This window comes from Caretta caretta, chromosome 3, assembly GCF_965140235.1.
Source record: "Caretta caretta isolate rCarCar2 chromosome 3, rCarCar1.hap1, whole genome shotgun sequence".
Lineage (NCBI taxonomy): Eukaryota > Metazoa > Chordata > Testudines > Cheloniidae > Caretta > Caretta caretta.
In genome coordinates, this window is record NC_134208.1 from 114,082,686 (window position 1) to 114,371,043 (window position 288,358).

At 42.1% G+C, this 288,358-nt stretch overlaps 5 protein-coding genes and 1 pseudogene across 16 annotated transcripts in view; 3 read left to right on the forward strand and 3 right to left on the reverse strand.

Moving 5' to 3' along the window:
* Window positions 1-9,962: 9,962 nt before the first annotated feature.
* On the forward strand, window positions 9,963-152,650 carry TAB2 (TGF-beta activated kinase 1 (MAP3K7) binding protein 2). Of its 5 annotated transcripts, none has more exons than XM_048844255.2 (8): window positions 9,963-10,227; window positions 20,186-20,264; window positions 110,399-110,588; window positions 120,359-121,871; window positions 137,076-137,236; window positions 138,006-138,099; window positions 139,558-139,638; window positions 150,606-152,650. In XM_048844255.2, the coding sequence occupies exons 3-8, from the start codon at window positions 110,487-110,489 to the stop codon at window positions 150,749-150,751; spliced, it is 2,097 nt and encodes a 698-aa protein (XP_048700212.2). In that variant the 5' UTR covers window positions 9,963-10,227; window positions 20,186-20,264; window positions 110,399-110,486; the 3' UTR covers window positions 150,752-152,650. The 5 variants fall into 5 exon arrangements, with proteins under 5 accessions (XP_048700212.2, XP_074982898.1, XP_074982899.1 ...); XM_075126797.1 differs by having other exon boundaries at window positions 20,191-20,264; XM_075126798.1 differs by having other exon boundaries at window positions 9,963-10,205.
* A 37,663-nt stretch (window positions 152,651-190,313) lies between these two features.
* Window positions 190,314-206,909, reverse strand: ZC3H12D (zinc finger CCCH-type containing 12D). The gene is made up of 6 exons (XM_048844262.2): window positions 206,797-206,909; window positions 203,589-204,029; window positions 198,344-198,483; window positions 196,862-197,096; window positions 194,232-194,338; window positions 190,314-193,508 (listed from the first exon to the last, which is right to left on the reverse strand). The coding sequence occupies exons 2-6, from the start codon at window positions 203,888-203,890 to the stop codon at window positions 192,451-192,453; spliced, it is 1,842 nt and encodes a 613-aa protein (XP_048700219.2). The 5' UTR covers window positions 203,891-204,029; window positions 206,797-206,909; the 3' UTR covers window positions 190,314-192,450.
* Window positions 206,910-209,963: 3,054 nt separating this feature from the next.
* Window positions 209,964-239,637, reverse strand: PPIL4 (peptidylprolyl isomerase like 4). Its single transcript, XM_048844271.2, has 13 exons — window positions 239,405-239,637; window positions 238,181-238,248; window positions 238,031-238,095; window positions 235,970-236,087; window positions 235,019-235,161; window positions 232,519-232,615; window positions 230,332-230,448; window positions 228,928-229,052; window positions 228,241-228,307; window positions 227,374-227,485; window positions 226,210-226,306; window positions 225,588-225,726; window positions 209,964-213,071 (listed from the first exon to the last, which is right to left on the reverse strand). The coding sequence occupies exons 1-13, from the start codon at window positions 239,472-239,474 to the stop codon at window positions 212,835-212,837; spliced, it is 1,455 nt and encodes a 484-aa protein (XP_048700228.1). The 5' UTR covers window positions 239,475-239,637; the 3' UTR covers window positions 209,964-212,834.
* A 5,349-nt stretch (window positions 239,638-244,986) lies between these two features.
* GINM1 (glycosylated integral membrane protein 1) lies at window positions 244,987-285,458 on the forward strand. 5 transcript variants are annotated; one of them, XM_075126802.1, is made up of 9 exons: window positions 244,987-245,299; window positions 267,666-267,725; window positions 267,920-268,016; window positions 271,442-271,593; window positions 273,684-273,840; window positions 274,642-274,775; window positions 276,940-277,103; window positions 277,371-277,448; window positions 279,699-285,458. In XM_075126802.1, exons 1-8 carry the CDS (start codon window positions 245,189-245,191, stop codon window positions 277,441-277,443), a joined length of 948 nt encoding a protein of 315 aa, XP_074982903.1. In that variant the 5' UTR covers window positions 244,987-245,188; the 3' UTR covers window positions 277,444-277,448; window positions 279,699-285,458. The 5 variants fall into 5 exon arrangements, with proteins under 5 accessions (XP_074982903.1, XP_074982904.1, XP_048700235.1 ...); XM_075126803.1 differs by having other exon boundaries at window positions 279,684-279,771; XM_048844278.2 differs by lacking the exon at window positions 277,371-277,448 and having other exon boundaries at window positions 244,988-245,299; window positions 284,166-285,458.
* LOC125634071 (BOS complex subunit TMEM147 pseudogene) lies at window positions 255,347-256,876 on the forward strand (annotated as a pseudogene).
* Window positions 281,554-288,358, reverse strand: part of KATNA1 (katanin catalytic subunit A1) — a 30,576-nt gene continuing 23,771 nt past the window's right edge. For 3 of the 4 annotated variants that reach the window (XM_048844267.1, XM_048844269.2, XM_048844268.2), the window contains 3 exons: window positions 287,017-287,151; window positions 286,097-286,223; window positions 281,554-281,904 (listed from right to left, as the gene is read on the reverse strand). In XM_048844267.1, coding sequence (XP_048700224.1) covers window positions 281,706-281,904; window positions 286,097-286,223; window positions 287,017-287,151 — 461 coding nt within the window. In that variant the 3' untranslated portion in view covers window positions 281,554-281,705. The remainder of the gene's footprint in view (window positions 281,905-286,096; window positions 286,224-287,016; window positions 287,152-288,358) is intronic. The other variant, XM_048844270.1, reaches the window with a different exon arrangement.

The window sequence follows — 288,358 nt, forward strand, 5'->3', positions numbered from 1 at the left end:
CAAACTGCATCGCCCCCTTTTCCCATAGCAACCAATGCTGGTTGGGTTTGCCTTTAAATAGCTTGGCTAAAAGGGATCATCCTGGAGAATAGCCACTCCCCTCTCCCCACACCCGCATGTGGCTATTCTCCGGGATGATCCCTTTTAGCCAAGCACAAACAGCCCAGCATGACCAGGGTCTAATGTGTCGGGGATCACCAAACAGAGGGGATTACTGGTCCCTAACAAAAATTCCCCTATTTCAACCAGGTGACCATGAATGATATCACTCTCCTGAGGCTGACACAGAAAGATAAAGACTGAATGTTGCATGAATGCAACCAAAATCCAGGACCATTCGCTGTCATGCTTGGTGCTGCAAGATTCCATACCACTTGCTACTGGCTTGCTGTGGTAAAGTGTCCTGCCATGGAGGACAAAGTAAGGAAGCCCTCCCCAGAAACCTTCTGCAAAGGCTTTCAGAGTACCTCCAGGAGAGCTTCATGGAGATGTCCCTGGAGGATTCCCGCTCCATCCCCAGACACGTTAACAGACTTTTCCAGTAGCTGTACTGGCCATGAATGCATCCCAATTGTTCAGGGCAAATCAAACATTAAAAACACAAATTTATTTTAACCCCCATAGTGTCATTACAAATGTGCACTCACCAGAGGTGCCTTCTCCACCTTCAGGGTCCGGGAACAATACGCCCTGGCTCAAGGGTGAGGAAAAGGTCCTGGCTGCCGGGGAGAACGGATTCTCTGGTTGCCTGCTGTGCATTCTCCTCCTCCTCCTCAAAATCCTCATCCATGTTGCGTCAGGCTGCCACCTTGTCGGTGTCCATGGAGAGTGGTGGGGTACTGGGAGAGTCCTCCCCTAGAATGGCATGCAGCTGATCATAGAAGCCGCATGTCTGGGGCTCTGACCTGGAGCGACCGTTTGCCTCCTTTGTTTTTTGGTAGGCTTGCCTGAGCTCCTTAATTTTCAAGCAGCACTGCTGTGTGTCCCTTGTGTAGCCCCTGTTCGCCATGATCTGTGCGATTTTGGCATATATATCAGCATTTCTGCTGCTGGCTCGGAGTTCTGCCTGCACAGATTCTTCTCCCCACACAGCAATCAGATCTAGTGTCTCCCGTTCGCTCCATGCTGGAGCTTGTCTGCAATTCTGGGACTGCATGGTCACCTGTTCTGCTGAGCTTGCCATGCTCACCAAACAGGAAATGCAATTCAAAAGTTCCCAGTGCTTTTCCTGTGTACCTTGTTAGTGCACTGGAGTTGAAAGTGCTGTCCAGACCGGTCACATTGGAGCACTCTGGGATAGCTCCCAGAGGCTAATACCATTGAATTGCAGAACACTGCATCTACACTATCCCAAATTCGACCAAGGAAGGTAGATTTTAGCGCTACTCTCCTCGTCGGGGAGGAGTACAGCAGTCGGTTTTAAGAGTCCTTTAGGTCAGGAACAGGGTTGGTTGTGTAGACTCATTCCTTATAAAATCGACCTGCTAATTTAGCGCTGCAAAATTCGACCTAACCTCATAGTGTAGACCAGGCCTTACATGAGCAGGAGCAAGGCTGTAGGGTGCACATTGACATAGTTAAGTTGACATAAGCTGCCTTATGTCAACCTAACTGTGTAGTGTAGACCAGAGTTCTTTGTTGGGTCTCGTAATAAATTTACAAAACAAGGCTCTGCAGTAGATCGGTTTGTGACATTGGAAATAAATATACAAGAAGAGAATTTGAAACTAGATACTGGAAATGAGTGTGAAGTAATCATAGCAACTGTTTGCAGAAAAGACTTAAAATATTTAATCTGATAGTCAAATTAAACCATAAGCTTGTATTTCTTTGCAATTTATATTGAAAGAAACATATTTTTTGCAAAATGTCTATCTTTTTTATTGCACGTGCAACACCTAACTTCTTGTGCTGGACACCTTAGCTTTGTGCTGTAGTTCTCCCTACATGTACTGCAAACAAATCTGGTCTCTGGTGTTTGTTTACCTGTGTATTCTGTCTTTATGCCAATTTTAATTAGATGCACTTCAGGTTTTTATTACTTAAAATTTTCATTTATAACATATAGTTTTAACAAGCTCTGGAAATATCCATTGCTCATTACAAAGTCAAGTTTATTTCTTGCTACTAATCTTTCTTTTAATCTAGTTCAATTATATGCCAAAAGTAATCTGGTTTCCAATTAGTCCATCTGTTAATTTAAAAATGATCTTACTAGGTAGACAAGGTGGGTGAGGTAATATCTTTTATTGGACCACTCTCCTAATACTCAATAATGCCATTTGCTGGCCAGTTTCTTGTGTAGAAAATACACCTTTTCCTATTCTTATTCTTCTATGGGACATGGTATTCTTAAAATTGTAGAATGACTCTGTCTAGCACTTTACATGCTCTCCTTAGAAGAATGTATTGTAGACCTCCAGTGCCTCTAGGGTTAGCAATGTAGAAGACTTCATCCTTTGATTTCTCTGAAATACAAATTGCTTTCAGGAAAATTTTCAAGTCCTACAACTTCCATTTCTCTCCCAGGTTCCCTTCTAGATTGAGTGATTCAGGGTGTGTGTGTGTGTGTGTGTGTGTAAAATAAGTGATTTCCTGGTTTTTATTGCACACTGTGCTAAGGTGTATGAATTGCTGCCTGACCTGCCTTTTATTTAATAAAAACTTTGCAATTCTCCAGTGAGTAATGCTCTAATATAATGCTCATTGACATCAATTAAGTCTCTTTTTTTTCTTTAATGGGAATTTGATCAGGCCTTCCAATCTGTCTCTTTGGACCTACTGGTGACTTGGCAAGGGTGACCTCTCCAACCTAATTAAGTCCTGCCACTGAAAGTAAGGGGTCTGCCATGTGAGTACAGGGATTCACCTGCACACAGTCCATTACTAGCTTGGCACCAGCTGCCTTCTGAAGTTACGGGTTTCAGAGTAACAGCCGTGTTAGTCTGTATTCACAAAAAGAAAAGGAGTACTTGTGACACCTTAGAGACTAACCAATTTATTTGAGCATGAGCTTTCGTGAGCTACAGCTCACTTCATCGGATGCATACCGTGGAAACTGCAGAAGACATTATATACACACAGAGATCATGATCTCAATACCTCCTCCCACCCCACTGTCCTGCTGGTAATAGCTTATCTAAAGTGATCATCAAGTTGGGCCATTTCCAGCACAAATCCAGGTTTTCTCACCCTCCACCCCCCCACACACAAACTCACTCTCCTGCTGGTAATAGCCCATCCAAAATGACAACTCTCTTCACAATGTGCATGATAATCAAGGTGGGCCATTTCCAGCACAAATCCAGGTTTTCTCACCCCCCCACCCCCATACACACACAAACTCACTCTCCTGCTGGTAATAGCTCATCCAAAGTGACCACTCTCCCTACAATGTGCATGGTAATCAAGGTGGGTCATGTCCAGCACAAATCCAGGCTTTCTTACCCCCCCCCCCTTTTTTTTTTCCCGGGGACACACACACACAAACTCACTCTCCTGCTGGCAATAGCTCATCCAAAATGACCACTCTCCAAGTTTAAATCCAAGTTTAACGAGAACGTCGGGGGGGGGGGGGTAGGAAAAAACAAGGGGAAATAGGCTACCTTGCATAATGACTTAGCCACTCCCAGTCTCTATTTAAGCCTAAATTAATAGTATCCAATTTGCAAATGAATTCCAATTCAGCAGTTTCTCGCTGGAGTCTGGATTTGAAGTTTTTTTGTTTTAAGATAGCGACCTTCATGTCTGTGATTGCGTGACCAGAGAGATTGAAGTGTTCTCTGACTGGTTTATGAATGTTATAATTCTTGACATCTGATTTGTGTCCATTTATTCTTTTACGTAGAGACTGTCCAGTTTGACCAATGTACATGGCAGAGGGGCATTGCTGGCACATGATGGCATATATCACATTGGTGGATGTGCAGATGAACGAGCCTCTGATAGTGTGGCTGATGTTATTAGGCCCTGTGATGGTGTCCCCTGAATAGATATGTGGGCACAGTTGGCAACGGGCTTTGTTGCAAGGATAAGTTCCTGGGTTAGTGGTTCTGTTGTGTGGTATGTGGTTGTTGGTGAGTATTTGCTTCAGGTTGTGGGGCTGTCTGTAGGCAAGGACTGGCCTGTCTCCCAAGATTTGTGAGAGTGTTGGGTCATCCTTTAGGATAGGTTGTAGATCCTTAATAATGCGTTGGAGGGGTTTTAGTTGGGGGGGCTGAAGGTGACGGCTAGTGGCGTTCTGTTATTTTCTTTGTTAGGCCTGTCCTGTAGTAGGTGACTTCTGGGAACTCTTCTGGCTCTATCAATCTGTTTCTTCACTTCCGCAGGTGGGTATTGTAGTTGTAAGAAAGCTTGACAGAGATCTTGTAGGTGTTTGTCTCTGTCTGAGGGGTTGGAGCAAATGCGGTTGTATCGCAGAGCTTGGCTGTAGACGATGGATCGTGTGGTGTGGTCAGGGTGAAAGCTGGAGGCATGCAGGTAGGAATAGCGGTCAGTAGGTTTCCGGTATAGGGTGGTGTTTATGTGACCATTGTTTATTAGCACGGTAGTGTCCAGGAAGTGGATCTCTTGTGTGGACTGGACCAGGCTGAGGTTGATGGTGGGATGGAAGTTGTTGAAATCATGGTGGAATTCCTCAAGGGCTTCTTTTCCATGGGTCCAGATGATGAAGATGTCATCAATATAGCGCAAATAGAGTAGGAGCTTTAGGGGACGAGAGCTGAGGAAGCGTTGTTCTAAATCAGCCATAAAAATGTTGGCATACTGTGGGGCCATGCGGGTACCCATAGCAGTGCCGCTGATCTGAAGGTATACATTGTCCCCAAATGTAAAATAGTTATGGGTAAGGACAAAGTCACAAAGTTCAGCCACCAGGTTAGCCGTGACATTATCAGGGATAGTGTTCTTGACGGCTTGTAGTCCATCTTTGTGTGGAATGTTGGTGTAGAGGGCTTCTACATCCATAGTGGCCAGGATGGTGTTATTAGGAAGATCACCGATGGATCATTGTGAAGAGAGTTGTCACTTTGGATGGGCTATTACCAGCAGGAGAGTGAGTTTGTGTGTGGGGGGGTGGAGGGTGAGAAAACCTAGATTTGTGCTGGAAATGGCCCAACTTGATGATCACTTTAGATAAGCTATTACCAGCAGGACAGTGGGGTGGGAGGAGGTATTGTTTCATGATCTCTGTGTGTGTATATAATGTCTGCTGCAGTTTCCACGGTATGCATCTGATGAAGTGAGCTGTAGCTCACAAAAGCTCATGCTCAAATAAATTGGTTAGTCTCTAAGGTGCCACAAGTACTCCTTTTCTTCTGAAGTTAATTATGGTGAAGGGTTAGTAAGTTCTTGAGGGGTGTGTAAGTTACTATAACTGAGCCTACCTGTCAACTTCTTAAGAAGAAGAAGAAAATTAGCAAGCTGTAGCATCCAGAGTTTGGGTTATTGCCTGTTATCTGTCCAAAACCAAAAGAAATTGATTTATTTTATAGCTAGTAACAGACAAACCATGGATAAAACAGACTGAAAATGTTTTATGAAGCAATCTTCCCATAAAATAACTTCATATGTGTCTCTCCCTTGTCTTTCCTTTTTTATTCTCCATTTTTCTTTGTAGATGCTGATGCATTTTTTTTGTCTCCTCCTGTTATCTGTATCTTTTTCCTTGAGGGTAATTTTAACATTTTGTTTCCTCCACATTTTTTTAGTTTGACCTATTTACCTTCAGTGCAGTGTTTTCCCCAGGAATTGAAATTAAGGGGGATGTTCGAATTTACGGGGGGGGGGGGTGTCAGCGCCAGTGAGGGGTGAGACCGGGAGGGTGAAGGTGGGATCTGTGGCACCATAGTAAAAACTGAAAAATATTTCATGACCATTTTATTAGTTTTAACTCGTGTTTTAAAAATCATCACACAAATTAAAGCTGGCTACCAAGCCTTCTATGAAGCACTACATCTATATCCTTCTTGGTTTCTTGTAATAATTTTGCTCAACTCTGTTAATGAACTTCTTGAATGCAGTGCATTCATCTTTGGTGGCTTCTTGTATGTCCGGTACTTCCATTCCTTCAATTGATATGGTCATTAGATCATTCACATGATCAGGCAGAAGGCAACTTCTTTCAGAACGCAAAATTCTACTCAATGAGGCAAAAGAACGCTCAACTGTAGCTGTTGTGACTGGGAGTACCAAGAGATGAATTCATACTTCTTTCATCCCAGGAAATATACCACAAAGATTGGGTCAAGCCACTAGTGATGATAAAAAAGTTGAAGGCAAATCTTCATTCATTAGTCGTATGATATTCCACTCTGTGTTCAAATTCTCTAGTCTGTCCGAAGCACATGGCAGCCCCATTGCTGGTAGTGCCTCACTCCACTCAACTGTCGGTGTTTTATAGGACAGGGATCTGTAAAAGCTACGTAGAGGTTGAGTAGAATCTAGAAGTCGCTGTTGTAGATTTTCAAGAATCAAGTCTGTGTACTTTTTCAGTTGTCTTAACAAACACTTCTTGTCCTCTTCACTTAAGGATTCAATATAAATGCCTTCATTAGTCAACTTCAGGTCCGAAGTCTTTGCTTCTTCCAGTATATTTTCAATGGATAGCTCTCTGATTGATCCAAATGTAGCTTTTATTGCTGGACAAAGATCTACTACTGTTTTAGCAAAAAAGAAAAGGAGTACTTGTGGCACCTTAGAGACTAAGAAATTTATTTGAGCATAAGCTTTCGTGAGCTACAGCTCACTTCATCGGATGAATGGTGCATCCGATGAAGTGAGCTGTAGCTCACGAAAGCTTATGCTCAAATAAATTTCTTAGTCTCCAAGGTGCCACAAGTACTCCTTTTCTTTTTGCGAATAGAGACTAACACGGCTGCTACTCTGAATACTGTTTAAACAATGCCATCCAGGCATCTGCTAAATGACCCAAGTGGTTTCAACAGTAGACTTACAAGAGAGAGAATGGCAATAGTCTTCTCTGAACATAGTAGCAAAAGTAATCCACCAGCCTCACTACTTAGATCCATCCCATCTTGGTAGATACTTTCCAAAGCCAGTAATAATGGCTGGAGTGATTAAGACAACAGCCAAGGATCGCTCATGAGAAAGCCAGAGGGTTTTCCCAGGTTGGACTAATTTGAACTTCAATCCCAGTGTATCTTCTATATTTTCCAAGATATTCAGTCTTTTTGGATTCTTGCTGAAAAAAGAATATAATGAAGACATTAAATTTATAGCTTTTAAAATGTCTTTTGAAGAGTCTGCAGCTTGTACTAGCGCTAGTTGGAGTAGATGGCCTCTGCAGTGTGTATAGGAGAGATTAGGGTTACACTTTTCTCTGAGCAAAGCTTGTACTCCACCATGTCTTCTAGAGAAGTTTGCAGCTCCATGAAATTCACAAGCAGCCATCTGTTTGGGGTCCAATTGACAAGCATTTAACTCTTCTAAGATGTAGGTTGTCACAGATGCAGCCAATGTGTCTTCTATAACTTGAACATCTAGAAATGCATCTACTGGCCTACCACTGACATGAAGTTAACGTACACAATGACTTAATACTTGATGCCCATTTGCATCAGTGCATTCATCAGCCATGTATGCAAATATTTTTTGTGGTGAGAGTTCTTCACTTTTTCAACAGTTGAGTCTTTCACTGTTGCACCACATGCTTCTAGCCAGTCAGTTGAGTTTCTTGCAGAAAGATAGTGAGCATTTGCTGGTCTTGTTCAGAACCAGTGTTCAACTTCAGGAGGAACAAGTGATAATGCAGTTAACATTGGCCTCCAGTTTGAATATGTGGTATCTCTTGCTTAAATAGAAAGTAGGATGCCACGGCCATGTTTGTTCACATGAACTATGTTGTGTCTCCAGCATTCTTAACAGCTTCATTAACACTCACCGGTGTTGTCCTTGGTCAATGGAAACTCACAGTTCAGCGGTGCTTGCACATGAGTTCACCTCCCAGGTTGGGGGCAAGAAGGCACCTTGCTCATTCCTCCAGCTGCTCACTGTTCGCTCTGGCCATTATTGTTCATTGTGCCACCGTGCACTCCATCGCTCTGTTGCCAATGGCCCTGTGTCATCACCTCGTGCTGCCACCTGCCACTGTGACCTCTGCTAGTTGGTCTCTTGAGGTTCCACCCAGCTCTCGGTGTGTTCAACTGAGCTTTCAGTGGGGGAACCTCAGACTGGACCGTCTCTTCCACAGAAACACTGTCCCACAGCAGGTCTAAGCACTTAAACCTGATTTCAGATGTAGTGGTCGCTTAACAAAACAAAAGACTATCTATGGAGCCTAATCAGCTCTGTCTTTAAACAGGGGAGAGGGGCAGGTCAAATCATACTTGTGACTCAGGGAGACCATCAACCAAAACACCTGTCCCTACCCTCTCTCTTGATGCCCTCAATCAGCACAGGCTAAGTACAGTTCTACTGCCCTTTACTCATACAATAAGAATAACAACATTTCATTAGCCCTCCACCCTGCATTCAAGTGATTTGTAACCCAACCCCAGCCAAAATCTATCACTTAAGCAACACAGCTCTGTTGCTGGATACCTAGGTAGATTACAATACAATCTGGGCCTGAAGCCTTTCCCACCAGCCCCTAGCTCATCACTAGCTGTCAGGGAGAGCTCATTTAGACTTTGCTTACAAATCATAATTTGAAATTATTAGGTTGGACAACATCACTGAAATGAAGGCATTGACATTGTCATAAAAAACAACAGCTGTATAAGGAAGCTAGTCTATGTTTATACTTTTCAAATCTATTATACTTTTTCAGATACATGTATTTTATCATACACTGTATATGCTTTTAAAGTGTGTATTAATGTTTCAATTTCAATTCAAATTTCCAAACAATCACTAAACTGGCAACACTGCATGTAACTAGTTAAAAAAACTGGGGGGGGGGGGGGAGTGTTGGGGAAATTGGGTGGGTGTCGTCTTCTCCCCCTCCGCACCCCTTTTCATTTATCTACCGTTCTCTTTCCATTCAAATTTCCTTGGTCCTCTCTCTCTCTCGCTCCCTCTCCCTGTACGGCTACTAAGTCCCAGGTATACACCAGGACTGTACACAGAAACTGCAATTCCTCTTGCAGGGGTGCCTGGATTTGGGCAGTCAAGTGCCCTTAGCACCTCTCTCTCTGCTCCCTGAGCCGCCTTCAGGAGGAGACAGCGGTGGTGGCTACTGCATCTGGTAAAGAGGGACCAGGCCAAGAGCCCAAGCGAAGTGGGAGAAGCACAGAGTGCGAAGGGGGTGTGAGCGTGGCTCTGCCGATGTGCCCCGCACCGCGAAAGGGGAAAGCACGGGGCAGGCACGAGAGGATGAGGGCTGGAAAAGGTGGAGAGAAGCGGAAGGGGAAATCACTTGCATAACTGCATGAAGTTCGCATGTTGGACAACATCTGACAGCGCTGGGCTGCCCTTTCTAACTGGAAACCGGCTGGGGGTCAGCCGGCCACAGGGGGGCTGAGACGCTCCGAGCGCTGCCCGCGTGTGCCAGCCCGACCCTGAGGCAGCCCCGGCCACCCCGGGGCGAGTCGCCCTGGGTCCGGGGGCGGCGCTCGGAGCTAGCGCCGGGGGAGGGGTGCCGGGGTCCACCGCGCCTCGCTGGTTTGTCCTTACACCGCTCCGAGAGCAGGAGCGCCGTGGCTGTAGCTGCGCCCCGGGCCCTGGGGGGGGGGTGACGGCTGGGGGGGCCCTCGTCTCCCAAGCGCTCCCCTCTGGGGCACTTGGCAGCCCCAGGAGCTACCTCCTGTGAGGGAGGGGCCGTGGGGGGGGTGCCCCGCCCCCGCGGGCCTCTTTCACACCCAGGCTATTCCCAGCGCCGCACGAGCCGCCGCGCTCTTTCGCCCGAGCGGCCAGGCGCCGCCGCCCCGCCCCCACCGCTCCCGTTAGCACTCGGGGCAGCTCTCGCGGTGTTTGGCGGCCGCCATATTGTGTGACACTATTTTGATTTGGGAGCGCAGCGAGGGGGGGGGGACGGGAGCGACGCGGAGCCGGAGCGGTTCCAGCTGAGGACGGGAGCGGCGCCCGCAGACACCCGCCCACCCTGAGCCTCCCGCTTCTCCCGCCCGCGGCGGCGGCGGCAGCTTGGACCTCCCCCCCCCTCCCCTTCCCAGCGGCGGCGCAGCAGCGGCGGCGCGGCTCTGAGGTGTCCCCCCTGCCGGGAGGCGGCGACGGCGGCGGCTGCTGAGGTGGGGGAGGAGGAGGAGGAGGGTAAGGCAGACCCCGCCGAGGCGGGCCTGGCTGCTGCTCCCCTCCCGGGGGGCAGCTCGGCCCGCAGGCCTGAGAGGGGTTGGGGCTCCTCCCGGGCCAGCCCCTGGCCCGGCTCCCCCGCCAGCCATCAGCGGCCAGGGAAGCTGAGGCCTCTGCACGGGGGAGGGGGCTGTCGGTGGAGGGAGCAGCCCCCAGCGCAGTGTGCGAGACGGGCACGGAGCGGCCGCTCCGCCGGCCAGGGGGCTGTCGCCCGGCGGGGAAGCCGGGACGGGATGGAAACTATTTCCCTTGGCACGTCTCTGCTGCCTTCCTTGAAGTGGAAGGGATTGGGTCCGTGGGGGAGGGGGGGTGCCCCTGCCCCTGTCCCGCATCGGAGTGCGAAGGGGGTGTGAGTGTGGCTCTGCCGGTGTGCCCCGCAACGAGATGCGGGGCATGAGGGAGACCCCGTCCTGCATCTAGCTGTAGAAATTGCTGCCTCCAACCAAAGAAGGAAACGGATTAGCGTTCAAAAGCGCTTGTTTTGGTGTTGGGGGAGAGGTTGATGCCAAATAGCTGACAGGTGTCTGTTTGCTGAGATATTGTGCTGTGTGGGTTTGTGTCCAGAGTGTCAGAGGTGTGATTTGTGTGTGTGCTGTCTACATTGTCTTTGCAGGATTTGGTTGTATTTTCCATATGTAGTATATGTGGGAGGTTAGTTTCCAGTTTTAAAGTTAGTTCAATTGTGAAGAAGAAATTCATGAAATCTTTCTAATAAGAGGGGTTTCTGACAGGGTTGCTTGAGACAGTTTATCGTTTGCCCTGTTATAGGATCCAAATACCTCTCGATAATGTATCTAATATGGAGCTTCATTCATTGAAAGGCATTTAGTAACATTCTAAACAGTAAAAAGAACAGGAGTACTTGTGGCACCTTAGAGACTAACCAATTTATTTGAGCATAAGCTTTTGTAAGTTACAGCTCCCTTCTGAAATTTATTTGAGCATAAGCTTTCCTGAGCTACAGTTCACTTGCATACCATGAAGTGAGCTGTAGCTCACGAAAGCTTATGCTCATGCTCAAATAAATTTTAGTCTCTAAAGTGCCACAAGTACTCCTTTTCTTTTTGGGAATACAGACTAACACGGCTGCTACTCTGAATTCTAAACAGTGAATCGTATTCAGATTTTACACTCCTTGGGCAGGGACCATCTCATGCATTTTTACAGCACCTAAGACGTGATGAATGTCACTAGGCAGTACTCTAATATTACTACTAGAAGTCCTGGCTTTGTTCTGTAGAACACACTTAAGGTGTCAAATGCCTATTTTAACCATCTTAGACAAAATGGGTGGTGGCTTGAGGGTTGCCAGAAGCTGTGAATGGGTGACAGGGGATGGATCACTTGATGGTTAGCTGTTCTGTTCATTTCCTCTGGGGAACCTAGCATTGGCCACTGTGGGAAGACAGGATACTGGGCTAGATGGACCTTTGGTCTGACCCAGTATGGCCGTTCTTTTGATAGACTAGATAAAATAATGTTGTCATTTCCAAACTTTGGCTTTGAAAAGAATATACTGTACACAGTTTTTAGCAAATTCAGTTTGGGGATATATTTGGTATTGAATTAATAAATACAGAATCACTGTATTGGAGTGTGCTACATCATGCTTTTGGATTCTGTATAAACTAAACTTAAGCCTCACCTATACTGGGAATTGACTATATTTTCAGCAATCTGGAACCAGTGTGCACTAATCATTGGCCACCATTTGCTGAAATAAGTGTTAATCGCCAGTGTAGACAAGGTCAAAAATAGTAATTTATTGGAGGAGCAAGTATATTTAAATGCATTTATTTTTTATCTGGATCACCTGTAGAATGCTTTGATTCTGGGGCTTGACAAATCCAGTCTCTTGTGTGCTGTTGGCAAATGTAATGCTTCCCTTGACACGCTACACTTGAAAGATTAGACCTATGTCATCAATTTCCATTAATTTAAAGAGTTGTTACTTTTGATAACAACCAATGAAGAGGTTAAACTACCCAGTACTGTCATCTCAAGTCTGTGGGGTCCTAAACTACAACAGAATGAAAACTGAACTGCTTCTTGTCCATTTTCTCTGTTAGGCATAGGGTTCTGAATAGCAGCAGTGAAAACTGACAAGAATTGGGCCAATTTCATGCTGCTACTTCATGGGAGATCTAGAATAGTAAAAGAAGCAGGCACTGAAGCTGTAGGGATGACCCAAAACAAAAGAGCCCCCTTCATCTCATAGCAGCCAGAAGCTTGGGTCATGCTAGAGCAGAAGAGAAACATTCTCTGTCATACCAATTTCAGAGTAGCAGCCGTGTTAGTCTGTATCCATAAAAAGAAAAGGAGTACTAGTCTCTAAGGTGCCACAAGTACTCCTTTTCTTTTGTCATACCAATGAAGAGGGTGGAGGAAGGGGCAGTGTAGCAGAAACATTCCTCACACCAGTTTAAAGACACTAGGGTGGAGCTAGGGGAATATGAAGAGAATAATGTTCTTCCTTTCCAGCAGCCAGATAAGTCAGAAGGAGGGCAAGGGGTTTTGAAATTTACTACATCTACAATCTGGAGGTTGATATAAAAGATAGTTTCTGAACCGGGTCGAGAGACAGCACCCTGGTAGGAATCCCAGCACCCTATTCCTTTCCAGCTTAGTAGATGACTAGTACATTTTTCAAGACCCATTGAGTTAAATTTGTCATTTATTCAACAGATTATTCTTGGCTAATCTTTATATTTTATATGCTAATAAGTTTTAAAAGCTTTTGGCAAACTACTTGTGTATGAGAATATAAGTATTCAAATTGCAAAACAAGGTTGCTTTTTACCCTGTTGAAAATTCCTCTCTGGTACTATGAGCATTTATGGTTGGAAACATTGGAAGAAATAAGTCTGTCAGGTATGATCTAGAGCTTCTGAGATAAGTATAACCTTAAGACTGAGAGATCACAGTGCTTTTTTTTGTTCTTGAGCTAGTACAAACAGAATATTGAGTGCTGTTGGTGTTTTTACAGGAAATAGAACAAAAATTCCAACGATTCAGAACTTGTAGGTGTTTTAAAAAAGTTTTATACTTAAAGTTAAAATAATAAAGTGATCAAAATGAAAGTTAAGCTGATTCCAGTGGCATATACTGTTTTCACAAGATTTTTCTTTTCAGTTATGTGTTGGAATTATCTTTCGTTTAAAAGTGTACACTTCCTATTTAAAAAGAACAGGAGTACTTGTGGCACCTTAGAGACTAGCAAATTTATTTGAGCATACGCTTTCGTGAGCTACAGCTCACTTCATCCATCCGATGAAGTGAGCTGTAGCTCACGAAAGCTTATGCTCAAATAAATTTGCTAGTCTCTAAGGTGCCGCAAGTACTCCTGTTCTTTTTGCGGATACAGACTAACACGGCTGCTACTCTTAAACTTCCTATTTAGAGACTTGACAGGACAGATCCTAAAAAACCTCTTGGGTCATAGTTGGTAAACCAGTCCTGATTAGATGTTATATTCCTAAATGCTGCTTTTTAAATACCCTGTGGCATAGGGAGTAAGCCATCCAATTCTCCACCTGATGTTGGTTTTTGAGTATTGATTCTGATTGGTGGCATTAAGATGATATTTAGAATTGTAGGACTGGAAGGAATCTTGAGAGGTCATCTAGTTCAGTCCCCTGCACTCATGGCTGAACTAAGTATTATCTAGAAGACCATCCCTGACAGGTGGTGTCTAACCTGCTCTTAAAAATCTCCAATGATGGAGATTCTACAACCTTCCTAGGCAATTTATTCCGGTGCTTAACCGTCCTGACAGGAAGTTTTCCTAATGTCCAACCTAAACAGCCCTATTTCATTAAAATAGTACTTAGGTTTGATCTTTCTTGGGAGGGTGAAGAGAAGAAACCAAACCATGAAAAATGTCAATCTTGTCTTGGGCTAATGGTATTTGTAGGTCTGCCTTTCTTGAATGCTTTTAGTAGAATTAGGAGATGTCTTTAACTATATTCAGCTGAGTCAGTGAACTCTAATTGCAGTGCAGAAAATACGCAAGCAAGTATACAAATGGTCACTAACCATTCTTTCTAAGCATACGTTATGGTCAGCTCTGGGTGTCACTTATTCTGTTATACCACATTGTAGTCAACTAGGGCTAAATTACTTAACACGATTGATTTGGTGAAACCTGACCATGCAGTGTGTTTATGGTCTTGTGGTATTTCTGGAACTTTGTGTGTCCACTGTTGAATGAAATGTGTTTCTAGTCAAAGAACAGTAAACTCATCTTAAGAGATTTTGTCTTTTTAGAAAATTTTAGAAATTGAGATGGGAAGCAACCATATTATACACTTCATCTTGCTGGCAGAGCAAGCACTCCAGTATAATGTGCTCAGTAGTTTATTTTAGTTAGAAACTTATAGTACATTTCAGTGACAGAGCAAAAACAACTTCATTTTTAGAAAAATATTGTGCATTATCAGTTTTTTTAGCAGTATGGAAAATGTGCATCTCCTTTATATTTAGAGCATAGATGAAGATCAAATTTCACTTTCTTTAATGAGCAGTTTAAAACTTGCTCAAATCCTAGTAGCAACATGTGTGGAATTTAATTTTTCACTTGTCTAACTTCAGGAAAATTAATGTTTCAGAATGGACAGCATTTCTGCTGTGCTTAGTAGCTAATGTATAAGAGCTTTGATTTAGGAGTAGAAATTAATATAAAATACTTCAAAGAAAGTTGTGTATCAAACTGGCAGAGTAAAGTTAGAGCTCTAAAAATCTGTTAAATATAATCAGTTACTGTATTGCTCAATTTGCTTTTGTTTACAAAAAGAAAACTACAAGAATTATCAAACTAGTTTCTATATCTATCGGCTTAGATACTTGTATGGCCTCCATCACTCAAAATATTAGTGCCTACCCAAGTATTTTAAAAATAGAAATAACAAAGAAATAAACTTATGTAAGCTTAGAATTCAATCTCGGCTTTCTCATTTAGTTCAATCTTAGAATATATTGATCTATTTGCAGATCTATTTTACAGAAAACAAGTTTTTCAGTAAATGACTGTAAATGCTGAAAAGCTTAGCACTGCAGGCATTTTGGGGCACTTGTCTAAGAGCTGATTTATGTGTACTTTCCCAACATCCTTGTAGTATTTGTGAAATATTTCAATAGTAGTGCAAAGCTGATAAGTGAGGATGCAGACATTAGAGATTTCTTTGTTGGTGTGTAAAAATACTTATCACTTATCTACACTTCTGTTTTTGAGAGCAGTCTTTCACAGATGACTGTTCCAAACCAGTCCTTGGAATCATTGTTATAAATTTGTATACCAATTCCTAAATAATTCTCTAATCTAAGAAATGGGTCACCAGCCATTGCCAATTCTTTATGTATAGTAAGTTGAAATAGAGCAGCAATTGATACAAGATAAATCCTATAAGTAACCAAACATGAGATATGGAGGTGACCAAACTGTGGTCTCTGAACCTCCAGTGCTCATGTTACACCACTTGCACAGTTTTAAGTAGTGTAGTGGAAATTTTCATATGTGAAATTGGGCACAGTAGTTGACATTCATTTACATACCTTTTCTGTCTCCTGTTCCCATGGGTTAGCAATGGGGCGGAGATGGATCCATCCCAAATCATTTAAAAAGTGTTTGTAGTAGAGTTTTTTGTTGTTGTATTTTAAACCAGAAAAGAAAGAAAGCAGTTTTGTAATGAGAAAATTTCCTGAAGATACAGGCCAGTTCCACTGTTACTCTTGCCCAAAATGTTTGGTCTGCTAATCTAACACTTAAGGTATGGTGTGTTTTCACTGCAGAAAAGATGTTTTCAACTCAAATTAAAATAGCAGTGAAGACATAGAACCTTGGCTTTTAACTTGGGTTAGCAGCTTGATTTCAACTCCAGGGTCTACTATAAGCTTTAACTCACCACTTTACTAAATCTCAAATGAATTACCAGTTTGCATACTTTCAAATAATGGGCAAAATTGGAACTTTTGTATACTTCAATGAATCATGAAAGATTTTTAACAAAATTATATGTAAATGTAAGTAATAGGAGAAAGCAATGGGCAAGAACTTGTTGGCAGACACTACCAAGTTTGCCTCAGCAAGTATCAAAGTATCTACTCTTAGTGGATGTTGCTCCCTGCTGGGGAAAATGTTTTCACCATTATCACTCTATATTTGTTGATGAAGAAAGGAAAGAGAGTTGTGTAGTATAAATCTAGTCTCAGGGTCAAGAAAAAAAATGTACATGGGCTATCTGCTCAATCATACAAGGAACAGACCTGAGAGAGCAGCTCTGTTGTTTATCTTCAACAAAAATTGAATGGGATATGAAAACTACAACCTGTAGGAACTAACAGCTTAAACACAAGCTGCAGCCTCTAATTATTAGGAAGAGCGGTCTCATCAGAAGAATAATTCAGAAGGAAATACCACACTTTTTCTGATCAGAGTAAATATTTTTAAAGAAGTTTTGTTATCAATCTGCTGCTTCATGAGCTGTGACTAGTTAATATGCTCAGCCTGATGAGTGACTCTTGTTTTCCTGAAAGTTGTTTTTTACTTACTTATTTGTTTGTTTAAAAAAACTTTCTACAGGGTCACAAGACCAGGGTTTGAAAAATTTCCCTAACACTAGCTCAACGGCCAAGTCTGTTGGTCCACGTGAAAAAAGTGCATTGCCACTTCCACTGGAAAAACAAACAAAAATGCTCAGGCAATGCAAAGGAATAAGGCACTTGTGCATTATGTGTAACTGTAGCATTTGTCAATCAAAAATCTGTTTAATAACCTTTTTTTTAAAAGTAACTCCCTGCCTCTTGTGCTCTTCTTATACTTTTTTCTGGCTTCATTCCACACACTCTCCTACTATAGGTTATGTAATATTTTGAGTATATAGTGTTACCTCATTTTTCCTTTTCTCTGTATCTTGTGTTCTTTCTTTTCTGTATTGTATTCCGTATTCTCTCCCCAAACTTTGTGTGTTCTTTGTCTCACAATTCTAATCTGTCTCCTCTGTCTCTTCCTCTGTTGCACCTCTCTCCTCACATTCACATCTCTATACCGTTATGCACCTTCATCCAGTTCATGCACATCTCTCTCTCCTCATTCCTGGTTCTTCCCCCTCTTACTTACCAGTTAAAACAGTAAGGGACTTTGATTTCCTCTTTCTGATGAAAGAACAGTGGTTCCAACCGTTCTGCTCTCCTACTCCCATCTTAAACAAATGGGACTGGCCCCTGGAATGTTCTTTCATGCTCTTCCTTCCTTTTAAAGGAGCAATAGTGGCCCCTATGCAGCCCTACTCCCATGCTTGCTCTCTTCCCGTAGGGGGAGGAAGCTAGGAGTGGCAAAGGCTTTGTTCGCTGGCCTCATTCAGTTCGTTCACCTGCTCCAACTTTTAACTTTCCCTGAACTGGGCAAATGGATTATTTTTTCAAGCCCAGCCCGTAGTCTGCCTTAGGCTATACCTCCATGAGGAATCTCAGTGAATCCCCCACCAGTATTGGCACTGATGGAACTCCGAGTGTAGATGAGGCTTCTGTATCTGAATCAGTTTTTAACTTCATTGCTAGATTAAGTTGACAGGATGGTAGTTAGAGGTATTTTTGAAAAATTGTCTGTGTGAAACAGTTGTTTTCAACATTGTCTTATGAAGATGTCTCAAATTAGTATTTTGGTGCTTGTCTCTTCCCACATATTTGTTCTACTTTTGTTTTACTTTAGAAGTTTAAGGGATATTGAGTTTGGCCTTCGGTAAAACAAGGGAAGAGCTTGTGGGTCTCTGAAGATGTATTGGTTTAGGTTGGATGTTAGGAAAAACTTTTTCACTAAGAGGGTGGTGAAGCACTGGAATGGGTTACCAAGGGAGGTGGTGGAATCTCCTTGCTTAGAAGTTTACAAGGTCAGGCTTGACAAAGCCCTGACTGGGATGATTTAGTTGGGGATTGGTCCTGCTTTGATCAGGGGGTTGGTCTAGATGATCTTGTGAGGTCCCTTCCAATCCTGATAGTCTGTTTTATTTTGAGCTGTCATGCTAAATGACATTGTGGAAATTATTTTGTATAACATTTTGCAATCAGCCAGAGGCCTTGACTAGGATGGAGCCCCATTATGCTAGGCACTATACAAACATATAGTAAATAAGTCTCTGCCCCAAAAAGGCTTACAGTCTTGTTGAATAACATCGTCATCCTTTATCCAAAGTATTTATTGGGTGTTGAGGGTAAATAGACTTTAAAATAAAAAGTAGATTTTAAACAGTCACACTACTTAGCTACTAAGCTTTCAGCTGTTGTAATGACTAAATATCATTAGTTCTCCAGTGACCTTAAGCCATATCTACCCAGGGAATTTTTACAAAAAAGCATTACTAATTCCTGTTCACAGCACTGTTAATAGCATTGGTAGCTGTAATGCAGCTGGCTGTCTGGTAACAGTTTTCAGCAGCGTCTTGACACACTGCTGCCATGTAATCATGCTGAGCGATGTTAACTATGACATAGCCGTGTTGGAGTCTGATTGCACTTCATGTGGTTTCATGTGTAGATAGGGTTTTGGAATAGAAATTAAGGTTGACCAAAAGGTGGTGAATCTTGAGCCGCTCTCCTATGACTTGTCACTGAGAAGCCCTGGGTTGAATTAAGAACTTGACTGACCAGCAAATTTTAAATCTGGTTACACTGTACTGTTATCTTAGAGGCAGGGCTTGAAGTCAGTGGGGGAGGGAGGAAGTGTGGTAGAACACAGTTCCTTCTTCTTTATAAACAGCAGACTTTGTCTTCATTTCTCAGGCTTGAGGGAGTGCATTTCTCTCAGGGTTCCCCTTTTAGTGGCTGGTGAGGTGAGGACTTGCCAAGCAGAGGAATCTGAATTGTGAACAAGAGGAATTGCTATTGCCTGGCTGGGAAATTTCTGGTCCTTCAAGCCTTCTTCCCAGTAGGACGAACAGCAGCATCAACTGATCAGAGACAAAGTCCTTATCTGTCTCTTCTACAAAAGTTCTTTCGATTAACAGGTCCAAGAGGAGGAGAGGATAGAAGAGCAGACACCAAATCCTTCAGCAGTTCCCTTCCTCTCTCCACATTCCAGAGAGGCAATATTCCAGGATTCCTGTAAAAGTCTATTATCTCCCTCTCCCTTTGATGTCCTGTAGAGAAGTGGATGTGGGGTTAAGTAAATTTAGGTGAGGTAAAAGAATGTAGGTTTACATGGGAACAAGGATATAGGATTAAAACTATCTTGGAAGGGCCAAATGATAATGGAGGAGTGAATTTTAGGGAAATCCAACTCAAAAAAACAAACCAGAAGAGGAGGTAGGGAAAACAGTGGAGTAATAAAAGGAAGATGACGTACAGAAAACTTAGTAGACACTAAATAATACATTTTAAAATTATTGTAGCTTGGTGCTGAAATATTACAATAAAAATACTCGGTATAAATGTGAGGAGGAGTACATGGTTGTGTGTGGCAGAGAGTTAGGGAGAAATGCACAGTCTCCAGTATTTCTATTGCTAGGATGGGAAAATAACTTGCCCTGAGCCTGCTTTTTTGGTTTCTTTGGTTTCTTTATTAGCCTCTAACTTGCCTCTGAAAACTTACAGACAAATACTAGATAACTTAACTTCTTTGTGTTCATAAAATGTCTCTTTTGAACTATCGTAACATTTTCTAAAATGCAGCCAATTATATCTTTTTAAAAAATGGAGGGGAAGGGTGCACAGACCCTCCATTTGTTTGTTTTTTTGTAGCAATTTCTGTTCTCGATCCCTGTCAAATTGAAATTATAGCATTTATAAGAATTGATGTGTGGAGTATCAGATATGTGCCTCTCCCTTCACAGCAGGGTGCGTACACGCACAATTGCACGCAGTTTGTCTTGCTTGGTTGGCCCTTTGTCTGAACTCCTTTCAGCTACATTTCTTTTTTCCTTTCCCATAGTGCAGCACATCACCACAAGATGATGCAGTGCCACATCACAACATTACTTTGAGACCTGTCACCAAGACCACCAAAACTGGTGAGCTTCGCCTCCTGCTTTTATCTGCTTTAACTACTGTTCAGAGGAGTTCTGGAACATGAGCTAAACTGTCTTCTGGCTTATTCATTGACCTTTGAAAATGACAGAAATATTGTAAAGGAAAAAAGCAATATTTTTGTCACACATTTAATTAAAATATTGTAAATATTAGGGCCCTCTTGATTTTTTTTCAATTTGTTGCTTCTACTTAGGAATCTGTTAACTATTGTTGAAGCAGTTTTTCATGAAGTGATCTTTGAAATAGAGGTCTGAGCTGCAGGCTTTCTTAGAAACAGAAGAATTGGGTCAGCGCAAAAAAAAATAAGGTTTCATTTATGGACACTAACTTTTTTCTGGCTTTTTAAGCAGGTTCCTGTAACTCAATGCCTGCTGCAGAGATATTCAGCAGATTAGTAAATAGATGCTCTTGTCAGGCACATGACTGTATCTGATATATGGCTTGAAAAATCTCTTCACTTAGGCTGAATAGGAAGCTTTTCCAGTTGTCTGCCATCAACTTCTGCAGAATATAAGGTTTCATGTAAAATAAAGTTTCTATTCCTTTCTGGTTACAAAGATAACCTACCAAGTGTGAACCAAAGTTGTGCTGTCTCCTAAGTTTGCAGAAGTCTAATAAGGTGCCTCTGCTCCAATTTGCTTTGTCAAACTACAACAGTGTGATATGAACAAAATCGGTCAGTTTCAAAGCTGCTATTGAGAGCACTAACCAGCGGTGACACTTAAACTGATAACAGTTTTGTGCTGCTATTGATTTACACAGATTTTTAAATGGTACAAGGGGTAGACACAGAAGCTGTTCACTGAGAGAAGAGGCTAGGTGAGGAGACACTCCTCTGGCATCAGCCAGAAAGTTGAAGGAGAGTAAAGTAATAAAGAATGATACAAGACCCAGTAGCAGCCAGGTCACACTGTAGTTAAGGATGGAAATAGTGCAATCTTTAGGGACTGGAGATGGCTGGGGCATTTCAAATGTATCACTGTGTGTGTTTCACATACAGGGTTCAGGGACTGTATCCTGTAGGATCCCAGCGTTCTTCTCTTTCCCAGCAACAGGGAGGATGGTTGGCTTTTCGTAAGGCATTATTCCTGAATGTTGGTGCTCCACCTTCCATTTCAGAGTAAAATCCTGGCCCCACTGAAATCAATGGGGGTTTTGCAATTTACTTCAGTGCGGCTAGGATTTCACCATGGGTCTCCAGCTTGCTTAGAAGGACATAGCAAATTCCAGGACATTGGGAAATGAGTAGACTGGAATAAGAGAGAAGGAAAGATTTGTAGGATGAGTTAGAAAATAGAAGTACAGTTTGTAAATAGAAATACCTTTTTTTAGGGAAAAGAAAAGACAGTTAAAGCAAGAGGTGTAATAAGTGGGACTAGGTGAAGAGTGTTTGCAAAGATACTTCAATGTCATTAGTATTGAAATGCTTTTTACAGTATTCAACCAGCTTTTCAGCTGGTTACATAATATTTGAGAAAAAAGAAAAGGAGTACTTGTGGCACCTTAGAGACTAACCAATTAATTTGAGCATAAGCTTTCGTGAGCTACAGCTCACTTCATCGGATGCATACTGTGGAAAGTGTAGAAGATCTTTTTATACACATAAAGCATGAAAAAATACCATAATATTTGAGAGTTAATTACAAGATACTGGTGAAATTCAATGAATAAAAATAGTGCTATTCGATCAGCTATATGAGTTTAATTTTGAAAAAATATGAAGTATACAGTTGATTAACTTGTTAAAACTAAATATAGATTACGAAGTGTACAACTATTGTGTCCTTTAAATCACTGGATAGGGATTGTCTCTGTGCATTGCCTTAGGATCATGGCAGCACAGGTATCCATCCTGGCTAGTAGGTTTGGACTTCAGGTTAGCAGGTATTAAGTGGATTTTTGTCAGACACGTACCTAATGCAGGTGTCTAAATATGTATAAATACCTTTTAGAAAGGCACACTCTGTCGTGGATATGTTTAAGGTTAATCAAGCCTTATCTGGATTCTAAAATTTGACTTCAGCTGTTTCCTGGCAGAGTAATTGGTGCACTACAATTGTAACAAGATTATACTTAAATTTTTACCTTGACTTTTAGTTTCAAGGAAATTCCCTATAACCTTCAGTATCTGGAAGTCAAACTAACACATAATGGTACGAGCAGAGTTGATGAGGGCTGCAAGCTTCCTTCCTGTTGAAACTGGCCAGCAGACCAATACAAACTGTAGCTTGTGTTTTCTTCAATGCAGATCCAATGGCAACTCTGCAGAATGTGTTTTCCACTGACCAGCAATGAGCAGAAAGTGCTTGCCAACACAAATGAGTATCCTGAAATCTGCAACATTTCTCCACAAAATACAGTTCTCACACTGAAACAGTTATTTAGCCAGAAAAGTAGGCAGAAGGAGTATGCTAGCATGAGTTATTGTAAAACTAGTTTTCTGGTTTGAAGTCTGTTGGGAATCCCAAAGAAATGGCAAAACAATATTTCAGTTTTCTGTCTTGGGGTCCCCAGTGATGCTCCCTGTTTGTGATCAAGGCAAGATATTACTTTAGGTTGTCATGCTAATGACTGTGGTAAAATGCTCTTTGAAGTCAGCAGTTTTAACAATATGATATGTAAACTTTTATATTTCCCAACACGCTAATCTTTCTGAATTTTTTCTATCATTTCTGACTAGTTCACTTTTTTTTTTAGTTTGGTAGAAGTATAGCATTGTAGCTTTAATTGTGCCTTTTGAATGTAAGGATTGTATGCTTGCTTATATTGAGGATTTTATCATAAATAGGGCTTTATGCTTGATCCCCTTATCTCTACCTAATTTATCAAAAGGCTTTGTATTAGAAGAAATGATAAACTTTTTCCTTTTATCCTTTTGTTCCAGAAAAGAGAAGAAAATCTTCTCTTATCATGAAATTATAACATAAGCACAAAGTTTTATTCATACCTTTGTTCTTGCCAGTTTCTGTGGAAAAAGTCCACATCTGCATTTTTAAATTAGCCCGGCCCATAATCCACATTTTAGTATTTTTGCAGGGAAAGCATTACAAAATTGGAATGGGTAAAAATTTGAGTCCTTCTCAAATATGAGGTTAAGTATAATCCTGTGCCACTTTATCTGCATAAAATTGGTCCTCTGCTCTTCTAAAAGTTGGACAGATTTTGTTAACTGAGGATGTTTTGGCTTTGTTACATGGTAGTATCCTATATCTGTGTTTCAGTTGTGAAAAGAAAATATCCAGCCCTCCAACTTTACTTGTCTCTCATGAAATTGTTGAGAACTGCCCCATATTTGATCATAAAAATGAAGTTTTTAGCTTTGTATTTTTAGCTTCCTGAAAACATTTGGTGCCTTGCCATAGCTATGACTAGGGGGAAAAAATTTAAAACTTTTTTGTATAAACTAGAGAGAGTAACAAATAGCTAGAATTTCACAATTGTTAATTGTGCTTCGATGAAAATCGTTGGAAACTTCAAATTATTTTACAGATATTAATCACCGTGTCTATTTTGAGGTATTTCACAGATGCCTATTACCTTGATATCTATGCATCAGACTTAATTATTTAGAAAACACAAAATTCCTGAAGGTGTAGTGGTGGGTTTTTTGGGGGGGTTGGGGGGGAGGTGGTTTAACAGTCTCATTATTCTGAAGTGTGTGTGTTGGGGTTTTTTTTACCAAAAAGAAGGAGAGAAGTTATTACTTGAGAGAGGTTTTGTTGAAAAGGTTAGGTGACAGGGCCACATGTGTTCCATGATTACATGACTGTAGAATCCACCCCTTACCACAAAATCATGCTCTAGAATCAAAAGTTGCATTTAAAATTACATTTTTAACCCATGTTGCAGAGAGATCCTTCCAAATGGGAAGAGTATAAATTGAAGCATAATTGTCTTTCAGGGGTTTTAAACAACATGGAACAATAGCTGCAAGAGACGTGAACTGCTCACAATTATCACAATAGGGTATTAACTCTCTAGAATCTAGTTATGACAATTTAAACTTTGACATGGTTAGTTATTAGGGCTGTCGATTAATCGCAATAACTCACGTGATTAAAAAAAATTAATTGTGATTAATCGAAGTTTTAATTGCACTGTTAAACAATAGCATACCAGTTGAAATTTATTAATATTTTTGGATGTTTTTCTACATTTTCCAATATATTGATTTCAGTTACAACACAGAATACAAAGTATACAGTGCTCACTTTATATTACTTTTGATTACAAATATTTGCACTGTCATTTTTACAGACACAAGAAATAGTATTTTTCAGTTCCCCTGATACAGGTACTGTAGTGCAATCTCTTTAACGGTAAAGTACAAATGTAGATTTGTTTTTGTTACATAACTGCACTCCATAACAAAACAATGTAAAACTTTAGCACCTACAAGTCCACTCAGTCCTACTTCTTGTTCAGCTAATCGCTAAGAGAAACGAGTTTGTTTAGATTTGCGGGAGATAATGCTGCCAGCTTCTTATTTACTTGCCTTATATTTTCTTGCTTGTAAATGGTATCTTCTGAAATACCACTTTCTGATCCTTTTTAACAGAAGAATATGTTCTCATGTGGCAGGTGTTGAGAGGAGAAAAGATGAGTGCCTTCCATGAAAATCTTAGATAGCTCAAGTATTTATAACAAAATTTGATTGGGGCTGAATGGTTCAGTTGAACTTCTTGCCTTATGGCTCAAATTCTGTTTTAAGTCACTGGCAAAAATGAGTGTAGTCTCATCCTAATTCTGGTTTTAAATTCTGGTTTTCCTTTCAGTTTTTGGGGTGATGAGAATTGGGACTCCCATCCTTCGGTATTTTTAAAAGAGGGCAGGAGATTCTAAAGCTTCTCGAGGGAAACATTTCAGGTTTTTCCCTTTTTTGGCTATTTATCCTAGTACTTCCAGTGTAACTAGAATGGCTGTAGTTCCCAAATCCGTATATGGTGTTACATAAACACCTCAGAACTGATAGTATTTTTGAAGCTATTTACCCCTCAGTGGAGCTAATTTCTGTGTTAAAGATAATCCCATTTGTGAGTTGGGAAAATACCTGTGTGTACTTCTATATATAAAGACATAGGACTACACTCAGGATTTATGCGATACGGAAACAAGACTCTTTGCATCTCTGTTCCCAGTGGTGGCACACTATAGCATCGCCTGTGCTCTTGCTTAGAATCTTTCCTGTCTCAAGTCCTACCTTGTCTCCATGTGGACAACCCCAGAGAGAATGGGGCCTGGTCTACACTGAAAACTTAAATTAACATAGCCATAGTCCTCAGGGTTGTTTTCTAAAAATAAAAATCCATAGCCCTGAATGTGGATGCTGTGCTGACCTAACCTTTGATGTAGGTGCAGCTATGTCAATGGAAGAATGTTTTCGTCAACCTAGCTGCTGTTTCTCGGGGAGGAGGAGTTTCTATAGTGATGGGAGAAACACCTTCATCTACACTCCAGGGTTACAGCAGCATAGTTATGCTGATATAGTGCGCTTGTGTAGTATAGACGTGATCTGTGTGTGTACCAAGCCAGAGTGTAAATCTACAGCACGCTAGTCTGCTCTATGCTAAGTCACTGCGAGTACAACTACACTGCAATAAAAGATCTGCTGCACGGCCCTGGTTGGCCCATGTCTCTTGACACAGGCTTGGGTTGCAGGGCTAAAAATTGCAGAGTAGACTCTCAGGCTGGAGCCTGGGCTCTGAAACCCTGCAAGATGCTGGAGTCTCAAAGCCCTGGTTCCAATCTGAGCCGGAACATCTACACTGTAATTTTTAACCCTGCAGCCCAAACTCTTTAAGCCTGAGTCAGTTGACCCTGGCTCTGAGACTCAATGCCTCAAGTTTTTTCTTTTTTTTTTAAATTTTATTGCAGTGTAGACCTATCCGTATGTGTCTCTGGCTCCTCTGGGATTTTCTATCAACTTTATTTCTGTTTTCTTTGCTTTGTTTTTCTTTTTTTCTGTCTCCCACATACTCTTTTTCGTGTTCTCACACTAAATCATTCTCCTATAACCAGTCCCATGTGCGTAGGTGTACAAATGCTTAGACTAGCCTGCCATGGCAACTCTTTGGTGGATGGTGGTGTGGGCAACTATCCTTACCCAGCTGCCACCTCTTGGACTGAGAGGGAAACTTGAGAGTTAGGTAACTGCCGGGGTTGAGGAAGGAGTGGGAGGCCCAGAGCCTAGGAAGGAACTATCTTGTGCGTGAGGAGTGCGCTTTGAACCTCAAGAAGAGCTGCTCCCTTCCAATTGTGTCCGTTTGAAAGGGGCTAAGGAATCCATAGCGGAGAAGGAGCTGCAACTGTGGCTAGTGAGGGCAGAGATGGTCCTCAGGGAAGAACTAGAGCAACAGGCACATCAGGCTTTCTGCACTAGAGAATTTAGATCAAGAAGCAGTTCCTGTCTGAAAGGTTTCTGCTTTAGAGTAACCTAATACAGAGTGCTAGAGAAAAGGAAAGTTGATAGGCTGGCAAGGTATAGCAGCATTGGACAGATTTGCTGCCCGTGCAATGTGCTGCTGGTCTTGGCAGTAGCTTTCTTATGGTCATCCTGGGCAGAAGTTCAAACCCTTCATACATTCTTAGCACAGTGAGAGAACGCAGGATCACGCTTAGCTTTTCCATCTTACCCAATCTTTGTTGTCTATTTTTTCTCTGATTTTTTTAATCTGTTTTGCTTCCCTTGTGTTAACTTCTAATCCTTTTTAACTGTCTAACTGCCTGTTCCCTCTGTCTCACCGCCATGTGATGCAGCATCTTTTTCTTTAGACCTCCTGTTCCCTAAATCAATTATTAATTTTGCAATAGCACCTAGAGGCCACAGTGTGCTAGGCATTATAAACCATATATAAGAAAATGTTGCTGCCCCAAACAGTTTCCATTGTAAATCAGTGATGTTCACCTGTTTCATCCTGAAGGCAGAACATATTTCAAAACACAAACAGCCACAATTTTACCCTTTCTTAGCTTGCTCAGTGAGCCAAAATTCAGTGTCTCGTTTCCTGCAGGGGGAGAAACTGATGAGTTAGGTAGCTCTTTGCAATCCTGTTTGCTTACAAAAAGTGTACAGTCTGTTTTCCTGAACGTAGTAGAAATCAAAGAGGTGGCAGTTTCTTTGCTCACTATTCCAAGCCTTTTTCCAAAAAGCTCTATTGGCTTTCTCTCAACAAGGAGGCATTTAGCCCCAATGGAAGGTGGTTATGTTTGTGACATGGCAAACCAACTAACCTGTGTATGACCCATAACAACTTAATAAGAGGCATTGCAATTGTAATCAGGACAATTCACTTGTGTGGATATTAAAGAATATTAATTAGCCTAGCAATCTCCAACCCATTCGCTTTGTATCGATAAGAATAATTACGAAGTGTATTTGTCTTTTTCCAGGAGCTGGAATACCTAAAGGGGACTGTATTTTAGCTTCTTGTTAACCAGTGTGGTGCTACAGAAGCTCATTTGTTACTAGTTTGGTGAATCTAATTATAGAATAAACCACCAGTTTTTGGGTTGTCTGCCCTTTTTCTTGCAGTGTGCCCTGAATGTGCCATTGTCGGTGGTGGTCCATTCTAAGCACTGGTCACAATATTGGCCAGCTTCAGTAAGCTTTTTGACTGCCCACAGATCAGACAGTTTGCCGGGAATAATCCAGCCTGTAGCATAATAAATATTTTGGGGCAAATTCTCTTTCCTGAAACTACCCATAAGTCTTCTGTTGATGATTCCCCTGGCTTGGGTGAGTCCCCAGTAGGTGTAGAGCCAGCGTAGTTGGCTTCTACACTTCCCTTTCCACAGCCTCTGGTGCAGAGGGTATGTTAGGGAGTAAGTAGAGAGAGGTTGCTGTGCTCCTGCTATCTCTATGCTAGGAACACTGTACTAGTGTAGGCAAGGCCATCCTGGGACGAATGCAGCTATACCAGCAAAGCTACGCTTTGTATTAGTGTGGTAAAACCAGTCCTGGAAGTGAAACCAGCTACACTAGGAGCTTTTGTTAGCACACTATCTCCATACTCCTACAGGGATCACACCTCTCCATACTCCTACAGACTTGGGTCGCATAACTGTCAGTTAGTACAGACTGGCTTTTACCTGATATATGGTCTCTTGGGGACAAGTTAGAGCAGCCCCCAAGCTGTTTTAACCTGATCTCGGTCTGGGGAAGAAAATGAGGCAGCTGTAGTTTAGTGGTTACTTCTCCACTTCTCTTCTACAGTTCTTCTCCCCCAGCCCGGGCAGCCCTGGATAGCTGCGTTGAAAAGGAGAGCCATTCTTTGCTATATCTCCCACAGGTTGGCAGGGAAGTAAACGATGGAGCAGTCCTGCTCTCTTCTCTCTTACTTGAAATGCAGCAAGTAGCCTGCAGTGGCAGCTCTTGGGCAGCTGCAGCAGGGAAGGGACCGCCTCTGCTTGGAGCACTTCTCATTCACCTTGGGTGAATGGGGACTATAAGGGCAGCGGTGGGGGGCAGTGCCCCACCTCTAGCCTGTAGCCACAGGGCTGATTCAAACAACTCAGCTTAAAAATTATAGGATATCGTTCAGGGAACACATTTTCAATTCATAATAGAATTGAAATTTTTTGCTCAATACAGTTGCCTTTTAGGGACACAGGTTAAACACCACTGGTGTCCCCCATCAGTCTTCACTTCCTCAGACTAAACAAACCCACTTTTTCAATCTTTCCTTCTAGGTCATGTTTTATAGATCTTTAATTTTTGTTGCTCTCCTCTGAATTTGCTCCCCAGTTTTTCCACATCTTTCCCAAAGTGTGCTGCCCGGAACTGTACACGTGCTACTGGAGTTGAGGCCTTATCAGTGCTGAGTAGAGTGGAAGAATTAATTCTTGCTTACAACACTCATACTAATGCATCCCAGAATGTTGTTTGCTTTTTTTCCCCCAACAGTATTACATTATTAACTCATATTTAGTTTGTGATTCACTATAACCACCAGATCTTCTTCTGCGGTACCTCTTCCTAGGTAGTCATTTCCCATTTTTGTATTTGTGCAATTGATTATTCCATTGTAAGTGTAGAGGTTTGCATTTGTCCTTCTTGAATTTCATCCTACTATGTTTATTTCAGACCACTTCAATTTGCCAAGCTCATTTTGAATTCTAATCCTGTCCTCTAAGCACTTGCAGCCCCTCCCAGCTGGGTATTATCTGCAGACTTTAAGTCTACTCTCTATGCCAGTATCCAAATCCCTTATGAAGTTATTAACTAGAACTGGACCCAGGAAGGATCTCTACAGGACCCAACTGGATATGTCCTTCCAGCTTGACTCTGAATCTTTGATAACTACTCTGAGTACAGTTTTCCAACGAGTTGTGTATCCATCTTATAATATGTTCATCTAGGCTATATTTCCCTTGTTTTTTTTATGAGGTCATGTGAGACTGTATCAAAAGTCTTATGAAAGTTGAGACCTACCACATCTACTGCTTTCTCCCTATTCATAAGGCTTATTACCCTGTCAGAGAGCAGTGTTGCCAACTCTAGTAATTTCATCACAAGACATGTCATATTTAGTATTTTTCTTAAAACCATAGTTCCTAGATTACTTGATAATTTCAATTTTCACTTAGTTTCTACCCCTTACTGTTCAAGAGAAGATCTTGAAAACGTGACATCTCTTGGTGGTGGGGGTGGCGGGGGGGAAGCAAATATAATTGTGCAAGTGCATTTGTGATTGAAATGGGAATTTTGCAATATTTTCATAGCTGACTAAATAACAAAATGTGGACCCGAGTAAATGTGCCATTACTGCAATTCTGTGCCAAATTTAAGGCTTTACGATTTGTATACATTACTAAATGACCTCACCGTTCAGTTCATTTGGCATGCTCAGTTCAAGGGAGTCCCAGAATTGGAATTGCGGGGTTGTTTCAGGTCAGGATTGAGGTGCATTAGTAGAACTGTTTGAGAATGTGTTCATAGTGCCTTCGTGCAGTATACATGGGCTAAATTAATGTTAATGAGCCTTATGTTCATTCGAAACTTGAAGTACTTCATGTTCTCAACTCTTTTTAAGATTAATATAGGATAGTGGAAGGATATGAATGTTCAGAACCTGTTTTCTGTTCTCTTCAGCAGATTGATATGATAGCAGACTCATTCAGTTTCCTGACAAACAGTCTAAGTTGTAAAGTCTTGGGAGCCACTGAAGATTTCAGCTGTTGAACTTAATGTCTGTTTGTCTTCTCATAAATTAAGTATTTTAGGCAATGTCAAGTTTTACGCAAATGATGTAAGAAGAGTGAGAATTGTTGAAAGGTACTTGAAAAATCAACTAAACCTGTGCACTTGGAAGGGCCTAGGAGAGTGTTTAAATTTATTCATTAGGAAGTGTGAAACTCAAGGTATACCTGGGGAAAAATTGTTTAACATTTCTGTGGTGGTTTTGAGAAACCATACCTTGATGTGCTTAGGCTGAGTGGTGATTTTCTCACCTTCTGCTTTTGGAAGCAGCATAAACATGATTACTTAAATATTTGCTCAGAATAAAATTAAGCAGTGGCAACTTGACAGTTTTATTTGTAGTTAGCAAAATGCTATTTAATCTGTAGCTGTCTTTTTTTATAAAGAGAGAGAAACTGTGTCCATATGGCTCATTGGTGCAGTCTGAGTTCACATAACAATTTCTCATCACGTGAGATATACTGAAAATAATTTTATAAAATAACATTTGTCCTTTCTGAGCCAAATGCTTGTGGCTGCCATCATACTGAAAATGCAGTATAGTTGTAGCTGTGTCAGTCAGCTGTGTCAGGATATTAGAGAGACAATGTGGGCAAGGTAATATCTTTTATTGGACCAACTTCTGTTGGTGAGAGACACACTATATCTGACCTATCAGCCCTCATTGTCAAAGGAAACTTGCACAGCACTTTCAAAAGACTAGTATTACTCTGCTAGACAGCAAAAATCATGGTGCGAACAGACACACTGGATTTATGGCTTATTACAACAATCTGAAACCCACTAACCTCCTTTTTCTGTCCTATGGCTGCAGAGGTGTTAATGGACCTCTCTACTATGAACAGTCCTTTAAAACGTGTGCTAACTACTTATGCTAAACAAAGTTACTCCTTGCATTTTGCTATGATGGTGGGAGTTCCTTTCCAAGATCTGAAGAAATCTCTGTGTCTTGAAGCAGTCTGTCTGTCTGTTTCTCTCTCTCTCTCTAATGGAAGCTGGTCCAGTAAAAGATATTTCCTCACCCTTGTCTCTCTAATGTCCTGCTGAAAAGGCATAATTTGTTAAACTAATTGTACAGAATCTCCATGTTAGTAATGCTAGAATATTTTCTATCTTTTGAAGGACTAAACCTATTGTGTTAGTGAAAACACTGGAAGCCATTAGCACTCCCATTTCACCTGAACTGGTCGGAATTTTTTGTAATATTCCATAATGTAAGAAAGGCCTTAACATAGTAAGATTGAGGCTTGATCTGATCTTAGGCCCCATCTCATAAGAACGGTCATACTGGGTCAGACCAAAGGGCTATCTAGCGCAGTATCCTGTCTTCCGACAGTGGCTAATACCTGGTGCCCCTGGGGGAATGAACAGAAAAGGTAATCACCGAGTGATCCATTCCCTGTCGCTCATTCCCAGCTTCTGGCAAATAGAAGCTAGGGACATCATTCCTGCCCATCCTGGCTAATAGCCATTGAATGTATCTAGTTCTTTTTTGAACCCCGTTACAGTCTTGGTTTTCACAACATCCTCTGGCAAAGAGTTCCACAGGTTGACTGTGCATTGTGTGAAGAAATACTTCCTTTTGTTTGTTTTTAAACCTGCTGCCTATTTCATTTGGTGGTCCCTAGTTTTTGTGTTATGAGAAGGAGTAAACAACAACTCCTTATTTACTTTCTCCACACCAGTCATGATTTTATATCTATATTTATATATATATGACTTCTATCATATCCCCCCGAGTCATCTCTTTTCCAAGCTGAAAAGTCCCAGTCTTACTAATCTCTCCTCATGCAGAAGCCTTTCCATACCCCAAATAAAAAAATCCCCAAAAAGATGTATTAGAATTGGAAAAAGTACAGAAAAGGGCAACAAAAATGATTAGTGGTTCACAAAATGAAATTAATAGGCAGTAGGTTTAAAACAAAAGCATAATAGACAATAGGTTTAAAACAAACCATTTTGAAGCACTTGGAGGAGAGGAAGATGATCAAGAACAGACAACATGGATTCACCAAGGGCAAGTCATGCCTGACCAACCTGGTTGCCTTCTGTGATGAGATAACTGGCTCTGGATATGGGGAAAGTAGTGGACATGATATATCTTGACTTTAGCAAAGCTTTTGATACGGTCTCCCACAGTATTCTTGCTGGCAAGTTAAAGTAGTATGGATTGGATGAATTGACTATAAGGTAGATAGAAAGCTGGCTAGATTCTCGGGCTCAATGAGTGGTGATCAACGGTTCGATGTCTAGTTGGCAGCCGGTATCAAGAGGAGTGCCCCAGGAATTGGTCCTGGGGCTGGTTTTGTTCAACATCTTTATTAATGATCTGGATGATGAGCTAGATGGCACCCTCAGCAAGTTTGCAGTTGACACTAACCTGGGGGAAGAAATAGAAATATGACAGAGGGTAGAGATAGGGTCCAGAGTGACCTAGACAAATTGGAGGGTTGGCACAAAAGAAATCTGATCTTCAACAAGAAGTGCAGAGTCCTGCACCTAGGAAGGAAGAATCCCATGCACTGCTACAGGGTGGGGACAGACTGGTTAAGCAGCAGTTCTGCAGAAAAGGACCTGGGGATTACAGTGGATGAGAAGCTGGATGAGAGTCAGTAGTGTGCCCTAGTTCCTAAGAAGGCCAATGGCATATTGGGCTGTATTAGTAGGATCATTGCCAGCAGATCGAGGCACTGGTGAAGCCACATCTGGAGTATAGCATCCAGTTTTGGGCTCCCCACTACAGAAAGGATGTGGATAAATTGGAGAGAGTCCAGTGGAGGGCAACAAAAATGATCAGGGGACTGGGACACATGACTTACAAGGAGAGGCTGAGGGAACTGGGCTTGTTTAGTCTGCAGAAGAGAAGAGTGAGGGAGGATTTGATAGCAGCCTACAACTACTTGAAGTGGGGTTCCAAAGAGGATGAAGCTTGGATGTTCTCAGTGGTGGAGGATGACAGAACAAGGAGCAATGGTCTCAAGTTGCAGCGGGGAGCTCTAGGTTGGATATTAGGAAACACTGTTTACCTAGTAGGGTGGTGAAGCACTCGAATGGGTTACCTGTGGGGGGGCTGTGTCTGTGTGTGTGTGTGTGTGTGTGTGTAATCTCCATCCTTAAAGGTTTTTAAGGCCTGGCTTGACAAAGCCCTGGCTGGAATGATTTAATTGGTGTTGGTCCTGCTTTGAGCAGGGGGTTGGACTAGATGACCTGCTGAGGTCTCTTCTAACCCTAACCTTCTATGATTCTTCTAAGTATTTCTTCACACAATGCACAGTCAACCTGTTGAACTCTTTGCCAGAGATCTTGTGAAGGTCAAGACTACAATAGGGTTCAAAAAACAACTAGATACATTTATGGAGGATAGGTCCATAAATGGCTATAAGCCAGGATGGACAGGGAAGCAAAATCATGCTCTGAAGTTTCCCGACCCTCTGTTTGCCAGAAGCTGGGAAAGGGTGACAGGGGATGGATCACTTGATTCATTCCCTATTCTGTTCATTTCCTCTGAAGCACCTGGCATTGGCCACTGTTGGAAGACAGGATAGTGGGCTAGATGGACCATTGGTCTGACCCAAAGTTGCCTTTCTTATGTTCATGTGGTTGAGTTCCACAGCCAAAAGCCCTGCACTGAGTGTCATGATTTCAGTCAGAAGTTGCTACTTGGGCTCCATTAACTAAAGTCCTTCATTGAATGTAGCTAACATACGTGGGTACAGGACGAGAGCACCAGTATTTGAAATACTTGGTCCTTAACCTATTTAAGGCTTTAAAGCTGAGGACTATGAATTGAACTGAGAAATGTATGGGAAGCCAGTGTAGAGGGCAGTGTATGACAGATTTGGTCATACACTGCTTTGTAATGATTTATGAATACTGCATGTTGACCTAGTTGTTGAGATATTTACTGTATGAATATATTGATTTTATTTAATAGGGGGCTGTCAGGAAAAACAAGCAGGAAGAGAGAATGGCTCAAGATAAGCCATATTTTGGGAAACACTTAAAGGATTGTTAAAGGACAGTGACTGAATAATCATGGGAGTTTGCCTGTGAAGTGCATAATAGGATTTCTGATGCATATAGAGATGGTTGATATGACATCAAATGTGAGTTATTAAACCAAACTAAAAAGTCTAGGGAATGGGGGAATCTGAAACTGAACTGCTCAATTGGTCTCAAATAGAGTCAATGACTGGGGCAAGAGCAGCTGTCCAAAAATATGTAAATGTGGGTTTTCAAATTGGACCTCTGGAATTTTGAGCAAGAAGTCTGGGTTGCTGAAATAGTGGATGAGCAGCTAATTGGTTTTGATTTCATTATGGCTAATACCTGTTTAATCAATACCAGGAAAGGCAGCGCTTTTAACATACCTTGTGTGCTCGCGGCGCAGCGCTGGGAGAGAGCTGTCACTGTCTATTAGGGGATAGCTGGGGCACTGTCTACACTGGCAACGAGAAAGCTGCAGCACTGTAAATTGCCACTGTAGACAAGCCCTTACAAACATCAGTCAGTGGAAATTCCTTGAAGGAGATAGCTCAGGTGAGACACACAGTTTTGTAGGCAACTGATTTGCAGTGAATAAATTTGTCTTGCCCCTTCCCCTCCCACCTAAACCATTACAACACCTACGTGCTGTGGTAGCTTTCCAGCAAGGGAAAGATGGGGAATGGTTGAAACCTGTTTTGAAACCATTGTCAGGGGTGGGGAATCTTAGCTCCTAAAGCTTTTGTGGATCTGAAACAAGGACTGATCCCTATTCATTTGCTGAATGTAGCAGTAAATAGTAAAAAGGAGAAACTGTTTCAGTGGTCAGCAGGGTGTAATTTAGCACTTTCAGAGTTTTTTGTTTGTTTTTTTTAAAAAAAAGCTCTTGTGACTGCTCCTGTCTTGGCCTATCCATGTTTCAAAACCCCTCACATATTTGACACAGATGCTAGTGCTTACGGTTTGGGGAACAGAATTTTACCTTGGCTCTCTTCCTGAATCTGAGAATGTAGCTGTGGGGCTGGAAAAATTGTTACAGAGGTGAATTCCCCCATTCCAACAGCATGGTAGGGGCTGCCTCAGCTGGCAAATTCCACAAAAACAGTAGGCATTCTTCAGGGACTGATTGAAAGAGGCCTCTCGCTGGTGGTTGAAAGAAACTCCATCAGGGAGTGAAAAATCACACAGGGGTTTGTTTGGATGGGAATAAAAATCAATTTTGGTTGGTGATGTGGAAACATCTTGACAGAAGGACACTGTACATCTGTAGCTAGTTAACCTTGTATCATTTTGTAACTTGTTAAAATTTATTTTCTTTCTGTTTTGGGATGGGTCATTGAGTGTTACCATTTTAAGCTGCATCAGTATGATCAGTGAAGCTGAAATGGGAGTATTGTCATGAGCTGGGTGAAACCTTGTTATGGGTGGAATTAAAGCTAGTTGTAAGAAACACTTAAGGGGACACATCTAAAACAAGTCCTAAAATATCTGCCTGGAAACTAACCCAGTGGAACTCCTGCCCACACTGTGCATTGTGACCAGGTGGGGTGTGTGTGTCAGAGAGAGAGAACAGGAACACACAGATACTGAGAATAGACACCAGCAACAGAGAGACATAGGCAAGAAAGGCAAGCAGTAGCCTGTGAGTGCAGAGTGTGACCATGGGAAAAACTGGAAGGAGTTTTTGGGTGCATTGGATCAAGAGGCTTGCAGCTATAAGTTGAGAAACTGCTTCTTTTTGTTCTTGGTTCCTTCTGTGTTCAGAGAAGCAGAAGTTTGTATTTTCCTTATAAATAAAAAAGGTTACATAAAAGAGAATACCAGACTCCCATCAGTTTCTACTTCTAGCTGGAACTCCCACCGGCACTGAAATTTGACTACCCACACAGGTTGAAACAGAGTAACTGTACCACAGGATATTGTCACCCAGGGCTTGGTCTAAGACTATGTCTACACTTACACAGCTACAGCGAGAGGTGGTAGCTATGTGGATAGAAGAATTCTTCCGTTGACCTAGCACTGTCTACACTGGGGGTGACATCAGTGTAGACATTAATTGTATTGTTCAAAGTGTAGATTTTTTTTTCCCCACCCCCTGAGCAATGTAGCTTGGGTGAACTAACTTTTTAGGGGAGACCTGGCCTACAGCTTAGGTCAACCTAGCTATATCAATCGGTTCTCTGAAAAACTTCATGCCTGGTGAGACATTATGTCAACCCAACCTCAGTTGTAGACACACACTTGGAGTGGATTTGCTACAGCAACAGAAAAAACCCAGCTGTCGCTGTAGTAAGTGTCGTTGCATCTGTGCTGGTGGAGTGCTTGTAGTGTTACTCCTGAGGGAATTCTGCACCAGAAATGTAAAAATGCTGAGCACAATATTTTGAAATTCTGCATATTTTATTTGTCAAATAAATGTGGAGGCTCTAGCATGGCAATGGGGAGCACAGACTACTGGCTGAGCAGAGGTGGGAGATCACTCTGCAGCCCTCCACTCCTGCCCACAGGAGACACTCAGTGGTTAGGTTGCACCTAACCATGACACAGCGCAAGGGCTGGGCCCTGCCCCAGAAACACCCTGGGGCCCTGCTTTTATGCCAGGTGCAACAGCTATGGGTAGGCAGGCTCAGCCTGACAGGATAAAAGTGTGGGGTGAGGGTTCTGTCTGGGGCAATCTGGGTGCAGGCAGCTCAGTGGGGAGTCCGGGGGGAATCTGGATCCACAAGGGCATGGTGTGGGGTTCCAGCTGCAGGGGGAATGGGACTCTGCACAGGAGTCCAGGTGAAGGTGATTGGGGCTCAGTGGGGGTGGGTCTAGGTGTGGAGGGAGGGGGCTTGGTGTGTGGGGGTCTGGGTGCAGTTGGCTGGAGCTCAGTGGGGTGGGGGTCATCTGGGTGGGGGTTCGAGTGCAGCAGGCTCCAGTGGGGTGTGTGGTCTGGATGCCTGGGGAGAGACTCGGCAGGGGTCCAGGTGCAAGGTGAGGGCTCAGCGGGGGAGGGGGTCTGGGTGCAGTGCAACTCTGGATGCTGGGGAGAGACATTGCGGGGTGGGCATTTGGGTGCAGGGGGCTTAGCTGGGGGCTCTGGGTATGGGGGTGGATCTGGAGGCATGGGGGTTGGGTGGACAGGACAGCAGCACCTCCCTGTATAGTGATTCCTCCTCTTGTGGCTGAGGAACTTGGGGAGGGGCATGGAATGCGAAGGTTTCCGGGTGGCAGGTCTGACCCTACCTCAGCTGCTCCTGGCAGGGGAAGAGGAAGTCCCATTTTCCCTAGCTGAGCTGGGATTAGTAGCTGAGCCCAGCACACAATAGGAGTCACCATCCTGCCCCTTCCTCCCCATGATTTACCTCTCTGCCGGCTGCTTCGGGTGCCCGAAACAACATGCCTGCAGTGCTTGGGAGTGGCATAACTGCACTTGCAGCTTCCCTTTGCTTCCCTGTCAGAAGTTACTTTATACACCCAACTCTGTATTTTTTCCAATACTAATATCTCTCTAATATCTAATTACTGCATTCAGTATTTAAGGTGTGGGCATACCATGAATTTATATAATGGCATTATGATATTTTGTTTATCCCTTTCCTAATGGTTCCTAACATTGTTAGCTTTTTTGACTACTGCTGCACATTGAGCAGATGTTTTCAGAGAACTATCCACGATGACTCTAAGTGGATTCTTGAGTGATAACAGCTCATTTAGAAGCCATTATTTTGTTTGTATAGTTGGGATTGTTTCCTAAGGTGCATTATTTTGCATTTATCGACACTGAATTCAACACTGCCATTTTCTTGCGCAGTCACCCAGTTTTGCGAGATCTTTGTAACTTTTCACAGTCTGCTTTGGACTTAACTATCTTGAGTAATTTTGTATTGTCTGCATTCTTTGCCACCTCACTGTCTACCTCTTTTTTCCCCAAGTCATTTATAACTATGTTGAGCAGCACTTGTCCCAGTACTGATCCTTGGGGAACCCCACTATTTACTTCTCTCCACTGTGAAAATTGACCATTTACTCCTATTCTTTCTTCCTATAGACTCATAGGCTAGAAGAGACCATCATGATCATATAGTCTGACCTCTTGCCTGTTGCAGGCCACAGAACCTCACCCACCTCTTAGATAGACCCATAAAGTCTGACTGAGTTACTGAAGTTCTCAAATCATGATTTAAAGACTTCAAGTTATAGAGAATCTACCATTTATACTGATTTACATGTGCAAGTGACCTGTGCCCCAGGCTGCAGAGGAAGGTGAAAAATCCCCAGGGTCTCTGCCAGTCTGACCCTGGGGAAAAATTCCTTCGTGACTCCAGATATGGCAGTCAGATCCTGAGCATGTGGGCAAGACCCACCAGCCAGACACCTGGGGAAAAAAAATTCTGTAGTAACTCAGCGCCCTCCCCATTTAGTGTCCCATCACTGGCTGTTGAAGATATTTGCTGCTAGCAGTTGCAGATCTGCTACGTGCCATTGTAGGTAGTCTCTTCATACCATCTCCTCATAAACTTAAGCTCAGTCTTGATGCCTGTTAGGTTTTTTTGCCCCCGCTGCTCCCATTGGAAGGCTGTGTCAGAACTTTGCTTCTCTGACCGTTAGAAACCTTTGTTTAATTCAAGCCTAAACTTGATGGCCTGTTTAGATCCATTTGTTCTTCTGTCTACATTGGCACTTAAATAACTCTTCTCCATCCTTGGTATTTATCCCTCTCATGTATTTATAGAGAGCAATGATATCTTCTTGTAACCTTCTTTTGGTCAGGCTAAACAAGTCAAGCTCTTTGAATCTCCTCTCAGAAGGTAGGTTTTTCATTCCTTTGATCATCCTAGTAGCCCCTCTCTGCACCTGTTCCAGTTTAAATTCTTCTTTCTTAAACATGGGAGACCAGAATTGCATACACTATTCCAAATGAGGTCTCACCAGTGCCATGTATAATTGTATTAACACTTCCATCTCTACTGAAAATTACCTCACCTGATTCATCACATTGGCGGCTCATAGTCCTCTTGTAATCAAGCAATACAGCCAGGTCTTTCTCCTCCTCCTCCACTTTCTATTTTTTTACCGGTTACTCATCCATGAGAGGACCTTCCCTCTTCGCCCATGACTGCGTACTTTGCTTAAGAGTCTTTGGTGAGGGACCTTGTCAAAGCTTTTTGAAAGTCCAAGTACTCTATATCCACCAGATCATCCTTGTCCACGTGTTTGACTCCTCAGAGAACTCTAATAGGCTGGTGAGGCTTGACTGCCCTTTCCAAAAGCAGTCTTGACTCTTCCCCAACCTATCGTGTTCATCTATGCATCTGATAATTCTCTTCTTTACTATAGTTTCAACCATTTTGCCTGGTACTGATATTAGGCTTACCTGCTTGTAATCACCAGGATCGCCTCTGGAGCCTTTTTTAAAAATCGGTGTCACATTAGCTATCCTCCAGTCACCTGGTATAGAGGCTGATTTAAGTGGTAGGTTACATACCACAGTTAGTAATTTTGCAATTTCATGTTGTTAATTGAGGTACCACCAAGTGTGTGTCCACATTACCTATCTTGAATGATGTGAAGTTCAGATGTAGTTGCCCTCGTGTTTGAGAACTGTACTCTTTGACACCTTAGGACAAGCAGAATTGCTAGCTCCACTCCCATCTGTTGCAGCAGGTGCAAAGTAGGGGCATTTCTGGAGATGGAAGTATGGCAGAAAGGGACAGGAAATACTACAGGGTCCAAAGTTGGAGTTTGGAGTTCTAGAGAAGCTACAATGGGAGAATAAGAGCCAGGGAGAGGGGATTGGCATTTGAGGGCAATGTGGAATTTCTGTAGAGCGTTTTGTCCTCACTGCTTCCCATTTACCCAGAAGTAAATCAGTCTCTGCATTCTCTGTGGATTCAGTTTTCTCTACAGGGAAGGAGCTAGCAGTTTTGGTGCCACTTGTGTCCCCCTCTGATGATTGGCCCCAGACTACCACACTTCAAATTTCTTGCACCCTAAGTGAGGTGAGTTTTTTAATTAAAGTCTTGGCCCTATTTCATTCTCTAGAGCGGGGGTTCTCAAACTTAATTGCACTGTGACCCCTTTCCGAGACAACAAAAATTACTACATGATCCAAGGAGTGGGGGCCCAAGCCCCAGCACTCTGAGCTGGGGAGGAGAAGGGAGCAAAGTCGAAGCCCAAGGGCTTCATCCCCGGCTGGGGGCCTGTAACCTGAGCCTGCCACTCAGGCTGAAGCCTGGGCGATGGGGCTTGGGCTTCGGCCCTGGCCCCAGCCAGTCTAACACCAGACCTGGCAGCCCCATAAAAACGGTGTCCTGAGTCTGACCCACTTTGGGGTCCTAACGGAAAGTTTGAGAACCCCTGCTCTAGATTCTGTAGTGTTCACGTTACTTCACCTCTCTGCCTCTTTCTCCATCTGTAGCCAGGATGGGCAGGGATGGTGTCCCTAACCTCTGTTTGCCAGAAGCTGGGAATGGAAGACAGGGAATGGATCACTTGATCACCTGTTCTGTTCATTCCCTCTGGGGCACCTGGCGTTGAGCACTGTTTGTTTGAAGACAGGATACTGGGCTAGATGGATCTTTGGTCTGACCCAGTATGGCTGTTCTTATGTTTTGATAGTTTTGAGGATTAGCTTATCTCTTTACATTACTTTGGAAAGTGTGAAATTCTGTGTTGGTTGCGGGATGGGGGTGTTTAATTTAATATAGTATAGAGCAGTGGTTCTCAAACTTCATTGCACTGTGACCCCCTTTTGACGACAACAAATTACTACATGACCTGGAGGTTGCGGGGAGGGGGATCGAAGCCTGAGCCTGCCTAAGCCCCACCAGCCTAGGCTCCGGAGGGCAGGGGAGAGCTAAAACCTCAGGCCCCAGCAAGTTTAATGCCAGCCCTGGCGACCCCATTAAAATGGGATCATGACCCACAGTTTGAGAACTGCTGGTATAGAGAAAAATAGGGTCCTAAATTACTCACGAGTGGCCTGAGTGTAATATAAAAATGTTAATGTTACTGAATTTCTTTATGCTCCTAAAGCTTTCACCATTATTTCTCCTTAATATCAGATTTGTGCTTCCCATAGCCATGTTCATGAAATGTCTAGTGGTGGTTTATATTGGATAGAAAATAGATTGTAACAAGGTTTTGTAAATCTTACTGTTCTTTGCAATTGAATATTGACATATAACTATTCATTAGTAGAGTAATTGGTATTTGGTTCTCTCTCTCTCTCCTTTTGCAGTGCCAATTATCAGGCTGTACAGGTTTTTTAGTATTTATAGTTGTGAAGAGGGAGAAATCCTTAACCATTAAAATGAGCCACTGTTTTAAATAACATTTCTATCCAATGTAAACTCTGTTAATCCAGCATTTAAAATCAGTCAGGAAATGCAAAAGTGAATGTTACAAGAGAAATCTATATTCTGTTGTATTGCGCATATATATATATTTTAGAGCTTACAGTCCACTTGCCAGGAGGTAGAGGAAGCTTTCCCTGGTGGGTGATGGGCCTAAGCCATCTATTTCTGCAGAATTTAAGCTTTAATTTAAAAATAAAAAGTCAAGCCTTTAGGGGTTATGGTTCTGAAGGAACTCTTACGAGAGTGTAGCACCACCACATCACTTCACAAAGTCTGCAGACAGTGCTACTATTGATTTCTCATAGTTTTTCCAAGCAGTAGAGAGAGATTATGACACTAGTCAATTTTATGAAACATGCAAGCAGTAGTGAAATTGATAAAGATGTGATTTTTTTTTCTCTCTCTCTGCTGCTGATAGTGGAGAAGGCTATGAGCAGAGAGGTTGTGTACAGGAGGAGTTACCCTATAACACAGATTTGCTCATAAAATTGAGGAAGGATTAGTTGTGTCCAGCTCCTGTCCTAGTAATAACCATTTCCCATCCCTCCCTTCTTGCTATGAGAAATATATTTTAAGGGGTTGTCTGCCTTGGGGAAGCTATTGCAAAATAAGTTCGCGAGATTAATAGCTATTCAACAATAACTCCCAGTGTGGATACTCTTATTCTGCATTAAGAATACCTAAATAAGGGTATGTCTACATGATGAAATTAGTCGAATTTATAGAAGTAGGGTTTGTAGAAAGCATTTTTATACAGTCGATTGTGTGTGTCCCCACACAAATGCTCTAAGTGCATGTAGTCGGCGGAGTATGTCCACAGTACTGAGGCAACTGTCGACTTCCGGAGTGTTGCACTGTTGGTAGCTATCCCACAGTTTCCGCAGTCTCCGCCGCCCATTTGAATTCTGGGTAGAAATTCCAGTGCCTGATGGGGCTAAAACATTGTCGTGGGTGGTTCTGGGTACATATCGTCAGGCCCCGCTTTCCTCCCTCCTTCCGTGAAAGCAAGGGCAGACAATCGTTTTGTGCCTTTTTTCTTGAGTTACCTGTGCAGACACCATACCATGGCAAGCATGGAGCCCGCTCAGCTAACCATCACCATATGTCTCCTGGGTGCTGGCAGACGCGGTACTGCATTGCTACCCAGCAGCAGTTTATTGCCTTTTGGCAGCGGACAGTGCAGTATGACTGGTTGCCGTCATCGACCTAGTCCTGGGTGCTCTTCTAACCGACCTCAATGAGGTCAGGGGTGCCTGGGCAAACATGGGAGTGACTCAGCCAGGTCATTTCCCTTTTAAGTTTCATCTCAGTGCACTGCCGGTAGGACTCAATGGCCATGTCTTTTAATCAGCAGCCAGCAGAAGATGATGGCCAGTAGTCATACTGCACCGTCTTCTGCCAAGCACCCAGGAGATGATGAAGGCTAGCGGTCTTCACACAGACTGCACAGTCTGCTGCCAGGAGGATGTATAAAGATAGATGAAGTGGCTCAAAACAAGAAATAGACCAGATTTGTTTTGTATTCATTTTCTCTTCCCTCCCTCCGTGAAATCAACAGCCTGCTAAACCCAGTTTTGAGTTCTGTCCTTGAGGTTTTGAGTTCTATCCTTGAGAGGGCCATTCAGTTTCTCGCAAAGCCACCCCCTTTGTTGATTTTAATTCTCTGTAAGCCATGTCGTCAGTCGCCCCTCCCTCTGTTAGGGCAACATCAGACAATCGTTCCGCGCCTCTTTTCTGTGCAGTCGCCATACCATGGCAAGCATGGAGCCCGCTCAGATCACTTTGGCAATTAGGAGCACATTAAACACCACACGCATTATCCAGCAGTATATGCAGCACCAGAACTTGGCAAAGCAAAACTGGGCAAATAGGTGACGTCAGCGCAGTGACGAGAGTGATGAGGACATGGACACAGACGTCTCTCAAAGCATGGGCCCTGGCAACGTGGGCATCATGGTGCTAATGGGACAGGTTCATGCGGTGGAACGCCGATTCTGGGCTCGGGAAACAAGCAGAGACTGGTGGGACCGCATAGTGTTGCAGGTCTGGGACGATTCCCAGTGGCTGCGAAACTTTCACATGCGTAAGGGCACTTTCATGGAACTTTGTGACTTGCTTTCCCCTGCCCTGAGGCGCAATAATACCAAAATGAGAGTAGCCCTCACAGTTGAGAAGTGAGTGGCGATAGCCCTGTGGAAGCTTGCAACGCCAGACAACTAGCGGTCAGTCGGGAGTCAATTTGGAGTGGGCAAATCTACTGTGGGAGCTGCTGTGATGCAAGTAGCCAACGCAATCAAAGATCTGCTGATATCAAGGGTAGTGACCCTGGGAAATGTGCGGGTCATAATGGATGGCTTTGCTGCAATGGGATTCCCTAACTGTGGTGGGGCCATAGATGGAACTCATATCCCTATCTTGGCACCGGAGCACCAAGCCGGCGAGTACATAAACCGCAATGGGTACTTTTCAATAGTGCTACAAGCACTGGTGGATCACAGGAACGTTTCACCAACATCAACGTGGGATGGCCGGGAAAGATACATGACACTCGCATCTTCAGGAACTCTGGTCTGTTTCAAAAGCTGCAGGAAGGGACTTTATTCCCAGACCAGAAAATAACTGTTGGGGATGTTGAAATGCCTATAGTTATCCTTGGGGTCCCAGCCTACCCCTTAATGCCATGGCTCATGAAGCCATACACAGGCAGCCTGGACAGTAGTCAGGAGCTGTTCAACTACAGGCTGAGCAAGTGCAGAATGGTGGTAGAATGTGCATTTGGACGTTTAAAAGCACGCTGGTGCAGTTTACTGACTCGCTTAGACCTCAGCGAATCCAATATTCCCACTGTTATTACTGCTTGCTGTGCGCTCCACAATATCTGTGAGAGTAAGGGAGAGATGTTTATGACGGGGTGGGAGGTTGAGGCAAATCTCCTGGCTGCTGGTTAGGCACAGCCAGACACCATGGCGGTTAGAGCACAGGAGGGCGCGGTGTGCATCAGAGAAGCTTTGAAAACCAGTTTCGTGACTGTCCAGGCTACGGTGTGAAAGTTCTGCAGGCACCCCTGACCTCTAAGTGCATGTAGTCTAAGTGCATCTCCTTGATGAAACTTCCCACCCTTGGTTCACTCTACTTCCATGTGAACTAACCACCCTCCCCTCCTCCCTTCAATCACCGCTTGCAGAGGCAATAGTCATTGTTGCTTCACATTCATGCATTCTTTATTCATTCATCACACAAATAGGGGGATAACTACCAAGGTAGCCCAGGAGGGGTGGTGGAGGAGGAGAGAAGCACCAGGAGGGGTGGTGGAGGAGGGAAGGACAAGGCCACACAGCACTTTAAAAGTTTAAAACGTTAAAACTTACTGAATGCCAGCCTTCTGTTGCTTGGGCAATCCTCTGGGGTGGAGTGGCTGGGTGGCCGGAGGGCCCCCCCCCCCACTGTGTTCTTGGGCGTCTGGGTGAGGAGGCTATGGAACTTGTGGGGGAGGAGGGCGGTTGGTTACACAGGGGCTGTAGCAGCAGTCTGTGCTCCTGCTGCCTTTCCTGCAGCTCAACCATACTCTGGAGCATATTAGTTTGATCCTCCAGCAGCCTCAGCATTTAGTCCTGCCTCCTCTCATCACGCTGCCGCCACCTTTCAGCTTCAGCCCTCTCTTCAGCCCGCCACCTCTCCTACCAGTCATTTTGTGCTTTCCTGCACTCTGACATTGTCTGCCTTCATGCATTCATCTGTGCTCTGTCAGTGTGGGAGGGCAGCATGAGCTCAGAGAACATTTCATCGCGAGTGTGTTTTTTTCGCCTTCTGATCTTCCTCTGGGAAGGAGAAGATCCTCTGATCCTTGAAACACATGCAGCTGGTGGAGAAAAAAAGGGACAGTGGTATTTAAAGAGACACATTTTATAGAACAATGGGTACACTCTTTCATGGTAAACCTTGCTGTTAACATTACATACATAGCACATGTGCTTTCGTTCCAAGGTCACATTTTGCTTCCCCCCAGCACGTGGCTAGCACCTCCCACCTCCCCATGGCTAACAGAGGGGAACATTTCTGTTCAGCCACAGGCAAACAGCCCAGCAGGAACGGGCACCTCTGAGTGTCCCCTTAAGAAAAGCACCCTATTTCAACCAGGTGACCATGAATGATATCTCTCTCCTGAGGATAACACAGAGATAAAGAACGGATGTTGTTTGAACACCAGCAAACATACACTGCAATGCTTTCTTCTACAAGAAGAAAAGGAATACTTGTGGCACGTTAGAGACTAACCAGTTTTTTTGAGCATGAGCTTTCGTGAGCTACAGCTCACTTCATCAGATGCATCCGATGAAGTGAGCTGTAGCTCATGAAAGCTTATGCTCAGATAAATTGGTTAGTCTCTAAGGTGCCACAAGTACTCCTTTTCTTTTTGCGGATACAGACTAACGTGGCTGCTACTCTTAAACTTGTTCTACAAGGATTCCTGAGTACGTGCTACTGGCCTTGAGTGGTAAAGTGTCCTACCATGGTGGATGGAATAAGGCTGCCCTCCCCAGAAACCTTTTGCAAAGGCTTTGGGAGTACATCCAGGAGAGCCGCGAATGCCAGGGCAAATTAATCATTAAACATGCTTGCTTTTAAATCATGTATAATATTTTAAAAGGTACACTCACCAGAGGTCCCTTCTCCGCCTGGCGGGTCCGGGAGGCAGCCTTGGGGGAGTTCGGGGGGTACTGGGTCCAGGTCCAGGGTGAGAAACAGTTCTTGGCTGTTGGGGGGAAAACCGGTTTCTCCACTTGCTTGCTGTGAGCTATCTACAACCACATCACAATCTTCCTCGTCCCCAAAACCTGCTTCCGTGTTGCCTCCATCTCCATTGAAGGAGTCAAACAGCATGGCTGGGGTAGTGGTGGCTGAACCCCCGAAAATGGCATGCAGTGCATCATAGAAGCGACATGTTTTGGGCTCTGACCCCGAGCGGCCGTTCACCTCTCTGGTTTTCTGGTAGGCTTGCCTCAGCTCCTTAAGTTTCACGCAGCACTGATTTGGGTCCCTGTTATGGACTCTGTCCTTCATGCCCTTAGAGATTTTGACAAATGTTTTGGCATTTCGAAAACTGGAACGTAGTTCTGATAGCACGGATTCCTCTCCCTATACAGCGATCAGATCCTGTACCTCCCGTTCGGTCCATGCTGGAGCTCTTTTGCGATTCTGGAACTCCATCATCGTCACCTCTGCTGATGAGCTCTGCATGGTCACCTGCAGCTTGCCATGCTGGCCAAACAGGAAATTGAAATTCAAAAGTTCGCGGTTCTTTTCCTGTCTACCTGGCCAGTGCATCTGAGTTGAGAGCGCTGTCCAGAGCGGTCACAATGGAGCACTCTGGGATAGCTCCCGGAGGCCAATACCATCTAATTGTGTCCACGGTACCCCAAATTCGACCCAGCAAGGCCGATTTCAGCGCTAATCCCCTTGTCAGGGGTGGAGTAAGGAAATCGATTTTAAGAGCCTGTTAAGTCGAAAAAAAGGGCTTTGTCTAGTGGACGGGTGCAGGGTTAAATCAATTTAACGCTGCTAAATTTGACCACAACTCCTAGTGTAGACCAGGACTAAGTGTCCACATGGGGAGCTAGTGTGTAATAGCATTCCTCGCTATTTCCCTGTGTAAACAAACCCATAATTTCCATTCTGAGGGAGGCTTTGAAATATTAATTTTTGCCTATATCAAGTACAGATTATAACTTTCAATTTTCTTTATCCTTGCTATAGTTGTCCCTCAAAGGCTTCTCAGAGCTTTTAATGAAGTGAGCAACTGGCTGCTTGATTTTTTTGATGTAAATTCAGCCTCCATCAGACAGAGGAGGCAAGATGGCCTTTTTTCAAAAAAGGTTTAACCATTTGAACAGCAAATAGCCGTGTTAGTATTTTATTGCTTGTAAATATAACAAAAAGAAAAGAAAAATAATTGAACAAATTACAAATGATACAAGCTTAGCTGTTTACATATATAGTGTCTTTCTGTCAGGATAGTTTCATATCACAAACATAAATTTTTTTATTCCAACCCAGATCTCTTTGGGACTTTTTTTCTATTTGGTTTTCCTTTCAGTCAGCCTCTGATGAACAGTTCTGTGGAACTGGCTGTCTAAAGCAGATCCTACCCATTTTGTTCTAATGGGGAATTCACCTCTCTAACAATTTTTCCATTCTCAACTTTTACAGCTACTTTCTTAGATGCAGGGTACACTCAAGCTGAAATTCTGTCTCCCTGATACCGCTTTCGATGTTCCTTAGGGATTACTTGGGTTTAGTTCTGGGACCCAACAGTATCCTGTATATCACTTCATTGATTTGGATCAGTACTGTATAGGGTCCTTGCCAAGGTTTATCCATTTTAGGGTTCCTTTCCGTCCGTCGTTGTCTGTCTTCTAGGGTTGTGGGACCAGATCAGGTCACCTCTTTCAAAAATTTCCCCATGTGACCCTACATCATACAGCCTTTTCAGTTAGTCGGAGGCTATCAAATTTTCTCTAGCAAAGATGTTCATGTTTTCAGTTTGGATTGTAGGGTTTCTGCATAAGCCAAATAGTACAACTCTTTGTTCCTCTTCAGGGACTCCATACAAAAGGTTTGCTGGTGTCTTCGCTCATGCCCCAACATGAAGAGTGCTGAGGTACACTTATACTCTTTTTTTGACTGCTGTGCTATAATCTGTCAAAAGGAGTGGGATATGCTGATCCCAGTCCCTTTGGTGCTGTTCTGCAAAAGTAGTCAGCTGAACCCCCAGAGTCCTATTGAACATTTCCACCATCCCTTCAAATAGGCGTTGTGCTGGGTTGGTGAGAGTTTTGTGGATCCCTAGAATCTCAGAAATTTGAAACACTTTGGATTCAAATTTTTTTTTTATTTGTAACTCAACCAGGACCCCAAATCTGATGAACAACTCCTGATTCCTAACCAGAAAGTGTTTGACTGCTCTGCTGTTCCTATGTAAATGCACAGCACTGTGCTGGAACAGGTCCAATAGAAACTCTGGGAGCTTCCTTGCCCCCAACCCCCCCTGTGTAGTTTTCTTCTACACTCGTATTTACTAGATCCAACGACTCTCACGTTTCACAACTGCAGTTGCTTTTTTTAACTATTGGTGGTGTGTCAGAAATCGAACAGGTTATCAGTCCTTGTTTCAGATCCACAAGAACTTTAGCAGCTAAGGGTATGCCTACATAGCAAAAATACAAACCCCCCCCCCCGCCCCCCAAACCTCAGAAGCAAGTTTGTGAGGCTGGGTCAACTGACTCGGGCTTGTGCAGTGGAGCTAAAAATACCAGTGTAGATGTCTCAGATCTTGGGCTCCACTCTGAACCCAGACTTCTATGTTGCTCTTTTTAGCCATGCAGCACGAGCCTGAGTCAATTGACCAGGCTCTGAGACTTGCTGCCGTGTTTTTTGTTGTTTGCTGTGTACTATACCCTAAGATTGCCCTGAGACTCTGGGTCTCTCAAAATAGCTTTCAATCACTCCCCTCTTTCCTTTGTTGGAAAGCTACCGCAGCATATAGCTGTAATAATCGTTCCTGTCTGAGTAACAGGGCAATTCGTTCACTGCAAACCATTTGTGTAACCTGGGCCATATCTTTAAAGGGAATTTCCAGACTGAATTTGTAAGACACCTTTCCTGATACTCATTATACAATTACAGTAGAATCTGAGTTACAAACACCAGTGTTATTAACTGATCAGTCAACCACACACCTCATTTGGAACCGGAAGTACACAATCAGACAGCAGCAGAGAGAGACAAAAAAAGCAAATACAATACAGTACTGTGTTAAACATAAAATGCTAAAATAATAAAGGGAAATCCACGTTTTTATTTTGCATAGTAAAGTTTCAAAGCTGTATTAAGTTGATGTTCAGTTGTAAACTTCTGAAAGAACAACCATAATGTTTTGTTCAGTGTTGTGAACATTTCAAAGTTGCAAACAACCTCCGTTCCTGATGTGTTCATAACTCTGAAGGGGGTGGCCAACCTGAGCCTGAGAAGGAGCCAGAGTTTACCAATGTACATTGCCAAAGATCCACAGTAATTCATCAGCAGCCCCCATTAGCTTCCTCCCCTCAAACAAAACATTTTGGTTCTTTCAAAAATGAACATTAACTTAATACAGCTTTGACACTACTATTCGGAAGAAAAATGCTGCTTTCCCTTTTTATGAGTCATTTTTTTTAACACAGTACTGTATTGTATTTGCGGTTGGTTTTTTTTTTTTTTTGGTCTTTGATGCTGCCTGATTTTGTACTTCCGATTTCAAACTAGGTCTGTCGTTGATTGGTATGTTCGTAACTCTGAGGTTCTACTATACCTCCAATCTATGCCCCTTCAACTTGATGCGTCTCCCCTGCCTATTTTCCACACTTGGAGAGGCTTTCATTAGACACTTGTGACAATCTGTCTTGGCCAGCCTTAAATGTATAACAGTACTTCTTTTTGTGGCCAGTTTTGTCACAGTACCAGCATTTAACAGAACTGTTCCTTTAATTTTTGCATTATTGCCAATTTCCCTTGTTTTACAAACCAAATTTATCATTTGTTCCAATAGTTCAATATAGTCATGAACCAGATTAGAATTCCCCTCTTCCATCATATACATTAGAGACAGAGCTGTACTTACATGGTTTATGGTGATCAGTGTCCATCTTCCTCACTAGCAGCTGCTTCCTTTTCTGATGAATTGCTGCAGAAAAAGATTCAAGTTCTGTGGAAAATTCCACAGCCTCTCAGTGTCTTTGGTCTCTTTGCTGATTTTGATCTGCAAGTCCAGTTGAACATCTGTAAATTGGTCCATTGCCAGAAGGCCTCAATGGTATCGGAATATGCTAGGAACACAAGTCTGCACAGTTCTGCCAGTTCAGGTGAGAGAGGTTTCCTCCTCCATTTAGGCCTTAACTTTGCCCTGGCCAGCGCAGATTGATGGCTAGTTCCAAATCTCATGTCAAAGGCTTGTTCTCTAGACCTAGTACTCGGTCTCATTTCTGGGGGTAAATTGTGTAATAAGAGCTGGACCACCCATGTTGGCTGCAAATAACCCCCCTTCGGTCCCACCTCCCAGCCACTCGTTTGAGCTGTAATATTGAATTGAGTCAAATAAAGCCTCCCAGGGAGTTTTTCCCACAAAGATAGTGGGCTCCTTTGAGCAATGTCCCTATGAGTGCTCCACTCTAAATGCACTTGTGTCCCCTGCACCTTTGAACGGAGACTTCTCATAGGGGTGTCTGTCTGGCCCATATGTGTGCGATACTCAAACTTGTGCTCTATGCTGGCATGTAGCACTGTGTGAGTAAACTGCCTTCAGTTCCTTCTCAACCACCTTGGCCTAAGATGGAGCCTTAGCAGTTGTCCACATTGAGTTTTACCTCAGTTGTGTCCCCTTAGCTCTTTTATTAGCTTTTTATAGTTCTTAGTAGTTATACTTAGTAATTTTAGATGTAGTAGTTTTAAAAAATTATATATAGTTTCTCCCCTCCTGGGAGTTCTACTTTACTGGGAGGACATTCTCGATTCTCCTAGTTTCAAGTGTTGCCTGTGGTATCGTCAGGCAATCCCAATGAATGATGGCCACTCCCCCTGCATCCTGTTGTCTCCAGGTGTTTCATGTTTCCCATAAATGCAACTTCTGTCTGGCATTAAAATCTAGAGCCAGAAAAAAAGGGAGATCAAAGTTCAACTCCTCATGATAGAGAGCTCATTGTGTTTGGCCTCTGATCCTGGCCAGGGGATCCCCCCATACACCAGTCTGTGAGTAATTCCACTGCTTCTGCTGTCTCTGAACCACACTCGTTGAAGACATCTAAGAGGAAGACCCGAGATTCCTCCAATAAGACTCCTAAAGGCCATCCCTCAAATTCTCCAGGTAAGGAATCTATCTCAAAGAAGTTGTGGTCTCCGATGACTCGGCCACTTCCACACCCACTCCTTTCCAACCCAGTAACCATGAGGCTGCTGGTTCCTCAGGTACTGAGGGCACGCTCAAACCTAAAGACAGTGAAGTCCCAGACTCCAAGAGGTCATCAGTACTGCCAATGGAGCGAAGTGGCAAGAAGAGGATTACCTCTTCTTGCCTGCTATTGAAGAAGCCTGCTCATGCGCCATCTGGACTCCCCTTGGAGTGATTGAGATTCATGGTACCGTCAGCTCCCTCAACCACTATCACTTTAGTGTATGCCATGGACACGGTACCGACAGCATTCATGGTACTGCAAGAGTTTCACTTTTCCTGAGACCTTGCTGCGTCTGAGGCACCCGACTCACCATTGCTTGGCTCTGATATACTCCTAGTACTGAGGACTTACAGATCACTGGATATTTGCCCTGTACCAATGGTTTCTTCCAGTGTCACACCACTACAGAGTGATTTGGAAGAGGACGATTCTGATGAAGATCTTGCCTCAGTCTCCCAAATGTCTGTGCAAGGCTCTCCTCTCCATTCATATAGAGGTTCTTTCCCAGAAGTCTCTGAGGAGATTGGTATCACTCATGAGAGATGGCCAAAACCACTATCTCACTGGTATGAACACCCATGGAGGCCTCCACCCTGCCACTACCTCCTTGGCCATATTGGGACCCTTGGGCGGCCTGTTACCAGCAATTCTCTGGGGCCTCGAGAACCACCTGTCACAGAGATAGACAGCCTCCCTCTCTCTCTCTACAAGACTGGAACCTAAAGAAGGTTTTCTTCAGACTGCTGACTTGATTTTTTTTAAAGTCAAATTAACTTTAATTTTATAAGCTACTATCATTCTAAAATTAAAGGCGTTTGAAAGCGGTCCTTAAAACGGTTTAGTTGTTTGCTTAAAAATCAGCCAGTAGGCTTTCTGAAAGATCTGTGGGATAAGGAAGAGCCACAGTATTTTAAAATGTTTTTAATTAGTTTTTTCCACATAAGGAATTAACTATACCACCTCATTTAACATAACCATAACCAACTATTCATTTATAGTATGGTGGCGATTTTTATTTTATGAAAAATATAGCAGTTTCCATTCCTTATTGGAAAGAGACTACTTTTTGAAGCAAATGGTGGGTGGAGGGGTGTAATGAAGTTTAAAAGTCCATCTTAAACAGATTTTTTTCTAACTTTTCAGTGATTGATGCCAGTAACAACTCAAACTACTTGCCTTTTTTTGATACATATAAATCCTTTATCTTTCATTTACAAGATCCACAGTTACTTTAACCACTAGGCTTTCAGTGTACCTGACCAAGACATGTCAGTCACTGATATGGGAGGATGTGGCTACCCATACTGAAGAGCCTACTAGTTTTTTTATGTAGTAACGTGGTATTGAAAAAAGGATTTTTCTCGTCCATACTGACGCACGCTATTTTTGTTGCAGAGAAAAATTGTCAAGAAATGAAGCTACTGCTGACATAATTAGGGTTTACATTTTAAGTTCATTTAAAAATATTTGTTTTTTCTCTCTGATGCCTAGAAGAACCTTTTTGTGGGTCAGAAAATGTTGCAAAATACGCCTGGGTCCCTCCCTACTTCCATCCTTTCTTCCCTCTGTCTCTGTGCACACATTTCCCTGCTTCTTCAAGTTTAGTTTGGCTGCTGTTTTTACTTGTGAACATCCTGTTGCAGAGCCTAAGGAAGTGGTGGTGGTGGTGGGGGGGGCCTGTTTACAAAATAGCGAAACTAGCTATACAACAACTACTATCAAATGCTCAGACTAGATGAGAAGAATATAACTTTCTCTAATCTTTCAGTTATAATAACTGAGAGGTGTTTTTCTTCTGTTTAGAACAGTAAGTGCCTGTGCATCAGCACTGAGTGTCTTGCCAGTTATTAAAATTACAAAATTAAATACAAGCTTCATGCAGCAGCTCTAAATACAAATTATACCCCAAAGTCTACCCTAACTGTCCTCAAAAGCCAGGTAAAACAAACCTTGCAGAGTGCTGTGAATGATAGCAAATCCAGCCAATTTTGGACCAAGGTTGGAGGGTGTTCTTGAGGCTGTCAAGGTTCCTCCCCCACTCTGAACTCTAGGGTACAGATGTGGGGACCTGCATGAAAAAACCCCCTAAGCTTATCTTTACCAGCTTAGGTCAAAACTTCCCCAAGGTACAAAATATTACACCCGTTATCCTTGGAATGGCCGCTACCACCACCAAACTAATACTGGTTACTGGGGAAGAGCTGTTTGGACGCGTCTTTCCCCCCAAAATACTTCCCCAAAACCTTGCACCCCACTTCCTGGACAAGGTTTGGTAAAAAGCCTCACCAATTTGCCTAGGTGACTACAGACCCAGACCCTTGGATCTTAAGAACAATGAACAATCCTCCCAACACTTGCACCCCCCCTTTCCTGGGAAATGTTGGATAAAAAGCCTCACCAATTTGCATAGGTGACCACAGACCCAAACCCTTGGATCTGAGAACAATGAAAAAGCATTCAGTTTTTACAAGAAGACTTTTAATAAAAAATAGAAGTAAATAGAAATAAAGAAATCCCCCCTGTAAAATCAGGATGGTAGATATCTTACAGGGTAATTAGATTCAAAACATAGAGAACCCCTCTAGGCAAAACCTTAAGTTACAAAAAAGATATACAGACAGAAATAGTTATTCTATTCAGCACAATTCTTTTCTCAGCCATTTAAAGAAATCATAATCTAACACATACCTAGCTAGATTACTTACTAAAAGTTCTAAGACTCCATTCCTGTTCTGTCTCTGGCAAGAGCAGCACACAGACCGACAGACCCTTTGTTTGTCTTCCTCCTCCCAGCTTTTGAAAGTATCTTGTCTCCTCATTGGTCATTTTGGTCAGGTGCCAGCGAGGTTACCTTTAGCTTCTTAACCCTTTACAGGTGAGAGGAGCTTTCCCCTGGCCAGGAGGGATTTCAAAGGGGTTTACCCTTCCCTTTATATTTATGACAGAGGCTCATATGGATAGTACTCTGCCAGCAGCCCCTTACCCTTTATCCAGGGGAATCAAGCATCTGCATCTTTGCTTTTGTCTGTAGAAGTATATTACATGGGAGAAGCAGCCTCATTTACGCTATTCCCAATCTATTTGTGGCTTTGTAAGTGGAAAAACAATGCGTTGACACCTATTTGGAAGCTGTCAAGTAACCACTGAGATCTCAGTGCACAGATTTTATATGCTTTCTATGGAAGTCCTGCTTACCAGTCAGCAGGTAGCTTTCTGTGCCAAAATTCTAGTTTCAGAATTGATTTAGATATAGCCCCAGATGAAGTGTATTCGCATAGTGTAATCTTGAAGTGACACAGGAATGGATTGAGACGAGATCTGTATCCAAAAGATAAGGTCCTTCCATATCAGTGTGAATGGTTCTTTTTGCTTGATGCATTTTGGTCAGAAACATAATCAGCCTGGATTGATGACTTTAAATAATCAAGGAAACAATGATATTTGTTGGTTTAATTTAAATTCTTTGTTCTTTAAATTTCAACTCTTTTAAAAATAAAATACACTTGCTTTTTTGCAAGTAGTACTGGCTTGATGGGCTTTTTTCTTAAAGGAGCCTGTGGAAAATAAATAGTAGGTTTGGAGTTACTCTAAACTTTTTTTTATACCCATTGTGGCTTCTGGTGACACACATACTCCCCACTTGGTGAGTGCCAGAGAAGGTGAAATTTGCTCTTTGAACGACGTTTTGTTAATACTAGTTTTGTTGGGACAGCCTGTTCCCTCCGTAGAGAAGAAGCACACTGCCGAAATATAACACTTTTTTCTTCTATCCAGTTAATTTTTTTCTCTTTACTTCAAACTGTTAAAGGGCAGATAAATGTTATCCAGACATTATAGCTTGCATATTTGTTTTAATTGTCACAGGACTTTGGTCAGTGGGTTTTCATGTTATAACTATTTTAAATGGTTGGCTAGTAGTTGCTTTGAGAAAATGTTTGGATAAGATGCTTTGGCAAAACATTCTGTAGAATGTGGTCAGTCAAACACTAAAATCTGATGCCCATAGCTTGTTGCTGCTTTGCAGTAGTTAGTGAACACCTTCTAAAGCTCAGGTATGTGACTGGAACAGAACAATGTGTGTTGCATTTGGAAGTAGATTCACAGATTTAAAAGGCACCAGTTCCTAATTTTTTATTTTTATTTTTTATTTTTTTGCATACATTGTGCTTTAGCTAGTCACACACAATATATTTTATCGTGAAGGTCCAGACTGCTACTTAAAATCTGTTCAGATGTTCAATCTGTTTTTCTACTAGGTGGAATATAAGTGGGAGTTGGGCACCTCACTCACTTGAGGTGCTTTTGAAAATTTCACCGTAAACTCATACATTGGCAGTAATATATTTTTTTCCCTATGAAGAAGGTCATGAATGGAGAAGAGTGGATGATAAAGAACTATTTGACAAAATGCTCAGTATAAATCCAGGGACAAAGTTCTCTTGGTGAAAGAGACAAGCTTTTGAGCTACCCAGAGCTGCTCTTCAGGCCTGGGCAACCAAAGACCTAAAGAACCTAGATCTGTATCCAAAAGATAAGGTCCTTCCATAGATTTAAAGGAAGAGCTCTGTGTAGCTCAAAAGTGTCTCTTTCAACAACAGAAGTTGGTACAATAAAATATATTACTTCATCCACCTTGTGTGTCTAATATCCTGGGATCAACATGGCTACAACACTGCCAATAGTGTAAATCCAGTTAGAACACGCTTATGATGAGGAGCGCTTTATAACAAAGCCTTTATAAAGCAGGTCTCAGACCAATACAAGGATTGATAAACCAAATCAAATACTTATGTTTTGTTATTAAATTCTCCTAGGTAAAACATAGTTTATATTTCAGTCTGTGTGGTGGGATGGAAAGGAGTTTGCTTAAGTCCTCAACTGAAATGTGAGTTTGAGTCCCAGACAGTTAAGAATTGTGGTAACAGGAAGAGTATATTCATAATGACAAACAGCAGTTGTCCAGACATATCCATATCACAGCTTCTGTTTTTGATATCAAACAGAAATTCCACTACAGAGGGTACAATAACTTTTCTTTCTTTTCTTGCCCAAGGTGACACATCATGAATTCTAAACAAATAAAGCTCCCTATATGATAACTGCTGCTGTTAATTTTAATCCCTTGAGTGATGACACACTTCTAGACAGGATCACAAATTTTACCATTGTAGTGCAAACTTCAGTAACATGTGGCATGTAGCATATAGCTGTGAGGTCATACAGGTGTCTGCATATACTGTGTGTCCATGGGGTACTGAAGAAGTTGTTAAACTCCAGTTATTTATTTTACTCTTAATCTATGGGGATTGGATGTTTTAAACTGGTAGTGACATGCAGGCTTGTTAAGAATCAGGTCAGTGGGTCAGATCCAGCCCAGTCTGATAGTGACCAGAAATGATTGCCAGTTGAAGGCTGTTAGGCAACCTATGTGCAATAAATTGTCTTGATTTCTGTGCCTAATGGATGCATAAATCTCATTGTGCTCTGCCAGTTGACACAGGAGTAGAGGCTGGCATGATTTGCTTTTCCACAACCATTCCCATACAAGTTTTCCCACTACCTTTGTATGGAACATTGTTTCTGAGTTGGTAAGGCCACAGTCAGATTATGTGCTTTGCAGTGTGTTCTACTTTAACCTCTAGACCAGTGCTTCTCAAGCTATCTGATGTGGGGGACTGGCATTTTTTTTCCCAATGTGTGCGCAGACCAGCAGCCGATGGCTCGCGGACCGGCACCGGTCTGCGGACCAGCACTTTGAGTAGCTCTGCTCTAGATGACACTCCCTCCCATAGCCAGTAGAGCAACACAGGAATCTTGATTCCCAACATTTTTTTTCTTCTCAAGCAAACAGTTGTATAAACTATTGAAAAAGTATTTTGCTTCCACCTCTACTCGTTGCTTCACATAAGCATCTGCAACTGTCAGATAATCGTTTTACTCAAGTGATGGAGAATTGTGTGTGGATCTAAAAGTCCTAGGTTAAGACACTGCTGAGACCTATGTGGGGAGTATGGTTCCACATGATGTAGTTGTACTTGTATTTTTTTAAAACAGTACATTAAAAGAATGTCCAGGTTTGAAAGTCAAGCATTCAAAAGCTTGGAAGTGCCAGAGTTAAGATTGCCAATACAACCTTAATTCATCTCCCTGTGTATATGCATTAAAATATTAGTTCTGCAGGGCTCCTACCTTGTCCAGTGCAATACATGAGATAGACAGTGAATGAGGAAGAGACTTTCAAGACGAGAGATTTTTCTTCTGTGTTTTGAGACCAGACTGGGAGCGAAGAGAGCTCAGTTCTGTTCTTGGTTCTGCTAGATTCCTATGTGATGTTAGGAGTATTCTGTATGTATGTACATGCACATACTGCCACCCACCAGCGGACAGAGTGAAAGCATCATTAATTTTGATTCTTCCTAATTTGAGTCCTTGGCTTTGCAACCTTAACGTTCTTTTACATAATTGTGTGTGTAATTTTATTTACAAGAGTTGCTTCTTTCACCCTGGAAATAGATAACTGCAGCAGAATGCAGTAACTTTTTAGTACTGCACAGCAGTTTAGTATAAGAGTTGTCAAGGTTCCTCCCCCACTCTGAACTCTAGGGTACAGATGTGGGGACCTGCATGAAAAACCTCCTAAGCTTATCTTTACCAGCTTAGGTCAAAACTTCCCCAAGGTACAAAATATTCCACCCGTTGTCCTTGGATTGGCCGCTACCACCACCAAACTAATACTGGTTACTGGGGAAGAGCTGTTTGGACGCGTCTTTCCCCCAAAAATACTTCCCAAAACCTTGCACCCCACTTCCTGGACAAGGTTTGGTAAAAAGCCTCACCCATTTGCCTAGGTGACTACAGACCCAGACCCTTGGATCTTAAGAACAATGAACAATCCTCCCAACACTTGCACCCCCCCTTTCCTGGGAAATGTTGGATAAAAAGCCTCACCAATTTGCATAGGTGACCTCAGATCCAAGGGTTTGGGTCTGAGAACAATGAAAAAGCATTCAGTTTTCTTACAAGACGACTTTTAATAAAAATAGAAGTAAATAGAAATAAAGAAATCCCCCCTGTAAAATCAGGATGGTAGATATCTTACAGGGTAATTAGATTCAAAAACATAGAGAACCCCCTAGGCAAAACCTTAAGTTACAAAAAAGATACACAGACAGAAATAGTTATTCTATTCAGCACAATTCTTTTCTCAGCCATTTAAAGAAATCATAATCTAACACATACCTAGCTAGATTACTTACTAAAAGTTCTAAGACTCCATTCCTGGTCTATCCCCGGCAGAAACCAGCATAAGACAGACACACAGACCCTTTGTTTTCTCTCCGTCCTCCCAGCTTTTGAAAGTATCTTGTCTCCTCATTGGTCATTTTGGTCAGGTGCCAGCGAGGTTACCTTTAGCTTCTTAACCCTTTACAGGTGAGAGGAGCTTTCCCCTGGCCAGGAGGGATTTCAAAGGGGTTTACCCTTCCCTTTATATTTATGACAAGAGTAATAGAACATCTGAAACTATAAGTGAATTTTAAGTAAATAGTAAGCAGTGACTCAGGTTTCAGTTTGGCTATGCCATCAAGGTTTAACCTTCCTTAAATTGTATGGGACTTTCTGCAAATGTAAAAGCTTCTCTGTTGCCTGCAGCGCACTAATGTTTCTTGGAGATCTCCTCCCCAGGTATTGACTAATCCTGACCTTGGTTAGCTTGTGAGATCTAAGAAACATTTGAGGTGGCATGGCTGCATGCTAGAGATTCATAGTAGGTTGAGATATGCTGGTAGGACAGTGTGTGCAAGCTTGCGTTACAACTATTTGTGGTATTCCTGTTCTGTGGATAAAGCAGAAGTGTGCTTAACTGCAAATTTCTGTAAATCCTAGGAAGTTAACTTTAACAAAATACATTTCCCAAGAACAGTTTTGTGCTAAAATATTTGTCCTATACATTTTTTTCTACAGTGTTCTGTGCTGCTCTGATCTGTGTGGTTTTTTGTTTGTTTGCAGCAGATTTTAAAATTTCTTGCTGTTGGAATAAGAGTTCTTCAGTCTATTTCTGGCAAATTTGGTTTCGCTACCAGGGCGCACAGAATAAAATGCAGAGTAGTATTGGTGAGGGAGTAGCAAGAGAATGGAAATGTGAAAGCGAAGGGAAATTATCATGTAAAGCAGAGAGCTAAAATAGTAGAAATTGAATTTTTTTTCTTAATTTCACTTGTCAAAATGTATCATGGTACTATAGCCAACACACTTAAACATGTTTTTACAGCAGCTTTATTATGGAGCAAGCTGGGAGAAACTTCTGTGTTTAGGTTTCTTAACGATTTTTTTATAAAAGCTTCTTAGGACTGTTTGTCACTTTCTAACACCTGACCTCCATTGTTTGCCGTAAGCCTTTTAAATTCAGTAATGAGTGTGTCTTTGGGCTGGAGACATGCTTTAGGCTTGTCCAATGAAATGCCATTCAGGTTCAGCCGAGTTGTAAACTTAAAATCACAGGTTCCCTTTTGTTACTTGCATGACTCTCAGAAATTTTGGCAATGTGCCAGAATAATAAAGAACTTTCTAAAGAGCTAGATTCATGATGCTGCTGCTTTAGCAACAACAGCAGATACTGTACTGGGATTGTCTAGGAAATTCCAGAGCTTTGGAGTGGGTGAAGATCCCCCATAATTACTTTCTCCCGGAATCTCCATATGGCCCCAGTGGCCTACCACCTCTCCCTCCCCTCCCCCCAACTCTGGGGGCATTAAATAAGACAGGAGCTCCACCTGTCTCTCAAAGGGGAGAGGTGGGCCAGACTCCCTCCCAACCACTCCTCCAGTCCGAGCACATGGCCTCAGAAGCCCATTGCCTCTGGGGCCACCACATAGGGCAAGATCTTCTCACCTCTCTGGGGGTAAGGAAGAAACTTAGGTGTTCAGTGGACCAGCCCATCAGATCCAGCACATGACCCAAGTGGCCCATTCCACCCCCAGCTTCTTGGGATAATAGTTTGCTGCTGTTGCCAGCTAATGTACCTCAAATGGTAGAATCCTGTATTTGAAGATGGTATGAAGGATGTGGGAGACCTGCCAATACTATTTTATTAATATTATGTACTCCATCTGTTTTATTATTGTGGTGTTTATGGAGAGCATACAGGGGGTTAATTCAAGAAGGGATTAGCTGCATTTAGGCAGGAGGGAAGATAGACTTGATAACCTGCTGCTCCATGCTGTTATCTGAGGCACCTAAACTGGTTTAACCAGGTTCAAGAGAGACAGAAGAAACAAAGGACTTGGTAGGACTTATAAAGGGACACCCTCCTTGAAGGGCAGGGATACAGTGGTCTTGAGCTAAGATGAACCAAGATTCCAAAGGTTAGTGTGTCTGGGATAAGAGTTTTATTGTGCTAAAAACCATTTTCTAGGTTTATGCTTTGTGTTCCTACTGTTAAGATGAAAAAAGTCTTTGTTTTGAAAGGCTGTTCAGGTCACTCTTATCCAATGATTACAGCTCCCAAAGGGAAGACTGGCAGGTGCCAAATTCAATTGGGCCTACTGAATAATCATGGCTGTTACACAGGGGGCTATGGCTGAGGACCCAGTGGGGACTTGCAGGGTTCCACCCAGAGAGAAGTGAAGGCATGCAGGCCTGTCACCTGAACGGGTGTGCACACAGGCTAGAAGAGGGGTCAAAGGAGTAGTTAGCCTGTAACTATGACACATGCATGAAGGGCAGATGTTAGAGTTTTATGTAATGTACATGATCTGGTTTTCTTCCTTTTTAAAAATAGCAGTAAATGGCATAAAAATCTACTTTAAAAGAAGGTTTCAGAGTAACAGCCGTGTTAGTCTGTATTCGCAAAAAGAAAAGGAGTACTTGTGGCACCTTAGAGACTAACCAGTTTATTTGAGCATAAGCTTTCGTGAGCTACAGTATGCATCCGATGAAGTGAGCTGTAGCTCACGAAAGCTTATGCTCAAATAAATTGGTTAGTCTCTAAGGTGCCACAAGTACTTCTTTTCTTTTTACTTTAAAAAAAGGCTATTTAGGGCACAAAGTCAAACATTTGAAGGTCAAAGAAATATGATATTCAACATTGCCAATGTAACCTTAATTGTGCCTCTTGTGTGTTTGCATTCTGACAGTTTTAAATTACATTGTATTTTTTCTACAGAAACACTGCCTCATTTGGTACACAGGATGGATACACATAATGGAATAAAAATTGCACAGGCAACCTTAAATCTGGTATTTCTTATGTTTTGAGTGCTTGCCTTTGCAACACAAATAACTTTCTTTTAATGTTTTGTATGTAATTATAAATTTTCATTGGTTCGTAGCTGTACCCTCACAAGTCTGTTATATTACAATATGCTTTTACCTGAGAATGGATTTTTCTCTTGCAGTTAAGATTCATTCTAATGTGTAACACCCTAAAGGCTTTAATTCCAGTTCCTTTAAAGTAGGTCCTGTGTGATTATTATCATGGTTTTGATAACTTATGTTGGTAATCAGTGTCACAGTTCAGAGTGAAAAGAAAAGGAGTACTTGTAGCACCTTAGAGACTAACCAATTTATTTGAGCATGAGCTTTCGTGAGCTACAGCTCACTTCATCAGATGTATACCGTGGAAACTGCAGCAGACTTTATATACACACAGAGATCATGAAACAATACCTCCTCCCACCCCACTGTCCTGCTGGTAATAGCTTATCTAAAGTGATCATCAGGTGGGCCATTTCCAGCACAAATCCAGGTTTTCTCACCCTCCACCCCCCCACACAAATTCACTCTCCTGCTGGTGCAGAGTGACTGCACCTTATTTCCCCCTCTGTGGTCTAGCAAGGACACCCGCTTTTAGGCTTTCAGCTCTCCAGCCATCACCGCTCATGGGCGGAGACACGACTCTCTGCTTCCTAACCAAGATCTTTCCAGGCTGCACAGTTCTCAGCCAGCACTGTTTCTGCATGCCAGATGGTCTAAGTGGCTAGTATCTGCACTTTGGTTTCTCATCAGAGGCTATAAACAAGGGGTGGGCAAACTATTGCCCGTGGGCCGGATGCAGCCCACGAGCCGCACCACACAGCTCGGCCCTGATCCGGCCGGGGCGCTGAGTCGGGGGCCGGACAGCATGACTCCTGGAAGCAGCTGCATGGCCCTTCTCCAGTGCTAGCAGGGTCGGGGGCCACTCCATGCATAGGAGCCAGAGAAGGGACATGCCACTGCTTCCGGGAGCCACGGTGCCACCCCACAGCCTGCACCCCCAACCAGAACCTGCACCCCTTCCCGTACCCCTGCCCCAGCACTGATGCCCCCTCCTGTTCTCCGAATCATAGTCCCAGCCCAGAGCACCCTCTGACGCCCCAAACTCCTCATCCCAACCCCACCCCAGAGCCTGCACCCCCTCCCATACACCAACTCCAATTTTGTGAACATTTATGGCCCGCCATACAATTTCTATTCCCTGATGTGGCCCTTGGGCCAAAAAGTTTGCCTACCCCTGCTATAAACTTTTCAGTTGCCCACAGTTACAAGTTACCACACAGCCCTTTCTAAGCAAGCACATTTATTCTTAAGGTGATAGCATTACAGAGAACATATTAAAAATAATAAAAGATCCTACATGCATGCTAATAAGCTTACCAGAGATCACCCCCCAACTCCGACAAGGAGTAAGTAACATTTTGCAAAGTTTACATTTGGCCACAACTCCTCCCTAGGGAGGTTCTATACAATCCTACAGTAATACATAAACTTTGCTTTTAATACAATGGACTCCAAAAAATACTTACTTCAATGGGGTTTTTCAACAGTATTTGGGGAAATTGCCATATCTCTCACAACCAGCACTCTAAATGGAGCCTATCACTTGGTCAGCAGTACTGCTTCTCCTTATGGCTTTAATGTGAGGAAAATATATAAAAAATACTGCATATTAGTATTTAATATAACTGTGTAGCTGCAGTGAATTATGAAGTTATGATTAATAGATATTTTAAAATATCATTGAACAGTGTTTAAAGTTATGCCACTGTCATTAACATATATCCATAATGTTGTGTGTCAAAGCTATTTTTGTGGCATACAAGCCATGAAAATAAGGTCTGTCTCTCAGCTGTTTGAAAGAATGCCTGTCCCCATGTTAGACTTGAGTTTAAAAAAGATGAGCCCTATTTCTGTTGTCTTAGGACTATGAAATCCTGATTTCCTATACTCATCCACAGCAGTGTTATGCCATCAAAAATGAATATTCCCCTTGCAATGACCAACGGTGTCAAAGTGACTTACTGTCTTGACTGAGGATGCACCTCCATGGAGATGAAGGATTAAATGGAAGCAAAATTTTGAAACTAAGTAAAGATAATAGACATGGATTTTTATCAAATTTTTCAGTTTAAATCAAATAAAAGCTAACTCTTTCCTCAGAAAACCTTATATTCTGTTTCTATAAATTATCCTTGCCCAAAGGAGGAAGGGGCATGCCGCTCATGAGTTTTTCATATCTACATATTTTCCGTTTAAAATAAAGAAGCAGGTTTCATTTTCCTGTTTCAGGAGCATCATTTTTTGAGTTGGACTGTTTTTGTATTCTGTGCCCAGCAAACCTTTTTTGTTGTTGTAGTTCCCAAAATGTGCTAGGAATATACATAAAGGAAGATTCAGTCTCTTCCCTTGAGAACCTGACTCTCTGTAAAGGCAGGTTGTTATAAAGCACATTAGATTGCCTTCTGGCTTCCATCAAGATAATTACTGTGCTCTCCTGATTTAAAAAAAAAGATAAATTCTGAAGTACATGTTATTTTTCAGATTAGTTTACTTGGGGGAGTTTTAGGGGTCTGGAGAAAAGAGTATAGTGTTTGACTTCAGTTTTCAGTTGGGAGTTATCTTTGTTCACTAAACATTTTAAATGCTATGATACTTTTTTAGTTTGAGGAAGTAGAAAAGGTGCCTTAATCTCAGTGCCACAGCTTGCGCCTTGCTCCAAATGGCAGTGAGAGTGTACTTTGTTGAGAGGGACTTAAATAGTCCAGACATTCTGTGTAATATGGATCTTGCTGTTTATTACAGCACATTAATATTTATACTGCTACATAACTTAGCTTGTGAGTTAGATTTTAATAAATATAAATGCAAAAAAACCTTACTTTTGGAGAAGCAGACAAGCCAGTTGGTATAAACTGTTCTTTGAATCCTTCTAACTGAACTTGTACTTTTGTACAGTAATTTTATGGTATCAATGTGACAGTAAAGTATCATTTAGAAAAATAAGCATCTTAATTAAGATCGTTGGTTAGATTTTATGAACAATCTGAAAACCCTTGTTTACAGTGGTTTTCAGCCTGTGGTCCGCGGACTCCTGGAGGGATCTGCAGACTGTTTAAGATTTCCAATTTCCATTTGAAATTTTTTAGGGGTTTGCAAATTTAAAAATTGAAAACCACTGTGCAATTGGACAAAGGCATTCTAGTAGGTTAAAGTACTGCATATGTTTAATTGTTGCAAAAGAAATAGCTAAGGGACCATAAAACTATTTCTGTAAGATGTGAAAAAAGTGTGCATGAGAGAGAGAGTTTGCTGCAAACTAAACACCTCTTTGTAGAATCTAAAGAGGGAGAAAAATATTAAGGGGAGGAAATTACTGACATCTTAGATTTGAAGGCAATCATCATCATATCCTGAGGTGTTTGAGCTGTAGCCTTTCAGGTACCTATCTCTGTATGTAGCTGAAATGTTGCTATTTGAACCACTAGAAATACTGTTGCACTTTTGTTAGGTATCAGTACTAGCACTGTTGTATACTGTTGCATTGCTTTGTGGATTCCTGTCCCACAGTTCCAAGCATAGCTCAACATAACAGTAATTTCTGGGAAATGTAGGCTTTCTGAGATACTTAGGGAAATTTTGAAAAAAGTCAGGAAGTGCCATAAGTCATCTGGTGCTGGCATTACTTTCCAATCCTCTACTCAAAATGGAGGGTGAGGATAAGGTGAATGCTCAGCTCTTGCTCAACAAAAAAAAGTTTTCTGCTGGAGATTTTGAAAAGCAGTCAGTGTCTAAGGTGCTTTGGTAGTGTAGTAGAGAGTATTCCAGAAGCACCTCCAGAAAATGGGATGAGCTGCATGCAGAGATAGTCATGCAGTGGTTCTTTTTACCTGAGTAGACAACTATGTGTTGTATTTCTGGATAATATGCAACAGGTAAAATGCCACTACTGCTGGGATCAGACCACAAGCAGAGACTGCTGGACATAGTTGCTCTTACGGTCTGGGATAAACAAGAGAGCACATCACCTATGGTGACTCCCGTCTCTGCACTTTGCTTTCATTAGTGGATGTTACACAAGGTCTGAGACCCAAAATCAGCGTGAGTCTAACATTCATTTTTGTACTACAAACTTCACAAGTTTAAAAACTGAGTTGTTTTAGAAAATACTATTCTAAAAAGGCTTTTCACAAAACAAACCACTACAGTCTATCTTTCCAGCTCTGTCTTAAAACAAAGATAACTCAGTTTCAACCATTTTTTGTGTAGAGTGGTTTGAAAAGTCCAGATAAAAAGTTGCAGAAGAGAACATTGTATATTTGAGGGGGAACAAATTAGGTTGGTGCTAAGGGTGCTGAGCAATACATTTTCATATATTTCATATATATCCTGGCTTTAAGTTTTCTTGATCAAAAGTATGTATGGCGCTTCTTCCTAGTAGGTAGCTGCTCCCTATGTAGGCTTCTACAGCATTATAGAGCTAGGACAACCTCCTTTAAAGACTCACCAGAACTTCCCAGTGAAGAGGCAGGAATAGACAGTTTCTCATGAGCTTTCTGTGTCTTATGCTTTTCTAATTCTTGGCCTCTGCAATGAGAGGAGAAGGGGGGACCCAAAGACTAGCTCAGCTGACTGTCCTTCCATTTCTCTATTCCCCAGACATCCACCAGTCCAAAAGCTGTGATGGTTTTGTAAGGAAACCAGGCTGCACTTTCTCACCAAGTGTATGCATAGATCCATAGTTTCATTGTATGCTAAAAGGCACATAATCAGTTTTCTGCACTGTTCAGCTGGGAGATCTTCATATTTACAAAGCTTTAGATATTGGACTTGGACTGTTCCTTGGGCATAGCTTTTGGCAGAAGGATCATCAAAGACCTGGCAGAGAGTGACATTTGTAAAAGGAAACGGAGTACTTTTCTTACAGCATTTTTCAGTGGTTGCAAGAATTGGCTGTCTCTTACTCCGCTTAAGAGTTTCTGAGCACCTGTGTATTCCGTGTCACTTTTCCTCTGTCCTTTTAACATGTGATGAGGAAGTGCCTTCACTTAGAAATTGAAGATTTGTACTCTTAGCTGTAAATTTCACTTCTCAAGTGAGGGCATGTCCTGTGGTCTCATCTCACTCTGTTTCGGGAGATGCTCTTAGCAAGACTGAGAATAAATAGCCATTGTTAAAGTCTCTGGTTCCTGTTGTCACTAGTGGTTGTTAAATGTAATTTTGAGAGAGTACTTTTTTCATCTCTACAATTCATTCCAGCTGGCTGTGAATGGACATGTCCTAAAGCAAATGTTGTAAGGAGAGGGGCTCGCTGATCATAGCACTGCTGCTTTTGCATCTTTTGCGGGAGGATGCACCCACTAGGAAGAACTATCAAAAATACTCTTCTGGATGTTCCATTTCCAAGAAGAGAAATATATAGGTAGCAGACAAATTTCCTATTAATGTCACAGGTCACACTGACAGGTTAACTGTTACATTTCACTTTTTTAAAACATAGGTGGCTTTAGGTTAAATGGGAGTGATGTATTCTCATGTACCAAAAACTCACCCAAAACTATGCACTGATTTTTAACTGAATTTGTTTTAAAGGACGTCAGATGGAGGCTATGTCTACACTGACTCCTACTTGAGTACTGGGTATGCACTCGAGCATGTACTCCTTGTTGAGCTGAGTGTCCAAATTTGCTGTGCTGGACATGGGTATATGCTCTGTACCTGTGCATATCAGTGTCCACGCTGCCTTTTTTCGTACCCAAGATCAGGAGCTAGCATTTTAGGGGCGATATCCCAGGGTTCTGTGCGTCACAGGAGTCAGTCTAGGATCTGCTTTGCTGTATGTTGGTGCTGCTGTAGACATCTTCACACATTTATCGAGCAGTTTCTGCTCACCCCTCTCTCCTGCCCAACTGGGTGGAAGATATGGAACCAAGTGACTTGACAGTGTGGTTCTGCTCCCTCTCCTTCTCACAAGACAAATGCGGGCATTTGTGTTGCAGTACGCGACTGTCGAGAACCTTGGGTGAATGGACTCGGACCTTTCTCACCCGCCAAAGACAGATGACCAGGATGATGAGTGATCCACTGTTGCCCCATTCAGTCTGTGTGTCCATGGGTGGGCTACCATATCTGGACCAGGAGAACCAGCACAGTGTGGTAGGATCATGTCATCTTGAAAAACTGGGATGACAACCAGTGGCTGCTGAACTGCAGAATGAGGAAGCAGATATTTATGGAGCTCTAAGAGGAGCTGGTCCAAAGCTTACAGTGGCAGAAAACTCGGTTCCAAAAATCCATACTGGCACAGAAGATGGTGGCTATTGCCCGGAAGTTGACAATGCCAGACAGCCACCAGTCAGTGAGTCACAAACCCCTTTGGGGGTAAGGAAATCCACTGTGGGGGTTGTGGTGCTGGTTTGTGAAGCTATCAACACTCTCATCTACCCACAAGTGGTCGCCATCACTGAAATTCCAGAAATTATAGCTGGGTTCCAGAGAATGGGATTTCCAAAACTGCCTGGGGGTCATCACCACACTTTGCTTGCTGAAAGGAGCGAGCGAGCACATCAGTCAAAAAGGGTTACTATTCACTTGTTCTTCACGGCTTAGTGAACCACAAAGGCAGGTTCATGATGCTAGTTTTGGACACACAAGAAAAGATTTGACGCCAGGGAGCTGAGGCTATTGGGACTATACTTGAGGGGAGGAAGGGACTTTATCCCCCAGAAACAACATCGTTTTGTATGGTATCTCTGTGGCCATAGTTATTCTGGGGAATGTGAAACCTTGCCCTGACATTGACAACCTGGCAAAACAGGAATTCTGCTTCAAACTGAGCAGCTGCAGGATAGTAATGGAGTGTGCTTTTTGGTGATTGATGGCTCATTGGAATGCCTATGCCCCGCTTGGATACCACTGTGGCCAGCACTGCCACAGTTTGCTGGGCCTTTCATAACATTTTACCAAGCTAAAATCCAGTACTTTAGGACAAAGAGGATGCAGGCTAGGACTGGCTTGAAAGCCTTTACGGACAGCCTGATCTAGTGAATGTTCATGATGAAGCTGAATCACAGATGCCCTGGAAAATCAAGGGTGCAACTTGCACCCACGGCTACGTGTACACTGCGCTTTCATCGGTGAAACCTTTGTCGCTCAGGTGTAAAAAAACACACCCATGACCAACAAAAGTTTTACTGACGAAAAGCACCGGTATGGACAGTGCTTTCTCAGCGGGAGACACTCTCCTGTCGACAAAGCTACTGCCTCTCGTTGGGGGTGGTTTTATTTTGTCGGCAGGAGAGCTCTCTCCTACTGACAGAGTGGATACACTGCATGCCTTACAGTGGCAAGGCTTTAGCAGCACAGCTGTGCCGCTGCTCAGTGTAGACATAGCCTACACCTTGAAACAGCGGGCAAGCAGTAAAAACACTAGGAACATTCCCACTCCATGTTTCAATGCACAGGTTTGTTCCCTCCTGACTACAGTCATTAGCCAATCATTTAAGTAATGACTCACTGTAGTAACTGGGATAGGGTGCCTCCCCAGATCTAACACCTTCTGACACCTTCAGTGTCTGTGATTGTTTGCAGAGGGCATCTGTTTAGTCAGATTGCGCTTATTTCATTTTGTGTTAATGTTCACAATTGTTAACTGTGGTATGTTTTAGGGGGATTACTCAGGGCATGCTACACTTGCAGATGTAGAGTGCTGTGAGTTAAACCCGCCTTTGTACAGCGCAGTAGGGAAAGCGCTGCAGTCTGTCCACACTGACAGCTGCAAGCACACTGGCGTGGCCACATTTGCAGCACTTGCAGCGGCATTGGGAGCGGTGCATTGTGGGCAGCTATCCCACAGAGCACCTCTTCCCATTCTGGCGCTGTGGCTTGTGGGAAGGGGGCGGGGGGTGCGGGGCATTCTGGATCCTGTCCCAACACCCCGTGATGCATCGGTTCGCATCCCAGCATTCCTTTTGCTTCCGTGCACATTTAGCACCATCTTTCAATGTTTTTTGTACTCCATGCTCTGTCTTCCCTTTCGGTCTGCGGGAATGGAGCCCGAATTGCTGAGGAATTTGCTGATGAGTCTCGCCAGCATGTCACGTTTGGCAGTAGTTATTCCTTAAGATCCAAAGTGACAGTGAGGGCTCCGACGATGATTGACTCGAGTAACACAAACGACACGAGTTTGCTTGTGGCATTCACAGACATACTCACCACCGTGGAGTGCTGCTTTAGGGCTTGGGCACAAGCACTGAGTGGTGGGATCACATCATCATGCAAGTCTGGGAAGACGAGCAGTGGCTGCAGAACTTTCAGATGAGAAAATCCACTTTCATGGGACTGTGTGAGGAGCTCGCCCCAGCCCTGCAGCACAAGGACATGAGAATGAGAGCTGCCCTGATGGTGGAGAAGTGGGTGGCTATTGCAGTCTGGAAGCTGGCAACTCCAGACAGCTACCGATCGGTCGCTAACCAGTTTGGAGTGGGGAAGTCGACTGTTGGAATCGTGTTGATGCAAGTTTGCGGGGCCATTAATTGCATCCTGCTCAGAAGAACCATGACTCCGGGTAATGTGCATGATATTGTGGCTGGCTTTGTACAAATGGGTTTCCCTAACTGCGCAGGGCCGATAGGGATGCATATTCCAATTCTGGCACCAGTCCACTAGCCTCAGAGTACGTTAATCAGAAGGGCTATTTCTCTATGGTTCTCCAGGCGCTTGTGGATCACCATGAGCGTTTCATTGACATTAATGCAGGCTGGCCTGGAAAGGTGTATGACGCACGCATCTTTCGGAACACTGGCCTGTTCAGGAAGCTGCAAGCCGGGACTTTTTTCCCAGACCAGAAGATCACTGTGGGTGAAGTTGAAATGCCCCTTGTGATCCTTGGAGACCCTGCTTACCCTTTGATGCCGTGGGTCATGAAACCTTACACAGGGAGCCTTGACAGCAGCAAGGAGTGGTTCAACAACAGGCTGAGCCCATGCAGAATGACTGTGGAGTGTGCTTTTGGCCATTTAAAGGGTCGCTGGCGCTCTCTGTATGGGAAACTGGACCTGGCTGATAACAGCATCCCCGCAGTTATATCCACGTGCTGTACTCTCCATAACATTTGTGAAGGGAAGGGTGAAAAATTCACTCAGGCATGGAACTTGGAGGTTCAACACCTGGAGGCTGAATTTGAACAGTCAGAGCAGGGCTATTAGAGGAGCCCAGCGCGGGACTGCAAGGATTAGGGATGCTTTGAGGGAGCAATTTGAGGCTGAAAGCCAACAGTAATGTCTGGTTTGGTGCCCTGTATGGAAGTGAAGTGCGGTAGGAATCTGTGTTTGCTACGTATGATACACTGACTTATATATATATATATACAACAAGTGCCTGTTGCTTTCCTGGGCGAAGGTTTCTTTCTTTTATGTTATGCGATAATAAAGAATTGTTTTCAAAGCCAAAAAAATCAATTTATTGAAAAGAAACACAACTGCTTGGGAAACACAAAGGGGTGGTGAGGGGGAATGGTACAGTCACAGATTTGCATATGTCCTTTCTGGAGTGCTGTGCAATGAGTGCTGCACTTCAGGATGGCTATACTGCATGGTGATGGGGGTTGAGTGCAGTGGGTAAGGGTTGTAGTTTTCAGGGCTGGGTGGCGAAGCTACAGGTGTTGGACGCAGCGGGTGGCGGTAAGAACCCGGATGTTGGAGAAAGTGGTTTGGAGGTGACATGGTGGCACAAGGGAAAGAGTTTTGGGACAAGGGCCGCAGCAGGGGGCGGGCACGGTAGTGCTCCACCTGCATGGCTACGAGCGCCTGGATTGAGTCCACTTGGCACTCCATCATGTTTATCAGCCGCTCTGTGCTTTGGTGCCAGCGATCCACATTCTGTTGGCGGACCCTCCTTTCACTGTCCTGTCACTCCTACACTTTATTTTCATTAGTTGAATGCTGCATGACTTCATGCATCATGTCCTCTTTGCTTCAATGTGGCCTCTTCCTGATTCTTTGCAGCCTCTCAGCCGTTGAAAACATGGACGGCTGAGATCTCAAGGTTGCATCTGTAAAGGCAAAATGCAACACTTAACAGAGGCAGCATTGTTCACATCAGACAGAGCAATGATTCCCCTGTATTCAAGGGCAAGCACAGTATACACAATAGCATAATTTGCCTGTCCCAAAGCGAGTACACACAACCCACTGTGAATAAGCACAGGGTCAAGCGTGACTGATTGTTTCACGGCTGTACTGTCCTCTGGGTTTCTGTGCCTTGGGGAGAGCCAACCATGGCAGGGGGCCCCTATACTGAACACTGTCCCCACATTTTCCACAGGAGTTCATCCTGGAAGATCTCACTGCTGAGGGTGACCAGGGAAGCAGGGGAGGGTCTTCTACTGCAATGTGGCTTCCACCCTGGCCCATATGCAGCTTGCCTGTGTGCAGCAATGGGTCCCCTGTCCCTCATGGCACAGTGGCACGGACAAGTTAGCCTTACTGGGGCAAGGAACACAGTGGCTCTCACAAAAAAACTGCACAAGCGCATTGCCCAGATTCTGGCTGAGACCTTTGAAGAGATCACTGAGGCTGATTACAGTGATGTGAGAGAGCACATCAACATCCTATTCTACATCTAGCGGTTTGCCTTGCGGGCTTTGTGGTAGGCATTCTGCAGCTCCTTTACTTTAATACTGCACTGCAGTGTGTCCTGGTCATAGCCTCTGTCCATCATGTCCCTTGATATCTGCCCGAAGGTATCGTAATTCCTACAGCTGGAACGCAGCTGGAACTGGACAGCTTCCTCCCCCCAAACACTGATGAGGTCCAGCAACTCGCCATTGCTCCATACTGGGCTCACCTGGCGCTTGGAGGCATGATCACCTGGAAAGATTCGCTTATAGCACTCCACGCCTGGCTGAGCAAATAGGAAGGGATTTTTCAAAATTCCCAGAAAACTTAAAGGATGGGTCTGATGGTTGGTCACCTGAGGGCAGGGCAGTAGAGTTCAAAGTGATGACCAGAGTGGCTAGAACAGGCATTGTGGGATACTTCTGGAGGCTGATCACAGCACAATACCAGACCAGGGCATCCACATTGGCACCGCCTCGCTCCAGCAGGGGTGCAGCAAACGTTATTCCACTCGCCAAGGTGGAGTACCAGCAGCGCTGCAGCCGCAGAGACAGAGCGCTCTATTTGCATTGCCACTGTGGACGGGTAGTGAACTAGGGCGCCCGGGGCTCCTTTATTGTGCAGTAACTCGCAAGTGTAACCAAGCCCACAGTGCCTGAAGGACATTGAGAACAATTGATGAAGGGCTTGGGAAGTGCTTTTATAATTGGTTTCTGGCTTATAGGGGATAAGGGCATTTACTGGCTGTCAACTATGAGTAGAAACATAGAACAGGGGTCTCAAACTCAAATGACCACGAGGGCCCCATGAGGACTAATACATTGGTCTGAGGGCCTCACCACTGACCACCCACTGCCCTGCTGCCCCAGCCCCGCCTCTTCCCTCCACTTCCCTGCCCTCATTCCAACCCCTTCCCTGAAATCCCCACCCCAACTCCGCCCCCTCCCTGCCCCCAAGGGGTGCAGGAGGGGTGCAGGCTGCATCAGGGCGCTCAGGGCAGTGGGTTGGGGTTCAGGGGGGGTCAGGGTGCAGCAGGCGGCTTAGGGCAGGAGGTTGGGGTGCAGGAGGGGTGTGGCAGGGGGCTCGACTGCAGGAGGGGCTCGGGGGGCGCGCACCAGCCCGGCGTGCACCAGGGGCAGGGCAGGCTCCCGCCCCTCCCTCCCCCCCCGATGCTCCCGGAAGTGGCCAGGAAATGGGGGAGAGGAGGGCGGGTGGGGCACAGGGGTCTGTGTGTTGCCCTGGCTGCTCCTCGAGGTATCTCTCCCATTGGCCGGGAACGGGGAACCGCAGCCAATGGGAGCTTCGGGGAAGGTACCCAGAGGCGTGGCCCGGGCAACACACAGACTCCTGTGCCCACCCTCCCCCAGGTCCCTGCCACTTCCCAGAGCGGCGCGAGGCAGGGAGGGAGCCTGCCCTACCCCTCGTGCGTGCCGGGCCACGGGGAGCTGGCGGACTGCAGAAAATAACCCCACAGGTCGTGTGTTTGAGACACCTGTCATAGAATATCAGGGTTGGAAGGGACCTCAGCAGGTCATCTGGTCCACCCCCCTGCTCAAAGCAGGACCAAGCCCCAATTTTTGCCCCCAATCCCTAAAGGGCCCCCTCAAGGATTGAACTCACAACCCTGGGTTTAGCAGGCCAATGCTCAAACCACTGAGCTATCCCTCCCCCTTGCCCCTTCAAAGTGGTTATGGTTTTTGGGAGGAGCAAGGGGGGAAAGGGATATTTTTAGCGCTGTTTGGTATGTTGTGGCAGTTACTTTGTTTTTCCTGTTCTGTTTTGCGAATCCATAAGGAAGTTTATCAACTCTTCCCTCACCCCTAGTTAATAAAATGACTTGTTATTTCCATGCATGGTGCACTTTCAGTATGTCTCTGGTTTACTTATATTCACATGTACTTGGACAGGGGAGGTTGGGCTGGTTTTGGGAAGGAAAGACACCAGACCTTGCAGTTTTCTGCTCCAAAGAGTTGTGGAGCCAAAGGGTGGGGGGGGGGGGGGGGAGAGTACTCTTGCATCACAACCTGAATGAGGGTCCACAGATAAGTAAAAGTAACATTTATTGAAACTAATAGATGTAACATAACACTGAACATTTTTTTTAAAAGGAACTGTGAATGAAAACAGAATGGATCAGACTCCCTGAAGAATGTTAAAACTTTACTGCCTATGATCCCTTCTCCTTGGCCTTGGTCTCCCACTCCCCTAGACAAGGGGTGAATGGCTGCGGGAAAACATTCCGAGGGCAAAAATGTGGACATCTCCTTTTCAGGGTTTGGGGGCTGGACGTCGCTGGGCTTCAGGTGTAGTCCAGTCTTGGGCTCATATTTTCCCTCCTTCGTGGTCACAGGACTTCCCCTGCTTGGCGTTTTAGGTGCTGGTGCAGGGTGTTGTGTGCATGCAGTTATGTGCCTCCTCCCTCTCCCCATCACTGTCCGGATTGGGTCCTCCACCTCAAAAGGATAAGGAAGAGTAGCTGGAGAAGGAGGTGGAGGTGCCAGTTCCTGGACATTGGCAGTGGCTATTGCAGCAGGCAGGACCTGAATCCATTCCATCACCATTTGTATCAGGGATTGCCACTGGGCATGCTCCCGGCCTTTTGGGCAGGTTCCCGTTCCCTGTACGTGTGTCCTGCTCCAGGAACTGGACCATTATAGACTCTTGCTTTTGGGAAAAAAATGTTTCTTATGCTCAATAGCCTTTTCCTCAGAAAGTCAAACTGTTACTGGCTCCTTCTGTCGATCCTGATGAGCAGGTGCTTCAGCGTCCTTCTCAATCTTCCTCTACTGTCCCTGTGCTGTTGCTCCTGGCCCCAGGCAGAATGGGTTCATTCTCCTCAGCTGAAGGTCCTGCCACTTTAATCACATAGAGCTGCATTATATTTTTTTCTTTCCTTGAAAAGCTGGTAAAAAATCCCCCCACATAGCATAACTAGGCTGTGGAAATCCACAATATTTATACTTTTCAGCATTTCTAGAATGCAATTGTTTTAGTATCCTTGGTTCTCAGACAACTTTTGCAGCCCTGGAGAAAGGAGCAGCAGCTGGAAATGGTAGGTAGTGCAAACTTCTGTTTTTTAAAAAACTTAACGTCTTAAAGTGTGTGATTTGGCCAGTCGGCTGGAGGGCTGCATTTATTTCAGGTGTAGCCTTAATGGTTCTCAATTTCTTCTTTTAAGGGTGGCTATCAATTGGAGAACGTTGAAGTTTTGAAAGTACCAAACTGGAAAAGGGAGTGGCTTTCCGGTCCTGTGGTGGGGATGCAGCAGTCTGTGCAAGAGAGATGTTTGTCCTACTTGTCAGCTCTCTACATTTGTTAAATGGAGGGGTTTGGTGAGCTATGAAGGCGGACCAAGTATGTTTATGCTGCCGTTGAACCTTAAACAGCTGGAGTTTCTGCTGCACCAGAAGTTTGCAGACATATACTTATGGGACTGAGAGGCAATCCGAATGGAAATAGATCATATTTTAAGTGACTAGATGGAGCCTACCTGGAGGGGAAGAAGCGAATCACCTGTCCCAAACCTACAGCATCAGGAAATCTGGCCCCTCCCACAAGGTGAGGAGAAAGGAACAGGGAAAGAATCACATTGCAACTGTACTGTGAACTTTCTGATCAAGACTGCAAACCACTTGGCTCCCCGCTGCAAAGGGGCACCATATTATGTTTGTGCAGCCAGTGGAGTGGATCGTTCACCTGCCCCCCCTTTCTCCCAGCTTATGTGGCATGGCTCCGAGTGAAGGGATGCCAGGGCCTGGGAATGCTTGAAAACATTTGTACGGAGACACAGGACCACTGATCTCTTTGAAGAAGCAAAGGTTCCCCTTCTCCCTCCCATATGTAACCAGGCCTGGTACAAAATCAACTTCCACCTTCCATACTTATCCTGTTTATCAGGGTCAGGGTTACTGTAGTGAAAGCTTGTGGTCTTGGAAAGGAGAAGAAAACAGTTGTAACTTTGGAGAACCGTTACATTTGTACAAATGTCCTGTCCCTAAACCAGACCTTTGTACTCTGTCCCTTGCTATTTCCCTGTTGGCTGAGAAACAGACCCAGGGGCAATAATGATAGTTTGTCGATATTCTGTTCTGTAGCTTCTGTCAAAAGCTTTATAATGGTTTGTTGTAATTCAATAAAATGTAGAATATACAGTTGTCTTGGTTGGGGACTATTGGGGATGGGGGGAGTGAGAAGGGGAGAGTGGCATTCCAGTCCTGCAGTCAGCTGCAGAGAAACAGAGGGAGGGGATGGTGGGGAGGATGAGGTTTTAACTTACCATCCTCATGTTTTGGTTCCTTCTGAGTCTTGGGATCCTCTGGCTCATCAGGAGGAGCTTGCTGAATCAGCTCTTCCAGGCAGAGGTGAAGGATAACATGCTCTTCTTCCCCTGGTCTTCCAGGGCTGCCGCCTCTGCAGTCCCAACTCCCTCCATGCCTTGGTCTTCATCAGCATTCCCTCAGACGATGAGGCCGGTGGATTTGAGGAGGGGATCGTGCGTACAGGCTCGGTGCTGTGGAGAGCACCCGGTCCAACTTTTTGAAGAACAAGTGTGTTGAAAGATCCCTTCTGGAGCGATGGCTGGAATTTTTTGCCCACCAGTACAGCAACCTCCAGACACCACTGGGCTGGAGTGCGGTGAATATTGCCTGCCCCAGCCTTTCCAAAACCTCCTAGTACAAGTGCAAGTTCCCAGTGCTTTAGGAGAAGTTGTAGAGGACTCTGAACTTCAACCACCCATTTGATAAGCATCCAGGTGTGCTCATCTGAGCAGGTGGCTGCTTTCAGGTGTGTTCTACGGTCACTTTACGGGCAAAAAGAGTGCAGCAGAAAACTGTTCTGAAGTGGTGAGTGTAGGTCACTGTTACAGTGAGAATGGGGGGACAAGAACCTTTATAGATTTGGGTAAGTCAGGCAGGAAAGGGTTCAGTGCGTTGTGGGAACGGGGCTGGAGAACTAGTAAACTCTTGAGAGACAGTACGTGTCTCTGACCCCTGTCCACGTTACAAACTGGCATGGGACTGCCACACCCCCAGCCATGTTCATACCCCACACCCCTCAGGCGTGCTAGCCTTCTTGCCCTGTAAATGCCTTGAAAGCTGGATTTCTGGAGTTTAGGTGTGGACAGTAGGGGGTTCTGGCACAACCATGCACTTGCACTCGTATTCAGTCACCAGCGTAGATGTAGTTGTGATTATTTGTCAGTTTCTGGACTTCTGAGCCACCACATATCTAGACAGCCACCAACTTATTTGGGTTCAGAACCTTGCTTCTGAAATCCTTTCTTGCCCCCATCTTTCCTGTACTTGAACTCTAGTTAGCTACTCTTCTGACTTGACAAAAAGTTCAGAAAATCAAAGATCACAAAGGCAATTATACTACATTAGTACAGGTCTAGACTTCTGAGTCCTGTTAATGTGTGTGGGAGAACACACTGTTATCTTCTTGAGCAGGCAGAAAAGAAGCTTTGCAGATAACTAGTTATAAACAAAACCACTGTAAGATGGGGTTTCATAATGGAAACTTTGCCAAATCTTTAAAGCTGCCTCTGGCTACTTTTTTGTACTTCTGAAGTACAGAAATATCTGCTTGAGTGTGGGAGTATTGTATTAGTCCTAGAACTCCATAATATAAATTGAACAATCCAAAACATACATTAAAAACAGTAAAGACTTACTGAGGAAGAAGCAGGAACATGACACAATAGTGCCTGGCTTGCTTAAGTTCTGATACAAATATTGAAGAAATTTCAGATACTGTACATGGAATGGGAACAAGTCAAAAGTGCATAAAGTTCACACTCAGATTTTCCACGGACTTGCACAAGATATATGGAGAATATTCCACAATTTTAGATCCTGAAATTGTAGGTCAGTATGAATGAGAGCTAACGTGTTATATGTTGCATAACAAAAGAATACATGCAAATTACTGGTTTTCCGTATTTTTAAGTCTCACCTTTTTGGTACCTATCCAGTTTTGTCCATTTTTGAAAGAACTGGCTATATATTCAACTTAATGTAACACATCTTCAGTGACCGTAGTGATCCAAGGATTTTCAAATTCTTTTTCCTCATAAGTATTGAAGTCGTATAAGTATTGAAGTCTTGTCTTTGGCACGGTTCATTTGGATGCTCTCTAAACTGACAGTTGTGTGGAGATCCCAGCGTTTATATGGAGAGCTTCTAGCATGTTAATGCAGCCTTCTGAAATAGAAAACTGAAATTTTGAGTAGTTCTGACTTTTTCATAGGTAGAATTTGCTTGACTATCCAGATTTAAAAATGTTAGAGCTCTGTCCAGATCGTAGCCAACTTTACATCAGTTTCATCATGGAGGTGCTTTGTAGCAGCACCATGAGGGATATGTTCTAAAATGAGGCATAGATCTCATTTTTTCTACAAGTAAGTGGCCTTTCAGTGTGTAACTACATACAATACTCAGATCTTTTAAATTTTCTATGAAGTTTTGGTTTGATTTCTCCTAAATTTTTAATAAGGCTTTGAAATTTTGGCTTTAGCTGAATTCTTTGCTTGGTAATCCAGCCATTCATTGTAGACTGATATCTCTAAAATAAAATGGTTTATATACACACAATTTAATAGTGTTGTATAGTTAGTAGGGTTTCGTTCAGTGTGATTGATATATATATATATTTTAATTGAATTTCAGGCCATTATTCATAAGCTCAAGTCTGTTAGCTGTTGCCAACAGATAAACTCTGTGCTGTTTATGTGCTGCTCCTAGCATATAAAGTGTTCTCCTTTAGCAGCTGCACTAATACCCATCTCACATGTTATCCATCTCTTAAGTAAAGTGACTAAGCTGCCACTTAAGTATTTTTTTAAAACTAGGAAATTAAAGTATAAAATCTTTATTGTGAAGCACTTAGGGTTGCTCTGTACGTAACATCCTGACTCAAACCCACAAAAGCAAGGACATGAAAATTTAAGCCATCTAACATTACATATACTTTATTCCTCCACCTAGAGGTGCACACCTTACCATTATCACAACTACCATATTCTACAGTTCATGCATCACAAACTTAATTCTGCTTCCCCCTTGGGGTGCCAGCCTTCCATCACCCTGTTTACCAAACTACCCCTTCCCAACACACTACTCCAGATTTCCACAATTAATAGTTTTAGTCCACAACTAATGGGTAGTTTGGTAAAGAGGATATGGACAAGGAAGGACTGAGGGTGTGGGGGAACAGTTAAGGTCATGGTATGTGGTCTATGGTGATGCTAAGGTGTATGTGGAAGACTGAGTGTCTGCAAGTGGCTTCGCAGTCTAGATGGCTTCCACCTACTTTGTTTAAAATTGCCAGTTAATGTTTTATAAAGTTTCTGATCAGGAATTTCTTGACCAGGTAGAGTAGGCCAGGATTTACTGAGAGAAAAATTAGGTGTAAAATTCTGGACTGGCTGACTGATCTAGTTACCTAATAGGAGCTGAAGGCAAAGCAACCTCAGCTAGGCCCATATTATTTTTCTGTGTGGGTTCTATCAATTTTCAAGATCGTATCATAACTTTCTTAGTTAATCCATACTACCGTTAGGTTAAAGATTTCATTTTTTCCTTTATTTTGATCTCTTCACGGAGAAACTTCCCTGTTTTCAATAAGTGTGCTAGTGTTTTATAAAATTAAATAATATTTGGTCCCAGTTCTATTTTCAGATATCTGTGAAACTTCTGTTGATTTCGCTGGGAATGAAGTGCACTTTTCTGAATACAGAAATTAGATCTTTGATTTCTTTTTTTTCTAAAAGGTTTCCTAATTGGCCATCAGTAGGTTAAAGGGTAGTTTGGAAAAAGTATGACAAAGCAACATATTTATCATGTAGCTTGGACCTTCTGATTTGCTCCGCTGTGACAGAGTAATCTGCCGGGGAGGAATTTATTAAAGGTTTAATATAAAAGGTTGACCTGGTTTTATGAAAATCTTCATTGAAACCTTATCTGAAGCTTCAAGGATATAGAACAGGGGTGGGCAAACTACGGCCCAGGGGCTGCATCTGGCCCTTCGTATGTTTTAATCTGGCCCCCGAGCTCCTGTCAGGGAGCTGGGTCGCAGGCTTGCCCTGCTTCCCATGGCTCCCGGACGTAGCGGCTTGTCCCCCCTCCAGCTCCTATGCGTAGGGGCGGCCAGGGGGTTCTGCACGCTGTCCCTTCCCCAAGCACCGCCCCCACAGCTCTCATTGGCCAGGAACTGCAGCCAGTAGGAGCTGTAGGGGCAGCACCTGCGGACAGGGCAGCACGAAGAACTGCCTGGCCACACCTCCACATAGGAGCCAGGGGGGGGACATGCCGCTGCTTCCAGGAGCTGCTTGAGGTAAGTGCTGCCCAGATCCTGCATCCCTGATCCCCCTCTGAACCCTTCAGTCCAAGCCTGGACTCTCCTGCACCCTCATCCCCAGCCTCATTCCAGAGTCCGCATCCCCAGCCAGTGCCCTCACTCTCCCCCCCCCCCCCCCCGCCTCCTGTCCCAGCCTGGAGCCCCCTCCCACACCCTGAACTCCTCATTTCTGGCCCCACCCCAGAGCCAGCACCCCCAGACGGAGTCCGCACCCTAACCCCCAATTTTGTGAGTATTCATGGCCTGCCATACCATTTCCATACCCAGATGTGGCCCGCGGGCCAAAAAGTTTGCCTACCCCTAATATAGAAGAAAAAATGCAGGATGCACACTGCAGAACTAATCTGCCTTACTCTTGCCTTTATACTGCAAAAGACTCCAGATACTCTCCCCTTTTGGGGATTGGAGAAGGTAATAGTTACCATTCCCCTGCTTCTGTGATGGATGTCTCACTTCCTTCTGACCAGGGGAAAGGTGGCAAATTGTTCAATGGTTTAAAAAAATGTATATTTTAAAGTGAGAAAAGTAAAGAAAGAAAGAGCGTAAGGGACTGGTTAAAACTGAAAGAAAGTGGAACCAAGGGACTGTAAAATTGGTCTTCAGGGCCTATTCAAATCATTTCCGATTAGAATTGATTCTGTTTAGGCCAAACTTCAGTGCAGGCAGAATTTAGTGTAGCGCTCATTAACAAAACGTAGCTTTTGGAACTGGTAATACTGAATCAAGACTTTTTTTTAATGGGGCTTGCAATTTTTAAAAAATAGGTTATGTAATAGGTTATGACTTGTCTGCTCTTCCTCTCTTTACTGAATAGAAATGTCGATTGTAATCTCATTTCAGTATTACAGTTGCAGCATGACACCTACATAGCTGTGACTGCTTCCTATGTGCAGAGATAAGATACAATTGAATAACTTTGTAAGTCCGCTACTTGGGAGTCTCTCCACAATTTGTTCTTTTTGTGGGGTAGATGTGGCTGATCATTTGATTCTTCATTTGGGAGATGTGCTCAGAGTTCAGTAGTTATCAGTTTCTTAACACATCCTCCCAGTTTAGGTTGCTAGATAAAACTCTTGCTAAATAAAACTCTGCTCAGTAGCATGAAGCAACTGAGCAGAAATCCAGTTATTTGTTAGGAAACTAATTATCATTTTGTTTTTGCATTTGATTGGGAGTAAACGCCTTTCTGGATTAACCGTGGACTAAAGACCCTTGTACTTCAGTTGTGCCTCAAACTGCTTCCATGGAGAGGTCTGATGCAGAGAAGTGGCTCTCCCAACACTCCTTAGCCAGGAGGCTGGCTTCTTGTTGTGCAGGGCATTTAATGCTGTTGGAGGACTGGAGGAATTTGTCAGACTCTGGGCTTCCACCTTCCCCTCCTTTTAAAAAACAAACAAAACCCCATGAATAGAGAAAAAGAACAAAAGAGAATACTACTCTTACATGGATTGGTGGCCAAGGGGGACAAAAATCCCAAAATAAAACTTAACTCCCATAATTTCAGAGACTTTTTCTTTTCTACCATTCTCTCTCATCCGTAGCCAGAAATTATATGTAGACCTGGCATCTTGTACAAACCTCAAAATTGCCTGATTAGCTTTGCTTCCAGCATTTTTATTTTTAATGCACAGAAGAGAGAGAACACAGCTTGAGTGTCAAGATGCCATGATTATATTTACAATATTTGTAGTTAGTTTCACATATAATTAGTAAACTGAACAAGCTTGAAATAAATTCTAAATCCAAATAAATATCTAAAACTGTGATGTAATATTTAGAGTTTCTGACCATAACCACACTTTCTTCTTTGAGTGCTTACTCATATCGATTCCATTCTAGGTGTGTGCGCGCCTACGTGCACACTTGTTGGAGACTTTTGCCTTAGCGGTATCTGAAGGGTTAGCAGTAGCTCCGTCATAAGTGCTGCACTCATGCGCTGGTATATTTGGTGCTGCCAACCCTACGCCTTCTCAGTTCCTTCTTACCACCTGTGACAGTTGGTCAGATCGCCTTGTCTTGCATTGCAAGAGCATTAGCAGTTCTTTCAGTCTGTTAGGTTCTGTCTCCTTTGTTGTTAGTTGATAGGTACTTAGTTAGACCTTTAAGTGTTAAAGTAGTTTGTTTAGGAGTTAGAGTCCATGCTGGGGCTTCGCCTCGGAGGGGGCATGCCCTGTTCCCCAGGCTTTAAGCCATATTCATTGCTGATGGATATGAATAGCTGATGCCTATTAGTGACTCCCACAGAAAGGATAAGTGCAGGATCTGCAAAAACTTGCACCCTCAAACTCAGAAGGAGTGGAATGTCCACTTGAAGATCCTCCTCATGGAGGCTGTGCTTCGTCCTACCTCGGAGCCCTCTCAGTCAGACTCCACACCCAGTACCTCGGTGTTGGTGCGCAGCCATGGGACCTGAATCTTGTGCTGTCACAGCTGACGGGACCCTCCTTTGAGCCTCTGGCATCCTGCTCTCTCCTTCTCCTGTCCTGGAAGGTCGCGTTCCTAGTTGCGATAACATCCGCCCCCCGGGTCTCCGAGATTAGGGCGCTTTACCTTGGAACTGCCCTATATAATCTTCTACAAAGACAAGGTCCAGCTGTGGCCACACCCAGCTTTCCTGCCTAAGGTGGTCTTGCAGTTTTATATGGGCCAGGACATTTACTTACCTGTCTTTTTTCCAAATCCACATAAGGGCAGGAGGAGCTTTGGCTGCATTCCCTAGATGTCAGGAGGGTGCAAGCCTTCTACATGGGAAGGACCAAGCCATTCCACAAATCGATGCAGTTGTTTGCCGTGGTGGCCAACAGGATGAAAGGTCATCCAGTGTCTGCTCAAAGAATTTCTTCTTGGCTCACTGCCTGCCTTTGCTGCTGTTACGATCAGGCAAAGGAGCCACCTCCAGCGATCGTAACAGCCCATTCAACCAGGGCGCAAGCGTCCTTGGCAGCTTTCCTAGCCCAAGTGCCTATCCAGGACATCTGTAGGGCAGACACTGGTCAACCATCCACATGTTCACGTCCCATTATGCACTTAACCAGCAGGCCTGGGACAATGCTGACTTCGGTAGCGCAATACTGAAAGCTGCTAGACTGTGAACTTCAAGGCCACCTCTGAGGATACTGCTTGGGAGTCCCCTAGAATGGAATTGACTTGAGCAAGCACTTGAAGAAAATAGTTACCTACCTTTTCGTAACTCTTGTTCTTCGAGATGTGTTGTTCATGTCCATTCCATTACCCCCAGCCCTGTGTTGGAGTTGCTGGCAAGAAGGAATTGAAAGGGCATAGAGTTGGCAGTGCCTTATATACTAACACATGAGCATGGCATTCAAGAGGGTGCTACAGCTGACCCTACGGATACCACTAAGGTAAAAATCTCAGACAACTGTGCACATGGGTGTGCACACACCTAGAATGGAATGGACATGGGCAACACATCTTGAAGAACAACAGTTAAAAAAGGTAGGTAACCTTTTTGTGGGTGTGAAATAGTTAGTGGTATTTCTTTGGCTGGGAAGCTCCATGCTTCAGGTGTTAGTATTCCTACAAACTTTATGCATGTTATCAGCAACATGTGGAAAAGAAGTCGGATTAGCACATACCCTGACGTGCCTTATTAGAATTCAAAAAATGGTCCAAGGTAACCAGAAGAGAGCTAGTTTGGTTTTAATTACATTCCAAAGAAACTGTTTCTTATTAAAACCATGATTATATCTTCTTAATGCTCATAGTTAAGCAATAGAATAAAAGAATTAGCAATAGAAACAGAAATCTTCCAAACCTTCTATTTGTCTTAAGATAATTTTGTTTTTAAATTTTATTTTAAGATTATTAGTAACCGTTCATACAGTTTCCTAGGGGATACTAGTCAAGATAAAAATTTTATTTCATGGCCCCAAGATATCATTGAAGCCAAGAGTTTAGCAGGATTCATAAAATGAAAAGACAATTACATAGATAAATATTCAGTTAGAATGATGAATATTTTTAATTAAGCCAGTGTTTTGGAAGGGATATGAACTCTCATGCTTCAGGGTATAAATCAGACCCCTAACTATGGGGGTTTAGGAAAAGACATTCCCTGGGGCACTTTATCTCATTACAGCGTACTGCAGGGTCCTGGGTTTGTGAGGTGTGTTTGTTTTCTTGTGGGGGGCGGTGTGTTTTGGGGGGCTTTTCTACCTTCTTCTGGTACTGGCCCTCCATGACAAGATATTGGACTTAGATGGATCGTTGGTCTGTTCCAATACAGCAATTCTTATGTTCTGCTAACAAACCCGCATTTATCCTCATTTGGATTAATTTAGTTTTCAGTTTTTTACTTTTTGTATTTCACTTACTTTGGTCAGTGTTACTAAACCAGTCAGTTTCGTAGCCTGTTTCTTGTGCTTGTTAGATTCACAGCATTGCAAACTCAGGGTATGTCTTCACTACCCCGGATCGGCGGGCAGCAGTCTATCCAGCGGGGATCGATTTTTATCACGTCTAGTCTAGTGGTGAAGACACCACAGTAAGTCGATCTAGGTATGTCGACTTCAGCTAAGTTGTTCACGTAGCTGAAGTTGCGTAACTTAGATCGATTTCCCCCCACGCCCCCAGTGTAGACCAAAGCTAATGTTTGAATAAACAGTTTTCATCATTGATTCGTAGGACAAGGGCATGTCTACACTTACTGGTAGATTGGCATTGCTGCAATCGATACAGCGAGTGTCAATTTAGCGGGTCTGGTGAAGACACGCTAAATCGATGGGAGCGCACTCTCCCATTGATTTGTGTACTCCACCTATCTGAGAAGCGTACGTTGACACAGCACAGTGTAGCCACTGCAGTAAGTGGATCTAACTACGTCGACTTCAGTTACACAACTTCAGTTTCGTGAATAACGTAACTTAGATCGATTTACCATGGTAGTGTAGACCAGCCCCAAGTGTGGAACTAGGAACCAGGGCTCCTTAGTTATGATTTCATCTATGGGATTATCCCTCTGACCCAACTTCTGATTTGCAATGTGGTGATGGGCCAGTCATAACCTCTTTGATGCAGTTTCCCTATCTAAAATAGGGGTATTATGAAGAAGGTTATATGCTTTGAAGATGGAAATCACTATAGAAAGTTATAGAAATTAAACATGAAGACATTTTGTTAGCCATCCTATTCCTATCCACTGTTTTACACAACACCTGTTTTGGACCTAAATTAATTTTGTCCATTTAAGCCCGTGTATTTAAATCTGTTGATGGATAATTCAGTAAGATTTTACCACTTTTGCCCCTTACTTTTCACTTGTTGAAAAAAGACTATATTACTCTATAGTGTCAGTCACTGGAATATTCTTATGTTGATATTTTTCCCCTCTCCACATAATTTAATTTGAAGAAAGAAATTTGTTCTGGGTACTCAACATGGAAGTTTAGAATCCTGTATTCTGGAGAACGTACAATTTTTTTCTTTTGTTTATAAAAAGAAATTGGGGGGCTGCATTTATGGAGTTTTTTAATTCCATTACCTGGCTCAAAAATACATACTACCAACTTCTAAACTTACTAGGAACTGTAGCTTCTCAGAGAATCATGAAGTCTTGCATTTATTTACACTGCTGGGGTTTGTCTATACACATAAATTGTGCAGTTCTAACAATACTTGTAGAGTTTAAAGCAATATAGCATGTCTAGCGTGAAGGCAATTATCAGTGTAAAAGTGCTTTATACTGGCATAGCTAATCCCATATTGGGAAGTGGAATAAGCTATACTACTGTAAGATACCTTTATACAGCATCCACATTGCGAGTTGTACTGACATAACTATTTTGGTTTAAAAAAAAAAATTGCACCTTTAACCAATATAATTATACTGGTACAAGAACTGTGTGTGGACCAGGCCTTAGAGGTGTTTTGAGAAGAGACCAGTTAGGTCCCATATAAATTAAAAATGATTTTCAACTGGCTGCAATCCATTCACTTAACTTTCTACCTTCTTTAATACATTTAAAAATAAGTATGGGGCAAAAAGTTACTGATCCGCTTTTTGCTAGGGGGCATGTAGGTTTCTCAGGATTTCTTTTCCACTCCAAACAGAGGGTGGAAATACTAAAACTGTTTCAAAGGTATACAGGTTACCATAAAAATTTGGTACGAAAATGTGCTTTTATTTATTTTATTCTAAACCATTATACATGTCCCTTATATTTTTAAGCAAGTATTTAGTAATAAATTCTGAAGATATATTCAAGAAAATAACCTAGAAGGTGCCAAATGCATTTAATAGAATAATAGCCACAGTTTTGAGCAATTATATTAATCTTCCATTTTATTTGTAATGCTGTTCTTTTCCTTTTTCCTCACTGTCCATCCAAATCAGTAATATCTTCGTCTACATAAAGATGCCAAGTGATAGGAAAATATTTATGTGCTGAGAAGAAAGGGTAAGAATTAAATAACTTATTTTCTGGCAGTGAATGTTAGCACTGTAGTGTGCGCTGCAGAGAACTATCCAAGATAAGTACAAATTGCCCACAGGGTATCTGGTAAAACTGGGCAGAATGAAGTGAAATCAGGAGTAATATCAGAAGTTCTTCAGAATTTGTTTTTCACCCGTTGGGAACCAACTGGTATAAATGATTACATTCGTATTGAGTACAAAAGCCTTCATCTTTCTCCAATTTTAAAACAAAAAGGTTAAGTGAAATGAAATGCTATCCAACTTCAGACAATAAACCATCAACAGAAATTAAAGTATCTGATAGTTTTGTATTCTCTAGCATTATTGCATTCTTTTAAAAGAAGAAAAATAACGGGGGGGGGGGATAATTTTTTTTTCCTCTTTCAAAGATAAAACTATCAGCTTGCTTATACCAAGCTTCTTGTGACCTACTGAATGTGTTCAGGACAGCAGTTCAAGTGTCTTTGAGGGGATGTATAAATTAAGAACACATACTTATCTACACTAGTTGCAAACTCTGTGGATCAGTTTAAAATACAATCTGATGCCATTTAAGCTTTCTGTTATGAAATGCTGTTAGATTAATTCTCTTTTCATACTGAACGTATTTTGGTGGCTGAGTAGAATTTCTCTCACAACCAACTTAATATATTTAGGGCTACAGATTGACCCCTTTGCTAACATACCATCACGGTAGATTAACAATGTAAAATAACTGATTGATTGATTCATGGTGCTATGCTGAAATATGCCAATTTTGTGATTGGGTAACGTAGCTGCATTATATGTTGAGTTGGATCATTCAAACAACTCGATACTTCATCCTCAGAGTTGGGTGATTTTGAAATAGACTGTTGCTGACCAGAATTGTTAAATAGCAAACTAAGTAAGCCCTAAATTTCTGTTCAGTAAAATCAAAGAAGTGATGGAAGCATGAATACATGGCACATTTTAGAAACTAGATTGAATAAAACACAAGTAAATGTTCAATAGGGAACAGATTTACAGTACCCTTGAGTGCTGTATCTGACACTCAAATACTATAGTGGTGAGTGTGATATAAAAATGTATAGAGAATAGAATATCAATGTCGAATTTTGATTAAATTGGCTATCTTAAAAAAAAATCAAAATTCTGATAGAGCACCCTATCCTACAATATGTAGAGGGAATTATTTATGAATTCCTTTGTTTAAAAAATGTATAGGGGTTATGCTGTTCTTCATAAACTTTTTCTTCTGGTATTTGCAAGAGTTCTTTGGGAGGTCAAAGGGTAAAGCCGTGGTCTACACTACAAGTTTTTGGCTGACACAAGTTTTGTCGTCATGTAGCTACTGAAGTTTGTATATTGCTCAGGCACATGGATGCTTGGCTGCTTGTGTTGACACTGCATGTACTCAGTGTGAGTTTTTACATGAATGTAAAGTGTGGTGCATCATAGGTCATATCCCAGTATGTCAGGCAATGTCATCCAGCACAATGCTGTTTGGGGCAGTTTTGCAGTGTTTTATGGAATACTAAGAATTCACCTAGGGATTTGTGTGAGCTAGTTGTCAAGTTCCCAGCATGGAGTTTTCTCCATTCCTTAATACATTCCACATCTCATAATTTTCACACCACTTTTAAAAATCCCACAAACTCACATGGCACTTTTCAGTCTCTGCCATCTCTAACAGAAGCATGGAACCAACAGAGCTCAGCACTTTTCTCATGAACACTGAATACAGGACCTTCTATTTGCAGACCTTTAGGAAGTACTGCAACAACTGGGATTAGAATATCTTTGAAGAGAGTTTAGTGATGGACATTACACACACACACACACATTTTTAGGTTGCTTGGGGCATTCACTTAGCAGTTGCAGATGGCCCGAGAAAGGAGCACGGACTAGTGTGATTGCTGTTGTAATGTAGGCTTGGGATGACGAGCAGTGGCTGCAGAACTTTTGGATGTGAAAGGCTGCATTTCTGGATCTATGTGCTGAGCTTGCCCCAGCCTTTCAATGCAGGGACACCAGAATGAGAGCGAGTGGTGATTGCACTCTAAGTTTGCAACACCAGACTACTACCTGTCACTGGGAAATCATTTTAGAGTTGGAAAATCCACAGTTGCAGCTGTTGACATGCAAGTGTAAAGGACCATTAATAATCTACTATGCAGGACTGTGATTCTGCAACATGTAAGAAATAGTGGATAAATTTCCTGAACTGTGGCGGGATGATAGACTGAACGCATATCTCTGTTTTGGCACATGCCTATCTCGCTACTGGGTACTTCAACAGAAAATGCTTTTCCGTGGTTATGCAAAGATCACCCAAGGCCACCTCACTAATATTAAGGTGGGTTGGTTTGGGAAGGCCTATGGTGTGTATATCTTTAAGAACACAGGACTATTCAGAAAGTTGCAAACAGGAACATTCTTTCCTGAGTAGTGGATTACCATTGGTGATATTGAAATACTTATAATGATTCTGCGGGACCCAGCCTACCCCTTGCTTCCCTGGCTTATGAAGCTGTACTCTGAGCACCTCAGCAGCACCAAGGAAATTCATCTACTGGTTCAGGAAGTGAACAGAATGATTTGTGAAATGTGCTTTTGGTAGATTGAAGGAATCACTGGTGTTGATTATTCACTAATTAGATTTTATCAAGAAAAAAAAATCCCAGTGGTTATAACATCATGTTGAGTACTGCAGTAATGGCAAATGGAAGGAAAGCTTGCCACCAAGGTGGAGGTGCTGTGTTGAATTTGAACAGCTATGCACCTGGGGTATTAAGAGTCCAGTGTGGAGCTACATTTGATGGGGGTATTAAAGGTTCATTTTCACAGTCAGCCACAGTAGTGCTATGTCTTGAGACAGTGGCTATCTGGTGTAACTTCTTTGATTTTTGCCTGGTGGTATGTATTCTGTTGTGCCTGCTGCAAATTATAAGTACTGCTGGGCCTGCGGCTTTGCCTTCCACTATGAACTGTGTGTTGCCTACTGTATATTAATAAGTACTGTTTGATTTCTTGATTTCCGCTATGTATTCTGTATTATTTGTTGTGAACTAATCAATATACTTTGATTCTCCAAAAAAGAAAGGGAAAAAAAGAATTGAGTGCAAAAATCCAGTGCTCAAAATCAAAGTGTAGCATACATATGTCATTCAAGCTTCTGACATAACTTAATGGGGTGAAACTTTTAAAAAGGAAGTAAACATTTGTGTCCGTTTGCGTGAACAAAAAGTAGTTCGGTTAGTCCATTGTGGGTACATATACGCTGACCTGAAAACCACAGATTCGTGTATGCAAAGATGTAGTTTACCTTGCTGTCTCCTGGCATGGAGTGGTAGGGGTAAGGATGTGGTCCATGATGCCACATGGTGTGTTGAGAGTTGTAAGGAGCAGCAACCATGGAGTTCTCCAAGGAGTGCAAAGACTGATGATGAGTCTAGGATTTTTAGACCTGTAAATTAGCCAGAGTCTGCAGCATTTGGGTTTGCTGCCTGAGAAAATCCATTATGTCTTTGTGCATGTCCCATTCCTTGTCCTACTAGAACTCCAGGCCTTTTGTCTGTCTTCTGTTTTTAATCGTGCTCTTGGACATAATTGGCTTTCTAAGTCTTTTGGTCATGGTCCTGTGCACCACTAGCTTGTAGGATCTTGCAGAACATGTCTTCCCTCTCCTCGTCCTGGTCAGGTGTTGTGTGAGCATGCAGTGGGCACCCCTCAAGGCCACCACGCCAGAAGCTGCTGATGAAAACAGACAAATACACCACTAGATTTTGAGTCACAACAGGAAGGGAAAGAGAATTTCTTTTCTTCCAAAACTCACTTCTCTTGTTCCAATAAATACTTCAAATAAGAAATGCTTATTGACACTGTAGCTTTGGAGCACCTCAGTACAGCACCGTTCTCCAGCTCCACCCATGGTGATTTGGCCTTGGCAGGGGTGGGAAATTGTTTCTGTTGCATGAACCCATAAAATTCTCGCCTCTATTCCAGGTGTACAAGTGTAGGCCAATGGCAGTGAAGATTAGCACTATTTTTCAAAGTCAGTGGTGATTTTGGCTAATATTTCACTCCTGAGGATGACGGAGGTTTAGAGAACCCAGGTGCTACTGGCATCCTGAAGCCGCCCTGGCCTGTGTGCAGCTAGTCTGTTTGCTGCAGTGATGCCAGCCAAACTTAGAGCGGCATAGGAAAGTCTTCTATCATGGAGATAGATCTAAGGCCACCATCCCTACAAACCTTTGGGTGAGGATTGCAGAGGATCACCCTTGTGGTCTCTCAGTAGGATAAAAGGGATCCCCCTATTCATATAAATAAAGTGCTCCACATGCCCCCCTCCCGTTTACCCCAACAAAGGAATGAAAAGGAGATGCCAACTACCTCTTCGTTCCACTTCTACCTCAACTCAGGATACTGAATCTGTGTGAATCGTGACGAAGCGGGACGGTTCTTAATGTTTCCTCTGAATATTGTGGGGGTGCCTTAGTTTCCCCTATGCAGTTCTTAAGTATCTCGGCAGTGGGATAAGGGTGATCATTGCAGAGCCCTAGAGGGCAGGTGTGTGCAGGGGTCTGGACACAGAGAATGGCCGACACACTGTTTCCTGGCAACTGATGGCCTGGGCCTTCCCCCCTGCAAGGTGAGAGCTAAAGGGTTGGAAAACAAAGAATCCGATGACCTCCTGTCCTGGGAAAGGGACAAAGCCGAGAGGAGGAGGGGCTGGAGAGAGTTTCAGTTTGGGGCTGGCTGGGGACATGGAGTGAAGTGCAGAGGTGGTTGTCTGGCTCACTGCCCCCCAAAATGGTCCCAGCTGAGAGGTCCTGTTCTCTGCACCTACAAGCTCTGTGTTAGACCGTGTTCCTGTCATCTAATAAACCTTCTGTTTTACTGGCTGGCTGAGAGTCACGTCTGACTGCGCAGTTGGGGTGCAGGACCCTCTGGCTTCCCCAGGACCCCGCTTGGGCAGACTCGCTGTGGGAAGCGCACGGAGAGGCAGAGGATGCTGAATGCTCCGTGATCAGACCCAGGAAGGTGGAAGTTGAGTGAGCTGTGTGTCCTGCAGACAGTCTGCTCACAGAAAGGAGACTTCCCCAGAGTCCTGGCTTCGTAGGGAGCAGTTCCAGAGCATCGCCTGGGGACTCCGTGACAATCGTGTAATCTGATTGCCATAGTACTCTTCAAGAATTTGTTTGGATTTACTTCCTAGCTTTTATTTTCTGACAATGTACCAATAAATCAATGAAAAGCTGATAACTTTGTCTTGTAAACTTGGGGATTGGCCAGGTGCCATTTTTAAATGGGTGGGTGGGAGGGAAGGAAAAGCAAATAAAGCATTGTAAGGAAGATTGCATGAACACACTTAGTCAAGCTACTGTTCTCTTCATCAGTTGGCTTATCTACTTTTGCCTGGTGGAACTGGCTAAACTCCTATGGAGTTTCATTTAGATCCTGACTCGTGACATGGTTGGAATCCCCAACTGTGTCTCACTGCCTCCTCATCCTCCTCTTCGCTGTGCATGGCAGGGGTCTTCACCTCAGACTATTCCAATGTACCCATGGTAGTCTGGGGGGTGCTGGTGGGGTCATCAGAAAGTATGGCATGTAGTTTGTTGTAAAAGCAGCAGGTCTGAAGTCCAGCCCAAGCTTTCTTTTGTTGCCCTCCATTGCTTGTTCCTTCACTTTCATGAGGCGCTGCTGCTATCTGCAGTGCCTCGTGGCCTGCATGCCCCCATGCAGTTTGTTCATTGATGATGTTCCGTGGTTGTGCTTGCACAGCCTCCTGTCTCCACATGTCCAGGAAATCCAACACTACTTGCCTGCTCCAGGCTGGAGTGCATCTTGTACGTACGTGTGTGTGTGTGTAGACATAGTCAGTGGGATGCAAAGAACAAAGGTGAGTTTCTAGGTGTGTTTACCAAGGTAGCCAAATAGGAAAAAAGAGCACTTCAAAAACGTGTGTGGTTGTTAAAGGTGGGGGGGGGAGGGTGGGACATCTGTGGCCTTTGGTCAGTGAAGTTTAAAATTATGAGCAAAACAGTCACTGTTGCAGGGATTAGGGCATTGTGGGACAGTGGCTGGAGGGCCAACACAGGTCATGCAGTGACTGCACGCTCACAGTGTTGACAAAATTAGGGCGACCATGGTACTTTGCCATTCAGGGAGGTGGTATTACTGCGTTGCTCTAAGTGGATGCGTATGTTAGCTGGAGTCAAATTTGCGTATAGACACCTGCATAAATAGGTTGACACAAGGAATCCTACGTTGACCTTTACTTTGTAGCGTAGACCAAGCCTAACACTACTGAATATGGTTGGTCCCACCCTTCCCTGCCTCTCCTCTCCCTTCCGTTGTGTACACATTTGCCTGCTGTTTCTTTACTTTCAGCTTTGTTGTTACTGGTAAACATACTTTGGGAAGTGTAGTGTACATGTTAGCTCTCCTCAGAGAACTATATTAGTGATTATCATACCAGTAGATGAGCCAGGAAATGCAACTGGTTGTTGAAAAAACAGTGAAACTGACTGTAGACACATGCACAAAAGGAAAGAAGAAATGCACGTAGCTGCCAAGTTCTGTATAGCTCCATGTGGGCTATTGTATGCAAACTACTAGCTCATTACAGTTGCATATTTGCAAATAATTTTTATGACTATAAACTTTAGGTTAAGTTCCATATTCTGCTACAGTAGTGGCAGGGAAAGAACATGAAGTTGCAGCTGCTTGATGGGTGCTGAAGAGTGTGTGGGTAGTAAGAAGCCATGGAACCTGGGTTTGTGCTAGTGGCTGTGGACTGTCAGAGAGACTGATTGGGTGGAGTTGTCTTGGGGTAAGGGCGCATCTGGATGGTAGGTGAGGGTAACTGGGAGCTGTAGGGAGAGATGGGGTAGCTAAGAGAAGGTAAATCAGCGGGTTTCCCAAGGGTGGGAGCTAGAGGGAGAAGTTTGGGAGGGCGTCAGGGGGGAGTGAGAGAAGATGAGAGTAAGCTCAAGATCTGGATAAAGATCTGGGTTGGGTGGTGGAGGGAGAGAATTGTGAACAGCTGGCTTTGTGGGAGAAACTAGGTTTATTGGGGGTATCCATGGGAGAGCTGGGAGCAGCTATGTTTGTGGAGGATGTCCTGGAGAAGATGTGTGCCACTGGATGGATGGGAGGAGCTGGATGGGGTCCATGTTGAGCCCCCGTTGCCTTTAATTGCAGCCTCTTGCCTGCTTCTTTCCGCCTTTCAGATCCAGCAACACTGAGGCTCTTTAGCTGCCATATCAGCAGGTACTACAGCAGTCTCTGGCAGCCCCGAGTTGCAGTTGCAGCCCATATCTGTAGCCCAACTGAATGAATGGGCTGCAGGAATGCATAAATAGAGCCCTGGAAATCCACAGATATCCACTTTGTCTGCGGACCATTTTTGCGGATTGCAGCTTGGATTCGGATACATATTTTTGTATCCGTGCAGGACTCTATGCATAAAGTGCAGCCTCCATGGGTGTGTCACAAGAGAAGTATGCCACTTGGCAAGTCTGAATGCAGGGAAACATTTTTTCCCCTTTATCTTATTTCAGTTGTAGTAATCTTAATTGTGATTTGTAACAGTAATACAAAATCTGAGCAGGAAATATAGTTTTTCATATTGTCCCTTTTAATAAGGCTCTTCATATTTAATTCCTAAAATAAGGTTTTAATAGGAATACTGAAGCATCTTTATTGTGTCCAAGCAAATCAACAATCCAGCATGACTCAGAGGAATATATTTTCTTTGGTGTCCGTAATACAAAGGTCTTATTGGATCAGATTGAAAGTACAGAGAACTTTGAAGCTAAGGGTATGTATACAGTACAAAAATATTTCGAAATTATTTCTATTTGAATTTTCGGAAGAGATTTTGTACATTTGGTCTTGTGTGTCCCCACTGAAGCGCGTGAATTCGGCAGAGTACGTCTACAGTACTGAGGCTAGCATTGAATATCGGAGCAGTGCACTGTGGGTAGCTATCCCTCAGTTCCCACAGTCCCCGCCGCCCATTGGAATTCTGGGTTAAGCTCCCAGCGTATGATGGGGCAGAAACATTCTCGCGAGTGTTTCTGGGTGTGTGTTGTCAGTCGCTCTTCCTGCCGTGAAAGCTACTGCAGACAATCGTTTCACACCTTTTTGGCGTGCAGACGCCATAGTGCTTTCAGCAGACAGTGCAGTACAGTGCACCGCTTCTCTCCTGGTACTATGAATCCACCTCGCATTTCCTCTTGTCTTTCTATGTAATCTCTATATGTATCTACTCTCTCTTCCTCATTGACCGCTTCCACCACCAACTCTGCTCTCCCGTTCTTGCTGTGCTACTGAGCTTCTCTGTGTTGTCTGTCCTGGGCTCCCGCCTCCATGAAAGCTACAGAAGACAACCATTTCCTGCCTTTATTCGGCTATCGTGAAGTGAACAGCACCTCTTCCGCTGCCACTCTGCTCTCCTACGTTTCGCACACTTTTTCCAGGATTACTTGTGCAGGCGCCATAGTGCGGCAAGCATGGAGCCCACTCAGATCTCTGCTGCAGTTTTGACCATTGTAAATACCTCGCGCATTATCCAGCACTATGTGCAGTACCTGCAAAACAGGGCGAGGAAGTGATGATAACACGATTATGATAGTGATGAGGACATGGACACAGACGTTCCTAGAAGCACAGCATATGGCGATTGGGAGATCATGATGGTGTTGGGCCAGGTTCATGCTATGGAACACCAATCCTGGGCCCGGGAAACAAGCACAGACTGGTGGGACCACATAGTGTTGCAGGTATGGGATGATTCCCAGTGGGTGCGAAACTTTCGTATGTGTAGAGCCACACTCATGGAACTTTGTGACTTGCTGTCCCCTGCCGGGAAGCGCAAAGACACCAAAATGAGAGCAGCCCTCACAGTTGAGAAGCAAGTGGCCACAGCCCTGTGGAAGCTTGCAACACCCGACAGCTACCAGTCAATCGGGAATCAGTCTGGAGTGGGCAAATTTACTGTGGGGGCTGCAAGTAGCCAATGCAGTCATTGACCAGGTGCTATCAAGAATAGTGACTTTGGGAAATGTGCAGACCATCGTGGATGGCTTTAATGCGCTGGGGTTCTCTAACTGAGGCGGGGCAACAGACGGAATGCATATCCCTATCTTGGCCCCGGAACACCGGGGTGGCCAGTACGTAAACCGCAAGGGGTACTTTTCCATGGTGCTGCAAGCACTGGTGGATCACAAGGGACGTTTCACCAACATCAACGTGGGATGGCCGGGAAAGGTGCATGACACTCGCATCTTCAGGAACTCTGGTCTGTTTGAACAGCTGCAGGAAGGGACTTACTTCCCAGACCAGAAAATTACTGTTGGGGATGTTGAAATGTCTATAGTTATCCTTGGAGACCCTGCCTACCCCTTAATGCCATGGCTTACACAGGCAGCCTGGACAGTAGTCAGGAGCTGTTCAACTACAGGCTGAGCAAGTGCAGAATGGTGGTAGAATGTGCTTTTGGACGTTTTGAAGTGCGCTGGCGCAGTTTACTGACTCAGTTAGATTTCAGCACAACCAATATTCCAATTGTAATTACTGCTTGTTGTGTGCTCCACAATATCTGTGAGAGTAAGGGGGAGACATTTATGGCGGGGTGGGAGGTTGAGGCAACTCGCCTGGCAGTCAATTTTGCACAGCCAGACAGCAGGGCGATTAGAAGAGCACAGTAGGGGGCGCTGCGCATCAGAGATGCTTTGAAAGCCAGTTTCATGTCTGGCCAGGGTACGGTGTGGGTTGTGTTTGTTTCTCTTGAAGTTAGCCGCCCCCTATTTTTTTATATATATATGAAAGGAAATAAAGTTACAATTGTTTAAAAAACGTTCTTTATTATTTGTTGCACATCACATTGAGAGAAATCAGAAGGTAGAGTGGGGGGGGGGGGATACTGGGGGAAGGAAGGACAAATCCAGAAACCAAATCAAAATTTCAGATATGCCAGCTTTCTGCTGCTTGTTGAATCCTCTGGGGTTGAGTGTGTGGGACCCCGTAGCCTCCCCGCCACGTTCTTGGGCGTCTGGGTGAGGAGGCTATGGAACTTGGGGAGGAGGGAAGGCGGTTATACAAGGGCTGCAGTGGCAGTTTGTGATCTTGCTGCCTTTCCTGCATTAGATCCACCATACAGCGGAGAACGTCAGTTTGCTCCCCCATGAGCTTGACCATAGCATCCTGCCTGCTCTCACTGCCTGCGTCCCTCCTCTCTTCGTGTTCATTTAACGCTTTACGGGACTCCACAATTGTTTGCCTCCACGCATTCAGCTGGTCCCTATCAGTGCGGGAGGACTGCATGAGTTCTGCGAACATGTTGCCCTGAGTTAGTTTTTTCCGCGTTCTAATCTGGACTAGCCTCTGGGATGGAGTAGATAGGGGCCGCGTTAAAACATTTGCACCCACGGGAGGAGAAAAAGGGAGGATAGTATTTTAAAAGATACATTTTAGAGAACAAAGGGGACACTTTCTCAGTGAAACAGGCAATTCATAGTACACATCACATGTTCTTTCTGTACAAGGTCACATTTTGCCTCTTATACTGAAGTGCCTGCCACGTTGGTGTGAGTAAGCCATCACGTGCGGCCAGGCAACAGAATTCAGCTTGCAGGCAGCCATGGTAAGCCCTAGGGGTACGCGGTGTTCTGCTTGTTCTGCATTCATTTCAGTGGTTTCAAACTGCCAGGTCCCCTTTCCCATAGTAAGCAATGCTCTCTAGGATGATCGCTTCACACAACACCCCACCTCCACCCTTACCCACCGCTTGGCTCCAATGAGGCTCTGAGCAGGAATGAGCCATTTAAACTAAACGCGAACAGCCCAGCGCAGCTGGGTTTCCCCACACCGCGGGGCTCCAATCAGGCTCTCACTCACCAGAAGCGCTTTCTCCAGCGTCATGGTCTGGAAGCCTACATTGGGAATGGGGGGAGGCTATTGGGTCCAGCGTTAGGAATAGTTCCTGGCTAGGGGGGGAAACGGATTCCGCACTTGCCGCCTGTGCACTGTCATCGTCGTCGTCCTCCTCCTCTTCGTCCTCCAATAACTCATCCTCCTTGCTCCGTGCAACTCCCCCCTTGCAGGTGTTCACGGATGGTAGTGGTGGCGTCACCCCCCCATAATTGCATACAGCTCATGGTAGAAGCGGCATGTATGGGGCTGTGACCCAGAGTGCCTGTTGGCCTCCCTGGCTTTTTGGTACGTTTGCCTGAGCTCCTTGATTTTTGTACTACACTGCTCTGTGTCCCTGGATTAGCCTCTTTCCATCATGGCCTTGGAGACTTTATCGTATGTATTTGCGTTTCTTTTTTTGGAACATAGTTCTGCCATAACAGATTCGTCTCCCCAACATGCAATGAGATCCAGTACCTCCCGTTCGGACCATGCTGGAGCTTGTCTGCGAATCCGGGACTGGTGGTCTCTTGTGATGATGGACTCTGCATGGTCGCCTGTGGTGGTGGACTGTGCTGATGGTCACTTGTGCTGATGGTGACCAAACAGGAAATGAAATTCAAAAGTTCCTGGGGCTTTTACTGCCTACCTGGCTAGTGCATCGGAGTTGAGAGTGTTGTCCAGAGTGGTCACATGGGAGCGTTCTGGGATAGCTCCCAGAGGCCAATAACATCGAATTGCGTCCACAGTACCTGTAACCCGGAACTGCTGTCTTGATTTTAGCACTACTCCACTTGCCGAGGTGCAGTACAGAAATTGGATTAAAGAGCCCATTTTAAATTAAAAAAACAGTTTGGTCATGTGGATGGAATCATTTTTATTTCGAATTAACTCTGCTAATTCCGAAATAACCGCGTACTGTAGACCAGGCCTAAGTTACTTAGATGTAGCTGAGGTCTAAAGCCAGAGATACAGATTCCATTACTGGAATTGTAATTATTGTTGCTGTGGGGTTATGAAGAGTATATTGTTCGTTATTGCCAAGCTCTGTATATTCCCCTGGCCCATCCTCTTGAAATAATTAAAAGCCTGTTAACTATTTCATACTCCTCTCAGTAGTGTGCTGTATGCTTCATTCAGAGTTTTCCAGGCACCACACTCACAAAAGGTCGACTGACTGAATTACTCTGAAGTCTTAGACAGTGGTGAATATGTAGTAAAAGAGCTGTGTGGTGTTAGATTTAAAGATTTGTAGTTAAGAATTGTTACACTGTTCAGTTTTAAATACATGCTCTGTAAAGTAAGATTGTTTTTTCCAAACTCACAATTTTGAGTTGTTTTATAACTTTGAAGCTTATAACCGTTGTAATATTTAAATCTGTTATCTTGATTGAAATATCTTTTTTAATCTAAACAAGATCAACACTTTAATTCATGCCTTTAATTGTTGGTTCTGACAAGTTTAGTTTTCAGTGTCTGAGAAATGACATTTTGTTTACTTTTTATTGATCGTTTTCACAGCATAAATCTTCAACTGGAAGTCTGTTTATATTTCATCACTTTATGATTGTGTGTCAGGCCTAAGTTATCTGGGGACTTTGCCAATAGTTTTTACAAGGTTCGCTGCCAATTAATTTTATTTATTTATTTAATTTTGGGGGCACAACTGGGCAGGTAGACTAACTGTAATGTTTATATCTCCAGGAGCATGAAAGTCTTTAGAAATGGCTCAAAGCAGTGTTTGTGAGGATTATTAGTAATTTCAGATTGTACTGCATTGCAATAAAGCATTTAATTTATAAGTGAACAACAGTGTGTTTATCAGCTTTGAAACCTATGACCAGGTCTCTGGTCTCATAAGGTCTCTTTATTTTTGCTGCTCTTATTGATCACTCCCTTCTCCTTGACTCTGTTTTTCCTTTTACTTTCTGTAGTCCTGTACTTTATACTCATTTTACTAATCAGTCTCTGAACATTCCTTCAGTATTTGTAACCGTTTTCCCTTTCCTTCTGCTGTTCGTGATCTCCAAAGTTCTGTACTTAGGTGCCTCTTTTCCTTCTGCATTATATCATTGGTGACCATATTGCTCACACAGTCTCAATTGCCAGTGCCAGTTGTGTATCTTTCTTTCACTTTTCAGTCTGACATCTAACTTTTTAACCCTATTCTGGATCCACTGCCAGCTCCTGAGCTCTGTTGCTACTGACAGTACCACCTCCCTGTTTCTTAGGCTTGCAACCTCCAAAGTAATTTTAAACTCTTATTTCCCCAAGCAAGGCAGATGCCAAGTCCTGCTTGTAGCTTCTCCACAACATCTCAAAAGTAAGTTTTAAAATATTTTGACTTTAAGGCTCAGTCTTACACTAGGTAGGTTCTATGCTGGAGTTAGTCCTGGCAGTTATCACTGTTTCTGGTGAATTCTGGGATGTTGTTAATCTCTCAGAATGCCCACCAGCTCCCATAATACTTGGTAACTTTTTCCATAACCCTGTCATGTAGCAGTGGCTTGAGTGAGAGCCTGGTGTTGATGTGATCCAAATGTTTCCAAACACATGGTTTGTATTGTGGACATGTTGCACGGTTGCAAAAAGCAGTGCATTTACCTAGTCTAGACTGAGCTTAAAAGTCAAAACAGTTTTTGCTGATGTTGTGGAGTAACTACCAGCCAGACTCGGTGACTGTGTGTGTTTTGAGGGGAGAGAATCCTACTGCATTAATCATCTTTTTGGTGCAGCCTCTCGTTATGCATTAGAGTCACTCTACTCATTCCACCAGGTATATTTAATTTGGGACATCCTTTCTGAGACAGTATGGGTTAGTGAATGAGACTTGGGATCTGTTGAATTAGAGATCTGGGTTCTAATTTCCAGCTCTGCCTGATTTGACCTTGTGCAACTTCTTAGCTGTTAACCTCTACCCCTTTACCTTTTAAAAGAGGCCTTCGTTTCCTGAGCAGCCCCAAAATCTACATAGCCTAGCTTCCCAGATTGATAGATAAATAAGGCCATGCTTTCCAAAAGCAGTTGATCTGCTTGGCACAGCTGCTGGTTTCTTATGTATCATAACAAAGCAGAAAAAAAAAAACTATTTTTTTCTCCTTTGAAATTTAGCATTAGAAAATTAGTGACACAATTTAATGAGACTGTTTGAGACGAGTAGTAAAGCTGGCACTGTCCACTAATAATCATCCATAGTCTCTGTTTTCTTTAGCATCCTTGCTGATTTTTTTCAGTATTTGTAGCCTTGATAAACTAGATTTTATTCAAATGGAAGTCTGACGTTTATTGACGTAGAGAGCAATTACATGAATTTGAAGAAATTTGCACCCTGTTTCTTGATACATTTGGATAAAGAATGCTGAGAGAGCTCAAATAATGAGACTTCCATTCCACCTGACCTTTCTGCTTTTTTCCCTTTCCTCTTCCTCCATGCCCTCTCCTTCCCTTTTTGGCTTGGTAGTGTACGTATATTTTATTATTATTAACCATGCCCTAACATGTTATGTCTGTATAATATTGTCTGATTTTATACTGTCTGGTCTTGTGGATTTGACGAGTTGATAAGTTGTATAATTGCATAATTTTATTGGTTATCCCTGTGAAATGTGCACTATTTGGTAATATATACAATGTAAGTCATTTGCCCTTTGTATTTTTGTTTATGAAAATTAATTAAAACATCACAAATGTGGATAACTAGATTAAGGATTTTAAATTAACTTTTTTGTTCTAAACCCTTTCTATAGAAATCAATGAATAAAAATTGTCCATATAATTTTTTTGTAGTAGGAATCAGAAGTGCATTAATTAGGGCTGTCAGACAATTTAAAAAAATCGTGATTGCGAAATTAAAAATAGTTTCAATTAATCGCCGTTTTAATTGCACTGTTAAACAGTAATAGAATACCATTTATTTAAATATTTTGAATGTTTTTCTTCATTTTCAAATATATTGATTTCAGTTACAATACAGAATACAAAGTGTAAGTGCTCACTTTATATTATTTTTAGTACAAATACTTGCACTGTAAACAAGATAAACAAAAGAAATACTATTTTTCAATTCACCTCTTACAAATACTGTAGCGCAATCTTTTTAGTGTGAAAGTGCAGCTTACAAATGTGGAACTATGTATTTACTTAGGTGCACTCAAAAATAAAACAATGTAAACTTTAGAGCCTACAAGTCCATTCAGTCCTACTTCTTGTTCAGCCAATTACTAAGACAAACAAGTTTGTTTACATTTATGGGAGATAATGCTGCCTGCTTCTTCTTTACAATGTCACCTGAAAGTGAGAACAGGTGTTCGTATGGTACTGTTGTAGCAGGTGTTGCAAGGTATTTACGTGCCAGATATGCTAAACATTCATATGCCTTTTCGTGCTTAGACAACCATTCCAGAGGACATGCTTATGACGGATTCTGCTCGAAAACAGTCCAAAGCAGCACGGACTGACGCATGTTCATTTTCATCATCTGATATCACCAACAGAAGGTTGATTTTCTATTTCGGTGGTTTAGGTTCTGTAATTTCCTCATAGGAGTGTTGCTCTTTTAAGACTTCTGACAGCATGTTCCATGCCTTGTCCCTCTCAGTTTTTGGAAGGCACTTCAGATTCTAAACCTTGAGGTGAGTGAAAGTGTTCTTAAATTGAACAACATAGGCTGGGTCGTCAGCCGACACTGCAATAATATGAAATATATGGCAGAATGAGGGTAAAACCACAGAGCAGGACATACAGTTCACCCCCAAGGAGTTCAGTCACAAATTTAATTAACACATTTTTTTAACAAGTGTCATCAGCATGGAAGCATGTCCTCTGGAATGATGGTTGAAGCATGAAGGGGCATACGACTGTTTAGCATACCTGGCACGTAAATACCTTGCAATACCGGCTACAACATTGTCTTGGGAATGCCTGTTCTGACTTTTAGGTGACGTAAATAAGCGGGCAGCATTATCTCCTGTAAATGTAAACAAACTTGTTTGTCTTAGCAATTGGCTGAACAAGAAATAAGTCTGCGTGAACTTGTAGGCTCTAAAGTTTTACATTGCTTTTTGTTTCGGAGTGCAGTTCTGTTTAAAAAAACCCTGCATTTGTAAGTTGCACTTTCACGACAGAGATTGCACTACTGTACTTGTCTGAGTTGAATTGAAAAATACTATTTCTTTTGGTTTTTTACAGTGCAAATATTTGTACTACAAATAATATAAAGTGAGCACTGTATACTTTGTATTCTGTGTTGTAATTGAAATCAATATATTTGAAAATGTAGAAAAACATCCACAAATATTTATAATTTTATATTGGTATTCTATTGTTTAGCAGTGTGATTAAAACTATGATTAATTGTGAATTATTTTTTTAATCTAAAAAAAGAAAAGGAAGACTCATGGCACCTTAGAGACTAACAAATTTATTTATTTATTTGTTAGTCTCTAGGGTGCCACAAGTCCTCCTTTTCTTTTTGCGGATACAGTCTAACACGGCTGCTACTCTGAAACTTTTTTTAATCTAGTTAATTTGTTTTGCATTAATCACTTGAGTTAACTGCTATTAATTGACAGACCTAATACTAGTCTCAAACTTGAAGAGGAGAGCAGAAAATGTTGTTTGATGAATCAGTTTAGAAAAGTAGAAGCTGGAATATTGTGTGTGTGTGTGTGTGTGTGTGTGTGTGTACACACACACACACACACACACACACACACACACACAAACTTTGTGTGCAAACACAAAGTTCCGAGTATTGCGTAGGGCAGTGGTCCCCAATCGTTTTATGTCGTACCCCTCCTTACCCATAATGCAGTCTGTCCATGCCCCCTGGAAGCTGGGGACAGAAGAGGGGCCAGGGCCAGAGCCAGAGCCAGGCTTGAGGGCTGGGTGCCGGGGCTGTGGCCGGAGCTGCAGCTAGGAGCAGGGCTAGAGCAGAGCTGGGACAGAGCGTGGCTGGGGGGCACTTCCTCTATTCCCCCCCCCATGTGAGGCTGGCCGAGCCCCCCGAATGTTCTTCTGTGCTCCCCTAGGTGGGCATGCCCCACAGTGGGGACACTGGTGTAAGGAATTGAAAAGGTGTTACTAGTGAGTATTTGTTTGCTGTGAGTTACTGCACTTCTCTGTTTTGACAATGATATAGCATCTTGTTGTGTAGGTTTACTTTGTTTAACTAGTTGTAGGTTTAGAAATATTTAAATCCTTTTAGAGGTTTAGGAGGGTTGATACAGGGTTTTAGTTATCCTTTAGAAATGTGAGCTTAATATCGTTTGTACGTTCTGCATATATGGTATGTTGGTGGGGGGGGGGAAGAGTGGCATTTAGTACTTAGCTGATACAAATAAGTTCAAACTTTGTTCGCCCCTTAACTTAGTAGATTTCTGAGAGTACTTCTGCCTTTACTACAAAGGGGCACTTTGTCTTTTTTTCAATTTTTTATTATAATTAGGAGAATTTCAATTCAACGGCAATAACTATTAAAAATGTAATGGAAACCTATTTCTAAATCTTAATTTATTTTTTCCCAGAGGACTGGCATTTCTCTGAATTATTTCCTTTCACTGTCTTTTTTTTTTTTTTTTTTAAATGTCTAACAGCAGTCTTTAGTTTTAGCTCAGATTTCCTTAATACTGCATACGTCTGAGTGGTATTTATTTCATTTTATGATAACTCAACCTATTCTTTTAAAAATTGGATTGCTACCATTACAATTATGTAGTCTTCCTAGAGAGTCTAAAAATAAAAATATAATGTTCCTATGGCAACTTTAACTCTGCCACATAGCACATCTTTCATGTCTTGGGATGTGTATTTTAGCATTGAAGCACAGATTCCACAAGCTGCTTGGTGTGAGGAGCCCTAATAGATGAAGAACCTGACATATGAAATTAAATTTCTGACAGACTAGAAGAGAGAAATTTTATGTTGTGTGTATTTAAGTTATAAAACAAATGTCTATTCCATGATCTGGGTGTCTTCTCCATAGTTTAGTTTTCTCATAAAATGTTATGATTGACTGCTTGCCACTATCCAGCAAATGTACAAAGATGCACTGGCAGAAATAATCCAATCCCTTCAACAGCAGGCATGATAATAACCACTTGAATCCTCAGTCCATCCTCTCCCTAAATGCATTGGAGAAAAGAGAAGCCTTCCAGCCTGCCTGGAAGGTTAGTCAGTCACCTGGTACCTGAATACGTGAAAGATGGCCAAGTTAAGTTTCCTGTCACTATTTTTAACTTGTGCATTTCCTGACTTTTATTTTAATCATGCAACTTTTAGTATCACATGAATGTAGTTTTTTCATGTAATAGAATTCACAATAGAAGTTTAAAGTTTTTTAGTAGTAAAATGTTTACGTTTTATTATTTTTCTTTTTTTTTAAACAGACTGACTTGGGTCATAGCGATGAGTGTTGCACAAACAAGGGAGGATGAAAATGCATAGTGCAGTCTAATGCCCTGAGTAGAAAATTAGGGAAAGAGATTCTTTTCTAATCTTCAAATTATAACAATTTTAAGTGATGTGTGTTACAATATGTTAAAAACGTTGTTAAGTTGATGTCCTTTTAAAATTGCAGAATATTTACACTACAATATGCAGTTATGAAATCCAAGGTTTCTTCACACCACCTTTTTTTATATCTTCATTTGCTTTTTGCCCTTATATTGAGGAATTATTTTACATGAGAGAATTATGCTCTGGTTAAAGTCTTATTGAAACAAATCTCTCTGAAGATTATCCCAACAGCAACTCCTTTTCCTGCCTGAGCCCACTAATCAAATATATATTGTGATGTGTCATAGGAAATGGGATTAATGAAGCTAAAAATATTAGCAGATTCCAGTGAAAATGCTTGTGATTTTTTTCAAATTTTTACTACTTTCTAAGCCAATCAATTTTTTTTTCAAATAGTGTAGTGCATGCCATTTTTGAAGTTTCAAAGTTAACCACTTTTGAGTTATTTTTATGGAGGGAAAGCTGCTCAGAATGAATATATGGGGAAAGTGTCATGTGGATTGAGGGTATTGTGGTTTTTAAGACCTTCATAATTCAAGGATGGCTGATTGCAGTTTGCTTTTTAAAAAATTAATCATCAAGCAGATAATCTCATTTCAAAAGGTGAACATGTACAATTCTGAATGTGTCAAAATTGGGTAATAGAGAAAAAATCACAATCTTAACTATAGTTGAAGCTACCAGGCTGAAATAAATATATTCCCTTTTTTAGGTGAAAAGGAAGGCATGGATAAATTGTGAGGGTCATTGTAGAAGTAATAACGGAATGTATTGGTGAATGATCCCCTGGGGGAGAAACAGTAGGAACAGGAAAGGAGAGGACAAAGCCCTAGGGAACATCAACTAAAGGAGATAGAGCCCCCAGAGGAGGTGTTGAAAGAGCCATCAGAGGTAAAACAAGAACCTATAGAGCAGGCTATTCCAGAAGCCTTAGAAGAAAAGGTTTGGTTGGAGAAAGAGATTAACTTTTTTGCATCCTTTAATGCTGTTAATGTCCTATTACTTAAACAAGGCCTTAGACTTATACACTCTCTATACATTTTTATTGATTTAATTAAAATTTGTTTAGCAACTGATTTAGTTAAATCCGTTCAAACCGCATGTGTGGACTTTATTTTGGTTTGAGTGCCTTATATCAATTTAGGTTAGGTCAGTAAGGAATCTCTAATGTACTCTTAAACTGAACAATGAATGTCCTCCCACCAAGAGCCAGTTTAACTAAATCAGTTTAGTAACATTTTACATTTTTAGAGCAGTAATTTTTTGATAAAGAAAGTTAAAAGTTAGACCAGTGATTCTCAAACTTTTGTACTGGTGACCCCTTTCACAAAGGAGGCCTCTGAGTGAGACCTCCTTTATAAATTAAAAATACTTTTAAATATTTAACACCAATATAAATCCTGGAGGCAAAGCAGAGTTTGGGGTGGAGACTGACAGCTCATGATCCCACCGTGTAATAACCTCACGACCCCCTGAGGGGTCCCGACCCCAGTTTGAGAACCCCTGGGCTAGATGGAAATCAAAAACATCTTGCAAGAAAAGAAATCACAGGTGCATTGCTTGCTGAAGGAGTTCAGAGGTGTATAGGAGGAGAGAGTGGCAAGGATGAGAATGTATGGATTGGTATTAGAGGGTTTTTAGAATAAAGGGACACTAGGATAAGTTTGAATTCAGAGGAAGTAGTGCCTCATGTGGGAATGACAGAGGGAGCAAAGGAAAGACAGGATTAGGAGAATAAGCTGACAAGTAGGTCCAGATTTCTGTGCGTGGAGTTGAATATAAAGTTATTGACCAAAGGGGTGTATACAGGTTGAGGCTCGAGGAACAATATATATATCTTGGTTTCATCTAAAATAAATAGTATTGTTACATTTGCTGTTAATTGTATTCATTCATACAGCTAAATTAGAATTTCATCATTACGTGGCTTTCTTTTAAACATTGTAACTGGGAATTACAGTCAGTGGCGCCAAAAAAAAAAATTAAAAAATCCAGTTTAAAATCCCCAAGTTAATGAATGGTGCAAACTTGTTGCAGTCAGCCAGGATGCACAATCATTAGTACATGTAAGTTCATTTGTTAACACTGATGCAGGCCTCTGTAGTCTTGAGTTCCTGAAGGCAAAAACAATATATGAATAGTCCAAGGAAGCCTGACTTATTACAGGGTTAACGTCATCCAATCATGAGACCAGAATATTTCTCATGTATGTAATAATATTAATTGATAAACTGTAATGGGTTGTTGCTAAAACGCTGATCCTGAGATTATTGAAATTTTTTTTTAAATTATGAACTCTGAACATAACATTATCTTCTTCCGTTAGGAAGATCACTTTGGTAAAAGAAGAGCAATATAAAGCACATTGGAGTCCTTATCAGGCACCTTTTCAGTATTTTATTTCTTTCCAGTTTGTGTTGTTTTTTTTAAAAACAACACTTTTGTGGCATTTCCATATCTATGTTCTTTTAAATTGTGTATTCAAAATACTATGCTCTAAAATATTGGATATGCATAATGTGGAAAATGCAATATTTGATTCAGTAACATAAATATCAAGATAAAAGGAAAGGTGAAACTGAGGAGCAGACCTGCATTAAATAGACATAGGCAGTCGTACACTCTGTAGGAAAACATTATGAATATTTGAAAGACTGAAAAGGATTAAAATCAGAGGGAATAATGAATTTTCAAATATACAATTATATGGGGAATCGTAAGCAGATTCCATTTATTCAATGGAAAACGTTACTATTGTATCTTTTTTAAATAGAAAGTAGGGCTGTCAATTAATTGCAGTTAACTGACGCGATTAACTAAAAAAAAATGAGTCGCGATTAATCCTACTGATAACAATAGAATAACAATTGAAATTTATTAAATATTTTTGGATGTTTTTCTACATTTTAAATATTGATTTCAATTACAACACAGAATACAAAGTGCACCGTGTTCATTTTATATTATTTTTATTACAAATATACGCACTGTAAAAATGATAAACAAAAAAATTTTTCAATTCACCTCATGCAAGTACTGAAGTGCAATCTCTTTATTGTGAAAGTATAACTTACAAATCCAGATTTTTTTTTGGTTACATAACTGCACTCAAAAACAAAACAGTGTAAAACTTCAGAGCCGACAGGTCCACTCGGGCCTACTTCTTATTCTGCCAATTGCGAAGACAAACACGTTTGTTTACATTGACAGGAGATACTACTGCCTGCTTCTTATTTATAATGTCACCTGAAAGTGAGAACAGGTGTTCGCATGGCACTTTTGTAGCCGGCGTTGCAAGGTATTTACATGCTAGATATGCTAAAGATTCGTATGCCCCTTCATGCTTCGGCCACCATTCCAGAGGACATGCTTCCCTGCTGATGATGCTTGTTAAAAATATGATTAAATTTGTGACTGTACTCCTTAGCGGGAGAATTGTATGTCTCCTGCTCTGTTTTATGCACATTCTGCATATATTTCATATTATAGCAGTCTCAGATGATGACCCAGTACATGTTCGTTTTAAGAACACTTTCACAGCAGATTTGACAAAACGCAAAGAAGATACCAATGTGAGATTTCTAAAAATAGTTACAGCACTTGATCCAAGGCTTAAGAATCTGAAGCTCCACACCTTGCCCCTCTCAGATTTTGGATGGCACATGCTTTTAGAAGTCTTAAAAGACCAACACTCTGATGCGCAAACTACAGAACCCAAACCACCGAAAAAGAAAATCAACCTTCTGCTGGTTGATCTGACTCAGCATCTGACTCAGATGATGAAAATGAACATGCATCAGTCCACACTGCTTTGGATCGTTATCAAGCAGAACCCATCGTCAGCATGGAAGCATGTCCTCTGGAATGGTGGTTGAAGCATGAAGGGACATATGAATCTTTAGTGCACCTGGCACATAAATATCTTGCAACGCCAGCTACAAAAGTGCCATGCGAACGCCTGTTCTCATTTTCAGGTGGCATTGTAAACAAGAAGCAGGCAGGCAGCATTGTCTCCTGCAAATTGTAACCAACCTTGTTTGTCTGAGTGATTGACCAAGAAGTAGGACTGAGTGGACTTGTAGGCTCTACAGTTTTACATTGTTTTATTTTTGAATGCAGGTTTTTTTGGTACATAATTCTACATTTGTAAGTTCAACTTTCATGGTAAAGGGATTGCACTACAGTACTTAAGAGGTGAATTGGAAATTTTTTTTACAGTGCAAATATTTGTAATAAAAATGTAAAGTGAGTACTGTACACTTTGTATTCTGTGTTGTAATTTAATATATTTGGAAATGTAGTAAACATCCAAAAATATTTAAAATAAATGGTATTCTATTGTTAACAGCTTGATTAATCACGATTAATTTTTTTTATTGCTTGACAGCCCTAGTAGAAAGTCTTTGTTTCTACATCTAAGAGAGCTTGTTTTTAGCGTTATTTTTGGTTTTGGTAAAACACAACATCACACTTTGAACTAAGAACATGTATAAAATTTGGCATTTCCCCCTCCTCCCCCTCTCTTACAGAAAATGCTGGAACAGGAGAGATGAGTACTCCTTTCACTAAGGCCTAGAATTGCCTGTTGAACAACAATCCTGATCAGGCAATATACGAATGGCCCAAGGAAGCCAGCAAATAGATTTTCAGGTTTTACATGACCTGCGACAAAAATTTCCAGAGGTACCTGAAGTTGTTGTGTCCAGATGCATGTTACAGGTCAGTGTCCTGTTAGTACTGTATATTTATGTGTTGCCATTTATTGTAGATATTACAAGTAACTTCCAAAAGCTTTCCCTCTAACCTGCCATGGTTGGGTGAACTGTCGATAACAGATATTTTTTTGTTTGTTTAAATATCTCTTTTTATATTTTTGTCTTCCTTCTGTTTGCTTTAAAACAAGTAAAGTCTCAAATCAGTTTCCAGTTTTTTCATAGTCTATTTTCTCACAATGTTTCTTAAAATTGAGGAATTTCAATTTCTTCATATGTTAGTGTTAATATTTTGTACTGTTTACATTGGGAATCTAAAAGTTTCTATTATAAACACTTTTATTCTCAAGGACTTATTATGTGGCTGAAAATTTACTTTAGAGTGAAATTTGATGAACACTGCATATTCAGAGAACTAGTATGACTATTTTTAAGTTGCAAGAAGGCAAAATTTCAACCCTACCCTTATTTTTGTTAGGTCTCAAGCTACTCGTATAAGGAGCAGGCAAAAAGTTTTATTTTTCCACCTTCCACTCCCCCCTTTTGCTGAAGTAGGAAAATTACTCCTTTGGGAATTCTGCGCTACTGTGCATGTGCATGATTGAGCCATGCACATTTTAAATTTTTTGTGCAGAAAAAAGCTTCTGCTGATATTTTGCTGCAGTTCCGCTTTTTGCTCACCAGAGGGTGCTGTAGTGCTCGAACAAAGCAACAGCTCCCGGCTAGCTAGGGAAGAGAAAGAGCCTGCCTTCTTCACAGTGCCTGTCAGGACAGTTCAGGAGATGAGCTATGGGGAGACAGACAGCCTGGGGTGCTGGGGGGGGGGGTCAGTTCGGCTCATAGGGGCTAGTGGGGGAGGACAGACTGGGGTAGGGGCTGAATGGGACTGGAGGGACAGGGCCACAGGGGAAGGGAGCTGCAGGGCCACATGGTGATGTGGGAGGGGATGTAGAGCTACATAGGGACAGGGAAGTGGCTGGATAGGAGCACAGACACACATGGGGATTGGAGAGGGAGTACAGAGCCACATGGGGACAGGAGAGAAGGTACAGAGCCACATGGGGATGGGGGAGTGGGTGTCTGAGTGGGGGTTGAGTGACACGTAGACGTGGGGTGCAAGGACACATGGGGATAGGGGCAGATGTGCCTGACTGAATGGGAGAGGTTAGGAGTCACTCAGGGTCTGCATGAGGGAAGTTCCCTAACAATCTCTCCTCGACCCCAAAAATGCCTGTTACATAATTTTCCCACCCCTAATTAACAACTCTCCAAGTTCACACCCAGGCTACTTCCCAACAATGTACTTCTCTCTCCCTCAGCTCCTCCGTTATCCTGGACTCCCCCAAGCCTTTGCACTGCTTCTGAGGGGTGCGGGAAATACAGTTCTGTATTGTAGTTTAAATGAATTATTACTCAGAGTTCTGTATTAATATGCATAGTAAGGAATCTGTTTGTCAAAAAACATTTCCTGAATCTTTTTTGTTGTCTGTATTGTTACAGGCATACTTGCTGACAGGTATTTTGAAATAAATGATCAAAAATAATTGAAACTGGTGTGATTATATTGTGTTATTTTGACAAAATATGCAGAATTTTGCAGAATGTTAATAATTGTGCACATAATTTTTAATTTTTTGTGTGCTGAATTTTTAATTTTTTGGCACAGAATTCCCCCAGGAATAGAAAATGGACCAATCCATGGTGTTACTATATCTGCTCTTCAAATTGCATGGCACCATGCTTGTGCTTCAGACTGCGTCTGCAAAGTACTAATTTTTTTATTTCAAATGCTATTAAGTTCTTTTAACATTAAAAATGGCATACTGGAGTGAGGTGATACATTTGCTTAGTCACGTGCATTATATCTTTATCTTTTGGAGTCTGTTTATGATAGGTCTTACACTAGGCAGCCTCCTTCTCATCACAAAATATGGCAAAATTTGATATGGTTGATTTTTTTTTTCTACTGAGGGAGGGGTCCGGAACCAGAAAATTAGGGTCTGGCACATAACAGAAGTGTGTGGCAGAAGTGTGCAAGAAATAGCACCCCTGCACTGCTGTTGTTTGCCGCCTTGCTTTTGTGAGTACAATTTTTTTAAATTTGTTTTTGTAGGGTAGGTCATGTGTTCATAATATGGACAATTGCATTTCACTAAAGTTTTTAAATGACGGAGTTATTTAGCTTTAAATACATAAAGTTAATTAATGTTATGAGTTCCATAAATGGGGCTATCCAGTGGGGAGTGTGAGGGTCCTCCAGTGGCTTGGGCTGCAGTGGACTCCATTTCCTGGGAAGTTATGATTCCTTCCAAGTGCAGAGAGGCAGAAAGTACTCCACCGCTGTTGCTGCAGCAGCAAGAGCTTTTTGGATCTGCTCTGGTAGCATAGTGACTTGGGCAGGGGAGCTCAAAGTTCCCTTATGGTGGCAGCCCCGAATCTGGTGGAAGGCATCTGGCTGAGCTGACTCCATAAATACACACAGATAGAATTCTACCAGGTCAGTGACTTTCTTTGTAATTTAATGTGCTCTGATTTGACTAAGATAACAGTGAAGCTCCAACTACTTCAGTATTGGCTTAGTCTCACTTAAGCCAGGAAGTTATGAGTTAAGACTGATGGAGAAGTCTTAAGGTAGCACTTTCAAGTCCATATATGGTACTGGTCAGTGAATTTTATCTCTTGTACACTTGAGTAAAGTGGAGTTTTGAATTGTCTAAATATTATGACTATTGTATAAGCTGGATTTTTATGTTTATTTTACATTTATTTTAACATACTTTTTCTCAAGTGGGCAGAAATTTGGAAGGCAGTTTCCCTATTTTTTTTCCATAATAGACCTCTGACTTGGCCCTTTCCTTATTGCTCCTGCCACTTCCTGAATATGTTAATCTGCTCTTGTAAAGAGAACATTCTTCGAGAAGACTCTGCATAGTCCCACTTCTGGATGTTGTACTGCCAAGTGCTGCCAAATGATAGAACCTTCCCTAAACATTTTCCATTACGGCATTCTCATGCCCCCTTTTTACCCCTCCCCTCAGGATCTCCAAAAGTTCTGAAGGCATAACTATGTAAGGAGTGCAGCGCCCTCTGCCACCTCAGTTCGTTCCAACTACTTGCCATTGATGGATGTGAACCCCTCCAGTCCTTTCAGCTCTGAAGTTCTTTCCTTCATTCTTAGTGTTAATTGTTAGTTTTCTATTATAGTATAGTGATAAGCATAGGTTGTTAGGTAGGTAGTTAGCACAATTCCAGGTTATGGCAGAACTGAAGAAGTGGGATTCAAGAGGCTTCATACCCTGCTATCTTCCAGATGTTGGATGACCATTCTCCTTGGTATTCCATCTTCCAGACTTCAGCAGCTGGAGCTTGCAAGGAGAGGAATATAGCTTGCAGATGCTTCTCCTTAAGGAGGCCCTTGAGGCTAAATCCTCTGTATCTGGCCAGTCAGCTTCTGTCACTTCTTCCAAGAAGTCAATGCAGATTAAGGGTTCCAGGAAATTGGAACCTTCAGTGGGTCCACCTATAGTTCCCGCTGCTCCAGCAGTTAGGCTTTTGAAGTTGGAACCAAGGGACACTCTATTGGTACTTAGCTGTCTTTGTTCCAGAGAAGGTGACAGATGTTAGCAGTGCCAGATCCTGCATGTCAGACAGAGCTTCTATGGTTCTGAAGCCAAAGGTTGCTTCTAGTCTCAGCTTCAGGAGCCAAGAAGATAGATTTGAGTATCTGGATCCTGTGCCATCCAAATGTTTGGCTCCAGCCTCAACCCTTGCTCAAGTTTTAGGTCTATCTTAAATTCCAAAGAAGACTTCACTTTGGTAGCTAATGTGCACTCTTTGGCTTCTGAGCATTCCTCAGATTTGAGTGAGAAGTAAAGAGACTTGAGAAACAGACAAGCTTCACCAATTCCGAGGTTGGCATCATCTTCACCTGTAAAGGATCAGTCTGAGGAAGAGGATGAGAAGATAGCATGCTTCTATTAAAAAAGAGGAGGTGGTATAGACTGTGATTCTGGTTTTTCAGCAGATGAGCATGTGGGACTGACTTTTCCAATTCTGAGAATCCTCTGCAGTTTCATGATTTAGTGGATTGCATGATGTCCACTTTGAATTGGTCTTCCGTGCCTGTGAAGGAGGCATTTCATCCGGTGATTAATATTCTTGGGGTACCTCCAAGAGTACGATGTCCTTACTAAACTTTGACGCTCCAGCCTGTAAGACTGTGTGGTCCATTCCTGCCAACCTATATCCAAGAAGGCAGACAAATTGCATCAGATACCCTCAGAGAGGTTTTCATATGCATGCTGTACCTAATTCACTGGTAGTGGCTGCTGCAAATCAAGGTCTGGATAGACACATTTCACCCCAGTGATAGAAGGGGGAAGGAGATGTTCTCCTCTTCATGTCTTGGTATTAGGGTGGCAAATATAGGGAGACAAATTACCAAGCTGTTATGGCCTGCTATCTATTCCACCTGTGGGAAAAGTTGGCATTTTGGGGGCATGATTTGCCAGATGACAAAAGAAGAGGGGAAAATGTAATCCTAGAGGAGGGTCAAAATGTGGCAAAGATCACTCTCAGGATTTCCCTTGGTGCCTCAGACTCTTCTGTTACAGCATTGGCTTCTGCAGTTACCCTGAGGAGAAATACATAGCTTCATTCCTCCTCTTTGGCTCTGGATACTAGAATTCAAATGGAAGATCTCCTTCCCTTCAAAGGGGAGATCTTTTCAGTGAAAAGAAAGATGAGTTGCTGGAGAAGTTGAAGGAGACAAGATCGAAAGCCCGTTCTTTGGACTTGGTTTCTTCTACTAGCAGGAGATCTACTCCTTTCTGTTATCAGAGACCATATTATTAATAGTAGTCTTTGGCTTATTTCTCATAAAATTAAAGACATCAACAGAACTCAGCAGGCTTCATCGTTCCAGAGCCAGAATAAAAAGAAGTCTTTTTTTTTTTTTTTAAATCAAGGCCTAAATAGATTTGATATGAGGGTTGAGAGTCAAGAACCAATCAGCAACGATCCTTCCCTTTCTCTGTTTGGGAACAGGCTCGCCCATTTTATCAGCAAATGGAGGCTTCTCGTGAGGCTATTCTGCACTTCTGAAAATAGAAGTTGCTTCTTATAACGCTACAGAGGAGGTATCCAAACACAAGATACTTTCTGATGCAGTGTCCATCACAAGTTCTTTTCCCTGGGCTTATGCACATCCCTATCTAGGGCAACACAGTCCTCCTTCCTTTCACTGGGGCCACACCCACACACTTTACAAAGATGGCAATCACCTTGAGGTTCCTCCCAACTGACTTGAATCCTCTGGTTAATTGCCCCAAGGCATAGACCACTGATCCTTCTGGACTTGATTGCATGCACTTAGGCACCATCTGCTGACTTATTACAATGGCAGTGTGCAGTGCCACTTGAAGAAATGAAGGTTACTTACATATAGAGTGCTTTGAGATGGCTCTGTATGTTCACGCTTCCCACCCACCTTCCCTTCTTTCTCAGTCCCTTTTTGTTTTGTCTGTGTGTTGGTGGTGGAAGGAACTGAGGGTGTAGAGGGCACTGTGCGTCCTTATGTAGCAGTGTCTAAAGAACATTTGGAGCCATGGAGGGGAGGGAGGCTTTTCAGAGCGCTCCAGTGAGGGGTTCTCAAACTTATTTGATTGCACCCCTCTTCTTTGCATCTGTAGTATACACCCCCCACCGCACAAGTACGTATACCGATTTTTAAAAAAATCACCATGGGACTCTCACTAAATATTAAAAACCATAAGGTCAAATAGACCCAATGATCCATTGTAATAAGAGCAAAAGCAAAATTGTGATTGTGATGTATGCTTACAATTAAATGTGCACACCATGTCGTAGCAAACTGATTAACGTACAGATGGTGATGACTTGATATAATGCTATGCAAGCTTAACAGAAATCTGTCAAAATGCACAGCACCATCTGAGGACCTGATATGTCTGGAGGAATCAGCTTTGCTAGTTATTCATTACTGTGGGTAAAATGGGTGAAATAAGTTTTGGGTTTTTTTGCTAAAGTGTCTCATGCTCCCCCCAGCCTCTCGAATGCATTCTGCGCCCCCGAGGGGGCTCACCCCCCCAGTTTGAGAACCTCTGATCTAATGGACACTTCTTGGAGAGGTTCTACTGTTAGGCACCATTAGGCGATGTAATATTTTTAAATGTGAATATACAGAGCAATCTTTCTCTAGGTGTATATATAACAAACCTTCATTTCCCTTCAATTACAAGTACTTATTCAGGCTTGTTTATAAACTAACATACTTTTACCTTTACTCTCTGCTTCCCTTTTTCTTCAGTACTTCATACAGATTCACTGAGATCTAGCCTCTGAGGGTGGGGCACATGCACAGGGGGGGTGCAGATGCCAGGGGTAGCCTTGGAGGTGAAGGTTGCGGGAAAGGAGGTTGATCTGTAGATGGGCCCTAGCCAGCCTTCTAGTGGAAATTTTCTCTGTAAAGAAATGGGCTATAGATTAATTTTTTTTAAATGATCTTAGCAGTCCTTTTATATTAAGCTTGTCAGAGCAGACATTCCATAGAAGCATTACAAAATCAAAAGATGAGAACTTTTTTAACTAGTCTTGATCAACTAAATTTGTTCCTGGTTTCTAGGTTTCAATTGGAAAGTCCCAGAAACTAAGTTATGCTTCATCTAATTTGGGTTTTCCTACAGAATGGCAAAAAAAAAACTTGACTTCAGGATCCTCTTGTCCAGATCACTTTAAATTGTGCAGAAAAATTCTACATCTGTTCCAAATCCCCCCATCAGTTTTTAGGCCAAAATTATTGGGTTTTTTTGGTGTGGATTTTAGAAAAGGGGTTCAAAATTAAGCTTATATTGAAAACTCAGTTGCAACTTACAGTGGAGTAGCTAATATTGGTTCACAAAAAGCACAATATAAGAAAGCTGTTAAGCAGAACACTTCACTGTCAACATGTCTACTCTTTGTATATTTTACCTTGAAAGTAGAGGGCTAGTTGAAAGGTTAATAGGACACAGCATAAGCCTGTTTAAACTAGGGGGTTGCACACTTGCTTCTGTCGGCCAAATTTATTGCGCACATCGGGGACTCCTTGAATCTCTCCATTCTCCCCTACAAGCTTATGAGCCCCCCTCTATTTCAGGAGCTAGTTACAATCCCCTTTTTTCATATGCGCTGTGTGCCCTCCATTACCCTCTCTGCCCTCCTAAGGCTCTGTCCAACATTACTTCATGCCAAGAGGTTTGTATGTGTCCCCATTCCTCCAGTCAGAGGTTCTGTGTGCCCCTATTTCCTGTCCCCCTCCCAACATTGTTATTCTCCTTTCCTCTTGTCTTTCTCTTTCATTGTGTCAACATTTTAAACTCAGTTGGATGTGGACAGAGCTAAAATGAGGGGCATTATGTTCATTTCTGCCGTCAAACCCTTCTTTGGTCTATAGACAATAAACAGGTTGTTAGAAGTGTGACTTTGTATACAGATGTTCCTCCACTTCCTCCTTTTGGGTTTTCTGGTTTTCATAAAAATCAGTAGGGTTCTATCTGTTGATGTTGAGAGTACCTGAAATTTTGGAATTGATTGGCTTCAGCATTCAAAAGTTATTGCGTTACATCCAAGCAAAAAAAATATCAAGTTGTGCCTATGGGCCTCGCAAGCTTGGCTAGTTATTTCTGTATTATTTCCTTCTATGGTCTTCTCAGTATCCACTCTGTTTTCTTAGCTCCATTCAAAATTCTGCTGCTAAGATCTTTCTGGCCCATCATTCTGTCTGTCACCCTTTTTGTGCCTTTACTGGCTCTACGTTCTCTACTCCATGAAGTACAAGCTTCTGGTCCTCACCTTTAACCCCTCGTGTTTTAGCCCCTCGGTACTTCCCACTTCTGTATCTTAGTGTTCCCCCTACAACACCATTCTCCAGTGCGAGCTTCCATTACCCGTTTCTCTGCTTCTCCCACAGGCACCTTCATGCCTTCTTCCATGTCTCCCATTATCCCTGGAACACCCAGCCCAAGCTAATATGTATACTACTAACTTGTCCTTCTTCATAGCTCTCAGACCTCATAGCTCTCAGAAATTGCCAACTAATAATATACTTAGCTCTTTATATAACGTTTTTAATTGGCTCTCAAAGCGCTTTACCATAATGGCTAGGTAGATGGCCACTAGGGCTCCTGTCATCTTTATTTTATAATGTATTTCTTTAAAAGACTCAAAAGGATCAAGCTGTGTATGCATCTGGCCTGTATAAACATTTTCTTGTTACTGTTCCTCCCCTTACTTTTGTTGCATCTTAGATTATAAACTCTTCAGAGTAACAATGGTCTATGATTCGGTGGGGTGCTTAACACAGAGGCTCTGATCCTGATTGGGCCCTCTGTCTGCTACTTAATAAAAGTAATTTGATAGAAAGCATATAGCGTGAGTTAATTTGTCTTGCCGATAGAAGTAGTGAGAGCTGTACTTTTGGACAGTACTCTTATTATTCTAGTGCGGCATATGTTGTTCTCCTTGATATCTCTATTTTTTTCTAGTTCATTTACATGTATTTATCTTTTTGTACAGCTTGCTTGTTCAAAATACATTTGATTATAATTACTGGTTTTGGTAGAAGTCATGGCCTACTAGTCACTTGACTTACAAAAGAAATATGTTAAAGTATACTTGTTTTCTTTAGATAGACTGTATGAAAATTGAATAAAAATATGAACAGATGAAAGAGAATGATTATGGGTTCAGGACAGAAAACTGAATAATTTCAATAATCTTTTTTTAATTTCTTTTAAAGAAGGTTAGTTGGAAGCTCTAAGATCCCCCAGTTAAGTCAGAGAAAAAAGTGAAGAGTGTGCGTAGTTTGTTTTTTAAACTGTTTTTAAAAAAAAACCAAACAACTAGTCAGTTATGGGTTTCTGATTACCTCGGTTCGAGGTAAGCAAAAAACACATTTTGCTCATTTATTTTTATAGATTATTACCATTTACATTTTTTTAAATGTCCTCAGATTCAAGTTTGTGTGTTAAGTTTATCCCAAAGAAAGGGTTGTTGTAAAGCTTTTGAAAATAGTGGACTATTAGGGGAATTTTGGTAGACACAGTATGAATATTTAAATATACCACTGTAATCAATATTTCTTCTATTTAAAGTGTTTCATCTTGTGAAGTAGATTGTTCATATGCTGCTGCTGTTTGTTCAAATTAAATTCTTATTTGACGTATCTTTAATGTTCTCTTCTGCACTTTCCTTAATCTGCATGTTTCTTCTGTTTATAAATTTGCCATTTTATATTCAGCAGATGGTATTACGTTATGAAATCAATCTTTAAAATGTTTTGGAAAACATTTAAAATAAACATATTTTGTTTTTGTTTTTCAAGTTATTTACCCGTAATATACAGGTACAGTGAAGTCAACCCTTCTGTCAGTTTCCCCCTCAGCAGAGTCTTGATCAATGCTGAAGATTGTTCTGAAAGTGGGGAAGAATAGCAAAAGTATTCATCCAAGAAGTACCATACCGTATTAGCTTGTCAAGGATCTCCCTGTCACTACTGCAGCAACAATGCAGATCTCTGCCCTTGGTGCCAGGGAGTGAGTCACAGTTCTCATAATAGTAAGCTTCACATGCAAGCCCCTCATGCATGTGTAGCAGCTGTGCTGGCCAACAACCCAAAGCTTTTCATTTGATGCTGCATAGTAATTTTTTAATGATGATACAATGTAAGCATATGACCTTATTTTATCAATAACTTCAAACTCTGTTTTTTTTTTATAGAATAATAATAACTTGGATGCCTGTTGTGCAGTTCTGTCTCAGGAGAGCACGAAGTATCTCTACGGTGAAGGAGACCTAGGTTTTTCGGATGATTCTGGGATTCCTGGACTACGAAATCACATGACATCTCTTAACTTGGATTTGCAGTCACAGAATGTGTATCACCATGGACGGGAAGGAAGTAGAATGAATGGAAATAGGACTTTAGCTCACAGCATTAGTGATGGACATCTTCAAGGCAGTCAGCCCAACAGTGAACTGTTTCAGCAGGAACCACAGACAGCACCAGCTCAAGTTCCACAGGGATTTAATGTCTTTGGAATGGCTAATACAGTTAGTACTTCTAATCCAGGACAACACCTGGGATTTCACATAGGCAGCAAAGGAGCATCTAGCCTCTCTCAGCAAACACCCAGGTTCAACCCCATTATGGTAACTTTAGCCCCCAATATTCAGCCTGGTCGCAATACCCCTACGTCTTTGCACATACATGGTGTACCTCCACCTGTACTTAATAGTCCACAGGGAAATTCTATCTATATTAGGCCTTATATTACAACTCCAAGTGGTACAGCTCGACAGACACAGCAGCATCCAGGTTGGGTGTCTCAGTTTAATCCCATGCATCCTCAGCAAGTCTACCAGCCTTCACAACCAAGTCCCTGGACTACTCTTCCTACATCCAGTCCTCTGCCACATACCTCATCACAACAATCATCACAGCCAAACCAACAAGGCCACCAGACTTCTCATGTTTATATGCCTATCAGTTCACCCACTACTCCACAAGCACCCATGATTCATTCATCTGGTAGTTCACAGTCTGCTACCCATAGCCAATATAACATTCAGAATATCTCAACAGGACCTCGCAAAAACCAAATTGAAATCAAACTTGAACCACCACAAAGAAACAATTCTTCAAAGCTGCGTTCATCTGGTCCTCGCACTTCCACTAATCCTTCTTCCCTCAACAGCCAGACATTAAGTAGAAGTCAACCCACTGTTTACATAGCTGCCAGTCCACCAAATACTGATGAAGTGATCACACGCAGTCAACCTAAGGTCTACATTTCAGCAAATGCCACAACAGGAGATGAGCAAATTGTGCGGAACCAACCAACACTCTTCATATCAACAAATCCTGGTGTAACTACCACCTCTAGGAATATGTCTGGTCAAGTAAGCATGGGTCCTGCATTTATTCATCACCATCCACCCAAGAGTCGAGCAGTGGGCAACAACACCACTGCAACCTCTCCTCGAGTAGTGGTCACGCAGCCTAACACAAAATATACTTTTAAAATTACAGTTTCTCCAAATAAACCCCCTGCAGTTTCACCAGGGGTAGTATCCCCAACCTTTGAACCTACAAATCTTCTAAACCTTCCTGATCACTATGCAGAACCAGAGGGTATCCAGCATCTTACTGACCCTGTTTTAGCACATGTGGATAGGATCAGTGATGCACGGAAATTGAGTGTGGGATCCGATGATGCTGCCTACACACAAGGTAATATTCTTAATGTAAATTGCAGAGATTTTTACCAAGTTATCTGGCCCAATAGTTACATTTCAGGGCAAAACAAGAACCACCAATCAGCCATTTTGGAATTGATACAATAACTCCTGTTCATTGCACTCTGGAGTATATTCTAAAACAGAAATACAAATTTATAATTAACACACATTTGACTCAATCCTTCCTTAACTTTGCATGGTAAAGGCAGGTTTAACTGATTACCTGACGGTAAAATAGAGGTTCTGTTGTTTTGTGTTCACTTATCAATAATCACTTTCTGTTCTGTGTAGCCTTTTCTGAGTTAGCAGATGGGATAGAATTCTTTACTTTACCAGACTAGAAGGGTGGTTACTTCATTTTAATAGATTGTTCTGAAAAAGATTTCTCATTTTTCAATTGATTTTAAACAAATCAAATGTCCAGACATACTGACAGGTTGTTGAACCAGATTACAGTTGATAGGCACTGTTCCCATTGAATATTGCTTTCCTTATTAATAGTTCATTTTGCAAATGTTATATAGAAAGTGAGGAATCTAGACTTTGGAAGCTATTTGAATAGGAGTGAATTTTTTATCTCGCCATTTTCTGTTGTCAGACATCCATAAGGATGTTTGAAGTTATATTACTTGTATTATTTATATAATGTTATAAACAAATATGAAAAAGAATCCAATCCCAAAGAAGTTAAAGCCTAAATAGTAGTGTGGTGAACAAAAGGGGATGAGATTACATGAAAAGCAAATGAATTGTGTAGTGATAAGGACTCCTCTTGTTAATCCCACTATTCTTGTGTCTTTATATTTTGTGTATTTTGTTAACATGGAGAGGAGTAGGATTATAGTAATACAATAATAATTTGAAAATGATCCAGATTGAGCCTTCCAATACTTATTAGGATACAAAGCTTCTTGAGACCCTTCAATTATTGTCAACCAATTTAGCATTAAAAGAAATTGACATAAGACTTGTTCCAAGATTACTGTAAACGTTGTTCAGATCAACTGTTATGAGGTAAATTTAATATTGAAGTAGCTTGTGCACGCCTTGTCTAGATTAGGGGGTTCTTGAATGCTGTGGTGTTTAAATCCCATCCCCATTAGTATTTTTGCTAAACATACATTAGGAGGAAAATAAATCTTGCATCTATATAATGATCATACTGTTCGAATGATCTGCATTTCTGGTACAGTTTTTCTTCTGTTCTGACTTTCTTGAGACAATATTTGTGGTACTGGCTTCTGCTGCATGCAGCTCCTACCAGACCTAGCTTTGAATACCAAATGATTCCTACTATGGTACTAGCTACTCCTACAATCAACAGCTGATGCGTCATGACCAGGGAAAGCTCCCTGTGCCCAGTGCTGCTTCAGGGTCGCTGATTGCATAGGAACTAATTCATCCTCCAAAAGTGCTGATTCCCACCTACACTGAACCCCGATTGTGTATTAAGTAATACACAATTGTAATGTGTAATGCAAGTTTTCAGAGACAAAAGGCCAATGCATGGTGTGGGTTATGGTCTTAGCATGAAGCTGTGTGACAGGAGCTGTCTCTGCACTGACTTTATGGGGTAAGTCCCTTCCCCTCTATTTAGTGTGGGCTTCTGTTCTCCTCTATACTCATGTGTAATGCTGCTCAAGTGTTCTGTATTCAGAGGAATGCTCCAGATTTCCAGAACATATTTTCTTCCACTCAGCTGCTATGCTTTTTTTAATCTTTTGCTACACTTCTAAATCATTCAGAAGTTGAGATGCATGATCATGATTTATCTGCCCAGTCCAAGCAACTAGAAGTGTAACTGTTGTTCCTAAATTTTGGGTCTTTTATATCACAAAGCAGCTTAATTTTTAAGCTTATAGGTGGTGCAGGTAGCAACATCTGTCGGTTAGGTTGCCTGATACTTTTCATAATAAGACCATGTTCTTCTTTTCATGTCCATTCCATGTTAGGTGTGTGCCCGTCATGTTCACTGCTGAAAATTTTTCCCTCAGTGGTATCTGTCGGGCCGTCTCTAACGCACTCTGGAGCAACGCACTTATACACTGGTACAAGGGATGCTGCCAGCCCCACAACCTCTCAGTTTCAACTTACGCCCGGGATGGTTACCGAAACAACCTTTCTTGCTTTCTTCCCAGTGGTTTTTGGACTCTATCTTCGTTTGTAATTTTTTGTAGTTAGCGTTCGTGTATATCGTTAGTGTAAATAGATAGTTCCTATCGTTGAGGCACTTTTTAGCCCCAGGGGACAGGTATGCTCCGAGCTTCAAGCCTTGAGACAAACCTATGCCTGTGCGCGCCTAGAGCATTAGTCCGGTGCAGGACTCTCCACCGACTCCCAGAAGCCACTGCTGTGCCAGCAATCTGATAATGCCATCAACCCTAGAGGCTTTCCAAGTGGCTAGGGACCTTCTTTCTCTGCCGGTCCCTTCAACTCCAATGGGACACCTATCTGCTCTGGTGACCGGAAGGAGGAGGAGACAAGGAGTGTCGGGCTCCTTCCCAGCACTGGACCCCCCGGCACCCTCTAGGGGCAAGCCTTCCCTGATCTGGCATCTCAATCACCAGTCCATTGCCAGTCCCTGGAACCCCAGCGTGGTATGGAGGTAGAAGCAGGTACCGATCCACAAAGGTCTCTGAGAGAAGACTCCTCTTCTGAGTCTGAAGGGGAACCTTACGTGCCTCCTAAAATGCGTCCCAGTAACCAGCTTATGCACCACCAGACTTCAGTGACAGTCCTCGTGCCAACACCTGGACAGTGGGTCAGTGGCCAATGCAGTGGCCTCACTGGAACCCCTGGGGTTTTCCCACAGTACCGCGTCCTCCCTTCTATTACTCCTGCTTGGTGGTTTCCAAGAGATGGGCTACTGCTCCTTCCCACTTGGCACCAGACCCCAACTCAGGTACCCATGTCCAGGAGATGGCTCCAGTGGACATAGTTGAGGAATAGGAAGACACTTCTCCTCATCCACCTCAGACAGGGCAGTTGTGGGACTCCATAACCTGCTTTGTCATGATAACTTCAGAGTCCATCAGGGCCTTTTTAAGCAGGTCATTGCGAACCTGGGTCTGGAAATTGAGGAGCTCAAAGAGACATCACACAGCCTTAGTGATATCCTGGCTGCTCCAGCTCCCTCCAAGGTGATCTTGCTCATTAATGAGGCGGTGATGGGACCTGGCAAGGCCCTATGGCAAACTCCTTCTCTGCCCCCCACTTCAAATAGGGCAGAGAAATAGTATTGTGTGTCAGCAAGCAGGTTCAAATACCTGTACTCGCATGCCTTTGGTGGCCTGCAGAAAATGAAAGGGATAGTCAAGCACTACCCCTAAGCAAAAAGACACAGACTAGACCATTTCAGAAGAACTGTTGAATAAACCTGTTGTCTTCAACTACATGTCTCCAACCAGCAAGCTCTGCTGGGGAGATACGATTTTAATCTGTGGGACTCCTTAGCTAAATTTAAAGACTCCCTGCCCCAAGATTCAAGGCAGGAGTTCACCGCCGTCTTGGAGGAGGGTAAGACTGTGGCAGCCAGGACCTCACTCCAGGCAGCTCTGGATGCTGTCAACTCTGCAGCCAGGACAACGGCCTCCGTTGACACCATGAGGCGTTCTTGGCTCCAGTCCTCCAGCCTTCCTCACGAGGTCCAACAGTCTATCCAAGACTTCCTCTTCAAAGGCTCTTCTGTTCTCGGACCTGATGGACATGTAACTTCACGGCCTGAAGGACTCGAGGGCCACACTATGATCCTTTGGCCATTATGCTCTGTCAGCTTCTAGGAAGCACTTCAGGACCCAGCAGCCTCCTCAGTTCTCTGTGGCTCCAAGACAGGAGCCCTACAAAAGAAAAAGGAGAGGTTATAAACGGCACCAACCATTCCCGTCCACTTCAGCGTCCCAGTCGGAGTCTCAGAGATACTCCGACAAGCCAAGCAGGCTGTTGAATGTGCGCCCGAGGGCTCTGTATCAGTCACCGTTTCAGATCCGCCCCCCTTTTTATTTTTGGACTGTCTGTAACTCTTCAGGCCAGCATGGTCATACATAACATTGGGTCCTGAGTACAGTGACAGTTGGCTATACCCTTCAGTTTTTATCCCTCCCTCCCTTCCATCCCCCATTCCCGTCCCTCTTCAGGGACCCTTCTTACAAGCATCGCCTTGTCCAGGAGATGCAATCCCTCATACGTATGAGGGCTGTGGAGGAGGTTCTTCAAGACTTGAGAGAGAGAAAGTGTTTTACTCCTGGTATTGCCTAATCCCAAAGACCAAAGGGGGCCTCTGGCTCATCTTGGACCTGTGTCACCTCAAAAAATATCTTCAAGAAGCTGAGGTTCCGCAGGGTCTCCCTTGCCTCCATACTTCCTTCCCTGGATCCAGGAGACTAGTATGCCACCCTGGACTTAAATAACACATACTTTCACATTTCTATCTTCCATGGCACAGAAGATTTCTCAGATTTATAGAAGGTCAACACCACTACTAATTCACCACTCTTCCCTTTGGTCTATTGGCAACCCCTTGGGTTTTCACGAAGTGTACGGTGGTCGTAGCAGCCTTCCTCAAGTGGCAAGGTGAACAAGTCTACCTGTACCTCGATGACTGGCTGATAAAAGGTCGGTCACAGGCTCAAGTACAGAACACATCAGCATGGTCCAAGTCACCTTCCAAGCACTGGGCCTACTGATAAACTAGCAGAAGTCAACTCTTGTCCCAGTTCAGAGAACAGAATTTATTGGGGCAGTGCTCAACTCAATCCAGGGCAGGGCCTTCCTGCCGGAGGCCCATTCCAGACCATGTTGGGCCTGATATCCAGTGTCATTGTCCACCTAATCACAACAGCTCAGGTTTGCCTCAAGCTACTGGGGCACATGGTGACATGTACTTATGTGGTTTAGCATGCAAGGCTGTGCCTCAGGCCCCTCCAGATGTGTCTAGTGTCAGTTTACTCTCTGAGCAGACACTACTTGGACTCAGTGCTCATAGTTCCTCCTCTGGTCCTCGCCTCCCTGGACTGGTGGAAAGACCCGAGATCGGTAATAATGGGGATGCCCTTTGTTACCCCTCAACCATCGATTATCTTAGTCTCAGGTGCGTCACACCTAGGGTGGGGAGCCCACCTCAACTACCTCAGGTCTCGGGGCCTCTGGTCCCAAGAAGAACTCTCTCTGCACATAAACGTCAGGAAGCTCAGGGCTGTATGCTTAGCATTCCAAGTGTGTGTTCCCCAAATCTCAGGCAAAGTGGTGCAGGTTCTGACAGACAATACTGCAGCCATATTTTACATCAACAAACAGGGAGGAGCTCGATCTTTGGCCTTGTGTCAGGAGGCCATCCATCTGTGGGACTTCTGTGCAAAGCACTCAATTCATCTCAAGGCGTCACTTCTCCTGGGAGCCCAGAATGTACTGATGGATCACCTCAGAAGTTTTTTCCTCTCACCACAAGTGGTCCTTTCACCCAAAGGTCACCAGATTCATCTTCCAAAGATGGGGGCCTCCCCAGGTGGACCTGTTCACTACCAGGCAGAACAGGAAATGCCATCAGTTTTGTTTGCTGCGTGGACACAGTCCAGGCTCCATTTCCAATGCTTACCTGCTCCCATGGACAGACCTGCTAGTTTTCCCCCAATCCCCTTCATTCACAAAGTCCTAAAATCAAGTGGGACAAGGCAAGAGTTATTCTGATAGCCCTGGCTTGGCCACACTAACATTGGTTCAGCTCCTGGATCTCTTGCTGACAACCGCTCTCTTGCTCCCACTCCATCCAGAACTGATTTGACAAGATCACTTGCAAAGCTCATTGCTTCGCCTGAGCTGAGCCTCCTAACTGCATGGATGCTGTATGGCTGAATCTTGAAGGACAGACTTGCTTGGAATACGTTTGGCAGATCTTGTTAGGCAGTAGAAAGCCTTCCATCAGGGCTACCAAGTGGAAGCTTTTCTCTCTTTGGGCTTCTGAACATGCTCTATCTCCATCTCTTTCTTCTCTTCAGTTTATCTCAGACTATTTGCTCCACTTGAAGCGGCAAGGCCTGGCCCTCTCATCTCTTAGAGTGCACTTAGCAGCCATCTCAGCCTTCCACCCTCCAGTGAAAGGCAGGTCCATGTTCTCAAGGGGCTGGAGAGAGTATCCTCAGGTCTGCGAGCCCCCATCTCCCCTCAGGGGATTTAAACCTGGTTCTGTCAAAGCTCGTGGGTCCCTCCTTAAGGCATTAGTATTGTGCATCCTGCTACTTCTCTCTTGGAAGTCACCTTCCTGGTGGTGATCACCTCAGCCAGAGTCTCTGAAATCAAGGCCCTTATGTCAGAACCGCCCTACACAGTGTTCTTCAAGGACAAGGTCCAACCTTGTCCCATTCAGCCTTCCTAACAAAGGTGGTGTCACAATTCCATAACAACCAGACCATTTTCCTACCAGTCGTCTTCCTGAAACCTCTCAAGCGCCCTGAGGAATGATGGCTTCATTTGCTGGATTTTAGATGTGCCCTCCTCGCCGTTTATATTGAGAGGAATAAACCCTTCTGCAAATCCACACAACTCTTCATTGCAATAGTGGAAAGGATGAGAGGGCTACCTGTGTCAGCCCAGAGGATCTCGTCTTGGATAATTGCCTGCATCTGGGCTTGCTACAAGTAGGTGAATGATCCTACCTCCAGTCATCTTAACTGCTCATTCCACAAGAGCCCAGTTAGCGTCAGCAGCATTCCTTGTGTTGGTCCTAATCCAGGACATCTGCAGAGCTGTGACCTGGTTGTCGGTACATATCTTTGCATCCCACTATGCCGTCAGCCAACAGGTCTGAGATGACCCAGTTTTGACAGAGCAGTGCTACAGTCAGTGTGGCCATGAACTTCGAACCCACCTCCCCGGGGTACTGCTTGTGAATCACCTAGCATGGAATGGACATGAGCAAGCACTTGAATTTAAAATTGTTACTAGCCTTCCGTAACTACTGTTCCGCAAGATGTGTTGCTCATGACCTACCCTCCTGCCCCTCTGTCGGAGTCAACTGGCCAGATGGAACTGAGGGGGTGCGGGGCCGACAGTGTTCCTTATATCAGTGCATAAGCGCGCAGCTCCGGAAGGCGCTACAGCCAGCCTGACAGATACCACTGAGGGAAAAATCTCTGGCAGTGGTCCTCGCAGCACACATACATCTAACATGGAATGGACATGAGCAACACATCTTGAAGAATAACAGTTATGAAAGGTTAGTAACTGGTTTTTTTTCACTTGGTTATAATTTTGCCGAACTTTATTCATTTGGGCTGACATGTTCCATGGTAGGTATCTGCCTCAGGTTGAATATTTTTGGGGAAACTTCACTCAAAATGGTTCAGTTGCATCTCAGAATATGGTTTGGGGAAAACAGTTTTGCCCATATTAAAAAAAATATATATATTCCTACAGCAGTTCTACTGAGAAGCTCTAGCACCTCCGTGCATTGGCCCCAGGACTTGAAATTTGATAGGAAGTTTGGCATGGAGTCAGGGATGTACCTTTTACTGTCCCTGTGAAAATTTAGCAATGCTTATGAGCTTCTGAAAACCTCAGCAGTTATATTATCAGTAGAGACTTGTTAGAGCTTTGCAGCTAAATTCACTGAAGATTGTCTGCACTTGCACAATCCAGTCCTGGGCTACAGAATCTGAGTAGGACTCTTCCTGCAATTGCTCTTCCTGGTAGCCAGAGACTGTTGTGTTGCTGGGAACAGGGAGGCTGTCCTGTGTTCTCAGTGCTCCCCCTGCAGGTGCCCCAGCAGGAGGAGGAGGGAGCTGACTGATTAGAATGCAGAGGGATGAGTAACTGGGCCTGAGGAGTGGCAAGAGTGAGGACTGGAACAAAGGGCCATGGGACTTGTCGGTGGATTGTGGCAAGACACTGAGGTTATGGGGAACTAGGTCAAGTTGCTGAGGCAGCTGGTGGACTGGGATGAGGATGGGCTGGAGGGCAGAAGGGGTCGGGCTTGTTGGAGGACAGGCATGATGGTCTGTGCCCACTAGAGAACACTGTCGCCATAGAACCTGGAACAGAATGCAGGATTTCTGAGATTCACCATTCTTCTAATGGCAGCAAATGTCTGCTATCCACTTGCAAAGTGTGTGCCTTATCTGCTTCTAGTGATTCATCCACATAGAGGTCATCAACCTACTACTGCTGTCAGTTACTTCCCTACGCTCAATGTTAAAGGTCTGTGCTGTGGTTATAAGGGTTCTCAACTCTACTGATGATCCATGGGAAAGTCAGTATGGTTCCACACAAAGGAATTTTTTTCAGATTCCTTTTTTAGAAACCTCTGAAATTACACACAAAAAGGGTCATTAACATGTTTGGTTGCTAAATGAAGCATTCAGAAGTTAGGAAATGACAGAATAAAGGTTGCCTGTGCAGTCTTAATTTGGACTCCGTGTGCTCTTGTGTTATGATAGTCTTTAAATTACATGATCACCTACTATTTCTTCCACAGGATCCCATGTCATTCGGGGCACAGGATGGAGCGTGCTCTGAGAATGAATCAGAGTTGTTTAGTAAATGAAGCTGTTGTCTGTAAGTCCTCTTTGTCTCATTTGTTGCCAAAGATGGAAGATGTGTAGTGAATGAGGCAGGAGGCTGCAGGCAGAAAAAGGGTAGTCTTATGGTTAAGGCATGCTACCCTGGAGAACTGGATTCTGTCCCTATCTTTACCACCAATTTCCTATGGAATATTGGGAAAGTCACCTAAATGAAACTTTTCAGAGGTGATCACTAATTGTGTGCTCATCATTTTCTGAATGTCCAACTTGAGACCTTGTGGTTTGATTTGCGGATGTGCTGAGTGCTCACATTTACAACTGAAGTCAATACGAGTTGTGCTCTGAACACATGAAGTGCTAAAAAATGTTAAATTCTCTGAAAAATTAGGCCATAGACATCTCAAGTTGGACACAGTGGAATAGTGTATGCTTCTGACAATCTTTGTGCATTGATTGCCTATCTATACAATGGCAGTTCTAATACGTTATCTTACAGGGGTATTATGAAGGAAAATTAATTAATGATTGTCAGATACTATAGTGATGAGCACCATAGAAAAGGGTGTGAAGAAATTAATAAATCCTTGTTCAGAGCAGGGTTTGAATAGTGTACAGTAAATAAGGCATTGGGCCGTATGTTGAATAACGATGATGAAAGCAGCTCATTCAGTGAGCATCGTCTACCCAGTGCACTGAGTGAGGAAGGGGTCCTGTGAAAATCATGTAAGTTAAAGACCGTACCATAGTGCGTACACACGGGGGCCTAATGCAGGTTGCATTCCTAACTTGTGAGTGCTTCGTTTGAGTTGGTAATATACTTTTGCATGTAATTTAGAAAAAAATTAAGAAAATGTAGTTACATTTGGTTTCCTCTTCACCAACAAAAGTGTATACATGTGTGTAATATTAATTATGTTCATGGATGCATGTTGCATTCTCATTTGCTGCCAGTGGTTTCCTTTATGTAAACAGATGAATTGGGAGATTTTTCTAATAGCTTGAGATTTTTTCACAATTAAGTTTTACTTTTCTGTTTATTTTTTTAAAAATCCCATAGTGCTGGTTGAAAACCATATCCAGTCTGAGTGTGATCATAAAAACCTAAGGAGGTAAAATCATATTTCAAAGGCATGATGTATTTGTGAATGTAACCTGTTGTTGTTAGTCATTAAATGCCTGTTGATGCAAATATTTGCAGTTTAATTATTAGATTTAAAATTTACAGACAAAGAAAGCTGTTTCCTACTTCTCAACATTTTCAACACCTACTTGCACAGAAGTGTAACACATTCGTACAGTTCTCCTCTACCCCAAATAGAACAGTTAAGTATTAAGGAGTTCCAGGACCTTTGGCAATATGCTGATCTGTATAATATGACGCTGTTAAAGTTGGCCTTTTTTAAATGATTTTTAAAAAAAATACATTGCTAGTATATTTTGCAACTTGTTTTGCTAAAGTGATTTATCCTTTTCGTACAAATTTGCAATTTTTACAGATAAATTTGACATTTATTTAGTTCTGCAGTAAAATGGCCTTGTCTTCCAGAACTTGGTGTTACCTTTTAGTCTCTGGATGGTGAAAACTTTTACATATTCTTTATATAAAAAATGAAGGCACTTTTTTTCATTAAAGTGGTAATCCACCTCTCTGAGCGACGGTAGCTAGGTTGAAGGAAGAATTTTTCCATTGACCTAGCTGCATCCACACAAGGAGTTAGGTTGGTTTAACTGTGGCACTCAGGGGGTGTGAATTTTTCATGCTCCTGAGTGATATAGCTAGTCTCATCTAAATTTTAACTGTGGACTAGCTCTTAGAGTTTAATTCCTAAAACTTAAACCTTGAAATTCAGTGTTAGTCTATTTACATTCCCCTTACAAGAATGCTAACAGTAGAAGAATAAACAGAACACAAACCTTGGGAAAACAGGAAATGGAGAGTCAGACTTAAAGTTGACACTCTTCAAGGGGAACCCCTGTAACATTGGAGGGATCGGATTGTCAAGGGATTGTGAGGAGCTTAGCTAGCAGCAATATTGGGAGGGTGAGCTGAGAAGTCTTTACCCAACATTGGAAACTTAGTGCAGAGAGAAGGGGTTCTGTACTTCCCTTCTCTGCAGGAGCTAGGGATAGAGGCGTGCCCTCCAAGTATTCCGTCTTTGAGAACCTCAAGAGGCTTGCTGCTACAACTGTGTACCTTCTGAAGTCATGATGGGGAGGAGGAGTTGGTGCAAGAACTTAAAATTGAGCAGGGCTATCACCCTGGTGTCAGGAATGTGCCTTTTACTGTACCATGCAACTCCACCCAAGTTTGGCCAAGTTAAAAGCCTCTGAAAAATCTCCATGTTCACGTGCTCAGTAGAGGTTTAAAGTTCAGCAACAAAATTCTCCACAGATTGCATATGAACTAAGAATACTCGCTCCGTGCACTGCTCCTGCATGCCAGCTGAACACGTGAATAATTTTCACTGAGCTACTGAACATGCTCCATTCTGGAGTTGCAGGGGCTGAGCTTGACTTTTCCTGCAATTGCCCCTACCAGCTGCAGCTCTGGACACCAGAACTGAGAACAGGGAGCCTGTCTCTCCTATGTTCTTAATGCTCCTCTGCTGGTGCCCAGGAAGTGAGGAAGAGGAGGAAGCAACCTGACTTCAATGCAGAGGGGTGAGGAGCAGGAGCTTGGGGACAGGGATGGGAACAGAGGACGACAAAGAGGCCAGGGAAGGAGGGACTATAAGCTGGGAGGGAAAGGGGAACAAAGAAAGAAACAGGGGAGGAAGGAGCCAGAATGGGACAGACTGCTAAACCACATTCCTCGGCTGTCAGAATAACTGTGAAACCCACTGGCAAACCCACAGACGCTGGCAAAGTGTCTGTCTCTCTCTCGTGACTGGTCCACATAGAGGATAGCTTACTACTACCATTTACTTTATTTGCTCAAGTAATAGAGAAATCTGCTATGGATCTGAAGGTCTCAATCATGCTGATGAATCATGTGAAAGTTAGTACAGTTCCAGGGATGGATGGATTGTTTTTCAAAAACCTAGTAAATTGCATAGTCTGTGCAACCCTTATTTGGCCCCTTTGTGTGCACTATGATGCGGTCTTTAATTACATGATCAGAAGCCATTTTTCAGGGTAGTGCTCAGCTGCCTTAATTTTACAATCATCCTTTTTCTTCCATAAGTTCACTGCCTCATTCACTACACACCTGCTAGCTTCTGCAACAAATGCCAGGTATGCTACAGACAGCAGCCCAATTGACTACAGAACCCTGATTATCTCTAGAGCAGATCCATCTTGTGCACTGAATGAGGTGGGGTGCTGTAATTAAAGTATCTGTCATAATACGTATGTACCTGCTAGCTTGTCTTCTCTAGGAATTTTACCTCAAGTTAGTTAACTTGAGTTAAGAACACCCTTTTTTCTAGTGAAAACAAAGCCTTGTGATTCCTGTGGTCAAGCCAAGATTTTGAACCCAGGTCTGCATAGTCCCAATCCAGTGCATTAATCATAAGGCTGCTATTACTCCTAAATCTCACAGAAGTAAGGTGTGTTCTATACAGACCTAATTTAAGTGATTTGTCTGGCATCACATAAGAAGCCTGTAATAGAGCTCAGGACAGGACCAAGATAGAGCCCCGTCCGTTGCCTTAACAAAAGGCTATCTTTTTTTCTTCTTGCAGCCCCTCCTTCATTCAAGGCACACAGTATAGTGCCATTATGTATAACTATTCACAAGGGGAATTCAGCTTTGGCAGATTCATTTCAAAAGATAGTGTGGCTGAGTGGATGGGACTTGGATTTGCCACATAACTGACTTGGGTTGTGTTCCCAACTCTGCTAGAAGTAACTGAGAATTTACATAAAATCATCTTATCTGCAAGATGCAGTGTGGGGGGAGAGGGGGGAGGGTGTGTTGCTTTTCCATAGGGTAGTGATGGTCTTGGTTGATAAATATTTCTATGCAGACTTGAAGTGACTTCCCTGAGCTCCAGTGTTAAAGGTCTGTGCTGTGGTTATAAGGGTTCTCAACTCTACTGATGATCCATGGGAAAGTCAGTATGGTTCCACATAAAGGAATTTTTCTAGTGAAAAATCTCCTGGTGCTGTATTTTAGGAATTTTACCCTCCCTCGCCAACCCTAAAAAAATTCAATAACTTTGTCAGGTTTTGCAGCTGTTTCTTGGTGACAAACTAGATCGCATCAGGGGAAGTCTAGTGATAAATGTGGTTTGTGCCCAGTGTTTTTCCCTATGTCTTTGCAAAAAGGCATAAGGTAAATAAAATTTTCTTAATTCAGTTTATTACTTAACCATTTTTATTCCAAAATAAATGTCCACACAGACTTGCACTGAACTACAAAACTGGTTTTAATTCAACATTGTTTCAGTGCAAATTTGTGTTTAGACCAGCCTGTTTTTAAAAAAGGATAATTAGGAGGAAGTAGAGGCTGTATCTTTAGAGCTCCTTGTCCAAATGACTCCATATTTGCAACCAAAATTGAATTCTGAACCCTCTATTGCTATAGCACATTTCAAACCAATCTGACTATGCATGTGGATTTAGAGAAGCTTGAAACTTTTATATTAAACAGAAGGCATGTTGCAGTTTTATTATTGTGTGGCTAGTAGCCACACTACAGTAACTTTAAAGTGTATTACTTAAGGCAGCCCTAAACCAGACCAAACAGACTGAAAGAGAATGAAACAGCTGCATCACGTCACACCAGTTGGAATTACTTTACTACTTTTACAAACAACATATGACATGATTGAAAATTTTTAACATTATATATGACTATGTATTTAATAATAATTAAATTATAAGCCTTAATCAGGTTGGAGCCTCGTTGTGCTAGGCACCGTACAAACGTACTTACTCCAAAGAACCTACAATCAATGCAAGATAAATAGGTGGGTGAACGAACAAGCAGACAGGGTAATAGTAGGGTAATAGTAATAGAATGTTGCAACATAGACTAGATGTAGACACTTACTTTTACAGCTTGTATTCAATCACAGATCTGTCTGGACCCTCCACTTGTAAGGGACTGTCCTACCCTTGCTGTCTTACCCTTTTTAAATAGCCCCTTATTACTACTACTTATTAATAAATACAACTCATTTACATAGTAGTTTAGATGTACTCAGTGTTTTAGAGAACATAGTCCCAATAAAAGTGATGTATTTAGTTGCAGTCTGTAATGTGAACTAATATATATATAGAAATTGAATTGATTGCCATGTTTTCTCATTGTGCATCAAATCCAATGGTTCTCAAACTTTTTGTACTGGCGACTCCGCACATAGCAAGCCTCTGAGTGTGACACCTCCCCTCCCCCCCCCCGCAAGTTAAAAGCACATTTTTTTATATTTACACTATTTTAAAGTGATATTGCGCGTATATTTGTTAATATCACTTTTCACAGCAGACTTACTAGCTACCTGGGAGGCATGTGCTTGCGACCCCCATATAATAACTTTGCAATCCCCTGAGGGGTCATGGTCCCCAATTTGAGAACCACTGAAATAGATAAAAAGAAAAGGAGTACTTGTGGTACCTTAGAGACTAACCAATTTATTTGAGCATAAGCTTTCGTGAGCTATAGCTCACTTCATCGGATGCATACTGTGGGAAATACAGAAGATGTTTTTATACACACAAACCATGAAAAAATGGGTGTTTATCACTACAAAAGGTTTTCTCTCCCCCAACCCCACTCTCCTGCTGGTAATAGCTTATCTAAAGTGATCACTCTCCTTACAAAGTGTATGATAATCAAGGTGGGCCATTTCCAACACAAATCCAGGTTTTCTCCCCAACCTCCCCCACAAACCCACTCTCCTGTTGGTAATAGCTTATCTAAAGGACGAAGGACAATGTAAGGAGAGTGATCACTTTAGATAAGCTATTACCAGCAGGAGAGTGGGGTGGGGGAAGAGAAAACCTTTTGTAGTGTGTTCTGTGGTAGAGGCACGCCTTACTTTAAAATCTACTTCATATAGTGTGTTCATGGTTTGTCTAAAATTTTGTGGTATTTGAGACGAATACAGTGCAAGGGATATTTGGTTTTGGGTGGTGTTTTGTTTGTTTTTTAGTCTTCCCCTTACAATTTTGACTGTAGGTTTTGTAAAAGCTTATTTTCAGAAATTGTAATATGTGGCTAAATTTAACTTGTTTTCTATTAATGTGAGAAAACTTATTGTCGAGATTTTCTTGCTCTGACCCTTTAGATTTTTTGCGTGATTAATTTTTTCTTGTTTTTTTCCACAAAGAAACAGGCAGTGAAAAGTACAAAAAAGGTAAACGTGTTGTGCTTGTATGTGTTTCCAAATACCACACGGTTCATTGGATCACCATTAGAATTATTCAGTTACCCAGTTTTGCAACTTGTCAAAGCTGCAAAGCCAGACAATACAAAACCAGACAATACTACATAGACATAACATGTTAGACCCTTTAGATTTTAATGCCGATGAAATACTTGATTCATACTTTATTCAGAAGTATAATAGGATGTCTGGTCTTACATGGCTGAAACTTTCTTGTGAGAAGCATGAAAAAGCATTCTTATGGAATCATTTTTCTGGGAGGATGTTAGCTTTCATCTTTATTTATCAACTGTTGCAGTATGGTGGATAATAAATTAGCTAAAATTGGACTTTGTTTGCTGATATGTATTGCAGCTTTACTGGTACACCAGAAAGCCAGGATGGAGCGACTTCAACGTGAACTCGAGATTCAAAAGAAAAAGTTAGATAAACTAAAATCGGAAGTCAATGAAATGGAGAATAATCTGACACGAAGGCGCCTGAAAAGATCGAATTCTGTTTCCCAAATTCCTTCAGTAAGTCCAAATCTCTGTATGCTGTAAAATTCAAACCATAAGCATGATCTTTCATAATAAAATAAATGGCACAATAATTTATTTAATGGTACATTGTATCTAGAATTAAATTGGTAGTTCGTGTTGTTCCAAATACGGATATAACAGGTATAATATGCTCTACATAGCAAGAACCACGAAGTTGGCAATTATGTTGCACACTAACTGAACTTTCTCAGTGGCTTTCAAGGATAGTACCATGGAGACCACACTTCAGTAGGCTAGTCTGAAGGTCTCAAAGACATGAATAACTAGAGCTTCAGTCTAGAATCTCAAGTTTACAATCTGTTTCATAGCACACCTTCTTCCACCAGCATTCTAGCCACCTTCTCCTCTCATGCTTCATCTGTCTTGTCAATTGTATAGCAAGATAATATGTGAGGATAGTTTAAAAGGGAGCTAACGCTTTGGAGGCAACATATCATTTTTGAAAGAAAAGGGGTCATAGTATCTTGCCAGCCATCATGTGGTGGACTACTAGCAGTTCCTGAATCTATAAACTGAATCTGAAACAGTTATTAGTCTGTAAAGGGACAGTAATTCAGTAGTAATTCATCTGTGAGCATGTGTGCAATGTACTTGGCCTGAAAGACCTAACAATAAAGCCATGACAAAGGGGTGACTGATATATCTCCAATCCAAAAATAAGCTTAAATGTACATCCACCTATACGTGAATGGTGATTGATGCTGAAGTGGGAAAACTCAGTCTAACAGATTTGTTTTTTCAGCTGGAAGAAATGCAACAGTTGCGAAGTTGTAACAGACAGCTGCAGATAGACATAGATTGCCTAACCAAAGAGATTGATCTTTTTCAAGCAAGAGGTACAGTATGCTTTCTCAGTGTATCAGCAACTGTAAACATCCTTTTTTATTTTATTCCCCCCCCATCTCAGCCCAATGACACACAAATAAAATATCAGACTAAACTATCACATAAGTTATTTGCATTATCATAATAATATAGTTATGGTTATAAAAATACTTTCATTCTAAACCCAGTGTTATGGTTTTATAATCTCCCCATTACCTACCCCTCAAATAAAAGTCAGGGGTTGAAATTTATCACACCATGCTTGCCATAAGTCTAGAAGTAAATTATTTTGTAACTTTGGAAAAATCTAGTTGGCTATTTTTTGAATTACGGAGAATGAAAAAAGTTTCTCGGAATGCATGGCCAGCATTCCTCACTTTTTTCTGTCCGTTATCTAACCATAGGTAGTTAAAACTGTGCTTCAGATTCACTTCCAGTATGTCCTCCCTCCTCATCTGCAGGGCCATAAGACTTTTTTCCCCCCTGTTGCTTTTGGATTCTTTGGTCATTGAAGACCAAGATTGTGCATCTGCAGGTAAGGAAGAAGAAAATAGGGATTTAGCAAAGATAATGGTACAGTGAGGTTTAGAGCGCCTGGACGTAGCTGAGAAACAGAAAAAGAGAGGATTGCTGACATCCAAGAAAATAAGTCATTGGGTATGGTTTGAGATTTGATCAGATTTATTTTGAAGGTTTGTAGAACTCAAATGATTGGCATTTGAAATGCCAAACGTAGCATACAGTTAATATTCAAAGGTAATGCATGCTTTCTTACGTTAGAAAAAAGATAAGTTGTGAATGATTGAAGAAAACTTTCCAATGTGTTTCAGTACACACCTTTTTCTTTTTAAAGAGGAAATTAAAACGAGAAAACATTTATGAAACCATTAGGATTGAGAGGTTAAAGATATAAAATGAAGGAAATTCAAATTAAGTAATCCCCACTCAGCAGCTCAGCAATAAGTTGTACGTAGCTTTTATACATTTGAGTGTGTGTCATAATTGTGAGTTTAATTATGGTTAGGGAGCTCAGAGCTTCTGTACAGTAAGTTATCTAAATACATAAAACATATTGTATCGTAGGAAATAATGCCTTTCTTTGGACTGTAATAAAATAATTACCTTTAAAAAACCAAATACGTGAAAGATGCAGGTGAAAATTACCAATATAATGCTTTAATTGAATATTATTTAGGGAGTCAGTCTGCCAACTAGAGCTGTTGACTGAATCAAGCTTCCTGGATTCTGTTCCCATCTCTGCCATTCACTTGTTGTGTAATCTTAGAGGGAAAGTTACTTAGCCTGTCATTGCCACCAGTAATATCTTTCTCAGACCTGTATTGATATCTTGGTATGAAAGGCGCTAATGATGTACATAGTAGTATTATCATTTGTAACCATTACAAAAAAATTGTGCTTTTATGTCCAAAGGTTTTTGTTTTAAAAAAAACTGTTTACCTTTTTTTCAGGACCACATTTTAATCCCAGCGCTATTCATAATTTTTATGACAATATTGGATTTCTAGGTCCTGTGCCACCAAAACCCAAAGGTACTGTTTGGATTTAGTCCTAGCATAAATAGAGTTATACTAAAATCTTATTTTACCTTTAGCAACACATGCTGTAATACTGATTCAATCTGAATATTGATTGTGGTGTCTATTTTCAAAAGCATGAATGCCACTAAGTTTATGTCTACACAGCAATTTAAGTCTGGGTCTGAGCACAGGCTCAAGCCACACACATGCACCCTGTGCGTCCACACTGCAAATGTGCTAATCTAGGGCTCAGACCCAGTGTCCCAGTGCATAGGACCCAGGGTGTGAGCCCTGTTGGTTTCCTGTGTGCATATGGCCCTAGCTTAACTGAGGTCCCAGAAGTACTCCAGATGTATCCCAGAGTAACTGGGGGCAGAGGAGCAGTGCTGCAGGCAGCCAGCACAGCAGCAGGAAGCACCATTAAATGCTGAGCGCGCTCCTCTTTCCTGCTCCTCCCCCAGCACCGGCTCCTCCTCTTTGCTGTGTGGAGCTTGCCTGGAGCTTGCCTGGTTCGGACATCCCTTAGGGGAGGATCTATAAATGGAGGTTCCCTATGTCCTAATAAGGAGAAGAAGATGGAAAATGATCAAATACAGGGAAGATCTGATGAGAAACAGTCAAATGAAAAAAAGTCCCATTCAATTACGTCATGCAAAAGGGGACAGCCAAAAAAATGACAAGTTTTTAAAATGCTAGAAGTCTAAATAATAAGATGGGTGAACTAGAGTGCCTAGTATTAAATGAGGATATTGATATAATAGGCATCACAGAAACCTGGTGGAAGGAGGATAATCAATGGGACACAGTAATACCAGGGTACAAAATATATCAGAAGGACAGAACAGGTCGTGCTGGTGGGGGAGTGGCACTATATGTGAAAGAAAGCGTAGAATCAAATGAAGTAAAAATCTTAAATGAACCAAACTGTACCATAGAATCTCTATAGATAGTAATTCCATGCTTGAAAAATAAGAATATAGCAGTAGGGCTATATTACATACCACCAGAACAGGATGGTGTTACTGACTCTCAAATGCTCAGGGAGATTAGAGAGGCTATTAAAATAAAAAACTCAATAATAATAATAAAAATAATAATAATGGGGGATTTCATTTATCCCCATTTTGACTGGGTACATATCACCTCAGGAAGGGATGCAGAGATAAAGTTTCTTGACACCTTAAATGACTGCGTCGTGGAGCAGCTAGTCCTGGAACCCACAAGAGGAGAGGCAATTCTTGATTTAGTCCTAAGTGGAGCACAGGATCCGGTCCAAGAGGTGAATAGAGCTGGACCGCTTGGTAATAGTGACCATAATATAATTAAATTTAACATCCCTGTGGCAGGGAAAACTCCACAGCAGCCCAACACTGTAGCATTTAATTTCAGAAAGGGGAACTACACAAAAATGAGGAGGTTAGTGAAACAGAAATTAAAAGGTACAGTACCAAAAGTAAAATCCCTGCAAGCTACGTGGAAACTTTTTAAAGACCCCATAATAGAGGCTCAACTTAAATGTATACCCCAATTTAAAAAACATAGCAAGAGAACCAAAAAAGAGCCACTGTGGTTAAACAACAATGTAAAAGAAGGAGTGAGAGGCAAAAAGGCATCCTTTAAAAAGTGGAAGATAAATCCTAATGAGGAAAATAGAAAAGAACATAAACTCTGGCAAATGAAGTGTAAAAAATATAATTAGAAAGATCAAAAAAGAATTTGAAGAACAGCTTGCCAAAGACTCCAAAAGTAATAGCAAATTTTTTTTAAATACATCAGAAGCAGAAAGACTGCTAAACAACCTATGGGGCCACTGGACGATCAAGATGCTAAAGGAGCACTCAAAGACGATAAGGCCATTGCGGAGAAACTAAATGAATTCTTTGCATCAGTCTTTACTGTTGAGGATGTTAGGGAGATTCTCAAACCTGAGCCATTCTTTTTGGGTGACAGATCTGAGGAACTGTCCCAAATTGAGGTGTCATTAGAGGAGGTTTTGGAACAAATTGATAAATTAAACAGCAGTAAATCTCCAGAACCTGATGGTATTCACCCAAGAGTTCTGAAGGAACTCAAATGTGAAACTGCAGGACTACTAACTGTCGTCTGTAACCTATCATTTAATTCAGCTTCTGTACCAAATGACTGAAGGATAGCTAATGTGATGCCAATTTTTAAAAAGGGCTCCAAAGGTGACCTTGGCAACTACAGGCCAGTAAGCCTCACTTCAGTACTGGGCAAATTGTTTGAAACTATCGTAAAGAACAAAATTGACAGACACATAGATGAACATAATTTGTTGGGAAATAGTCAACATGGTTATTGTAAAGGGAAATCATGCCTCACAACTCTACTAGAATTCTTTGAGGGGGTCAACAAGCATGCGGACAAAGGAAATCCAGTGGATATAGTGTATTTAGATTTTCAGACAGCCTTTGACAAGGTCCCTCACCAAAGGCTCTTAAGCAAAATAAGCAGTCATGGGAGAAGAGGGAAGGTTCTCTCATGGACTGGTAACTGGTTAAAAGATAGGAAACAAAAGGTAGGAATAAATGGTCAGTTTTCAGAATGGAGAGAGGTAAATAGTGGTGTCCCCCAGGGATCTGTACTGCGCCCAGTCCTAACATACTCATAAACGATTTGGAAACAGTGAGGTGGCAAAATTTGCAGATGATACAAAACTACTCAGGATAGTTAAGTCCCAGGCAGACTGCGAAGAGCTACAAAAGGATCTCACAAAACTGGGCAGCAGAATGGCAGATGAAATTTAATGTTGATAAATCAAAGTAATGCACATTGGAAAACATAATCCTAACTATACATATACAATGATGGGGTCTAAATTAGCTGTTACCACTCAACCCAAAGAGATGTTGGAGTCATTGTAGATAGTTCTCTGAAATCATCCACTCAATGTGCAGCTGCAGTCAAAAAGCAAACAATGTTGGGAATCATCAAGAAAGCGGTAGATAATAAGACAGAAAATATAATATTGCCTCTATATAAATCTGTGGTACACCCACACCTTGAATACTGCGTGCAGATCTGATCACCCCATCTCAAAAAAGATATATTGGAATTGCAAAATTTTCAGAAAAGGGCAACAAATATGATTAGGGGTATAGAGTGGCTTCTGTATGAGGAGAGATTAATGAGACTGGGACTTTTCATCTTGGAAAAGAGGCGACTAAGGAGGGAGATGATAGATGTCTATAAAATCATGAGTGGTATAGAGAAAATAAATAAGGAAGTGTTATTTACTCCTTCTCATAATACAAGAACAAGGGGCCCCCAAATTAAATTAAATAGGTAGCATGTTTTAAAATAAACACAAGAAAATATTTTTTCACACAATGCACTGTCAGCCTCTGGAACTCCTTGCCAGAGGGTGTTGTGAAGGCCAATACTATAACAGGGTTCAAAAGGGAGCTAGATAGATTCATGGAAGATAGGTCCATCAATGGCTGTTAGCCAGGATGGGCAGGAATGGTGTCCCTAGACTCTGTTTGCCAGAAGCTGGGATTGGGTGCCAGGGCATGGATCACTTGATGATAACCTGTCTATTCATTCCCTTTGGGGCACCTGCCATTGGTCTGACCTAGTATGGCTGGTCCTACGTTCTTCTGGAGCAGGGAGTGAAGTTGACAGGCAGGAGGTGGCTCCTGGGTGCTGGGATGTTGCAGGTCATCCCTATGCTGAGCCAGGAGCCCTGCCACTCCCCTCCCTGCAGGGCAGCTGCTTGGTCCTGCTTCATTCTCTGGCCATTGCTCCCACCCTCCCTGGGGCTGCATGTGCAGGGGCGCCAGGGCAATGTGCACGGTAAGTGGGAGCCAACCATCCAGGATTGTCCTGGAGTATCCAGGAATTCAAGATTGTCATGATGAAACCTCCAGGAATACGTCCAACCAAAATCAGCAACTCTACCCAAAACTTCCCTGCAGCCTCCCGTGGATCCCTTATCCCTGTCTCATGAGGTTGGGCAGGGACAAGGGATTCTGGGGGGTGAGGGGGTGCTGGAGCACACTGTACCTCAGACCTTGGGGATGCACTTCACCGCTCTGCAGCCAGCAGCAGCCAGGCTGGGGGGTGGTGTTTTTCCTCTACCTTCATTTTATGTCAAATTTCAAAACAGACAAAAATAAATAAAAATACAAACAAACAAAAACACCTTCATTGAACATCCCATTTTAAAAATTAAGTATTGCAAAGTTTCATTTTAATAGCTTGACAGCCCTGGAGAGAGACGTCGTAATTATCCTCAGAACAGGTGCACAGGGGCATTTTCATGCAGGGAGGCTGCATTGACTCAGCCTAGAGCTGGTGAGCCCAATTCTCAGATTAGATGATAGTTCAGCATAAATCCTTCTCAAACTGCAGTCATTCTACTGAGACAGCCACCAAAGGAGCTACTTATGCCATTTATATGCACGTGCTCCTTTTGGGCACAATCCCATCAGTAGGACCATTACAGTTAGGAAACAGGGTGGGCAGTAGAGTTTTCCCACAGTGCACCACATTCCTAGGGCTAGAGTGTCGACATTGCAGGTGGCAGAATGGGAGAACTAGGCACTTTGGGATATGTTTACTTTGACTCGGGTCTGTGCACTGCTTTGTGGATGCCAGTGCCCTAGGTTTGAGCATGGGTCAGAACGTTCTTAATTTAGCATTAAAATACAGTGTAAATGCTCAAGCCCAGGGTTCCCTGACACAGTTCAGCTGACTCGAGTTACTAACCCTAGTCTTACATTGCTGTGTAGACATAGTCTTAGGTACCTAACTCTCATTGAAAGTCAGTGAGAGTAAATCCTACCTCTGCATGCTTTCCTTCCTTTTCCATTTCATTGTATACATTCTCACATTTTCAAGGAGGGAAGAAATTAATACAGAGGAATGATTACATTTAGTATGTTAAAATAGATTTATTTATGAAAAATACATGGGTTGGATTATGATTAGTTTTTTTTAAGTTGGTCATCTATATTTACTTAATCTATTGCATAGTTCTAAGTAAACTAGGCTAGGTGGCTTCATCACAGCCCCTAGTGAAAGCATGTTGCTTTAGAAAAGAACAATGTTAGTACAGAATTCCAAGGAGGGTATGCCAAATTTCTTGTGATCTCCATGTGTGATGGGTATTCTTAATGGCTTCTGAGCTTTTGAAGCTCTTCCTTCAGGTTCTTGCTTTATACACTATTTGAGAAGAGGCTAATTAAAGAATTTTGGCACTGACAAACCACTCACTTCTGACAGTTCATGATTTCCCAGAAACTTTTGTAAAGCGTGTATGGCACATATTACTAAAGAAAACTAGGAGCTATTTTAGCAGCATGCGAAATACGTATGTACCTGTGTCAAAGAAGTGGGCTTTCCTTATTCTAGACTAGTGGAAGGTAATGGCACTGTAGATATGATAATATTCTCCTTTCCTGGGAGCAGTCAAGTAGCTCAACTTTGCAAGCATACTTTTCTGATGGTTCTCTGATGAGCTGCCTTGTTGTCATCGAATATTTTGCCCAAAGACTAATAGCAGGATTATAAGGTAGAGTATAAATGAAAGCTTTTATAGCAAAGAGCCAGGGAGAATGGATTTAAATCACTGATTTTAATCATGATTTAAATAAGCAAGCAGGAAATCTTGAGTTAAATAATTATTTTTAATCTTGGTTTGCATTTAAACTTCTTAGTTATTTCCCTAAAGAAAGGTTGATTCTCTTTGGTTGGAAACCATTAAAACACGTTGATTTGCAACTAAATATAGCCTTACACTAAATTTGGAACTACTTTTTTCACTAACCAGGAGAATGCACTATGTCTATACGATTATTTAAGCAATCATCTACCTTAATGTACATTTATTCAGATTTTACATTTTTACATTTTTGATCGTTGAAAAATGATGAATGATTCATTTTTATATACTAGATTATTATTAATTTTTTATTTTTTATTTGTGTCAAGCTGCATTTGGATGGAAATTGAAATTCAATTAAAATCCACAAGAATAGCATTTTAAAATTGTTTTTATTAGTTAAATAAAACTACCTTAAGCATACTCGATACAAAAGAAAAAAGTAAGTGTATCAAAACATATTTTTGCATGGAGAACTAGCTGATTCATTAAACAAAGGAATAAGTCTTAATGAATAGAACTGATTGTTTCTGGCCACCATGTCTTTCAAGATTTTAGAACTAGTAGATCTCAGTCTCTCTCACATTTGTTCTTATTAATAAAATGGAAGTGAGAAAATCAACTTTTCTGCTTTGTCAAATCCCAGTTGAAAGTACATTGAGTGAACTAATCATTGAACTGAACTAGTTGAAATAAAAACAATATTCTCTGCATCTGCAGAAGAAGCTACTGCTATCAAAAGCTGGCTTAGTATTTAAACTCTAATTCCAGATACTTAGCCTGATTTCTATCAGTTCAGTGTTTTGACTTTCATTAAAACCTCAATAGAAAACATATACCATTTGAATATTGTTTTTTATTTTAATTTCAATTATTTTAATATAATTTAGGCCTTAATATAGGTTGTCATGGTTTCAAATTTAATTTTAAATATTAATTTTTTTAAATGTATTTCGTTAAAATTTAAAAAATCTGATTTTTTTTAATTTTTGGTTTTTTAAGTTCATGTTGCAAAAAGCAGACATGATTACCCTTGATATTTAAGTAGCAACAACTGTTAAATAAGTTGGTTGTCAGATGTTATGTTTAAAATACCATGTCTTTATATTTTTAACTGACTATTTCTGTTAAGAGCATAAGGCATTTGTTAAAATAAATTATTGCAACACTTTTAAATAAAAACTGAGGGCTCTGCATTTTAGAAGTAATTCATAACATTTAACTTTAGAATGTGAGCATTTTCCAAAGGAGATGCATGCATCTGGGGATGGGCTGCACCTCTCTAAAGAGGATTATGAAGAGTGAGTGGGCGTTAATTTCTGAAGTTCAGAATGCAGACTAAAACATTTTAGTCTGCCAAGTCTGAGGGGGAGAGAGAGGTTTCATGCTTCCTGGGGCTGAAAACTCAGTGAGTCACATTTGGTGAGTCAGCTGTTTTTTAAAATATTCAAAAGTGGAACTGCCAATGCTTAGTTGTACAGTCTGAGAATTAGCATAGCAACCAGATTTTCTGTGTTTAAATAATGGTGGGTATTTTTTAAAATTTACCATAATTCAACTCAGTTGTGCTTAATTTCCCTAGAGGGCTGATTTTCTCTGATCGCTGTAGCAGCTGTCATGTGAGTGATTTGCCATAGAAACCTTACAACCCCTAGTAAAACAGTTTTAAATATTTTTGAAAAGTTAATATTATGCATCATTTACAATTCAGATAATTTATTCCTAATGTAGTTAAGATTTGTGTGTATTCCATATCTTATCTGCTTTTGTTAATGACAAAATAAGTTTTACAGTTTTTTACTCCTGTTAACCCTACAAAGCCAGTACAAACAGGAGATGCAGATTTTATTCCCTCTGAATGATGAACTTTTTACAAAGTTCAAATTAGTTGTACCTGTACCAACTGCATTGAAGGCAAAGGGGTTGTAGAGGTGTCGTGAGGGCATAATCTGAAAACCCTGCGTTTGCATAGGCATCGCAGAAGGCCTAATTTAGCCTGTAGAACCTTTTATTACAAGTGCTAATGCTTGAAGTGGAAAGACTCTGACCTTGTTTCTGAGACCAGGATGAGTTTGCAAGGCTAACAGGAAAAAAAGTTTATTAAATTGAGAACATGTGATCTGGAAATCATTGCAACTAAACATGGAATCATATGTTATTTTTAGAGTAACTTTTCAGAGTTCAGACATACTTTAAAGATTTGGTTCTGTTTTATAAGTGCAGATCTGACTTAACTGTTACCAGACCATGCTAAAGCCTTAGTTTAGCTTGAACCACACCTTAACTGTATCGATGTGGAGGGATGTTGTTTCAGCAGTTTGGGATAGCCCCTTGTTGGACCAGACAGGGAAATGTTAGATGTTCTGAGAACTTCAGTGTCATATGGGCAAGGACTTTAAGCTCTGCCAAAACCATAGCAGATGCCTGCTGAGTATGATTAGAAGTGACTGTTACGAATCACAACTTTTTGATTTTTTTCCCCCAAAGTGAGCGAGAACATATTAAATCTGCATAATTCAAAAGCAGTGAATTTTTAAGGGTTATGATTAATTATAATTAATAATAAAGATTTGACTGTGCCTATTGTGCTATATCGTGGTTAGGTTATAAGTCACTACTGTTTTTGTTTGTGTGCCTCACCTATTGCAAAAATGCTTACAAATCGTGTTCTGTAATTTGTTTTTATAATGATGAGAATTATTTAGGATTCTAAGTCACCATAGAAATGTATTCAGGAACAATGAAAATAGTGTTGTTTTTTTAAATAGCATTAAAATACAACTTTGCCATTTAATAGCACCGTATAAAATATTAAAATCCAGCTAGTTTTTAAATACCGTTAAGGCTTTAGGACATGAGTTATTGGACATTGCAAATGTTTCTTACATATTTTTTAAAAGTTATTTTAAAAAATTTAATTTCAAAAACTGCCAAATTAGTCCTTCATTTACTTTTCAGTTTCGCATCTCCTAAAATGAGAGAGATCAACCATAACAGAAGTGCTTACTTAGTAGAGGAGGGCCCAGTTACAAAATTTGGTTCTATGTCTTAAGTTGAACACTCCTAAGATTTAGAGTTGTTCAAATCTGAGAGGTTGTTTTGGGCTTAGCTCCACAGTTTAGATTTGCACTTAAAATACAGTATAGATAATGATGAATTTTGGCTGTAAGTGTTTGGAGAAACTTGTATGTTTCCCCATTCACAAAAGTGAAAAATGATTCTCTTAGAATCTGTGATGGTGGTGATGGATATTTGTTGTGAATAAACTGAGAAATGTTGCATCAAAAAGTTACAAAATAAAATTTTAGCAGTAAGTAAAGATTCTAACAAGCTATAGTGAAGTCTGACCATCTATCAAAGTGTTTGCCGTTGCCATTTCAAGAGAGTAATAAGACTATACATATAATGAAAAGCTAAACTTTGTATCTGTAGTAATGAAATGAATCTGGTTAGGAAAGGGTGAAATACTGAGAGGTGGGATATGTATAGCATATGTGTATATAATTAAATACTGTTACCTGTGCTGCACTGAAATTAACGCACAAAGTGAAGATGGTGCGTAATGTAAATTAGTGTATCTCACTGGAAGTGTGCAACACCAGTGGTCTGTGATCAGCACTAGCCACCTGTTGGTTTCCAGGTAATGGGATTTTTAAAATCTATAAAGCCCTATGGCATCAACTTAGCTGTTTGGAGAGACTGCATGTTTCTCTGTCATTCTGCTGGAATTGCAATTAGTGGAGGCACTCAGCTGAAGCCCTCCTTGCTCTGGTGCTCCCCACAAGTGACCCTCAGCTTTGGAATCCCCACCCCCACCCATGTGTTCCCCTTAACCTTAAATACCCAAAGACTGTTGATAATGGTATGAAGAGTACACTTACAAAATTTGTGGACGACACCAAATCGGGAAGGGTTGCAAGCACTTTGGAGAACAGGATTAGAAATCAAAATGACCATGACAAATGGGAGAATTAGTCTGAAATCAACAAGATGAAATTCAGTAAAGGTAAGGGCAAAGTACTACACTTAGGAAGGAAAAACCAAATGCACTAATATAAAATGGGGAATAACTGGCCAGACAGTAGTACTGCAGAAAAGGATCTGCGGGGAGGGAGGTATAGTGGATCACAAGTTGAATGTGAGCCAACAATGTGATGCAGTTGCAAAAAAGGCAGATATAATTCTTGGATATATTGACAGGAGTGCTGTATGTCAGATACAGGAGGTAATCATTCCACTGTATTAGGTATTGATGAGACCTCAGCTGGAGTATTGTGTCCAGTTTTTGGTGCCACACTTACATAAAAGGTGTGGGAAAATTGCAGAGTCCAGAGAGAGCAACAAAAATAAGAGATTTAGAAAACCTGACCTGTGAGGAAAAGTTAAAAAACTCGGTATGTTTAATTTTGAGAAAAGAAGACTGAGGGGTGACCTGGTAAGTCTTCAATATGTTAAGGGCTGTTATAAAGAGAATGATAATCAATTGTTCTCCATGTACAGTGTAGAACAGGAAGTAATGGGCGTAGTCTGCAGTAAGAAAATTTAGGATCGATATTAGGAAAATCTTCCTAACTGTAAGTAAAGTACGGAATAGGTAGCCACAGGAGACTGTGGAATCCCCATCAGTGGAGGCTTTTAAAAACAGGTTAGACAGGCACCTGTCAGGGATAGTCTAGGCTTACTTAGTCCTGCCTCAGTGCAGAGGGATGGACCAGATGACCTCTCAAGGCCCCTTCCAGCCCTATGCTTCATTGAGTCTGAACTTCAGGGCATGCGTCAAGGACTATCTTTTGATATAGACTTTTGGAGAGTGGTACAGTAAAGAACCGTACTTGTGAACAGGGCAGTGTATTGTTTTTGATATTTCTATCTGTTCATTTTCTGGTTTGGGGAAAGCTGCTGATCTTTTCTGTTGTCATTTGTTCAGGGTCAAATTTTTAAATCCTACTTCAGAGTCCCCCAGAGACCAGAGCATGCCCTCTTTTTCATGTTGTAAATGTAAATAAATATTAGACTTTCTTGTGACTTTATATAATAACCCCTTTCTCTGTGTGCACCTTCCCTTTGCTGACTAATTTAATCTGCTAAAACTGCAGTATTCAAATAAATTTAGGAAGAGGCTAGACAGAGAACAGAAAAGTGGTTGGGAGACTTACCTTTGATGTGGTTGGCAAAGCTATATATAGGCAGCCGGTAGAGGGAGGCGGGAGAGAGATCTCTCTGTCACTTAGAACAGCTTGTGAAGTTTTCACAGGTACAAGGTAATTTTGTTAGTTACCCAAAACTCAGCTCAAAATTCTGTTCATCCTTGCTGTTCTTGTTTAGTAATTGCTTTTCTTTTTCACACCTACAGATCAAAGGTCCATTGTCAAAACACCAAAGACTGTTCCAGACACAGACGAAGATGAGGGAGCTCAGTGGAATTGTACTGCCTGTACTTTTTTAAATCATCCAGCCTTAAACCGTTGTGAACAATGTGAAATGCCCAGGCATTTCTAAGCCAACAGGCCCATTATCTTTTGTAAAACCATAACAAACCTACAATGGACTGTTCTGTCATTGGGGAAAAAAATCATTTATTCATAGGATTTTGTAAAATTGAAGGTTTGACAAGATGGTGGTTTGCTAATGTTAAATGTCAGCCCACAGAGCTAATAATACCTCAGTGTTGTGTCCAAGGCAGTTGAAATTCATCAGCTGAAAGGTAATCTGCTGAAAGACTTGGTTGCCAGCTGCCTAAACCATGTACAGTATTACCAATATCCCAGTAAGATAATTCTCACCGTGTTCGGTGCTTGGGTGTTCCCCATCCCTCTTTATCCCCCAATGTCACTACTGAATTTTGACAGGGGAAAGGAATAGAATGAAAGCTTTTTTGTTTTCAAAGCTTTCAGTGAAACACTACAAATGCAGAGGAAATCAAAAGGAACAAGGTTTATCTGTTTGCTGCCACAGTGCCCATGGATAGGGGAAGAACTTCACAAATCAGTGGTACTCTTTGCCTTGTCTTCCCTGGAAACGTCTCTGCTCTGTGAAGCCAGAATCTATACAATCACCTCTAAAGATGAAAAGGAAAAACTGCATGCATTGTCTGTACAATACACAGTGAAATACCCCAAAGCTTTTCCTACTGTACATAGCTCTAGAGCCTGCTTTAAGTGATTTCTTTTCCTCACCTTTATTATTTTCTTGTACTTCTGTATGTATAGTGTAATAGTCTTTTTTGTTAACTTTCTTTTTTCCCTTTAAGTGATTAAGCACGATCATGTCCCTTTTTTAAGCTTTTATCTGAGAGAAGCAATGCCTTAAAATAAGAGCATTAATGGTAAGAAACTATGCACAAAATAGCTTTCCTCTGCTCATTCTGTACGTTGCTCTTGTGAATGCTGATGATCTGTGAAGACCTGCAGATGCAGCTTGGTAAAAATGCAGGAAAAGTTGGAAGAGTTATACATGTACTTCACTCTGTCCGCTGAGTTTTACGGTGGGTGACACAAGATAGTGTTTTGTCTGGCACAAGGAAACAAACTAAGAAACTTTCAACTCACCAACAGACTAGCATCCAATTTAAGCTTGCTTCATCTGCTGGGTATCTTGCACACTCTTGAAGAGCTATTGGGGAAGTACATACAGTACCAAAATCAACAGCAGCAGCATCATACAGGTTTGTTCAGAGAACTTTAAATACTTTCCTGTTTTGGCAGCCAGTTTCTAAACCTGACTTGGTGGTGAAGTCTTATATTTATAGAAAACAAGGATAGCAATATTTAGGACAACTGAAATAAAGGCTGGAAAAGAGAAATCAAGCAGACTTGAACACTGAAGCAACCTCAGCATCTCTTTATTTTGATAATTGTTTTTAAAGGAAAATATTCATGTGATCAGGAACGTATGTAACTGAAGTCAAGAAAATGAAATTATATTACAGGACACATGAAAAAGACAGCATGTAAATAATAATGTAGCAGCACTAAGTGAGGCTGGAGGGACTGCTAAAAATGTAGCAAAAGGCAAGCGATAAAGTAGACTGTCACCCACTGTAAACATTTGCCAGTGGACATTTTTAAATCGGAATTTTACAAGTGATCTATGTGAATGCACAAAGGCCTTTTGTTTTGAAGGCTTTGCATTTTTTATGTGGGAAGAAAATGACAATCCCAGGTAATTAGGCAGTAGACCCAAAGCACTTGCATTCAATGCATTTTGTTTATAAAAATGAGGCCTTGTTTTTCAGCTTCATCTGCAGTTCTATGTGAAGATTGACAAATCAGTTTTTACCTGTTTTATTAATAAAACCTAATTTGGATATCTTGAGTTGATGGTTTTGTGATTTAGCTGGGTAAACTGTCTTTGTAACAGATAAGTTATTTATAAAAATTAAAAAAAATTATATTCTAATGTTTGTCTTTGTGATTTGTTTTGCTTTTTCAATTTTTTGGAGTAACAGTGTAACCAACTGAGCGATAAATAGCTAAATACAGCTTTAAAATATGCAGATTTGCTAGGGCCACAGGTTGGTTTAAGACCTGTTTTTATGGCATCTTTTTTCTCCTTGTATCTTTTCCATGGCTTATTTCTGTTACGTATTAGTTAAATGTGTACAGGGCTTGTTTTGCTCCAAAATAGTGCATCCACAAAATTATGTCCTGACTATAGAAGTACTTCCTGCTCCAGAAAGTAGTAAAGCTGCTTTCAGTCAGAGGTGACATACCCAATCGAGGGCTGGCTTACCCATAGGTTTTGTACTGCTATAATTATATCAGTTTTCAAGCAGCAGACATAGTTAAAGTGGTACAGCCCTCTACTGTGGACACAGTTATATTGGTATAAAGGTGCTTATACTGGGATAGCTTATTGTATAGAGAGCATCTTTATACCAATATAACTGTATCTGCACTAGGGGGTGATATGACATTAAAGGTGCTTTTTATAAGTAAATTTACACAAATAAGCTATATTGATATAAGCATCATTATATCTATGTACAGTAGAACCTCAGTTACGAACACCTCGGGAATGGAGGTTGTTTGTAACTCTGAACAAAACGTTATGGTGGTTCTTCCAAAAGTTTACAACTGAACATTGACTTAATATTGTACAGCTTTGAAACTTTACAATGCAGTAGAAAAATGCTGCTTTTAACTATCTTAATTTAAATGAAACAAGCATAGACACAGTTTCCTTACCTTGTCAAATCTTTTTTAAACTTTCCCTTTGTATTTTTAGTCGTTTGTTTAACACAGTACTGTATGGTATTTGCTCTTTTATTTATTTATTTTTCTGTCTGCTGCTACCTGATAGCTTACTTCTGGTTCCAGATGAGGTGTTTAGTGAACCGGTCAGTTTGTAACTCTGAGGTTCTACTGTAACTGCATCCCCACAAAATGTTGTACTGCTCTAACTATATTGGGTTAGAAGCCAATATGCTAGTACAAAAACTGTAGACAAGCACCAAGAAAGGCAGACAGCATGTTCACTCAGTGACTTTTAATTGCTTTCCTGTTAACGTTATCTGGGGGGAGGAGAAGGTGAAGAAGCTTTTGTAATTCCAAACAACGTCAACCACATACTTGTTACTGGATTAAAATGGACATATATAATTATTGGTGCCTGTACCAAAATTTGAATATTCATGGACTCTGCTATTGTACAGTATAATAGCTGGGGAAGTCTTTACTTCTCAATTACAGTATAAAATTTACTGTCTTTTGCTTTTAATGTAATTTCATTTTATTTTTATCACAATACTCTGAACATTTGTCACTAACTGTTATTTTCCTTTCTGTGCTTGTTTCTGTATCACTAACTTGAACAATAAAAGGAGGACTTGTGGCACCTTAGAGACTAAACAATTTATTTGAGCATAAGCTTTCATGAGCTACAGCTCCAATGAAGTGAGCTGTAGCTCACGAAAGCTTATGCTCAAATTGGTTAGTCTCTAAGGTGCCACAAGTCCTCCTTTTCTTTTAGCTGATGTTGTAAGACCACTGCCTATCGTGCTGACCAATGTTGTGTCATTGTTTCCTTGAGCTCCCCCATCTGCCAGGGTACCCATTATCTTGTATTTAGATTGTAAGCTCTTTGGGGCAGGAGACTGGGGGTTTTGTTCCGTGTTTAGACAGCACCTATCACAATGGAATTGTAGTCTGACTGGGGCACTTAGATGCTACCGTAAAACAAATAATCTCTTCAGCCATAGTAATGCTTTGCTGTTAGGTCTTTTAAGGAGCAAATTTTAGACAACATTTAAACAGATCTTGCTAGAACTATTCCTAACACAGTTTGACCAACCAGAGTTCATGGGTTCACACTGTGGTAAAATAGCCTTTATCAAAATTGTTTTAGAACATGTTTAAAAACACCTATCCCTGCTGGCTAATGAAACAATATTAGAAACTTTCAGCTAAAATCATATTTGAAGTATTGCTGTACTCTTTAAAAATTAGGCCATCTTATTCCAGTATTTAATTGATCTGCCCCCTCTATGTATTCAAGGTTACATCTGCTCATTGATGAAATAAAAATTTACTGTGTTTTTTTTTTAAACTCAGCCCTTCTGAGCGTATAAAGCACTGGTATAAGAATGTAACAAGTAATATTTTCAGTAGCTAATCTTGGGACAGTGAAACAGGAAGCAAAAGAAATGACATTGCCAGTTTTCTTCTATTTAACACGTTCTAAAATCTACCTCTGCAGTAATATCCAATTTCATTTGGATCCTTTAAAGTTTGCATTATGGTTGTAGTATGGCTTACTGCTACAATAGTATTGGCTCTTACCTTACATGCATATGGTTTGATTAATGTGTGTTTATTTTCATCATTTTTATTTTCTTCTTTAAGGAGAAAAAGGAATTTTACTGCTGAATTTTCCTTTTTCCCCTTAAAATACAAGTGCATAACCTGAACCATTTGACTCTGTTAAACTTTATAACCTGCATATTAAGTTCTCACCAGACATTGAGCGGTATGACCTATTGCTGCTGTAGCAGTTTCCATCAGAGGATCTCTAAGCACTTTATAAAAAAATAATGGATTAAACTTAACCATGCTTCTGTGAGGGGAGTACCATGGTCACATTTAGTTTCTTGTCTCTGAGAGAGACTAGTAAATGTATTAAATATCTATCAAACTAGTGAAACTGTTCAAAATGTAATAAACTTTTAAGTGCAGTTATTTTACTGGGAGGGATGGATGAGGGAGAGAGGTGATTTGGCCAAGGTCACACTTCTGTGGAAGAATCAGGAATAGATTCCAGCTCCCCTACTAGTCTTGTGCATTAGTCACAATACCATCCTTCTCCCAATGTTTCCACTCTCCTGAGTACGTTTTCCCGGGTACCCAGTGATATGGTTTCTTCATGTGTGCAGCAACCCAGGAAACGGTACTGTTCCGAGAGTCTTTATCTTCAATCTGAACCTAATGACAGATGAGGTTTACAGTTTTGATTTGAATGGTATTCTTGCCTTTTTATATTTAGCTTCTGTATTTGAGCTAAGAAACCATCTTCTTGATTTTCAGTTATCTTCTAGGTGGATCAGATATAATGAAGCTATCCAGGGAAAATACAATGCCCATTCCAAAGCAAATGTGATGAGCAGTACGGTATTTCTTGAAGGACGTTCCTCCATTTTCAATTTGGGTTTAAGAGACTGGAATGTAAGGGAGGAAAAAATGGCTTCACTAAGTGTAATCATGCATATTAAAAAAATCACACAATGTAACTGTCAATTTTCTATGCAGGATTGTTTAAAATGGCTATTCTATACGTTTTTACTGACTATTCAGTGTTCTACAATTAGAATCTCATTTTATAGTGGTATCAGAATTTTTTTATACAATTACTTGGAAATGCCATGCATTACTCAATAGTAACTGTGCTGCAATTCCAGAAATTGATGCACCTCATAGTGTACAGCAACTACATAAATTGCAACACCACTGGATGATCCAAAATTATCCTTGTTTTATGTGTTACATTGTTTTGCAATATAATGTAGATTTTTCCTTTTAGTCCTTTAACCAGTGCAGTTCAAGAAGAAAAGGTAAGTGTATTGACTTGGAATTTTTGGTGCTGTTTATTAATACAAGATAGAATAAGGGGGAGTTCACCTCCTTTGCAAACATAACTTTTTAAAAATAGAATCATTTCTAGTTGCTGACCTTGAAGGATAGTCCTTAATTTGATATAGCCTGTATGAAAAAATGCTTCAGGAAGCTCATTTGGAATGTAGACTTTTTTCTTTTTTTTAAGTAATGTTAGTGATGCAGGTAATGAAAGAAAAAGTTAACAGGCTCAGTAGAATGAATAAGGAATATTGAGGGTACTGTTATGATATACCAAAGAGAGAGAGAATGAGCTGTTGATGAGGGAATTGAATTTGAGCATATTGTTATCATTTCTGTATGAAGGGTAGCCATATAGTGAGGTATGTGTTGTCTGTCTTTCTGAGACAAACAACTGGGTCTTCCATTCTGCTGCCATAGTCAAGACACTGTGATACAGAATGGCTAGGGGGCTGCAGGAGAGTGTTAGAAGGGAGCCTTATTCCCTGTAGAGGGAAGAAAGTTTTTGCTATAAATTTAATTACAGCACCTGAAGCCAGTCACATGATAAAAAACCCCTGCTTCAATCAGACAAGAGGAGGAGTTGAAGCAGAGTGGACTGGTGTTGGAGCAGAGAGCAGTTTGGAGAAGTGCTGCGGTGGGCTAAGACCACCAAGACCCTAGGTAAAGGGACACCTGGTTTGTGCAGAGGGAGGGCAGGAAGCTAAAGGGCAGGAGAGGGAAGTAGCCCAGGGGAAGGAACCGCTAGTTCTAGTGGTTTACCGCTATCCGTAGGGCCCCTGGGCTGGGACCCAGAGTAGAGGGCGGGCCCGGGTCCCTCCCTCTCCACTCCCCTCCTCTAGGACACTAGTGGAGCAGTTAATACCCCAGGTCAGGGGCAAGAAACGGTGCCCTGAACCCCCACCCAAGAAGATAAAGCACAAGACCCATCATAGTAGTGCCAGCAATTTGCCACAACACCAAGAGCAGTAGTTAGAGAAGTGGTTGGATTTTAGTTAGGTTTAAGACAACTGTTGATTCCTACCAGTGTAAGAAAGGGGGATAATCACATTTTCATCAAATGTCCAGTTATTTTCCATATTTGTTTTAATCACAAAGTGAAACGTCACTATTGTGCAAATGCTACTTAAGGCCAGACTCAACCGTGGTGCAGGTCAGTGGAGTTACACTGGGGATGAATTTGGCCTATTATCTCCTGATGTATGCATGTTTGTCCCACTCTTCCTACTGATGCTTTGTAATAAATGGGTGAAACCACAAGGAAGTCTGAGCCAAAATGACAGATTATGTAAGTAGGATGCAAGTTTCTCATTAGGTGTAAGTTGATCAGAAAACTGATGGAACTGATAGAGTACAGTAACTTGCATCATTTTGACATTCAGTGGGAGTGCACATTGAATCTAATGGCAGTGTAGCAGAAGCAGCAACGTGATAGTGCATGGTAAAGCATGTTCTCCTTATTCTATCACACACCCTTTCTTGTTTTCCTGCCACAGGCCACTCTATCCTTGAGTATGCAAGTTATATTTACTCGCACACATTTTCTGACCAATTTACCCCACTATTAATGTCACCTCTGTGTTTGACAAAATATAAAGTTTCAAAAATCTGTCCATGATATAGTTCTTCAAGATACCCACTAAAATGCAAATCAAATTACCGAAGCATGGATTGCAAACAAGTTCCTAAAAGGAAAAGACCGTAAAGTACTGTTTTTCTTCATTTTTGGCCCCATTTCATTTGAGGGATAGTTGCTGTCCCATTTTAGGCATTCAATTTTATTTAGTATTTAAAAAACTATTGGTGGGAAAAGGTTATGCAGGAAAAATAAGATAAAGATACAGATCTTGCTCAAACTGATGACAAAATGCAGAGTTAAAATTGTGACTCTTTCCTTAGACTCTTTTTATTCCCCAATTATTACAATACATATATGTAATCGATAACTCTTCATATAGATACCTGCAATACTAAAGCCTGACACACTGTCCTTAAATCATTCCATTGTGCCCTCTGAATTTCTTTGAATTAATCCATTTGACTAATTATGAAAAATATTTTTAATATTGCTTTTGCATTTAATGTAAAATACTGATATATGGAAGAAGGAAAATTACTGGATTTGGCCACTAGGAAATAGATATCTGACTTTCTTCCCCTTTCTGACTTTCTTAGCTCAGTAGCAAAATGTCCTCCGCTATGTAAAAAAAAAAAATTCTATTAAAAAATGACATTTAAAAAACATTGACACCTTAAAGTGAAACACTCAAACCCAGAAATACCAAAGTTAAGGATACTAGGTCAGTTAAATTCTGCCCCAGTATGAATGTGGAATGTGCATTACAGTATGGTGATAAGTTCTATGATCACATGCTATTTTTTCCACAGCATCCCTTTATCATTCAGCGTGCAGGCTGCATGGTGCACAATGAACGAGGAATTATGAGAATTTTAAAGTTGTAACTGTTCAGTATGTTACTCTCATACATATTCACTGTGCAGTAGCCAATCCCTACATTGAATGAGGCAAGGGATCCTATACAAAACGTAGTATGTGATCACGTAATTATAATCTGTATTGTCAGTGTATACAGTAGGGAGCAGTATTACAGTTGTGCAGGCAAATTTAGTTTAATTTGAGGGGTTCATTTGGCAGCCTTAACATTCTTTTAATCTTCTAGGTTTTAAAAGAGAAATTAATGTGAAAAAATTCCATATTGTGGAACTACTTTCTAGATAGCAGTGGAAAGCTTTTTGTTGCAAAAATATGCATTAAATTAGTTGAGTTCTTCTGTACTCCTTTCTTACCGTTGAAAGGGCTTCTATAGATTCCTGTCTCATAGAGTGTACAGTTTTCAGCAATAAATGAGGCAACACTGGTAAGGAGTCCTGCATCATTCAGTATTGAGATGAATAGATTATACAGAATGAGTCAGGATTCCTTACACAGCTCCATAAATTGTGTGTCATGTACACATTAGAGATGAAATTCTACTCAATTTATTTAATGTGTGTGCAAAGCCAATAGAACTTAGAGGGATTACATATTAAATGAGAAGTTTCACTCAACTTACATATGCACAGTGTCTGCAACTTTGGGAAACAGCTGTTGAACTTATTACTCTGTAACAAGAAACCAGTGAACATGGATGAAATATGTTTTGTAAAACTTTTTAACTTGGTCAAATCTTAATAGTTTTTTCCCAGACCACCTGCAATCTATGGTTGGTAACTCTTGCCAAACTTTAAGTTTCTGTTACAAACCATTGAGGTATCAAAGCTGTTTTTTAAAGTGACAGATTTTTTTGAATGGCAAGTGCATTTTTTCACTTTTCTTTCACAAAAACAGGTGATTTGGTTTTGTGTGTTCCCCTTCTCTCTCCCCTCTTCCCCAGCTGCAACTTAAAAAAAAAAAAAAAAAAAAAAATGTGGGAAATTCCAGGCTAAAGTCTGAAAGCTTGAAAAAAGCTATAGGTAGCTGAATTAGGTCTTTAAAATGGAAATATTTAGCAATGCCTGTGTTAAGGTTTCTATGAGTTGTACCTCCAATGGCATTAGTTTGGTCCTGTATGGTATTTATGATACTAGAAGTCATTTTAAAGGTCCAAAGGGATCTCTCCACTTCGTGTTATATCTGGTTGGAGAACCAATGCACTTCTTATGATTATCTCAATCAGCTTGTGTTCATTGTATTTTAAGCCTATTGACTACATCCTGTCATCTGCATATCACTGTGGCATGATTTCTAAATTGCTGAATAAACAGAAGGAATGGCAAGCAAAGGAACAAATATGGAATTATTACATTGAAGCATTTTTAACTTGAAGGCACTGTTCATAAGAGAAAAGACATTGTGGCATATCCCCACCTTTGTCACATCTTAGTTTGTGCAACTAATTTTTAAAATGTCTTTCTCTTAAGACATGCATTTTATTATAGTCTCAAGTAACAGAGTATGTTAATAATGTAGGATTAACTTATATAATTAATACATTTTTACAATGGCAAGTGGTTTTGGTTTTTTTTGCTTTTCCTATTAAATATAGTGACATTAAAAGTGAGTTAAGTATTATTGATTATAACTTTAACTTCCAAGGTAACTAACCTCATGTAACTGAACTTCCCTTATGTTCCTGTTCGTGGATGGAAAGTGTATACTTCAAGTAATAGGATAGATTTGATCTGGGAAATAAAAGATCTATGGCACATCTCTTATCCCAAAAGTTCATCTTTAATTTCAGATACTTTGTATTGGTGGCAGTGGCTCCATAGTTGTGGATAAAGCTATGGATAAGCTTTTGGATAAAATAAGCCTATTTTTCAGTATTACCCCAGTATTCCCTGACATTTTATATGCTGCATCTTCTCTAAGGTAAAAAATTTCTGGGAAGTTTGGTTTTTAAAAAGTGTTGTTTTTTTAATTTTTTCTAAAGCTCATTTTAAAAAATTTTTTAAAAAAAGGTTAAAAAGACCCCTCTCTCCAAAATGGCTTAATGTATTGCCCTGGAAATTCTAAACTTGTTTAGTTGGCCTTACTGAAAATTTTGACATTTTACAAAATTTTTACAACTGGTGGTGTAACAGCTTCAGAAAGAACGTTTACCATCTTTTTAAGCAGGGTGGAACAGCTACATTTTTGGAAATGGGACATTAGGGGACATTTTGGTGGACCACTGAGTCCCTTCCCACCCAATCAGATTGCTCTGGGTCAGGAACTAAGGGGGAGCCAGTTTTTGCCAGTAGAAGGCAGTAGAAGAGACGACCTCTCTTGCCCTGAATGCAGATGGAGGTTCAAGACCTTTATCCTGAGAAAGGAAAGGCCTGATTTAGGTCTGTAAAAAGGAACCTCTGACCTTTAGAGGGGAAGGGCAGCAAATAAAAAGGTCCTGAGAAGAAAAGTCTATGACTAAGGACTGCAGTAGGCACCAGGAAAGAGGTTGTGTCAGCAGTTCAGCCTTTGTAAATTTTATTTACCTCTAATTTATAAAATATGCCCATCAGTGCATGTTTTAAGCATGTGAACCACAAAATTGCCATCCCAAGAAAGGTTCCTTGAGATTTAAATCATTAAGCTTTCTTGCCATTCCTGTTGATAAAAGTAGCTGAAGGTTCAGTGAGAAGTATTGATTACAAAACACAGAGACTGCACAACTGCCACAACCATTGCAGTGTGCTGGGACCCAGGGATTACCTACAACATTACTGTTCTGTTACTAGATCATCTTTTTCCTGATTCTGAAAGATGTTCTGACCAGAGCAGATGAACAGAAGGGAGCAGCTGGCTTCTTTATTGTGTCCTGATCATCTTTTGGGATGTGAACCTAAGGTTCTGCAGCTCCTCATCTAGTGTTTCAATTTCTATCCCTACCTTATTCCTCCTGTATCTCTGTTCTCTTTTTGTCTCTTTACATTCTGTTTAATAAGAATCCAGTATAGCAGACATTTAAGACAAATCTAACCACACTATACTTTTCTGTGAATTTACAATAACCTGTTCTTTTGCTACTCTTTTCATTCTCCCCTTGAATGTGTGTGTATATTTGGTTCAAAAAGGTACAGGATCAGATTTAAACAAAACCCGAGACCAACCACAAAAAATTGAGTCTTTTCCAGCAAGGACATTTGATACAACCTGGAGAGACTCAAGCAATTTCCCCCCCTTTTTAAGCTAGCTATATAAATATGTTGAGGGGGAATAGGGGAGATTATTAAAATTGAAGGCTTTTAAAATCTTTTACGTATTAAATCGTTTAGAGTGTGTTCTATGTTTAATAAATATTTTAAATTATTTCACTTGTTATACACCACAGACAAAAAGTAATACCCTACAATCAAACTTCAAACCCAAATTAATGTCATTGAGGGAGGATGATCTCTTGTGGTTAAAGAGCTGGACTGGCACTTGGGAGATCTGCGTTCAATTCCAAGCTCTGCCACAGATGTCCTGTGTAACCTGGGGAAATCACTTAGAGAAATTAAGTACTGTACTTCAAGTCCTCATCTGTAAAATTGGGATAATACTACTGCCTTTCTCCCACTCTTTGTCTAGCCCAGTGGTTCTCAAAGTGGGGGGTCACAAGTACATGCACGAAACAGAGAGCAACTGCTATAAACTATATCATTTAAATCTAGTGTTTTAGAAAATTACGCACACTTTCTGTCACAATGTAATGTATTTACTTAAAGTATTGTAAACGTATAATGCAGCGATGGTTGTTCTTAAAGTATGTATTTGTATTATCACCACTTTAAGGAAATTGTACTCTGGGGATTGTGGTATTGTGTGTGCAGGTTTGTTGTCTTGAGACTAAAAAGGTGAGACTAAGACAACATTAGAGGGCTTGATTGTTCAGCAGCTGAAGAACTGCATTAAACTGCAGGCCAATCAGAACACTGAGATCAGCACAAAAGAAAGGTAATTTATAATTTAAGACACACAGGCAGGGGCGGCACAGCGGGGAGGGGTTTGTAGGGGCTATAGCCACCCCAAAATTTGCCTAAGCCTCCATCCATAGCCACCTGTCCAAGCACAAAGGTCAGATATTATGCAGAAATAAGGGTGGCATGGTATGGCTTTGCCACCCTTACTTCCGCGGTTCTGCACTGCCTTCAGACCTAGGTGCCCAAACAGCAGCCGCAGTTCTGAAGGCAGCACTGCTGCCAGAAGCAGTGCAGAGGTAGGGATGGCAATGGAGGGCTAAGTCTGCTGTGATACTGATAGTTTCTGTGCACGTGCCTTTCCCTCTTCCCTGGTATTAAACCGTAACTATTTTAAACATTAATTTTCTGCTTATAACAATAATTTAATAAAATGTGTTTTAGTCTTAATTTAAAAGTGGTGAGGAAAGGTAAATTCATTTTAAACAATAGGGTTATAAATTTAGCATTTAAAATAGTGTTAAAATATTTAAAAATGTGTTAAGTTATAAGGTCATGTTCAGAGGCTTGCTGTGTGAAAAGGGTCACCAATATAAAAAGTTTGAGAACCACTAGTCTAGCCTGTCTGTCTATTTAGATTGTAAGTTCTTTGGGACAGGGACTCTCAAGTGTTTGTACTGCGCCTAACACAATGGGCCTCTAGGGACTATCTCAATACAAATAATAAAATTAACCTTTTGGTAGTACCAAAAATAACAGGGTAACTTAAACATTTGTCCTAGAAAAAATCCTGTCTGATCTTAGCACAGGTGCCCCTGCTGTGAGGAATAGAAGAAATGTAATTTTAATATTTGGTGAGATGGAGAGTTAGGTCATAACACAATACTCTCCCTGTTGCTAAGCATTTGACAGTGACTATATCCCTTTACTGAGTTTTTTTTTCTTCTGTATCTTGATACTTTAGATGCTCTCTTAGACTGTGTACCATATTTAGGAAAGCTGGAAATACTGCATTCTGACCCTTTGAGCTTGGCTTTTGGCACTGCTACTTCAGACTAAGTTAACCAGAACTGCCAACAAACAAATGCTGAGAGTGAGTTTCTGTTTTCTTAAAGACCCTTACCAATTCCTCAGTAAATCAAACCTCTGAGTGCTTATCTGCACCACCATTATTAGAAGCCACACGGCCATTGCCATCACTTGTGATGGTATTTCTGGAAAACAGAAGCTCAGAGGCCTTCATTGTCCTGCTTTGAAGAACAGACTGTACCCTGTACAGCATGACCACAGATATGTTTCAGCTGGCAGTATCTCCTCAGAAAACAGCTGGGTTGGTAAAGGAGGAAAATAACTGATATCAAGTTGATTTATAATTGCTCCGTAAGTAATGTAAGGTACTTTAGACAAAAAAATTTCCATCTGAATTAATGGAATAGACTTAATGAAAAAAATTGATGTCATTCTTGATTTATTTCTTCAAAATGTTTTTTCATGTTCCTTAATTTGTTTGATATTTTTCCTATTCAGTACTTTATTTATCCAATAACTAGACTGTGCTGTCAATGAAGTTAAAGGTAAGACACTCCTCTACAAAATATCTGAGTACCTCAGAGCCACTAATGAATTTTGGCCCCACAACACTTCTGTGAGGCAAGTCAGCATTATCCCTTTTTGAAAAAGCTTTTCCAAAAGAATGACACTCACACCACTCAGGTTTCAGAGGAACAGCCGTGTTAGTCTGTATTCGCAAAAAGAAAAGGAGTACTTGTGGCACCTTAGAGACTAACCAATTTATTTGAGCATGAGCTTTCGTGAGCCACAGCTCACTTCATCAGATGTTTACCGTGGAAACTGCAGCAGACTTTATATACACACAGAAATCATGAAACAATACCTCCTCCCACCCCACTGTCCTGCTGGTAATAGCTTATCTAAAGTGATCAACAGGTGGGCCATTTCCAGCACAAATCCAGGTTTTCTCACCCTCCACCCCCCCACACAAATTCACTCTCCTGCTGGTGCTAGCCCATCCAAAGTGACAACTCTTTACATAATCAAGTCGGGCTATTTCCTGCATAGATCAAGGTTTTCTCACATCCCCCCCCACCCCCATACACACACAAACTCACTCTCCTGCTGGTAATAGCTCATCTAAACTGACCACTCTCCAGGTTTAAATCCAAGTTAAACCAGAACATCTGGGGGGGGGGGTAGGAAAAAACAAGAGGAAACAGGCTACCTTGCATAATGACTTAGCCACTCCCAGTCTCTATTTAAGCCTAAATTAATAGTATCCAATTTGCAAATGAATTCCAATTCAGCAGTTTCTCGCTGGAGTCTGGATTTGAAGTTTTTTTGTTTTAAGATAGCGACCTTCATGTCTGTGATTGCGTGACCAGAGAGATTGAAGTGTTCTCCGACTGGTTTATGAATGTTATAATTCTTGACATCTGATTTGTGTCCATTTATTCTTTTACGTAGAGACTGTCCAGTTTGACCAATGTACATGGCAGAGGGGCATTGCTGGCACATGATGGCATATATCACATTGGTGGATGTGCAGGTGAACGAGCCTCTGATAGTGTGGCTGATGTTATTAGGCCCTGTGATGGTGTCCCCGAATAGATATGTGGGCACAATTGGCAACGGGCTTTGTTGCAAGGATAAGTTCCTGGGTTAGTGGTTCTGTTGTGTGGTATGTGGTTGTTGGTGAGTATTTGCTTCAGGTTGCGGGGCTGTCTGTAGGCAAGGACTGGCCTGTCTCCCAAGACTTGTGAGAGTGTTGGGTCATCCTTTAGGATAGGTTGTAGATCCTTAATAATGCGTTGGAGGGGTTTTAGTTGGGGGCTGAAGGTGACCGCTAGTGGCGTTCTGTTATTTTCTTTGTTAGGCCTGTCCTGTAGTAGGTAACTTCTGGGAACTCTTCTGGCTCTATCAATCTGTTTCTTTACTTCTGCAGGTGGGTATTGTAGTTGTAAGAAAGCTTGACAGAGATCTTGTAGGTGTTTGTCTCTGTCTGAGGGGTTGGAGCAAATGCGGTTGTATCGCAGAGCTTGGCTGTAGACGATGGATCGTGTGGTGTGGTCAGGGTGAAAGCTGGAGGCATGCAGGTAGGAATAGCGGTCAGTAGGTTTCCGGTATAGGGTGGTGTTTATGTGGCCATTGTTTATTAGCACTGTAGTGTCCAGGAAGTGGATCTCTTGTGTGGACTGGACCAGGCTGAGGTTGGTGGTGGGATGGAAATTGTTGAAATCATGGTGGAATTCCTCAAGGGCTTCTTTTCCATGGGTCCAGATGATGAAGATGTCATCAATATAGCGCAAGTAGAGTAGGGGCTTTAGGGGACGAGAGCTGAGGAAGCGTTGTTCTAAATCAGCCATAAAAATGTTGGCATACTGTGGGGCCATGCGGGTACCCATAGCAGTGCCGCTGATCTGAAGGTATACATTGTCCCCAAATGTGAAATAGTTATGGGTAAGGACAAAGTCACAAAGTTCAGCCACCAGGTTAGCCGTGACATTATCGGGGATAGTGTTCTTGACGGCCTGTAGTCCATCTTTGTGTGGAATGTTGGTGTAGAGGGCTTCTACATCCATAGTAGCCAGGATGGTGTTATCAGGATTTCCAGGTTTATGGATCTTGGTACAAGCCATTACCCTATGATCCCACTGAGAGTTACCAAAAGCAACTACAGCATTTGCTCAAGAAACTTCCTGAAAAAGCACAAGATCAAATCCGCACAGACACACCCCTGGAACCCCGACCTGGGATATTCTATCTACTACCCAAGATCCATAAACCTGGAAATCCTGGGCGCCCCATCATCTCAGGCATTGGCACCCTGACAGCAGGATTGTCTGGCTATGTAGACTCCCTCCTCAGGCCCTACGCTACCAGCACTCCCAGCTACCTTCGAGACACCACTGACTTCCTGAGGAAACTTCAATCCATCGGTGATCTTCCTGATAACACCATCCTGGCTACTATGGATGTAGAAGCCCTCTACACCAACATTCCACACAAAGATGGACTACAGGCCGTCAAGAACACTATCCCCGATAATGTCACGGCTAACCTGGTGGCTGAACTTTGTGACTTTGTCCTTACCCATAACTATTTCACATTTGGGGACAATGTATACCTTCAGATCAGCGGCACTGCTATGGGTACCCGCATGGCCCCACAGTATGCCAACATTTTTATGGCTGATTTAGAACAACGCTTCCTCAGCTCTCGTCCCCTAAAGCCCCTACTCTACTTGCGCTATATTGATGACATCTTCATCATCTGGACCCATGGAAAAGAAGCCCTTGAGGAATTCCACCATGATTTCAACAATTTCCATCCCACCACCAACCTCAGCCTGGTCCAGTCCACACAAGAGATCCACTTCCTGGACACTACAGTGCTAATAAACAATGGCCACATAAACACCACCCTATACCGGAAACCTACTGACCACTATTCCTACCTGCATGCCTCCAGCTTTCACCCTGACCACACCACACGATCTATCGTCTACAGCCAAGCTCTGCGATACAACCGCATTTGCTCCAACCCCTCAGACAGAGACAAACACCTACAAGATCTCTGTCAAGCTTTCTTACAACTACAATACCCACCTGCAGAAGTAAAGAAACAGATTGATAGAGCCAGAAGAGTTCCCAGAAGTTACCTACTACAGGACAGGCCTAACAAAGAAAATAACAGAACGCCACTAGCGGTCACCTTCAGCCCCCAACTAAAACCCCTCCAACGCATTATTAAGGATCTACAACCTATCCTAAAGGATGACCCAACACTCTCACAAGTCTTGGGAGACAGGCCAGTCCTTGCCTACAGACAGCCCCGCAACCTGAAGCAAATACTCACCAACAACCACATACCACACAACAGAACCACTAACCCAGGAACTTATCCTTGCAACAAAGCCCGTTGCCAATTGTGCCCACATATCTATTCAGGGGACACCATCACAGGGCCTAATAACATCAGCCACACTATCAGAGGCTCGTTCACCTGCACATCCACCAATGTGATATATGCCATCATGTGCCAGCAATGCCCCTCTGCCATGTACATTGGTCAAACTGGACAGTCTCTACGTAAAAGAATAAATGGACACAAATCAGATGTCAAGAATTATAACATTCATAAACCAGTCGGAGAACACTTCAATCTCTCTGGTCACGCAATCACAGACATGAAGGTCGCTATCTTAAAACAAAAAAACTTCAAATCCAGACTCCAGCGAGAAACTGCTGAATTGGAATTCATTTGCAAATTGGATACTATTAATTTAGGCTTAAATAGAGACTGGGAGTGGCTAAGTCATTATGCAAGGTAGCCTGTTTCCTCTTGTTTTTTCCTACCCCCCCCCCCCAGATGTTCTGGTTTAACTTGGATTTAAACCTGGAGAGTGGTCAGTTTAGATGAGCTATTACCAGCAGGAGAGTGAGTTTGTGTGTGTATGGGGGTGGGGGGGATGTGAGAAAACCTTGATCTATGCAGGAAATAGCCCGACTTGATTATGTAAAGAGTTGTCACTTTGGATGGGCTAGCACCAGCAGGAGAGTGAATTTGTGTGGGGGGGTGGAGGGTGAGAAAACCTGGATTTGTGCTGGAAATGGCCCACCTGTTGATCACTTTAGATAAGCTATTACCAGCAGGACAGTGGGGTGGGAGGAGGTATTGTTTCATGATTTCTGTGTGTATATAAAGTCTGCTGCAGTTTCCACGGTAAACATCTGATGAAGTGAGCTGTGGCTCACGAAAGCTCATGCTCAAATAAATTGGTTAGTCTCTAAGGTGCCACAAGTACTCCTTTTCTTTTTACTCACACCACTGTTCCTCCCACTCATTAAATCCTTACCAACCAAAAAATAACACAAATCCCTGCCCCGGTCAGTTTTAACCTCAAAAAGGGAGATGTGCCAGAGTCTACCAGAGTCTTCAGTGTTGCTTTTTATTTCACATGGAAGACACTAAGATACTACGATGGGCAACAGTCTAAAACACTCGAAAAAATTGATATGTACACACACATATGACAGAGAGAGGTGAAGTGGCTGTCCGAGGTTTCATAGCATGTCAAGTTAGGAATTAGAATCCAGATCTCCTGTCCTTCTCCACGATATCCTTTCTCTATCCCCGCTCTCTTCCCCTTTTTCACTTAAGTTTTGCTTATTTTTAGTATTGCAAAACTGGTTTGGTGCTGTGTAATCTATTCCCAATGAGTGAGGTTGTCTTCAGATTGCAAGCTGCTAGGTAATTTTATGTTCTTATTTATTTTTATACTAATGCACAACCAAAGGAATGTTACATACTGCACAACACTGGTTTGAAATTTGTATCAGATCACTTGCATTCTTTGCTGTTTTACAGGTGTAGTATAGGATTTTCTTAATATGCAGTTTTACTATATGATAGTAAAATATTAATTGCAATAAAATTGGCCATGCATGCCAAGTAGAAGCAGAAACAAAAATATTCATATTCATGCCCCCAAGCACACCCTAATTAACATGTGATATTTGATTTTGCAGTCTCATTTTTAGATAGGGAACTGCAACATGAAATGGTTAAGCAACTTGCCCACTGTCAAACATTAATCCTGTGGCAGGGCCAGAAACTGGCCAAACCTTCTGAACTGGACTCCTGTCCTGTCTCTGCCACAGCCTTCTGGAGTGATTTTGGGCAAGTCACTTGAGGAATTGTCACATAGTGATATTATTGTTAAAATGGAGATAATTCTCATTTATTTAGACTTGAAGCTGTAGAGGGCAGGGACCATCTCTTACTATATTTAACATAGTAGCAAGCAAAAATGAGGCTTCAACCTGGTTGGAGCTTCTAGCTGCCTCTGTAATATTAATAACCACCACCGCTCGTGTCAATAATTATTGAAGATCACTTTTGAAGGGGAAGGCCCTGTGCACTAAAATTGGAAGTGCATTCCTAGCATGCCTAAGTGAGCACCTTTATAAAAAGGGTTAGCATTTAATTAAAATAAGCTTTAATAGCCGTTCACTCACATAGCAGGAATCTTCCCCAGGTAAGCATCAACTTGTGCAGAATCCAAGCTTTTATTTTTAAACAAAGTTTCTAGCCCTTATGGTTGCAGAGAGAGCCTTCCATACATGAACCAGAGTTTAAACTTTTCAATGATGTCTTCCTAAGTCTGCAGTGAGTCACACCTGATGGGGAGCTAGAGGGCCAGTGGCCCATCGCTGTCAAGTTTTATGCAGCAACGTGACATTTTGTGCAGTGTTTTAAATGAGATCACTTGCATATTTGCTAACTTCTCTGCCCCCATTGTTTTTCACAGCCTACCCAATTCTATCCCTTTTCTTGGCCTTCTGGTGTCCCTCCCTACCAGCTTCTGCTGCCACCTTCTCACAGGAGGGAAATAAAAAGGCCATCTGGCTATATGGAGCCTGAGCAGCCCCCAGTGGTTGAGGGAGGAACTAAAGCTTTTCTCCACAGCCCAGCTGAATGCATATGGATACAGTTTGGCAGCTGGAATACACTTGACACGTGGCAGTCCTGTCTGCCACTGCTAGGAGCAGAGTGTTCTTTGAGGCCTGGCCATCTTCACCCCCTGGGATAGAGGACCTGGGTGAGACCCGTCTATCCCAACAGAGTACTCTGCATATGTGACTGAGTACTACAAAGAGCATTCTGCGGAGCAGATGACTTTGTGGACTTTGTAGGAGAAATAACACAAACTGATCTATGGAGGGTACTGCTCAGAATTAGTGTTTTATGGGAGGAGCATAAAATTGTTTGAATACTAATTGACTTGGTGTGGTGTGTAGCAGCATCATTAATTTATTTGAGGAGCGGTGATAAAGGGCAGCATTATTTTATTTTGGAGTGCTGTTGAGGGGCAACATTAATTGGAGGCATAGTGTTTGCCAGGCTAGAGACTGGAGTCTTTGAACCCAAACAGTGGGTACACCTACCCTGCAGGAGCCTGGGAAGATGTGAATGTGGCTTGGCACTGGGGTGTGGCTTGTGCAGCCAACGTACTGTTGTTTGGCCTGGCAAGTAGACTTACCTGTTGTGGTAAAAGGGATTGGCTAAGTTTTTCAAGCTTGAGTTGAAAAAGATTTTTTAAACAGTTTAATATATGTAGGTTTTAAATATGTAGGCCTGGCTTGACGTGTAATTGGACATGGGGGAGGCCTCATTTCTTGAAAGACAGGATTAGGGCAGTAAATGGATCAGCAGACTGGAAGCAGAATGTGTGTACTAGCTAAGATAAGGGGGAACACCTAGGGAACCATTTACAATGGATAAGATGAGGTAAAGAGTAAGTTGTGCATGGACAGTGTGTGCTGACAGCGATTGGTTCCTAAAAAGTGACCAAACCAATCGCAAAATGTGTTGTGTAATGTATAATAAATGGAATGAAATGTGTAAATGTATGTCAAGAAAGAGGTTTGCTGTGTGATATGTCCTATACCTTCTCCCTGTGCTCGAGTCTGAGCAACTCAGCATAGTACTGCTGTATGCCAAATAAAGGAACCTGGGTGATGAGACTGGAATTGAACTGAGTTCTTGGGGGAACCAACTAGAAAAGGACTCAGAAACCCCAGCAAAATGTATGCTTTATATACATACTATACGGTATATATTTAAAATGTATCTAATATGTAAAATACTATTTAGAAGAACAGTTGTCCCCAAAATATGCAAGTTAGGTCTATAGAAAGAAAGTATTTCAAGGCAAAGGGTGTGTGCATTTGTTTGTGTTACCCTTGAGCAGTTTAGAGTTCATTTTATGAAACAGATTTCCTGGAAAAAACATGTTCTTGTGGTTAAGGCAGAGGATTAGGAGTCAGGGAACGTTGCTCCTCGACTCAACTCTTCCACAGACTTCCTGTGTAACCTTGGGCAAGATATTTAATGATACATTTTAAAAGGATTGAGGCCAAGCCTCCCTTGTTATTTGAGCAGTTTGTGCTTGCAAACATGAATTGCAGAGCCAAATCTGAGTAGCTGCACCTCTGACAACCAGTCGGAGGTATGCATTCATCTAATCCCAGGACTCTGAGCAGATCTTTTCCCTTACTCAGGTCCCTTTAAAATCTTTTAATTGCAAGTCCCTCTGTATTTACCTGTCTAAAGAAAAGAGGAATGCAGCCAACCAAGGCCGGTTCTGGCTAGAGTGAGATTAAAACTAGGGTGGGGGGGAACCAGCCAGGGAAAGTGGCCATAATATGCTAATAATATGAGGTTTCACTGGGGAGCCAGCTGGGTAGAATCAAGTGAAGAAGCTGCTACCAGCTCCTTGATATGGGTTCCTCGGACAATTCTAGATCATGAGAAACAAAGGGAAAAGTCACCTGGCCAACAGAAGCCTGATGGGGAATCATATCACCTTCATGCAGTCTGAAGATGATCACATTGTTCGATCTCTTCCCTCCTGTGTGCTCTTGTTTATTGATCTCTCATTACTCACTATGGTTTTGCCTAAGTGGACCTCCCTTCTTGGAAGGGACTCTTACTCCTTGATATTAGACTGAGGCCTTTAGGGGTTGTGTATGGGAGGAGGTACTCCTACAGAATATCACCTATTAACCCATTGCATAAGTGTTTGTACTGGCAAGAAGAGTCTATACATGAATTTAGCATTGATCAGCAGTACAGCCTCTACCATGTCCCTTGTTGCCATGTTCCATGGAGTTATAGCTCCTTCTTAGAGAAATTTAGAAATAGGAACTTTTAAGAATACCACAAACAGGCATACTACTATAAACATTTAAACCAGATATTAAAGAAACTTTTCCTTTCTTCACAGCATCTGGGCATTGCTGCTTGTCCTACAGCCTTCTACTATGAATAACTCTTTTCCCATAAACCATCACTTTCCTGTACAAGGATGTATGTTTATCATGTATTAGTCATTTGGGATTGACCTGACAATTATGTGCTTTGGGCCTGTCCAGGGGATTCTTTGTTCTTAGCTCAGTCCCATTGTTCCATATTCTCTGAATATTATTTGCCTATGTTATGACATTGCATTTTTTTGTTTTTCTGTCCTGATTCTAGGAAAATAGGTGTGAGATGGTTATCCTGTTGCAAAGCGAAGTGCTTTCTGATATCCTTTGTCCCTTTATTTTAACTGAATTACTAAGAATGCTTTACACTGAATGCTCTTGGCATAATTGCATTTAAAAAGTCAAATAAAACATGAATATATTCTGCTTTATTTTGAAAAGTTTAGTGAAATAATCTTGGAGTTCATTAAACAACAAACCAATGAATGAAAAAGGAATGAAACTTTTATTCAAACTGGTGTGTGTCTGTGGTGAACTGCTGTACACAGCTACACTGTTTTGCCACCCGTGCTTCCAGGGCACATCTCAAAATTCCTATATTTATGATACTGTCCCTTATGAGAGAGTGTCTCTAAATTATAATCTTGCACAAACATCTCTACATCTTCCCTCCTAAAAAAACCCAGTTATCTTGTATATCAACAGCTAACAGCTATCTAATAACACATTCATTAAATTCCCAATCCATCTAGTACATTTCCATAAACCCAATGTGTCTACTACCTAGAGGGAAGAGGTTACCAGCACATCACTCTGGAGTGAGTCTTTACCACTCACTTTCCTCAAATACTTCTTCTCCAGGTAGGTTAGCAAGTCTGAGTCTTTCGGAATGTTTAATCTCCCGCTCTGATCTTCTCAGTATCAGCCTTTCATTAGAGTCCGAGTTCTCTTGTTCCTTGACAGTTTATCCTTTGTGCCTTGATGATAAATGATATAAATCTGTTGGTAAATGCCAGAGTCCACATCTGCTGTCAATGTTTTGGGAACTTACTCTTTGATCCCTTTGATTACACTGAAATGTGTCCCCTTGGTCTGTCTGGACTACAGAAGACCTTGGGTACAGCTCTTCTTTAATGGTACCCCTTTGGTCTCAAGTATTAGAGTGGGCCTGAGGAATCACACCTCTGTCACCTGGGTTAAGAGATGAGTGATCCTGGGCCCTTTTGTCAAAATCATATTTCTGCTTCCACTTCTGATTTTCTTTCTTCTTTCACGTGGTTTCATTGTCCTGAGATTTCAGCAAATTATTAGTGATTGGTAAATTAGAACTGGTCCTTCTTCCCATAAAAAGCTGAGCTGGAGATGAGCCATTCTCCAGGGTGCACTTCAGTAAACCAGTAACTCTTTGTACAGCTCACCCCCACTATCAAAAGTATTTTTTGTAAGGTGCTTTACCATCCATATAGACCTTTCCAGAAGTCCCTTCGATTGGGGGTAATTTGGATTTGATTAAAACCCCAATCTCTAGCAAACTGTCTAAAATCTGCACTGGAAAATTGTGGCCCATTAGCGCTGAAGACTTCATCTAGAATTCTATGTCTGGAGAAGATTCCCTTAATGCTGGCCATCACTGATTTACTATTAGTACTGTTCAGTGTGCTGATTTCTGAATACAGAGAATAATAATCTGTGATTTAAATAATCTTTTGATTGCCAGGTAAATAAATCAGTTCCTACCTTCTCATAAGGCCTTTGAGGAACTGGATTTAGGTCACAGCAGCTCTTCCTGTTGGCGTGGCTTGTATTTAAAGCATGAAAAGCAGTTTCCTACCATAGTACTAATGTTGTGATTGATCCATGGCCAATACAACACCTTCCTTGCTCGTTGTTTGCACATCTCAATTCCTAAATGACCCTCATGGATCTTCTGTAGCATTTTTTTCCAGAGGCTCATTGGTATTACAATCTTGCTGCCCTTGAAAATCATCCCATGTATCACAGTAAGTTCATGTTTGCCTTTCCAATAGTTTCTTATACTTGGACAGCAACTGCTTATTTCTTCAGGTCACCCTTTAATTATCACTCCTTTTAGGATTCCGATAGTCATCTTTTTCTGTTTTTCCTCTCTTATTTGCTGCAGTTTCCTGTTAGCTACAGGAATTGACTTTAGAATCAAATCTACATAGGCTTGCATTTCTATCTCTCTAAGGTCTTCTCTGGGACGTGGCATCATTTCAGCAGCTGAAACCTTCTTTTTATCAGGTTTTACATTTGTTGAAAATAGTATCCCCATCAAAAGTCAGTTCTGTATGTCCTAAAACACATTTCTCCCTATTTAGTTTGAGATTTGCAGCTTTAGTTCCATCCAAAACTTCCCAAAGTCTACAATCATGTTCCTCTTTCACTGAGCTCCAGATGATGATTGATGTTAATATTTTAATACATCTTATATATGGTTTTGTGGTACACTTCTGGTGCTGAGGCTATGCCAAAGAGTAAGCGTAAGAATCTGTATCTTCCAAATGAGGTATTAAATGTGCATAGTTTTGAGCTTTCTTCAGTTAATTTTAGCTGCCAAAATCCTCAGGATGCCTCCAATTTACTGAAATATTGAGCATTTGCAAACTGAGCCATAATCTCTTCTCTGGTTGCTAGTTTTGAAATGGCTTTTTTTGTAGCCTTATTGAGGTGTAGCTGGCCGTTATTTTTCTCCAGAATGACTGGAGAACTCATTCATTCCATTGGCTCCTCGGTTTTTGTATTAGTTGGATTGCTTCCATCCTTGCAAGCTCAGTCTTGAGTTTTTCCACTAATAGCACCTTTCTACATGGATGGATAACTGGAGGGACTGTATATGGTTTGTATGTTCACCCTGCAAGCAGTCCATCCCTTGAAACTGATCATGATATACCCAAATAAGTGCCTCATAGCTAGGTTCACTATGTGATCTTGTAGTGAGAGCACCCATTTTACCAGATTGAGTTTTTCACAGGCAGTCAGGCCTAAAATTGGTGTCCCCTCCTTTGACGCTACAATGAACGGGAGCCTGCACATGGTGTTTTTACAGTTGCTGCTAACAATGCACTTCCCTTTCATTGGTGTATCTGTTATTTTCATATTTGTTGGGCCCAGTTTGGGTCTTATTTTCAGTCTTTCATAATCTTGTTCAGATAGAATATTAACCTCAGCTCCTGTGTTCAGTTTCAGTGGAATAATTGTTCCATTCATTGTCATATGCAGTATCCAGTCCCTCTTATCCGGTTTGCTTGATCCCACTATGTCTGTGTAAAACTCCTCAATCAAGTTATCTTCAGCTGAATGCACTTCACTTGTCTGCATTTGTGATCTGAAGCATTTTCCAAAATGATTATTTTCCCCACGTTTATGACCGTTTCCCAAACGCGAAACACTGTTTGGGGCCATGCTGTGATCCACACCTTCCACCTGTCTGTACCCGGTCTTTTTCCCCCTCCTCCCACACCCCCCAGCAGTGGTTTTCATAGCAAGTGGTTCCTCTTTTTGTTTTGACCTATTTTAGCTATATTATTTTGTTCTTAGTATATGAATAACCCCTTCTCGTGAATTCAGCTCTTTAACTTGTGCTTTCAGTTTCTGTTGCCCTGCATATTGGGAGTGCTTTTTCTAAAGTTAAATCTCCTTCACGGAGCAGCCTTTCTCTTAATACGTTGTCTTTAATGCTACATCTGATTCTATCTCTGACCAGAGACTGCCAGGTCACCAAAGTCACAGGTTTTACTGAGACTCCTTAATTTTGTGACATATTGCTGTATGGTGGTGTCTGATTTTTTTGCATGCATGTAAAAAATGTGTCTCAAAAGTCTCATTCCTTTTTGGCATGCAATGTTCCTCAAATTTAGTCAGTATTGTATGTAACTTCTTGCTTTCACCTTCTTCAAACTTAGTTGTTATAAATATCCAATGCTTCCTCCCCAACAACATGCAAAAATATTTGATTTCACTTTATCGCTTTTCTCCTCTGCCCCTGCAACTGCTAAATACAATGCAAATCTCTGTCAGAATTTTTTTCAGTTCTATGCAGCATTGCCTGACACATTCAGACTGGACAGAGATTGCAACACATCAATTTCTGTTTTTTTTTCAATTCTTAAGAAAGTCAAGTTACTATTGTGCTCATAAAATACATATACATGCTCCCCTTTCCTCTGCTTTCAGTTTCAAACACAGGAGTTAACCTCAAAATGACTGCAGTCTTTCTCATTCAGCATTTCTGACACCATGTAATACTCTTGGGGTTCATTAAATGACAAACCTATGAATGAGAAAGGAATAATACTTTTAACGAACTGGAAACTGTCTGTGGTGAATTACTGTATACAGCTACACACTGTGTCCTCCACCTCTGCTTCCAGGGCACATCTCAAAATTTCTATATTCATAGTACTGTCCCTTGTGAGGGAGCGTGTCTAATTTATAATCTTGCACAAACGTATCTCTACACTTAGAAAGTCACTTTGAGCTGTAGCTCACGAAAGCTCATGCTCATATAAATCGGTTAGTCTCTAAAGTGCCACAAGTCCTCCTTTTCTTTTTGCCTCAATAGAGCAACTGAAGAAATGACTTCCTTACCAGTCGACTTCTTTGCCGGACTCCTGCTCTGTCTCAATTCAGCCACTTGTGCCCCACATAGCACTATGGGGAGCGTGCATGTGGCTAATCAGCCAGACCTTCTTCCCAAAGAAGAAACGGTAGAGATGCCTTTTGGATCACAGCTCCCATTTACTGGATGTGCCTGTCAGTTAATCACCAGGGATTTTTAAGTGCAGTTTTTAATAAAAGTTGTTAGAGACACAGAAGTGCTGGTAAGAAACTACCCTTTAGTTCCTGATGCTAGCAATGTGACCATGGTCAGGATTACAAAAGGTGATATTCCACATGACATGGCAGAAGTTAAATCATCTGCTTTATTTAAATAAATAAAACCGCTAAAAACATCCACGTCAAACTTAATACAGCCAGTGAATAAAACACAAATTAGAGATGATGTGGATGGAGGTTGGAGTAAATGACTGAAATTGCCCTGACATTTGAGAGGATTCTTTTGTGTCTCCTGGTTCAGCTGTCAGCAACTCTCTCTCTGGCTTTCCTGATCACATGACCCCCGGCTTGTGCTCAGAACAGTTTCGTCTGTAGTGGTTCGTTTAGCTGCAGAGTTCGCTTTGTACCTGGAACCTGTGTTTGCTGCTTCTGGTGTTTTTCATTCAGTGGGTGGGTGGATGTTAGTTCTGTCAGCGCACCTGCATTGTCAGTAGCATTCTGGGTGTCCTTAAGATATAAAGAGTATTGTGCTCCTTGATTTTGTCCAGATGCTATTCCTTCTGTAGAAATGACCTTCAAGGGCAGTGAGGTTTGAACTGAAGTTTTTGTCTGTCAGCCCTTGTGTCTTTAAATGAGTGCCTCTAATACATCATTGTGAGGGACTTTGCGAACTGCTAACAAAGTTAAGAACTGAATTTTTAAATCCGCTCCAAGTACTTTGCTATTTGTGCTGCTTAGTAAGGGCTGGATGTGTCAGGCATGAATTGTTGAGTTACTCATGAACTGTGAGCCACTATTTGTTGTCAGCTCATCTCAAATCTCATGGCAAGTGAAGTATAGTTCACAATGTGTTACTGCATTGTTACTCCATATGTTGTGCAATGGCTCTATTGCAAACCAAAAAAAAAAAAAAGTGAAGAGATTTCCTTTTTTATTCAAATAAAACTGTGCTATCTTTGGACTAAGGCCATCACATGCAGAATCTGATGTGGTTTCTAGTGCTGCTTTTGCATTCTGATTCCAATAATTATTGCATATTTCCCATTCTGGATACCCTATCTTTACTAGCAGCATTCATGCCTGGTCAGAACAGGACATTGTGGGCTCTGTTATCAGACTTCAAACACTGGGGATTATGTTTAGCATTTCCAACCTTGTGCTATGTGATGATATAACACACTGTCCTTTGTACAAGATCCAGTCATGTCACAATTTCCTCTCAGTATTTCCAATAAATTCCTATGTTTGGAAGCTTTCTGCTGGTCATCATCTAGAATTACTCTTTCAAACTCCTATAAGGCTGAGTCATTTGCTTTCACTACTCATAGTGAAATTGCTTTCAATAGTACTGTAAAATGCACCTGACTGGGTCTGTACTTCCCATTTTAATGAGTATTTATTTTTGCAATTTCATGAGCATCTCCTGAAGTCTAGGAGGTGCTTTGCGCAATGGTTTCTGTAATGTGACTTCCAGTGGTTTATGGCTTGGGTGATGAGGCGTTGGCCCCACACAGATGTAGAAAAGGTTAACCTCAGCAGGGAGCAGAGGCAGTGAATCCTCCGAGTGGCCCAAAGAGGCTTCATGGGGTGCAGTCAATAGGAGAGAGGCTGCAAGGAGCAGCCAATCTGGGACCAGCAGGATCACATTAAAGGAGCTGCAGGGCAGAGCTGAGGTCAGTTGCTGCTTGGGAGCTCAAGGAGTCAGGACAGTGCCGCATGACTGTCTCACCCTGCTAGAGCGCAGGTGGGCAAACTTTTTGGCCTGAGGGCCACATCAGGTTTCTGAAATTGTATGGCGGGCCGGTTAGGGGAGGCTGTGCCTCCCCAAACAGCCAGGCATGGCATGGCCAGTGCCCCCTATCTGAACCCACTGCCCCCCGCCACACCATCCAACCCCTCCTCTGATTCCTGACTGCCCCCCTGGGACTCCTGTCCCATCCAACCACCCCTTCTCCCTGACTGCCCCCTGCCACCCCATTCACCCCCCCCTCCTTCCTGACTGCTCCCCCAGGACCCCTGCTCCCATTCAACCCCCCTGTTCCTTGCCCTCTGACTGCCGCAAACCCTATCCACATCCCCACCCCCCCGACCACCACCCTGAACTCCCCTGCCCTCTATCCAACCCCCTCTGCTCCCTGCCCCCTTACTGCGCTGCCTCGAGCTACAGCCATGCCACCCAGCGCACCAGAGCTGTGCCGCCTGGCTGGAGCCAGCCACGCCACCGCGCAGCACAGAGCACCGGGTCAGGCCATGGCTCTGCAAGAGCCCCGCCGCCTAGAGCATTGCGCCGGCAGCACAGTGAGCTGAGGCTGCAGGGAAGGGGGAACAGCAGGGGAGGGACGAGCCTCCCGGGCCAGGAGCTCAGGGACCGGGCAGGAGGGTCCCAAGGACTTGATGTGGCCTGCAGGCTGTAGTTTGCCCACCTCTGTGCTAGAGAGACAATGGACAGAGCAGTTGCTTGCAGAGACTGACAAGGTAAGCACCTGAGCTAAACGTGAAGAAGGTGCTTGAGCCACAGGGAAGTGGCCCAAGGAAACCTACTGAGCAGTTGGAGGGGACACGACACGTGTCTGCCATCTACAGAGTCCCTGGGCTGAGACCTGGAGTAGTGGGAGGACCTGGGTTCCCCCTTCCCCCCCCGACCCCTCCACTTGCCACTGGGGAAGCGGCATGATGATTAGACTGAGACACTAACCCCCAGAAATCGGGAACGCGGCAACGCAGCCAGAGAGCTGAGTCGCAAACAGGGTGCTGCAGTTCCTGAGGCTGCGAGAGGAGCTACAGGCAGATGCAATGATGGTTTGCATGTCACGGATGGGGGCGTTGGCCTCAAGTTAATCCCCAGTGTGCCCAGGAGGTGGCGCCAGTCAGACAGTGAGTGACGCCCCCTGAGAGAGCCTGTTTCTATCATGACCAATTTCTGGCCATAAACAAATTCATGAAACTGCTCTCCACCAAAACTAATTGCCAGCATTTATTTTTCAATATGAGCCTAGTTCTGTTGGGTTTCAGACAGTGCTTTGGAAGTGTATGTCACTGCGTAACCATCTCGCAGAAGGACAGCATCGAATCCAAAATAACTTGCATTGCTTGAGATCTTAGGCTCTTTGGTAATTTCAAAATGTTTCATTATATGTTCTTCTGTGTGCACTTCTATTCCCAACAAGCCGCCTTGTTGCCTTTTTGTACTGTCTAGAAGCAGCACTTAATGCAATTAACTGGGGATGAATTTGCAAAGAGATGTTAATATGCCCATGAATCTTGTTTTGAGGTTTTTCTGTTTGTGCAAACATCTCTGCCTTTCTTGAGAGACAAGGTGGGTGAGGTAATATCTTTTATTGGACCAACTTCTGTTAGTGAGAGAGAAGCTTTCAAGCTTACACAGAGCTCTTCTTCAGGTCTCAAAGACCTGAATAAGACTGGATGGGCTCTTGTAGTCCCTGTGAACGGTGTGGCAAGTTCGTGCAATATCCTGGACTAACCTAGGATCTCATTGTATTAAAAATGCAAATACGTATGTGGTATGGAATTGTATATCACTTGTCTAGAAGATGTGACTAACATAAACCTTGGGAAGTGTTTTGAGTTTCAAAGGACTCTCCCATTTTTCTTTAAAGCAATGGGCTAAGAAAAGAATCAACTGTTAGTTGAGTAGGTTTCCTAGGAAATATTTGGGATGAGGGGAATGCAAATACCCACCTCCTGATCTCATCTTTTGAAGCTTTGCTCAGGGGAAAGGGGAGCTTTGTCTACAAATGGCCTATTCCCTGGATGAAAAGGCCCAAATGGTATAAAGGAGTGACTCTAAGGCTCATGCAGATTCTTGTTCTGAGCAAAAAACAAAAGTTATGAGCTTGTAACCACAAGAATATCCCTGTGTGGGGTTTGAAGGCTTCACTACCTACCAGAGCCCTTGCTGGAGTTGGGGGTGAGCTCTACTACCCTAATTAGCATGTCTGTAAGTTTTTATTGATTTTTAATGTGTTTTTCTCTGTAATGCTTTCACCTTAAGTATAAAAGTGCTTGCTTAGAAAGAGCTTGTGTGATAACTTATAACCGTGGGCAATTACAGCTGCTCATAGCCTTTGAAGAGTAAGCAAAGTACAGCCACAGAGCCTGTTTACATGGTTTGCCTTGCTGGGGAATAATACAATGCAGGCAGGGAACTGCACAGCCTAGAAAACCCCCAGTTTAGGAAGGAGAGAGATGTGGGTCTCTGCCTTTCCTGTCTGCTTTACCTTTATAAGTCTTTACTGCTAACTACTGCTTCCTTACAAGTTCCATGCCTACAGCAGTGACTGTGATATGAGGAGAGGTGTATGTATATCTTGAGGAATCAAGTACGCTTCATTTCAGTGCTGGATTTTGCAGGTTGTCAGTAGAGGTGCACAATGCTGTCTTTCTGCAATGGGGGTTGGTCTCTGGGGATTAGGGATGGTACGTAAAGGCAGTGTCTTAGAAGGAATCCTAAGGGCCAGGATAGAGGGGTGGTACCATTTAGCAAATTTGAGGTGGTTTTTTTGGGTGTAGACTGTGTTTGAGTATGGGCCAGGTTTACTATGCCTGACCTAAACCTAAGTTGGAGCATCACTTGAAGATGGCAGAGTTAAGGTAACAATGAAGGGGTGATGTGTATCTTAACTTTATATTTTCTTCTTTTCAGAGGCTTTCATTTGCATTACCTTAACTCTTCATTTCCTGGTTGGAGTTCAGCTGAGCTCAACATTTTGGAAGGGCATGAGGCACCTCTGGGCAACTTCAATTCTGCATTCAGTAAGTTTGGGAGCATTTAATTTCCTTGATTTTAATAAAAATATCTCCTCAGCACCCTCTTGTACCTCCACCTCCGGCTGCTTGGCAATAATTACCTTGGCCAAATGGCCCTAGAGCTAGGTGTATGTTAGTTCCTCCACTGCCCCAATGTCGTCTCCAGTCTCACAGCCTGTGCGGTACAGCTTGGTGCTCCCCCTTTCCCTTCCTTCTCCTTGGCGTGATCTGAAGGCAATCTGGAGTTCTAAACTTCTTGCCCTTAACTTTTTCAATATTACTTCCCCATTGGGGCAGGGGGTACCAGGTACTCGCTGACAGAAATCTTGAGTGACTGAGATCAGTCTGGGGAGGAATAAAGCCGTAGTTTGAGCTTTAGGCATGTACAAAAAAAGAGAGAGAAATGGGTGAACAGTGGATTTGAGGGGGCTGTATCTGAAGAATTCCTGTGACAAATTTGGACCGCCAACCATATCCCAGATGAGATACCTGACAAACCTAGTCACCATGTGGATTTTAGGGCCCTTAGACTAGTTGACCTTCAGGTAGAAGGCAGTGCTCAACCTTAACTATAGTAGAGATAGTGCACTGTTGTTATTAGAGACAACGTGGTATTTTTCAGCTCCTTAAACTGGAACAAAAATTAGCAGCAGTTGGCTGAGGTGTCAATGAAACCATGTGGTGCTTATCGTTCTGTGGCGTGGCGTGTACCAGAGCACCTTGAAGGGAATGTTGCCGCTATTAGGCAAACTTCAGTTCAGGCTTTCACGATGGTGTTACAGCAGTTTTTATAGTGGGAGTGCTGAAAGCCGATGAACAAACCCTGTAAACCCTGTATATGTTGGAAACCACCCCAAGCCTGGGGGTGCTGCCGCATCCCCACAACCCCCATAGCACCCCTGGTCTTTCAGAACCTCTTTGGTCAGGATGCTTGAGACAATTTCTCTTAAGATTACAAGTCTACCCATCCGCCAAGCGGGCCTGAAACACCACAAGAACAGGCTTTTTGTGTGCTATTGGCAGTTTTTCTTCTAGCCTCTTTCTGAATGGGGCGGTACATCTGTGAAGTGTGTATACATGTACACACACATGTAAACTGAGCTTTCTGGAATACCCAATGTTTGGCTGGAATTTGGGGGCAAAAGCTTGGGGTAATTATTTTATCTAAAGGAAAATACTTTGTACCCTTTCAGACATGAAGCAGGGATCCTGTGGCCCTCACCTAGTGAACCAGAGACCTCATGTCTTGTGCTTGCTGAAATTTATTTCAGTAATCTTCTTTGGAGCAGCAAATCTTTTCTGCTGTAAGTTTTGTGCTACCACAGTGACACCTGGTGGTGAATAGAGTTCATTACACTTGTTAATGTCCCTTTTGTCAGATCTCCTATCCATACCCTTTATACAAATCAGACTAGTAGACATTTCCAATTTCTGTATTAATCTTATATTTATAATTTTCTTTTCTCATAATACCCCTGCTCTATATTTGTATAACAATGTTAAAATAAAAATCAGAACACCCAAAAACCAAAGCACAGACCCTAAAAAAATTAAATAATAAAATAACAAATCCTATTCCATAATGAATACCCAGTATCTGTATTCCCTCTAGTCCAGTGGTTCTCAAACTTTGGATCGTGACCCCATGTTAATGGGGTCACTAGGGCTGGTGTTAGACTAGCTGGGGCACGGGGACCAAGCCCAAGCCCTACCGCCCGGGGCTGAAGCCAGAGGGTTTCAGCCCTGGGTGGCAGGGCTCAGGTTACAGTCCCCCTGCCTGGGACTGAAGCCCTTGGGCTTTGGCTTCAGCCCCCCCCTGCCCAGGGCGGTGGGACTTGGACAAGCTCAGGTTTCCATCCCTGCTCCTGGGGTCATGCAGTAATTTTTGTTGTCAGAAGAGGGTCGCAGTGCAATGAAGTTTGAGAACCCCTGCTAGTCTCTTCCTAACATGATATCCTGTTGGGATAACTTAAAGTATCATCAGAATGAGAAATATTGGGTAGCACTTATAATTTTCTGCCAGCAACTCTGCATATTTTGGCAATAACAAATCATATGTTCTATGTTCCCTTCCCCATTGCAATTTCTCCAACACTGCTTGTGTGGCAGTAATTTAATAAGCTTTGAGTTTCCATCAAGTTTCAGGCTGTGGTAGCATTCTGGAGCATATTTTATCATTCCATTCTTCCATTTTGATGACAAAAGATTTTCCTTGACTTCTTATAGGTTATTTTGTTAATTTCATTGTCTATGTAAGATTTATACTGTTCCTGTCTATTTTTAACCCTTTTCTATTGAGAATCCAGAAATCAGGTTTTCTGTCAATTACTCCAGGAGTTCGTTTTGTTTTGTTTTGGGTTGGTTGTTTTTTGTTGGTTGGTTTTTGTTCCCCTTGTGGCAAAAATATTTATTTGTTTGTTTATTTATTTATTTAACTGGAAAGAGGCAATAACAGAACCCCTTCCTGCTTCTCACATTACTCAGTGCAATAAATTGTCCGCTCTCAGAGGTTACTGTAATACTTTGTCATTTTCTACTAAGCTACTTTCTAAATTATTTAAACCTTTAGAGCACAAACATTAAGCTCAGTACCTAGAGTATCAATGGACTGGTAGTTTGGCCCCATTTTGCTATATGTTGTACAAACACAGATAGACGCATGTCTAATCTTTTTCGTAGACTCGGATTTTATACTACTTTGCTCAAGGATCTCTTTTGGCAGTGAGTTCCAGAAGTTAGCTATACATCATAGAGACTATATTGCCTCCCATTAGTTCTAAAACTGCATTTTTTTCTTTGTTTAATTGGGTGTCATCTTACTCTTGTATGTGAGAACCTCCATATACCTGCATGGACCCTCCCCATGCAATTCATTATTTACTGTGTGTATGTTTTCGGATTTTATACTGCTGCCCATCACTATGGTATCTGAGCACCTTCTACCTAAAATTAATAGTAATAGTGAAGTCTCTAGTTAACTTCATGGTGTCTCTGGCACCTCTCCCTTTTGGGGAGGATGATAACTCTGCTTGGGCTAGGGTTTTGGTTTGAAGAGAGTAATTAAGCTAAGGACAGCTATGATTATAAAACTTCCTGTTGGCGGCTGGCGGAAGCTTGAGTTATTAAAGCGGGTGTAAGTGTGCACAGAGAGTGAGGCAAATTTATACTCAGGTTTCCCTGTGGTGGCCAGATCCATGGGACTTTTCATAAAATATACCTTAGGGAAAGTAGCTGTAAGCAGACGGAGAGAAGAGATCAGACTTTGAGCATGCCAGGTCTCTGTCAGGAAAAAGATATCGACCTCAAGAGTAGTACTATAACTCCTTATACAGTTAGAGCTCTGTACAAAAATATATATTCTGATGAAGGGTATAGTTCAGAGAGATGTGTACTCTAGCAGGGATTTCTCATTAATGAATTAGATGTTAAGTAAAGCTTAAGAGCTTAGATGACACAATGGGGTTGGGGTGGGACTGATGTGTTGGTCTTGATCAGGATGGAACTGTCACTTTGTCATGAGAAGCAAGTAGTGGACAGCTGATACCTGAGGGGGAGCAGTGACAGGCCAGGTTGCTGAAGAGATTGAACAAAATATGGGTGATCTGGGATTGAAGAGTGAGAAAGATGGAAAGACAGGACAGGAGAATGCATAGTAGGGGACACAGGAAGAAAAGGTGGCCAAGAGTGCAGTAATGATAGGAAGGTGTAAAGATAGGAGGGTAGGGGAATGAAAGTGCTGTTCATGGGTGGGAAGTAGAAGGTGGAGGAGGGACAGTGGTATAACAGCTTGAGAGAAGGTAGAAAGAAAAGAGGTTGTTGCAGGGGAGGATTTAGAAATTGGGCAGGCTAAATAAAGGGCGTGGGGAGTGCTTGGATTGAAACCATGCAGAGCAATGAATGGAAGAGGAGAAAGAGAAATTAGTCAGGGAAGCAGGAGAGAAAAATTACGATGCTGGAGAAAAACAGGAAGGGATGGGGGGGTGGGAATAAGTGGGGTGGCTGTGATGAGCAAGTCCTAGAATGTCAGTGGTCTGCAGAGGGAGACTGTTTGTTTATTTTGATCAGCTGACTGTGTTCAGTGCTTAAATGGTCCTGTGTACTATTGTAGCATTTTAGCTTCCTGCCTGGCACGACTTATGCTTCTAATTATCCTCTTCACAGCTCCTCTTTTTCTGGCCCACATGCTGTATTTTGATTCCACATTACTCTCAGAAATCACTTCAAAGAAATTCAGCTGTTTTCTTGAGAAGGCAATTAAGAGGAGATTTTATTTAAAACCTTGTGCGAATGTTGATCCTGTTTGCAAAGTCAGCAAATGTATGTTTTGCAAGGGAATTTTCCTTTTGCCTGCAACAAAAGGAGCAGTTCATTCAGTACAGCAATTCTGATTCATAGCATGTAAAGGACACAGCTGATTTATTGTCATAAGCCGATACCCAAGGAATCGTTTTAGTAACATTAGCCACCCAAATGGCCGTGCTGTAATATTGCTGTGCACTTGTATAGCATTTTTTCATCCAAGAGTCTTACAGTCAAGTAAGCCTGTACCTGTGAGGTAGATGTTACACACATTTTATACACGAGCAAACCTAGGCACAGAAAGGTGATGACCTACCCAAGGTCACATAGTGAACTAGTAGCAGAGCTAGGAGGGAAACCCAGGAGTTCTGTCTGGCACCTCGAGAGTTTAGTTAATACAAAAAGATGATGAGTAAGGTAAATAAAATGTAATCATGGAGTGATGTGCTCATTCTATAGAGAACACAAGTCACGTATGCTATGTAAGAGTGGAGTCTGTTTTTGAAAGGCTTTCACCAAGACTGATTTTGTTCCTTTTTTATTTGTGGTGATATTCTAATACTCTAAGACTCTAAGTGGAATTTAATGTTCGTTTGTATTCTCTTAGGAACAAGAGAATTGGTAGGCAGGAAGGAAGCCATGAAGCCCATTTTGTTCTATTTAAATGTTTCTGATAAGTTAAAATGCTTCCTTGTAAACTCTGTGTCAGGTTGCATGTAAAGGGTAGTTTGAACGTTAACAGAATCTCTTAAATTGTGTTTACGGAACATTCTGTGTTAATCTCACCCTGGTTTTGCATTTATCTGTTGTTTATAGACTTCCCTATGGCATTCACTGCAGTATTACCTGAGCACCCCACATCATTAATGGACTTATCCTCAACACCCATAGGAGGCATGAGAAGTGTCACTGTCCCTACCCCATTTTATACTTGGGAAACTTAGGCACAGATATTGTGACTTCCCACAGTCATGTAGGAAATCGGTGATAGAGCCAGAAATAGAACCCAGATCTTCTGAGTCAAAACCCAGTGCCTGAATCGTACCCATTAGCCCCTTTACTCTGTCCTGTGGTCTCCTTCCTGCATGGGTGGTTTGTGCTTATTGCTTTGTAATGAGGCATTTTATTTTTTGTCCAATTTCCCCTCCATGCTGTAACTGAGGGCCTCCCTGGCTTCTGAGACAAGGGGAGGAACTCATGGAAACTTTACAACACCCATACCCTCCAAGTTTCGCAGGAAAACATCTGTTCTGGGATGAGATGTAGCATATGAAATTTCAAGGGCACAAACTCATTTTGTGGAACTGGGGGGGAGATTCTGAGGTTTTGGGAACCTAGCTTCAGCTTTAACCCTGGAGCCGTTACATCTGCTTCATAATTTAAATCCCTGAAATGGTAGGGTGCTTTTAAATCAGCTGTATATCCACCCACATGACTACTTGTGATCTCTTGGGAGATAATGTGACAATTACATAAAGTTTGCATGTTGTCTCAGAACTTATGATCCAAACTTATTTCCTTGGAAGGTTATTGTTGAATCTTTTTGCCTTTAGTGAAGCTAAAGGGTAAGCCCCCTTATGTTAGCTTCCCTAAAGGCACAGAGATTCAACAATAACTTCCAAGGAAACATGTTGCCTTTCCTTTGGAAATCCTCACTTCGCTGTAGTTTTAGACAGGGCTATTTTTCACAAGTGTGATCACTGTTTAGTAAGTGGGGGAATTTTCCTCCAGCATTCTGGAACATAATTTAAAATGCTCCGATCTAGGTAAGAAGGATATAAATTTGCAGTTTTCCCTGTAGATGTTGGCAGGCCATGGAATTAATCTTGGCACAATAGAAACCAGAACTTACTACTGTCACTTCCAGAAAATGTTCTTGCCTAGACCTTTACTAAATAATTATGTAAATTGACCCTACTCTTCTGAACAAAAGAGAGTGGAAGGACTCCTGTGTGAGCAAATATCTGGTGAGCAGCTGTCCTCCACCTTCTCTTGGTCTGAATTCAAAGCCAGGTGTGGCTCTTTTCCTTTCAAACAATATGCACATGGCTTCTAGAGTGGCTTAACGCCAGCCTGCTGACATGCTTTACTGATCTTCTTTCAGAAGAACTTCATTTCTCCCCCCAAAGGAGAGAGGTACAGTATGGATATTCTGTCTGGGAGTGCTACTGTATCATAGTTTCAAGGAAATACATGTTTATAGAGGTAGAAGGGACGTAGCATTAAACTGAATCTTGGTTTTTAAAAAAAAAAAAAAAAGGGCAGTTGGAATCAAAATTCTCAAGTTTCTGAAAAGCAAGGGTTGGTGAATAATTGACCCCTGCTGATATTTTAAGGATTTGAGAAGTTTTGGGAGCTTGTGAGGCCCCTGCCCCTGTTTTTCTCTAGAAACTCCATCACATCCAGTGAGAGGCCATCTATGTGACTGGACAACACCACCTATAGTGAAGGGGCAAGTTATGGATTTTTTTAAGATTCTCTGTTTAAAACCACCCTTGCATGTAACACATTTCCTCTACAGCTTTACCATTATATGTGTCATTGGATGAGGAATTAAGTTTTTTATATTCCTAACTGAAATGGATAAGGGCATCAAAAACTCCAATAGTGCTCACTGATGTAGTAAAGCAGAGTGCATTAAGGTTAGTGCTATACACTGTTCTCCAGTAATCAATTACATTACGGATGTTTTCGGAAATAAAAATACCAGATAAGAAACTCCTCTCACAGGCTGAATTACTTCCTGGTTCTTTGTGGTGCAGTCAAGCAGGCTTCAGTTACGCACACAAGCACCTTTGTGGTACTCTATCTTCAAAACTATAAAGTTAAACTGAGTTTGCATGACTAGGAGGAAAACCACCTTATCTGCCCCAGTGAAGGTTTGGCAGCGTAATAAATTAATCCAAATATGCCTGCTGAATCTACATATAACAACATGAAAATTGTTTGTTTTTTTTTAAATCACCATTGCTAAACTGCCCCCAATATAAATAGTTAAATCCCTTTAATTTAATCCTCTTTTTAAATAAAAGTAATTTCCATGTGGCGGGGGAAACCAGGTTAGAATATTCCCACCTTCTTCCACTTAACAGTGCATCTAGTTGGGGAGGGCCTTGACAAGGGCAGTGACTGCCACATCCACAGCACCAACCCCATCCCCCTCCACCCCTTATTGTAAGGAAGCTTCTCTAATGATGCATCAGAAGGACTCTCAATTCACATGCAGCCATGAGGACAGGTCAGAGCCAGGATGTTGGTTCTCCCTGTCTCCAATGCCACACCATGCCAAAGCTAATGTCATACCAGGAGATTTATAAAGGCATGAGTGGGAGTTAATTAAGCACTCAACTTTCATTTGTCTTTGAAAATCTCCCCCATAAGAAGCAGCATCAACATCGGTTCTATTTGCTCTCAGTGCATAATGCACAATGCTGGCAGCAATGGGAGTGGAGAGTTCTGATCTGGTAACATTTTACATCCTCTTCTCAAAGAGGCTGAGCATTATGGAGGATGAGAGGCAGTGGAAAGATCAGGCTGTTTTGTATCCAGTGCTCTTGTGCCTTTCACACAGGTGTTATGTGGCAGGCAGTGTAATAGGGTTATGGGATATGCGTGTTTGATCTCCCAGAAATCCTGCTGTGGATAAATAGCAATAAATCAAGGCTCCCAGACAAGCTGCTGGATAGCAGATATAGCGATGCATGTTCAGAGTCTCAAGCTATTGAGCTACATTGGCTCTTTTGTGCAGGTGGTAGGTGTGGTGGTCAGAGAGAATGCAGGGCCGGACCATATTACTCTTGAAGAAAATACCCCAAAAAGAAGCAATGGATAAGAGATCCTCTACCGATCCTACAGAGATTAGATGTAGACAGGTACTTGCAGGACAGTGTGGCAGGAGTGAGAGACTGTGTGTGTGTATTAAATTGAACAGCTCAGATATACAAATATTTTTTCTAAAGCAGAATGTCATCCATATAATGAAGAACATTTAATATGTGTTACAATGTGACATACTTAGAGTTTGGAAAAATTCCAAAAAGGGTCAAATTTAAGATTCCATGTTTTGTAACCTAGATAATTAAATGGCACAGGCTAGCAGCTTTACAGCTTACCAAAATCAAACATGTCCCAAAGGAACACAGTTTAAACGTTTGCGTCCGTAAATCAACTGTACAACTGGGATCATAGTGGGTAACTAAAGGTCAGTTTAACTCAGTTAAGTTTTTGTTTTTTCATATAAGAAAAACAGCTTCTCTTCTCATTATCACCATCCTTGTGTTTTGTCCAGAAAAAAATTCAGAGGAGTTCAGGGTTTAAGTCAAAGATAAACCCACTAAATGGAGTTGAACTGCTCTTAAGTGCTGAATATGGATCATCATCAGCTTCAGCTGTCTCTACCATGGTCTGTAGGAACCCTGCTAATATTTCTTAACTAACAAAACAGATTTTTAAAAGAAACCTACTTTTTATCTTGTGAAGTATAAAATGGGTCCAATCCTGCTCCCACAAAGCCGATGGGAGTTGTTAACCATTCAGCGAGGACAGGATTGGGCCTAATGGCTGTAATTATAAAGGCAGACATGCAATGACGAAAAGCCAACGTTCTCTTATAGCTGGGATGTCAGACTAATGTGGGAAAAGGCCACATTAAAAATGTAATGTTGGTGTGTGACCAATGTCTATGAAGCAATATACTAGATCTTGTAGGCAGAGCTCCTACAATGGGAAGTTTGTACAAAGCTCAGAGAGAGTGTACGAGCCTTTTGATGGAACTACACTTTTTAGGCCAAAATTTTAAAACATGACTAGTGATTTGGTGTGTCTGTCTTTGGGTGCCCAACTCATGTTTGGCATAGTGAAACTGTCTCCTTTTCCAGAGCGCACAGGATAGACTATTGCATCCTGAGGCCACCCCTTTTTGGGAAGGGCTCAAATCTTGCAGTAATATATTCCTTAATTGGGCTGAACTTTCATTAGCTTCAATGGATAAGATAGTCTGTGAGTAAAAACTGCAGGATTTATCCTCTGCTGAAGTTCTGACTTTTCCAAATAGTTGCACTAAGCACACAGAAATGAGGACACTGCAGGAAGCCTGCATGCATTTCTGCAATGGGAACAGAACCTCAGTCTTCCCATTCAACCTTTGTCATTTCAACAGAGTAACCAAAAGACAATGAAAGCAGCTCTGTGTGAGACCGGGAGAAGTTTGGCCCTCATGGGAGGAAGCCCATGCTAGTGGGAGATATGCTCTGTGGGTTTCTGTGGATTGTCATCGCTTTATTTTATTTTTTTTAAAGAAAATCTGAGTTCTGAGGGGAATCCTTTAAAAATGCAAATCTCTTCAAAGGAAGATTGTCCCACATTGCTCTCATGAGCAGGGGCGAGGGATAGCTCAGTGGTTTGAGCATTGGCCTGCTAAACCACAGGCTGCCCACAGGCTGAAACCCACTGCAATAGCATCTTTGATTAAAGGCTCTTAAAGTGCTTGTAAAACATACACTAAGCCTTGCAGCAACTGCTCTGTAAGGTGGGGCAATGTTGTTAGCGAGTAAAGAATAGGCAAGTTAAAGGCCCCGATTGTGACTGACCCTTCTTTGGATGGGTGGAAGGTTTTCAAAGAGTACATGTTCCTTGTGTGGTCTCTATATAGGTCAGTCACAATTGCAGCACCTGTGTGCTGGTGACCCCAGTGCCTGCTCCACTTCCAGGGATGGCTGGCATCTCTCAGAAGATGGGAAGGGAGAAGGGGCAATAGCCCCACAACAGGAAGTAGAGTGGGCCAGCCACACGAGGGGGATCCTAAGGGTGGCGCTGTCTCCCTGTCCTCTTGTAGGGAACTCGGTGAGGATTGTGCCTCAAGGAAGGAATCACTCTCCAAGGCACAGTCCCTCCCCAGGATCCCTCCACGGGTGGTGCAGCTCCGTACCATTGCCTGCTGGGCCCGTGGCTGCCTGCCACCATTTGAGTCTAATTGCCTTTCCCAAGGCTACACAGTGAGTCACTGGCAGAGCTGGAAACAACCTTGGACCCCTGGCCCCAGCTGGCAAAGTCTCTTGGTTTTTGGTTTTCTTTTGGGGGCACTGTTGTTAGGAGGGTCTCCACCACTTCATAAGTGCTTGTGTCTTTGAATTAGTAAAATTAAACTAGCCATATCCTTGAGATCAGGGTACAAGAACATAACTCGATCCACTACATCGTATGGGAAGACAGAGCAGAGCACACTGCGGATGTGTGCTCGCTCTTCAGCAAGTGGCTCTGGAGCATGATTCGGGAGATACTCGCTGTGAGAAGTGGGTGAGTAGCTGAAGGAGCCGGGCTCCTTGCGGGGATCTAACAAAAATGGCGGAATGGGAGGCTGATTCTGCAAATGCCTTTGGTATTGTCCATCTTCACGTTTGCTGTAGGGAAATGGGCCATTAAGAGGAGACCTGACAGAGTGTGTGACTTGCTGTTGGGCCTGTAGGCCTTGTGTGGACTGAGATCTGTCCACAATGTATTGGATTCTCTGACTTTGCGCCGCTGACATTTGCACATTGCAGCGGTGCTCAGGCCTAGGGTGAGCTGGGTGCCTACAAAGATGAGAAGGCAGCTCGTACTGTTGTAAGCACATGCAGTCCAAACTATGGTTGTGATGAGTTACGTATAGATTGTGTCTAAGATTACAGCATTGATGGATACTGTCCATTGCATCCCCTCTCTTAGAGGGGTCTGCCAGCCTATTTGCACTATATATCTTGTCCCTGAGGGATAACTCAGAGACCTGCTTTTCCATGAGCCTTTGATCTCTCTGTAGGTCTTGGTGTAATACATTTTGTTGGGGTTCCAGCTTACAGAGCGGCCTGTCTCCCCAGGCTCTTGCTGAATGCTCGGTGTATCTCCTTTCCTGTTGCGTGGAATGGAACCAATCCGGTGCAAAGCTCTGAGTGGAGCTGCCGCCACCTGTAGCACCACTGGATTCCTCCAGCCTTTCTATGCCGGCACCGTGGGATGCATTCCCTCCTTGGGTTGTAATCGGGGCAGCCTTCAGCTTTTCTTCCTCTGTCTCCAAGCTCTGAGAGGAGGCCTTTGTTTTGGCTCGGAGCTCATCAGCCACTGACAGCTGAGCTTGGTGCAATCGTTCTGGGTGGAAAAATTTGCACTTGCTGCCATATGTGCATTTTTTGCCTGAAAGAAAACAAAACAATGAGCTGAGAGGTAGGAGTGGGACATTAAAGTATCAGACAAATATTAATTTATCTATTTTAGGTACTTAGAAGGGAACCCTTCCCCACAGTATTTGAGCACCTCACAGTCTTTAATGTATTTATCCTCAACACTGCTGTGAGGTAGGGGAAGTGCAATTTGCTATTACTAAGGATACCAGAGGTGCCAACTTGCCACTTTCGCTGGGGGTGCTCGATCCCTGCTCCACCCCCAGCCCCGCCCCCCACTCCACCCCTTTCCCACGACCCCACCCCCACCTCTTTCCACCCCCTGCCCTGGGTGTGCTCTGCCCCCTCCTCCCCAGTGCCTGCTGCATGCTGCTGAACAGCTGATTGCGGCGGGCAGGAGGCACTGGGGGGAGGGAGAGAAGCTGATCAGTGGCGCTGCTGGTGGGTGCTGAGCACCCATTATATTTTTCCCTGGGGTGCTCCAGCCCCAGAGCACCCATGGAGTTAGCGCCTATGAAGAATACGATTTAGTCACAGAGGTCAGGGAAGTCACAGATGCTGTGACTTTACCGGACCTCCGTAATCTCGCTTCAACAACAGGGCCAGAGTGTGGGCTGGCGCCCTTGACCTGCAGCTTTGGCCGCAGCTGGGGCTGTGTGCCCCCCTCAGAGCTGTGGTAAGGAGCTCCAGAAGAAAAACAGGCAGGCATCACTGTGTCAAGTTAAAGAAAACCTACCATAAGGACAGGGCTGCCATCTAGTAAAAGGAAACACTGGCTTTTTGCTGAGGAAATTGTGAAGAGTAGGTCCATGACGGCCTAGTGGGTCATCAGGAGGCATAAACCTGAAACCCAAAAAGAGCATTAGTCACACAATAGACATCCCTTTGTGAAATACTGCATTTCACTTACATTCCACTCTGGGATCTTTATTTTTTTAATCATTTATTGTGCACAGTTATGACAGAAAAGCCTTGTAACATTTACACAATCCCTATCAAAAGGAGGAAGGATGAACTAAAAATCCACACTCCTCTATCTTAGATCTCTGAGCTGCAGCCACACTCTTTCTGGGAGGGAAATAGTGCTCTTTAGCTGACCAGCCCTACAGGTACAGTACTGCAAGTTCATAGAGCTCCTCTCCTTGCCACAGGTTCTAGTACAGGGGTTCTCAAACTGGGGGCCAGGACCCCTCAGGGGGTTGCGAGCTGTCAGCCTCCACCCCAAACCTTGCTTTGCCTCCAGCATTTATAATGGTGTAAAATATATTTTAGAAGTGTTTTTAATGTATAAGGGGGGTTGCACTCAGAGGCTTGCTGTGTGAAAGGGGTCACCAGTACAAAAGTCTGAGAACCCCTGTTCTAGTATCCGTGCTGGAATCTCAAGCTGCGGAGAGAAAGGGTTGGCATTATGTTGGCCAGGCAATGACTTTGAATTTTCAGGCCCTGTATGATACTTTCGAAGCAACAGAAAATGACATGTTGGTATCTGCCCAGACTCCCTGTGTGCATCTATTTGCAGTGTTTGCAGCACAATGATCTGTGTTTAGCCACCCCAACTCGACAATATATACATATTTTAAAACAGTAGGAGTTGGCAGACTCAAATCCACCAGTGAAATCAGAGTGAAGGCTGATGTCTCATCACTCTGCCATTACTTCATCTTCCTATGCAACACACATGCACTGTATGTAAGAACACATGGATTTCTAAGACCTAGCACTAAGCCTTGGTTGAATACCAGACCTACCTATGAGCCTCTGCATGCAGTGATATTGTGTTATGTAAGTCTTCGAAGCATGGCGAGTTGGAGAACTGATTCCCCTGTCATCTGAATGTGATGTTTTAGGAAGAGCCATCACAGCATGAATGTCAATAACAGTTAGCACTTTTATAGTAATAAACCAATTAATCCTCACAATACCCCTGTGAGGGACTAGCTGGCTGATGAAACAGAGGAAGAGGAGCTAACTGACCAATTTAGGCCACAGAAGTTGTCAGAGTGGATTAGAAACTGAGCAGCTCCTCTCTCCTCATCCTCTGTTCAGAGCACTAGCCCACACATCTCTCAGCAAATGCTGATTGGCCGTAGCTCTTTCTGGTCTATCGGTGACCATGGTTATGTGAGATAGCAACAAAGGGTTGGTGGGGTTGGGGCACATGAATGAGCGAGGACATTTAATTCCCTATCTCTGTGTGTAATGGAACCAGCAGCTGGCATCCTAAGTGTCTCTTAGAGATGAGCAGGTCTGTCCTAATGTGCTTGGCAAAAATAGCTAGACGTATTTTAAATTTTTTTTTTTTTTTTTTTTGCAGTGAGGCTTGTGAAAATGTTCTGACAGCCTTACGAATGGGAAAGGAAGACAAGGGCAAGGAGAAATGTTATGTAAATGTTTGATACCCATTATTAACAAGGGAAGTAACCTGATTGTTAGAGACACAACAGATCTGACCTTTGAGTCCCATTATGCTGATAAGTAAGGGCATGAAGAAACCAAACATCATTACATTAAATGCATTGCCAAGTATTTTAGTGCAGTTTTGGGTGGCTCAGAACTACCAGCAGTCTGATATATCAAAGATAAAATCAATTGAGCGTACCACATCTCGAGAGGCTTGGTGGCTACGCTATCAGTTTGAATGAAAACTTGCTCTCAGTGCACATTACCCAGCTAAATAAAGGCCTGGACCAGTTGACTGAGTAACAACCTTTTCAGGGGCAGAGAAAGACATACAAAATTGGGAATGATCTGCACACCACCCAGATTTATATATCTATGATGAATGCAAAAAAATAATGAAGGGATCAGTCGTGTGGGAGACCAGGATCTAATTGCAGATCTTGGCCTCTCTCTGCTGCAGCTAGAAGGATCCTGGCCTCTTGCTGCTGCAGCTACTGTCTGGGAGGAATTGAAAATGGAGGGGAAAGAATTACTCACAAAGGGAGGGGGAGGTTTAACTCACTCTTAACCCAGCAGGACTATTAGACATACTGCCAAGCAGCCAAATGCCTCCCTGTTGCCAGATATCAATTTCATTGTGTCTCTGTCCAAAATAAATGTGTTAGTGCTGTGACAGGGAGACATCTTCATCTCATATCTCTTATTCTCTGCACTAGTCGGGCTTTAGGAGCAACATGGGTCCTAGATCACCTTTCAGTAAACCTGAAATAGACAAATTCCTCAAGGAGTTACACAGGACCTTTGAGACCAGAGGTGGGGAAGAAAAAACTAAAGACAGGATGCCCTAGCAGACTCTCTTAAAAATACACCTGCTCCCTTTGACATCAATTAAAGTTGCACTTATGGGTTGAATTTGGTCCACAGCATTCAAGGATGTAAATAGAAGTAAAGACAATTGTCCCCTACTTGTCACTGACAAAGGAGTACATGAGTAGCCGCTTCTCTATGAACCACTTCCACTCAGGATTCTCACTCTGGAGGTCCCGGTAGTTGTCATTGGACACAATCACCCCATCTTTCTCATGGGCCACTTTAATTATATAGCGATCGTCGTAGCAGACCACCCGCCTGCCTTTCACCTTGCGGGATGGGGTGTACACGAGAATGGTTTGCTTTGCAAGCTCATCAAGAATGTGCTGATCTGAAAACAAAAACAAGAGGGAGGGAAATCAGTGATTAGCGTGTACCAAACATATGTAGGAGTCCTTTAAGAATCTAAAAGCATCTTAAAAATAATAAGGGTTTTTAGGTACCTAAATACAGACTCAGGACCCTAAGTGAGGGATGTGATTTTTTTTTTAGTGGCACTGAACTATTGGCATCAGCAGGAGCTGATGAGAACTCAACAAAGGTATAAATTAGGTAACCTTTCTAGGTGTTTAAATATGGACTCAGGAGCCTAGCCTTAGACATCTATTTTTTTGAAATCTGGGCTTAAAGGACGATTAAGCTGTGATCCTGAGCTACGCTGAGCACCTACAACTCCCCCCAACTGCAGTGGGAGCTAATGGTGCTCTCAAAATCATCCCCTCATATGTGAGAACCCACCATTAAGCAAGCCTCTTTAGGAGGTAGCCAATTTACATATCTGAGACTGCGGATACTGTATTACTGAATTACAAACAACAGAAAATGTCTGGGTGGTTCAAAATCAGTTCTGAACCGATAACAGGCTACATGGCTTATTGTCGGTCATTCCTGCTGTTGGCTCTGTAAACATTAGGGCTATGCACACAATTTCACCTGTAACAGCAATTTTATTTCTTTTCCCTCTTCCACGTGGGTCTGTCTTCTTATCTAGAAGCAGCAGCACGATCGTAAGCTCAGTGTTCTTGCTGATTCATTTTTGTACACTCATTTCTTCTCCGCTCTCTGCCCCTCTGTGCAGATATAGGCTTTGGCTAACATGTTTTATATATTTTACACAGTAAGTGCCGATATTGGTAATGACATAACCGAAAATGTTGTGGATTGGCTGTCGTTTGTGTGTTGCAACTAACTGCTGCTGGAGAAATGTCACCCTCAAGTAATACAGCTGACAGCTATACCATACATCATAATGCAGTTAAGCGCTACCAGAGATTCATTCTCCTTTAGCTCAACTGGCAGAGGTCTGTGCTTTTGAAGCAAAAGATTCTGATGTCTGTCACACATGCTACATAGACAGCAACAGCATATACACGGCCACGGATTCATCACTGAAACACCCTGAAATGTGTGCCTTGCTGTCTGCTTCCATTGTGCTGCTTTCTCTCCAGGAGAGAATTGCATCAGATTCCTCAAGTCCCCAATGCCTACCCTTTGCATGACATGATAGAGGTACAGTGTTGCTATAGAAAAGGTTAATTTGTAATATATTTCAGATTGTTCTTGGAACACCCTGTCTACCTGTAATGGGGCTATCAAATCGTGGTGCTTCCTTTCTCCACGATGGGACAAAGACCTTGATGTCTTTGTGGCCTCTCTCCTTGAACCAGTCCACTGCCAGCTGAATCCCCCGGCATGAGAACACTTCTTTGTTCCCATGGCTGCAACCAGAAAAGAGAGAGGGAAATAGGTTAAGATTCAGGAAGAGGTTCATGCAGCTCTTGGAAGCTGAATTAGTAATACAAGGTAATCACAACATCAGCCCCAGCACCTCTTAATGATAGCCATGGAAGCCACCTTTACATATTGAGCAGAGAGCCCCAGCTGCACAACTTCAAATATATCTTCCAAAGGAAGAAGTGACATTTTATTTGCACCACAACTGGGATGTTTTCAAGGACAAGTGCTCCTGTACACTAGACTTCAAGGGCAGATGTAATTGGGGAGATACTCTCCCTCTCCCTCACACTGACTACCTCAGCCTCCATGTAGAGATGGACCTGTGACATAAAGGTTGGATTCACTTTAGGCCATGTGGGGCTGCTCTGGACTCCCCTTCCGGTGTAGGCTGGTGTTTTGAACAGAAAGTGCTCATGGTGGGAGCTGAATCGCAAAGCAGCAATTTTCTCCTCAGAAATAAAACTTCTTAGGCCCTATTCTCTTGCTGTGCTATGTTAAGATGATGGCCAGGGTGGCTGCAGGTCACTCTTCTCCAGCTGACTCTTTGAGAGGCGTGGAGGACACATGACTGGAAATCCCCACCACCCTCCCAGCAGATTGCATGTGTAGGTGCTCTCTGCCAATGACTCCCCAGCAGGGGACAGGACCACCATGTGGGGATGGGAAAATAGGAGACCCTGTGCCCTAGACCACTTTAATCTAGCCCAAATTGTTGGATTTTGTCTGTCCAGGCCAGAGGCCAGGGGAAAACCTAGGAAGATCTGTTGTAGCGAACGCAGTTATGGAAATCGGCTAAAATTCAGCATCAGTCAGGATGGCCTAGGGAAATGATGTCTGAGAGAGCCTGTAAGAGACTATATCCTTGTTCAGTTTCTTCACCCTGCCCCATAAAGTTCTTGTTTGTCATTATGGCTTGTTTAAATTTGACTACATTGTACATTGAAGAAGGTTTAAATTTGACTAAACAGTACACTGAAGAAGGTAATTTCGTTGCTCTTAACCATCTCTGCACAAGGAAATAAATGTACTGTTTTCATATATAGTAATCATCACACAGAGATTGAACCCTATGCTACGGTCCTGAAATGGAAAAACATATCCACACCCACGCTATCTACAGCAGCCTCACTTGTGTACTTTGAACTCTCTAGATCATATCTCCACAATCATACTAGTGCTTTCAACATTACAGAATACACACACTAATTATTAGTCTGTTGTTATAGTTCTACATCTGCACCCATCTATAGTGACATGAAAGATAGGTTAGAAATGTTTATATAATTACTGTCACAGGTACAGAGTACATTTATCTTCCGAACTAACAAAGGCATGGAAAGTATCATTTTATGCTGAATCATAAGTGCAGTAGTGAAATGATTGATTATCCCAAAATGATAAAATGGAATTTTATGGAATGGAATTTAGGGGGAGCCACCCAGCTGCCTCTGAAGGAGCTGTGGTTACAGGCCTCCAATACCAGAAGCCTACTTCCCCATTCACTTACACCACTGTTATAGCCATGTACCGTCACTCTGGATTTACTCCAATGCAGATGCAAAGAGAATCAGACCCCAGGAGTTCGTGTTTGGCATAGCGAGTATAGCAATAATACTTAGCCACCTTTGTAAAATGCTTGAGGTTCTGTGGATGAAAAGCTCTAAGGATTAGTACTGGATAAGCAGTGATGTTATTACAGTGAAACGAAATAAAATAGAGTCAGGGCTGAACTACCCAGAATGCCTTCCTCCACCTGGCAGCTTGAATATTGCTAGACATACCTGCGCATACTAAACTACATAACCACTTTTTCATTTTAATATGCTTGCAGCTGGTAAGATTCTGGCAGTTCCCTTTTCAAGTTGGGAAGGGATATGTTTGTTGTTTTAACAACCCTGCCATCAGGAGCTCTGCTGTAGAGCTCCTCTCCCCAGGCAGTCTAGCTCATGGTTAATATAGTTCGTGACTCTGTTAGAGATGGGGATGCAAACTGTTTTTCAACCATCCTACTCAGGTTTGGGAGACAAGAGACAAAGACATGTTATTTCCCCCCACCATATATATAGAGATGGCTTGATACAGTACAGTGCCCTATCTACTACACCACATGATCTTTCTGTACCATGTACCAATGAAGTTTGTCACCAAGATGATAGGATGCCAAAGCCTCTTTTCCAGCATCACTGGGAGTGTTTTAGCTAAAAGCACCTTCTAGAGCCGTCCAGTGATCTAATTAATTTTCATAGATTCTAAGGCCAGAAAGGACCACTGAGATCATTTAGACCAGTGACTCTCAACCTTTCCAGACTACTGTATCCCTTTCAGGAGCCTGATTTGTCTTGTGTTATACCTCACTTAAAAACTACTTTTGGAAACCCATTTTGGGTATATGGCCTAAAAGCTCAAAATAGTAGCAACATTGCAACCAAAACCATCTACTGCACCTACAGCATAGCATCACTGGTTTTGAACATTTCCTGTCTGGTGATCTCTGAAGTAAAAGATTATGCACACAGCAGACCAGGGAGAGCTCTGAATTATGGAGCTACAGTCTAATTCCATTGCAGGATCCTGCAAAGAAAGATGGTCTTGTGGTTTTCAGGTGAGCCTATGCACACCTGTGTTGTAACCCAGCTGTGATAGTGACTCCTTGTATGACCTTCAGCAAACCACTTAACCACTCTGCAAATTTACTTAGCTACCTTTCAGAGAGCTAGTGGGGACTCAGTAGTTAGCACTTTTCACTTTGAGTCCATTATCAGTATTAAGTATTGTAACGTGGGCATTAATTTCAAGCAGTTTGTGAATTCACTAGAACCTTTGATGATGGCGATCCAGCCCCTAATTCGAGATTGTTTTGGCTTTTTTATTTTTTACTATGCAGTACCTGTATCCAACAATAAAAACCAAGCTCCCTGTTGCTTTACTTTATTGTTTAGCCCAGAACATGTGCATAAACCCCCTGGGCTACAGTGATTCACTCTCAACTGGCCTAACACAAGGAATGAAGAATCAGCTGTTTAATCAACAACAAAGTCCCTTCTCCAAAGATCCTAAAACACTTCTCCAAAGCTCTTTGGGACATCATTTAAAACAGCATTTTCCTCCTCATTAGTACTACTGTGGTGCCACATATCGGTATCAAAGCCCTCTCACTGTCAAGTCACGACATCATCAGTGGAGTCCAAATTTTCCAGCAACTACCCACTAAGCATTATGGGACACTGCCCTCCTCAGAGGCATACTCAAGTGACAGCTGCAGTGGAAGACAGCTGTACAAGGGGTGAAGGACAGGTTGTTGGCTTTCCCCCATTGCCCTTGAAAACCTTCAGGGATCTGTGAGGGCAGAGGTCCTGCACGGAGTCGGGGCTAAGTGGAGACTCAGCACCAATGAAGATCCTGCAGAAGGAGTACCTGGCAATGGTGGAGGTAGTTCAGGGGTCTGAAGGTTGAGAGTGGTTTGGGGCTGATCTCAGGGCCTGGTGAAGTAAGTGAGGAACCTGTGGCAGGTTCTAGGCTGAGTCGGAGGAAAAAATGAGAGGGTAGAAAATTCCAGTTTTGGGCAGGAGAGCCGAAGCTAAAGCATGTGCTGCTCCCTCCCTACTTGCCTAGGGGATGGGTCTCCCATGCTCATGCCCAGCCTTCTCTCTCCTGCCTCGGGGAGTTGGTTGCTCCCACCATTCTGCCTGGAAGATAAATCTTCGGCACTTCTCCCTCCATCCAGAGGAAGAAGTTACCAGGCAGGGTTCTCTTTCCTTCCCCAAGGGTCAATCTCTGGAGGGGTTTTCTCCCTTCTCACTCTTGCTTCCCAAAGATCAGGCTCCTTATATGGGGAACTCTCCCTCTCCCCCTCCCAGGACTGAAGATGCTGAATGGGAAATCTTTTTTGTCTGTTCCCCCTCCTCCCCAACAATGCAAGAAAGGAGAGCATGCCAAGGAGTCTCCTAAGACGATGTCATCAAGTAGGGAAATGGGAGTTGGTTGGATAGGAATAACTGACAGTCAGTGTAGGTTTAGAAGGTGATTGCTGCTGGGCTTGATGGCCTTGGAGGTTAAGGTCACTGAAGTAAACGATGAAATATTTGGATGTTTATCCAGTACTAACTCTGAACACCTGGAGTTTCCATCGCCAGCTTTACAGGGGTGTATAATGTAGCAATGTTGGTGCTAGTTGTGTCTCCTGTGTGCTCAGCTGCGTTTTTGCCACAGTAACTGGAGTATGTATATTTTTAAAAATTCTACTTCTCATCCTAGAAGTGGGACACAAACTATTTACAGAGAGAAAGGAGATTTATTTCAGTATGAAAGTCACAACTGAGCTGATAAACACTTGGAAAATGTAATATAGTCCAATTCCTATAAATCATGAATCAAAACCAAAACACACAAGCCAGGGATGTTTTGGGGTTGTGCTTGTAAAACCAAAATGATGATGCTTGAGGTTTTGGCAAAACCAAAATCCACATTTCCCCATTTGAACTGCTTTCTGCTTCTCAGATCAGTTAGACTCTTCACTCTCTTTCTTGAGTCATGGTCACCTGATTTACAATCCAGACAAAATGGCAAAAACAGTACAGGAACTAACTATGTGATCTACTGAACAAATACAAGATTCAATCAACTGAAATACTGTGCTGCTGCTTATCTGGACTTCTCCAAATGAATCTGATTTTTGAAAACCAAGTATAGTATTTACTTTATCTGGTCCTCCAGCTTGTCCTGCCAATGCCTCAGCATATTGATTTAGATCTCCTGGATACTTGTGTGTAGCGATAGCATGACCTCACTTAGGAACTAAAGTGAAGGGAAGCCTTGTGAAACATATTGCTACAGACAGTAGAGGTTAGGAGTTAGTTTCAAAATGGTGATCAGAGGTGATCATTATTTTAAAAATCAGCTCATGATACTGAGGGAGAGCAGGTCCATGAAATAAGCTACAGCCCCATGAACAGAGATATGAGATATCCTCACCAAGCATCTTGTGTGCTTCACACATAAAGGAGAGCACAACTTCAGGCTGGATTCAAATGCAAAGTTACTGAGAAATGGAAATCCCTTGTAGGTATCAAAATGGAAAGGCACATACCTCATAGCAATGTTGCTGCCATCGATCACGATAGGTCTCAAGTGACTGGAAGAATCGCTTGCCTCTTCTTCTGGCTGTTTGGGCACTGCCAGCCTGCTACATGACCCCCGGGGGACAAGTTTTGGGAGAGGATGCTGGGCCTGCCTCTCCTGAACCGCAGGCCTGCTACCTACCCGAATCAACTCTTTTAGCACATCATCCTCCAGGGCCCCTTGGCCCAGATTCTCCAGCACTTTGCAGATGTCCTGCTTGCCATACCCCAGCTTGCAGAAAAACTCCATCTTGCCCAGGTGCGCTTCCATCTGCACAGCAGATACTTCCTCTGGGTCTGGGCTGTTACCAGTCGGCAGGATGTGAACCTGCCAAGGCCAGTCTCAGCAGGCTTTTCTGTTCCCTTTACTTAATGCTTTTGTTCTCTCGGCTGCTTTTTGCTGGCATCAGCTTTAGAGGTGGGGAAAAGATTTTAAATAATACAGTTAAATGTGGTAGCCAAGGAACTGCTCTCTCTCTCACACACGTTCAGTACACAGTTACACCTGTACAAGAGGCCAGTCTTATTAGGTCCCTTCTGGCTTAAGAGAGTACCCTAGCTTTTCCTCAGACACCATGGAGGTGGTTCTGCTCCACTCTTGTTAGAAAAGCACCCCTGTAGAGCATCCAGTTTTTGTCAGCTTCTTGGGGAGAGTGGTTGAAGACAGGCATTGCACTACTCTCATCTCACAGGAAATCACTTAGAATAAAACATAACTGGGGATTTTCAATTTGCTCAGTGTGGTTAATGAACCATAGATAACATCGTTCTGATTTCAATGGAGTGATCTCAGATGTCATAGCAACTCAACAAATATGGCAAACTTCATCTAGTGGCAAAGAGGGAGTGTATTATTTTCAGTATTACTCGGAACTTTGAAAACAGGTTAGCACTCATGAAAAATTCTGCTCTTGTGAAACTGTTCAGGTGAAATCACTCAGATGTTCCGCTGATGCCTGACTTAACCTGTTGTTTTTTTAGTACTAGCTTTTCTGTCAGGGAGGTTTTTTTACTTGAACAAAAAGAGTTTATCCTTACAAAGGTGTAGGTGTAGCACCTTGAGCCTAAACTTATTTGAGCAGTTTTAATTTCAGTTGGATTCATTGTTGAGGGGCTGTGGCGAGAGGAGCAGACTGAGTATGCCTGCCTGAGAGTAAGCTAAGGTAACGTAACTTTCTCCAGCGTTCGCTAGGAATGTTGTACTGGGTCTTGCCCTGGCATTTTTCTGAAAGCCTACTGCCACTGCAGCTCCATGATGGAAGCATTAGTTAAGACTGGCATTTTAACCCAACCTCATCTCTGCAGGAGTGAAGGCTGACGTTTCCTTCCAGAGAAGCTGAGCTACTTTACAACAGGAGGCTCTCTTGGGGGCAAAAGTGGATGGTAGTTAACTTAGAGCTTCAACGAATCAGGGTTCACCTGTAATACCATCTTTGTCTCAGCACTGGGCTTTTCAGACTTTTCAAAAGCCAAGTTCCTTCCCTGATGAGTTTGCAGTTTAAAATATGGTCGTTGGCTAGCACAATGAACAATGTGCTAGTGGGCCGAGACCACTGGCTGTGAGGCCGATCAGTCCTGTGTCACTGAGTTCTTGTACGCCCCTGCTGTATGTATCCTACTGTTGTCTCTCATCTTAGACTCATATTGTAAACTGCTCCTGGCTGGAGCCAACTTTTTTGTTCTGTGTTTGTACAGCACCTAGCACAGTGGAGTCCCGGTCCATGCCTCGCGCTCCTAGGCACAATGATAATATAACTAATTATAGAAGAGTAGTACCCCTTGGGTACCTGCCCTCACATTGCTGCCGTCCTCACCAGCAGCTAGTCCCAGGTACAGGCTCATGTGTTTGCTGCAGGCTTTGCATTAAGGAGCCAGGCTCCTTATCCCAGGCCATGGAGACTCGTGCTTTTGGTTCCATGGGTCCTGGGCTCAATCCCTATGTCAGTCACTCCAGCCAGGGCATCACAACATGTGTTGTGACCTAAGTGGGGATTGGGGGTGCTGTGGCTCTCTGGAACGTGGTCTGAGCTTCCCTGGCCAGACCCCATCTGTAACCCACCCACGTCTGCACTGTGGCTCTGAGCTCCCCCTAGTGGTCCAGCCACGGACAGAGGGTTGGAGTCTGCTAGCTCCTGTGAGCTGTGCAACCTGGGTCTTTCCGCTCAGGCACCAGAGGAGAGGTTTAGGCTGTTCGATCTCAAGTTCCTGGTTTCAAGCCCCAGAGGATTACACTTGGGGCTGGGAAAGCAGAGCAAGCAACTTGCCTTATTGAATAGATTGTGTGTGTCTCCTCCCTCCCTGCTTTTAAATGAGTAGCAGAAACGGATGGGTCAAGGGGCACATTAATAGTGAAAATACATTTCCAAGGGAACTCCCACTGAATGTCCGCTCGGAACTGATCTGTAAGGCCACCGGCTTCTCCCTCACGCTCCCCTCCAGACTCACTTCTGCAACATCTCCACTAGCTGACTAACAATGTATGGGCTATGGGGCAACTGGGTATAGTCAATGGGTAGAGACTTGAAACAGACAATGAGCCCAACCCTCAACTTGTGTAAACAGGGTAGTTCCCCATGAGCTACCACAATTTACACCAGCCAAGGCTCTGTCCCACAGTCACTTCTCTTTGAAGCCCCTGATCTTACAGAGAGACCCTCACAGCTGGATATTTGTGCCAGAGGAGGGAATGGGGCTCTGTGTAGCTTGAAAGCTTGTCTCATGCCCAGAGGTTGGTCCAATAAAAGGTATTAACTCAGCCATAAATAAAAGGTTTTGGAGCCTGAGGTTGTTCATAGCTGGCATTAAGCCAGAGCAGCAGTCAGTCTCCTCTGACTTGCATGCTGCAGTGCCAGGAGTGCGTGGACAGCTTTATACCACTTTAGCGCTCCTCTCCATCCCCAACTTGTGCTGGCTGCTGCTGAAAAGGTAGCTGTACAGCTCTTGAAATGTATCAGCTACCACTAATTCGATTCTTACCTGTGGACATTGTCTCCACAGGAAATTTTAAGAACTAGTCTTAAGAAGCTAAAAATACTGATCAAACAGCCTCACAGAATATTTGGTGGGAGGCTAAACCATTTGGTCATGCTGAAGGATTGTGTGGGTGAAAACTCAACTTTCTCCTCTACCACCCTCCTGCGTTGGCTGAAATGAATAAAAGTGAAGAGTTGTACTCACAGAGAGCTCTGTGACTTGTCCGATACTATGCTTTGAGTCACCGGCTGCCTTGTCCCACTGCTAATGCACCAGGCTGGCGTCTGAGCAATGCTGTTCCCCACAAGGAAGTCAGCCCTGTATTTAGAGGCTTGTTATAACTCTGATGTCAACTGAACGCAAACAAGTGCAGCAAGCAGGCGACGCCCCTTGCATGTGATCATTTTACTTCCTCAGTTGGTTGGTTAATATAATTGAACTACAAGTCCTTAGACTTTCATTTGTTTTGCAAAAGAAGAGGAGTAAACTAAAGGTTTGAAACAACAGCTTATGAGTCACACATGGAGAACCCAACAGCACTCAGCTAGCAAGAAAGAGAAAAATAAAGTCTCAAAGTGGATGTTTACCAGGTAGTGTGTTTTATCAGAATGACGGGGGTGGGGGCGGGAGAGGGAGAAAGTAAAGAATGATTTGTCCACCACACTGTCTCCCGAATTCCCCATTTTGTTTCATTTCCTAATGACCCACATCCTGCAAGCCCTTAGCCAGGTGCGTCAGTTGTGGAGAGGAGCTGCTCAGCAGGCCTATGATATATTTATAAATTCACTTGGCCATCACAGATAAGCCCAGAGCTCTTTACTGAAGGATTCCTGAACTCTCACATTCATGTAGACAGACACACTACTCTCTCCAGAGCTATGGTGGGAGATGCCTTCCCACTATAAACATGGAGTTCTTTCATCTCATGCCGAATGCTGCCATAAGCAAACCACTGTGCCTGACACTTCACTGGCAGGGAGGGACCTAGCCTATGGGAAATATCTGCAGGGATGGTTAGTAGCTATGGGGGGGTCCCAACAATTAAGATGGATTGAATCTCTGGAGCACTGAAGTTGCTGCAGCAGGCTGCTGCAGAAGGAGGGGGTGAAACAAGAAGGAAGCCTGCTATGTCATTGTCACACAATAAGGTCTCAACACTAGCCTGCATTTTATGTCCAGTGTGGATATTTATTTTATTTATAAAACTTCAACTTTAACTGACTGAGGCCCACTGCGTTGTACACACATATGGCCCTAAGCTGTTAGCCTGCATGCTCCCTTCTCAGGGCCCTCCAATTTGTTCAGTACATGCAGGTGTTATATACAGCTAGTCTTAAATGAGCTTGTGGGGCTTTCGCCTCTTTGTATGTACAGCACCTAGGACAACGGGGCCCAAGCCTTTTGGCACAGCCATAATATAAAGTCAGCAATTGCCTTGCTGTTACTGTAAAACCCAGGAAACTCATTCCAGTACATGGTGACTGGAGCTGTTTTTTATTTTTTTTAGAAGAATGAGGAAAACTCTTACTGTGAAGTAGTAATAGTGAAACAGTGCCTGGGGTGGGTTGTTTCTGACTATACATAGCTGCGGCTGCAGCACATTCAGTGTCTTATAGCCCACAGCACAACAGAGGAAAGGGATTTCCCCCCCCCGTTTTTACAATTCTAAATTTTCAAAACACCAGCTATTGCCCCATGACAAGCTCACCAGTGAGAAGTGTAACTAATTAAAAAACAGACTGTGCCATTAGTTATCACTCATGATGGCATCGGGCTGTTTTCTCATTCAGTGTAACAGTACAGCAAAGACTGTGTGATATTAGCTCCCCAGCTTGCTAGTGCCTGTCCCGGCCCCAGTACCGCCGAAGTAACAACAAACCTTAGTTCATTTACCTAAAGAATTGCATTGCTTTGATCAAAATGTCTTTGCGAGTACCTTCTCGTAGAGACAAGGACTAGTAGACGTTCCCCTCTTGAGGCCGATTGTTTCTGGATTTGGGAATTTCCTGCATTGTGAAATAGCCAGTATCTTCCCCCAGAAGAATGTTTTACCATCCTGAACCTAAAGTAGCTCGTGTTTGACACTGCTATGAGGTAGCGGACAGATTTTTGTGTGACTTCAATTGTACTTATGGTCTTAGAGGACCATGTACATTCTTGGTGTAGATTCCTCAAGTGAAATGCAGGACCCACTGAAGTCCATGGTAAAATTACCATCAACTCATATAGGGATGGAATTTCACCCTTGAACTTGAATTAAAATGTCTTGGCTTTACCTTCTCATTTGTAAGTGTATTACTGAGGCAGGGTGTTCAATCATAAGTACATACAATTTGCGCTATTGTCTGAGACTGTAGGTTCTGAGCAAAGAGATTCTAAATGGCAGGATCGAACATTAGGGCCTGACCCCAAAGCCCACTGAAGTCAATAGGAGCATCTCTGGGCTTTGAATAAGACTGAGTGCCTTGTGTCAGTTTATAGCAAATCTAAAATACTTCTGAAAGCAAGACACCTTGATTCAGGCCACCTGCTGATGACAGGAAGTGACTGTGGAACTTCCACTGGCACTATTATCACTCGGTAAAATTGTTTGGTTTCTTAAATTGCAAAATGACAGTCACCTTCCTCCACTAGGGGCACAGCAAAATATTATTTTGTTTGCTAATAAAAAGGGGACATCTGATTTGTTATCAGTGTTACAGCTACAAGAAACCCTGTTCTGGCCCATGCTACCGGTTTCAAAAGAGAATACTTTGCCAGAAATCTGGTGCAGTTTGAGGGGACTGCATGATAGACACACTTCGCTCTTTCAACCAATTTATGGAGCAGCATTGGAGGTAGGCTGCCAAAAACAAACAAAAACAAGCACTGCATTTAAAGCCAACCAAGGGGGACATAAAAGGCTATAGAAAGTGGTGATTAGTCAGAAAAGAGAGGAGAGCCCTCCCCTAGCCTGGCTGGATATAAGTTGGCCTGCCCCCAGCAAAACTAAACATGATGAGACAAAGCCACTAAACTCATCATGACCAGAATGCAACTATTTCAGGCCCAGGCCATTGCCAGCAGTTTCACTAAACAGGTGTAGGAGGTTTTTAAAAGATCTTCTTTTGATGCCATCAGGATACACATTGCCTCGTCCCCTTCCAGGAGCAGAAAATTCTTAGGCTTCTTGGAAAATGTTATGACCCCATTTCAAGATTTATCAGAACAGGACCAGAATTTTTTTTTTAAACTGTTGTTGCACCACTGCTTTAAAGAGCTATCAGAAAGATTTTATTCCTGTTTTTATAGCTGAGTTGTTCTTATACCCCAGAGTTTTCTATCATACTAACTTAAGCACCTCGCTCTCAACCAAAAAGTCCCAAACAAGCTTCAAGTTGAAAAGTTTATTACTAGTCAACCGGAGATTTCTTAAGTGCTCCTGAAAACATCCTTCAGCTTTAAAGATTTGTCATAACACCTACAAAATTCACGGTTACTTTTTTAATGCAGACACAGTGCATTACATTAAGACCATCACTTCAAAACAAAACAAAAATCTGACAGTAGCTAGAGCAAAGGTGTTCAGGCAATATATCACATACAACAAGCATTTGAGTGACCTACTGTCATTTAACATTTTTCAGATTGTTCTTAGCCATCAGGGTATTAGGCGCTTTTCAGAACTAGCTCCCTGCCCCAAAGAGCTTACAGTCTCTGGCTCTGATTTTACACTTGACAGTATGCTCTCAATTGCAGGATTAGAGACTAATTTTAGACCTGACAGACAGAGCAACAAGCCATGGGGAGACGAGGAAAGAAGAGACACACCAATAAGATCAGCTGGTTACTCAATTAAAGCACATGCACATTTTGGTGGTGCACTTAAACATATTTATCAGAATAATTACAACTCATTTTTATGGACATCAGGCAAAAAGTGAGTCTTAAGAATCCATTCGAATAGCATGCATGAGAGAGAGGGGTAAGTGACTTGTAGGATAGAACTGGGAGGACATCTCATGCACAGGGGGAAGTATGGAGGAATAACTTTGGCAAATGCCCCAGTCAGTATTTCACAGAAGGGAAACACGATATGATTATAGCATTTACAAGTCGGCATTTTGATTATAGAAAACAGAGCTGGATTGAGAGCTACTGAAGCTGCCAAAATATGAACTGAGAGAGCTGATCATACTAGAGCAAATTCATAAAATACTAAATATCTACCTACGAAGATCAAAACAGGAAACCATCAGCAAGACAATTGAGATGAAATACTAAGGTAAAGAAGGTACCTGGAAGAGTATAGGATGACCGATTACTTGTGGATCCTCCCTATCACATCTAGAATAGTGCACCAACCAGCCCCAGAATGCTAAAAATCAGGCTCCTCTCATTCCCCACCAATATGTCAAAGGTGTAACCTTAGGCCTCTATTTTGAGACCCTGGCTTCCTGCAAACATTTTTAGTGCATTAACACCAGCACTGGCAGGTGATTGGGGGTTTGAACATAAACATTCTCTCACCTATGTGTGCAGCTGTTATGTGTGTAGAGAGGTGTCTACAAAGTTGCATGTGGACAAGAGCAGAGGACTTGAAGCTCCATTGAAACTCAGATCTATAACTCCCCACCGCCATGGAATAAGATACTTGAGAGCGTGCTACTGTACTTTAAAGCTGTTTAAGGAAAAGGGAATTCTATAAGGAAAGAAGAGGGGAAACCCCAAATCTTGAGCTCAGAAAACTGCACTGATGCCCTGGAGTGTCTGAAAAATTCCCCTTGAAAAGACGTCACAGCCACAGCTAAGTGAACGTAAAGAAGCTGAGGTTTCTGCTCCGAGGTTTGTGGTTTTACAATCAACATTACCAGGGAAATGGATTATTTAAATATCATGCTCATCAAGTGTCAGTATTAATCCTGAAGTTGAAGCTATCGTAACTGACAAAAATGAAAGAACAGTAGGGAAGTATGAACGCAACATGAGTAGAATGAGTCAGCTTTCTTAGGACATACAGGGCATGATTATGGCCTATTATTAAAAGAAGAATCTTTCTCTACTAAGCCACAAAACCATCGCAAGGACAGTCATGGTGTGAAATGGCTGGTTGTCTCAGCTGACCTTGCAACAGAGGTCAGTTCATCTACACTGTAATGTTACTTCTGAACGCACCAGACAACATGAGCATGATCATAGCAATGGATTCCATTTATCTCATAGTGCTTAGAACTTGTAGCAGGAAGAGTTTGGATATTTTCCAGAATAGCAGCCTTCACATAGTGAGACATGCTGGGAATTGAGGTAGGTATGCCAGAATTTCTCAGCCCCATTTGGCATCTCCTAAATTTAGGTACTTACATTTGTATTTAAATCATAGAACAGTAGGATTGAAAGGGACCTCAAATTGTTCATCTAGTCCAGTCCCCTGCACTCAAGTAATTACTCTGTACCTCTGTATTGAGTACAGTGACTTTTGCACATTTGAAAGGCAGCATGGAAAGTTTGCACTGACACCATCAGTGCTATGGATAAAGAGTATCCAAGATCATCAATCCATCTCTCTTCAGCAGCATTAATTTCAGATACAGCAAGCATTAAGAATAAGAATTGTGTTAATAGTTTTAAGTGTTTACTAGACATGTGGTGAAAAAAGAAGCCATTTCTGTCTTCAAAACAAGAGAACCTTTTTCAAGGAATGGATTTTCTTATAGCAAAGTAGGAAGTGACAGACAAAACCCAACTCCCTTGTATTTCTTAGGGCTAAGAGAAAACCATACTGCTCAATCGGTCCCACTCTGGACAGTCTGTTGTAATACAATCCAACAGTTGAATACCATGTGCTGAATCCCACCCTGACTGATCACTGTTCCTAGCTCTGGGGGTCTCAGGGTAGGTCTACACCGCAACAAAAAAAACCCCACTGAACTGAGTCTCAGAGCTTGGGTCAATTGGCTCAGGCTGCAGGGCTAAAAATTGCAGTGTAGACATTTGGGGTGGGCTGGTGATGTAGAGGCCCATACCTCTACACTGCAACTTTTAGCCCTGTAGTGAAATAGCAAAGAAATACACATAAAATACAAAATCCTTTATTGAGACAGTCATCCAGAACCAAGCAGTATTCTACGCTATCAAAGGTTACACATGTACACTGGGCACTCCTGGAATTGAAAGATCAAGAAGCACTGGCAAACACAACTTTGCTCTGGTACCTGCACAGTTGTTTCCAATGCATTATACAAATATAAAAAGAGAAGGGGAGATCATCTGTATCTGGACCGCTCCTTATCTTTGGATTTCTTAGGACTTCTGCTTCGGTCTCTCTTTTTATCACGCTCTCTTTCCCAAAGCTCTCCTCGGTATTTGTCTTTAGATTTGCTGGAACTGTAGTGGCTGTCTCTGTCCCGAGACTGGCTGCGACTGCGACTTTGATGTCGGTCTCTCTTTTCACTCTTTCTTTTCTCTCTACAGCATTCTTCTTCATATTGTCGGTCAGAGTCCTGTCAAGGAAGTTTGGTGACATGCAGGTATAGGTGAAGGGGTAAAAATATTAAACGGTATAAAACAGAACAAGAAAGTAGATAAGACCCGCTCTCTGGCTTTCTAAAGCTTGTACTACTAGTAAGCAATTCAAATGCATAATGTGAAGCATTTAATGTGAAATAAACATGTGGCTAAATAAACTACAGCAACACCAAGAAGTGCTACCTTTAAGGCAATGGTATTCAATTACATTTTCTTGGCGGGGGGTCGGGGGCAGGTCGTGCAGAAAAGGCAATGTCCAAATCTTGGGGGGGCCAAATGGCTCTTCAGGTGTTTGCACTTTAGTGAAACCATGTCAATTCTTCACCCAGCTGGCAGGGATTGGCTACCTATGGCGTATGCGCCAAAGATGGCACATTGGTTGATTTTGTTAATAGCATGCAGACTGCTAGTCCAATCAGGGGCATGCTTTGGGATGCACTTCCGTTTGCCTTCTGCTTACAGTCATGCCAGGTATAGGTGTGGTCTGTTTATCTGAATTTCAAATCTATCGAACATCATGATTATCTGAATAAGCAATGTGTTCCCCCACGCTCATTCGGGTAATCAGGATTTTCAGTCCAATGGTGGCGAGAGGAAGGGGGAGTAGCTGCAGAAGACACGAGCCTCCTTATTACTGCATGTGCCGGGGGGGAGCTGGGAGAAACCCAAAGGAACAGGGGACGACTTCCCTAGAGCCTGTCCCATCCCCACCTCCCCCTGCCTACATCCAGCTCAGGACTCCTCTGTAAGAGGACTCCTGCTACCTGGCTTCCCATCTAGCCAAGGGCAGCCCTGCTACTCAGCTCTAGCTCCACCCAGGCTCCTACCAGCTCTGACCAAGGATGGTCCTGCTACTCAGCTCTGGCTGTGGCCTGGGCTCCCAGCAGATCTAGCCCCTGTATTCTGTTCCTGGTCTCAGCTTTAACTTCTTTGCATGCCTTCACACCCAGGCCAGCGCATGTTGGCTTGGAGGATGCATTGCAGCCATGGAGTGAAAGGGGCTGCCTGGCAGGGGAGCTGCCCATGAGGCAATGTCCAAATCTCCACACAGCTCCAGCCTGTGTCAGCATGGGGACACTACAGCCAGGACCAGCAGGGGAGCCTGTGGCCAGAGCTCCCAGAGAGCCCAGGTTGGAGCTGGAGCCAGGTAGTAGAGCTCCCTGCATGGAGCAGGACAGAACAGCTGACACCCAGCCCATCAAATGGAAGGCCTCTGTGGCCAGATTCGGTCTGTGGGCTAGTAAATGACCAACACTGCTCTAAGGCCTTCTATCTTCCATTAGCTGAAAGAAGAATAGCAGATAGTGGTTAGTTCTTGTGATTAAGGTCATGAACCAAAGCAAGTGGTAACTTGGTAATAATGGTCGGGGTTCAGCTCCGGAGCTTTTGTTTGGCCTGTTATCACAATTGGAGTTATTTGCAAAATTCAGATCTGGGTTTGGATTTTGATTATTCTGACAATGGAGGTGTCTGGATCCAGGCTTTTGGTTCAGGCCCATCTCTATTTTGTATCAGCACAACACTGATTATGCAAAGCTCTATAATGTTACTTAGTTAAACTAGGGAAATTTCAGACACTACAAGTCATCAGAGAACAACTGCTATTTGAAAGCTCATAAGTAACATGATTCAAAATGCCATTTGGCATTAGAACTGAGCAGCCTGCAGCACTTCCCTACAAGCTCAACACATCAAAGCTTTTGTCAGAAGCGTTCAAGAATTTGCATTTTGGGAAGATCATTAAGAAACTGATTTGGCACTGAAATATCTGCCAAATGAAGACAACAGGCCCTTTAACATATCATTTCTGGAATGATTAAGACGATGGAGGCCACATCATTTCAAACCCCAAGCTTTTCCATAAGATGTTCTGGTTGCTTTCATTTAAAAAAAATAGACTCTTTACTGTTTGCACAATCATTAAACTACCCAGAAGTGAGATTTCTTTTATTTCAAGATCTGAAAAGGACGATTTACCCTTTTTTCCTTCAGCTCCTTCCCCTCCCAACACACATGCATACACTTCCTAAGAGGTTTTGTGAAAGTCCATATTCTAACCCCATTTTGTGTACTCTTCAAGCCAGTGTTGTAGCTTGCGTGGGAACAAAGGATACTTCACCAATATGCAAATATCAGAAAAAACCACACAATGTAGTCATTGCCAAAGAGAAAGAAACGTGCTTAACATTTGTTCATAGTTATAAACTATCCCTTACCAGAAAGGCAGGTATAAATTTGCCTTTTAAATAAAGGACATATACCCAGTCCACATGTACTACAGGTATAAAGATCAACATTTATAATCAATAGTACACTGATCAAACAGGTGTTTATATGGACACCACAACGAACAGGTTGGCTTGTATTCTCAAACCTATTAACTTTAGTGTATCAAAACACAACAGTCACATGTTTACCAAAGCTCACCTGGCCTAAAGCACAGTTAATTTCACTGACCAACAGCACCAATGCCTGTGTTCATTTACAATTTAAATACTAATTTAATGTAACTCATGCAGCTGTGTGTGTAAACCAGGTCTTAGATTCAAGGTAAGTCCCCAAGCATGCCCCCAATGAACTCCCACTGGACCTCAGTGGCCAAGTTTCTAGACTTAAATCCACAACTTTAAATGGAAACCTTTTCTGACAAAAGAAATCCAAAAACTGCAGCACTTCCTTCAAAATAACTCCACAAGTGTAAGGGAACAGAGAGAAACCCTTCATCTTTTAAGTTGTGGTTGTAAACAATAAAACTGAGATTACATGAATCCAAGAGAAAAACCTATATAATTATTAAGTGATTATATAGGTCACAGCCATTGAGTCCATAACCTATGTGAAAGATACTTCCAGGCTGCCCTCACACAAACACAGCAACTGCTGCAGAGGGAGATCAGGCTACAAAATCTAAAGCAGTCTGAAAAATGTGAGCGTGACAGCATGCTCTTTATTTAAATAGTATGCGCTGCTACAAAAGATTAATTTGTTTGGGGATCACAGAGCATCTTCACCTCTCTGCCTCAGTTTCTCTACCTTTAAAATGGGGGTAATACCTAGCCTCACAAGAGTGTTATAAGGATTAGTTAATGTTTCTTTCCACAGCTATCTGGCCATGTGCCCTGCACCATAGGCTGCTGGAGGTAAGGGTGGCATGGCATGAGCTATCCCAGCTTTATGCCACTTGAAGATCTCTCACACTAAAGTGTGGAACAGATGGAGTAAACTGGGACAGGGAGCCTGGGGAGGAGAAAGAGGAAAAACAGATCAGATGAGGAGCTTGGGTAGTAGGAGGGGAAGTTTTGGACAGGATGGAGATGGAGACTGGGACAAGAAGCTAAATGGTGGGGTGGGAGAGTCAGGACTGGAACAGAGACAAAGTGGAGCAAAAGGGGTCAGGAAAGGCAGAGGAAGAAGGGTATAGAACCACTTGAGAAGATTCTCCTACAGAACCTGGAATTGTTCCGAGTCTCTACTGTCATCATATAGCTGTGAAATTCACTGCCAACGTCTCTCTCCTTTCCCCTTTAGTGACTAGTCAACATAATATTAACTTTGGGTGTAGTTTTGTACATGTAAATTTCCTAGAACATTCTGAAGACTGCAAAGTCAAGCACTCAAAAGTTAGGAAAGGACAGAATTAAGGTTCCCACCTTAATTCAGCAATGATGCCCATGTGTGTTATGACATGGTCTTTAGTGACAGGATCACATATGATTTCCCCCCCCACCTCCCCAGGATCCCTGCTTTATTTAATGAACAGAATGGATCCGCGCTGGGGATGAATCAGGGATGTGTAGTGAAGGCTGTTCGTAGGACCCCTGCCTTATTTGTTGCAGAAGATGGGTGTGTAGTTACTGAGGCATGGGACTGCAGGAAGAGAAAAGATAGTCTCATGGTTTAACCAACAGAATGCAACCCTGGGAAATAAAATGTTATAGTGTATGTGGTGGAGGCAATAGGTAGATGAGCCAATGATCCAGGTAGGATCATGTGTCATGAGAGTTAAAAAGAGAAGCAAGATAGCATGGAATGTTTCCCCTTTAACCTGTATAGTTGAAGAATCCACCATACATTTCAAAAGCTTTTTATTAAATCCACGCGCAGTTTACCTGCGTGGCAGGGATATGCCCTTTATACAGTTATGCAAGAATTGCTGACATGGTAATTGGTCACGATAATAAATCGGAATCAAAACTTTATAGAAGGAAGAGTACAAGAGCTGGATTCAAAAACCTACAGAAATGTAAACTCTACCTTGCTAGTAATCATTTTATAATCAAATTCATTTTGGAGATACAATAACTTCAATATTTGATATATCACTATGAACTCTTGTAGCTGTTTGCCATCTTTATCATGATGTTAATAAAATTATATTAACTGAAAACTTACCTCAGACTGTTAATTATCTTTCTGTAGAATAGTTATGTCAGCACTATGTATAAAAACAACATCTCTCCCTTATTTTATGAAGGATAGCTGTACAAGTATTTTTATGTATTAATACAAATGAAGAACACTACGTTGACAGTGTGGTTGAGTTTTTTACCACACCGAAAATGTAAAAATAAAATAAAAACCTAAAACCCAACCCCAAGCAGAATTTTTAACCTGAAAGGGGAGAAGCACCAGAGACTCCATGAAGGCAAGTAAGGACTTAAATAGTGCGATCAATTTTAAATGAAAGGCTGTCAGATACTACAGTGATAGAAAGCAGTATAAAACCTGAAGACAGACAGACAAAGTTAAGGAAAAATAATCAGACACCTGCCTCCTGCAACAATCGTAATCACATAACACGACCCTACATTATTCAGTGGTCATCTGTTCAGGTGAATAAAGCCATCTTAAATACAATCCACAAATGGCAAACTTCTTAGATCCCCTGATTAAAGTTTCCTTCATAAGCAGCTTGGAATTGGGTAGGCAGGGTAGGAGACAAAAGTTTCTTGTTGCACAGATTAAGGCCAGAAAGGACCTTTACATCATCTCATCTATGACCTGCTGTATAATACAAGCCATAGAATTTAAATAAACTTTTCTGCAGAGAGGTATGTGCTCAACATGGAGTTCATACCAATTACCTTAAAATTAAGAGTGATCACTCTATTGACTGAGCTAGCCATGGCACCTTAAAGAGGAAGTAACAATGACCCTGATCCAATTCAGATAAAAAGAAAAGGAGTACTAGTGGCACCTTAGAGACTAACCAATTTATTTGAGCATAAGCTTTCGTGAGCTACAGCTCACTTCATCAGATGCATTCAGTGGATCACTGCATTTTCCACTGAATGCATCCGATGATCCACTGAATGCATTCATCGGATGCATTCAGTGGAAAATACAGTGATCCACTGAATGCATCTGATGAAGTGAGCTGTAGCTCACGAAAGCTTATGCTCAAATAAATTGGTTAGTCTCTAAGGTGCCACAAGTACTCCTTTTCTTTTTGCGAATACAGACTAACACGGCTGCTACTCTGAAACCAATTCAAATAAATAAATAGCCTTCAGACCTGGAGTCACATTCTACTGTTGTGCTATGAGCTTTTGTTGATCTTAGCTATCCTTTTCCATACTTTTTCCCGCTTAAGTGTCATCTTATCTTTGAATACAGAGGGCTAACATTTGCATTTTCTGACAAAACTACTATGCATCTCTACAGGATCTCTGTTCCTTTAAGTAATTAATTTACAACCTTAACTCCACTTTATCTAAGTTTTTAACCTTAGAATAATATATATGGTTGCATTCAGTCATAATTTTGTAGTATTTTCTATAATGTTTGTTTAGTTGACTGAGAACAGTAAATCTCATGAAAGATATTGTGAGAGCCAACAGTAGTATTTTTACAGTCAAGTATGTTAATTAACTTTTACTACCCTAGGGTTTTCTGCATTGCACATCACTGTCATGAGTGACAAGAGAGGGTTATGTCTATGATCCTGTTTAACTTCTCAAGGAGAAACAGCAAAGAGATTTTTCTAACAGCAAGTTGGAAATTAAGTTAAAATGTGCAGTCAACATACATCTGATTTAGAATCAAACGTTCCGGTTTTAAGTGGACAGTACTGAATGGGGAGTTGGTAAGGGGTAATCCAACTACAGTACTTGGGTTGTATTTACCTATTCTTAGAGCAAGGGGAATTGTAAATTGTTGAATTAATTTTAAGTGCAAAGGAAAATGTTAATCCCAGAAGATGCTAATTTAAATTGGCTGTATAATGAAAAGGCAGTATGGAGGCTGTTGTACTTTTCTTTTCCTGATAAAATTAGGATTCATGAAATTTAAGAAACCGGCTATATCTGCCCTATCAGCTATAAGAGAATTTAACGTAGTAATAGAATATCAGAAATTAAGAGAAAGAAAAGGCCCATTAGGTCATTTAGACTCTCTCTCTATGCCACCATAAACCAGTCACTCTAAATGTCTGAAGTGGAGGGATATTTACACTCATACTATACAGAAATTAGCATAGTTAAGCAAGAATTTATCAGATACTTGCTTATTCCCTGTAATTGAAAGTCAGGTGTTTAAGGCTCTGATTAAAGGGTGCAGAATTTTGAAAAAAATTCATTCAAGTTATAACATTGCATCAGCTGCTTTAAGATTCTTCAGTTTGATGCTAGTTACCATTGTGGCATTTTAGAAGTTGCTTAACTAGAGGGAAGCTATGATTCTTATGTTTCCAGAAAAGGAACAGCTTGCCTCAACACCACTTATCATTCCTATGGGGGATCAGACCAACAGGCTAGTTAGAAAAAAAATTATTATATAATTACATCTGTAAATGCTTATTCTGCTACATTCAATCCTAGTCTATGGATCCAACGATTTCTGCTATTCTATCACTGCTACTCAGCAAAGTAGTCTGACTGGTGGTTAAACATTTATCATTTTTTTCTGCTGTAAATTTGTCTTATTTTTGGGTGCAATGATAATAAAATGAAGAAGGCTAAAGAGAACATCTTATTTACTGAATTTTGAGACTAAATTCAGACGGAATGTGGTAGTTTCAAGGTGCCTAGGAAGAAACCAACTGGGCATTGTGGGCAAAGAAATAAATAGACAGGTACACACGTAGGTGACAGCCATGTGATATTGTATTTTCACCACCCTCTGTGCACTAACCCAGATCTATGGGAATTACTACAAACAGAATCTGAGGCACTCTTAACTTCCACTTTTTTATTGTATTTGAATTGGCTACAAGCAAAGTGTTTCCTTCTCCTCCCAATCTCCCATCTATTGAATTTCCCTCCATCTTTCCCAAAAATTAACTGGCCTGAAGCCCTGGACAAGCAACATTTAGTCCTGGAGGACAGATCAAAGTTTAAGATCCGACATCCTGAAAACCAGCAGGGCTAGAAGTTTACTCCACACCCAGGAGATACCCAGCTTTCCAATAAGACACGCAGCATTTCTATTCTGGGAGACCCAGAAATATCAGACTTTTAAAATTACAACATTACTGACGAGGAAAAAGCTTTTTTTTTTTTGGGGGGGGGGGGCGGTGGGTAATTTTTTTTATTGGGTTCTAAGAACATATTGACTAATTTTCCTCTCCCTTTGATACCTGTATAAGATGAACCTATAGTCTAAAGAGAACCTGGCTTTATAAAAGGAAGATCTGAAAAGGGATACAATTTTAAAAATTTTTTTAAAATCGTTCTTTTGTAAAAATGACAGATTACATGATGCCATGGGGGGGTGGGGGCGGCAAATATTTTATTGCTTCAAGTTTAGGATTACTTTTAGAACCTGAAAGCGGCTTTACCTCTCATGAGTCGGGTAACCATCTCAAACTCATGCTGACCAAACCTTTATATTTCACCAGCCATTGTACATAGTCCCTATATTTTCTTCTCTTATTTACCATTGGTGATTCATGTGTACATTACATATTACACAAACTGTACAGTAAGTGATGGCATGATACAAAGATTGGTACTAGCATGAATTTGTTACATCTTAAAGAATAGCTATTTTAACATGATTATCAATTACTTGTACTGTATTTCTATAGCACCTAGGAGCCCTAGTCATGGGCCAGTGTGCTCTTGTGCTAGGTTCTGTACAAAAAGGTTGTCCCAACTCCAGAAACCTCACAAGCTAAGTCTAAAATCAAGAGGCAACAGATGTATACAGAGTACAAGGAAACAAGAATGTACTGGTCTGCATGACAGGCAATACTCTCAGCACACCAACAGCCTAACTGTTGTCAAGTTTTTTGTAGGCCTCAGGGCAAAGGAGAATTTTAAGGAGAGACCTGAAGACTGATAACAAGGTAGCTTTGCAGATATTCATGCAGAGCGGCTCACAAACGAGAGAGGCAGCATAGGGACAAGCATGAGGGTGTTTATTTGAAAATTTAACAAGTGTGCAATGGAGGTGGCATCGTGGGCCAATCAGAGGTGGGAGCTGACATCTCCACTGTGAAGGAGAGATGACAGGTAGGGTGGGGACAGGCTGTGATGAATCTTGAAAGTGAAGACAAGCAGCTTATGTTTGATGCCATAGATAAGGAGTCAGAGGAGGGATGCAAAGAGAGGGCTATGTGAGTGTGACAGAATATGCAAATAATCTTTTCAGCAGCATTCTGAATGGACATGAGAAAGGCAAGATTGCATTTGTTAAGGCCAGAGAAAAGGATATTGCCCAATCAACACGTGAGATGATTGGAGCCTGGATGAGAGTTTCAGCTGTGTGGATGGAAAAGGAAAGGCCATATTTTAATAATCTTATCCATGTGTAAAATCTGTATCTTAACATTTTAAAGATTTTAAACTATTTTATTTGTCTTTTCCCTTTAATTCTTTCTCAGCATGTAAAAACATGTATTGGCACAGAGAAAGATAAATCTTTTAGGAACCTCACAGTTACTAAAATGATAATGGATTTTAAGATCCAGAGTCTTGTGACATAGCAGAGCTACAAACATGTGTCACACAGCATTGGAAAGGGAGGGGGGAAAGTTCCTAATATGCAGATAGAATAAATCCCTCATTGGCTAACTCCTTTTAGTTATCTCATGTTGGATTTTAGGCCTGTCATTGGTCCAGCATTAAATATTGCTCATCCTATTTCTTTGACCAGTGAAATGTTGGGGTGGAGGAATTCCACACTGGGTTGCAGCAGGAGGTTTAGAAAGGGAAGAGGAAATAGGAGAAGGGAATCTGTGGCAGTTTATTTATTTATTTTGAAATGGCACTTATCTGCAAGCTCCTTAGAGGTTTGGAGTATTAGAAGCAGTCTAGCCTTAGGGGCATTACTTGGCAAAGGACAGGTGAAGCACCTGAAGGATCATGCAAATTGCTATTTATCACACATGATCCCACCACCAGAGAAACACCACAAATTTGCAAACTCATCTCACCATAGCAGAGATATCACAGGCATTTATATCAACAGAACAGCAAACAAATGAGATTGCCTTTTCCAATTGGCAACTTAAGATCAAACTTAGCTGTCAATATTTTTATTAAACTATTACAGCTATATAACAGAACAAAGTCCAACAGAAAGAGTAGCTGACTCACTAATCTAACACTTGCTAGCAACCATAAAAATCAACACATGGCTCACTATGCTCATAAACCATGAGAAATTATAAACACATGGGAAAGTCAGTAAGGTCTTAAATAAATGTCAACAGAAGTCCACTGGACAAGAACTACACTCCTCCCACAGATTCACTGACTGATAAGAAATCAAGGAAATCGACACCGAGAGCAGAGGAAACTGGAAAGGAAGGAAGTCATAAATGAAAATAAAGTTCCCAAACAATAAGTACAGGTATTATCGAGAGCACCCTGCCAGCTCCTATTCAGATCCCTTCTCTCTGCCAGTGAGCCCACCTGCTCAAGACCCACATCCTGCTACTTACTGAAAGAAAACCACAATACCCTTACAGCCCTACCCTCTGGAATCAAGACACACAGTGGAAGAGTCAAAAATAATGTTTAAACCTGAAGTAGACTGAAGAGTCAGAAAACAAGAGTATGAAGAAGGAGGAGTCAAAACACACTGAAGGAAAAAGAAAAAAAAAAAAAGACCACCACCAGAGAGCAGAAAAACATCTTAGCATCATGGAAACTACTCAGAGCGCAAAAATACTCTTCAGATCATTATAGCTGATAGCGCCACCCAGAGTCAAGGTTGCTTACTATTATACGACTTCGTTTTCAGTTGATTAAAACTTCAACCATTCAGTTTCAAAATTTCCATACCGGGTGTCTACTTCAGGCTAAACTTTTAAATTAGGAAATTACATTTCAAACAAACAAAACAAAAACAAAAAACCCCACTTTGTTAAAGGAACATTAAGCACTCAAGAGTTGGAAATGCCAGAATTAAGGCTGCTCTTGCCAGACACCAATATAGTAGTGATGAACACCACAGAAGCACCCAAGAGAAATTAATAATTTTGTATTCAGTGTAGGTTTGGATGGTATGCAGTAAAAAAGGTCGGGGACCATACAATGGCTGTAGAGTATAAAAAAATATTGAATAATCACCTGTTTATTGAATGAGTTAGGGATCCTCTGGGAAGAATAGCGTGTGATCACGTAATTAAAAAAAGGAGTACTTGTGGCACCTTAGCGACTAACATTTATGTGAGCATGAGCTTTCGTGAGCTACAGCTCACTTCATCGGATGCATTTGTTAGTCTCTGAGGTGCCACAAGTACGTCTTTTCTTTTTGCGAATACAGACTAACGCAACTGCTACTCTGAAACATGTAATTAAAGACTTTCACAGTGCACATGCACAAGGAAGCTGCATTAAGTTTGCACAGGAAACCTTTCTGGCATGTCCTAACTTTTGAGTGCTTGGCTTTCCAAGTTTCATGTTCTTTTAAGGTAGATTTTTTTTATATATAATTCCATAATGAAGTGAGGCCTTAATGTAGGACAATTCTATTTGAAATTATCTGCTCTTACAGAAAAATAGAACACATGCAGATAAACTTAGATTTTTAGGGGTCAATTCTGCATTTTGTAAAAAAAAAGGAACAAATGGGAAAAAGGGGTAGAAAAGCAGAGCTATTTGAACTCTATAGAACATGTCTGAATGCTATGGAGACAACACAACTTACCTAGTGTATTATTCTGTTTGGCATGACATGTTTGTATGTGAAAGAGGAAGAGTTTCCACACTCTCTTAGCCTATATCTATGCCCATAATGGGAACCTGTTTAGATATTGTCTCCCCCATGCATCACAGTCTCTCCATTGCAGGATGGATTTCCTAGACATTTCTTTACCTTGTTTCAGAAGAGGAACTACATTTTTTTTTAAATTGGTCACACTGTGCTGATTTATCTTCTCAAACTACAGTCTCCAAACAGCTTAGCCAATATGCCACCGATATGAGCGGGAAATAGGATACATTTACTAACACTTCTCATAGTCTATTTGTGGCCGATGCAATCGCACCTTACATATAGGTCAGCTGTTCTAAATACCACATCAATATGTAGTGCAGCATTGTACGGTTAGGATAGGTTGCCTGTCAGTGAAGTGAATGTCTCTTTTTAGCCACGGTATACCTCAGCAGACAGAACAGAACACAAAATGCCTTTGACCTAAAGAAAAGCAGCAGGGAAAATTACAAACATCAGCGGAACTGTATTGCTACCGCCAATAGTGGAAACAGTAGTGTAGACAAGTGCAGGTGTTTTTACTACCACGTGATTAGATGACATGATAGTAAAAATGCCTGTGCCCTGTCTGCACTAAGGGTTCAATGGTTAATACCAACAAGGCGCATGAAATCTGCCATGTGCCAGGCAACAGAGCTTTTTAAAAGGAATTGTCAATCAGCTGTGTTCTTTCATACATGGTGTTAAAGAATGCTAAAACGACCAACTTAATAAATTCTACTTGGATTACATTAAATGAAGATCAATAGTATCCTAAGAATAAAAACAGATGGGTGCAGGGAGCGGGGCCACTACTGACAATCATTGTCAGCAACTGATCGTTTTCACAGTGTCAACAAAGCCATCATTCTCCAGTATTACTAATCTACACAATACAAACACAGATTTCACATTTATACTTCTGAGTCAGCTGAAAGACGAGTAAAACCATTAAGAGGCTGTTTTCTGACTGCACGTTAGAGGAAGCTCCTGTGCACAATTCCAGGAAGTACATGAAAAATACATTGCACTCATGAAATATGATTAAGCTTCACTCATCTGTGATGGGAAATATGTGAAAAACAGACCCGTGTTGAAACACCTACTTTTGTGAAGTCTGTGCTACCTTTTCAGGACATTTCAGCAGAAGGTCAATTATGTACACCTAGCTTTAGAAGTTCAAGAATATCTTGGGCAGCCACTTTCTACACTGCAACAAGTCCTTCATTCATTGCATGTTCGCATGCAAGGTCCCCAGTCGAACCCATTTCCTTTTAGCAGTTATGAGGAGACATGGCCGTAAGGTGACACAGAATTAAATAGTCAGTGAAAAGGTGGCAGTTCAGTACCTTGGATTTTTTGGTCTTCTTGTCATCCTCTTCATCATCTGAATGGCGGTGCTTTTTCTTCTTGTGTTTTTTACCTGAGTGTAGGTGACTTGCTCTAGCCTCCTCTATCTCCTCATCCAGCACAAGGTCATACTTTGCGCTACATCAGTTGATTAAGGGCAGACTTGATACCAATCATTGGTCAATTCAGAATATAAAAGCTCACAAACCAAGCAAAACCACGCTTTATCATGGGCATAACATTGAGACAGCCAGTATTTTGTGCAAAACAAAAATCATGTATAATGAAAAATTAAAAGAGTAAGGCTGATTGAAATCTGCTCTGGGAAACAAAACATCCTGCCTCTCCACTGCTTTGCAGTAGGGTAGTTATTTACAACCGGGAGAAGTGGGTGTAAAATAAACACATTCTGATTTGACCGTGTGTTATTCACACAAAATAGCAAATTGAAAAATAAATCTGTAATTCGAGAACTGATGCCACATAGTTATGTTAAGCAGCAGTTAAACATCTGCCCAACAAAAGCTTAGAGATTTAGAAGCTGTTTTCACAACATCTAGTTGCAAGTCCACTACATTATAGGCCAATATACCACACAGATTATTCAACTGTTAAGGATACTCTTGATTTAGCTTTACTTTCTCCTTCAAAGTTAATTTGGAAGGTTTATCACATTCCTTTTCATACTCTTTGAAGTCATCCTTGGTATACTTCCCACCTGTTCATACAAAAACAAACTGGGCTTTCATCTCCATCTTAAAAATCAAAGACATAGGAGTATAGCACATTTCAGGATACAATTGTCATCATTACTGTAATCAAATTTACAGATGTGCACAGTAACAAACTCCAGGAATGGTCTTATAGTGTGCATGACCCAGAGCAAAAGAGGGAGGGATCAGGCCATGATTTCCCTTCTGTCTCTAGTCCTTCTGCTGAGAAGACCTAGCTAGGTAATGGTTTCCTCCCACCTCATGCCTATTGGATGCAGAGCTTGGATAGGATCACAAGGCACCAAGTGGCAATTGTTCTGTTTGTGCTTGAAGCTGGTCCTGCAGCTCTCTGCTTACAGCTCTGTTGGCATTTCTGTTACTCCCCCCTATTTTCAAAATGAAAACAATGAAACTTTGCTCTGTGCTAAAACTTAGAGGAAGGGAGGGAATCACGCTACAAAATTATACACTTTTTAGTATAAATTTTGAAAAACGTTTTTCACCGGTTAACATTTTGAAGAGGCCTATTGGATTTTATTTTCCATATTTCTGTTTTGAAGTTTTGAAAACTAGTTAACAGTACTGTCAGTTATGTGCTGCCACCTTATGGTGAAGGCTAATACTGCAACAGAAGTATTAAATACCTTGATATTCAATTTGTCTTGTAAATGTAGTCCTTCATGAAGTGAATGGCAAACAAAAAGGCAGAATATGCTGATTACTGCAATTTTATGTTAATAAATAATATCCAAAATTATCCCTTTAAAGCTTGAGATTAATATAAAACAATACCAATAGTTGACTTTTACTGAAAAAAAATACACTTGGCAACATGACAGCCACCAATAAACCCCTTGTCCTCTAATATGCAGTAAACAAGTAGAGTCCTAGACTTAGTAGCCTTTGCTCATGCAGCCAGGAATACCAAGCTGTGGCCATTATACTGCCGAAAGGAGTTGATTAACCTTGTAACAGAGATGCTTGTCCTATACAACAACTCTAGTTTAGGAGAGCAATATTTAATAATTTAAGGTTTGAAGTTGGTACAGAATCAAAAGGACGACAAAACTACCTTTTCCTCTCCATTTAATCTTTGCAACAGATTGGCTAAAATCCACATGTATTCTCCGGTCATCTATCAGCACGTTATCCATTTTGAAGTAGGCTTTCTCACAATCTTCCTCCTTTTGCAGTGTTTCCAGAAGATTTAAGTCAAGATTAATTAACAAATCATACACAAATATTCTTATGAAGTCAGCATTTAAATCTAAAGTGAATTGCTCTTGGCATAGAGATTCCTAATGAATATGCCACAACTGAGTAAATACGTATTTCATTTTCTAAAATGGATTAAATCACAACACTCATCACACTTCTAAAATTTTTAAAAATAAATATAATAATTTTACTATTTGCCTTAATGTAAGCATTTCATCTTTGAGATTAGATAAATCTATGCCATGTGTATTATGTTTGGAATAATACATTTATTTGCAATTACAACAGACAATGGCTTTATTAAAAATCCTAAACTCTCTGGCAGGCTAAAGATAAGTGTTCTGGCATACTCTTGAATTTCACTGATAACTTTCTCACAGAATGACAGTAGAGTGATAACAGCCAACCAATAAAACACAAGCTATAAATTTTATATCATGAGAACAACTCTTACAGTCTGATCATATTCCAATTATTGACTTCAAAAGGGACTGAAGTACATATTTAAACAGTTTGCTAAATAGGGATGAACTTATATATATGCTTAAATGTTTTCCTGAACCGAGGACTACATCCTTTGTAGGCTGCAGTCAATAGATGAGAATATTAACCAACACACTTGAGCAGATCACCTGTTCTCATTCCATCCAGCACAGAGCTGCGTTTGTGAGGAGAGAGATAACCCAAGCATATTATTACACTGCTTTTATAAGCAACCTACCTTTTCAAATTCAATGAAAGCATAACAAAGAGATTCACCCGTCTTCCAGTCTCTAATCACTTCACAGCTGAAAAAATAGCATGAGATTAAAGTGTCAATGCCTTCTGGTTTGAAAATGGCTGACGACTATCACTGTTTGAAAGGGACTTTAACAGGTTAGAAATTTTAACCTGTGTTATAATGCCTTTGAGGCTTGATCCTCAACCGTAACTCACATAAGTAACCTCTACTCACACTGGTAGCCTCAGTGACTTCAAACAGCTGAAGTGGATTTAAATGGGACTACTCATGTGAGCAATCGTTGAGATTTGTACAGGTTTTAGAATTAGTCCTAAAATTAGTAAAACGAAAGCTTCTTGAATCAGATTCTATTTTCCATCATTAATGCTCTGATTTTTTTTTACATTTTACTAAGCTAGGACAAAAATTTGTTAGTTTAACTTTTGGGATTGCAATTAATGCTGAGGAATGTTTAAGAAAGAGCCATGTAACAGGCTGGCAGTATTTCTCTGAAACACCCCAACTTGTCAACAATTGTCCCACTACTATACCCAGATACAAGGGTGGTCAAAGTGGGTCTCCAAAGAGAGTGAGCGCACGCAGAGCAGTAGAACCTAGGGAGACTGCTTAAACTGAACTTGGTTCTCTTTTTGGTGTTTTTTTTTATAACTATTCTGTAAAAGTTACCTTTTAATGGGCCCAAATCGTGAAAATATTATCTCCAGGTCTTCATCTGTGGTCACAGGATTCAGTTTACAGACAAACAGCACATTTTCTGGTGGTTTGATATCTGCATCTGGTAAATCTCCCACCTGCAGCACACAGAAAAGGAAAGGCTTTTCAATTTGTTCTAGACAGAGCTTCCTGAATTTCATGGCGCTATGTTCTGTTGGGAAAGGAGGGGAGGGGACGGGACGACAAATATTCTTTTCCTCGTGACTCGATCAGTGGAAACCTGGGGAAATACCTATAGTCACTCAGAGGACTCAGAGGAGAACATTATTTTCCCCAAAAAGTATGGTTAGTGGTTAAAACAGGTGACTAGAAATGTGCAGTGTTCTACTGCCAGTGACTGCATGATTAATATTCTCTGCTTTAGTTTCCCCATCAGTAAAATCAGGATAATACTTCTCTCTCTTGCAGGAATGCTGAGGCTTAAATTTGTTCGTAAAAAGCTTTTTTTTACGTTCTTTAGATGAAAGATGCTATGCCAGAGTACCATTAGAGTTTAGCTGGTATTAGTCAAATTTGGGTGGATGAATAATACAAAGTTGACAGACAAAACAATGCGTAATGATTTGTCACATACATTCATACAATGAAAGGACTCACTGCTGCCATTTTAAAAATAAGAACTGAACTGGGTCTTTTCCTCATTAATATTCCTAAAGAAGGTGAACTGAACCTCCTCTAAAGTCTGGCACCAGCCATATTAAATTCTAGTTCACCGCAATTCCACGAGGACTCCAGAAGCTACAACCATATAGTACCATTAAGTCAAACATCCCAAGGGAAGAAAGCAGGGAGAAAAAATTAACTATTAGTGGGTTCTTGCTTATTATCTAACAGCAGGCAGCTATTCTGTTGTAATTCTGTGAATGGGAACCAACACTATATTCCTGTGTATTCCCAATGCCAATATGTGAATTTGGGGAGAAATTATTTCATGGTAACTCAGCCATCCAATACATACAAACTTCCAGTACCAAGAAAGAAACACACAGCAGGGATAACAGTTCCATGCAGGACTGACCAGCTTTTATAATTTTACAAGCATCTCTAGCAAGTTCTTACAAACCCCCTATAAGACCAATTCTAGTCCTGGGTTTGGAACAGAGATGGTACAGGTGTTCCTGGGAAATCTCCTCCTACAAATGGATGAAGATCAAGTGTCCATGTTCACTCTTTTAGCTCTACCAGCAGCCTGATACCATGCACCCTAGTCCATGAGACCAACATTTCTGATATGCAACTCAAGGCAAGCACTTGTCTTAAGCATTCACTCACCCAAACATAATGTAGAGCATATATACACAAAGAAATTACATCTGACAAGACCAAAAAACCCCAAAACACAAAACTGATGTTTACCATTTCCAAAAGAATGGCCTGAGTTTTTGCTTCTTTCTCTGCCTGAATTTCTTCCACTTCATCAACAGACTTTCCTTTGAAGTCATCAATTTCTTCATCTGCTCTTATTCTGCCACTCTATGAGAAATTGGAAAAAAAAATAGCATTTTAATACTGACCCATGGGTAAGCCTTTATTTTTCTTAATACTAAAACTCTACCTCAGTCTGGGATTGTGTGTGTTGTGAAACTAAGACTATATCCCTGAACCATTAGGCTAAGATCATTCATTCTGGTCAGACAGACAACTAAGCAGCCTACACATGGTAATGAGCTTCTATCACAGTCAACCTGGGCTAGATTCAATTAGACAATATGGAGTCTTTCACCTCTATTATACCAAATGTATCCCCAACATACCTGCCAGCTTGTTTCTATTTAGGGGAGTACCCCTCCCCCCCCCCCTTTTTTTTTTAATATTTCTTTATTGAAATGAGTATACAAGTAGTATTGAAGATTTCTGCCTCATCTAGCAGGACTTCAATTTAACAGAATACAATTACAGGAACTGTATATTTTATACTATTGTATTTAGTCAAGTATTCCAAACAAAAACATTCCTACAACAAAATATTGGCCATTTTAAATTCTCCTCCAACAAGTTCTCTTATTTCAAAACATTTCACTAAAGCTAACTGGTGTATCCCTGTTTTTCCTCTGCAAGTGTCTGATTATAAAACTTTCAAGTGTTTGTCTAACATACACTGCGCTATCAAGCTCCATATGCAGTGTTTAGACTTGTGGATATATTAGACAAATTTTGGTATACCCTCTATTCTAATTAAGTTCCTATACCAAACTCATCACTAAGGTATCTGTTAAAACTTTTTTTAAAACATGTAACTTCTCTAGTCAATTTATTGTTTGAAACATTGCTCCCAGACAAAAGATATTTCCTTTCAGCAGCTCCAATAACTGCAAGGTAAGAAAACATAATAAGCTGAATTGTTCTGCAAATCCCTTCTGCCTAGAATACAAACGAAACAAATCAGCGTGTCTGCTTGTATGTGAAATAATACTTTCCAGTTTAACAATAATTTTCTTTTGTGTGGAAATGCTGATAATGTTTCTTATTGAAAAAAAGGGAATAAAAGGATAAACTTCATTTTATACTGTAAAAAGAAAATAAGTTAGCAGTGATTTTTTTGATTCTTCCAGAAGAATGTATCAAGGAAACAATGCCAGAGCTGGGCATTTCAGACGACAGGTTCATTACTATTAAAATAACATTACAGCTTTTCTCTTTGTAGTGTGAATTATAAAGTAAGTCTTTGCATCCCATCCCACTATACACAGTCACAACTGGAAACACCCTGATCTTTTTTTTGTTCTCTTCTTCAAAATTGTAATAGTTATTTGCTTTGTAACCATAGAGGTCACTTCAAGTACAACTGTGCTGTGAAGGTCCATCTAGACTAGTATGCTGTGTTCCGACAGTGGCCAATGCCAGGTCCCAGTGGATAAGGAATGAACAGAACAGGCAATCATCAAGTGATCCAACAGAGGCAGGGACACCATCCCTGCCCATCAGCCACTGATGGGCCTATCCTCCATGAACTTATCTAGTTCTTTTTTGAACCCTGTTATAGTCTTGGCCTTCACAACATCCTCCTCTGGCAAGGAGTTCCAAAAGTTAACTGTGTGTTGTATGAAGAAATACTTCCTTTTGTTTGCTTTAAATCTGCTGCCTATTAATTTCATTTGGTTACCCCTAGTTTTGTGTTATGAGGAGTAAATAACACTTCCTTATTTACTTTCTCCATATCAGTCATGATTTTATAGACCTCTAACATATCTCCTCTTAGTCATCTCTTTTCCAAGCTGAAAAGTCCCAGTCTTATTAATCTCTCCTCATATGGAAGCCATTCCATACCCCTGATAATTTTTGTTGCCCTTTTCTGAACCTTTTCCCAATTCCTATATATAGATCTTCAGAAATCTTCCTCCACTCAAGAAATGTGTAATTGCATATTGGCTAAACATCTTATTTTGCTAAACACTTCCTTGCATGTTTAACTTTAAGCACGAGTAGTCTATTTGACTTAAATGGACTATTCACGTGCTTTGCTGAATGTGGGCCATAGGGGAAACTAGTTAGCACATTTATTCATTTTCAACACCTTCCCAAGAAGCTGTTGGCAGTACTTACATCTAGTTGTTCCTTGCTGGGCTCTGGGGAGCAGTCAGGTATTATTAAACCAGAGGGGTCATCAAATGGATCATCTAATATCACTGTATGATTTATCCTAATGGGAAATTTAAAAAGTCAAGTCAAGTCCAGTATAAGAGTCAGCATTTTAATTGGTTTAAAACTAGCTTACTTTGATTCCATGTTCATCAATTAATGTTAGGGATACTAGTAGAGATTATATCCTACTACAGGGCTAGACAAATACTCTGTATAACTACATACTAAATTCTACGTACTCATATATAACGATTAATAAAGCCAGTTCAGATGTGCACACAGGCTGCTAGGATACAAGGAATAAACCAAGTATTTTTATTAATAAACAATTGTTTTTTTAATGTACTTGTTTATTCCTTGACCAACATTTAATCTAGTTTACGAGTAAAGTCTTCATTTCAACCTCTTGCCCTCTTAACTCCCCACTTAGTGCATCCTACAGTTAATTTTGGCTACATGGAATCAAAACAAAAATACAGCTGAACTGTCCGAAAGTGGTACACAGATTAATATAGAAGAAACAGATCACCACAGACACCTTCACAGATCCAGTAACCAATCCAAACACACCAAGAAATCTGTTATCTACAAACAGACACTCAGATACCACAGAATATGCTCCAAGGAGAAAGTCTGGGATATTCATCTTAACACACTTAAGACCACCTTCAACAAGCAAGGGTAGTCCACTAGAGAAGTAGCTCACATCATGGAACAAGTCACCCAAATTCCTCGAGAGAACCTGCTTCAATATGGAAATAATGCCTCCTCTGTCTGCACACCTCTAATTGTCACCAACAACCCACACTGGAACCCATATGGGAGGCAGGGGTATCAAACAATTACAACCTATACACTATGGGAACCATATCCTGAAGTAAATCTTTCCTGAACTGCCCCCCTCTTCTGGCCTTCAAACAACCCCATCCCAACCTCACCATCAGAAGCAAGCTCCCCACAGACCAAAATATATCAACTAAAAGCAACAGAGCCTGCTAGATGAGCACATACAAAAATCTGTAGATATATCTGAACTGCAATAATGATCAACATCCCCCAACAACGCACCTTTCAAGATCCGTTGGTCCTTACACATGCCTGTCAACATGCGCTGTACCTCATCCAGCGCACTAAATGCCCCATCACTACATTCCCAAAAAGTTATAAAAAGACAAAAAACACCCTATCACTTGTGTGTGTGAACATTTTTCACAATGAGATCACTCTATATCTGACCACTCAGTTCTCATCCTCAAAGGAAACCTGCATAACACTTTCAGTAGACAAGCCTGGGAGCTTAAATTTATAGACACTAAAAATCATGGACTGAATACAGAAACTAGATTTATGGTTTATTACAATAATCTATAACCCACTAACCTCCTCCCCCAGCTTTTTCTTCCTCTCCTTTTTCCCTCTATGATTAGAGAGGTGTTAACAGGCCACTTCACCTTGAATGATCCCTTGAAATATGTGCTACCTACTTATGCTGCACAATCTGTTCCACCTTGTACTTAGTTTTGACACTGAGTACATGTCCCAGACCTGAAGATCTGTGTGTAAGCTTGTCTCTCACCAATAGAAGTTGTTCCAGTAAAAGAAATTACCTCACCCACCTAGTATCTCTCATATCCTGGGACTAACACACCTACAACACCGCATACACAGATGAACAACATTATAAACATTATTTTGGATGGTCTGGACAACAACATCCATCCCATCTATGGACCCAATCCTGCAAATTCCCAATGTTGCTATGTGCAGATGCAGGGTCCATCTGAGCTTACAGGTCTGGGGCCTACAGCTTCTCTTTCAGTTGATAAGACAGCATGATCTAGTCAATGCATCTTCCTCTAAAGTCATTTAGTAAGTCCCCCATAACATATAATTACACAATATTTTACCAGTAATAATGGAACGAAGAAACATACTAGATACTTTAACAAGTGTCCTGACATTGCCATATTAACTCTATTTACAGAAAGATCAATGAGCCAGTTCTTACAAAAATCACAACACACCCTCTGTAAGAGGGCAGATTCCATTCCCACCCTCTGATACCCACAAACCTCTCTGACTCTCCAGTAAGTAGCACCTCCATATTATTTATTTATATTCCTGCCACCAACCCCAATACAGTCCTGTGCAGCTAAGCATTAACAGTGGTTTCTTGCCCCTTCCTGCAGGGCCAGAGAGGCACAGAGACCTCCCTTCCTTAGAATTCCAGAATAGACAGGGTTCAATTAACCTAATCTTCTGTCCCTTCCTTCCTGTGTCACCCTCAGCTGGTGTCTAACTGGTTCATCAGTCTCGAGACTGATCAGCTAATTAGCCACATACTCCCCAGTCGGCCTTCTCCATAGAAACTAATTTGTGCCTAAGTGATCTGAGGGCTGGCTAATAAGTTAGCCTCCAGCACTTTGTCACCACTAAGCTACGAAGTTAAACCTAGTCATACCTGATGTCTTGATAAGGAACAAATTCCTTGTCAACGAAGGTCTCGTTAATTTTCTTTAATACATCCATGCCTTCTGTTACTTCTCCAAACACTGTGTGCACACCATCAAGGTAATCTAGGTTTTCCCCTGTAGTAATAAGAAACTACAAGGACAAGATGAAAAAACCTGTTTACAAGTAAACTGTAAAATTTTTAGAATCTCCATATAATTTTGGGCCTGACACCGTGCCCACTGAAGTAAGTGGGAGTTTTACCATTGACTTCAATGGGAGAGGACAGGAACAGACCTTCAAGCAGCGTAAACTGATGTAGCTCCATTGGCTTTAATGGAACTATGACAGTTTACACCAGCTGAGCATCTAGCCCTCCACCGTTAATTTAGAACAGACCATATGGTTAACCAACACAATAATGAATGACAATTGCAACCCAGGCTTTACAATCAAATTGGAAAAGTCTTGCTCATTGCTATATTTAGCTGGACACAGCTCCAGCTAGGAGGAACTGACAGATTTGTCCAGGAGCACAGGAGCAGATTTTAAAAAATAAATTTTTTTTGAAGTATACGTAGGGAATACTACACATTAGGCCAGGTTAACCGCCACACTGTCCCTTTCAGTCCTCTTCTACCTAAACAACGTTATTGTTAATGATTATTTTATCAGCCTAGCACCTTTGAGCAGCTCTACAATAATGAGCCAATAAGTGCACCTGATGATGAAGAAAACATGTTATTAAGGTAGGATTTCAGCTTCCAAGTTAGAGAGTTTATTATAACTAGGAAGCTCTAGAATCATTTGAAAAAATATGAATACCTCATCAATATCCTTTTAACAATAAGGAACAGCAATTGTGTGTTATTTTCATTGTTATGCACATTTTTTAAACTGTGGAGTTTCCCTCTTTGCTATTCCAGAGTTATAGCAAAGCCTCTCAACACTGTGTGCTGACCTGAGATCCATGTTGATCATTGCCATTGTTCACCATTGACACGGTTCCCTTTTTCTTGTGCTTAATTCTTGGCACTTTTTCTGCCTCAAAAAATCTAGCTTGATCACCATAGAGTTTACTGAAAATATATACAATAAATATGTTATGAGGCAGCAAGATTAAAAAATGCTGACAGTGAAACAAGCGTTATACAACAGTGAACAAGACAAAATAATTTACAAAAATATGTTATAATAAGAATGCTCAAAGAAAATGATCACTTTACACTATACATTTATACTGTGACTATAGGATTACCCAGCCACCCCCCATAATGCAGATAATGTTAACAGCTCTTTCCCTGCAGACATTCTACAGAATTAGGGGGTTTTAAGCATATTAGAAAATACTTTCTGACATCTCTGGTAGATACTAGCATGTAATTTGCTAGAAGCTACTGTCAAAATGTACTTTCAGTACAGTGTGCAAGGAATTAAAAGCATAATTCACTTTATCAAATATAAATGGCACTTGTGCATCAAATTCTCCTTATAAAACAAAGTAAAAGCAATTAAATAGCTTGTTCATAGACTAAAATTCATCATCTGAACAGAAAAAGCTGCAAACTTCATTTTACACATTAGCTTTCAAGGCATACAGGACTCGATGCAGTGATTTTAAGTCTCAATGTCTGATCTTGATCTCACATTGTTCTCCCCCAGGTGAGAGATCTGGCTTACACATAAAGTTATGATTTTAAACTGATTATGAACCTACATGTGCACTCTTAAATCCATTTCAACATGGCTTATATCAGTTTACATTGCACCAAGAACTGAAACCCCCACATTTCAGTCCTGTTCAGCAATAAAAAAAGATAACATCCTCAGAATGGATCTGTATTCTCAGAGGCGAACAGTAGAACAGAAGAGGGAAGTAAGTCAGCCTGCCACTCTTTTAGAAGATTCTACTTTTGACAGAGCACATCAAAGAGCCAGGCAGGGAAAGAAAAATCAGTGTATAATATGAAAAAGTGCAACGGAAGAGAAGATCCCAGGAGTGACTGGTAACAGACCAGAATAATAATACACCAGAACTCTGGATTGTCAAAAGTTTTAAACCACTTACAGGGACACAGTTTGGTCCCCATCTACCCTATAGCGTGGGTAAAAGTTTGTAACCAGGTCTCCCTAACTCCATTGTAGCATAACATAGCATAGAACAGCTGCAAAATTATTTGGTGTACTTCCTTAAAGGTCTGTATTACGGAGGTCTGGAGTAGCATTAGCCAGTTTGCAAGTCTATTGGCTGCAGATAGTTACATGAGAAGTATTCATCAACTATGCGGTAAATACAGGGTTTTTTCCCCCTGCAACTTGAACTTGATTTTCCCTCTAGAACATCAGTTTCAAAGGAAAAATAATCTGGAAGATTATGCAGTCAGCCAGAATTCTATCTTACCTGTCTGCATGTTTCTTCAGGTGCATCACTATAGAAAACTGATTTTTATAAGAAACTTAATTTTCTTCCTAACACCAATTTTAATGCATCCCTCTTAAAAAACACTCAAACACAAGACTCTCCAATTATCTATTTCCAAAAAGCACACTTCATGTATTTAATGTAGTTAAAATGTGAGCCCAAGCAACAGTTTTATTGACTTGGAAAGGGAGCTCGGGGAGTGGACACATGAATACAGGAATTTTTACTATAGTCGCCTGCTTCCTCTCCATCACAAGCAAAATGTAAGTGCAGTAAATCATAGTTCTCAGCACTACAGTAGAAAAATGTGTTTACTTCCACAGAGCAGCTATGTAGGACACATAGCACAGCAGCCTAACGTACAGTCACCTGCTCACAATTACACCCATTATTGATTTGATTTAGAACAGAAGCAGCACGCTGTCCCGAAAAAAAACTAAGTGTCTAGGATCAAAAGATAGCATGAGGAATGACAAGATGTATGAGCCAAAAGAAGCTCTCATCTCCCAACAACGATTCAGTAGGACATTCAGCAAGTGCAAACTGGGTCAACTATACTCCCAAATTAGGCCTATTTCATTTTAGGTAGGTTTTACTCACCAAAAGATGGACTCCCCTCCACGGCCAGTCCCCAAGGGGTCACCAGTTTGTATAATAAAATCCCTCTGTAACAATGCAAGATACACAAGGTATTAGTCTACTTATGGATGTAGACAAAGAAGGAAATAAAAATCTATTATAAACACTCACCTGTACATTGTGAATGAGGCAGTAGTTGTAGTACTTGATTTTGCAAAGCTTCAGAAAGTTCTGACAAGCTGCAAGAAATTATATTGAAATTTACTAAAAAAACCTGTTAATGTGATTTGCACATGGATCTTTTCTTTTTGGCTGTACTGGGACTTTATTAACCTTGATTCTAAAGCCTTCCGCACACGTATGGAAAAGATTAAATACTATGCATTTTCCCTTCTTAAATCCCACATCCAGCAATATTTAGAATCCTAAATATGAACAGTTGTATAACAAAGATCAGCACACATTCTACCCTCCTTGGCCTTCCCCAATTAATGTCTACCAAGGAAAAAGTCAATGTTGGTTTTTCAATTTAAAAACTATTACACTTACTGAATATTTTAGAGACTTAAAAATAAGATGTATAGTGTCTGTAGTAGAAGAAAAGGAGTTCCCAACCAAAATTGTTGTTTATAATTAGAAAAAAAAAACAGAGTAATAAATTTCCACATCCCCCTGAAATTAAATGTGGAAACTAAGGCCCTCATCCTGCAAGTACACACATTTAACTTACCAGAGTAAGCATCTTTTATCCTAACGTCCTTACACCCACCCAAACACAGAATCAAGGACCTAATTTGGTATAGCGAATGTAATCTCCAACATGCATTTTTTTCAACTAAAATAAATAAATAAATATTTGTGCACACTTTATGAGAACTGCAAACCAGAAAAGGGCAGGATTACTGCAAGCCCCCAACAAGGGGTTCCTTAAGAGTGTTAAGTATCAAAGGGGGTAGCTGTGTTAGTCTGTATCCACAAAAACAAGGAGTCCGGTAGCACCTTAAAGACTAACAGATTTATTTAGGCATAAGGCTTCGTGGGTAAAAAACCCACTTCTTCAGATGCATGGAGTGGGTGAGTCAAGTCAAATGCAATCAACCCCTCATTTTCATTCTGTGACCGTATCGCCCAGGAGAGCTAAAGCACAGTCAGCATCACCACATGATCTGCTCCGTGACCCTACTGGCGCCCTGCTTTTGAACTCACCCACCCCCCACTCCCACCCCTAGGAGTCGCCCCCCCCGCACAGCACCGCGCCATTGGCGTTATCCTAAACTCTGTGGCCTCCGCCCTCCTCAGTTGAAGGAGCGGGACGTTTGCACTGGGTGGGTCTGCCCCCAACGCGCCCCCCCCGCTGCAACTCCCCAGCGCCCCCCCCCCCCGCGCCCCCCTCACCTCTGGGCCTCTCCTCCGTGTACAGGTCGACCACCAGGTCGCCCACCGTGGTCTCCAGCAGCACAGCCATGGCCGCCGCGCCCCGGAACCACAACAACGCGGCGCCAGGCCCCGCAGCGCGTCCCTCCCGCCGCTGCCTCCGGGAGACTCAGAGGGGAGAGGCAGCAACTTTCGGCTCTGCAGCTATGGAGCGCGCCCGCGCAAGCTGAACGTGCTCAGTGACACCTATTGAAGCCGCCGCCCGCCTCACCCTCTGCCCTCACTTGGGCGGGCGGTGTGACGCAACAACAAAAAGGGGCAGGGTGGGCGGAGCGGAGGGGCGGGGCACTGTCCGCACAGGGGGGTGAGGGTAGGCAAGGCGCATGCGCTGCTCTGATTGGCAGTGGCAGGGGGAGTGCGCGCGTGCGCGCTGAGTCTGCCTGCAGGGGTTATGGGATTGGGGCTGTGGGGGGTGGGAGCTGTTTCGCTTCATGCAGCCGGCTACAAAGGTGGATGGAGCTGCTGAGAGAGGCGGGGTTCTGTGAGGTGTTTTACACAGACAGCCGTACTTGCTTGTGTTAAAAGCGTCCCTTGTCAAAGTGTGTCTGCCTAAAACCTCCGGGCCCTTCACTGATTTGTCTCAGCAGCTGCTGGTGGGGGCCTGACGTGGGGCTACCTTGTTCTTCTCATCCACTGGCAGCGTGTGGTTTCGCACCTTTAAATCACGGACTTTTTAAAATGTTATTTTTCATTATCATGAGCACTGCTCTGCTTTATCTTTGCTAATGCTATGGGGTGGGGGCTATCATTGTGCTATTTAATATTTTAATCGCCAACAGGCACTGATTTTGTAGCATCTGGAACTTCTGTAAGTAACGAGTGTCAGGGGCTGGAAATCACAGGAGAATGATTCAGGGGGGCTTGGGGTGTACGTATGGTTAGCCTGCAAGGTGAGTTAGGAGAGTGCAGGGCCGTCCCTAGGCATACGCAGCTGCGTGGGGCACCAAATTGCCCCAAATTTCATGGTGCCCTAGGCAGCTGCGAGCTGCATACGCGGTAGCACCAGCTCCGGCAACCAGCCTTATCCCTTGGCCGCCGCCCACTGCAAGGGGCAGGGCCGTCCCTCGGGGCGTGGGGGCCCTGAACAACTCCCTCCACCCCACCTCTTACCCTTCCCCCAGCTCCGCCCCCATTCCACGTCTTCCCCCAGCGACCCCGCACTCGCCGGCAGAACCAGAAAGCAGAGCAACTCGGCCCCAGCCCGCTCTACTCAGCCAGCTCCTAGCCGAGTCGCTCCGCTTCCCGCTGCCCGTGAAGGGGGACCGACCCCAGCACTCACCGGCGGCGGGAAGCAGAGCGCCGCAGCTGGAAGCTGGCTGAGTAGAGCAGGCTGGGGTCAGGCTGCTCCACTTCCCACTGCTGCTGGTGAGTGCAGGGGACCCCTCCCACAAGCAACACGGCTGGGGCCGGGGCGAGGGAAGCGGAACGGGCTGCTCCCAGCCCCCTGCTAATTCCCCGAACCACTCTGGGCCTGTGGGCCCCCCCCCAACTGGCCCCCACAGCTCCTGCCCCTTGGGCCCCGCAGGCCTTGAGTGCAGCCTAGACCCTGGCGGGGGAGGGAGCAGGTGCTGCCCCCGAGGAGGCCTGGCGGGGGGGGCGGGCCTGCGTAGGGCACCAAAATGGCTAGGGACAGCCCTGGGAGAGTGCTTGAGTGACCGAAAATCTGGTGGTGCCAGGAAACTGATACCCAACTACCACAAGAAAGACTCCCTCCCCCTAGAGACGCGGGGTAACAGGCTGACTCTCAGTCCTGGGTACACCAAAAAGTGTCACATGTATTCAATGTAATTTTGAATGAGGAAAATTAAGAGAGGGAGTGATGAAGAAAGCATCAAAGGGAAGAGAAGAAAGAATGGCTTTATAGGGTAAGTGAAAGCAGAAGGGAAAAGAGAGAGGAAGGAAGTCAACGCTTAGATAAATATCCTGTATAGGGATCATCAAAGATGGGATTTTTCAGAGGCGTCTGAGGGAATTAGTTAGACACCCAACTCCCATTTAATTTCAATGGGAGTTGGGTGCTGAATCCTTCAGGCTCTGTTGAAAATGCAAGGCTAAAGGGGATCCTTATTTTGCTACATGTTTGCATATTCATACAGTATTCTAAATAACTATCTTTTTGTTTAGTACATTTTAAGTATGATTTAATCACAAAGTCCATACTCAGAACATCATAGCAGCTTTAGAAATGGGCCTGGTGTCAGTTGTGTAGAGTTCATCAGAACGCAACCCACTGAAACACGAACTATGACTTACCACTGGAATGCAATCCATAGTTAGGAATGCATGTAATTTAAACCTACTCCCATATGCAATATGCATATGCCATACTCCCATATGCACTTGTTCACAAGTGCCAACAAATGATGCATGCTTATATCTGCCATTCCATCCTTGCAAACAGCTTTGTCACCATTATGAAATTCAGCAAAATATATCACTAGGATCCCTATTTACCAGATAGATTTATTGCATTATGTTGCTGGCTGACCTCCAGAGTGAGACTGCACAGTGAACAGACACAAACAGAACTTCTGCCCCCTTGTTGAGTGGTACTTCTCTTATAGATGAGTCTTCTTTTTGGAAACTGCTTCAGTAGACAGCCATGCTGCATTTAAATTAGGGCTGACAAACTATTAAAAAAACATCACAATTTAGCGTGAGATTTTAAAAATAGTTACAATTAATCATACTGTTAACCAATAATACAATATCAATTTAAATTCAGCATGGAAGCGTGACCTCTGGAATGGTGGTCAAAGCATGAAGGGACATACAAATGTTTAGCATATCTGGAATGTAAATACCCAGCAATGCCGGCTACAACAGTCCCATGCGAACGCCTGTTCTCGCTTTCAGGTGACATTGTACATAAGAAGTGGGCAGCATTATCTCCCGTAAATATAAACAAACTTGTTTCTCTTAACGATTGGCTGAACAAGAAGTAGGACTGAGTGGACTTACAGGCTCCAAAGTTTTAAATTGTTTTGTGTGTGAGTGCAGTTGTATATAAAAAAATTCTATATTTGTAAATTGTACTTTCATGATAAAGAGATAGCACTACAGTACTTGTATGACGTGAATTGAAAAATACTATTTCTTGTTTCTATTTTACAGTGCAAATATTTGAAACAAAAGTGAGCACAGTACACTTTGTATTCTGTGCTGTAAATGAAATCAATCTTTGAAAATGTAGAACATCCAAAAATATTTATAATAAATTTAAATTGGTATTCTATTAATGTTTAACAGTGCAATTAAAACTGTGATTAATCATGACTTTTTTTAATCTAGTTAATTTGTTTTGCATTAATCGCTTGCATTAACTGTGATTAATTGACAGCCCTAATTTAAATAGCAGTGTGGGGGTAGAGAAAGGAAATGGAAATCAAGAAACCTGTTCTATTCTTTGCTCTGTCAGTGATTTACTATGTGACCTTGGGCAAATCACAAAACTTCTCTGTGCCTCAGTTTCCTGATCTAACTGGAAATAATAACAACAATAAAAATCATACTAACTGTTGGCAAGTGTTTGAAATTATCAGATAAAAGCAACTATATAAAATATTTATTATTAAATAAATTCTTGAGAAATCAAAATTAAAAAAAATTATAACATTTATTTGGAGATAATCACAAACAAAACAAAAAAATAAAATAAAGCAGGACCAAGCAGTTATACACATGAAAGTTTCTTCAATGCTGAATGGTTCAAAGTCAAAGAAGTGAGAAGAATGCGCAAGATGTCATTTCCTGTAAGACTCCTAAACCTCAACCTCCATTGCCTTGTACATGTGCAAAGTGGGTGTAAAATACTACTTCTCTGTTTTCATAACATTTCACATTTGCTCTACACAGATGTAAATGATCATGCAAGATGCAAGGTATTTGAAAACAAGCCCTTTTGTGTATTTAACTTTCAAGTATATAGATCTTCTATCCTTCAAATTATTATTTGCACAGAGTTTTAAATGTATTTACCTTTCCTGCCTATTATATCTGGAATCTCCCCTTTCCAGTGATATAGAGCTCCCACTTCTGGCCTTGCAGGGTAGGGAGGTCGCAAACCTGGTTCTGGTGCAAGACAGAATATTGCCTACATCTCAAACCAGTGTAGATTACATCAGAAAAGTCCACTTATGGGGGAAAAGAAGGAAACATTTATCTAGCAGGGTTTTTTTTATTTTGTTTTTTAATATACAGTGGCTCTTCAAAGCTCCTCAACAGTTTGAGAATTTGGTTTGTTCGAAATAGCTTCAGAAAAGGATTTATAGACGGCGTGCAGGTGAGGCCATGCAAAGATGTATGGTGAAGTAATTATCACATGAATATCACCACCTATGTTCATATGGTCTGTGGGGATGCGAGTCTATTTGCTTACTGTAAAAAGCATTATTCAAAATGTGCAATTTGTTTTCTTAATGTAAAATGGATATTTAGAGTGCAGCACTGGCTCACTGAAAAAGTCTCCCAGTAGGCCCTGATATCACAGAACAAAATGGTTTAAGAGAAATCATTACCATCAGTTGCATCAAAGATTCATTAACTACAAAATCTTAAAATAGGCTTTAGCTCAGCAGACAATTGCAGACTGTCAAGCAAGTAAGAAGGATTTTTAAAAGGCTGTAATATAAGCAGGCCTAATTAATTTTCTTTCCTTTTCTGTTAAGGGGATTTATAAAAGTAAAAACAATTATTTTTTTAAAAGATGTGTAATGAATAATACTTTGGGGCCCAGTTATTTCGTTTAACAATCTGGGGACCTAATCCCACAAAGAGTTGTCCACACACATCGAGTCTGATCCAAAACCCACTGAAAGCAATGATAGTCTATCCACGGACTTAATGGGTTTGGACTGAGGTCCTTAGTTACTCCTGTATGGAATCCCACTGCCGTCAGTGAGTACAGGAATAACTATAAATGTGTTTGTAACAATTTTCATGATCAGGCCATTGCATTATTATTGTAATTAAAATAATTTAACATCTCATTTTCTTTTCTCTCCTTAAGCTGTTTGTTTACATTTGACATTTTACTCAGCTTGGACAGTTTCACTTTCACTTACAATAAAGACTCCCCCCCCCCCCCCCGGCACGTACCCGAAGATACAAAGCGGGGCGAGGAGAGCGTCCCGCACACATACTGCGGGCTGGGACGGCGGGGCTTTGAGAGCCGGCCCACTTCTCCAACATCGCGCCCCGGCATCGGGAGCGGGGAGGGGGAGAGAGGAGCGCGCTGGCTGGCGGGAGGGGGGGTGTCCCTTTCTGGGAGACCGCTCCCGGCAGCCAGGGGAACAGCTGGGCCTGGAGCCTCCCCTACAGGCTGTAGCCCAGGGAGGAAAGGGGCAGGGACCGGGAAGGGGGAGGGGAGACGAGGCTTTGCCCGGCACACAGACTACGCGGGGCGATGCAATGGCCGGAACGAGCCAATCCGCCTCATTGCCTTTCCCACCTCCCGCCGGGAAACCCCATCGCCTCTCTCCCGCGCATGGCTCCGGCGACGCCCCGGGGCCTGGGCTTCGGCCAACACAGAGCCGCACAGCGGCGCGGCCCGCCGGCCGACGTGCCCCCCTCCCGCGGAGGCGGGGTGTTTGCGCGCGTCCCGCTCGCCCCTCCAGCCGCTCTTATGCAACAGCCGCCAGCCGCAGCCCCGGCCCGGCCCCGCTCCGCTCCCTTCCCTCCGCTGCGGCCCGCCCCTCTCCCCGCGGGGAATGTTTCACTAGTTTGCTTTAATTCCCGGGACCCAAGATGGAGGCTGCGCTGGGGCCTGGCGGGCTCCTGCTGCTCCTCCTCGGCCTGGGGCTGCTCGGCCCCGCGGCTCCGCAGCCCGCCGCCGCCCGCCCACAGTCCCTCAGCCAGGTACCGAGAGGGGAGACCCGGCCCGCGGCGGGGCGTGGTGCGCGGGGTGGGTGCGCTGGCAGAGGGGCTGGGCTCGAAGCGGTTTCCATCGGAGAGCGGGTTCAGTGGCTCTCAGCCGCAGCCCTCCCCCGCGGTACCAGTTGTTCCGGCGCCCCTGTGTGCTGGGGAGGTCGGGGTGCGCCGGGGGCGGGGGTAAGGGACGCACTTGGCAGACAGGGGTGTGTGCTGGTGGGGTAGGGGTGTGCGGTGTGCCTCACTGCATTGAGGGGTGAGCGTACATGGCGAGAATCAGGCTGTCAGTTTGAAAATATAAGCCTGATATTGGCCGGGGGCTGAAACTTGACCTTGAGGATCTGTTTTCCAAACGCATTTTATTAAAATGTGCTTGGGTGATTCCATGTTTTCAGACTGCACCAAAATGAGTTTACCGGGGATGGATCTCTCCTTTTTTTGTTTGTTTTTTTACTCTCTTGTGTGTGGAAGGGAATGTTGCAGATTGATAGTTTATGCACATGTTAATATTTAGAAAAACGGCTGCTTGGGGGAAGAGAGAAAATAAACTCTCTTTAAAATGTGTATGATAATCAAGGTGGGCCAGTGTGGCTGATGTGATTAGGCCCTATGATGGTGTCCCCTGAATAGATATGTGGACACAGTTGGCAACGGGCTTTGTTGCAAGGATAGGTTCCTGGGTACACATTAAAAATTAACTCGCACATGAGCTGTATTTTTTCTTTGTATTTTTAACGCATACATCCACATCTTGACAGCTCTGTGCTATAGATTAACATGATGCTGTAGGCCCAAATCTTGCTTTCAGTGCTACATGATTGAGCCAAGAAAATGTTATGGTACATAGACAGGTTTCAGAGTAGCAGCCGTGTTCGTCTGTATTCGCAAAAAGAAAAGGAGTACTTGTGGCACCTTAGAGACTAACAAATTTATTTGAGCATAAGCTTTCGTGAGCTACAGCTCACTTCATCGGATGCATTCAGTGGAAAATACAGTGGGGAGATTTATATACATAGAGAACATGAAACAATGGGTATTACCATACACACTGTAAGGAGAGTGATCACTTAAGGTGAGCTATTACGGGGGGGGGGGATGACAACGACACCTTTTGTAGTGATAATCAAGGTGGGCCATTTCCAGTAGTTGACAAGAATGTCTGAGGAACAGTGCGGGGGGGGGGGGGGAATAAACATGGGGAAATAGTTTAACTTTGTGTAATGACCCATCCACTCCCAGTCTCTATTCAAGCCTAAGTTAATTGTATCCAGTTTGCAAATTAATTCCAATTCAGCAGTCTCTCGTTGGAGTCTGTTTTTGGAGTTTTTTTTAAGTATTGCCACTTTTAGGTCTGTAATCGAGTGACCAGAGAGATTGAAGTGTTCTCCAACTGGTTTTTGAATGTTATAATTATTGATGTCTGATTTGTGTCCATTTATTCTTTTACGTAGAGATTGTCCAGTTTGGCCAATGTACATGGCAGAGGGGCATTGCTGGCACATGATGGCATATATCACGTTGGTAGATGTGCAGGTGAACGAGCCTCTGATAGTTTTCAGAGTAACAGCCGTGTTAGTCTGTATTCGCAAAAAGAAAAGGAGTACTTGTGGCACCTTAGAGACTAACCAATTTATTTGAGCATGAGCTTTCGTGAGCTACAGCTCACTTCATCGGATGCATACTGTGGAAACTGCAGAAGACATTATATACACAGAGACCATGAAACAATACCTCCTCCCACCCCACTCTCCTGCTGGTAATAGCTTATCTAAAGTGATCATCAAGTTGGGCCATTTCCAGCACAAATCCAGGTTTTCTCACCTTCCGCCCCCCCCCCCCCCCCCACAAACTCACTCTCCTGCTGGTAATAGCCCATCCAAAGTGACCACTCTCTTTAAAATGTGTATGATAATCAAGGTGGGCCAGTGTGGCTGATGTGATTAGGCCCTATGATGGTGTCCCCTGAATAGATATGTGGACACAGTTGGCAACGGGCTTTGTTGCAAGGATAGGTTCCTGGGTACACATAAGGTGGGGGTTGGTGCTGAAATATATATTTATATGATTGGCTATAAAGTAAATCTGTTTTTTGTTAGGGGTTTATTTTGGTATGATTTAGAGGTTACTTTTGTTGGAATTAGGGGATACTTCATGAGACCTGTAAACCATGACCTCTAGAATTACACCACCTCCCCAAAAAACCAAACCCAACAACTGGTTCTGTGTAGATACTGAAATTGTCTCTAATTACAATAGTTGTGAACGTCAGAGCATCTTATCACAGAAGTACCATATGGGAAGCTTCTGTTGGGTTGGCCTGTTAACACACAACTGATAACATGAACTTTGTCACAAAGCTCTCCTCAAGATAACTGTGTAAATAAAAAAATAAGCCTGGTAGCAAACCCATTAGTGGTACATCCTATACTGCCAAAAGAAAACCTGAGTTTACTTCCTGGTTTCTGCCTCTCTTCACAGAGGGCCTTCATTTGCTAACTGGAAACTCTCAGTTGGGAAACTATGGTCCTGATGCTGTTGCAAACATATAGCACCTGTGTAACTGTAGGATTGGGGCTTTATGGAGTTTTGCTGTGTGTAAATGTTATAAGAGCTGTCAGCATTGACAACTCTTTCTGTGTCAGTGAGATGTATCTACACTGGCCCAGAAACAAGTGAGGCAAGAATGACCCAGTCTCAATTGTACTTTACTGCCTAAAAGTTACTATCTGTTTGGAATGTTCCTTAATTGTCAGGACTCCTATGTGGATTGAAGATGCAGGGAACAAATGATTGAATAGGAACAAATATTTCTTAGCTTGATACATTTCTAAAGCATGCCTAAAGGTATTTTAGATAGAAGAAACAAAACCTTCATTGCTGAGCAGAATTACTCTTGACTAGATATGAACTGACTTGTCAAAATGTAGCTGCTGCTGCAGATTTTGAAATTGAAGGTCCCAAGAATCAGAAGAGCATGAGTTCTCCCTTCTATCCCCTGTCCATGTGGCTTCTTCACAAGACGTGATGTTTAAGGGATACAATGAGTGGTAGACTAATCTTTACTCTGAATAGTTTTGGATCTGCAGACCTGTGAGTGGCTTTCTCATCTGTGCAATATTATCACTTTTAGCTAGGTCTGGACTGGGCATTATGTAACTTTGACAGTTTGTGGACAGAATACTATCAATTGCTTGATGTTTTAAACTTTTTAAACATGATGTTAAAGATCCCTTGTGATGCAGGTTAAGAATGTATGTTTTTAATTTAGGAAAGGTGTTATAGGAAAGCATGACAGGAAGGGATTGAAAAACATTGACATCCTAAAATAACTTGAGTCTGATTTATTTTGTAGGTTTGAAATGTTCTGCTTTAGCTCTAGTATTTGAGTACGTCATTTGTTGCTCAGTGCCTGGCATTTCCCAAACAAGCACTTATGGATCATGGACTTTTCCTTCTTTTCATAATTTTCTTTGGACAGCAGCACAGGTTTTTTCCTTGTAATTTGGGTGAATCATTCCGCATCATTCTGTAGCGGTTCAAGAGATATTTCACAACGTTATCTTTTGTTAAATTCTTCTTTCAAAAATATGTTCAAACTGCACTGGAAGCTTAAAAAATGAGGGAAGATTAAAAGGGCCTGGAATAAACATCCTTCAGGTCCTTCAGAGTTCCTTGACAAAGCAAAAGCAGCTAGGAAAATCACAAGGCAAAGTAGTTAATAGTCTCTGCTGTGTAAAACTAGGATGTAAAAGAAATACAATACAGTTCTTAATGCTAAATCAAGAGTTAGATTAAGTTTAGGTCATTTGGTTTTCATTTAGTTTTTTTTATTCTTAGGCCTGGTCTACACTGGGGGGGAGGGGAAGATCGATCTAAGTTATACAACTTCAGCTACGTGAATAATGTAGCTAAAGTCGACGTACTTAGATCTACTTACCATGGTGTCTTCACTGCAGTAAGTTGACGGCTGACGCTCTCTCATCGACTCCTCCTGCACCTCTCGCTCTGATGGAGTACTGGAGTCAACAGGAGAGCGCTCAGCGGTCGATTTATCGCGTCTAGACTAGATGCAATAGATCGACCCCTGCTGGATTGATGGCTGCCCCTGGATCCAGCGGGTAATGTAGACAAGCCCTTAATATGGTCCTGATGAGAACAAGACATGAAGTGTGAGGGAGCTGGCTGAAAGCACAATGGGCTGGGTCCTACAATTTTATGGTTGGTCTGATTTACATTGGCGGTAAATGAGTTTAGTTATCTAAATGAATTTTCCCCTGGATGGTTGTTTCTAGTTTTTGAGGATGTGATTTTTGCCTTTTGATTATTTATATTGATTATTTCTTTTGATGTGGCCTACTCACCTGTCAGAAATGTGGCATATATAATTAGTGTGCATACTATTATGTTTCTTGCAGATGATATCTATGTTGTTGAATACTAAAAACATCTGACAAAAAATAGTTTTTCATTGGTGAGATGTTAAGATATTCTCCACTATGTAGACCACATACACAATATTAACATATGCTTGCAGGCACCATGTGCTGTTATACTTCAGAGGAAGAGAAAAGGATTGTTAATAATGACTAATTTAAACCAATAAAAGAAATAACTTTTGCAAGTATCTTGTGGTGCTAACCTGATATTTGTTCTGAACTTGTGAAAATTTGTGTAATTTTCTGTATCTTTCTGTGCATATTTTATTAATTGACTGCAGGATGATGTAATGATGTCTCAATGTCTTGGAATTAGGTATGTGATTTTACAACACTTGGTAAAATAATCATAATATGTTATGATTTAATAGTGAGAAAGCAGAAGTTTAATTCTAGCTATGTAAGTAGGAAAGAGGGGAGAATAAGTGGTGTTATCCAAAGAACCTTACTAATTCACCTTTGTGACTGGGACACGATTGTGAATTAATAAAATTTGCAAAGTAGGAAGTAAACAAATGTGTACATGCAAAAAGAAAAGCACAGCTAGTGCATGGTAATGTCATTTATTTGACAAGTGTAGCTTAGTTTTAATTACTTTCACTCATACTGTACTACTTAGACTAATAATAAATGTAATGAAGTTTTAGTAATATAAGATCTCCCTCGATGACTGTTCTAAAAACTTTGCTGTAAAGTATGCAGGGTCTACCATTTTTTGTCCTATAGCCATGTCAGTAGACCCGGTTGCAACATGGGAAATTTTAAGAAAGTCTTGTGTAGACATCCACTTGCTGTGACAGGCATTAAGAACTGTTTGAACATTTCTACACTACTACGTGTGTGTGGAGTTGTGTGTGAGGGGATGCATGCATGCTGTGTGTGCCAGTGTATTGAGAGGTGAGTCCACATGTTCTCATTTTGAAAATATAAACCAGATTTTTATTTGACCTGTATTTCTTCTTCAAGCTGAAACTTGACAATGATAGTCTATTTTTCAAATGTTTTTTTAAAAAATTATTCAGGTGACTAAGTTATAAGACTGCTCAAAAAGTAGGAGTTTTTTTTAAATACTTTGTAACTTATAGTAGCTTTTTGTGTATTTAATGGAATATTGCATATTGATTATGTATGTATCAATATGTAGAAAGACTGCTGGCTGGGAGAAGAGAGAAAAATCTAGCTATTAATATTAAAGCTATTCCACATATATATCTTTACATTTTTAACATATATACATCTGTATCATGACAGCTCCATGCTATGGATTACTTTAGTGCTGTAGGCCCCAGTGTTGCTCCTGTGATTTCAGTGCTACAGGATTGGGGCAAGAAAATTTTGTGGTGTATAGTTAATTGTGGTTTTTGTTGTTGTTGGGCAGGATAGAGGGGAGAAGGGAGGTTATAAAGTAAATTTGGAGTTTTTGAATAGTTCGGTTTATTTTCGTACCATTTTAAAGATTACTTCTGTTGGAATTAGAGGCTGCTTCATGAGACCTGTGAACTTTGACCTCAGATTTTAAAAAAAGCTGGAAGTTCTATGTTAATATTTAAATTGTGAGTAAACATCCTGTGATTACACTAGTTGTGAACTGCAAAGTGTCTTATAGAAGCATGAAACGGGAAAGATCTGCTGGGTCATCTGGTCAGTTGTCCTGCTAATACTATATTGTAATAAATTCATACACCAGCAAAGTTCTCCTCCAAGTAACTTTGTTTAAATAATTGGCAGCAATTCCAGTAGTGGCCTATCCTGTACTGTAAGGTAGGAAACCTGAGTTTACTTCCTGGTTTCTTTCTCTCTTCATGAAAGGGTTGGGAATTGTACTAAAGCACAACTGTTGGGGGAGTTTCTGGGTATACACTGTAATAAAAAAAACTATAGCATTGAGTGTCAGAGTCTGAGTCAATTTGTTTTAGGCTTACAGGGCTCAGGCTGTGAGGCTAAAAATAGCAATGTAGTTGAGGTTCAGTCTCAAGCTGCAGCCCACGCTCTGGGACCTTTCCCCCCCCCAAACAACTACACTGCCACTTTTAGCCCCACAAGCCTGAGTTAACTGACTAGGGCCAGTGGTGCCACAGGTCTTTTATTGCAGTGTAGATGTATCCTCAGCAAACTATGGCCCTCTAGGATTGAGGCTTACTAGGTTCTCTGACTAGCTGTAATAAATTATAATTGAGAGAAGGTGGGTCTCAGCCATGTTGGTCTCAGCATATTAGAGACAAGGTGGACCAGTAAAAGGTATTACCGCCTTGTGGCGCTACTAACCTGAGACCAACATGGCTACAACACTGCTTGCATAGATTATAGCTGTCAGAATTAACAACCCACTATTTGTGTCAGTGCAATATTTCTGTTGCAGTGCAGACACAATTGAGGCAAGGATGACTGAGACTCTATCATTTAGCACCAAAAATACTGAGGCCATGTCTACACGACCACTTATGTCAGCAAAATTTATGTTTCTCTGGGGTGTGAAAAACAAAAAATAACAACAACACTCCTGAGTGACATAAGTTTCGCTGGCATAAGTGGTAGTGTGCACAGCGCTGTGTCGCTGGAAGAGAGTCTCCTGCCTACATAGCTGCCGCTGCTCATTGAGGTGGTTTTATTATGTCGACAGGAGAGCTCTCTCCTGTCGGCATAGAGTGGCTACATAAAAAGAAAAGGAGTACTTGTGGCACCTTAGAGACTAACCAATTTATTTGAGCATGAGCTTTCGTGAGCTACAGCTCACTTCATCAGATGCATACCGTGGAAACTGCAGCAGACTTTATATATACACAGAGAATATGAAACAATACCTCCTCCCACCCCACTGTCCTGCTGGTAATAGCTTATCTAAAGTGATCATCAGGTGGGCCATTTCCAGCACAAATCCAGGTTTTCTCACCCTTCACCCCCCCACACAAATTCACTCTCCTGCTGGTGCTAGCCCATCCAAAGTGACAACTCTTTACATAATCAAGTCGGGCTATTTCCTGCATAAATCCAGGTTTTCTCACATCCCCCCCACCCCCATACACACCCAAACTCACTCTCCTGCTGGTAATAGCTCATCTAAACTGACCACTCTCCAAGTTTAAATCCAAGTTAAACCAGAACATCTGGGGGGGGGGGGGGGGGTAGGAAAAAACAAGAGGAAACAGGCTACCTTGCATAATGACTTAGCCACTCCCAGTCTCTATTTAAGCCTAAATTAATAGTATCCAATTTGCAAATGAATTCCAATTCAGCAGTTTCTCGCTGGAGTCTGGATTTGAAGTTTTTTTGTTTTAAGATAGCGACCTTCATGTCTGTGATTGCGTGACCAGAGAGATTGAAGTGTTCTCCGACTGGTTTATGAATGTTATAATTCTTGACATCTGATTTGTGTCCATTTATTCTTTTACGTAGAGACTGTCCAGTTTGACCAATGTACATGGCAGAGGGGCATTGCTGGCACATGATGGCATATATCACATTGGTGGATGTGCAGGTGAACGAGCCTCTGATAGTGTGGCTGATGTTATTAGGCCCTGTGATGGTGTCCCCTGAATAGATATGTGGGCACAATTGGCAACGGGCTTTGTTGCAAGGATAAGTTCCTGGGTTAGTGGTTCTGTTGTGTGGTATGTGATTGTTGGTGAGTATTTGCTTCAGGTTGCGGGGCTGTCTGTAGGCAAGGACTGGCCTGTCTCCCAAGACTTGTGAGAGTGTTGGGTCATCCTTTAGGATAGGTTGTAGATCCTTAATAATGCGTTGGAGGGGTTTTAGTTGGGGGCTGAAGGTGACCGCTAGTGGCGTTCTGTTATTTTCTTTGTTAGGCCTGTCCTGTAGTAGGTAACTTCTGGGAACTCTTCTGGCTCTATCAATCTGTTTCTTTACTTCTGCAGGTGGGTATTGTAGTTGTAAGAAAGCTTGACAGAGATCTTGTAGGTGTTTGTCTCTGTCTGAGGGGTTGGAGCAAATGCGGTTGTATCGCAGAGCTTGGCTGTAGATGATGGATCGTGTGGTGTGGTCAGGGTGAAAGCTGGAGGCATGCAGGTAGGAATAGCGGTCAGTAGGTTTCCGGTATAGGGTGGTGTTTATGTGGCCATTGTTTATTAGCACTGTAGTGTCCAGGAAGTGGATCTCTTGTGTGGACTGGACCAGGCTGAGGTTGGTGGTGGGATGGAAATTGTTGAAATCATGGTGGAATTCCTCAAGGGCTCCTTTTCCATGGGTCCAGATGATGAAGATATCATCAATATAGCGCAAGTAGAGTAGGGGCTTTAGGGGACGAGAGCTGAGGAAGCGTTGTTCTAAATCAGCCATAAAAATGTTGGCATACTGTGGGGCCATGCAGGTACCCATAGCAGTGCCGCTGATCTGAAGGTATACATTGTCCCCAAATGTGAAATAGTTATGGGTAAGGACAGTTTCCACGGTATGCATCTGATGAAGTGAGCTGTAGCTCACGAAAGCTCATGCTCAAATAAATTGGTTAGTCTCTAAGGTGCCACAAGTACTCCTTTTCTTTTTGCGAATACAGACTAACACGGCTGTTCCTCTGAAACCTGTCATCAGTGGCTACATAAGCGATCTTACAGTGGCGCAGCTGTGGCGCTGTAAGCTCGCTAATGTAGACATGGCCTAAAATCTGTTTGGAATGTACCTTACATAGTTGGTAATCCTCTGAAGGCCTCTGTTATGTGCATGCAAGATGGGTATATATGACAACAGGAATAAATGTTGTTCTTTGAGTGCTTGTTCATGTCGATTCCATTCCGCGCAATGTGCACAAGTGCTGGAGATTTTTCCCTCAGTGGTATCTGCAGGGCCGGTCGTAGTGCCCCCTGGAGCTCCACGCACGTGCTGGTATAAAGGGCATCACCAGCTCCATACCCTCTCAGTTCCTTCTTATTGCCCATCATGGTTGCTAGGAATGACCTTCTTGCTCTTGCAAGGCTTTCCTAACAGTGGTTTGGACTCTGATCTGTTGTAGTTAGCAGATTTAGTTATTCTGAGTGTATATAGAACAGATAGTTGTCCCAGTCTTGGAGAGATGTTGTCCCAGGTACTGGGCATGCCCCGGTCCCTGGGCTTCAAGAGTGCACCTCCTGCAGCAAGCCTATGCCTATGAGCAACCCGTGTTCCCCTTGCCTAAAGTGCCGTGGGGAAGCTCACGTTAAGGAGAAGTGTAAAATCTATGAGGGCTTCAGACCAAGGACTCAGAAAGACAGAGACATCCACCTGAAGGCTCTGAGCTGTCCTGCTCTGAATTGGCACTGAGTACTTCAGTCTCTGTGCTCTTTCCAGCACCATTCCCCATCACCAGTGCTGAGGAAGAAGCACAAGAAACAGTGCACTGGGAGAGGGCGCTCTCTGGTGCCGAAGAGTGAGAAGAGGGGAGCAACTGATGTCGGGCCCATGCCGGGCCATTCGTCCTCTCCAGATCCACAGTCGGTGTACCAAGCCCGATTTGGAACCCGCCTCTGACTCTGGGGAGCGATTGTGGTACCTCATGCTTGCGGCCCCCCCTCAACTCTGGAGGCCTTCCAGGCTGCAAAGGACTTGATGTCTCTCCCGATATCTCTCACCACCCAAGGTTCCATGCCAGCCAGGGCTACCAGAGACAGAAGGGCGCAGGGGGTAGAGAGCTCCTGTTTGGCATCAGTGGTTGCGGCACCTTCCTGGCCCTGTTGCAGCAGTCCCTGACCCAGCATCGGTCACCAATCCCCTGGCATCACCTGGAGGCAGTACCGGGCACAGCGCCTCCATGGTCTCTGTTGTCCCTACCCTCTGTTTGCGAGAAGCTGGGAATGGGCAACAACTAGGGGGTCTAGTGAGTATCAGGGGCGGGGAGCCCGGACTCCTGGGTTCTGTCCCTGGCCTGGGGGGAGCCAAGGGGTCTAGCAGGATCTGGGCGGTGCCAGATGGCCCCGTCCCCCTACCCCCACACTGATCCTGGCACCAGCACAGCCATGACCCTCTTCCACTTCGGGAACTGCTTCGTGCTGGCCTCTTCATCACCTACAAGTGCAGCAGCCTGTCGGAGTATAATGCTTTCTGGAGATGCCTCCAAGCTGGGGCTACCTACCTCTTTGTCCAGCTCTGCAAGATGCTGTTCTTGGCCACTTTCTTTCCCACCTGGGAGGGTGGAGCCGGGGCTTACGATTTTGTGGCGGAGTTCATGAAGGCCACGGTGGACCTGGCTGACCTGGTGGGGCTGCACCTGGTGATGTCGAGGAACGCGGGGAAGGGCAAGTACAAGATCATGGTGGCAGACATGGGATGGGCCACGGCAAAGCTCGTCGTGTCCAGGTGCATTCCTCTCTGGGTGGAGCCCTTGGCATTGAATTTGACTGGAAATATATCCAGATGAGTGTCGACTCCAACATCAGCCTGGTTCACTACATCGCCATGGCTGCCCTGGTGTGGATGTTCACCCGCTACAACCTGCCGAAGTGCTAGCACCTGCCCCTCACCCTGCTGTTGGGCCTCAGCATCTACAAGGCCTTCTTCATGGAATCCTTTGTTCACATCTTCCTGCTGGGCAGCTGGATGGCGCTGCTGGTCAAAGCTGTCATCACTGGCTTCCTGGTGCTCAGCTCCCTGGGTCTCTTCGTTACCTCGGTCCATGGAAATTAATCGCCCCCACCCTGCCAGGGATACTCTCAGCTCTGCTACCTAGAGACCTTGGGGATAGCTAAACACCTGGTTTTGCCACCCACTGCCGTGCTGGATCCGATCCATCTTGGAGCAACCAGGACAAGGGTCAGAATGAACCACAACTGTTGGGTTTAAAAAAAAAAAAAAGACACAACTGAACAAACACAGACCTGCAAAGGCAGCCCAAAACAAGTGAAACAGCGAAGGTCAGCATGGAGGAAAAACAAAGAGGAAAACAAAGTCTAGTCGGCGTGTTTTGAGAAAGCCGAAGAAGGCCATAGAAAGCCGGTTTGGACTGACACAAAGAGCACCAGGAACAGAGGTCGTGGAATGGAACACCCCCAAAGGAGCCCAGGGCTTAAAACCCTCCGGAGAGCTGGAGCAATTCGGAGAGCACAGCAGATCCTTGGACGGTCTGAGCCCAGGACAGCACTGCCGTCCACCTCTTGCCACCCCCCCCCCCCGCCCCTCTTCTGACGTTACACCCAGACTTGGCCAGTCTAGGAGACGTGTGTGAGTATGAAAGTGGGTTAGGGCTTGGGGCATTAACACTTGCTTTCTTCCCCCCGAGTGACGGAGTGTTCCCAGAGTGTTCTCTGCTGTTGTTTTATTATTTTATTAATAAAGCTTTAAAATTTAGACACTTGGTGTGCCTCATCATCTCCTCCCCAGAAAGATCCTGTGGCCCTATCCTGATTAACTGTGGGCCCAGGCAGATTGGTAATGAAAATCTGTCACAGGATCTGTCAAGGTTCCTTCCCCACTCTGAACTCTAGGGTACAGATGTGGAGACCTGCATGAAAAACCCCCTAAGCTTATTTTTACCAGCTTAGATTAAAACTTCCCCAAGGTACAAACTATTTTACCTTTTGCCCTTGGACTTTATTGCTGCCACCACCAAGCATCTAACAAATATATAACCGGGAAAGAGCCTGCTTGGAAACGTCTTTCCCCCCCAAAATCCTCCCAAACCCCTACACCCTGAGGAAGGCTTGATAAAAATCCTCACCAATTTGCATAGGTGAACACAGACCCAAACCCTTGGTTCTTAAAAGAAGACTTTTAATTGAAGAAAAATAAAAGAATCACCTCTGTAAAATCAGGATGGTAAATACCTTACAGGGTAATCAGATTCAAAACATAGAGAATCCCTCTAGGCAAAACCTTAAGTTACAAAAAGACACAAAAACGGGAATATACGTTCCATTCAGCACAGCTTATTTTATCAGCCATTTAAACAAAACAGAATCTAACGCATATCTAGCTAGATTACTTACTAAATTCTAAGACTCCATTCCTGTTCTGTTCCTGGCAAAAGCCTCACACAGACAGAGAGAACTTTTGTTTCTCCCCTCCCCCTCCAGCTTTGAAAGTATCTCATCTCCTCATTGGTCATTTTGGTCAGGTGCCAGCGAGGTTATCCTAGCTTCTTAACCCTTTACAGGTGAAAGGGTTTTTCCTCTGGCCAGGAGGGATTTAAAGGTTTTTACCCTACCCTTTATATTTATGACAGGATCACCTGATGATTACCTGTTCTGTTAATTCCCTTTGGGGAACCAGGCATTGGCCACTGTCGGAAGACGGGATAGATAGATACTGGGCTAGATGGACCTTTGGTCTGACACAGTATGGTGGTTCTTATGTTCTTATGGCTGCTGAGGTCTGAAATGCTTCCTGAAGGCCGGGAGAACATATAGGCCTAGAGAATGGAGCGTGGCGCTCAAGTCTTTGAGGCTGTGCAGCTTGGAGTCTGTCTGCTCAGAGAATAGAGCAGTGCCCACTTAGGACTAAATCAAGAATTGCCTCCCCTCTTGTGGGTTCCAGGACTAGCTGCTCCAAGAAGCAGTCATTTAAGGTGTCAAGAAACCATATCTCTGCATCACGTCCTGAGGTGACATGTACCGAGTCAATATGGGGATAGTTGAACTTCCCCATTATTATTGGGTTTAATAGCCTCTCTAATCTCCCTTAGCATTTCACAGTCACTGTCACCAGCCTGGTCAGGTGGTCGGTAATATATCCCTACTGCTATATTCTTATTATTAGAGCATGGAATTACTACCCATAGAAATTCTATGGTACAGTTTGGTTCATTTAAGATTTTTACTTCATTTGATTCTACGCTTTCTTTCATATATAGTGCCATGCCCCCATGAGCACGACATGTCTGTCCTTGCAATATATTTTATACCCTAGTATTACTGTGTCCCATTGGTTATCCTCATTCCACCACATTTCTGTGTTGCCTATTTATATCAATATCCTCATTTAATATGAGGGATTTTAGTTCACTCATTTTATTATTATACTAGCATTTGTATATAAGCACTTCAAAAACTTGTCACTTTTTAGCTGTCTGCCATTACATGATGTAATTGAATGGGACTTTTTTTCATTTGACTGTTTCTCATCAGATCCTACCTGTATGTTATCATCATCCATCCTCTCCTCCTTACTAGGACATAGAGAAGCTCCATTAATAGATCCTCCCCTCAGGGTTGTCTCTGTCTGAACCACGTGCTCCTCCGCACCAGTCAGCTTTTCCCCAGCCCTTAGTTTAAAAACTGCTCTACGACCTTTTTAATTTTAAGTGCCAGCAATTTGGTTCCATTTTGGTTAAGGTGGAGCCCATCCTTCCTGTATAGGCTCCCCCATTCCCAAAAGTTTCCCCAGTTCCTAATAAATCTAAACCCTTCCTCCCTACACCATCGTCTCATCCATGCATTGAGACCCTGCAGTTCTGCCTGTCTAACTGGCCCTGCGTGTGGAACTGGAAGCATTTCAGAGAATACTACCATGGAGGTCCTGCACTTCAGTCTCTTACCTAGCAGCCTAAATTTGGCCTCCAGGACCTCTCACCTATCCTTCTCTATGTCATTGGTACCTACATGTAGCATGACCACCAGCTCCTCCCCAGCACTACATATAAGTCTACCTAGATGTCTCGAGAGAGCCGCAAGCTTTGCACCAAGCAGGCAAATCACCGTGCGGGTCTCCCGGTCATTGCAAACCCAACGATCTATGTTTCTAAAAATTGAATCGCCCATTACTAATACTTGTCTGTTCCTAATAACTGGAGTTTCCTCCCCTAGAGAGGAATCCTCAGTGTGAGCGGATACCACAACATCATCTGGAAGGAGGGTCCCAACTATGGGATCATTTCCTTCTGCTCCAGTTGGTTGTTTTCTTTCCCTGAGACTTTCATCCTCTTCAACAGCACAGAGGCTGTCAGACCGGGGATGGGACCAAACCCACCTCAGCAATCTCAGACCCAGGGTCTCTGGTCCCAGGAAGAACTCTCCCTGCATATAAACATTAGGGAACTCAGGACAATATGCCTGGCCTGCCAGGTGTTTCTTCCCAGCTGTCAGGCAGTCTTGTGCAGGTCTTGATGGACAGCATGGCCTTGATGTTTTACGTCAACAAGCAAGGGGGAGCTTGCTCCTCAGCCCTGACTGTGGGCCTTCTGTGTGAACCACGACATCCATCTCAAGGTGGCACACCTCCTAGAAGAGCAGAATACGCTGGCAGATCACCTCAGCAGGTCCTTTTCCTCTTGCCACAAGAGGTTTCTTCACCCAGAGGCTGTCAGCGTTAACTTCCAGAAGTGGGGAACTCCCCAAGTGGACCCGTTCACCACCAGACAGAACAGAAAAGGCAAATGGTTCTGTTCAGTGCATGGGCTCAGCAAGGGCTCTGTGTCCGATGCCTTCCTGTTCTCGTGGGCGAGTGGACTGATGTACGCCTTCCTGCCAATCCCCCTTGGTTCACAAGGTCCTCTTAAACTTTCACCTTGTCCCTCTTGATCTTATCTTGATAGCTCTGGCGTGGCCACATAAGTATTGGTTTGAATCACTTCTGGACCTCTCACTGGCAACTCCATTGGAGCTGCAACCACGTTCAGACTTGATTTCACAAGACCAAGACCAGTTGCTTCACCCAAACCTTGCCTCTCTACACCTGACGGCATGGCTTCTGCATGACTGAACCCCGAAAAGCAGGTCCAGCAAGTTTTGCTAGGTAGCAGGAAGCCCTCCACCAGGGCTACCTACCTAAGTTTCACTTGTTGGGCCTCAGAATGGAATCTTTCTCCATCTTGGTCTTCTCTGCAGTCCATTTCGGATTACTTGCTCCATCTGAAGCACCAGGATCTGGCACTGTCATCGTTCAAGGTTCACTTGTTAGTCATCTCGGCCTTCCATCCTCCAGTCCAAGGCAGATCAGTCTTTTCCCACGAGATGTCGATCAGGTTCCTCAAGGGTTTAGAAAGACACTACTCACAAGTCCATGAACCGAATTTCCCCCATGGGACTTAACCCTGGTCCTGTCAAGGCTTGCTGCACTCCCCTTTGAGCTGTTGGCATCCTGTTCTCTACTGCTCCTCTCGTGGAAGGTCACTTTCCTAGTGGTGATTACGTCAGCCAGAAGGGTCTCCGAAATCAAAGCCCCTGACTTCAGAACCTCCTTATACGGTGTCCTTCAAGGACAAGGTCAGCTGTACCCCCAACCACCCTTCCTACCAAAGGTGGTGTTGCAGTTCAATAACAATCAGGACTCTTCTTTCCAAATCCTCACAGCACCAATGAGGAACATTGGCCACATACTTTAGAGTGGGGTGGCCAAACTTACTGACCTGCCGAGCCGCTTATGATAATCTTCAGACATTTGAGAGATGGGCATGCCAACTGTGGCTCAAGGCTTCAGTCCTGTGGGGTGTGCCAGCTGTGGCTCGGGGCTTCAGTCCCGCTCCTGCTGAAGCCCTAAGCCCCACCAGATGCCTCCTGCAGGGCATAAGCCCCAAGCCCCACCATCCTGCCACAGGGCAGAAGCCTTAAGCTCCCCCCACCCCAGACTGGTAGTGGAGAATGGGGTGGGAGTGTGGGGGAGACTTGGTGAGCTGCACTTTCACTATAAAAGAGCCGCATGTGGCTCGTGAGCCACACTTTGGCCACCCCTGCTTTAGATGTTAGACAGGCCCTGGCCTTCTATTTTGAAAGGATGAAGCCCTTCTGCAAGTCTGTGCAGCTTTTTGTAGCTGTGGTGGACAGAATGAAAGGACTACCGGTGTCGTCCTAAAGAATATCACCCTGGATCACTGCCTGCATCTGAGCTAGTTACAAGCAGGTGAAGGTTTCATTCCACAAAGGGCCCAGGCTTCATCAGCAGTGTTCTTTGTGCAGATACCAATCCAGGACATCTGCAGGGCCACGATGTGGTTGTTGATTCATATCTTCACATCCCACTATGCCATCACCTAACAGGCCTGTGACCATGCTGATTTCAGTAGAGCAGTGTTGCGATCAGCACATCCATGAACTCTGATCCCACCTCCAGGGATACTGCTTGTGAGTCACCTAGCATGGAATCGACAAGAGCAAGCACTCCCAGAAAAAAAATGGTTCCTAACCTTTCGTAACTGTTCTTCAAGATGTGTTGCTCATATCCATTCCATGACCTGCCCTCCTGCTCCGCTGTCGGAGTTTCCAGCAAGAGGGAACTGAGAAGGCACAGAACCGGCAATGCCCTTTATACCAACGCAGGAGCACTGGGGGCACCATGGCAGGCCCTATGGATCCCACTGAGGGAAAAATCTCTGGCATCTGTGCGTGGCACACGCATCCCTAGCATGGAATGGGCATGAGCAGCACATCTCAAAGAACAACAGTTACGAAAGATCAGTAACTGGTTTTTTTCATTGATAAATTTTTCGGGGGCAGACAAGCCAATTATGGATATGGGGAGGAACAAAAAAAAGTCACAGTGAAGGAACAAAATATGGACACCGTGTAGAATCAAGCACATGGGTTTATTACGCACAACGCTGGCGGAGTGTCACCTTGCTTATTAGGCTCAGAGACACTGCCAAACAATTGATTACAATGGATTATATGGATTTTCCATGGGTGGAGGGAAATGACAGGGTAGGCAGTCCCAAACCCCTGGATAGGTCTAGCAGCAAGACAAGATAGGCACGGTAGCCAATGGTCAAAAGGTTACATAATGTCTCCGCCCATGGTTTCAGGTTAACACATGACACTTAATTAGTACCCAAGTGTTTTCCTTTAAACAATATAGAGTGTGTTAGTATAAAATATATATGTTGAATTCTGATTTGGGATCCATAGGAATGAAGTAGCTCCCCTGATTGTCTGACAGGTACGCACCTAGGAATTTAAGCAAAAGGACAAATGAAAAGTATATAGCAATAAAGATAGTCTTTTAGTTGTTCGTTTGTGTTTCTAAGGCAGGCACTGGCAATGGCTTGGGGGAGAGGTGCACATCTGTGAGAGGGAGGATATCATATCTCATACTGACATGTTTGAACCTCTTCCATAAACTCAGGGCTGGTGTGTAGGAAGGCACCTCTTCTACAGAAGAAACAGGGCCCCTTTCATTCCTTTGGTCTGTTTGCAACTTTGAGATAAAGCCCCCAATTATAATTTCCACCTGGCTTCTTGCTGACGGAACTTATCTTAGCAAAAAGCAAGGTTGTCCTTTGTTTGTTCTCCTTTTTAGCTATTGTTCACTGTTTGCTAGGCCTCTATCTTCTTGACCAAACTCTGGATTTTTGGGCCTGTAAAAAGAGCTGACACAGTCTATATATCAGGTTGTAACATAAACAGCATATGGATTTTGACCCTTCAAACAGTTACTGAGCAGGAGAGTTAGTCCTATCTAGCTATGAACAGACTTAGAACTGGAGGCCCTGAGAATTGGGAATGGGAAGAGCATGATTTCTCTGCTGCCCATGTGGCTCTGCAAGCCATGAACACAGATGTGGCTTTTTTTTTTTTTTTGCAAGGGCTACAGGCAGATGTGGGTGTGTGTTGTGGCAGACTAAATTGCTCTGACTAGATCAAGAGCTGCAACCTTTTTGATGTTGCACACTTCAAAGCATTTTGAATGTCCAGGCACTATGACTGCAGTCCATAACTTTAGCAGTATATGGACTGGACAGGACAACTGATCACTTTCATTTTTTTAAACTACTTAAACATATTCAGTTAAAGTTCCCATTCAAGTGGGAGTTAAGAATATTTTAATTTAGGACTAGATACTATGAGTTGAAAGGATTGAAAGACCTTGAAATACCAAAATAACTAGAGTATAATTCACATTGTAAGCTTGAAATGCTTGGGTTTAGCGCTAGTATTTGAGCACATGTATTTTTCTTTTATGCCTTTGTCATGGGGTGGTGCCCTGAGGATCCTTTCCAGTCTCACTCAGTCACCCGGTCTTCTTCACCACCACTGCACTTTATTATATTCTTTCCACAGGCTACAGCTGGTAGTGTTGTTTACATATATTTAGAGTCCATAACCAGCTTCCCAACTTGTTTCTAGGGAAGGGAACAGTACGAGTAATAGCTAGTCACGTCTACCTCTGCCTTCATTCTGGCTCCCAGAACTTTCTTCCTGTCTGCTCATAAAATCCCAGCTGCTGGGGGTTGCTCCCCCTCAATTAGCCCCTCAGCTGTAGCTCTATTCAGTTAACTGGCACCTTAGGTCAAGTTACCTGTCTTCCAGTTAAGTCCCAATTAACAAATACTGGTGGGGAGCTGAGTGGCAAGGTGTTGAGTTAGCTGAAGACTCAGCATGTCCTGTTACACCCTTTCATTTGCCAATCTAACACTTTTTTGAAACATGAACTTTCCTTCTTCCCTTTTCATTATTTTTGGAATGGTGGAACAGTTTTTCCCCCAACTCATCATCTGAGTGAGTCATTCTACATCATTCTGTAAAGATTTTTGTATAAATACCTTTTGCATAAATATGTTCAAAATGCACCAGAATCCTAAAAAATGAGGAATAAGACTGGCTGGAAAACGTACCCTGTGGATCATTCAGCATTACTTGGCAAAGCAAAAGAAGTTAGGAAATCACAAGAGGAAGGGAATAGTAATCTCTGCTGTGTAAGGCTGGGAGGTAAAAGATACAATACAGCTCTTAATGCTAAATCAAGAGTTAGATTAAATATATGTTTGTTTTAAGTATTTCTTAATATGAGCCAGATGAGAAGAATGTGTTTAGAGTGAGGGAGCTGGCTGAAAGCCCAGTGGGTTGGGTTCTACAATTTTATTATGAATCTGATTTACATTGGCAGTAACTGATATTAGTTATGTAAATGAGCTGGTGAGCTTCATCTTTCCTGAATGGTTGTTTCTAGTTCTGGAAATGGTAGACCTCTGCTTCCTGTAACAGACATTGAGGAGCAAATTGGCTTTTGTACATTAGTGGCCAAACTGTTTTTAACCCCATTTTACTGGGGACAAAATATTTGTGGTTGATAGCAGTTCTCTGGGAAAATGACTCATTTATCTATCTCTTGGGCTTTGGGGAGTGTTTATACTTGATTTAAACCTCGTTCCATCCAAATCATTTTCAAATGTGGTTTGGACTGACCAGCATAGATGAGGCTAAATTATTATTATGAGGACCCGCTCAGTAAATGGGGCCCTGTTGTGCAGTGCACACACATGGTAAGACATTGCCTGTCCCATAGAGCTTACAATCTAAATTGTATAAAGCCATTTCCAAAAACCACTTAAGTCTATGTGACCCCAAACTGTCTCTTTTAAAACATGGCTCAAATCCCAATGTAGAGAGGGTCAAAGAGAGCAGAAGTAAAATAGTGATCTGAGGGACTCTGAGATGCTTCTTTAGCTATGAAGTTTGTACAAGAAAATGCAAGTCAAAAAGGCTGCACTGAGTTGAGGAAAATGAGTACGGAGAAGAAAGTACCAACAGCAGAAAAAGAAGATATGGCTCTAAGGAGAAGAAAGTTTTCCAAATTATGGCCAGAGCAAAAAGCAGGTTGAAATCAGTTAAGGTTGTATGAAAAGTGAAGTGGGGAAATTAAAAACTACTTTGTCAAGCAGCTTGCTGAGAAAGGGCAGGGTAATAGTGGAACAGTAGTGAGTGTGTGTCAGGTTTGAGGGAGTTGTTTTTTGAAGACCGGAATGAACAGTGGCAGGTTTTGGAGCTATTTGGAAGGTACGAGAGACAAATGAGGGATTGACAGTGCTAGTAAAGTAGGCATCAGGACAAAGTGACAGGACTGAATGATGAGAAGGGAGGGAGAAGATGTAAGTTTTCTTAGGGACTGGATGATGGTAGGGGGCAATAATGGCATGAATTAAAACAATTTGAGATTGAAAGAGGGAAACAAATCCTTTGCATCCGGACAGGGAAAGGATGTATGGGTGGGGTTAAGGGTTGTGTCATGGGGCAGAAGGAGTGAGGATTACCAGCAACTCAGACAACTAAAATTTTGTCCCATTTAAAGGCAGCGTTATGCTTATTGAAAACTAGACTGGATCAAGCACTAAAAATCATGTAGATTACTTTGCACTGATGTGGAGTGGGAATGGACTAAGTGTCATACTGTATTACCCATTTGTAAAATGTGATGGCCTGTCACAACCTAGGATATAGCTTTAGCACAAAAAAGTCTGCCTACTAAGTATTTCTTCTTCGCAATATGTAATATGCATATTAATAGGTTTCAGAGTAGCAGCCATGTTAGTCTGTATCCGCAAAAAGAAAAGGAGGACTTGTGGCACCTTAGAGACTAACAAATTTATTTGAGCATAAGCTTTCATGAGCTACAGCTCCAATGCACCCGATGAAATGAGCTATAGTTCACGAAAGCTTGTGCTCAAATAAATTTTAGTCTCTAAGGTGCCAGAAGTTCTCCTTTTCTTTATACATATTAATTTAATACGTACTAAATAAGTACATCATACGTATTACCGTGGTGGCTCCTATGGCTCCTGTCCTGTAGGGTTGGCTCCCTGCTCCAGGCATTGCGACCTCTGGGGTTGCAGCACCGCTCAGGTTTGGCCTGGCCCCTGCGGTGAAGGGTTGGCCAGGCCACCTTTGTGTGAGTGGCGTTTCCAGCTGGCGCATGGGGCCGCAGCACCACTGACTCAAATTTGGCCCTGCCAGCTCCCTGTCATCATGATGGAGGGATGGCTGGGCTAAACCTGAGCAGCGCTGAGGCTCCCAGCAACAAGTTGTAACACACAAAGTGGGAACTGAGCCCAGACAGCCCTACAGGACTGGAGCCGCAGCTGCAGGGTGAGTGCGGAATTGGGCTCTGCAACTGCCTCTCTCAGGATAGGAAACTCCTCCCCACACTTTGTCTTCCACATGACACATTTTGGACACCTTTTGATGACCCAAGTTTGAGTCATGACCCACAGATAGAAAAAACCTAATATGTCGGAATTTCTCAATCTTCATTTACTATAATTTAGGGCCCTATCAAATACACACTCCTTTTTGGTCAATTTCACGGTTATAGGATTTTAAAAATAATAAATTTCATGATTTCAGCTATTTAAATCTGAAATTTCCTGGTGTTGTAACTATAGGGGTCCTGGCCCAAAAAGGAGTTGTGGGGGGGGGGTCGCAAGGTTATTGTAGGGAGGGGTTGTGGTACTGCCCAGCTGCTCTGCCTTTAGAGCTGGGCAGCTGGAGAGTGGTGGCTGCTGACTGGAGCCCAGCTCTGAAGGCGGAGCCACCAACAGCAGCAGGAGAGAAGGAAGGATGGCATGGTATGGTGTATGGCCACCCTTACTTCTGCGCTGCTGGCAGAGCTGGGCCCTCAGTCAGCAGCCGTCGCTCTCTGGCTGGGGTGCTGTCGTCAGAGCTGGGTGCCCGGCTAACAGCTGCTGCTTTCCAGCCACCCAGCTCTGAAGTCAGTGCAGAAGTAAGGGTGGCAATACTCCGACCTCCCTAAAATAACCTTGTGACCCCTCTCCCCACAACTCCCTTTTGGGTCAGGATTGCCAATTTGAGAAACGCTGGTCTCCCCCCGTGAAATCTGTATAGTATAAGGTGAAAGCACACTAAAGACCAGATTTCACGGGGGGAGACCAGATTTCACGATCTGTGACACATTTTTCATGGCCGTGAATTTGGTAGGGCCCTTGCTATAATTGAGTCAATTTCAAGCATATTGGGATGTGAAAACATGGCACGTTTTCTTGATCGTCTTTTAAAAAAAAATCACTTTTTTTCACTTAACAGGGAGTGGTAATTGTTCTTTTGTAATTAGTCCTGTTTAAAAATGGATGTGTGGGACAAGTAAGCATATTCCACTAGCTGCACTTTGCCAGACAGTGAGCATAGGGAATGTGCTCACTTGTCCTACATGTCATTTATTCTTCAGTAAAGTACGTGAAAGTAGTTGGTAGACTTAATGTCTTTTGCACTGCAAGGCACTTCCATTTTACAGGACTCAATTTATTTTCTCATTACTGTTTTTTTTTTTTTTTTTTTCAGGAAAACATCAGAGTTAATGTTACTATGTTGAAAACCAGTGGGGAATCTCAAGAAGCACAGGTTTGTTGTTTTTGTTTACTCAACATATTAGTAAGTTATGAATCAAACTCTACCTGTGAACATGTGGCTTCCGCAGATGTTATTCATTTCAGTATTTTATACAAGAGTGACTCACTAATCTGTTCTTTATTTATGAAACTGAAAATCTGACTGTCTATATTAATATTTTGCCTGCTATCTTTTATTTTTTTAAGGTTGTCTTTAATATCACCTACAACAGTGGACAGATTTATGTAAATGACTTTGCTATGAAGAGAGGTGTCACCCGGATTAAGTGTCAGACTTTAATATGTGAGTACTGCTCAGTTCTTTATGTGGGATATCTGCTTCCATGTCCCCGAGGGAAGGACATAATTCATTGCTATGGTGCTCTCTGAAGGTCGGCAATATTTGGAAACAACACGGTTACAGAGTTAGGATGTGTGTAGAATCAACATGAAACAAAATCTGACATCCTCATTTGTTCCTATGTCTCAGTCATGTCCTTGGTATTTACATGGTTTCACCTGAAATACAGACCTTGTGTATATTTTTGAAAGGGGAGGGTTTTGCACTAGACTAGGTAATGTGAATATGATGATGCAACTCCCCACTGCTAATGGTTGTCTCCCTATGTTGGGTAGCACACATCCAAAGAGAGTTTGAGTAGATAAATAAAGATCAACATAATCCTAATTTCTAAGTATATTTTGCCATTATGTCATCCTTCCACATACATTGGGACTGCAGGTTTCTCACATGTAAGATACTGTTGTGTAGGTGTTGCAATCCTGATATTGTATACTGTCTGTAATGGGGGAAGCTGTTGTATCCCCCACTAGTTCAATAAGAACATAAGAATGGCCATACTAGGTCAGACCAAAGGTCCATCCAGCCCAATATCCAGTCTTCCGACAGTGGCCAGTGCCAGGTGCCCCAGAGGGAATGAACAGAACAGGTAATCATCAAGTGATCCATCCCATCGCCCATTCCCAATTCAAACTGGAAGTGGAATGGACACGTGCAATCACTCAAAGAAGGAACAGTTACTAACCTGTTCTGTAAATGTTGTTCTTCGAGATATATTGCAATGTCTGTTGCACGGACCCAGCAAACATGTCTGTTCTCCTTCCCTTAGTTCAGTGTTGTAGTCTTTTGCAAGGACTGCCAATCAAAAGTGTTTTGATATTTGGATTTGCACAGTGGATTGCATAATTAATGAAGGTGAGACAATGATGTTCATTTGACTGAAGATCCTTTTACATACAGATTTAATACTTATGGTCAGTCTCAAGGTTGGCTTCTGAGATCATTTGCCCTTTATGATCAGACCTTTACTAATGGCCTTTTAAATTGCTTCTCTAAACTGTGACCTCGTCTTTTGAAAACCCAAAGGATGACAAATGAATAACTAAATACTCTCTTTTTGGGGTAGGCAGTAACTCATTACTATTTGTCTCATGTAGTAAAAGTATGGGCCTACCTTTTTCATCTCTAGTATAGATTATAAAACATTTCAAAGTGTAACCACTTCAGAGGTAATTGACTGAAGAAAAATGCAAGACAAGATTTTATTCACTAATGTAAGGCCTAATCCTGTGAGATGCTGAGCATTCTCAAATTCCGTTTTCTTTCTAATTGTCCAACCCACTAATCTACAGTGCTTTTGAAATTTTACAGATGTGCTATGTAAATCAGAAACTAGGCAAAAATCAGTGATTTGACCCCAGGTCTAGGAACCAGGAACTCTAGAGTTCTGTTCTCAGCTTTGTGACCTTGGCACAAGACTTTTAACCTCTCTACAGGGTTGTTTTGAGGTTTAATTAGATAATATTGGTAAAGTTCTTTGAAGATCTAAAGTGCTATAGGATTACTAAGGTCCTCATTCTGATGTCTCTTATGTTATCGTAAAAGCAAATTAACTACACTGACTTTATCTGAGGTCTGAATCAGGCCCTAAGTATTCAAGTTCTTGCCCTGGACAGAAGTCTTCGAGTTCTTACTGAGTAGTTCTGTGTTAAGAACTATACCAAATCCTGCTCAGCACCTCTTAAGCACTTGTAACTCCTATTGAGATCAATAGGTTCAATTTTGCTAAGTGGTGAACGTCTTCAGTTCCCATTAAACTTAATAGAATTCAGGGGACTTAGCATTTAAAGGTTGGGAGGATTGGGAGCTGCAGGTGCTTCGCATCTCTTAGGATTTGGTCCTTTAACTGTATATTCAATATTGTGATTCAGAAAATGTTCAACAAGCTTATGGGTCCACTGGGAGATACCTATATAAATTTATCTTAATATTTTCTCTTATCTGGCAACAATTTTTCATAATGCAAGGCATTGCTGCATAAATAAAAAAAATCTTTGATATTAAGGGGCTTTACTGTAAGCAGTGAACATTTTAGGGTCTTATTGGGTGATTGAAGACACAAGGCCAAGCACCTTGTGCCTCCCAACACCGACAAGCTATGCAGTGCATCAATGGCCTGGATGTGACATCCCGACCAGCCTCAGTTCATATGCCTGACCACCTGCACATCAAAATTATCAGTGCAAACTGGGACTCCTCATTTCCACAACAAACTGACTTTCACATCTAACACACACTCACTAGTGGTGGGAGCATGGTATTTGGGGAGGAGGAAGCATTGAGAGAGAGAGGTGGAGGGCTGTTGAGTGTGTGCTCATGGTCGACTTTGAGGTGGTGGGTATGAGGCAGTTGTGGGTAGTAAAGTCATGAGGTTGGCAGGGGGGTATGAGGAGGCAGGAGCAGTGGTGTCTGAACATGGTGGGGAGGGGTTAACTTGGGCCAAGGATGCCCCATTCCCCAATGTGCTGGCGAATCCCTTCCCTGCCTTTGGGCCCAGCATATGCTGTGTGTGGAGAAGGGTAGTGGACATTCTCCTGAAGGCTTTGGTGACTGCTGAGGGGGTAGTGGCTCCCTTGGTGGCCACCTGAAGAAGGAAAATGGGGTCTGAGCCAAGCAGGTATCCCCAGGAGGAGAGGGTTGACCACCTTAAAGAAAGTTTTTACACAAACTCCCGCTGATATTTTTCTAAGTTGTTGAATGAGTGGTGGTTTTGTCTGCAGCAGCATCCCTTTGTATTTCTCTAGACAGTTGAGATGGGATGACAGCTGAGGTGTAAATGGAGCAAGTCAGTTGGATTGGATGCAGACAAGTTTAGACAGACAGTTGCACCTTTTCTTCCCCTGGTGTGAAATTGCAACTTAAAAATAAGCACATATATTTTCTACACTACCTGTCCCTTTCAGATTTCCCATAGTTATGTGATTAGGTCAGTCAGTGAAAGCATTAGTGCAGACAGGTTGAGAGGCATGCCAGACTTTTAAGCACTGTATCATTTTAGATCTGCTTTGAGTAGGATTAAATAGGACAGCATTGAAAACACCGATGGTGGCTGCTCTACCCTAAAATTCCCAACATGGCTGCTACCAATGGTACTGCACCATGGAGAGCAATGATAGAAAATTTTAGGGGGAAAAGTGAAGAGTAGACTGCACTGTGGAAAGTTACGACGTCTCTAATTGTATTCATTGTACTTTGCAGTTCTGGTGAGTTTTGACATTGCGATAATGGTGTATTTGCTGGGTACATATCATTCTTTGTCAATGTTATAAAATTAACTTCCTCAAGGGTGGACTAACATATGTCATTTATTGGGTGAGACTTCTGTTTCTCTTTGTGACTTTGTGCACTGCATAATTATCTGTTGACAGTGGAAACTGGAAACTCTGATAACCTATTGGATCAAAGGCATTTGGGAATTGTTAGTGTTCGCATCATGTTTCGTGAGTGGCCCTTGGCATCCAGATCGAATTTGCAATTGATTGTCATTCAGGAAGAGGTGACGGAAATTGATGGGAGAGAGGTAACACCAGCCATGCTTATTTGCCCATTCTAAACCAGAATAGTAATTTACACATGTTTTAACTCTCATATGCTTAAGTACTTTGTTGGATTGGGGATGAAGCGCTTAGCACCTTGCAGGATCAAGGCCTAGATTATTTTGTCTCCTTATAGAATATTGTGTGTGAATTTTAAGCAATGCCCTATCCCCAAAAACTTGGTAGTTGCCATGAAAATAATCATCACAGACAGGATTTTGGGGAGAGACACTGAGGGCAAATGAGCTCTTAAGAAAAAATAATCTAATTTGCCTCTGGAAAGATGTTTCTCAATTATAGTGGAGATGAGAACTCAAGACATACTGGTAAGCAGAAAAATTGAAAAGTATGAAGCACTTTATTTTTTCAAAACTTGGCATAAATGGTTAGCTGCTCACTCTGCACACCTGAGAAGCTCCACACCGAGCACACCCTAATAATACAAGTTGTTGCTGCAAGTAGAAATGTCCAGGTTATGGTTTAGTATATATTTCTGTCTTTTACACAGGCTCTAGTTTCTGTTGAGATTTTACCATCAAATGTACTATTAAATTTACCTCAAAATGTCTTATAGTCTCCTTTCACTGTGCATGCACAGACATTTAACAGGTAGTACATTTGTCAAAACAATTGTGACTGGAGCTTATTAAAAGGATCTGGTAAATTCATTGTTTCAAGTGAGTGTGTATTACACCTTTTATTATGAAAACAATTAGCCTGTGTTGCACTGGTTCCTGCTGTGACTACCATAGAGTAATACTGCTTTGTTTCAGATCTTTCACTATTCTGTACAAAATACTTCAAATCTTGCTAGGGAGTTAGTACTAGCATATTAAACTGCTTTATTTCTATCTGAACTTTCACCCTTTTCAACCTGAAGAAGAGCCCTATGTAAGCTCAAAAGCTTGTCTCTTACTAATAGAAGTTGGTCCAATAAAAGATGGTCACCCACCTTGTCTCCTTAATATCCTGAGACCAACACTGCATGCAATCTTGTTTATCAGCTGACAGTGAACAGATGATTCCTATTATGCAGTAGTTCTAATTCTAAGCTACGCAATACTGTTTACCACCTAAGGGCAGGGTCTAGCTAATAGCTTACATCCGACTGCATTCCTTTTTGTTGACAAACTTCCATGTTGCAGTCTTTGTCCTGGACCCAGTGCACATGCCGGATTTCTGTTAGTTCCTGGTCTTGTATTTTGAACAGTTGTTCTATTACTCTTCACACTAAATTTTTTTCCTATCAGTCAGTACTTCAAATGATCATTTTTTAAAAATAAAGAATAAGTCAAAATTATACATCACCTAATATTTGTGTAGAAGAAAAATGAGTTTTGTTATGTTTTAGGTCAATCTAGTATAAATATGGTTACAAAATATGCATAGTCTGTTTGTACTTTTTAATAACTTTGTTACATCAGTGTTGTGCCACTCCCTCCTCTGAATATTGTAGCTTTAAATTAAAGTCGATAAGCGTAAGCTGCTGGAAGGACAAATGGAGATATTAATCATGTTGGCAGAACTTGTTTTGCAGAGAAGTTGAACTGCTGCTGGTCACACCAGAAATCACGTTACTGGCTCTGCAGATAATACACCTGTGTAAAAATGCATTATCCCTTGATGTCAGACTTTGGTAAAGTAGGAAATGGTAGCAGTAGTGCCAGTAAAAGGCCAGTAGCGTAGGCCTCAGTTCAGCAGCATACTAAAGCATGTGCAAAATCCTATTTACTTCATTGGAACTACTCACATGCTTGAAGTGAGGCAGGTGCTTAAATACCTTGCTGAATCAAGGCTATAATGAGTTAGGTACAACTCTTGAAAATCAAGCAGATCATATTAACACACCTTCTTGCAGGAACAGGCACCTTCCCAACCTTTAACACACTCATGCTAATGTATAAGTAAATAAAAAGAATTATGTTATGTAATTATGTTCATTATGTTAGTAATATTTGTGCATCCACAAAAATCTTCATGCTAAAAGTATTTTAATGGTGCTTGTTTTTAGCCAGTGGCCTGCCTCACCCTTACTTTAAAATATATAAAATTCCAATATTTTTCTCCTTTGCAGGTTCAACAAGAGGAGGTTACTGAAATAAACATATTAATTAAGGGCCTGAGAGTACTTAGACATTCAAACCATTCTGTTCCTCTGAAGGAAAGCATGCTGTATTCCATCCCCAGGGACAAGGACATGTTGTTTACACTTCCCAATCTCTCAGGAAAAGGTATGTAATATATAGCACTTACATCATGCTTTTAATGCATAAATCACAAAGCATGTGACAAAGGCAGGCAAGTTTCACTATCCCAGTTTCATTGAGAGGGAAGCTGAGGCATGTAGAGGTGAACTGACTTTCCCGAAGACATACACTGTTCATTAAGAGATTATTGGTTATGATTTAGTATTGTGTGCTGTTTCTTTTGTTCTTTTCAAATATGTTTTTTCCTTTAGAGGTGATTCTGAAATGGCACTTAAGATGATGGGGATCTAATATCACTGTAGTTCTCCTAGCTGAGTTGTATTTGCCATTTCTGCCCTAGTCCTACAATAAAGGTTACCACTGAAGCTCTCTCAAGACAAGAATTGAGTTCTGTAAAGTAAGTTCCTGTCTGGTCCATTTCTATATAGGGAATAGTTTGAGTTACCAAATTTTACTTTATATTGAAAATGTGGCTAGAATTCAATTTATTAATCAAATTCTCTTATGGGCTTACTAAGGGATTTGGTGAATTTTATTTCTCACCTTTTAGCAGGTGATAGCTAAAGTTCATAGTTGAATCTGCCTAGTAATGCTACCTCAGCTTCTTTCAGGGTTTATTCCGAAGGTCAAATGAAAATGTCTGCTTTAATTATTTGTATTTTCATTATAAACTTAGATAACCTTGCAGTGCGCACATACATGCAGCATCGCTTTCTTTTGCTTACTGTGTGCATCGTTATATCATATGCTGCTCCACCAGAAGTTGTGTGGGTGAAATGGAGAAGCTAAAAATGTTTAACTAACTATGCCTTTCTGCTTCTTTAGTCGATGTTCAAGGCCCACTGCAACCAACCAGTCACTACCTCCTCTGGCAAGTAGAAACTACAGTAGATGAAGAGACATTACCTGGCAAGTTACCAGAGACTCCTCTCAGGACAGAACCTCCATCATCTTACAAGGTAATTGTTTAAAATACTTATGGTGTCCATCTTAAGTCCCAGTTAAAACGGAATCAGAAATGTCTCTAATTTTGTGTTTAGGACTGGAAATGGATAAGAGCAAGTGAGAAATCTAGAAGAAAATAACAACGGTTAGGGGGAATGCTGTTGAGAAGACTAGCACTTTACTAATCAACACAAACTTATTTGTCCAGTGTTACAGAATCTTAGTCTCTCCTCCTTTTGGAATCAAGCAGAAAGCAGTAAATTTTCCCCATTAATCCATGGCTAGGAAAGGAAGCCAGACACCCCTTGTCAAGGTTCCTTCCCCACTCTGAACTATAGGGTACAGATTTGGGGACCTGCATGAAAGACCCCCTAAGCTTTTTCTTACCAGCTTAGATTAAAAACTTCCCCAAGGTACAAACTTTCTCTTGTCCTTGAACCCTGCACTGCCACCACCAAGCGTGTTAAATAAAGAACAGGGAAAAGAGCCCATTTGGAGACATCTTTCCCCAAAATATCCCCCCAAGCCCTACACACCCCCTTTCCTGGGGAAGGCTTGATAAAAATACTCACCAATTTGTACAGGTGACCACAGACGCAAACCCTTGGATCTTAAGAACAATGAAAAAGCAATCAGGTTCTTAAGACGACTTTTATTTTGTCTTCAATTAAAAGAATCACCTCTGTAAAATCAGGATGGTAAATACCTTACAGGGTAATCAGATTCAAAACAGAGAATCCCTCTAGGCAAAACCTTAAATTACAAAAAGACAAAAAAACAGGAATATACATTCCATTCAGCACAGCATATTTTACCAGCCATTTAATAAAAGGAAATGAATGCATTTCTAGCTAGATTACTTACTAACTTAGAGTTTGAGACTGCATTCTTGATCTGTTCCTGGAAAAAACATCACACAGACAGACCCTTTGTTCCCCCCACTCTAGCTTTGAAAGTATCTTGTCTCCTCATTGGTCATTTTGGTCAGGTGCCAGCGAGGTTCTCCTAGCTTCTTCTTAACCCTTTACAGGTGAGAGGGTTTTGCCTCTGGTCAGGAGAGATTTTATATCACTGTATACAGAAAGATGGTTACCCTTCCCTTTATTTTTATGACAGCCCTCCTCCCACAAAAAAGCATGATTCAGTAAGTTGTGCATTGCAACATAAAGGCCATCCACATGCCATTTCACAAACACAGTGCCTTTCTAGAGGCTATGAAAGCTATTCGGGTGGGTTTTTTTATTTTTTTTTAGAGAAGCCTGTGATTGTTTTTTTCCTCAGAACTCCATCTCTTGGAGGTTTTTTCTTTTTTTTTTTGGTATGTAGAAAAGCAGCATGATACATTCTGCACCAAAGTAATAGGCTGTTTCAAGTTAAACAGGGCTGAGAATTGAAATGGCAACTTTCCTAGCTGCAATTTTGTTGCGGGTACACAGTCTTACATGATAAGAATGTAGTAATTGCTCTTGTATGATACTAGTGATCCATCTGATCCAGTCTCCTGTTTCTGAGAGTGGCCAATACCAGATGTTTCAAAAGGAAAAATTCTGTTCAGTACTCTCCACCTGGGAGTACAGTTACTGCTACAATGCTCCTGTTTTAGAGACTGTTGCAGTCAGACACAAAAAGCGAGCACCATGAAAACAAAACATACTACCTGCAAGTTACCACTGCAGCAGGTTAATGCCTGGCATTGTTTGACAGTTGAAAAAAATCACCAGGGTCCTCCTCCAAATATTCTACCCTCTTGTGCTCTCTCAGGCAGCCCTCAACGGTGCTTCATAGCCAATGTAATGTTGCTGCTGCAGCACCAGTAACCCTTTCCCTGATACACACTGCAGTGGGAAATGCTATTCTGGTCGCAAGTAGCATGTGTAATCTACCTCTAAGCTTCACTATAGCCTTGCCTCTGGCTGCTCTGTGGTTCTCAACTCCCCACCCAAACATGGGATCTCCTCTCATATGACTAAGGCTGTTTTACAGATTTGCATGTGTCAAATCTTCCTGAGCAGGGAGACTATCAATTAGAAAATAAGAGTGATATGTAAAGCAGTGTATGAACTGTATTATACGTTTAAACCAGAGCTAATCCATCTTGTAGGGATTCACCAGTAGCTAGACTGCACTAGACATAGTTCAGAAACTGTTTTGTTCTTTTAACATGTTTGTTGGTTTCAGGTGATGTGCCAGTGGGTGGAGTACTTGAGAAAAGAGCTGTGCGGGTTCTGGCTTAAATCTTTCCCTGTGTTCTTTAAGTTGATGGAAGTCATTGGGACTGGAGTTGTAGGAGCAGCTCTTGTTTTAGGAATCTTAAAAGTGCTTTTCCCTTCCTGCGAACACAAGTGAGTAATTTTTGCATACTCCCAAAAAAGCTGTTTGTAGTCCTAAGACTAGTCCATGAAAGGAGACAACCTCATAATGTGGAGAGTTTGCTACCACTCCACAAAAAGGCAGTGATTAGCTTTCCATCGTAAGTGGTTTCTTATAAGGAAGTTTGGAAAAAACAGGTCAGTACCCCCTATTAAATTGTTAATGTATTATCACCATTTTACATGCGTAGCAGTAGCTCTCTGAAGACCATCTGTGAGGGGTACGCTTTTTCTCTACAGCATTATTCACCTCAGGAACAGGAAGACCAGATATCTGAAGCTCTGCAATGGCAGTGTAGTCCAACAAGGTTAAGAACCGTACGTTCCGTTTCGGTCCTAACTTTGCCACACAGCCTGGCTTTAGCAATAACTCTATGCTTTCAATCAAGGACACTGAAGCGCTTTGAAAGCACTACGGCTTTGTCTACACTACACACCTTTTAGCGACGCAGCCCTCACTCAGTCAGGCAGCGTAAACGCTATTTGTCTGCACTTTTGCTAACAAAATACTTCCACCCCCTCCAAGGAGAGCACTCCTGCTGACAATGAGCTGAGTCGTTTACACTGCCACTTGCGTTCACAACACTTTTGTCTTTTGGGGGGAGGGAGCTTTTTTAAGCACCTGTGAACGACAAAACTTTTGTCGTTCACTTGGCAGTGTAGACAAAGCCTAAATCATGTGAGTCAATTATATACACCTTCTCATTCTACAGAAGTCACTTCACTTCCCTCATCTGGTGACAGTTTGCCTCCCTTTTCTGTAAGGGTGGGGGGCGAATTAGTGGGTGTAGTGCTCTGACAACGAAAAGCATTAATTGCAGCTTGGCAGAGTAGAGTGCCGTGATTAGTCCCTGTATCCAAGCTGTGCTACCTTGAGCAAGAAGCACATCAGCTCAGGGCATGTCTACGCTTACCTCTGGAGCAAACAATCCAGTGGGGGTCAATTTATCATGTCTGGTGAAGACACGATAAATCAACCGCCGAGTGCTCTCCCATAGACTCCGGTACTCCACCAGAGCGAGAAGCGTAGGCAGAGTTGATGGGGAAGTATCAGCAGTCCACCTACCGTAGTGAAGACACTGGGGTAAGTAGATTTAAGTATGTCGACTTCAGCTACATTATTCACGTAGCTGAAGTTGCATAACTTAGATCGATTTCTCTCACACACACAGCATAGACCAGCTCTCAGTGAGCAAGGCATGGAGTTTATGCTTACTTTCAACACAGTAAGACAACATACCTCAAGGTTTTAACGTACTGAAAATAAAATACCAGGCCAACATTAAGATGGAGTTAAAACTGAAAATGTCTTACATCTGAGCCACAGTGGACTTGTCTATGCCAAAATCAGCTGAAGTCTTCAGCTGTAACAGATTATATAAAGCCATATAAGGAATAAAGCCAGCCAGCCAGGCAGGAGTGAGACCTCAAGGTGCTTGACAGCCCTTCTGGGTTTGGGGAGTAAAGGCTTTGCAAACTGAAAAAGTATACCCTTAACGTGCCAAGGCATCTGTCCTGCTGTCACCCCCTGCCATCTTCACTTCTCACCAAGAACAATGTTAAAACCAGAGCAATTCATTTACCATCAGAGTAGGGAGACAGCAACACTCATTGGATCTGACTACTGTACAACAAGCAGGTAGTTTAATACTGACATCTGTTTAAACTAGGCAGAACTAGAAAAAAGGCTAACTATACAGACTGACAATGAGCAAAGTACTGATTTGTAAACAAGTGGTCAAAAACAGGTGGAATTAAGCTATAATTCCTTAACCTACCACTGAAAAGCATACATGTGACCTAATCACTGCTGGCCACTGTTCCAATAGGTGGGGTGTATGCCAACAGAGTTTGAAAGAGGTAATTTTTCAATTGCAGGCCACCTTTCAAGGTTGCATTTTTCTTTATTGATTAAAGAAATCACCTTAGAACTAGCCACAGTGGCAGGTCTCATGTTAGTGGAAGACTTACTAGGGCTTTCAAGCAGATGGGGAATGCTCATCCCTTAATTGAACAGCAGCGTGTTGAATCTTCAGAGTTCTCTATAATAAAAGCGTGTCTTGTAAACGTGTCCCGCCTGTCTCATTTGACATGCGGTTTGGCTTAACACGAATGTAGCTCCTGGTGGCAGATAATTGTTTAAACTGCTTTCAAATCAAGTTTTAATATCTGTGAGGTAGGAGCTGAATCGTATGCTAATATTTTAGATTGGAAACCAGCTTACATGATGTGCCAAGTCACCAAGTATCAAAGCAGCTTTCCTAAAACCTACTAGTGCTGCCTCTTCATGTAATAGATAATAAACGAAGTCTGCACGTACTTCATATGTTTTTACAATGAAAGGTTGAGAACATAAACAAGAAAAACTTGACAATGAGTCCGGTGGCACCTTAAAGACTAACATTTATTTAGGCATAAGCTTTCATGGGTAAAAAACCCACTTCTTCAGATGCAAAAAAGTGGTTTTTTACCCATGAAATCAGTCTTTAAGGTGCCTCCGGACTCTCTTTTTGTGGATACAGACTAACACAGCTACCCTTTTCTAATGTTAAGTAATGTGTCTTTCAGAGGAGTCCTTCACCTGGAGGCTAGCAACACTGCACCTGTGGTTGTGATAAACATCTCTTCAGATATGCCAGCGAAGACAGACAATTTAGTGGAGAAATGATGTACTCAATACCATGCTTGCGTCTGAATCTTTGTACCCATCTTCAGTGGACCTAAAAGTTGGCACTGGAACTTTAAATACCATATTTGCTTCCTTTTATGAAAATAGTATGTCAGCTGATTTATGTTTAAAGGGACATTTCAAGGTTGAGGCCCAAATGATCTCCCCTCTTTCCACAGCCTCTTGCTCCTAAACAGCAGCAGCTTCCTATGATGAGGGTTGTGACAGGTTTTAACTTCTTTAAAATACTCTCCCAGCAGATAGGACAGGGAGCTGGCCTTTGTATTCACAGATAAGGCAGTTAGGTAATGAAATACAGAATGTGATAATCTTCAAGCATGGACTGAAGCACTAGAAGGAAGAGATTACACACGTGCCTGCAAGCCAAAACAAAGGTGGTCAACCTGGTTTTAGACCTATTACCCTTGACTGTGCCTTGTAAAAACAACAATTGTTCTTACTATTAAAAGAAGGAGTTACTATATATGTAAAACAAGATATTAAGGCAATTTTTGATATTTCAAGCACTTTATTCAACAGCCAATTTCATATTAAGCCCCTTCCCTACTGAAAATTGTAAGCCACTTAGAGATGTTTACTATGCTTTTTGTATATCTTGTGGTATTGTATAAAGTTTCTCAGAAACACAAATGTCTTACAAGACATTATTTACTATCTTGAATACAGGAGGCATAGTTTTCTCACAGATGTTCACATAAATTAACATTTAAATTGTTTACTACACTCACTGTACATATAAAAATATACTGAAAGGAAATCAAACTGTAGAGAAGTGACTTGCAGAAATCCATTACCTGAAGGAAAAAAAACAGGCTGGATTTTTAGCTTTCCAATGGTATTCCCGAACTAATAGGATTATTTAATATTACAAGAAAGAACCTCACTAGAGAGTCATGTGTGGTCTTGCTTTAAGATTGAGGGCAGTGGGCCTTAGAATAGTTGATCTTTGGCCCTATTTTAAAATTTAAATTTTTGAAGTAAAATTCCTCAATACGATAAACTGGCACATGCCCAAACAGGGGTAGTAGTTATCCCATTTTAGAGGGCCACTCTTAAGAGCTTTAAAACAGGACTTCTATAGAAGTCTAGGACATACTTGTACATCACAAGCTTATTTTAGAACACAGATTCCTTCCCTGAGCAAGTCATCTGCCAACATTTTTTTTTTATTTTAATAGAAAGTGTGCCAGATATGTTTAATACCTTGCTCTCCACTTTCTAAAGACAACTGCAACACTTGTAGACTGCAAACCTGACTCAGTGGCAGTGCTGGCAAAATAGTCTGGTATTAATCAGAGTTGCCCAGCATATCCGAAGGAAATGCTTTTCCCAATGCATCTTAAGTGAAGTCTTACTTTTTAGTTCAGTCAGACTTAAGTTTAATTTATTAACTGTTACAAGTTTCAGGGTTTTTACACCTTAGTCTTGTCACAATTTCTTTTAACAGATGCAGGAACATTTAAAAGGCAAAATTTGCTACAGATGAATTGGCACCACTGTTTAGTGAATCTTATTCTTCCTATGTTGAGATTTGCAGTATCAGGATCTAACAAGCACAAAGACAACCAGTTTCTGTGCTAGTGAAAGAATTCATATGAACCCCACTGGTGAACAGATCCCACTATTCAATTAAAATAAAACAAAATGAAAACCAAAACATTTGACTGACATTCATATCTTTTAAAGGGAAGGAGACTTGTTCTGAGTAAATTCAAAGAAAAGGCAAAAGTGACATGCAATTTAAAAAATTACTTTATTCAGAATCATGTTGCTCTTAAGTTCAAGAAAGTTAAAAAAATAGCACTTAGTGCACATGAACACTACCTTTCGTTACTTCTGAAGCTGTTTTAAGACAGGTTTCCCAGGGGAAGTTTGGTTAGGAAGACTTAGCATGATCCAAATTCAACAATCCATTTTTCATATTTTTCAATGTCCGCAGCAGATACAGATTTAGAAACCTTTCTTAAAGCCATTTCAAAATCCTCCATAGTTGTAGGCATATGCATTTCATCCCTGGAAAGATTTCGGATTTCTTCTGGTGTCAAGCCTTCAATACGCCTTCTCATAGCCATCAGTGATGCATCCCTATACGTTAAGAGGAAACTCCTCGTTAATATGGACATTTAGTTGCTTAAGAGGCTACCAAGTTAGGCTTTAAATTAAGTTACCACATTCCAATTGGGAGAACCAAAAATTAATTTTCACTAACTTCTGTTCTATCTTAGTACTAATATGGCCCCTGATTACTGTGGTAGCTAAGCACTTCACAATTTTTAATATTTATCTTCATCATACTCCTGTGAGGTCAGGAAGTCTCTTATTCCAGTTTTACAGATGGGGAACAGAGAGAGGTTAAATGTTTGCCAAAGGTCACACAGAAAGTATGTGGTGGAGAAGGGAACTGAACCCACTTCTCCCAACTCCCAGATGAGTGGCTTACTTACTGGACCATCCTTATGTGCAGCAGAATCTTTGAAACTGCACCCTTAGAACCAGAGAGCTTCAGTGACACCTATCTGCAGTACTACTGAAAGTACATTTACCTTGTACCTGTTAGATTATGCAGTAGTCAAATTCTAGCTTGGAATGTTGCTTTCAGCTAGCAAAACCACCTGTGGTTGGCTAAAGATAATTAAATTGATCTAATTGTCTAGTGTAGAAAAGACCTTAGTTATGTCAGTCAGGGGTATCAAAAATCCAGACCTTTGAATTCTTCCATCAATTTAACTACTGCCTCTCAGGACTGAGGATTGCTTATACCAACCTCTTATCAGCATAGCTAAAGCACCAGAGCTGTGCTGCTGTAGTGTTTTAAATGTAGACAGACACTGAACAAGTTCAGGAATAATAGGGGGCTAATGCTAAAAATTATTTCAAGATCCATCTGTAGCTAGAAGATTACTTTTCACAATATATAACCTGGAATTCTATTTCTGATTTGCACCACCACCAGCTTGTCAGTTTAGTGAACCAATTTTAAATCAATTAGGGCATAGGTATGACAGATGGGGGCAAAGAGAACCACAATACATAATGTGCATCTGTTTGCTCCTTTTGCTGCTGAAAGCAAGCCTTTTTCTCCTCCTGTTATATCTTGCAGTAAGGTCAGAACAATGCAGAGTCTGCATAGAAATTGTCATCAAGTTGAGCAATATGACTTCGCTTAAACTGATTACTGACTAAGGAAGTATGTCCTTAATTGCTCCTTCTCACAGCTAGCTGCAGTTTGGATAAGAAATGTGAAATATATATGGAGTTCCCATTTATGATGTTGTTTGGCGATGTTAAACTGTTCTGACCATCTCTAGAATCTGCATGGTTTGGAGCAGGAGTGTCAACTCAAGCAGAGGGATAGTCTTGAGTTCACAGAAGTTACTTTTATCATAGTCAGGAAAGTCTGCTGTTTTGACCAAGTAACAAAGGCTGGAAAATTCACCATTTGCAGATGCATAACTAAACTTCATAGAGTTTTGTCCGTTAAATCTCTTGATAATTCCAGTTGCTCTGCACAACTTCCTCTTGCATCATTCTAAAGCAGCCAGACAGAACTAAAATTCCAGATGGGACATGAAATGGATCCTTCTCCTTGAATGTTCTTGTATCCTTAGGATAAATTCAGTGGGCCAGGAACCAGAAGACTAAACATTCAAACCTCACTTGGTTAATATTTCTGTGCACTTCACAGCCTTACTGAGCAGGGCTTATACCCCTATTCTGTGAGGAATAGAAGTATCCACCACCACTACAGATAGATTTGTAGTGGCAGGGACCTGTGTTAGTCCCACACTATTTTCCTTTTTGACTGTGCTATTGTACAGAGAATTGGACTGTCCCTATTTAGAACTGTTTCACGAAATCCCAAACCGTCACACATGAATGGAACATATACATTTAAAGGGAAGGGTTTTGAAAAAGCAGTTTACTATAGAAGGTCTGTAGTATCTCCAGACTGCAAATTACTTACAAATCTGAGCTAGGGATTGAATGATTACCCAAACAAACCCCAAACCTATTCATCCCTATGTACCTTATATTGCTGGCTGCAATAAGTGCTTATAAACTGTCCCTATAAATACCTCTTTTCCTGCTGTATTAAGTGATGGACTTATTGGTAGTTCCTGTGTTAGGTAAGCAAATAAAGTAACAGTCTACATACACATACTTAGTGGGGGGGGGGTTGGACAAGTGACTGAAAAGTCTGCAGTTTAGCTTGCACTGTTTGAGTAATTTATTGAAATTAAGTTCTAAAACCATACATTTTCAACCAAAAAGAAAAGTTTGTGCATTTTAATAACTAAAAATAGTATTTCATTTTACTACAGCTATTGTTTCATCTTTTTCACTAGCAAATATAAACGGACAGATCAGGCCACATGGGAGATGCTGATAAAATCATGATTTTGTCCACGCTGAGGATGGACAGAAGCCCAACAGACCAGTCGCAGCAATTAAAGCCATTGTTGGGAGGGGGCACAATGAAAGTGGTAACAAAGTTTTATTTCAAAGCTCAGAAGGACTTGAACTAAGCCACCTAATTTTCTTTCTTCTATATTCACCCTCAGGTAAAGAGTACATATTGCTCCGCACCATAAAAATGTTAACAGGGTGGGCCTTGGGTGTCGAGACAGCTAGATACGCTGCTGCCTATTTATAAAAACTTACTCTTTATACTATAGTACTGAGAATGGTTTAACTGGCCGTGAATGAGACAAAAAAGTCCTAAAAAACAGCTTCTCGTTCCCCCTAGATTTCCAAATTCAGTTACTGCAACAATAGCCACCACTTGCCAGGCCTCGGGGGCAGGGAGTTCTCTTTTAGGGAGCTACTGGGAGCTTTAACTATCTGACACGTTAACAAGGGCCTGGCCCTTGCTTTCCACTGCAGAAACTTCTTCAACTGAGATTTGTCTATACCGTGCAGGGAAAAAGGCGGCAACAGAGACCCAAAATTCAAGATCAAAATGTAGGATAATCAGTCCCCAAAGTGATTCACAGGCCCAGAAAATCTAAAAGTCTCAAAATCCTAGGAGGAGAGAGATCTTGAGATTGATACCAGAGGAAATAAAACCCCTGCTCTGCTGAGTCTGCATAGCAGGATGATCAAAAAAATCAGTAGCATCTTCTGGTGTGTGTAAAACCCTAAAGTTACTAAAAAGGTAAATCTTGCTTTTAGGGAATCCTACATCTCAATAAATTAATCCATGTAATTAAGGAAACATTTAATGTGATTGAAGATTTTATTGAAGGGACCCTTACACATCTACCATATTTCTGAAGCAGCTTCAGGGAACAAAGTAAGGATTTCTCTGGTTTGGAATAGGTTCTTTGCATAGAAGCATTTAACAAATCGATGAAGGTTGAAATGAACCACCTGGTGAAAATGGAATTGACTGGTGTGCTTTCATTTCTCATTTCAATTTGCAATTCTCCTCGGAACTGCACCATGAAGTTGTCCATTTTCTGACAAACAACTTGCCTCCCTTAATATTCGTCTAGAACACCTCTTCCTCCTGCATCTTCCTCCTCCTCTCCCCATCAAAAAATTGTTCAATCCCTTCCATTCTCTCCTGTTTCTTTTCTTATGTAACTGGATGTTCCAGTTTTTCCAATATGGCAATAAAAACAATATTTCAACCAGTATTAACTGGATTGTGTAGCAAATCTAGTGTCAACCAGCAGAAGAGATATTTTAGGACAATAGAAATTATGTTAAAAAAATTTAGTAGCGTCATTACATCCAGCATCCTACAAACAACATTTTGGCTAAAGTGCCCCTATGCCTCCCTCATTCATATAAATTGAGTTGAAATAAAAGCCATGTACACACACACACACACCAAGAGAAGCAGCTACTTACATCTAACACTGTATTTGCCTCAGCTCAGTTTATAGTGGTCAAATATTTAGGGCAAACTTTTCTTTATTCACTGCCTTTTCACCATCCACTCCTTTGGTCCCCTCTACTTGTTCTGATTACACACAAAAAGCTGCCATCAGAGTGGGGAAGCCCTCATCATAGTTGGTGTTGCATAGAGTGGGGGACAGTCCTTTGCCCCGGAGAGCTTTCAGTTCAAGAAGCAGACAGAATGTGAAAACTACTCGGAGAACCAAGTCAGTTTAATAAGCCTTTAACTTAGTGACAAGATTTGTGTTTTCGGAGTACTGTTAATTTCAGTCACCAAATTAGGGTCGCTACCGGACATGATTAAGGCCGACTAGTTCTCAAATAAGTGATTCAACAAGAGAAACTGTTTTATAAGGTTGCAATTCTGACATACCTGCATACATTGGTAATGTCTGCACCAGAATAACCCTCCATTTTTTCAGCTATATTTGCAAGGTCAACATCATCAGCCAGTTCCAACTCTCGCAGGTTTATCCGTAAGAGTTCTTCTCTGCCTTTTGCTAAACAAAAAAATAGCATGTCTATAATTCTGTGATTCAAAAGATACACACAGGCTGGCTCTAATTTGTTTTAATCCTCCTTTGCTCTATTCTACATCTACATCTAAAGTCCAATTCAGAAGGCAAATATTTTCAGAAACAGGAGCACAAAGTTAAGTTCCTAAGTCTATATTTAGGATCCTAACAAGTTGCCTGATTTTCAGAAGCGCTGAGCGCAAATGGACTTAGAATCATAGGGTTAGAGGGACCACAAGGGTCATCTAGTCTAACTCCATGCCAAGATGCAGGATTTGTTGTGTCTAAACCATCCAACACAGATGGCTATCAAGCCTCCTTTTGAAAAACTTCCAGTGAAGGAGTTTCCACAACCTCCTTAGACGTAAGAGGTTGCAGCTGGGCACTCAGCATTTCTGAAAGTCAGGCCACTTTTTAGGAGTGTTAACTTTGCATTCCTATTTTTGAAATTCAATCAATTATAGTCCTTAGATTGTTTTTCACCTCTCTGTTCTAGGCTTATCTCTGTATCCATTGGCCTTATACCCACATGTACCTGCCATTTTAATGCTTTGTCTGTGGTGTTATGGAACTTGATGCACTCTCTTCCATATCCAGACCATGAATGCATTCAACCAAACAATACACTCAGGGTAAAGTGCCTCCAAAGTTCAAAGGTCTCTTCCGAGCCCAGATGTCCGGCACAGTATACTAAGATACTGCCAAAAATCACAAGACTCATCACAAAACAAAAGAAGCAACGATCACTTTTTTTTTTAATCTAAGGAAATCTTTGTACCTGATGGTAAAGGAATGTAAATTCTCTTTTCTAGTCGTCGTCTTAGGGCCTCATCAATATCCCAAGGAAAATTAGTAGCAGCAAGTACCATAACCATTTTGGAAGGATCATCATTTTCAGCAGCCCCTCCAACACCTGTGGTAGGAGGGGAAATAGTTAAACCTATTCAGCTATCATGGGAAGATCCTATATAGATACAGAATCACGGATACCCTGAGATCTAATATTAAAGTGCAAGTTTAATTTTAGTTCTACCTGCCATTTTGGGATGAAGAACTGCAAATTCTAGGTCAGAGAACTGAGGTTAACATTGATATAAGTTTCACAAGATGGGCAAGTCCTTCTGCATCAACATACAGACAATTTTGCAATATCTGCCTGGATTTTTGCCTTTATCACAGGGTGTCAACGTGAAAACTTAGAATGGAACTAAAAATAAGAATACTCAAAAATGTCATTAACAGCCACGCCAAAAAGTGTAACTGCTGCTATCAAAATCAGATCTTCCCCACCAATTTGTAGGCCTGATACTGCAATCCCTTACTCAGGTGAGTAATTTTTATTAACATAAGAAGTCCCAGGAAAGTCAGCATTCAAGACTGGTGGATTAGGTCCATGGACTAAAACCCTTTTGAACAGACAGGAAGTATTTTAATCTGTAAAGCATTGTTAAATTAGTGGCACTATATAAATAGCTTTTACTAATAAAAATCCAAGATGTGTTTTACTAGAATTGTCATCCTCTACATCTGTTACCAAGGTGTTTATTTGTAAATCATTCTAATGACAAAACCGACAGATTTTGCTTGTAATCAGTGACAGACCCTGGAATACCCACTGTACTGTTTGCCCTAATATTAAAGCATAACAAGACACCATTTATGAATATTCCAAAATTCCATGGCTAAAAAAGGGAGCTAATGAAAAATTCATTACTGATGCAAATATCTGAATTGCAAGGAAAGTGTCTCAAGGGCTCTGACCATGCTCCTATTTAAGTCAATGGGAGTTTCTCTATAGACTTAAATGGGTGCAGGATCAGACTGCTCAAGTTTAAAAAAAAGATTTTATGACTCCTGGAATCCTAACACAAGTTATTCTGCAGATTAGCAAAGGATTTGAAGGTTTCTTTAAGTACATATTCAACAGTGTTGAGCAAAGAATTTGAAATTAAAATAGCTAATTTTCTGCACAAATAAAACTGGCATGGGTTTTTCCCTATTCAGTAACAATTGCTTAAATTAACTGTAGAAAGTAACTGAAGTGTGCCATTTTTATTCAAATGCTATTTAAAAACAATATCATAATGTGAATCCTTTTGGAGGTGATGTTAACTGCCCTT

What these genes read in the sequence shown, in the direction of transcription:
- TAB2 (XM_048844255.2), top strand. Translation starts at nt 110,487, where the DNA reads ATGGCCCAAGGAAGCCAGCAAATAGATTTTCAGGTTTTACATGACCTG. An exon ending in TGTCCAGATGCATGTTACAG is followed by an intron (nt 110,589 to 120,358) that starts GTCAGTGTCCTG and finishes TTTTTTTTATAG; the next exon opens with AATAATAATAACTTGGATGC. An exon ending in CTGTTTCCCAAATTCCTTCA is followed by an intron (nt 137,237 to 138,005) that starts GTAAGTCCAAAT and finishes TTGTTTTTTCAG; the next exon opens with CTGGAAGAAATGCAACAGTT.
- ZC3H12D (XM_048844262.2), bottom strand. Translation starts at nt 203,890, where the DNA reads ATGGAAGCGCACCTGGGCAAGATGGAGTTTTTCTGCAAGCTGGGGTAT. An exon ending in ATTTGATAGCCCCATTACAG is followed by an intron (nt 197,097 to 198,343) that starts GTAGACAGGGTG and finishes TTTTGTTTTCAG; the next exon opens with ATCAGCACATTCTTGATGAG. An exon ending in ATGGCAGCCCTGTCCTTATG is followed by an intron (nt 193,509 to 194,231) that starts GTAGGTTTTCTT and finishes GTTTTCTTTCAG; the next exon opens with GCAAAAAATGCACATATGGC.
- PPIL4 (XM_048844271.2), bottom strand. Translation starts at nt 239,474, where the DNA reads ATGGCTGTGCTGCTGGAGACCACGGTGGGCGACCTGGTGGTCGACCTG. An exon ending in ATGATCAACATGGATCTCAG is followed by an intron (nt 235,162 to 235,969) that starts GTCAGCACACAG and finishes TTGTCCTTGTAG; the next exon opens with TTTCTTATTACTACAGGGGA. An exon ending in CGATTTGGGCCCATTAAAAG is followed by an intron (nt 228,308 to 228,927) that starts GTAACTTTTACA and finishes CTATTTTTTCAG; the next exon opens with CTGTGAAGTGATTAGAGACT.
- GINM1 (XM_048844274.2), top strand. Translation starts at nt 245,189, where the DNA reads ATGGAGGCTGCGCTGGGGCCTGGCGGGCTCCTGCTGCTCCTCCTCGGC. An exon ending in GGGAATCTCAAGAAGCACAG is followed by an intron (nt 267,726 to 267,919) that starts GTTTGTTGTTTT and finishes TATTTTTTTAAG; the next exon opens with GTTGTCTTTAATATCACCTA. An exon ending in TTCCCTTCCTGCGAACACAA is followed by an intron (nt 277,104 to 279,683) that starts GTGAGTAATTTT and finishes TCTAATGTTAAG; the next exon opens with TAATGTGTCTTTCAGAGGAG.